Here is a 288,358-nt window from a genome sequence, read left to right as displayed (position 1 = left end):
ACACTGCAGCTAGTAAGTGTCTGAGATTGGATTTGAACTCAAGTCTTCCTGACTCCAGGTCCCAAGTTCTATCCACTGTACTACCTAGCTCTCTCAGCAAAGATTAGGTGGACTAGCCAGAGCAGCTAGGTGGTGCAGTGGATAGAGCACTGGCACCAAAGTTGGGAGGATCTGAGTTCAAATCTCACCTTAGATACTTACTAGCTTGTGACCTTAGGCTAGTCACTTAACACCAATTACCTTAAACATCCAGGGCCATCTCCAGTTGTCCTGATATATACCTTGCCACTGGACCCAGATGGCTCTGGAGGAGAGAGTGAGGTTGGTGACTTTACACAGCCCTCCCTCACTTAAATCCAATTCAGTGCAATTCATGATATCACCTCCTGAGGTCATGGTCATCTTCAAGAATGAAGGACAGGGGCAGCTAGGTGGTGCAGTGGATAAAGCACCGGCCCTGGATTCAGGAGGACCTGAGTTCAAATCTGGCCTCAGACACTTGACACTTACTAACTGTGTGACCTTGGGCAAGTCACTTAACCTTCATTGCCCTGTTTTTTAAAAAAGAATGAAGGACAAACAACTATTGACAGCAGACAATGTCAATTAGATTCAATAATCATTTATTAAGTGCTTACTATACGTGCCAATCACTTTTCTAGGCTCTGGAAATATAAAGACAAAAATGAAAACAGGCCTTACTCTCAAGTATATTATTATATCATATTTTATTACCTATTGTTATTAAGCAATTAAAAATAATATCTGTAAAAAAAAGAAAATAATCTCTGACTGGGATCAAGAGTAGATCTATGTTTAAAATGGCTGCTTATGGGCATATTGAACTGACTGATATCAATTAACTTCTTCAGATTCTTAAAATTAGAGGCTTCCATTTGGTTTTGAAGCAAGCAAAGAAATGGGTCCTGAACAAAAATGTTATATACTTCTTACAATCTGCAGAACCCAAGCATTGAACATTCAATGGTCATTCAACACACTTGATTCAGTTAAGACTAAATTATTTTATAAATGTGGGGTTTTGTTGAAAGTGTGTTTCTCAGGGAAAAAAGACCACATGTACAAAAAATATTTATAGCTCCTCTTTTTGTGGTGACAAGGAATTGGAAATTATGGCAATGCCCCTTCAACTGGGGAATGGCTGGACAAGTTGTGGTATATGAATGTAATGGAATTCTATTGTTCTGTAAGAAACGATGAGCAGGAGGGGTTCAGAGAAACCTGGAAGGACTTGCATGAACTGATGATGAGTGAGATGAGCAGAACTAGAAGAACATTATACACAGTATCATCAACATTATGTGTTGATCAACTGTGATAGACTAGATTCTTCTCACCAATCCAATGGTACAAGAAAGTTCCAAAGGACTCATGATGGAAAAGGCTCTCCAAATCCAGAAAAAAAAAAAAAAAGGAACTGTGGAATATGGATGCTGATTGGACTATACTATTTCTTTTGTTTTTGGTGCTGTTGTTTTTCTTTTTTGAGGTTTTTCCTTTTTGCTCTGATTCTTCTCTTATAACATGACTAATGCAGAAATATGTTTAATGTTATTATATATATATATATATATATATATATCCTATATAAGATTACCTGCTGTCTAGGGGAGGGAGGGAGGGGAGGGAAGGAGAAAAATTTGAAATTTGAAATCTTATATAAACAAATGTTAAAAACTATGTCTACATGTAACTGGAAAATAATAAAATGCTTTTATTTAAAAAAAAAAGAAAAAGAGAGTGCGCTTCTCCCCAGCATCATCAATGATTGTTCAAAGATTTAAATTTCACCTTCAGAACCAATAGCCTGGCCAGGACACAGCTAATTATATTGTTATTTTAATACTGCCATTTTAGAGATTTTCTAGATGACACTCTAGGATCATCATTTATGTAGAGCTCCTTATGATACCCCTCTAAGAGCACCACTTTACAGAACTAAATTTGGCATTCAGAATGGCTTAAAGACAAAAACTTCATCAGTGAGAGTCACTACCACATCAGAGAGATTTAAACAATTTCTTACAACAGCACTTTCTATAATACACAGATAGAGAATACCAGAAACCAGGATCAGTCAAACAAAGGACAGAAATGCTCTGCACAATATTAGCCTGCCTTTTTAAGTGATATCAGCCCCTGCTCAGGCTGTGAAGGGTTATATCAAAGTTCTTCCTGAAGATTCAAGGATGCGGTCTACATGAGAAAGGATCGACTGAACAGAGAGATTATTTTCAAGATACAGTTATCCCGGGGCAGCTAGCTGGCACAGTGGATAGAGCACCAGCCGTGGATTCAGGAGGACCCGAGTTCAAATCTGGCCTCAGACACTTGACACTTACAAGCTGTGTGACCCTTGGCAAGTCACATACAAAAAAAAAAAAAAGATACAGTTATCCCTTCCTCACTGTGACTTTCTCCATCATGGTTTCAATATATTGTGGGTCAGCATAAGAAATTAAATGGGTGACTTCCTAGGCCAAGATGACCAAGGGAGGAGGCAACCCTCGGGAGCTCTTCCAGATTTCCCCTCCAAACCAACATAAAACTGTCTCTGAATCGTTCCAGGAACAGGGAAGCAGCCTACCAGCCAGGCAGGATAGGTCTGTCTTACCTGGGTGGGAAGGAAGTGAGGTCCAGGAGCAACAGCAGCAGCAGCTTCTGGGCTCACAGAAGGGAGCCCCTGAAGCAGGGCTCTGAGCCTGGGGCATTCCACCTGTAAGGTTCCACCTATCTGCAAACCATCAGCTCCCTGGGCAGGTGAGCAGTCTGGGCAGCACAGCAGGGACTCTCACTAGGTACCCCAAAGCTAGCACAGACCACCAGGGAGCCTTTGACCCCACTGCTAACCAGTAGTGAAGCCCCACCCAAGACTGGTCAACAACAAGTTCCCACCCCTGCAGCCTCCCAGCAGAGAGACTGTTTCCAGGGCAAACCAGCAGCAGGGGGCTCCAACCCTCAGGAGATTGCAACAAAATTACTCCTCCAGGGCTTGCTAGCAGAGTGACTGGTTACAATAGCAACTCAGTAGCAGGACTCCACCCCCACCCCCACTTGGGCCGATTGAAAACAAAATTACTCCTCCAGGGCCAGCCACCAGAAAGATTTTGTTAACTTTAGCAACCCAGCAAAAGCAAGTGGCTGAGCCTTGAAACCCAGTGAAAACCACCAGTAAGACCCGGAGCCTTAGAACAAAAACTTAGGACAGTTTAGGAATAGAGCCCAACTTGAATAAAAATATTGAGGCACAAAAAAGGGCACAAAACAGAGAAAAACAATAACAACAACAAAAAGCTTTACTACAGTGATAGGGAAAATCAAGGCATAAATGGGGAGGAGGACGATAGTAACAAAATGGCTACAGGTGAAGCTTCAAAGAAAAATGAAAATTGGTCTCAGGCCCAAAAAGAATTCCTAGAAGAGCTTAAAAAGGACTTTAAAAAGCAAATTAGAGAAGTAGAAGAAAAATTGGAGAAAGAAATAAAAGTAATAAAAGAGAACCATGAAAAAGAAATACAAAAAATTACAGAGGAAAATAATTCCCTAAAAAAACATTTAGCCAAATGGATAAGGAAGTACAAAAGGTCAAGGAAGAAAATAATTCTTTAAAAATTAGAATTGAGGGGCAGCTAGGTGATGCAGTGGATAAGAGCACCGGCCCTGGAGTCAGGAGTACCTGAGTTCAAATCTGGCCTCAGACACTTAACACTTACTAGCTGTGTGACCCTGGGCAAGTCACTTAACCCCAATTGCCTTACTAAAAAAAAAAATATATAAAAATATAAAAAAAATTAGAATTGAACAAATGTTAACTAATGACCCTATAAGACACCAATATACAATAAAACAAAATTTTAAAAGTAAAAAAATTGAAGAAAATGTGAAATTTCTCATTGGAAAAACAACTAACCTAGAAAATAGATCCAGGAGAGATCATATAAGAATTATTAGACTACCTGAAAGTCATGACCAAAAAAATGCCTGGACAATATTTTTCAAGAAATTATCAAAGAAAACTGCCCGGATATATCTCTGATATATCCATAGGGCAAAATAGAAATTGAAAAAAATCCACCAATCACTACCTGAAAGAGATCCCAAAATAAAAATTCCCTGGAACATCATAGCCAAATTTCAAAGCTCACAGATCAAGGAAAAAGTATTGCAAACAGCCAAAAAGAAACAATTCAAATACCATGGAGCACAGTCAGAATTACACAGAATTTGGCAGCTTCCACATTAAAGAATCACAGGGCTTGGAATATAATATACCAGAAGGCAGAGGAGTTAGGCTTACAACCAAGTATCACCTACCCAGCAAAAATGAATATATTCTTTCATGGGGAAAATATAGACATTTAATGAAATAGAAGACTTTCAAACATTTCTGATTAAAAGGCCAGAGTTTGATAAAAAAAAAAATAAAAGACTCAAGAGGAATGTAAAAAGGTAAAAAAGAAACAAGAAATAAAAGCTGTAAGAAATTCAATAAGGTTAAACTATTTATATTTCTATATGATAATATTTTTAAGTCTTAATAACTTTATTATAAGAGCAATTATTGGAGCAATTAGAAGTATATGTAGAGAGAGGATGTGGTCATAAGATGATATTGAAGGGATGATAATATTTGTAAGTCTTAATTTTATTATAATAATAATTAGGAGTAAATGTAGACGGTGTGGTTATATGGGGACATTGATGTAATGACACCCCAGAAAACAAAATAAAGGGATAAAACGAAATTTCATGGAATAAGGAGGGTAGAAATTGAATGGGGAGAATTGTCCCACACACATAAACAAGAAGCATGAAAGAACTATCATAATAGAGGAGAAGATGGGGTGGATGAGCAAAGATTAAACCTTGGCTCAAAGAGGGAATAACAAACATACTCTATTAGATATAGAAATAAGGAAGTTTAAAAAGGGGTGGTGATAACAGAAGAGGGAGGAGGCACTGATACAAGGGAGAGGATATTAGGGAAGGCGGTTATCATAAGTAAAACACTTGTGAGAAGGGAAAGGATGTGGGAGGAAAAGGGGGGGTAAACAGGTTGAAAAATAGCATGGAGAGAAATAAACCGTCATCATAACTATAAAATGTGAATGGGATGAACTCACCCATTAAATGGAAGCAGATAGCAGAATGGATTAAAAACCCAAATCTTACAGTATGTTGTTTACTTGAAACACATTTAAAGCAGAAAGATACACACAGAGTACACATAAGGGGCTGGAACAGAATCTATTATGCTTCAGTGGAAGCAAAGAAAATAGGGGTAGCAATCATGATTTTAGACAAAGCAAAAGTAAAAATAGATGTAGTTTAAAGAGATAAAGAAGGAAACTATATCTTGCTGAAAGGTACCATAGACAATGAAGTCATATCAATACTTAACAAAAACGTACCAAATGATATAGCATCTACATTTTTGAAGAAGTTGAATGAGTTACAGGAGGAAATCGATAATAAAAATATCCTAGTGATGGACCTTAACCTTCCCCTCTCAGAAGTGGATAATTCTAACCAAAAAATAAACAAGAAAAAATTAAGGAAATTAATAAAATTCTTGAAAAGTTAGATATGATAGATCTTTGTAGAAAATTGAATGGGAATAGAAAGCATTATACCTTCTTCTCAGCAGTACATGGGATCTACAGGAAAATTGATCATGTATTAGGGCATAAAAACCTTACAACCAGAAACAAAAAAGCAGAAATAGTAAATACATCCTTTACAGATCATAATGCAATAAAAATTACATTCAATAATGGACCATTGAAAGAGAGATAAGAGAGATTAAAAATATCTATTGGAGGGGCAGCTAGGTGGCACAGTGGATAGAGCACTGGCCCTGGAGTCAGGAGGACCTGAGTTCAAATCTGACCTCAGACACTTGACACTTACTAGTTGTGTGACCCTGGGCAAGTCACTTAACCCCCATTGCCCCGCAAAAAAACAACCCCCCAAAAATCTATTGGAAATTAAATAATCCGATCCTAATAATCTGATTCCCTCTCTTTTAAGGGTCAGGATACCCCCGACCTGAACACTGTGTTTAAATCCAGAGTAGGAGCTATTTTGTTGGAGGGGCCACCCAAGCCATAGGTTACATCAATATTATTCATCTGGTTAATGGTAAGATAGATCTGAATGTTGACTAGTATTCATAGAACACTAATCATAAATGACCATGTGTTATATCTGGATTCTCAAAAATGTACCCTATGAGTAATGGGGAAAGGCAATAGAATAAGCACTATATCATGAGTACAGCCTAAGCTTCTTTGAAAGGCTATCATGGGGGGCAGCTAGGTGGCGCAGTGGATAGAGCATCGGCCCTGGAGTCAGGAGGACCTGAGTTCAAATCCGGCCTCAGACACCTGACACTTACTAGCTGTGTGACCCTGGGCAAGTCACTTAACCCTCATTGCCCCGCCAAAAAAAAAAAAAAGAAAGAAAGAAAGGCTATCATAGTCATCATCATCAGAATTAATAGCATTAAGGTTTTCAAAGTGCTTTACAAATATTGTCCCAACAGCCTGGGAGGTAGGTCTCTTATTATCCCCATTTTGCAGCTTCTAGGCTCACCTACATGTACTTTCACTTTCTGAAAAATATAACTTTTCTAAAGACACCCAGGGCCTATACCAGCTTTCCCTCCTTAAACCCTTATACAACACACAACAGCCCAATGTTCCACAATGCAGTCTACCTAAAACAGTCTGCTGCTATCCTCTACCTCAGTGCTGAATCTTCCAACTCATGATGCTGACGTCTTCCCTGATGCAGCTAAAGTTATTGTTGTTCCTTCATTCCCAAAGAGAACCAATGGCATTAGCTAAAATATTCTCTCCTTTGAAGTTTCTTCTTCTCTCCTTTCACCTTCCTCAGTTGTGGCTGAAGAAAAGGTTGGGGAGGATGAGTTGGCCCCCTTACATGTCTGTGGAGGGGATCGGCTCCCACCAGCAAGGGCATGGACCTTCTTCTTTTGTTCACTGGAACACTGGGTATTTATCAGTGTTTCCACAACCACCTGTTGTTGATTGGCTGCTTTCCCTAATGTTGGCTATTCCAAATAATTAAAAGCATGTGCCACTTGTCTCATGTGCTGAACTCTCTTCCCCTAGCTCTTCCTTCTAATATTCGTCTTGAAGGTTTGGTTAGTGCCAGTGGCCATTGCAATGATACCCTGTAGTGGTCTATTTGGATTTGAGGAAGTAAGACACATAGCTCACAGTCACAGGGGACTTACCTAATTATGATTTGTTGATGGTAAAACAAATGATACAGACTATTGTGAGAAATAATTATTAATAATCAATATCTTGGAGGACTCAGATCTCCTCTTTTTAGTACTTTCTTTCCCCAGTCAAAGGCAAGGTCTCCTTGGGAAATTTCACCAAATCTCTCTATCTGGGCCAAACCCAAAACAGTCTCACAAATGGAACCTTGGGTGAAGAGATTCTTTTGTCTAGATAAAGTGAAGGACTTTACTGATGAGATTTGGCCTGCATGAACCAGCTACAGGTGGAAACCACTATGCCACGGTGCTTGGGTGGGGGTCTCTACATTTTTCCCTGATGTCATCTTTGGGGTTTTTGTTTTTATTTAAATACATACAAAGTTTATTTAAAATGGGTTGCAAGTGAAATACAGTAAAAATGAGAAACTACAGCAGTTTTGATGCTTTTTTCCATAATAATGCACAATTATGAAAAGCACTTTTTTTTTGGTGAGGCAATTGGGGTTAAGTGACTTGCCAAGGGTCACACAGCTCGTAAGTGTCAAGTGTCTGAGGCCAGATTTGAACTCAGGTACTCCTGAATCCGGGGCTGGTGCTCTATCCAATGAAAAGCACTTATATATATATATAATTTGAAATATATATTATATATTAATTATTTATATTTAAATATTTATGATTTATTTATAAATTATTTATTAAAATTATAAAATTATATTTATAAAACTCAATTATTTGTTTTAAAATTATTTATATTTAAATATTTATAATTAAAAATATATATAATTATAAAGACATTTTATCTGAATGCCCAATGGTAGCCAAGTCCACTTTTAATTAAACCATTTATGGTCTCTAGATACACACTTACATACAATCTTATTATTATATTATGGTGTATAACTATATATATTCATATCATGGTTTTGTTGTTTTCACTCATCTTTTTTTTAAGTATTGGGAGGAAAAATGTTAATTCATCCATAGCATTTAATTTTTCCTTAAAGAAAAGTGCTGAATTTTTAATCATTGTTAGGCTGCTGGTGTTCTCAAGATATTTGGGAGGGGCTTGCTTTTCCTGCTTTTTTCAAATGGGATAAGTATGCAAATCCTTCATAAACACTTTGAACCAGTTTACTTTCTTAGTTCATATTGCACAGTTGAAATAGCAAAAGCACACTTTAAAATAAAAAAATTCCTGAAAGATGTAAAAAATATTTACACCCAAATTTTTTCATTCATTTTCATTTATCATACAAGTCATTAAAAGTGATTTTTTTTCTAAGGCAGTAGGAATCTCTACCCTTTAAATATGGAAGTGTGCATTTTCCTCTACTATATATTTATAAGTGAACAATATGGTATAGAAAAATCATATAAAACCCACATCAGGATTTTGTCACATCGAAAATTTGTTTGGAATCACAATATATATCATTTTAACATCACACATTGAAAAACAAATTCCTTATCCCCAACATCAGCCATATATCCCATAGCTGAAGAAATGACAGTGATGAAATACAATAACAATTTTAAATTAAATAAGGCTATCATGGTGTGAAAAAATATCTTGAACTGCCAAAGTCTGTCTTATTTTTGTTTTTACAGTACATAAAACAGTGTAATAGGATACTACAGGTGCCAGACATGAAGACAATATACTTAAAATTTCTTCCTTCCCCTGACGTCATCTTTATTTAAGACCCCAGCTTCATTTTAATATAACTATCTCTAAATCATGTCAAACCATTAGATTTGAATGATGTTAACCAATTAGATTTTATTATTATGTGATGGGCCTCCTACAGTGGAAAGGATATAAGAACCAAGACCCAAGTGAGGAAAGGGTCTTTGGCCTAAGAGATGGCCATAGACCTCATTTTATTAATAACCTACCAATGGGGCAGCTAGGTGGCGCAGTGGATAGAGCACCAGCCCTGGATTCAGGAGCACCTGAGTTCAAATCCGACCTCAGACACTTAACACTTACTAACTGTGTGACCCTGGGCAAGTCACTTAACCCCAATTGCCTCACTAAAAAAAAATAATAATAACCTACCAGTCATATTACTAAAATGATTAAATTTCCCAGATGCTATATCTCTCATGATTTTAATTGTCACAATGTGGCATAGTCACAGAGCTCCCTTTTGTCCTCCAATCTCATCAACTCTGCCAAGATTACAATTGACCTGAGCAGTTCCTAAACTTTGGGGCTTTCACTGGTTTTTTATTCAGAAGGACAAAGGAAGCTGACATATTTTACAAATGCGCCAATCTAAAGCAAATAGACTCTAGGCACCTTTGAATACAGGATAGAGAAGGTTAGGTATTGGGGACCAGACCTGTGCTTTCATTAATATATGGAACCTATGAATAAGGAGACTTCTTCAACCAGTGTAGGTCCAAGCCTTTTCTGAAACTTACATGAGAAAACTAAATGAAGTTGTATACAGACTTGTTAAAAATTCCTTTGGTGTTCAGTGGTCCTTTGCTCTGTCTGTAATTTCAGGATGAGCCAGGTAAGAAAGATTACTGGTCTTTGTAACTATCTTTCTTGCTCCTTCCTTCTTGGAAAGAATCTGGAATTTAAAACTCTGGTCTGGCCCAGGCTTCTCCTCTCCATTGTAAACATAGCTCATATTATCCCCATCCCCAACTACAGAGACTGTTGCTTGGCGCCTTGACTCAAGAGTCTGGTGGAGTCTTGGGAGGAACTGATGCCTTGCTTTTGTGAGTCAGGTTCAGGGAAGTTTCATCAATCTGAGCTCCTGTCAAATAAATGTTGTGTTCTCTGTGGCACCATAGCCTAGACACTCTTCCTATGAGGCCATGTTTCCCACTCCCCACAAATGATCCAGCCTGAGGGGTCTGTTAGATCACTGGAATGGTTTCCTATCAGACCAGCCTGTGTCCCTGTGTCTCCCTTCGGTTGTAACCATTTACCCTCCCCCTGCCCTGAAATGGTTTCCTTCTACACCCCACTTTGTGGCTAAGCAATGGATGATATAATTTCCAGAGATGCCAGAATCAATCAAGTGCATGCCCATGTCGTGGGGTACAGTAGAAAGAGAGGAGAGCTAGGAGTCAGAAGATATTGTTTGAACTCCTGGTTCTGTCACTTTTTGGAATGCAAACTCCTCATTACAGGTGTATATCAAAGATATTGCAGGTTCGGTTCCAGACCACCACAATAAAGTGGATATTGCATTAAAGTGAGTGACACAATTTTTTCCCAGTGCATATAAAAGTTGTGTTTACAGTATACTGTAGTCTATTAAGTATACAATGGTATTATGTCTTTAAAAATGTATAAACCTTAATTTTAGAATACTTTATTGCTAAAAATATACTATCATCTGAGTCTTCAACACGGTGTATTCTTTGTGCTGGTAGAGGGTCTTGCCTTAATGTCAATGGCTGCTGACTGATGGGGTGGTGGTAGTTGAAGGTTGGAGTGGCTGTGGCAATTTCTTAAAATAAGACAACAATGAAATTTGCCCTATCAATTGACTCTTCCTTTCCCTTAAACACTTAGAGGCCATTGTAGAGTTATTAAGTGGTTAATTTCAATATCTTTATATATCAGGGAATAGGGAGAGGGAGAGTTGGGGAACAGCAGGTAGGTGGAGCAGTCAGAATACATACATTTATCTATTAAGTTTGTCATCTTATATGGGCACAATTTGTGGTGCCTCAAAACAATTGCAATATTAATATCAAAGATCATTGATCACAGATCACCCATGCCACACAGGAACAGTCACAAGCATTACTACAAAACACTGTGTACCTATGAATTACCAAAGTGGATAGCTGTCATCTGTTTTGATAATTCTTGGTTAAGTTTTGTGTTACATGCCCCAGGGAAATAATAAATCTGTTTATTGTTATCAGAACACTTTTTCATTGTTACAGCTGTTATGGTGATCTGTGATCAGTGATCTTTAATGTTACTATTGTTGTTGTTTCCATGACACTATCCATCTCATCTTCTGCCATCCCTTTTTCCTTTTGATTTCAATCTTTCCCAATAACAGGATCTTTTCCAATGAGTCCCTTCTTCTCTTTGTGTATATGCCTAAACTGGGAACCACAAGCTATTCCTCTTTTGTTCTTTATCTGATCCTCACTGGAGCATCTCTCACCTGATAGTTTCGATGGCTCTACTAGATCATACTTGGGAGATCAGATATCTTCTACCTCAGAGCATTCAGCTTTCTCCCCGAATCTGTTTTAAAGTTCTAGTTATATAGATGTCCTTCCCCTTTCCTTTCTCTTCCTTGTAACACTTTTTCACACTCTATCATACTAATCTCCACCTCAGAACCATTTCCCCCTCCATTGAATCCTTGCTTCTTTTTCCTTTAAGAAATTTTGTTAGGATTCTTTTTTCTTTTATCTTCCCTAAAACCTAGGGAGGAGAGAGGCATTCTTCTAGTCTCTTCATCTCCTCCAGGAAAGAGATTAGCCTATACTTGGAACACTAGCAGAAATATAAACATCCATATTCAGTGCAAGTCACTGTACAATTTTCCTTCCTCTCCATTATAAATGAAAATTTCAGCCTCATTTCTTGAAACTACTCAGCCCTGGTTAAAATTTTTTGAGACAATAAATACATTTAAAAGTAAAAATTGATGAAAGTATCATGAACGGCAAGATTGTATAATCATAGATATATCTATAAGGGACCTTAGAAACCATATAATCCAACTTTTCATTTTACGGATTAAGAAAATGAGGCCCAGAGAATGTAAGTGACTTGCCTAAGGTCATACAACCAATTAAGTAGCAGAGATAAGATTTGAACCCAATTCCTCTCATTCCAGACTCCAGACTCTTTCCTCTGCCACCATAGGTTTTTTAATTTGTTGAACCTTTACACACTGATGATCCATGTAGAGATGTCTGAGAGGATTTCTGAGGGTAGAGTTCAGGAGGGAAATAAGGGCAGGAGATAAAGATTTGGAAGTCATTTGTGTAGGGATAGAGAGAGGAAGGGAGAAAATAAGCATTTTTCAAGTGCCAGCCACTGTACTAAGTGCTTTACAGATATTATCTCACTTAATACCCACAACCACCCTATGAGATAAATCCAATTATTATCATTATTTTGCATTTGAGGAAACTGAGGCAGACAGAGGTTAAGTGATTTGCCCAGGATTACACAGTTAGTAAACGCATAAATATAGTAGTTGAATTTGTGGGAGTAGGTATATCGTCAAAGGCAAGAGTGTTGGTTAAGAGAAAAAAATGTCAAGGACAGAGCTTTAGGAACAGAGATTAAGGGAGCAGAAAGAAACAAAGGACTTGTCAGGATTAGCAAATAATGAATGAGTAGAGAGATAAAAAGGGAACCAGGTGATTGCAAAATTATGAAAGCCCCCCCCCAAAGGAATATTAAAAAAAGAAATGGCTAACCTCAGAAAATGAAATTGATCTAGGTCTAAAGGAACTATCAGAGGGAAAAAATGGTTCATATGGATTTACAGGAGAACTGGATGAAACTTTTAAAAAAATTAATACCAATGATACAAGTTATTCCCAGAAACTAAAAAAGAAAAACTATCAAACTTCTTTTATGAGACAAACATGGTCCTAATACAGAAACCTGAGAATGATCAAGCAAAGAAGTATAAAGCAGTATAGCTAATAAATATTAAAAATTTAAATTAAATCCTAGCAAAAAAAACTATAGCAATATATCCAAAACATTATTCACTTCTGCCATGTTGGATTTTTACCAGTGATGTTAGGATAGTTCAACGTTAATAAGATAATTAACCATATTAAAAACAAATCCAATCAAAACCACATGATTATGTTAACAGATGAAGAGAAAAACTTTTGACAAAAAATATAACTAACACATCTTTAAAAAAAGACTAATGTAAAGAGTAATTTTTATTATGATAAAAACCCACACATCTAAAATCAAAAGCTAGCATTATTTTCTTTCTTTTTTTTTTTTTAAGGCATGGCAATGAGGGTTAAGTGACTTGCCTGGGGTCACACAGCTAGTAAGTGTCAAGTGTCTGAGGTCAGATTTGAACTCTGGTCCTCCTGAGTCTAGGGCCAGTGCTTTAACCACTGTGCCACCTAGCTGCCCCCTTAGCATTATTTTCAAAGGAGAGAATAGAATTTTCCAAATAAATACAGGAGTAGAGCAAAGATGGCCCCTTTTCTACAATAATTTGACAACTTTAGACAGCTTATTGATAAACAAAGGTAATAAGGAGACAAAACTATTCCTACTTACTAATGGCATGATGGCTTAGGAAACCCCTAATAATCAACAAAGAAATTAAGTGAGATAATCAATGGAGTCAAAAAAGAAGCAGGATACAAAATAAATCTAAAGGAAAGGATTTCAAAAATCAATAGCATTTCTAGATAGAATTGTTTTAAAAACCCATGAGAAAAAAATAGAAAGGGAAGTCCATTCAAAATAACATCAAAATGCTTTCAATATATCAGAATTGAATTAGCAGGCACAATCAAGATGTGCATACACACGATTATAAGACATTCTCCAAAGAAATAATGGATATTAAATAATAGGGAGGATATTCATTGATTGTGTTTGGACCACATCAATGCAATATGAGTTATGTTACTACATAGATTGACATATATTTAGAACTATTTCAATCAAATTGTCCAGGAGATATTTCATAGGTAGACAAAAGAAGAACAAAATTCATTTAGGGATACAGCATAGTTAGAATCTCCAGGCAAATAATAAAGAAAAAAAAGAGAAAGAATGAAGAGTAAACACCACTTCCAGACCTTAACTTATACTCTAAAGCAGTAATCATTAAAACCATCTGATACTGGCTGAAAACAACAACTCCCCCCCCCCAAAACCAAAATAGTAGATCAGTGTAAAGGACCAGATAAGGAGGAATTTGAAACAACTGAACTCAATAACCCAGTGCTTGAGAAATGCAAGAATGTAAATTATCTGGAGGAAAAGTTCCTATTTGGCAAGTAATTCTGGATAAATAGGAAAACAGTTTGTCAGAAATTAGGTTTAGACCAACATCTTACACTCTACACAACAATAAGAGCAAAATGGATACACAATCTAAACATTAAGGGTGACAGCATGAAAAAGTTTAAAAAAAAAAAAAAAGAACCAGATCAGATAACTTTCACAGCTATGGCTAGAGGGGGAGTTGTTAACCAAACAAATGATGGAAGCGATTACAAATGACAGAATAGATCATTTCTGTTACATTAAATTGAAGGAGTTTGCATAAATAAAATCAATGATATAGACTACAAAGAGAACCTATCGAAAGGAGGAAAACATCCTTACATCAAATATCTCTGATAAGGATCTGATATGTAACATATATAAGACACTAACACAAATATATAAGACCAAGAGATATTCCTTGTTGGATAAGTGTTCAAAGGTAGAAACAAACAATTCCCAAATGATGCATCACCAGTTGTTAATAAACACAGGAAAGATTGCTCCATATAATTAATAAAAATACAAATACAAATAAAAAATCAGAGGTTTCATCTCCCTCTCAGAAAATTGGCAAGGACAACAAAATATGGTAATAATCAATGCTGAAATTGTTGTGGGAAGACTAGAATGCTAATGCGTGGTTGAAAGTCAATTAGTACACCCATTCTGGAAAGCAATTTGGTGTTAGGCTAAGAAAATGACTTAAACTTCCATATCCTTTCATCCAGATATCCTACTGGCAGACACATTCTCCAGTTAAGTTAAAGACAAAAAGAGAGGTCCCATATACACCAAGATATTCATAGAAACACTTTTTGTGGTACAAAAGAACTAAAAAAAGATGTCTTTTGATTGGGGAATAGCTAAACATATTTTAGTACATTGCTGTAATGTAAATATAATGTAATTTTTAAAATGGAGAATTCAGAAAAGCATGGGAAGACTGATACAGAATGATGTAAACAGAACCAGGAAAACAATATAGACAATGGTTGTTGTTAGTCATATCTGACTCTTCATGACCCCCATGAACCATAGCAGGCCTATACTGTCCATGGGGTTTTCTTGGCAAAGATACTGGAATGGTTCACCATTTCCTTTTCCAGTGGGTTAACCCAAACAGAGGTTAAGTGACTTGTTCAGGGTCACACAGCTAGGAAGTGCCTGAGGCCAGTCCTGACTCCAGGCATAGTAGTATATCTACTGAGCCACCTAGCTGCCTCCTACCCAAAGGTTACAACAATATACATGGAAAGAACAACAGGAGGGCAGCTAGGTGGTACAGTGGATAAAGCACCGGCACTGGATTCAGGAGGACCTGAGCTCAAATCTGGCCTCAGACAATTGACACTTACTAGCTGTGTGACCCTGGACAAGTCACTTAACCCTCATAGCCCCACAAAAAAATAAAACAAACAAATAGAAACTGGTCTCTGCAGGCTGTATGTTGACTTAGAGAGCCACACATTAACATTATCTATTTTGTATTTTATTTTTATTTATTTTGTTAAAAACATCCCAATTATATTTTAATCCTGTTAAGTCCTGGCCCACTCTGGTGTTTTATAGGTGCTTTGTAATTTGGACACCTCTGAATAGATGATTGCTAAGATTCCTTCCAACTCTAATTGTTTATTAGCTTGTTACATCCCCCATTTAAACACTTTACCACTATTCTATAGGGGATGATGATGATAAATAACATGTACATGGCACTTTAAGGTTTGCAAAACACTTTAAATATAGTATCCCATTGAATCCTTATAACAACAGTGAGGGTAGGGATAGTGGCTATTTTTGCCCCATTTTACAGATGAAGAAACTGAGGCTGAGAGCGTTTAAGTGATTTATCACAGAACTAGTGAGTGTCTGAAGCAAGACTCAAATTCAGGTGTGTCTCACTCTAAGTCCAGTACTCCATATGATGCCACCTGGCTATGACTACATTTATGCCTGGGTCTCAGACAAAGCCCCTTTAAGACTTTGCCATTTTCATTCTTTGAGGGGCAGCATTTGCAAAGGGAAAGATCAGAATTTTACTGAGCAGTCAACAGTCAGTGACTTTGCTTCCTGGGCACAGAATTTCTCTGTACCTTTTCTACCTCTTAGGAGATACCTGAAGTAAAACTTTTAAAAATCAGGAGTTTCAGAGCTGCTTCATGGTTTGGGGGGGAAAGACTATTGTCTGAATTTATAGCCTAGCCTGCAAAAAATGCAAATTTAGGAATTGTAACCTGTGGCAAGGTCTATGATTAAGGGGATTAAACTCATACCAGGAAAGAGGTAAAAAGAAAAAGACTAAGATTAAGGGATTTAGCTATCTGGCGTTACCCTGTTTTAGTTTCCAAAAGTCACAGGGGCTGAGGTTCTTCTACTCAGGAGCTGTGAGACCTCAAAGTCCCATATCTGAGGGAGCAAAACCGGAGGCCTCTGTGGGGCTGAAGTTGAGGGCTATCGGTCTTCCAGAAGTAACTGACTAAAAGAGCATAGTAGTGTCCTTCCTGGAGGGGATTTCAGCTGAGTAAGAAAAACCCAGTACACTGGAGAAGTGTTCAGTGGAGATAGCTGCTGACATCTGCACTGACTTACCTCTCCACTCATGACTCCTAATGTGTATGAATCCTGCCGATACTGGGTGTATTTGTTGGAGAGTGCATGCATCTCAGGCTTATGGTGGATATGCTTTACTGATCATCTTCTTGTGCCACTTCAGGAAAAGCCTTTAGTTTGAGCTAATAGTGTCCTCAGATTATTCGAAGGTAAACAACTGGGTTGGGGTTTGGGGGGTGGCTTGGGAACTAGTGGTGAGCTGCAGCCAACTCAAAACAGCTAAGCTGATTGTTAAATTTTGTGTGTAAGCATCAACACCTCAGTTATAAATCAGGGTTTGATTTGTTATTTTCTTGATTGTTTAGACTTCAGAAAGTAATGGAGAAAATGCTTGTAATGCAGTGAAAAAAATGTTAGTCATTCAGATTAAACTTGAAAGTGTATCATGGGCATGCTTTTGGAGAGCTGATTGTTAAACATAGCACAGCAACCATTCCGACTGATCAAATTACATTATTAACTTCATGAGGTCTGAACTTTTTTCCCACCCCACCCCCAGAGGCAAGTGGTCTAAGTCTCTCATTCTCTTCTGCCCTCTGTCTTGATACCACTTCCCTTTGTATTAGATATACATATATATATATATATATGTGTGTGTGTGTGTGTATGTGTGTATACATATATGTGTATATATCTTTCTCCCTCATTCAATTATAAGCTCCTTGAGAGCAAGGTATGGGTATGTTCTGTATATCTAGTACCTAGTACAGTGTATTGCATATTGTAGGCACCTAATGAATATTTGGGTATGAATGAATAGGATCCTAGATTAGTCTGTGTTTGAATTGGTTCTGCAGGGATTGCCTATGAGAGAAACTGTAACTAGCCCCAACTATCAAGATATAATGTCTATGTATAATGGATGCCATATTGTTTGCCTTCTCAGTGGGTAGGGAAGGGGGCTGGAAGGAAGGAGAGCATTTGGAACTCAAAAAATTCATGGAAAAATAATAAACTTTTAAAAAGATATAACGTCTAATTATTAAAAGTACAAGTATAAGTATAAGGAGAGCTATTATTTTAAATTGGGACAGCTAAGTGTTGCAGTGGATAGAGTGCCAGGCCTGGAGTATGGAAGACTCATCTTCCTGAATGAAAATCCATCCTCAGACACTTACTAGCTCTGTGACCCTGGACAAGTCACTTAACCTTGTTTGCTTCTGTTTCCTCATCTGTCAAATGACCTGGAGAAGGAAATGGCAAACCACTCCAGTATCTCTGCCAAGAAAACCCCAAATGGAGTGATGAAGTCAGACATGACTGAAAAAAGACTGAACAAGATATAAAATTATTCCAAAAGATAGTTATCCAGTTTTTTTAGGTCATGCTGCAGACCATCTTTTCTAGAAAGGCAACATGACACATCAGACTAAGAACCAGACTCAGAAGATTTGTTTCCTCTGAGACATACTGGCTGTGTGACCCCAAGAAGTCGCTTAATTTAGCAGAACCCCAGACAACTCTCTAAGACTCTCTGAGACTGCAGAACAATTGCCAATTGCCTTGATGCAAGGGGTTTCCTCACCAGGAGTTCCCTACACCATGGATAGGTCTGGGTATGCAGTAGGCCTGAAAATAGGTACATAAGAATGGATGAGCTAAAGCTAGGTTTGGTGGCCTAGAGCTGAGCCTGACACTGAAGACTGTAAGGGATTATAGTGCACATGCTTGGCCATTTGGCATCATCCCTTGCCTCCCCTGTGCTTTGGAGAAGCTCCAAGTGATTTGCCCCAAGGTCATACAGACAGTCAGTGGCAATCAGGGTCGTGACTAAACCAAGGATGAAAGGGGGACAGGAAGTATAGCTGGAAGGCACTGAGAACAAACATCGTACACCTTTACTCACGGGCTGGCTGGTTCTTTTAAGTTTGCCTGGAAAGAAAGGAGTTGAGTGTGGAGATCATTTTCTCATGTAGCTGCATTCATGTGTAGGTCGCCATCTGGATGACTTACACCAAAGCTACACTACATGATTTCTGAAGATTTTTTTAATATGGCCAACTTCATTATAAAGGAGCCTGGTTCTCAGAGGATTGATTAACTAGGGCACTATTATAGGCTGGGCCCATAAGGGAAAATGACTCAAGAGACTCATGAGAGTTTACTGAGCATTTTCTGAGTTCCATAGGTCTGCCCTTCATTTTAGATTTCTTTTCTTATCAGGATATGGAGGACTCATAAATTTGAACCAGGAGGCGCCTTGATGATGTGTTTGAGATGAATGGGGCCTTCCAAGCTGATGGACTGGATCATATCAAGGCCAAATATGATCTGGGGAGTGAGATGGTGACTTGTATTGGTGACCAATGTGTAAACAGGGAGGATGACTATCTCTCCTTTTCTCTCTCCAGGGAAGAGCTGATTTTCCTGCTGACTATAGAGAGCTCTTGAACTTCTTGTTCTGTTTCTCTGGTAAACAAGACAAGGTACAGCAGTCAAGGGAAAGGGGTTTTTATTTCTTTATTTGCTTTATTTAATTGTCTGTGTTATTCAAAACACATGTAAATCCTAATGGACACTACTAGCACAGTGCCTGGTATGCTTAATAAACTCTTGATGACTGACTAATACTGGATTTGGTTGATTACTGTGTGCACAGTTTGTAAAAGGGAAAGGATTTCCTCTGTCAAAGATGAGAGATACTTCATTTAGCATAGATGATCTGAGAGAAAGCCAAAGAAGCTGAGCAAGGGCTGGAGTCATCTTTTATAAGCCTTACAGATGATATCTCTAGATCTGTTTTTTCTACCTTCTGAAAAAAATCAAATCAGAAAGCAGTGCACTCTGAGATAAAAACAATAACAAAACAAAACAAAACAAAACAAAAACACTCTTTTGTTTGAGAAACTGAGCATCAAGTTTTTCCTTGCACATAAAAACCAAAAAAGCTGACCCTTGGGAGTGAAGGGTGGGAATGAGAAGAGCAGGAGGAAACCTCACTGTGGTACCCTAGCTGGTGGGCTTAGACTACACATGTGTGGTTACCATGGTAATGCTAATATAGCAACATAGGATGCTACCTGTGCCTAAGCTTTCTCAGGTTCTCCCCCTAGTGGCTAAAGACTGTAAGAGATGAAGAAATAGTCCCTGTGACTATCCTGAGACAAGGCAGTTAGCTAGTGGCAACTGAGACTAAATCTACTACCTCCCAACCAAGTGCTATCATCTTCATGTTAGTTTAATATTCTGGGCCTACAGAGAAACTCTCATCCCCCTAAACTTTGCGTTGCTGCTGCTGTGATAAATAATGTCATTCAAAAGAGCATGACAAAACACACTGGCTTAAATGAAATACTGTTCTTAGTTTAGTGAAGCGTGATTAGTAGATAGAGAATAAAATAGGTTAGAGAGGGAGAAATGTGTCTTGATAAATGTGCAGACTTCCAATAGGTAGAGCTTTTTTAAACCATTGGAAAGATTAACAAAGGAAGTCTATAACCAGGGGCAGAAAAAATTAGTCTTATTATAGAAAGATCTTATTAACGAGAACCTTTTTAATGTGTTATAATTGAGTTTTCCTCTTTAGTTAATAAGTGTCTGTGATATTTACTGATGAAAACAGGTAGATAGGTCTGACAGTATTGTTCTAGTTCATTTCTTATGTTTTGGCACTTGTCTGAGGAGAGGAGTTATTTTGGGCAGGGTGGGTGGGTGACCAAGAATATCTTGCCTGGATTAAAAAACCTATCTGATAGGTTTAAGTTATAAAGAAGCAAATAGATGATTTTCTTCAGGGAATTCAGAACAGATTATGGGGGAAAAGGCTACAGGCCACCAACCTCTCAAATAGAGGGCATATGGAACCTTTCCTGTAGGGTAATGAGATTATAGGACTATAACATTTAGAGCTAGAAGAAATTTTTTTTGGTGAGGCATTTGGGGTTAAGTGACTTGCCCAGGTTCACACAGCTAGTAAGTGTTAAGTGTCTGAGGCCGGATTTGAACTCAGGTCCTCCTGACTCCAGTGCCGGTGCTCTATCCACTGCACCACCTAGGTGTCCCTAGAAGAAATCTTAAAGATGACCTAGCCCAATCCCCTTAATATTTTTCATATTGGGGGAAAATCATATACACACAATTACATGTTAAATCAATTTTTAAAATTTGCTCTTTTTAAAGTTTTGAGTTCAAAATTCTTTACCTTCCTCCCTTCCTCCCTCTCCTCCCTGCTCCCTGAGATGGTAAGCAATCACATATAGGTTATACATTTGCAATCATGCAAAACATTTCCATATTAGACATTGTGTACAAGAAGACTCAAATAAAAAAGAAAGAATGAAAGTGGAAAAATAGCATGTTTCAGTATGTATTCAGAAGATATCAGTTCTTTCTCTTGAGGCAGATAGGATCCTTCATTATTCATCCTTTGGGTTTGTCTTGGATCATTTTATTGCTGAGAACAGTGAAGTCATTCACAATCCATCATACAATATTGTACAATGTTCTCCTGGTTCTGTTCAATTCACTTTGCATCAGTTCATGTAAGTCTTTCCAGGTTTTTCTGAAATCACTCTGCTTGTCATTTCTGTTTTGTTTTTGTTTTGTTTTGAGTGAGGAAATTGGGGTTAAGTGACTTGCCCAGGGTCACTCAGCTAGTAAGTGTTAAGTGTCTGAGGCCGGATTTGAACTCAGGTCCTCCTGACTCCAGAGCTGGTGCTCTATCCACTGCGCCACCTAGCTGCCCCTCTGCTTGTCATTTCTTAGAGCACAATAATATTTCATTACAATCATATACCACAGCTTGTTTAGCCATTCCCCAATTGGTGGGCATCTCTTTGATTTTCAATTCTTAGCCACCACAAAAAGAGCTGCTATAAATCCATCCCCCTCAATTTAGAGATAAACCTAAAGAAGTCATTCAGGAACATCTTTCCTAAATGCATTTTCCATACTCGTAAGAGGGAATTCCTTCTTCCCCTCTCCTCTTTTCTTCCTGTTTATCTCTATATTTAATGTGATAGGGTTTACATGGAAGAAAACATAATGAAATTCAGAAAGAAGCACAGACAAACAGGATAGCTTTGACAGTAATATATGGAATTATCTTATCTAAGATCACACATGTTTTGAGTAGCACAGTCATTTCATAGTAATTCCCAGCGTGATCCTCAAGTCAAGAGTCACAAAATCTCAAGGGTTAGAAGGGACCTTAAGGAGTATCTAGTTCAACCTGTATCTGAAAAATTAATCTCTAGAACATTCCTATCAAGTGGGTCACATTTGAAGATTTCTAGTAAATTCCTAAGGAATTTACTGTCTATTGAAATAGCTCAGTCTGGGAGCTCAGTATAGTAGAGAATTGTATCAGAAAAGTTTGAGGATATTTATTCCTGTAACCCAAGCCCCAAAACCCATTGGTATGGGATCCTCCTCGTTGGTGAAAATAACACTATGCTTGCGTGTTGCAGCAGGGTGGCAAAGGGGGTGGGGAGTGTTGGTGAGAGCAGGAGAAAGAACCAGTCTCTTCATTTTCTTTGTCCTCTGCAGGTGTTCATTGCCAACCCCACTTCACATTGCAGAAGGGAGAAAAAGTCCCTAGGAAGAAACTGACTGATATGAGAGGAGCTGGCAGTCTCCATCATGTGCCTATCCCCAGCTTACTACGCTAGAGACATTCTCCTTTGGGTGAGATCTGAAACTCTCTTTTTCTCTCCTGGTTGAGCTGAGTTACCTTGCTTCCAATAGAAGAGCTATTTCACTCTGTATCATTTGGTATAACATCTCATATGCATACTTCCTCTGGTTTATTTTGCTATTGAGTTGGATACATAAGTCCCTTTGCTATTTGCTATATGTGTTCATTGTGGAACTAGAATTTGGTGGGAGAAGAGTCAAGCCTTGGATATAAATCTTGGAGCCCACCTTTCCCCATAAAGAAATAGCAATCAGGAATTCAGCTTTGAACCTTAAAAGCACATATGCTACATTAATAATGTCAGGGAGCAGGCAGATATAATTTTTGTTGAGGGTTAAGTGACTTGCCCAGGGTCACACAGCCAGTACGTGTCAAGTGTATGAGGTCAGATTTGAACTCAGGTCCTCCTGAATCCAGGACCAGTGCTTTATCTACTGTACCACCCAGCTGTCCCCCACCTAAGGCCAATATAATTCTAACCTGATACCCTCTGTCTTTGGGGAGAGCAGAGGATCAGCCTCTGACCCTAAACCTCTTGTTTCTATTCCTACCAGGAATTAAAGTCTCCCTTGGAGAAGGGTGAAGGAAGGCGATATATATATATATATATATACACACACACACACACACACACACACACATATACATATATATATGCACACACATATATATACATACATATATGTGTATATGTGTATATGTATTATGTGTATATTGTATTTACTTGCTTCCCTTTGAGCCAAATGAGGCAGCCTTCGTTACACTAAAACAAATTGCCTTTAATGATTCTTAGTAAAAGGGTACCTCCAGAAGAAGCCATGTGATGCAATACTTAATTGGGAGTCAGAAAGCATTGGTTTGATTCCTGGCTCTGTTGTTTGGCTAGGTGATTTGGGGTAGGTAATTTTTCCCTCTCTGGGCCTCAGTTTGTTGTTTTGTTTTGTTTGGTTTTTTGTTTGGTGAGGCAATTGGGGTTAAGTGACTTTCCCAGGGTCACACAGCTAGTACGTGTTAAGTGTCTGAGGTCGGATTTGAACTCAGGTCCTCCTGACTCCAGGGCCAGTGCTCCCTGTGGATACTGCACCACCTAGCTGCCCCTCAGGGTTTTTTTTTAAATAAATTTTATAGACATATTTTTGTTTTTATATTGCCTGGATTTCTGCCTGCATCTCTCCCTCTTACCTCACCCATAGAGCCGTCCTATATAAAAAAGAATATTTTTTAAAAGAAAGAGGAAGAAGGGACCTCAGTTTCTTAATCTATAAAGATCTAAAAAATCTATTAAATGGTATAATTTCCAAGATTGCTTTCAACTTCAAGTTCAATGAGTGAACACATCTGACCAGCAAAGTTAGTTGCTATAATTTAAACATTGTATATATTCAAAGCTACATGCTAGTGTGGAGAGAGTAGGACATGAAGTCAGGTTTCAAATCCTGCTGCTGACACATATTTGATGTGCAGCCCTCGACAAGTCACTTAACCTGTCAATGCTCTGGTCAAGTAAGACTGTAAGTTAAAGAGAAAGTTCCCATCTGTATTGCTAGAGAGAGTTTCCTCACCTAGGGGCGCCCTATACTGATGAAATCACAGATCTAGTTCCTGTTCCTAGTCCTTATATATTCCTAAAGAAAAGAGCTTGTAGGTTGGCTAAAAACTCAGTGCTAGTGCATACCCTTTGACCTAATAATACCACTACTAGGTCTGTATCCCAAAGAGATTTTTTAAAAAATAAAAGGAAAAGGAAAAAGACCTATATGTATACAAATATTTATAGCAATTCTTTTTGTGTTAGCAAAAAAAATTTGGAAATTGAGAAGGTGCCCATTAATTGAGGAATGGCTAAACAAGTTGTGGTATATGATTGTGATAAAAACTATTGTGCTCTAATAAATGATGAACAGGATATTTTCAGAAAAAGTTGGAAAGACTTATATGAACTGATGCAAAGTAAAGTGAGCAGAACCTGGAGAACATTGGACACAGTAACAGCAATATTATATCATGAAAAGCTGTGAATGATATAGCTATAATCAGCATTGCAAAGATCTAAGACAATTCTGAATGACTTAAGATGAAAAATGCTATCTACCTCCAGGGAAAAAACTGATGGAGTTTGAATGTAGATTGAAGCATAGTATTTACTATAGTTTTTCATAGTTTTTTTTAGTCTAAGTTTTCTTCTACAACATGACTAATATGGAAATATGTTTTGCATGACTGTACATGTTTATCTTTTATCAAATCACTTGCCAGAGTATTTGAAACTCAAAAAAATTTTTTTAAAGAATATTAAAATTATTTTTACATGTAATTGGAAAAAATAAAGTATTTTTTTTAAGTAAGAAACTCAATGCCAGAAAGTTTTACTGTTATGAAGTGGCTGATTTATTTGGACTATTGCTCTAGGAAGATAATCCCTAATAAACATTACTAATAATGGCAACTCTTTTTTTTTTCAGTCAGTAAATGTTTATTAAGTGCCTATTGTGTGCCAAGCACCTGCCTAAGTGTTAGGGATACAAAGAAAGGCAAAGGAAAGTTCCTGCCCTCAAGGAGCACACAGTCTAAAGGGGGAGACAACATGTAAACAACTATATACAAACAAGATATATACAGGATACATTGTGGATAATCAATGGAGGGAAGGCACTAGAACTGAGGGATTGGGGAAGCCTTCCTGTAGAAGGTAGGGCTTTAGCTGGGACTTGAAGCCAGGAAGGAAGAGAAGGAAGGAGAGCATTCCAGGCATGGGAGCTGCCAGAGAAAATGCCCACTGAGGAGATGGAATGTCTTGTTCGAGGAAGAGCAAGGAAGCTGCTGTCCCTGGAGAAGGGAGTACAATAATGGCAACTCTTAATTAAATTAATTGATTAATAGGTTATAATATTTCTCTAGCAATTCTCTTTTCAGCATCATCAAAAGAGACAGGTTGAAAATTTATCCCACCTATTATGTGCCCTGGGCATAGGGACAGGAGATCTAGGTTCTTTTGTACCTCATCAAGTTTTTTAAATCTCACAACTTTATAGTTAATTTGTATATTTATAATAGTCAAGAAAGAACTGATAAACAGAAGTATGTATAGAATAAATTTACATATATGTGTATATATGTATGTGTGTATGTATATGTATGTGTGTGTATACACACACACCTATTTGTATCTAATAGTGGCCATTTCTGGGGCACGGTGTGGGGGGAAAGGAAGGAAAAAAAGGAAAGAAATAAATTTACATGTTAATTTTGTTGTACATCAAAATTAACATGTAAATACATAGTAGATTTGCAGTTTCATGTGTAATCATCTTTTTATTATACTGTGTTATAGAAATGCTTGTTTTATTCCATAAATTTTTAAATGAAATAAAATTTTTAAGATCTCGCAACTTGTATAATGTAGCCATTTGGGGTCCGTTGTTTAACTTGGACTTAGTATAACTTATTCATGTAATAAATGGAAATGAACCATGCCCCTTATTTGAATAGAAGTAAAGCCTAGAAGTACCTGGCCTGAAACAACCACAATGTGATGTTTTAGTCAAGTCCAAAGCTCCAGTAGCATCTCAGACCAGGGCTGTCCAGAGGCTGCTTGGAGATCCCTCTGCAGAGCTCCTTGTTCATTTTGGAGAACATTCCCTTCCTAAATGCCTTTGGTGAGGTTCAGAAGAGAAAGCAGGTTAAGGTGATCGACATCTGACTGTCCCCCCACTATAGTCTTTTGTAGCAGAGCAGAGAGATTCTTTTGACACCTTGCCCCTAGCCAAAGAGGAATTTCATCTTGAAGAGATAGCAGGACAATTTATTTCAGACCCAGGTCCATTGTTTTCTAATTTTTCTCTTTTGGTAGTCCTCTGCTTATAGATGAGGCAAAAGTGGAGAAAACCCTACTGTGGGCCCATCTGTTACCTGAATTAAACTTTTAAGACAAGGGAACAGACGTTGACCTATTGTATCAAAACAGTCATATAGTAGCAGCAAAGCTTGCAACATACTAGTAAAAGCTGCCCAGTAATGTGTGAAGGACCCGTCTTTGGTTGTTCTCTTTTGTTTTGTTTTTACCTTTAATACTATGTGATGTAATTAAGCTCTTATTTAAATAAAACTGATTTTTGGAAACAGCAACAAAACCCAACCAATCCATTTGTCTCAATTAGTTGCTAACTTTCTGGTTAACCTTGGACAAATCATTTGACATATCTGAGGCTCTGTAAAATGGAGGAGCTGGACTAGCTGATCCATAGGTTCCCCGCTAGTTCTAACACTGCAATGCATGATTGAGCTACCAGAAAAGAGCAACCTAGGCAGGATTTTCTTTTGGTGGACAATTCTATTGTGGGGAAAGTCTGCAAGTGGAAGTTACTGGTCCCTTTTGCCATCTAGTGGCAGATTTGGGTAACTACGTTATGGTTTCCTAAATTGAGAGTCTAGGTCATATGGACAATTTTATAGAATTCTCAGAGAATGAGACAGCAACATTTTGATTTACAAATTGATTGCAATGTGGTTTGAGAAAATGAAAAAATAGTGATTATAAAATAATTCATACTATATTTATATGTCTATATCTGTGTATGTATATATATATATATATACACTTCTATGAGTGTATATATGTATATATGGTGTGTGTATATATACATACATACACACATATACATATATACATACATACATATATATATATTCACACATATACACACACACACAGACTCACGGAAGCCCCCTTCATTTTTTTACCCAGTCCAGTTGCTACATGATAGATTATTAATGTCCTTAGGACATAAGCTCCAAAATGCTATTTCCTCCTCTATCTGCCCCATCTTCCCCACCTATTTCATGATGTCTCTTTTAGCTATGTTTGAGTAATTCATTACTATCTGGCACTTAATCTACTTTATCATGATTTTTCTCCACATCCTAAGAGTAGTAATAATTCATACTTTATTCAGCAGTTTCTGGTTTACAAAGAAATTTCCTCATAATAACCCTGTTGGGGGATCTAGTACAATTAATATTATAGCTATTTTACACATGAAGAAAGCCTCAGAAAGGTCAGATATTACTTGTCCACGGTCACACTGGTATGTGTTAAATTTGGACACTCAGGTCTTCTGATTAGAAGTCTGGTCTTCTTTCCATATATATTTCTGTATTATGTATGTATGCATGAATATCTATCTATGTGTGTATATACACACATGTACACATATGTAGGTGTGTGTACCTAAACACACAATACATATAGACGTGTGTTTGTGTATATGCACTATCTGTACAAACATATACATATATTTAAGTCTATATGCAAAAATGTAAGTATGTATGTGTGTATATGTGTATGTACTTTTGATTTCAATATTGTAGAGTGTTCACAATGGAATCACTGGTGCAGATCTTCTTACAAACTTTTGAGAGTTACTTGGAGTTGAACTAAGAGGTTAAGGGACTTGCCCAGATTTACACAGCTTGTATAATGTCGATGACTAGACTTGAACCCAAATTTTCCTGAATTCCTGGCTGGCTCTCCACCTACTCCACCAAACTGCCTTTCATTATTGTCACTACATTAGACTAGTTGGAGTTGTGTTATCCCATCATTTCAATATTTGATTTGGTGACATAAGATTATTATATTGTAGATGTGGGGCTAAAAGTACCTTACAGGTCATATAGTCCCAACTTATTATCTGAAAGTGAAGAAATTGAGGCTGAGGTAGATTAAATAACCTATTTAATGTAGTATCACAAGTGGTATTTATAGCCAGGTCCTCTGACTCCAAAGTCAGTACACTCTTTTTTTGTGGACTGATTTATTTTTATGTTTTCTTTTTTGTTATAACTTAATAAACATGTTTCAACATTTCAACATATAAAGAACAAATAGTAAAAATTATAGTAAATGGAAGAAGTAGGGTAGAAATCTAAGACTTCTCATTCCAAGGCCAGGGTTCTTCTCACTCAGTACACTGTATTTGCTTTGAAAATTAGTCGTTGGAGAATTAAGTCTCCTGCTTTGCTTCAAGTTAAAAAAAAACAAACAAACAAACAACAACCTGTAACGATTGGAATGACGCCACCTGCTGGAGACTTACTGTAGAAGCGTTCCACCCATGAAGTGAAGGTCTTTGAGGGCAAGACCAGGAGTCTTCTTTGGTGGGAGGAAGTGACGAGGAGGAAGGAAGAGACTGGCGCTCGCTCTCGGTCTCACTCTCTTCCCTTTGGACTCTGGTGGAGAGTGGAGCTAGAAATGTGCTCTCCCTTTAATAGATAGGAATCTAGGCCTTTTTCTCTCTCTTTACCAAATTCTTATTCTCCTTAATAAATGCTTAAAAGTCTAATTCTTGCTAAAGCTTATAATTTATTGGCGACCACTCATTAGATATTTTAGACAGTTTAGCTAGAATTTTAGCCCTTAACAAACCTAAACTTGTGTTTCTCCGATTCATAATTTCCTTAATGTATTTCTCTAAGATTAAAGTCAGGAGGAAATGAATTAAAAGTAAAGTGGTAGTAAGTGACAATCCATTTAATCTGTTAGACTTTGGAGGTAGCTCTATTTTTAAAGGAAGCTTATTAAGTCAGGAGGAATGAAGCACTAATTATCATGTCAGGCAGGAAGACAAAAAGAAGACCTTCAGACTATATGAGGAAGTTAGTGGGAGGCAGGTGAAGGAATTCCTCATGTCCCTAAAATCATGCCTTTTTCCTCCCTCTACTCCGTATGGCAATTATATGCTCTTTCTGAGTAGTTTTCCCTTACCAACTATGAGAAGGATGGCTCTTAGCATAGTGCTTGACACATTGTAAGCACTTAGAAATATTTATTGATTGAATGCTATTACAATGGTCATCCATTATTGGCCTTTGAGCTTTTAAATGTGATTTAAAAGTGAAATATTTACGCCAATAAAGACCAGAAGGCACTACCTCAGCAAGAAAGAATTCCCATTGGACATAGAGCTAAAAGAGATGGTGGGAATCATCTAACCAAGGGTTCTTAATTTTTTGTGTGTCATAAACCTTTGTGTCAATCTGCCAAAACCTATGGATCCGTCCTCAGAATAATGTTTTTAAATGTATAAAATGAAAGATATTGGATAACAAAAAACCCACTTCTATTGAAACATGGTTTCCAAAATATTTAAAACAGATTCCCAGACACTAGGTTGACTGCCTGACTAATCTAATCTCATCATTTTACAGATGAAAAGGAGGTCCAGCAACTTGGTCATACAGCTAACAAGCAGCCGAGCAAAGATTGGAAACAAGGTTTTTTTGTGCCAAATCTAGTTCTCTTTCCATTGCAATGTTGGAAAGAAATTGAATATATAATACAAAATTATCATTGGGTTGCAAGCCACCTTAAGGGTCTTGTAGGCTAACCTTGTATGAATCCTTTCTACAAACTCATTGGCAAGATATCATCAGTTCTGTGCTTGAACACTTTCAGTGACAAGGAACTCACTAGTCCACTACATTTTTTTAAGTATGTCTTGGGGAAAATGGGGTAAGGGGTTAGGGGTTTGGGATAGGGTTAGGGGTTTAGGGTCCTTAGGAATTCCTCTTTAAAGAATTATGCCCTGGCAGCTAGATGGCGCAGTGGATAGAGCACCGGCCCTGGAGTCAGGAGTACCTGAGTTCAAATCCGGCCTCAGACACTTAACACTTACTAGCTGTGTGACCCTGGGCAAGTCACTTAACCCCAATTGCCTCACCAAAAAAAAAAAAAAAGAGTCAAGGGGGATTTATTTTTTTTTTAATGATGCTCCTGACCTTTGAAAGGGTTATCTCTGGGGCAGCTAGGTGGTGCAGTGGATAGTGCACCGGCCCTGAAGTCAGGAGTACCTGAGTTCAAATCCAGCCTCAGACACTTGACACTTACTAGCTGTGTAACCCTAGGCAAGTCACTTACCCCAATTGCCTCACTAAAAAACAAAAACAAAAACCCAAACAAACAAAAAAAGAATTATGCCCTCTTGTACACAAAAGCAGTTAGAATAAGATAGTAGTTTATTTAGAGGAAGGGGAAGGGAAGGGAAGGGAAACCATGAAAGAAATCCTTGGACTTCTCATGGGGAGAAAGGCATGGCAGAGTGTGGCTTTGAGATACCAATCTCCTCGAGCAGGAGACAGGCAGGTACTTTTATAGAGGACTGATGGGGGTGACCATCTGAATGTGGAAAGTTCCTTTAGTGAGGGAGGACCATCCCCCACTGGTGGTGGCTGGAGGAGTTGGGTGAGGGGTGGCTGCAGATCTCTCAAGCCATCTCCTCAGGACACAAAGGAAGCAGCCACACCTAATCTTATCACCCCAGGGTTGAGGGAAACTAGAATGAAGGGTGGGGGTCCCGGAGCTAGCTCAGTCTGATCTGGTTCCACTTATCTCTTTAGGTGTGTCTGTCCTTTGGCTTAGCTTCTCAAGGAGAAGGCTCCTTGATGTACCCCAGAGAACTTCTGGGGTGCTCTGGGCCCATAACAGGTAGCTCTATTTTTAGGAAGTTGTGTTTTTTTTTTAACAGATGTTTTCTCAGAATCTATCTCCCCATGACTTCTACTCTCTAAAGCAAAGGTTCTCAACCTTTTTCTATCATGAACTGCTTTGGCAATCTAGAGAAACCAAAATAACATTTTTAGGGGCAGCTAGGTGGCGCAGTGGATAAAGCACTGGCCCTGGATTCAGGAGGAGCTGAGTTTCAAATCCAGCCTCAGACACTTGACACTTACTAGCTGTGTGACCCTGGGCAAGTCACTTAATCCCGATTGCCTCACCAAAAAAAAAAAAAAAAGAATAACATTTTAAAATACATGAAATGAAATACAAAGGAAACCATTCATATTGAAATATAATTATGAAAATTTTGTTTTTCAGTCATTTTACAGCTGAGGAAACTGAGGCAAACAGGGTTAAACGACTTGTCCAGGGTCATACAACTAGTGTCTGAGGCCAGATTTGAACTCCAGGAAGATGAGTCTTCCTGATTCCAGGCCCGGCACTCTATCTACTGCATCACCTAGCTACCCAGTTATCAAAATAAAATTTTCAAAAGGAGAAAAGAAGGAATGAAGGAAGGAAAAGAGAGAGACAGAAAGGAAAGGAGGAAGGAAGGAATCAAGAAAGAAATGAAGGAAAGAAGGAAGGAAAAGAGAGAGAAAGAAATGAAGGAAGGCAGGAAGGAAGGCAGGAAGGAAGGCAGGAAGGAAGGCAGGAAGGAAGGCAGGAAGGAAGGCAGGAAGGCAGGAAGGCAGGAAGGCAGGAAGGCAGGAAGGAAGGAAGGAAGGAAGGAAGGAAGGAAGGAAGGAAGGAAGGAAGGAAGGAAGGAAGGAAGGAAGGAAGGAAGGAAGGAAGGAAGGAAGGAAGGAAGGAAGGAAGAGTTCATTGATTCCCTAATCAAAAACCCCTGGTCTAGAGTCAAGCCAGCAATTCTCTTTCTTCTTACAAATGGCAATTCTCTCAAACACTTTAAGACAACTATTGTGTCTCTCTTCCCATTCCCCTCAGCTTCACTTTTCCAGGCTAATCATTCCCAGTTCCTCAGTTTTTTACACTGCATGGTTACAGTAGTCAGCATTTGTTAAATGCTGTCAATTAAGACTGACAAAATAAACCTATTTATTTTGGATCATAACTATTCGTCAGTCTATTTTAGCTTTTCTTAAATGCATTTTTCTTCCAAATAGATTTGCTAGTGAAGTATTAATTCAAAAGCAACTTTCAATGAATTTGCTGCTGGGCAGGTTAACTTTTACTTTAAACCACTGATTTCAGAGCTGGTAACCAAATTCCGGAATATGAAGCTTTTAAAGCAGCGCTTTTCACCCAGCATATGCTTAACAAACCTTTGTATTGAATTTAAGAAAAATCTTCAATGAAACCAAGTTTCAACTTCAATAGTTGTAAACTAAAGTCTTGGAAATGAGTTTTCTTTGGAGCAATCACTGAAATCACTTAACATAGAATGGAGCGCTCAGAGAGAGGACTCCATGGGGTTCTCTGCCTACGGGAATATGCCCCCTTAGTTTTGCTTCTTGGCAGGAGACACCGAATTAGTGACCTGAGTCTAGACAGGGTGGGGCAGGGGTGAAGTCTGCCAACTTATTTTTGCATGTAACCAGTGTTGAGGAATTTTCTTCTTTCTCAAATTGAATTGTGTTCCCCAGGGAGAACTTGGAGAAGGGTAATTCCACCCAACCCCTCTCTTCTCCCTGAAATTCCCAGAATCCTTATTTTCCTTCATTTTATATCCTATGTGCCACCTCTTCTCAGAAGCCTTCCTTGATGATCCTAGTTATTAGCATTCTCCCTTTCTTGTTGTTGTTGTTCAGTCATGTCTGACTCTGTGGACTATAGCATGTCCATGGGGTTTTCTTGGCAAAGATACTGGAGTGATTTGCCATTTCCTTCTCTGGTGGGTTAAGACAAATAAATGGGGGCAGCTAGGTGGCACAGTGAATAGAGCACCAGCCCTGGATTCAGGAGGACCTGAGTTCAAATCTGGCCTGGGACACTTGACACTTACTAGCTGTGTGACCCTGGGCAAGTCACTTAACCCCAATTGCCTCACCAAAAAAAAAAAAAAGACAAATAAATGACTTTCCCAGGGTCACACTTCTAGTAAGTGTCTGAGGCTGTATTTGAACTCAGGTCTTCCTAACTGCAGGCCCAGCCCTCTATCTGCTGGGTCATCTCGCTGCCTCTCTCCTTTCTCATATTACCTAACATTTACTTATCTGTGTAAATATTGTGTTTTTCCTTTCCATTTCTTTTTATTGTGGACATAACAAACAAATTTTTAAAAACCACAGCACCTCCACATACTATGTGGAACAAGAGATGTGTACATTTATCATTTCCTCAGTACAGTGAATATAAACCCCTTAAGTAGTTTTGCCTTGCCAACCCCATCTGCTTGGCACAAAGAAGACTGCTCAATAAATGTTTGTTAAATTGAATGGTATGGAATTGTTTGGTCAGATTTTCCTCACACTGTCATCCCACCGATGATGTGGGATGGAGCTGGGGGTGGGGTTTGAGGGAGCTTGTGGGGCTAACTTTCATTTCTTACAACAACTCTCTTTCTAAAGCTAAGTCATCTATTTAGTGACTACTATGTGTCTTTTTGTCATTTAGTTGTTTTTCGGTTGTCTCTGACTCATCATGGTTCCTTCTGGGTTTTTCTTGGCAAAGATACTGGAGTGGTTTGCATTTCCTTCTTTAGCTCATTTTATAGATGAGGAAACACTCTTCCAGGGTCACACAGCCAGTAAGTATATGAGCGTGGATTTGAATTCAGAAAGAGGAATCTTCCTGACTCTGGCCCAGCATTCTATCCACTGAGGCATTTAGCTAAAAAAAAAAAAAACGGCTCCTCTCCCCCACCGCCGAAAAAAGCATCTGCTCTCAAGAAGCTCACAAGATATGGAAAAATTTGAGTAAAACTTTTTGGCCCTCCCTTCATGCCAGAGAAGAAATCTGAATTCTTTCTTTTGTGGAGTGTTTACAATACTATACATATATTTTATGCATTTCCGAGTTTCTAAACTTTTTCTCTGTCATCTGTTGGCCTTTGAGTGTCATCTTAATCTTCCGCATGACTACCCCCAAAATCCCATTTCATTTCTTATGCTGGCCCACATGATATATTGAAACCAAGATGGGGAAAGTTGAGATGTGGGAGGAATAACTGTACACAGGTTTATAAAGGAAATAAATTATTGTTGTTGTTAGTTGTTTTTCAGTCATGTCCATCCCTTCATGACCCCATTCAAGGTTTTCTTGGCAAAGATACTGGAGTGGTTTGCCATTTCCTTCTCCAGTTCATTTTACAGATGAGGAAATTGAAACAAACAGGGTTTAATGACTTGCCCAGGGTCACACAGCTGGTGTCTGAAGCCAGATTTAAACTCAGGAAGATGAGTCTTCTGGTCTCCAGATCTAGCACTCAATCCACTGCACCATCTACTTGCCCCCAAATAAATTAGATTGAAATACAATTTTTGAAATATAAAAGAAAAAATTTGCAGAATCAGGAACAAGAAGGCTTCCTATAGGAGATCCACTCATAGTATGGTTAGTTGTAATATCTGATTCAGAGATTATCTAATGACCTGTTCATAGTTCTGGTGACATGCCCACATTCTGAGGCAGCTAGGTGGTGCAGGGGATAGAGTGCTGGATCTAGTCAGGAAAACCGGAGTTCAAATATGCTATCAGACACGTATGAGATGTAAGACCCTGGGCCAGTCTCTTAACTTCCATTTGCCTCTTTCCTCATCTGTAATATGGGGTTAATAATAGCACCTGCCTCCCAGGGTTGTTGTGGGGATAAAATGAGATGATAACCGTGAAGTACTCTGCAAACCTTAAAATACTATTACCATCATTGAAAGGGGAATGCTCCTACTTTAATAGTTGTATCATATATAATATAGTTTTTTTCCTGCTTTCTTTGGTTGCCTCAGCACTTTGCACAGTTCCTAGAACATAAATACTTGTTGACTGATTAATTCTTTCTCCAAGAGGGGGCGATTTCTCTGAAATAAGGAATTATGGTCACTTTACATGTATTCCCCCTTCCCTATCTCTAGGAAATCTGGAAGGCTTTACTGACTCAGAAAACAGACAAGAGAACATTTGCATTGGCTTCCCTCCTGAAAATGGATTCTTTATACATAGTCTTGAAACTTTTAGGTGACAGTCCACTTCTGGATTAAAAAAAAAATCCTCTAATTTATAAATACTGGGTCTCACTGTTATTAATATTGAGCTGCAAATTCAATAAATTTCTGACCCCCCAAGAAAAACCCTCAACAATAAAAAAAAATCCCCAAATTTCCAGGTAGGCATCTATGTGCCCAACATGTATGCCAGATACTAGTCATTCAAGGATTAGTCACAATTGTCATTTACATCAATCTCCAAAAAAATATCAAGGTATTACAGTATTCTGCTCCTTTTCTCTTTGATACTTAGAGAATCATTTATACCTGGTGATCTAGTAGGTACTTCTACCTGTCTTCTCAGCATGTGTCAATTCTCAGTAGAGAGACTGTGTGAGGTATGTTAATAAATATTTAACAACTGGCTCTCTGGGATTGGGAGGGGGGCAAAATGAGTACACCTGACATATTTTAAAATTTAATTTGCATTAACATTTTCTCCATCACTCTAAGTCTAGGTAATCAACAAAAGAATAAATCAAGCCCTGACTAGTAGAATTTGACCATTTCAGAGGTACAAATGATCACGCTGAAAATTTAACAAGCAGCTCTCCTGAGCAGGTTTGAGGTAATTCCAGCACATGCCTGTATGTAGCCCATGTTTTTAACTGATGCTGAACAAAACTGACTCTTATCGATGGACAATTTCAATCTCCACCCCCCCCTCCCCAAGGTTTAATACTGTTCATAGTTTTTCCTCAAGTACTTACCCACCCAAATGTACTGAGTTCGTTCAGGTAGATTGGTTTCTCCAGTTTGTATTAGCAGGTTGATGCACCGGGTAGAGTGTTGGGCTTGGGGCCAGGACACATAGGTTTGATCCCTGCCTCAGATACTTACTAGCAGTGTAACCCTGAGCAAACACCTAATCTCTCTCTCAGTCTCAATTTCCTCATCTGTAAAATGAGGATAATAATAAGGCCTAACTCACAGGGTCATCGTGAGAATCAAACAAAGTGCTCTGCCAGTATTAAAGCACCATGTGCTAGCTATTATTGTCGCTGTCTTCTTTTAAGTCTTCTTCTTCATCATCATCATCATCAATTTCCCTATGAACCAATGAAAAATGGCTGTTGCCCTAGAAACACCTTTTGGTAAGCATTTAATTGATTGAGCCCTACTTGTTTAGGGGCTAAGGCCCCTTTAATTTCTCCATAGTTATTTTATGTATATTGAAGGCTCTCTAAGAATCAAGTGCGTGGGGGGCAGCTAGGTGGCACAGTGGATAGAGCACCGGCCCTGGAGTCAGGAGGACCTGAGTTCAAATCTGGCCTCAGACACTTGAAACTTACTAGCTGTGTGACCCTGGGCAAGTCACTTAACCCCAATTGCCTCACCAGAAGAAGAAGAAGAAGAACAAGAACAAGAACAAGAAGAAGGAGAAGAACAAGAACAAGAATCAACTGGGTGGGATTATTCAAATCATCCAAGGCTGGCAGCGATCCTCGCTAGCAGCCAACTCCACCTAAAGAGGAAGGGGCTTCAAGGTATACAGGTTGGGGAGCCTGGGCTTCTCTAAATCCTCCAGCATGCCTTGCCTCAGGGAATACCATTCATGGGGGGAGGGGTGAAAGAGGAGAAAATAGAACAACACAGGCTGCTGGGAATGTGGGAGCAGAGACACTCCCAGCCCTTGTTCTACAAAAGCCATGTGCAAATTGTCAGTGCATCTGTTCTTTCCCAAAGCACTTATCTGTGCAAAAAAGGGGGAGGGGCTAAAGAATTTTAAACATTTAAAAAATAATTTATTATAAACTTAAGTGCCCGGCTGGTAGACACTTATTAAGCGGACCAAATACAAAAATATATTTTTAATAAAACCGTTTTAGGAAATAACATGGAGGAAAAAGGAAAAAGAAAATGACAGAATTTTCAGATGGTTTTTCTCACCTCTCCCCTGTGTTGCCTGCCCCTCGCCCCAGTCTTTTCTTTTAATCACTATATCTTAGAAAGTTTGCTTTAAAGTGTAGCCCCAAAAGGCGCTACAAAAGAAATCGGATGGATGTCATGAACAAGACTGGCCTTGATTTTTATTTTCCAGGACACCTGATTCATGCACTATGAGTACATTTCCCATGAAAATACTCTGTTCTGGTTTTCTGGTTGTCAAAACAAACCAGGGAGACCTTTAAAAGGGCACATCCAGGCTGAGAAGCTCACAAGCTCTCCGTCTTTGTCTCTCTGTGTCTCTCTCTGTTTCTCCCTTTCTGTCTGTCTCTGTCTCTTTCTCTGTCTCTGTCTCTGTCTCTATGTCTCTCTCTCCTTCTCCCTCCCCGCTGCTTATTTGGTTTTCTTCCTTCTCTCTCTCTGGATCTATCTTCATCTTTTTTTTCTCTCTCTCTCTTTGTAGAGGTCTGCATTTCATCGATTTCACATGTTACCATCACTTTTTGTTTCTCTCAAGCTATCTAACTGACTTGTTCCACAAAATTGGTGGTGTTGACCTATTTTCCCGAACCAGGGAAAGACAACACCAAATGTGAGTTGAAGCACTAGCTGTCCAAGAGGAGACTGTTAAAATCTTTAATGTTTGATATTCTTTTTTCTACCCCATAAAAATAATTTATTTTTGCTGAAGTTCAGTAATAGAGAAACATTTTGATCACAGATTATATTGCTTTCTACTCACACTTGCTCTAGGTTTTTTTTTAGGAAAAGACAAACGGGAATTTGTAGACCTCTGTCTTTATGAAAACCACACTGTCTAGATCATAAATGTTCTTGCTCGCTTTTCCATACAACAAATTTATCTTGCTGCTCAAACTTAAAAAATGAAGAAAAAGATAATTTATATTAGTTCCACTGTTAACCAGAGTATTCAGTGTTTGTGAAGCTATCTTGGAAATTCCACATTCATTACCTGTGTTTTAGAAGTAGGGTCTTAAAACTATTAAAAAACCCTTTTTTAATCATCAAATCCTTCACAAAACCATAAAGTCAAGACAAAAGTTTAACACTTCCCCCACCTACTCCGTTTGCCCACTTAGTGACTTTTTCATACTTTATATATAACCTGGACAATTAAAATCTGTAACTTTCTTTCATTATTTATTTAAATGGTTTCGCAAAGTATGGTTGGCAACTTACAGTTTTCTGGAGGATAACTGCATGCTAGTAACAGGTCCTGTTCCACCATAGTGCCTCCGGAGGGTTGAAGAGAATTGTAATCCTTTAAAGGGCACCCCCCAAAAACCAATCTGAAAAAAATAAGGTCTCTCTCCTAAACCTCTGAACTTGCCTCAGATATCTTGCCTCCATCAGCTTCCAAATTATAATGTAATATTATTTTCCTCCAGGGAAACCTGTGAAACAGGTCTCTGAGTGGCATTTAATGTGTCAGAGATTTAATTGATTCCTTCCAATGAACAGCCACTATTTGATGACAGCATTGCCCAGGACAATTTTTAAAGGAGTAGTTACACAACGCGTCATTTGTTGTTATAGAGCGAGAAGCCCAGAGGATTTCACAATGGAAGAAATATTTTTCAAGTCCATGCAAATTTCTTTTTGATGGAGAGTTTTCTCCTGACAAAAATGCAATCCACTCCCCTCTGAGAACAGTTAGAACAATCATAATGGGGCTAACCTCTTCATTGTGTCTTGTCAGTCCTCTGCCCCTTCAGTTAACAGGTCTACTATGGGGCCTCAGAAGAAAATTAATTCATTACAGCTTTTTAGACCTTAAAACAATTTCCCTTCCTCACTTCCAGTGGAGACTGGACAGGGGTTCAACAGGATGAAAGAAAAAGATTGAGCCCAAGAGGAGTGTTAGGATCCCCACTGTAAACAGCGGCCCTGAATCTTTCAAAAGGGAGCTCCACAACAGAAAGAAGCCCCCAGCCACAGAGTGGAGGCACTAACCCTATGGGCCAATCTGAGAATGATGTTGAAGTTCCCTGTGCGGTAGGAGACAAAGAATCAATGGCCGTCAGCCAAAACCATAGTCAAGTTCTTGCAGCAAGCTAGTGTTTGTAGCATGTGGCAACAGGAGATCAAGGGCAGTGAGTGGAGAGCTAAATAGAAATGTCTAATCCAAAGGAACAGGCAGAAGAGAAAGCTAAGTGCAAGCTAGGTTGAGGGAGGCAGAATGCAGGCCAATGAGGGAATCAGGTTGTAGAGGACAGGAATTGAAACCATAAAAAGTACATGGCACCCTAGTCATGATGGAAACAAATTATGCAGGCCCTCATCCTCCTTTTCATTTATGCAGGGGTCATGTCTAACTTTGCATCTCAATAGGGAAAATAATGGGAAAACAGAGACCTGACACCTGTATAATGTTGTCTGAAAAGATGGGAGACAATTATACCTTTCTTTTGAGAATTGAATCAAATCATCCATATGTAATGCAGATTCCAATCTATTCAACAAACACTTATTAAATGCTCACTGTGTGCAAGGCAATGTGCAAGGTACAACTTAAATCCAATTTGCTGCAAGTGATGACATCACCCTAATGTCATGGTCTTCTTTGAGAATGAAGGACAAACAATAACAACAACAACAAAAATAGAAAAAAATTGTGTAGTCTCTGATCTTGAGCAGATTGCAGACAAATGCAGAGAAATGGCATGTACACAAATTAGTATGATAGTAATTCTGTTTAAGATGTGATGTGGTGTCATTGGTCTCCAAAAAGATTTTTAAAGGGCACCAGATCTTTATTCTATTTCTGTTTTATAGGTGAGCTTAGGTTGTGCAGTGGATAGAGTGCCAGGCCTGACATCATAAAGACTCATCTTTGTGAGTTCAAATCTAGCCTCAAACACTTACTAGCTATGTGACCTTGGGCAAGTCACATAACCGTTTGCTTCAGTTTCCTCATCTGTAAAATGAACTGGAGAGGAAAATGGCAAACCACTCCAGTATCTCTGCCAATAAACCCCCCAATGGGGTCACAAAGAGTTGAACATGACTGAAACAAAATTATCCCATTTACTTCACAATTAGGATTGTCAATTGTGTAGTTCATCATATTCTATTATGCCTTTTCTTCTCTTTCCTCTTCCCCATTTTACAAAGAAGGGTTATAATGGAAGCAATCTGTTTCTACTCCCTTTGCTCTTCTCTCTTTCCCTTACCCTGACACTTATCACTGGTTTTTATCCTTTTATCTTTCTTTTCTGTTCTTCTTTTACAATTCTCATTGGAAGATGAAGTTTGTTTTGAGTGTGATTGTTTTCTTCCTGACTCTGCTCTCCCTCTCATACTCTTCTCTGTCCTTTCTCTGTTCCTGCCTGTTTCTCTGTTTAGTTCAAGATACACACCAAATTCTTTACTTATATGCATTTACCTTTTTTTTTCATGGTTTATATAGAGTTTTATACAAAGAGCTGACTGGCACCTAAATGAGACTGCTCCATTCTAGATAGGGGAAGAGAGTTGGGACCAGTGAATTGGTGGTATTTCCTCAATTGCCTAATAAGGAGCGAAGAATGAAAAGCAGGAATACACAGAGAAATTAACTCTAACTTTGCTATCCAGTAAGAAGCTGGAATGTGTACCTTGTATATGTGTAGACAGGAGGTAATGCCTGGTCTCTGATTCATACATGCATCTTGCTGGGGGGAGGGGCAGGGGCTGTACCAGTCAAACCAGTTTTCACAGTGTTTGTAAGTTGGGGGATGGTTTAAAAAAATAATGGGATATAAATGTAATGGGATATTATTGCACCAAAAGAAATTATGAAAGCAATGGATTCAAAGAAAATTAAGAAGACTTTTTTGAATTGATGCAAGTGAAGTAATTTATACAATGACTATAACATTATACAGAAAAACAACTTTGAAAGACTTAAGAACTATGGACAATACAATGACCAATCCTAGCTCCAGAGGACTGAAGTATTTCACATACTACCTGACAGAAAGGCAGATGACTTGAGGAGCAGAATTAAGCATTCATTTATTAATATGGCCAATATGTAGATCCATTTTGCTTGATGAAGTTATATGTTAGAAGAGAGATTTTTTTTTTTTACTTAATGGGGAAGATTTGGGGGAAAGAAGGATGGTAGTGATAGTGATTTAGGGGAAGAAAGAAAAGAAAAAAAGAGGAACATTAAAGCAGTTTTATAGTGCATAGAAGGGCAGCTAGATGGCACAGTGGATAAAGCACCAGCCCTGAATTCAGGAGGACCTGAGTTCAAATCCAGCCTCAGACACTTGACACTTACTAGCTGTGTGACCCTGGGCAAGTCACTTAACTCTCATTGCCCTGCCAAAAAAATAAAAATAAAATAAAATAAAGTGCATAGAAGAGAAATGGAGAAAGTTCAGAGGAAGACACAGATAAGCAAGATAGTTTTTAATCTAGCATGTTCAATTTATTATATACTTTAAAGGGGGTACATAAAGATTCCAAGTTTTATATCCAATCCTGTACTTCTGTTCTTTTATATTGAAATTTCATGTTTGTTGGTATTTTTCAAGTTCAGAATAACAAAAGATTATATTAAAAGAAACAAGTGAATATAAAGTAGAATGTTGTAGGACAAAGAAAAGCTCTGTGCTACGTGTTCTAGGACACTTTAGTTTGGGAGGATTGTTGTAGTTCAGTCCTGTCTGATTCTTCATGATCCTATTTGGGGTTTTCTGGGGTGTTTTGCCATTTCCTTCTCCAGCTCCTTTTACAGATGAGGAACTGAGGCAGGGTTAAATGACTTGCCTAGGGTCACACATCTATTTTTTATTTATTTAATTTTTTTTAAGGACATGGACAGTTTGTGAAGGGCCCTAAAAGCCACACTAAGGAATTTGTAGTTTGAACAAGGGAGTAACATGGTTAGAAAACTATGAATTAAAAACATTTTGGCAGCCATGCTCAGAAGGGAGAGATAGGAGGCAAGAGAACCAATTAGGAGGTTATTATTATAATAATCCAGTTGAGAGGTGAAGAGGTACTGAATTAATGTAGTGGTGATATGAATGGAAAAGAAAAGATGGATATGAGAGATAACTTAGATGTAGAGTCAGCAAAATTTGGTAACTTTAGATTGGGAAGTCAAATGATATAAATTAAACGAGAAGAGTCAGGGATGACATTGAGATTGTTTTGAAAAAATTTTTAATTTATTTAGAATTTTATTTCCCCCAATTACATGTAAAAACAATTTTAACATCCACTTTTAGAACTTTGTGTTCCAAATTCTCTCTCTCCCCTTCCCTCCCTGCCACACCCCCTGCCTTAAGAACACAAGCAATTCAATATAAGTTATACATGTGTAGTCATGCAAAACATTAGTCAGGTTGTGAAAGAAAACAGACAAAAAAAAAACTTAAGAAAAAGAAACTTAAAATATGCTTAAATCTTTATTTAGACACCAATCAGTTCTTTCTCTGGAGATGGATCACATTTTTCATAAGTCCTTCAAAGTTGTCTTGGATCATTGTATTGCTGAGAATAGCTAAGTCATTCACAGCTGATCATCTTACAATATTGCTGGTACTTTGTATGCAGTACATTTCACTTTGCATCAGCTCTTGTAAGTCATTCCAGGTTTTTCTGAGGATGTCCTGCTCATCATTTCTTATAGCATAATAGTGTTCCACCATAATCTCATCCCACAATTTGTTCAGCCATTCCCCAATTAATGGGCATCTCCTCAATTTTGAATTATTTTCACCAGAAGAGGGCTGCCATAAGTATTTTTGTACATATAACTCCTTTAACTTTTTGGTTTTTATCTCTTTTTGGATACTGACCTAGTAGTGGTATTACTAGGTCAAAGAGTATGCATGGTTTTATAGACCTTTGGCCATAGTTCTAAATTGTTCTACAGAGTATTTGAATCAGTTTACAACTCCACCAACAGTGCGTTGATGTCTCATTTTCCCCATATTCCCTACAACATTTGTCATTTTCCTCTGCTGTCCTATTATCCAATCCAATAGGTATGAGGTAGTGCCCCAGAATTGTTTTCATTTGCATCTTTCTAATCAATAGTGAGTTAGAGCATTTTTTCATATGCCTACAGATAGCTTTGATTATTTCATCTGAAAACTTTTCATATCTTTTGATCATTTATCAATTGGTGGCTCTAATTTTAACAACTTTGACTCAATTCTCTATGTGTTTGAGAAATGCAGCCTTGCTTCAAAATTTTTTCATAAAATTTTTTCACAAAATTTTTACTATTGCTAACTGAATTTCCCTCCATCTTACTCCCTCCCCATGCCATTTACTCTATTCTGTATTTCCTTTCACCTTTTCCCTTCTCAAAGATGTTTTGCTTCTGATTTCCCCCTCCCTCAATCTGATCTCCCTTCTATCATCTCCCCTCCTTATCCCCTTCCCCTCCTACTTTCCTGCAGGGTAAGATAGATTACTATACCCAACTGAATATGTATATTATTCCCTCTTTGAGCCAAGTCTGATGAGAGTAAGGTTCACTCAGTCCTCAGCACCTCCCCCATCTTCCCCTCTACTGGCTAAGTTTTTTCTTGCTTCTTTTATGTGAGATACTTTACCCCATTCCACCTTTCCCTTTTCTTTTCTCCCAGTGCATTCCTCTCTCACCCCTCAATTTTATTTTTTAAAGATATCATCCCTTCATATTCAACTCAAATCTGTGCCCTCTGTCTAAATATACTCCATCCATCTGCCCTAATAATGATAAAGTTCTTATGAGTTAAAAGTATCATCTTCCCATGCAGGAATATAAATAGTTTAACCTTTTAATATCCCTTATGATTTCTTTTTCCTGTTTGCATTTTTATGCTTCTCTAGAGTCTTGTATTTGAAAGTCAAATTTTCTATTCAGCTCAGGTCTTTTCATCAAGAATGCCTAGAAGTCCTCTCTTTCATTGAATTCCCCATTTTTCCCCTTGAAGGATTATAATCAGTTTTGCTGGGTAGGTGATTCTTGGTTGTAATCCCAGTTCCTTTGCCCCCTGAAAAATCATATTCCAAGCCCTCTGATCCTGTAAGGTAGAAGCTGCTAAATCTTGTGTTATCCTGACTATGGCTCCAAATACTTGAATTGTTTCTTTCTAGCTGTTTGCAATACTTTCTCCTTGATCTGGGATCTCTAGAATCTGGCTATAATATTCTTGGAAATATTCACTTTAAGGTCTCTTTTAGGGGGTGATCAGTGGATTCTTTCAATTTCTATTTTACCTTCTGGTTCTAGAATATCAGGGCAATTTTCCCTGACAGTTTCTTGGAAGATGATGTCTAGGCTCTTTTTTTTGATCATGGATTTCAGGTAGTCCAGTAATTTTCAGATTATCTCTCCTGTATCTATTTTCCAAGTTGGTTGTTTTTCCAAAGAGATATTTCACATTGCCTTCTATTTTTTTTTCATTCTTTTGGTTTTGCTGTATTGTGTCTTGGTTTCTCATAAAAGCATTAGCTTCCATTTGCTCAATCCTAATTTTTAAGGAGTTATTTTCTTCAGAGAGCTTTTGTACCTCCTTTTCCATTTGACCAGTTCAGCTTTTCAAGGCATTCTTTTCCTCATTGGCTTTTTGTACCTCTTTTACAAATTGGCTTAGTCTGTTTTTAAGGTGTTTTTTTTTTTCCCTCGGTATTTTTTGTGTCTCCTTTACCCAGCTGTTGACTTTTTTTCATGATTTCCTTGCATCACTCTCATTTCTCTTTTGTATGGGGCTAAAATTCTAGCTAGTCTGTCTAAAATATCTAATGAATGGTCACCAATAAATTATAAGCTTTAGCAAGAGTTTAGACTTTTAAACATTTATTAAGGAGAATAAGAATTTGGTAAAGAAAGAGAAAGACCTAGATTCATCTATCTATCTCAGGAAGCTACAGTTCTGCCCCACTCTCCACGAGAGTCCTGGCGAAAGAGACCGAGAGAGTCTGCCTCCCCTCCTCCTCCTCCCACAAGCAAATGCCACTTCCTGACGCCAAAGAGCTGCATGTCTTGCCTTCAGACGCCTTCTCCTCATGGTGGAGTTTTGCTACAGTATGTCTCCAGCAGGTGGTGTCATTCCAATCGTTACACTTTCCATTTTTTCTTCTACTTCTCTTACTTTATTTTCAAAGTCTTTTTGAGCTGTTCTATGGCCTGAGACCAATTCATATTTTTCTTGGAAGCTTTGGATGTAGGAGCTTTGACTTTGTTATTTTCTTCTGAGGGTGTATTTTGATCTTCCTTGTCACCATAGAAACTTTCTATGGTCAGCATTTTTTTGTTTGCTGATTTCCCCAGACTATTTCTTGACTTTTAACTCTTTGTTAAAGTGGGGCACTGTTCCCAGGGTGGAGGGCACACTGTCCCAAGTTTCAGGGAGTTTGTGTAGGTGTTTTCAGATATACTTATAGGAATTTCTAAGTTTTTAGTTCTTCCAAGGTTGTTCTCTGGTCTGTAAGAAACCACAGGCCTGGGGCAGCTGGATAGAGCACCAGCCCTGGATTCAGGAGGACCTGAGTTCAAATCTGGTCTCAGACACTTAACACTTACTAGCTGTGTGACCCTGGGCAAGTCACTTAACCCCAATTGCCTCACAAAAAAACAAAAAAAAGAAAAAAAAGAAACCACAGGCCTGCTTTTCTGCCCTGTAACTATGAACAGAATCCAGCTCCACTGTGGCTGCAAGCTTTTGTGTGCTTGTGCTCCTCTCCAACCTGGGGCTGCCACCGAAGACTGTGACCTGGATCTGAGTATGGGCAAAACAACAGAATCCTGCCTCAGTGCTGGCAAATAGATCACTATAACCTCCTTCTGGTGTTTGATCCCCTTGCCATCTGTGAGTTGAGTTCCAGAAGCAGTTGCTGCTGCTACTGATTCAGGTTTCCCAAGGCCTACTCCTGGTTTGCTGTGGTTATTAGGACTGGGTCTGCACTGGAGTGGCATGTACTGGGCTGTGCTTCAGTCTCACCCTGGTACAACAGACCTTTCCTGACAACCTTCTAAGTTGTCTTTGGCTGGAAAATTATTTCACTCTGTCTTTTTTATGGGTTCTGTTGCTCCAGGAATTGTTTTATGGCATTATTTGAAGATATTTGGAGGGGTCTTGGGAAGGGCTCAGGCAAGTCACTTCCTTTCCTCTGCCATCTTGGCTCCACCCCAGACACTGAGGTTTTGAGCCTCAAAGTGGATGATAGTGCCATCAACAGAAATAGGAGGGGATGTCCATCAATTGGAGAATGGCTAAAAAAGTTGTAGTATATGATGCTAATGGAATATTACTGTTCTATAAGAAATGATGAACAGGATGCTCTCAGAAAAACCTGGAAAGATGAACTGATGCAAAATGAAGTATACAGAACCAGAATAACAGTGTACATAGTGATAGCAATACTGTACAATTATCAATTGTAAATGGCTTAGGTATTCTCAGCAATACAATGATCCAATACAATTCCAAAAGATTCATGACGAAAAATGCTATCTACCTTCAGAGAAAGAACTGATGGAGTCTGAATGCAGAGTGAAGCATACTACTTCCCACTTTCTGTATTTTGGGAGGGATTGTTTTTTCCTTTTGGTCTATGTCTTCTTTTACAACATGAATAATACGGTAAACAACAACAACAACCCCCCCCAAAATGAAACCAGAAATAGGAAATTTGGGAAGAAGGAAATTATATGCTTCCTAAAAATGTTGGTCCCTTATCTGAGCTAGGGTTCAATTGGGAAATCAGAGGCAATATCATTTTTATGCCATAGTGTAAACAAGAAAACTTAAAGAACTGAGGGTTTTTTTCTCACCATAAGCAGGGGAGAGAGTAGTTGCCATAAGTCAGAGATAAGTTCAAGTGAGAGTTGTGAACTGTTAGTTCAACCATCAAGAGGCCCCAAAAAATCTATAATTCATCACAGCACTTTTTGTGGTAACAAAACCCCACAAACAACCCCACAAACAAACCTGGAAACAAGGTTGTTATTCCATGATTGAGTAATGGTTGAACAAATTGTGGTAGATGAATGTAACAAGATATTATTGTGCTAGAGGAGATGACAAATATGAAGAATTCAGAGAAACATGGGAAGACTTTTATGAAGTGATGCAGAGTGAAATGAGGAAAAACAGGAAAAGAATTACTCTAAAACATAAATGAAAACAACACTCAAAAGAACTAAAAGCTATGAAATAACACAAATAATCAATCTTAGCTTCAGAGAAGAGATGAGAAAAAGTAACTCCTTCCTTTTGTTGGAGAGGTTGGGTAATTATGAGTGTGGAATCTTACATACTCTGTCAGAAACAGGTCAATTTGGCATGAGTTTTGCTAAACTGATATTTTTTTTTGTTATGGACTTACATGGTGATGGGGTCAGGGAGGTGGGAAAGAATACCTTTGGAAATGAATTCAGTGTAAAAAAGAAAAGACCTTGGGGCAGCAAGGTGGCACAGTGGATAAAGCACCAGCCCTGGATTCAAGAAGACCTGAGTTCAAATCTGGTCTCAGACACTTGACACAAGGACACTATGTGACCTTGGGCAAGTCACTTAACCTTCATTGCCCCACACAAAAAAAGAAAAGGCCTTAGTAACATCCTAAAATATTTTAGAGGCCATGAAATACCCATGATGCGAGGTTTAAAAATTCTATCACCTGTGTTTTAAAGTTGGGGCCCATCCATTGGAAGTTTCCCTGTCCTATGAGTAACTTAATATTTAAAGTCCCTCAAAATCTGGCTATCACCCACATTTCCAGTCTTGTTTCATTTTATTCACTTTTCCATATTCTTCATTCCAGCCACGCTTGCCTTCTCCGTACATAACATTATGTTTCCTTCCTTTGAGCCTTTGCATAAGTGGTCCCCATGTCTAGAAAGCACCCAAAATCCTTTCCCACTTGTTTAATACAGCTTATTTCACCAGAAAGGAGGTAAACTCCCTGAGGGCAGGGAGTATTTAATTTTTGCCTTTGTAACACCAAGGCCTATTACAATGGCTGGCACAGAACAGATTTGTTGACTGATTAATCGGTAGATTTGAATCCCTAGCTTCTTGCAAGGCTCAGCTCATATGCTACCTCCTACATGAGGCATTTTCCCTGTACTCTATCTTCTGGAATTGTTTTATGTGCACTTTGTAGATATTTATTTATGTATATGATGTATCTCTCTAGATCTTAACTTGGGCGTCTGTGAAGCACATTTAGACAACCCATATGGACACACAGCTAACCTACATGGGTATATCCACTCCCAACATTACAGAGGATGCCCCATCAGACTGTGAAGCTTTTAGAGAATAGGGATTCTTTTTTAAAGTATAGTTTAATATTTTATTTTTCCTTAATTACATGTAAAAACAATTTTTAAAATTTATTTTTAAAATTTGGGGGGGTTCCAAATTCTCTTCCTCCCTCCCTTCCCTTTCCTCTTCATTTAAAAAAATCTTTTTGTGATACAGACCTAGTAGTGGTATTGCTGGATCAAAGGGTATACACAGTTTTATAGCTCTTTGGGCATAGTTCCAAATTGCTTTCCAGAATGGTTGGATCAGTTCACAACTTTACCAATAATTCTTTAGTGTCTCAATTTTCCTACATTCCCTCCACTATTTGTCATTTCCCTTTTCTGTCATATTGGTCAATCTGATAGGTATGGGGTGGTAGCTCAGAGTTATTTTAATTTGCATTTCTCTAATCAATAGTGATTTATATTTTATATGACTATAGATAGTTTTGATTACTTCATCTGAAAACTGTGACAGGTATTCTTTTTGACTTTCTTTGTATCCCAAGCAATTAGCACTTATCAACAAAATGGGAATAATAATGGCACTTACATGTCAGGGTTGTAGCAAGGATCTAAAGAGGTAATATTTATAAAGTTCTTTGTAAACCTTAATGTAGTATACAAATGCTCTATATTATTATTAAATTGTTTATTTTTATAATATTGATGTCATAGTAGTGACAGAGTGTCACACAGTGAATGATTACTTAAATGCTTGTTGACTTACTGACTCTTTCTAGAGGGGATGAGGGATAGCATTGAAAATGAAGGTGACATAAAAACAAAAGATATCAATAAAATGTCCTTTAAAAGGAACCTAATATGTGCTGGGACAAACAGGAAAACCTGGAAGGAGCAGCACAAGACAGTGGCAAATGGGAATTTGTCTCATGCAACCACTCCTCTGAGAGAGACCTTTTATGATGATGAAATGCTGCTAATCACTCCCCCCAGGTGTCCTTCTTCAGTTACATCCTAGTCACTAAGAGATTAGTCAGTCTGATCTCAAAAGTGTCTACTATGTGCTTTTGTGTTATTAAATGCCTACTATGTGCACTGTGCTAAATGCTGCTGATAGAAAAGGAGGCAAAAGGCAATCCCTGCCTTGAGGAGCTCATTATCTAATGGGGGAGACAATATGCAAGCAAATATACACAAAGCAAGCACAGGATAAATAGGAGAGAAATAACAAAGGGAAAGATCTGGAATTAAGCAGGGTTGGGGAAGGCTTCTTGTACAAGATGGAAGTTTGGTTGAGACTTGAAGTCTGGGAGGTCAGGACAATGGAAGCTTTAATCTGTCTCAAAAGCTCTACTCCTCCCCCCCCCAGAGTTTATTCAGTTTTATTTCCATTCAAAAATATTTATTAAGCACATTCTATGTGCAAATCATGTGATGGAATTCCATTGTTCTGTAAGAAAAGAGGAAATAGATGATTTCCAGAAGACAGGAGAAAACTTATAGGAACTGATACAGAATGGTGAACAAAACCAGTACAATATATACTATGACATCAATATTATAAAAATGAACAACTTAATAATAATACATAGTATTTATATAGTGCTTTAAGGTTTGAAACACATTTTCTAAATATTGTCACATTAGGGCCTGGGATGCCATTATTTAGAATTTTATTTTTTATTTTTTTCCCAAATTACATGTAAAAACAAATTTTAACATCGATTTTTAAAACTTTGTGTTCCAAATTCTCTTCCTCCCTCCTTCCCCCAACCTCTGCCTTAAGAACACAAGCAATTCAATATAAGTTATACATGTGTAGTCATACAAAACATTTCCATATTAGTCAGGTTGTAAAAGAAAACAGACCAAAAAAAACTTTAGAAAAAGGAACTAACAAAAAAATTATGCTTCTATCTGTATTCAGATACCACCAGTTCTTTCTCTGTAGATGGATTGCATTTTTTCATAAGTCCTTCAGAGTTGTCTTGGATCATTGTATTGCTGAAAATGACTAAGTCATTCACAGCAGATCATTTTACTGTTATTTTGTAGACAGTACATTTCACTTTGCACCAGCTCATGTAAGTCTTTCCAGGGTTTTCTGAGGATGTCCTGCTCATCATTTCTTATAGCACAATAGTGTTCCATCATAATCACATCCCACAATTTGTTCATCCATCCCCCAGTTGATGGGCATCTCTCCAATTTCGAATTCAACTTTTTGGGTTTTTTTCATCTCTTTTTGGAGACCAACCTAGTAGTGGTAGTACTAGGTCAAAGAGTATGCCTGGTTTTATAGCCCTTTGGCCACAGTCTAGGATGCCATTATTATTCCCATTTTACATATAAGAAAATTGAGGTTAAGTAATTTACTCAATATCATACAGCTAGGAAGGGATTGAAGGTGGATTTGAACTCAGGTTTTCCTAACTCCAGATCAAGTGCTCCATCTTTGTGTATCTGGCTGCCTGATTTTGAATACTTTTATAAATTGATGAAGAATGAACCAGGAGTACAATTTATTGCCAAAGACTTGCTCCATTCTTGAATTTTCAACTTCCTTCTGAACACCTCTTTTGCATACCATTCTCTCACCTAAAATTCAACCTAGTTCATACCTGTGATGCAGAGCTCATATCCTACTTCTCCTTTGTCTCTTTCCCAGTGATTAGAATGGTAGGAGCAAAACCTGTTTTATGTAGTCTGGCCTGGTCCTTTAAGGGGTGAGGGAAGTCATTTACTTCCTTGCTTCTCTCTGGCATAAAAAGCCTAGCCTAGGAAGTGTTGAAGTCAGAAGCTTCCTCTTCCTTTGCTCACTGCCCTCGGCAGAAGTCTTTCCCAACATTTGCTGTGTTGATTCTCCAGGTGGACCCAAGTAGTGGTTTCTAAAGTTTATATCCTTTTAATATAGAGAATTGGAGAAGGACGTAGCAAACCACTCCGGTATCTTTGCCAAGAAAACCCCTAATGGGGTCTCGAAGAGTAGGACACAACTGAAATGACTGAACAACAACAAAGAGCATATTAATGAGTAAAGATTATCCTGGTATTCTTTTAACATGCAGCAAAGTTGGTTTTAGTTGTGTATTCTGCTCCATGAATGCATATTGTATTTTTAAACCTTGATGTGCTTGAGGCTTGGCTTTACACAGTATATTGCACATAGTAGGCATCTAATAAATACTTGTTAAAATGAATTTAACTAGGGGAAGCTAGGTGGCTCAGTGGATAGAGCACCAGTCCCGGGGTCAGGAAGACCTGAGTTCAAATCTAGCCTCAGACATTTGGCACTTACTAGCTCTGTGACCCTGGGCAAGTCACTTAACCTCAATTGCTTCACCAAAAAAAAAAAAAGAATTGAACTATCCTCCTCTCTATTTGCCACACTCTACCAGCTTCAGGGATAGGGTTGAGAATAAGCCCATTCTTCCAGTCTTGAAATGATCGCTGATTTTCATTTATCCTCTACCTAAGAACTCCTCCAATATAGAGTCTATACATATAATGCATGTGCATATATGCCATATATACACATTGCATATATATACATGTTTATGTATGAATATATGTTTATGTATGTATATCTATATATAGATATACATGCATACCTCAGAGATACTGTGAGTTCACTTCCAGACCACCATAATAGAGTGAATATTGCAATAAAGTGAATCACACACATTTTTTGGTTTCCCAGTGCATTAAAAATTATGTTTACACTATGCTATAATCTATTAATAATATAATAGTACGTTTAAAATAATCAATGTACATACCTTAATTGGAAAAAAACTTTATTGCTAAAAATGCTAACCATCATTTGAACCTCCAGCGAATAGTAATCTTTTTGCTGGTGGAGAGTCTTGCCTTGATGTTGATAACTGCTGCTCACTGATCAGGGTGGTGGTTGCTGAAGGTTGGGGTGGCTGCTTAAAATAAGACAACAGTGAAGTTTGACACTTCGATTGAAGTCTTCCTTTCACTTGTGGAGTTATTAATTGGCCTAATTGCAATACTGTTGTGTCTCAGGGAATAGGGAGGCCCAAGGAGAGGGAGAGAGACAGGGGCAGTTTGGTGGAGCAGTCAACACCCACACAAAATTTATTAAGTTCACAGTCTTATGTGGGTGTGATCATGGCACCCCAAAATAATTATAATAGTAACATCAAAGATCATAGGCCATAGATGACCATGAGAGATCTAATAATGATGAAACATTTTGAAATATTTCAAGAATTACCAAAAGGTGACACAGAGACATGATATGAGCACATGCAGTTATCTGTGAAGTGCAATAAAGCAAAGTGCAATGAAACGAGGCACGCCTGTACTCTAAAGGCTGTGGCGTTCAAGAAAGGAAGAGATCCTCATGGGCTGAAGTAGTCCAGAAAGCCTTCATGGAAGAGGAGGAATCTGAGCTGGGCCTAGTAGTACTTGAGTAGAATGAGAAAATGAAATCTATACTAAACTAGCCGGAACCTATGGCAGGGATTGTAGATTTTTTTCACTTCTTGTACGGTAATAAGATTGAGGCACGACAGAGAACAACTTAACCAATATTTTAACATATGAGAAATAGTGATAGGGGCGGCTAGGTGGCGCAGTGGATAAAGCACCGGCCCAGGATTCAGGAGTACCTGGGTTCAAATCCGGCCTCAGACACTTGACACTTACTAGCTGTGTGACCCTGGGCAAGTCACTTAACCCCCATTGCCCCGCAAAAAAAAAAAAGAAAGAAAGAAAGAAAAGAAAAGAAAAGAAAAAAAAGAAATAGTGATAGAGATTATACTTCATTGGTAAAGGGAACTCCCAAGTGAGGAAATTCCATCTTCCAATTCAGGTTGGCACTTTCTCTGCAACTTAGAGTCTTACAGAGTTGCCCAGGCCATATATGTCAGAGGGAGGTTTTGAAAACAGAGTTTTCTGGCTTTAAATCCAATTCTCTATTGACTATACCACATTCCCTCTCAAAATACGAGAAGCATTTAAAAAAAAATTCACAGACTCCTTGCAAGATAATAGTTCCACTGTGAATAGATACTGATTGATAAAATACACACTGACAAAATAAAAACTTAATATATATTCATTAATGCCCTTAAGGTTTTTTGTATTTTATTATCATGACTGCATTTATATATATATATATATATGAAAAGATATGTATATATATTTGAAAAATAGGAACATATGTATTATGAGGCATTATTTATTCAGTCTACAAAAAGTATGTTTTCTTATTTACAATATTGAGCTACTTTGTGATATGGACTCCATGTTTTAACCCTATGATCTGTGAATGAAGCACTGGCCCTGAAGTTGGGAAGAACTGAGTTCAAATCTCACCCCAGACATTTGCTTACTAGCTCTGTGACCCTGGGCAAGTCATTTAACCCCAATTACCTTAGACATCCAGGGCCATCTCCAGTAGTCTTGATAATATATCTTGCCACTGGACCTAGATGGCTCTGGAGGAGAAAGGGAGGCTGATGACTTTGCACAGCCCTCCCTCACTTTAATCCAATTCATTGCAAGTCACAACATCTGTCATGGTCCTCTTCAAGAATGAAAGACAAAAATAACAGGCCATAGAAGACGAAGCCCTGAAATAAAGGATGTGAGTAAGTAACCAATACCACCCACACTTCATTCCTAGTCATCCTTTGAGCAGTGAACACCAGAACCCTGATTCTGGTGGCCACATCCTTGGATACAGTGGGCCTTGTTCCAAAAGAGGTGGTGAGCTGACATACAGGAAAGAATCAGAGAGACATTGAAAGTATGGACAAGCAGAGCAGAAAGACTGGTCCAATATTCAGAATTCTATTGTAAGGCTTACAGTCTGCTGAAGGAATCTGGTTAGATCAGAAGGGAACTCCCAGAAGCCTTTCCTCGAAATCATACCCAGTGTATTTGAAGGAGAACCACAGATCTCTGGAACGTGTAGAGAAGATATAGGTCAGGACACTTGTGTTCTCACCAAAACAGAGTATCTGAGGAAAGGACTGGTGTACTGTTTGCATAGATCAAAGAGGGCAGCAATAGGTCATAAGAGGATGTCGGGTCCAATAGTATGGAAGATTGATCTCAGATTGTGAGCCACTTTGAGACTTTATCCCAGAGTGGATGTCTCTCCTTATAGTATGCTCAAAAAAGGCAGGGAAAGGAGAATGTTCAAGACTCAGGTAGACACCATCATGGGCTGGCATGTGGAGCAAACTGGAGGTAGAGAATCCCTATAAGCAGAATAAAAGGGTAGAAGATTTGCTAATGGTCTTGGTACTCTGTGTGTGTGTGTGTGTGTGTGTGTGAGAGAGAGAGAGAGAGAGAGAGAGAGAGAGAGAGAGAGAGAAATTTGGAGTTTGAAATCTCTACTGCTTCTACTATCTTTCTGCTTCTTTTGAAGTCTCTTGAACTTGATATGCCAGAAAACCTTTGGTTCCTGGCTCATCCTTATCTCTGATTCATTTGAATCTTTCCCCAGAAGTAGCTTTTCCTTTGGGCCAGATGATTTCCTTATTAATCCACATCTTTTAACTCTCCTAAAAGGTATTTTAAAAGGTAGCTAGATGGCTCAAAGGATAGCATGCTAAGCCCAGAGTCAAAAAGACCTGAATTAAAATCTGGCCTCAGACATTTACTAGCTGTATGACCCTGGGCAGGTCACTTAACCTTGGTTTGCCATAATCTACTGGAGAAGGAAATGGCAAACCACTCCAGTGTCTTTGCCAACAAAACTCCATGGACAGTATGGTGTATGTAGTCATGAAGAGTCAGACACAAAAGGAAGTGTTTTTAGAATGGAAAGCAAATGAACTACTACAAACATGGCCAGAGGTGGTGGTATGTGATTATCATTATTATTATTTTTTTTTTGCAGGGCAATGGGGGTTAAGTGACTTGGCCAGGGTCACTCAGCTAGTAAGTGTCAAGTGTCTGAGGATGGATTTGAACTCAGGTACTCCTGAATCCAGGGCCGGTGCTTTATCCACTGCGCCACCTAGCTGCCCCGGGATTATCATTATTAAAAATTATTTACTGAATTGTATAATGGCTAACATTTATATAGTGCTTACCACATACCTGGCACTACACTAAGTACTTTACAATGATTATCTCATTTGATCCTCACAGCAACAAATTAGGTGCTATTATTCTCCCCATTTTAGAGGTGAGCAAACTGAAGTTAAGTGATTTGCCCAGGATCTTATAGCTAATAAGTATCTGCAGTCAGATTTGAATTCAGGTCTTCCTGGTTCTAGCCCCAGCACTCTTTCCAATGCATCATCAGCTGCCTGCTCCCAGGGGAAGAGAATCTGGCTGTCTGGTAGCATATTTTCCCTAGGTATCAGGGTGGGGAATTGACAAATTTATAGCTATGTAAATGTAGACGCAACATTATATAGTGAATAACTGGGCTTGGGGATCAGGAAGATGAGTTCAAGTGCCGCCTCTAACACATACTGGTCATGTCACTCAGTGCTGTGGACAACTAAAGACTATAGGCTTCAGAAGAGTGCCTGATCTGCATTTGGTAGATGGGGTTTCCTCACTGGGAATTTCCTTGTCTAATGAGATTAATGTGAGGGGGAGAGAAAGAGACAGACAGACAGACAGACAGACACAGACAGACAGACACAGACAGACACAGACAGTGAGAGACAGAGACAGAGAGAGAGAAAAAGAGAGATACAGAAACAGAGACAGAGACAGAGAGAGCCAAAGACCCAGAGAGACCCAAAGAGAAGAGAGAAAGGAGGGAGGGAGAGAGACAGACAGAGAGACAGACAGACAGACACAGACAGACAGAGACAGACACAGACAGTGAGAGACAGAGACAGAGAGAGAGAATAAGAGAGATACAGAAACAGAGACAGAGACAGAGAGAGCCAAAGACCCAAAGAGACCCAAAGAGAAGAGAGAAAGGAGGGAGGGAGAGAGAGAGAGAGAGAGAGACAGAGAGAGACAGAGAGAGACAGACAGACAGACAGACAGACAGACAGACACAGACAGACAGAGAGAAAAAGAGAGATACAGAAACAGAGACAGAGATAGAGAGAGCCAAAGACCCGAAGAGAGAAAGGAGGGAGGGAGGGAGGGAGAGAGAGAGAGAGAGAGAGAGAGAGAGAGAGAGAGAGAGAGAGAGTGCTGAATACATCTGATCTATGCAGTACATGTGCAATGCACGGGTGTGGCTTTTGAGTCAAGGGTGATCACTAATTAGACCTTTCTTCTTCTTAAAGCTATGAACATCTTGTTCCTTATGCTTTAAAATAAAGGTGATTCCTTAACTATATAACCCGATGGGATTTAATTTCTATGCTTCAGTAAGAATTTGCATATGAGTAAATTCACAATTCAAAAGATGTTGGCCCTAGTAGAATCACAGGATTTTAGGATGACCTCAGAGGCATCTAATAATAACACCTGACATTTATATCACACTCCATGCACATTATCTTATTTGATGATCACAGCAATTCTGTGAAGTAGGCACCATAGGTATTATTATCTCCATTTTGTAGATGAGGAAATCAAGGTCAAGTGACTGGCCTGTAGTCATATAACATAAGTAAGTGTCAGAGCAGGAACTGAAATGCGTCTCTGTCCTGACTCCATATAGAGCACTGTGTCTACTGTGTCCATGATTCTCAAACTTATGGGTCTCAAGACCCCTTTACATTGTAAAAAAAAAAAAAGTGGACTCATTTACATCCTAAAAAAAGTATTGAGAACATTTTATACTCTTGAAATTAATGAGAACCTCTTTATGCACTTAATTAAAAAAAACCCAAAACCTAAAAGCCCCAAAGAATTCTCATTTGTGTATGCTATAGGTATTGATAAAGTACTATATTAGTCATTAAAATTTGATTTAATTATACTCTGATTTAAAAATAATAAACACATGATATGTTAACATATTTTGATGAAACAACTATATTTTCCAAAGCAAAAAAAATTACTGAGAAGAGTAACACTGTTTTATATATTTTCCCAAAGTTCATTAATGTCCAGCTTAATAGAAGACAGCTGGATTTTCATATCTGTTTCTGCATTCAGTCACTTGCAATCTGTTGTTTTGGTTTAAATAAGAAGAAAATACGGTTTCACACAGATAGGTAGTTGTGTGACCCTGGGAGAGTTACTCAAGCTTTGCTCACCTCAGTTTCCTCAACTGTGAAATGGGGATAATAGCAGCACCTACCTCACAGTATTGTTGTCAGGATCAAAAGAGATGATATTTGTAAAAAGTGCTGAGCCCAATGATGGGCACAAAGTAGGTGCTTATGCTTATTCCCTTCCCCCTAGTTTGGAAAAGAGAGGAGTATTTTAATAGGCAAAGAAAATCTTAGTATTATTATGAAAATAGTTTTGACCTCCTCAGAGGATTTTTGGGGACCCCTGGGCTCTGAAACCCACACTTTGAAAACTGCATTACACCATACAGCTGAAGAAGCTGAAGCCCGAAGAGAAGTAAGTGGATTAAGGCCACAGAGTAAGTCAGTGGGAGAGCAGAAACCAAAGTCCAGGGGTTCTTCCTTGCCTTCTCTCTAGTGTTCTACCCACACTACTTCATTTCTTGATTGCCTAGAAATCAGCTATCTCAGGGTTGGCATTTCCTGAGTGCTAGGAAGAAATGCAAGCTCTCATTTGTGGATTCCTGAAGGGATAACTAGGTCCATTCAGGCTGAAGGAATTCTATAATTTTAAAAGGTGATCTAAAAGGCATGACAAGGAAGGGCAAGTCTCAAGTTTAAGAGGATTCCATTGGAGTGAGAGCTTCTGTGACCTTTTGCTCCTCCTGACTCAGGCCTGAGTCAATCAATAGGTGAGGTATGGCCTTAAAGAGAAGACTGAGCAAAATGCAGAAAAGAAGATTGGGTCGGGTGGACCTGAAAATATGTATGATCTACTTCATTTGCCTGAGAACAATCAGGTCTAGACATTTCATGGGGAAGAGTTGAACTAATTTGGGTTTAGGGGCTGGCCCTAGAACATAGTGGAAAGAGAACTAACATTGATGAGTTCAAATCTCGTCGTTCTCACTACCTGTCTGACCTTGGGCACATGGCTTACCATCCCTGGCCCTCGATTTCCTAATTTGAAATCAGGTCCAGGTGCTCTATCCACTGCACCATCTAGCTGCCCCTCATTGCATCTCTTGCATCTATTTTTTTTTCCTCAATGCATACAGCTAACACTTTACTTCAGGTCCCCATTACCTCTCTCCTAGATTATTGCAACACATTCTAACTGATCATTAGATCGTAGATTTGGAGCTGATCATATCTGCAGGTCATCTTGTCCAGTCTCTCATTTTACAGTGAGCAACCAGGGCCGAGAGGTTAAGGAACTTGTCCAGAGTTATACAATTATTAAGGCACAGATGTGGGTGTTGAACTTATGTCCTCTGATTCAAAAGTCAGCAGACTCGCCACTGGACTGTTCTTGCCTCAAGCTTTTAGTCCCTTTTTAGTCCACCCTCCAAGCTGCTATCAGTGCGATTTTCCTTAAGTGTGGATTAAACGACTCAATAAAACCCATGGGCTTCCTAATTGCCTCTAGGATAAAAGATAAACTCTTCTGTTTAGCTTTAAAATTCCTTCACAACCGGAACCTAACCTGTCTTTCCAGCCATGTTGTTCATTACTCCTGCATCTGCTGTCCAGACAAGCTGCCCTTCTCTCTGTTGCCACACGTGACACTCCATCTCTCCCTCCACGCCTTTGCATTGGCCATCCCTCATGACTGGGATGAACTTCCTCGCGATTTCCATCTCATAAAGTCATTCTCTTCTTTAAAGACTTAGCTCAGATACCTTCCTCTTCTACATGAATCTCTTCCTCATTCCATGACCTGCTATAGCCCTCCTTCTGAACACTTTATATTTAACTACTTTTTCTTTATTTTCATTTATTCTCTTTCTAGTTGTTCTGCATGTTGTCTTCCCCATTGGAATGGATTTTCCATGAAAGTAAGGACTGTTTTGTTCTTTGAATTTGTACTCCCAGCGATTAGCACAGTGCCTGGCATGTAGGAGAAACTTAAGAAACATTTGTTGATTTGAGTGCTCCAGGTGAAATGATGAATGTGAAGGTTTCATATAAATGTGGGAAGATTTGCATGAACTAAGGCAGAGCAAAGTTAAACAGAACCAAGAAAACTATATACAGGTGTCCCAAAAGTCCTAGTGCAGCTGTAAGCTTTAATAGCTTGTTGTTGTTGTGGTTGTTGTTGTTGATCCTTCCTTCTCAAAGAGTACCAATGACATCATAGGGCAATGCCCTGACTTGCACATGAATCGGATCTAAGTGAGATGGAGTTGTTCAAAGACATCAAGCTCTCTCTCTCCTCCAGAATCAACCATGGAGAAGAAGTCCAGGATGCGTGGCTCTACCCGTATTACATTTGGATCTGTTATTCTTGTTTAAGCTTTAATAGTTTAAAAGTGCATTGAGGGGGCAGCTAGGTGGCGCAGTGGATAAAGCACTGGCCCTGGATTCAGGAGGACCTGAGTTCAAATCCGGCCTCAGACACTTGACACTTGCTAGCTGTGTGACCGACCCCCATTGCCCCGCAAAAAAAAAAAAAGTGCATTAAGACTTTTGGGACACCCTGTCCATGTCTGTTGTTGTTTAGTTGTTTCAGTTGGGTCTGACTCTTTGTGACCCCATTTGGGATTTTCTTGGCAAAGATACTGGAGCGGTTTGCCATTTCTTTCTCCAGTGCAGTTTACAGGTGAGGAAACTGAAGCAGACAGGCTAAAGTGATTTGTCCAGGGTCACACAGCTAGTGTCTGAAGCTGAATTTGAACTCAGGTTTTCCTGACACCAGGCCCAACACTCCATTCCCTGTACCACCTAGCTGTTCCTGTATATATCTCTCTACATATATCATCTCCATCTACCAATATCAATAGGTAGATACATAAGATATATTTATCCTTCTGTCTTATCTATCTATCCTCACATATATTGACTACAGAAATGCAAGAAAAACAATACCAAAAGACACAGAAACTCCTTTCACTGCAATGGCCAACCTTGACTCCAGAATACTGATGATGAAGTGGGCCTTCTTCTTCTTGGAAGGAGGGTGGTAGGCAATGGGTACAAAATGTGCCATCAGATATGTCACTGTATTTATTTATTCTGCTACAAGGGAGGGCCGTTCTGAGAAATAGTTTCACAGGGGGAAAGAATTAATAAAACATTTTAAACATTTTAAAATGTATTAAAGGTGTCGGGGAGGAAGACAGTGTGTGTGAGAGGTCTGAGGGGAAAGAGGAATGTGGCCTTGGAAAATCAGGGAAGACTGAGGAGAAATGGTATCTGAACTGAACTTGAAGTGATTGAAGATTTGTAGTGCAGTAGATGAAGAGAAAGAGGAAGGTGCAATATTCCAGTCATAAAGAACAGTAGAATAAATGCATGGAGACAGGAGGAGACAGAATTTTCTTGGACATAGTCACCCAGTTTGGCTGGAGCCCAGAGTAACTTGAGGATACACTATATAATATGATATGAAATAAGATTAGAAAGATAGTGACTTCAGACTGTAGAGAGCCTTGAATACCAGGCAAAGGAATCCAAACTTTATTTGATAAACAAATCAAGAGCCACCAAAGAGCTTTGAACAGAAGAGCGATAGGATCAGATTCATTTCTAACCTGGCCTTCCTCCCCATGCTTGAGTTCAGTTTGTAAGGGAATGTATATGTATACATATATGTATGTCTGTGTCTATATCTATGTATACATTGTATACTACATATACATTGTATACATATATACTTATATATGTCTCTATTATAATATAATGTAACATATTACATTGTATTATTATGTGGCATATTTTATCTGTGCTCATCTGGAATCTCTATTCAGTGTAGATTCTATTTATAGTTATAACCCCCACCCAGAGATTAAATAACTCAATTATGCATAATTTAATATAAATCATTCCAACAAAATATAACTGACAGAAGGATAATAAGATCATAGATATAGAGATGGAAGAAACCCCTACCTGATTCAAATCTATCTTCTTTTTTTTTTTTTTTGGTATGTGAATTATAGTCTACCTTTATTTAGTCTTTTCAAAAAAAATATTGAATTTATCGAAGACCAAATAAAATGAGCATTTCCATGTATATATTGTAATAAAAAAGAGAATTGTATGTAAAACTGCAGATCTTTATTTTATACAGGTTTCCTTTTTTTTTTAAAGTATATATTTGAGGCAGTTAGGTGGTGCAGTGGATAAAACACCAGCCCTGGATTCAGGAGTACCTGAGTTCAAATCCAGCCTCAGACACTTGACACTTACTAGCTGTGTGACCCTGGGCAAGTCACTTAACCCCCATAGCCCTGCCCAAAACAAAACAAAAAACAAACAAAAAAGCCGTCCTGGTTATGTGGGCTTTTTTCTGGACTTCATTCTCTACCCCCGCCCCCCAAAGATATTGCAATGACACTTCAATACTTTCAATACTTCTTTTTTGCCACCCTATCTCCGCCTTCTACTTCTACCACCTCCTCCACTTAGAAAAAAAAGATAAAAACGATCTTGAAACTATTATGCATAATCAAGGGGAAAAAAACCAATGCCCAAATTGGTCATTTCCAAAACATTATCTCATTCTTAAGTTCATTATTTTTCTAAGAGGTGGGTAACATGTTTCATCATTAGTCTTCTAGAATCGTATTTGTTTATTGAATTGATCAGAGTTCTCAAATATTTAAAATATTTTTTTTCTTTATAATGTAGTTGTTATTATAGAAAGTATTCTGGCTCTGCTCATTTCACTCTGCAATAGTTCATACAAATCTTCTCAGGTTTCTTTGTAACCATCCATTTCACCATTTCTTATGAAATGATAATGTTCTCTTATATTCATATAGTTAATCAGTCAAATATTTATTAATTGCTTACCATATACTATGCTGTGTTGTGGGCACAAAGAAAGGCAAATACACAGTCCCTGCTCCCAGGAACTCACATTCTAATGGAGGAGATAATATGCAAATATCTATGTATTACAGTATAGTTCAGGTGACAGGATGGTAGAGTGAAGAGAGCTTTATATCTGGAGTCAGGAAGACCTGAGTTCAAATGCAGCCTCAGAGAGACTTACCACCTATGTGATTTCCAGAATAGCTGAACCAATTCACAGCTCTACCAACAACGCATGAGTGCCACAGCCCCTCCAATATTTGTCATTATGCTGTTTGGGTATGAGGTAGAATGTCAGAAGTGCTTTAGTTTGGATTTCTCCAGTTACTAATGATTTGAAGAGTCTTTTGCATATATATTTTTTTATATATCTTGGATTTATTTCATTAAAAACTGCCCATTCATATTCTTTGACTATTGTCAAATTCTTTTACAGAAGAAGAGATGGAGACCCTCTGGTCAAGTGACTTTCCCAAGGTCATACAGGTCATAATCAACACAGATGGAAAACCCCATATTATTATTTCATAAATAATTCTCCCCCAAAGACTCCCATGCCAGTGGAAGAAAAAAAAAATCCCTAGCAGGAGAGCTAGGTGGGTGCAGTAGATAGAGTGCTGGCCCTTATGTCAGAAAACTCCTGTTTCTGAGTTCAAATCCAGCCTTAGACACTTATTAGCTGTGTGATCCTAAGCAAGTCATTTAACCCTGCTTGCCTCAGGTCTTCATCTATAAAATGAGCTACAGAAGGAAATAGCGACCCAGTATTTTTGCCAAGAAAACTCCAAATGGGGTCATGAACAGTCAGACACGACTGAAGAACAACAGAAGGAATGGGGTTGTGGTGGAGAATCTATTGCTCAGAATATGGGTGGGAGGGAGGGAGGGCTTCCTTACGTTTGAGCTGGAGCAGCTGTCCAGGCAGTTCTTTGCCTTTTTAATTGTCATTTGGCAACGATCTGCCTCTTAAGCATTGAGTTCTTTCAGCTGTCTCTTCCCTCTGTCAATCACAGCTCGTCCCCTCCACCACAGCCTTTAATTATCCTCAGGCATGTTCCTCGTCTAGAAAAGCCTTCTTCTGCTTCTTCTTTGCACTGCTTCTGTTCTAGGTAAATGTTTTCTTTGTACTAACTAAGGTGCTTCCCTGGGATCAATTGTTAATGCTTTTCTAGAATAAACATTTTCACTGTCAGCCCAAGCCATATGCTACAGGGCTGCATTTAGCCCTCCTCTTTTACTGGTCTTGTCTCCACCTGAGCAGTACCAAAAGGAGCAAGACCTCTTGGTCTCTTCTCCTATCCATTCTCTTCCTTATGGACTTTTTTTTTTACAGGGCAATGAGAATTAAGCGACTTGCCCAGGGTCACACAGCTAGTATGTATCAAGTGTCTGAGGCTGGATTTGAACTAAAGTCCTCCCGAATCTGGGACCAGTGTTTTATCCACTGTGCCACCTAGCTGTTCCTCTCTTCCTCATATTCTTATACTTCTCTCTTTTTCTCTCTCCTTCAGTTTGGGATCCCTAGCCCTACCTCCCAACTGGATTAAAGAGAATGCTTTCCATTCCCTTCTTCCTTGCCTGAAATTACAAGGTCTATAGCTCCAGCTGCCTCCTCTTGAGCCCCTCTTGGTGTGCCCTTTTCCATTCCCATCATGCCTTTGTAGGTATGCAAATTTTCCCAGGCTTCAGTTTCACTGAGACTCAGGAAGGTACTAGTAAAATTGTGTGAGGGATGTAGAAGAGGGAAGGAGAAGAAGGTATATCATAGCTGTCTTTGCTGACATTCTATATGACACAGCAAACCCTGGTATCTTTTATGTATGCATGAGAAAGATTATCTTGGCAGCAGAAGGAAGGATGAATTGAAGAAGGAAGGAAGTGGAGGAGGAAGAAAGTTCTCATCAGAAGCTATTGCAATAGTTAGATCATCAGTAAGAGGGGTTTATGCTAATAGTGCCACTGGGAAATGAAAATAAAGAACAGATATGAGAGATGTTGCTGTTTTAGAGACAGCTCAGATGATAACTGAATAAATAAAAGTTTGTTCAATTAATTTGCAATGGCATATTTAGTCGTGTCAGACACTTTGTGACCCCATTTGGGGTTTACTTGGCAAGGATACTGGAGTGGTTTGCCATTTCCAGGAAACTGAGGAAAACAGGGTTAAGTGACTATTTTTTTTAATTAATAAAGCATTTTATTTTTTTCCCAATACATGTAAAGATAGTTCTCAACTTTTGTTTCTACAAGCTTTCCAATTTCAGATTTTTCTCCCTCCCTCCCCCCTCCCCTAGACAGCAGGTAATCTGATATAGGTTTTATATATATATATATATATATATATATATACACACACACACACACACATCTACACACATACATACACACATATATACATATATATACACATATACACACATGTATACATATATATACATAATAACATTAATCATATTTCTGCATTAGTCATGTTATAAGAGAAAAATCAGAGCAATGATGAAAAACTTCAAAATAGAAAAACAACAGCACCAAAAACAAAAGAAATAGTATGGTTCATTCAGCATCTATACTACACAGTTTTGTTTTTTTCCTGGATTTGGAGATCCTCTTCTATCACGAGTTCCCTGGAACTCTTCTGTAGCATTGCATTGGTGAGAAGAATATAGTCCATCACAGTAGATCAACACTCAATGTTGATGATACTGTGTACAATGTTCTTCTGGTTCTGCTCATCTCACTCATCATCAGCCCACGCAAGACTCTCCAGGTTTCTCTGAATTCCTCCTGCTCATCATTTCTTACATCACAATAGTATTCCATTGTATTCATATACCACAACTTGTCCAGCCATTCCCCAATTGATGGGCATCCCCTCAACTTCCAATTCCTTGCCACCACATAAAGAGCAGCTATAAATATTTTTGTACATGTGGGTCCCTTTCCCCTTTCCATGATTTCTTTGGGAAAAAGACCCAAAAGTGGTATTGCTGGGTCAAAGGGTATGCACAGCTTTATCACCCTTTGGACATATTTCCAAATTGCTCTCCAGAATGGTTGGATCAGTTCACAGCTCCACCAACAATGCATTAGTGTTCCAATTTTCCCACAGCTTCTCCAACATTTATTATTTTCCTTTTTTGTCATTTTAGCCAATCTGATAGGTGTCAGGTGGTACCTCAGAGTTGTTTTAATTTGCATCTCTCTAATCATTAGAGATTTAGAGCATTTTTTCATATGGGAATAGATAGTTTTGGTTTCTTCATCAGAAAACTGCCTGTTCATATCCTTTGACCATTTCTCAATTGGGGAATGACTTGGATTTTTATAAATTTGATTTAGTTCCCTATATATTTTAGAGATGAGGCCTTTATCAGAAGTACTGGCCATAAAAATTGTTTCCCAGCTTTTTGCCTCCCTTCTAATTTTGGATGCATTGCTTCTGTTTATACAAAATTTTTTTAATTTAATGTAATCAAAATCATCCATTTTGCATTTTATAATATTCTCTATCTCTTGTTTGGTCATAAACTGTTTTCCTTTCCAAGATCTGATAGGTAGACTATTCCTTTCTCTCCTAATTTACCTATGGTATCACCTCTTATGTCTAAATTGTGTATCCATTTTGAACTTATTTTAGTATAAGATGTAAGATGTTGGTCTATGCCTAATTTCTGCCATACTATCTTCCAGTTTTCCTAGCAGTTTTTGTCAAATACTGAGTTCCTATCCCAGAAGCTGGAGTCTTTGGGTTTATCAAACACTACATTACTAGTGTCATTTACTACTGTGTTTCCTGTGCCTAGCCTATTCCATTGATCCTCCACTCTATTTCTTAGCCAGTACCAGATAGTTTTGATGACTGCCGCTTTATAGTAAAGCTCCAGGTTTGGTACCGCTAACCCACCTTCCTGTGAATTTTTTTTCATTATTTCCCTGGATATTCTTTATTTTTTGTTTTTCCAGATGAATTTTGTTATTATTTTTTCTAGCTCTATAAAATAATTTTTAGGTAGTCTGATTGGTATGACACTGAATAAGTAAATTAATTTAGGCAGTATTGTCATTTTTACTGTATTAGTTCTGCCTATCCATGAGCAATTGATATCTTTCCAATTATTTAGATCTGATTTGATTTGTGTGAAGAGTGTTTGGTAGTTGTGTTCATAGAGTTCCTGGGTTTGTCTTGACATGTAGACTCCCAAGTATTTTATATTATCTACCGTTACTTTAAATGGAATTTCTCTTTCTATCTCTTGCTGCTGAGCTTTGTTGGTCATGTATAGAAATGCTGATGATTTATGTGGATTTATTTTATAGCCTGCTACTTTGCTAAAGTTGTTAATTGTTTCAAGTAATTTTTGAGTTGATTCTCTAGGATTCTTTAAGTATACCATCATATCATCTGCAAAGAGTGATAGTTTTGTTTCCTCCTTGCCTATTCTAATTCCTTTAATTCCTTTCTCTTCTCTGATTGCTAAAGCTAACATTTCTAGTACAATATTAAATAATAGGGGTGATAATGGACATCCCTGTTTCACCCCTGATCTTATTGGGAAGGACTCTAATTTATCTCCATTGCATATAATATTTGCTGATGGTTTTAGGTAGATACCGTTTATTATTTTAAGGAAAGCTCCACCTATTCCTAAACTCTCTAGTGTTTTTGTTAGGAATGGGTGTTGTATTTTGTCAAAAGCTTTCTCTGCATCTAGTGAGATAATCATATGATTTGGGTTGGTTTTCTTATTGATGTGGTTGATTATGTTAATAGTTTTCCTAATGTTGAACCAGCCCTACATTCCTGGTATAAATCCCACCTGGTCATAGTGTATTATCCTGGTGATCACTTGCTGTAATCTCCTTGCTAATATCTTATTTAAGATTTTAGCATCAATATTCATTAGAGAAATTGGTCTATAATTTTCTTTCTCTGTTTTTGCTTTGCCTGGCTTTGGTATCACCACCATATTTGTGTCATAAAACGAATTTGGTACAACTCCTTCTTCACCTATTTTTCCAAATAATTTGTATAATATTGGAATTAATTGTTCTTTAAATGTTTGGTAAAATTCACCAGTGAACCCATCTGGCCCTGGGGATTTTTCTTAGGGAGTTCATTAATGGCTTGTTCAATGTCTTTTTCTAATATGGGTTTATTTAAGGATTTTATTTCCTCTTCAGTTAACCTGGGCAGTTTGTATTTTTGTAAATGTTCATCCATTTCATTTAGATTATCAAATTTATTGGCATACAGTTGGGCAAAATAATTCCTAATTATTGATTTAATTTCCACTTCATTAGTGGTAACATCACCCTTTTAATTTTTGATACTGGTAATTTGGTTTTCTTCTTTTTTAAAATCAAATTGGGGCAGCTAGGTGGCGCAGTGGATAAGAGCACCGGCCCTGGAGTCAGGAGTACCTGAGTTCAAATCCGGCCTCAGACACTTAACACACACTTACTAGCTGTGTGACTCTGGGCAAGTCACTTAACCCCAATTGCCTCACTAAAAAAAAAAAAAAAAAAATCAAATTAACTGGGGCGGCTAGGTGGCGCAGTGGATAGAGTACCGGCCCTGGAGTCAGGAGTACCTGAGTTCAAATCCGGCCTCAGACACTTAACACTTACTAGCTGTGTGACCCTGGGCAAGTCACTTAACCCCAATTGCCTCACCAAAAAAAAAAATTAAAAAAAAATCAAATTAACCAATATTTTATCTATTTTATTGTTTTTTTCATAAAACCAGCTCTTAGTTTTATTGATTAATTCTATAGTTTTTTTTGCTTTCAATCTTATTCATTTCTCCTTTAATTTTCAGGATCTCTAGTTTAGTATCTAATTGGGGATTTCTAATTTGTTCTTTTTCTAGCTTTTTAAGTTATATGCCCAATTAATTAATTTCCTCTTTCTCTTTTTTATTCATGTAAGCATTTAGAGCTATAAATTTTCCCCTAAGTACTGCTTTGGCTGCATCCCATAGATTTTAGTATGTTGTCTCATTATTGTCATTCTCTTGGATATAGTTATTGATTGTTTCTATGATTTGTTGTTTGGCCCATTCATTCTTTAGAATGAAATTACTTAGTTTCCAATTGATTTTTATTCTACCTTTCCCTGGCTCTTTCTTACATGTAATTTTTATTGCATCATGATCTGAGAAGGATGCACTTACTATTTCTGCCTTTCTACATTTGACTATGATGTTTTTGTGCCCTAATACATGGTCAATTTTTGAAAATGTGCCATGTACTGCTGAGAAAAAGGTATATTCCTTTCTATCCCCATTCAGTTTTCTCCAGGCATCTATCATGTCTAACTTTTCTAGTAATCTATTCACCTCTTTCACTTCTTTCTTATTTGTTTTTCAGCTACATTTATCTAATTCTCAGAGGGGGAGATTCAGATCCCCCACTAGTATAGTATTACTGTCTAATTCCTCTTATAACTCATTTAACTTCTCCTCTAAAAATTTGGATGCTATACCACTTGGCGCATACATGTTTAATATTGATATTACTTCATTATCTATAGTATCTTTTAGCAAGATGTAATTTTCTTCCTTATCTCTTTTAATGAGATCTATTTTTGCCTGCACTTTGTCTGAGATAAGGATTGCTACCCCTGCTTTTTTTACTTTAGCTGAAGCATAATATATTCTACTCCAGCCTTTTACCTTGACTCTGTGTGTATCTCTCTGCTTCAAATGTGTTTCTTATAAACAGCATATTGTAGGATTCTGGTTTTTAATCCACTCTGCAATTCGCTTCCGTTTTACAGCAGAGTTCATCACATTAACATTCAGTTATTATTACTGACTGTCTATTCCCCTCCATTCTATTTATCCCTTTTGTACTTTTCCCCTCTTTTTTCACCCTATTCCTCCTCACCGATGTTTTACTTCTTACCCCTGCCTCCCCCAATCTGCCCTCCCTTTTTATCATCCCCCTCTCTTTTCTTTACCCTTTTCTCCCTTGCTTTTATCCTCCCTTCTATCACTCCCCCCTTTCCCTTCCCCTTTTACTTCCCTAAAGAATAAGTTAAGTTTCTTTATCCCAATGAACGTATATGTTATTCCCTCTTTGAATCAAATCTAATGAGAGTAGGGTTGAAACAATGTTCACCCCTCCTTTCTTTCCCTCTATTGTAATAGGTTTTTTTCACCTCTTCATATGATATAATTCACCCCATTCCACCTCCCCTTTCCTTTCCTCCCCATAGACTCCCTTTTTAACCCCTTAATTCTTTTTTGTATCATCACATCAAAGACAATTTATATTTATACCCTCTGTGTAAACTCCTTCTCTCTGCCCAAATACATTTACAATTCTTAAGAGTTATGAGTATTATCTTCCCATGTAGGGATATAAACAGTTTAACCTAATTGAGTAACCTTTTTTTCCCCCTCTGTTTACCTTTTTAAACTTCTCTTGAGTCTTGTATGTTAAGATCAAATTTTCTATTCAGTTCTGGTCTTTTCATCAGGAATGATTGAAAGTCCCCAATGTCATTAAATGTCCATCTTTTCCCCTGAAAGAGAATGATCATTTTTGATGGGTAATAGATTCTTGGCTGCAATCCAAGCTCCTTTGCCTTCCAAAATATCATATTCCAAGCCTTGTGGTCCTTTAATGTTGAAGCTGCCAGGTCCTGAGCAATCCCGACTGTGGCTCCATGATATTTAAATTGCTTCTTTCTGGCTGCTTGGAATATTTTCTCCTTCACCTGATAATTCTGGAATTTGGCTACAATATTCCTTGGAGTTTTCCTTTTGGGGTCTCTTTCTGGAGGTGATCGGTGGATTCTTTCAATGATGATTTTATCCTCTGATTCTATGATATCAGGGCAGTTCTCCTTAATAATTTCCTGGAATATGGTGTCTAGATTCTTTTTCTGGTCATGGCTTTCAGGCAGTCCAAAGATTCTCAAATTGTCTCTCCTGGATCTGTTTTCCAGATCAGTTGTCTTTCCAATGAGGTATTTCACATTTTCTTCTATTTTTTCATTCTTTTGATTCTGCTTGACTGATTCCTGGTGTCTCATGGATTCCTTATCTTCCAACTGTCCATTTTAATTTTTAAGTGTGATATTTAAAATCTATATTGTGGTCGCCTTAAATTAGAAGCTTTAGCACTGCTCTTTGGGCATTAAACATTTATTAAAGCATACAGGTATTCACAAGGAGTTCAGAAAGTTAAGAAAAAGCCTATCTAGCCTAGAGTTCCAGCCTGGTTGGGTTCTCCCTGAAGTCCTCCTCCACGACCCTGCTTTAATCAGGAACTCTCTAGCAAGCTGATTGTAGAAGCTTTTTATAGGTCTGGAACAGAGTCGGGTCATTACACACTACTTCAAGCTGATTGGTTGGCGTCATCCAAATCCATTGGTTTTGAAGGTGTTCTCAAGTTGAGTTCACAGTCTAGTTTCTGAGAACAATACCTTCTTAAGGGATAGCCAGGTGTGATTACAATCCAATTAACTTGAAGTAGGCTTAATCAGCAGTCAATCACTCTCACTTGATTCAATCAGTATAGATTAATCTCCAGGTGGGTCTTTGAGTATCTGCTAAATCCCATTATTTCATCACATAAGGCATTGTTTTCTTCAGTGAGATTATGCACCTTTTTTTCCATTTGGCCAAATGAATTTTTAAGGCATTGTTTTCTTCAGTGAGATTATGTACCTTTTTTTCCATTTGGCCAAAAGAATTTTTTAAGGTATTGTTTTCTTCAGTGAAATTAGGCACTTTTTTTTCCATTTGGCCAGATGAATTTTTTAAGGTATTTTCTGCAGTCAATCTTTGTGCTTCCTTTTCCAAGCTGCTGATTCTTTTTTCATAGTTTTCTTGTTTTGCTTTCATTTCTCTCCCCATTTTTTCTTCTACCTCTCTCAATTGATTTTTGAAATCCTTTTTGAGCTCTTCCAGGAAAGCTTTTTGTTCTTGAGACCAATTCACCTTCCCTTGTGAGGCTTCACATGTAGGCAATTTGAGGGTATTGTCCTCATCTGAGTTTGCATTGGCTTCTTCCCTATTGATACAGAAGCTCTCAATGGAGAGGGCTCTTTTTTGCTTCTTACTCATTATTGCAGCTTATTTATTTATTTTTTTAAGTTGAGGTCTGCTTTGGGGGCACCAGGGTCCCTGTTTGGGGCTTCTTGTGCAGGGGTATAGGTGCTGTGTGACCAGCTTTTTACTCTGAGGCCTTTATAGTGTGTGCAGTTTGCCCCCCTGCACTTCCTGTCTAAGTGCGCTATGTCAGTGTGCCTGGTTGTGTCTATCCTGTTTGTGGCCCTACAGCTGGCAACTTGCCCTCTCGGCTGGTGCAAGTAGGTTTTTCCACTGTCCTTCTTGGCCACCAGATTTTTGAGCCAGGTTCCAGGAGCCTCAGTTGTTCGGCTGTGGCCCACCGCTCCTGCTGACTTGCCCCGACCCCCTCAGTGCTGGGCTGCTGCCTTGCGCTGGGCCTCCCTTTTGCCCGAGTCAGACCGACCTTTTCCTGAAGTCTTCTAAATTATCTCTGGTTGGAAGACTGTGTCTCTCTGTCTCTTTGCAGGTTCTGTAGTTTCAGAATCCGTCCAGAGGCTTGATTTAATGTTCTTTTTGAGGGAACAGAAGGAGAGCTCAGGCAGCTTGCTGATTCCTCTCCGCCATCTTGGCTCTGAGCCCCCCCCCCCCTTAAGTGACTATTAAGACAGCTATTAAATGTATGAGGCTGGATTTGAACTCAGGTCTTCCTGACTCCAGATCTAACACTATATCTACTGTGCCACCTAGTTGCCTTTAGCATATCTATTTTACTATATCTCCTCCAGTATTTTTTATTTCCCTTTTTTGTCACCTTAGTCAATCCAATAGGTGTGAGGTTGTTTTAATTTTCTAATTATTAGTGGTTTAGAGCCTTTCCCCCCCACCCCCATATAGCTTTGATTTCTTCTGCTGTCTGTACATATGCTTTGATTGGGGAATGGCTTATATTGTTGCAAGTTTGACTTAATTACCTATATATTTTAGAAATTAGACTTTTATCAGAGAAACTTGTAGCAAAGATCCCCCCATCTCCCCTGCCCCCGCCCATTTCCTACATTTCCTTTTATGTTAGCTGCATTGGTTTTGTTTGCACAGAACCTTTTTTAATGTCATGTAATCGAAATTATCCATTTTACTTCCCTAGGAACTTCTCTGTTTCTTGTTTAGTCATGAACTCTCTCCCATCCTTAGATCTGACAGGTGATTTCTTCCCTCCTCCACTAATTTGCTTATGATAGCACCTTTTATGTCTAAATCATGTACTTATTTTGAACTTATCTTGGTATAGGGTATGACATGCTGGTCTATGCCTAGTTTCTGCCAGACCATTTCCAGTTTTCCCAACGGTTTTTGTCAAATAGTGATTCCTTGCCTCAGTAGTTGAACTCTTTGGGTTAATCAAACGCCAGGTTGCTTTGTTTATTTGCTTCTGTATATTGTGTATCTAAACTGTTCCACTGATCAGCCCTTCTATTTCTGATCTAGGACCAAATTGTTTTGATGATTACTGCTTTGTAGTACTGCTTGGAGATCTGATACAGCCTGGCCCCCTTTCTTCCTATCTTTTTTCATTAATTCCCCTGATATTCTTGACCTTTTTTTCCTCATAAGAACCAATGAATTTTGTTGGCAATTTGATTGATATGACACTGAATAAGTAAATTAATTTAGGTAGAATTGTCATTTATATTATATCGACTTGGCCTACGCATGAGCAATGAATATTTCTCTAATTATTTATATATCTTTATTTGTGTGAAAAGTATTGTTTATTTTGTTCATATAGTTCCTGTGTGTGTCTTAGCATGTAGATTCTGAAATATTTTATACTGTCTATAGTTATTTTAAATTGAATTTCTCCTTCTGCCTCTTCCTGCTGAGTTTTGTTGGTAATACTCAGAAATGTTAATGTTAATGATTTGTGTGGGTTTTTTTTTTTAATAACCTACATCTTTGTCAAAGTTGTTAATTGTTTTCACCACCTCTTTAGTTGACTCTCTATGGTTCTCTAAGTAAAGCATCATATCATTAGCAAAAAGTGATAGTTTTGGTTTTTCATTGTTTATGCTTTTTCCTTCATTTTTTTTCTTACTTTTCTGCTATAACTAGCATTTCTAATACAATATTGAAAAGTAATGGTGATAATAGACATCTTTGCTTCACCCCGATCTTATTGGAAGGGCTTTTTAGCTTATCCCCATTTTATTTTATTTTATTTTTTAGGGCAATGAGGGTTAAGTGACTTGCCCAGGGTCACACAACTAGTAAGTGTCAAGTGTCTGAGCCTGGATTTGAACTCAGGTCCTCCTGAATCCAGAGCTGGTGCTTTATCTACTGTGCCACCTAGCTGCCCCCAATCCCCATTTTAGATAATGTTTGCTCTTAGTTTCAGAGAGCTACTACTTATTTCCTTAAGGAAAGCTCCATTTGTTCCTGTGCTTTTTAGTGTTTGTTTTTTAAACAAGAATGGGTGTTGTATTTGGGCAAAAGCTTTTTCTGCATCTATTAAAATATTCATATGAGCTTTATTGTTTTTGTTATTGGTATGGTCAATTATGCATGTAGTTTTCCTAATATTGAATCAGCCTTGCATGCCTGATATAAATCTAGCTTGGTCGTAGTATATCATCTTTATGATATATTGCTAAAGCAGAATTCTAATAGAACAGTGAGGCTGCTCTTGGGCAAATTCTGAAATCCCAAGTCTCCTGGACTCTCTACTAGAGTGAGAATGACATTAATGATGTTAGTTTTAACACTTCTGAGCAGTAGCACCTCCTCATTCCTAGAAAGGTCTGAAATCTCAACTTTCCCACCCAGCCTTTGAAGCATGGATTCCTTGTTACATACAAATGGCTTTTTAGGAAAATACTTTCTAATGAATGTACCGCTTTTAAAACTTCATACATTAAAAAGGACAATTCCCACTGATGGTGTGTGTGTGTATTTGTGGAAGAATATGACCTTGTTGCCACTTTCCTTACAAAGGCATTTCATTAAATGACTTTAATTTGAATTAATTGTGTTTTCTGGCTGACTAGTAAAATAGCCACATTGGTGGAGCCTTATAAGAAATAGCCACAGCCATCCTGCTCTTGTCCAGCAAGCAAGGTAAGGGCTGTCCAGCTTAATACCTCGGCAAGTTGATCACTGGAGGTTTCAAGGTCAACTGCCACCTCTGTCTTCCTCTTTCCTAGATCTCCTGAGTGATTTTCTGGCATTTCCCAGTGTTTCCTCTTTAGTCTACATGGTAGACCTCAGTCAGACCAAAAAGAGCAACCATCCCCTGAGTTCACACTACAAGCTGAAAACCCAATGTCTTGCATCTCTGACATCTTTATCATGAACAATGGTGACTCTCTTTTCAAATAATTTCCCCATAGTGCAACATTAGAATGACCCTCAGCAAATGCTTTTGTGTTAAGTACCCAGGACAATCTACCACCATCCTTACTATTTCTGGTGCCCAGAGATGGCAGAAAATTGTAGAAGAAAAAAGCAGGCTAAGTAGAGATTAAAATGAATAAGAAGAGGGGCAGCTAGGTGGTGCAGTGGATAGAGCACCGGCCCTGGAGTCAGGAGGACCTGAGTTCAAATCTGGCTTCAGACACTTAACACTTACTAGCTGTGTGACCCTGGGCAAGTCACTTAACCCCAATTGCCTCACTAAAAAAAAGAAAAAAGAAAAGAAAAGAAAATCCCAAATGGGGTAACAGAGAGAGTCAGACACCAATGAAAAATGACTCAACAAAATGAATAAGAAGAGGGGCAGCTAGGTGGCGCAGTGGAAAAAGTACCGGCCCTGGATTCAGGAGGACCTGAGTTCAAATCCAGCCTCAGACACTTGACACTTACTAGCTATGTGACCCTGGGCAAGTCACTTAACCCCAATTGCCTCACCAAAAAAAATGAATAAGAAGAAAAATGGCTCAAGATTTTCACATTATAACTGATGCTAGTTACCTGGCAGAAAGCATTTTCTGTAACTACACTGCTTCTTAGAGGAGCAAATGACAAGCTCATCCTAAGCTTGAAGGGACTGATGAACCTGGCTATCCAGAAGATTTGGACTTTGTAAGTGGCTGCAATAGTACAAGTCTGGGGCAAATATGAAATATCTGTTTAGTAATACTAAGATGAGCTAGGTGGCTCAGTGGATAGAGTGCTGGGCCTGGGGTCTGGAAGACCTGAGTTCAAATTTGGCCTCAGAGACTTACTAGCTTTGCGACCCTGGGCAAGTCACTTAACCTGTCTGCCTTAATCCCCTGGAGAAGGAAATGGCAAACCAACCCAATATCTTTGCCAAGAAAACCCCAGTAGTCAGTATTGGTGTGCTATGGTCCATGGAGTCACAAAGAGTCAGATATGAGAGAACAAAAAAACTAAACTGTAGTCTTATTCCCAGAAGAATATAAGAGATGTGATGGGTTACAGCTTTATATTTTAAGTATAATACTAGTGGATGTGGGTATTGTTGTAGAGGGTGCAGTTGGCCATCCAATACTCATTGCTACCTTCTCCTCCCTACTCACTTTGTCTCTGAATACTTAATTGGCCACATATTATTATAAATGAATTCTTTTTTTAAACCTATGGGCAATATGATGGCCCTATGGTGTCTTCTTTCCAAACCTAATTTTATCAGGAAGAGGGTGGGAGGAAGAAAGGGTAACCTTGTCCCAACTCCCATTCGCACAGACCAAGTCATGTCTCCAGAGGGCAGATGGCTGCATCCTCCCTCAGAGTTTTAGGTAACTTTGAGGAATTGGGGTGTCTTCCTAATACCATCTGTTCAATCTCCCATTCTGATGTGTTCTTCCGGATATCAATTGTCAATTAATATTTCCTTAATATCATTGATCTCATTAATTATCACTATCATTTCACCAATTGACATCAGTTGGCTTTTACAAAGGAATATTTGCTAGAAGATGTAGTGAAAATAGAAGTTACAAAGCATTGCTCCCCAGTGCTGGGGACATGCTTCCTCCTCTCAGTCTCTGGGAATATGAGGTCAAAGTGAAAGTGGTTACAACAACTTTACTTCAGAATGTGGAACACATAGCCAATAGTCTCTCCTTTGCTTATACAACTTAATTTCTCAGCTGCCAAGTTGAGTCATGCCCAGGCTAGCTTCAGGACTTGCTGGCACCTTACCTTGTTTGGTAACCAGTAAATTTTAGTATGGACTCCTGTTCCTGGACTTCTGGTGGCTTGCTCTTCCAACCTCCAAAATCTCACAAGGTCCTGGAGAAGAAAAGAAGATACAAACATGCCCAGCACAGGCTTGCCTGGGATGCCATATGCTTGCCAGCTTCATGGTGGCTTTGGAGGAAAAAGGGACCCCCACCTGGAAGCTTTCATCCTCACTTGAACATAGATGGGAAGTAAGAGTCTCGTTATTTGGCTAGTTAGTGACTTTTGCATGAATGTTGAATTATGGTTCAGCAGTCAACCAAAGGGACAGCTAGGTGTCACGGTGGATAGAGTATGGGGCCTGCAGTCAGGAAGACTCATCTTCCTGAATTCAAATCTGGCCTCAGACACTTACCAGCTGTGTGACTCTGGGCAAGTCACTTAACCCTGTTAGGCCTTACTTTCCTCATCTACAAAAGGAGCTGGACAAGAAAATGGCAAACCACTCCAGTAACTTTGCTAAGAAATCTCTGTCAGCTAGATGGCGAAGTGGATAAGGCATCAGTCCTGGATTCAGGAGGATCTGAGTTCAAATCCACCCTCAGATGCTTGACACTTACTAGCTGTGTGACCCTGGGCGAGTCACTTAACCTTCATTGCCCCGCAAAGAAAAGAAAAGAAAAGAAATCTGTCAGACATGACTGAAAAATAACTGAACAACAACCAAAGTCAACTGAAAGACCACACAATAAATGGATAGCAAATAGTTACCAAATATCTTCTAAATGGTGGAGAGCCAAGGCCCTCTGTTGCACATCATCAGGCACTTCACCATCTGCAGACTACCACAAATGGACTTTCTTTAACTAGTCTCATGTTACATGTACATGTTCTCTCCTCTGGAAGTATATAAGATCCTTGAGGGCCAAGATATTTTATTTTGTCTTTGTATCCCTTGCATGGTACCTGGGAAATAATTGGGGCTTAATAAATGCTTGTCAAATGACTGTACATGTATAACCTATATCAGATTGCTTGCCATCTTGGGGAGGAAAGAGGGGAAGGAAGGAGGGAGAAAAATGTGGAACTCAAAATCTTATAAAAAATGAATGTTGAAAACTGTCTTTACATGTAATTGGAAAAAATACTATTGACCAAAAAAGAAAAAAAAAAAAGAAATGCTTGTTGATTGATTGAAAAATGTCTTCTTTTGAAAAGTGATTATGTGGGGGTCCCCTCAAAAAAGATCATATTTTTGAACTGTGGGTAAGAATGAAAAATTTTAAAAATTATTTCTAAGACTTGCAAAATAGCTTCTGAAAGATCAACTCTCCCAGAAAACTGTATAAAACAATAATGTATTACTGCTATTGTGTTCAAATGTGCATTAGGTTCAAAATACAGCAAACATGCAAAAATCACCTTCTGTAACAAGCTGGGGAAATTGCTTTAGAGTAATAGAGCATGTTTCATGGAAGATTTATTTCAAACACTGAAAAAAAGGAGATGAGCTCAAATGAATCAATGTTTAGCCATAGCCAGTAATGGCAGAAGGAATCTTCCCTTGCTACATGTATCCAATCAGCTACTAAGTCATGACATCAGTCTCCTCTCTGCTCACGTGGCCCCGACTCAAGTTCAGGCATCCATTGTGTGGACAATTGTAATGCCCTCCTGACTGGGTCCCCTGCTTCAGGCCTTTATCCCCTCCAATCCATCCTCCAAAAGGCTGCTAACGTGATATTGCCCTCAAAGCAGGAGGTTGACCATTGCCCACCGCCAGTTCAGTAAACATTAGGGTCTTCCTGTCACCTCTAAGGCAAAATATAAATTCCTTTGTGTGACATTTAAAGCCATTCATAGCCTGTCATCAACCTACCCACCTTTCCAGGTTTATTTTATGTTACTCCCCTTTGTGAATTCAGCCTTCCAGCCAATTCAGCCTTCTTTCTGCTCCTGACACACAACACTTCATCTTATTTCTGTGTTCTCTCATCAAAACAGCTAGGCAGCACAGTGTACAGAATGCTGAGCTTGGAGTCAGAAAGACTTGAGTTCTATTTTGGCCTCAGACAGTTAATAGCTGTGTGACCATGAGGAAGAAACTTAACATTTATCTGCCTCAGTTTCTTCATTTGCAAAATGGAAGTAATAATAGTACCTACCTCCCAGAGCTGTTGTGAGAAAAAAATCAGATAATTTGTTTTTGTTTTGTTTTGTGTTGGTTTTGCAGGGCAATGGGAGTTAAGTGACTTGCCCAGGGTCACACAACTAGTAAAGTGTCAAGTGTCTGAGGCCGAATTTGAACTCAGGTCCTCTTGAATGCAGGGCTGGTGCTTTTTCCACTGTGCCACCTAGCTGCCCCCCAAATCAGATCATTTGTAAAGTGCTTTGCACAATGCCTGGCACATAGGAGGTGTTTAATAAATGCTTATTTTTTCCCTTCCCTCCTTCTTCCCTCATCCCTTCCTTCTTCCTTTCCTTCTTCCTCTGCCTCCCTCCTTCTCTCCTTCCTTCCTTTTTCCTTTTCTTTCCTCCCTACCTTCTTCCTTCCCTCTTCTTCTCTCCTTCCTTTCCTCCTTCCTTTCTTTCCTCCCTTTCTTCCTCCCTTCTTTCTTCCCTCCCTTCATTCTTCCTTCCCTCCCTCCCCTCTTCCCTCCTTCCTTCCTCTTCCCTTCCTTTATCCTTTCCTTCCTTCCCTACCTCCCTCCTTTTTTCCTTCTTTCTCTCTTTCCTTCTTTTCTACTTGTCTCCCTCCCTCCTCCCTCCTTCCTCCCTCCTTCCTCCCTCCTTCCTTCCACTCCCTATTCCCCATTCATAGAATGTACTCCTACCTCACCTATGCCTATTATATTCTATTGCTTCAAAACTGAACTCAAAAGCTACCTCCTACAGGAGGCTTTTCCTAATCCCCTCAGCTGCCAGTGCTTTTGGTTCCAAGTTATTGTATATTTATTGTGTATTTATTTATATATGTACATATTGGTTCCTCCAATCGAAAGCAAACACCTTGAGGGTAGGGACTATTTCATTTTTGTCTTTTTATACCCAGGAGTGTCATAGTAGGTGCATAGTAGGCGATCCAGAAATGCTTATTAAATGATTGATTGCAATCGAGGCAATGGCTGCTACCATAATAGCTATGCTCAGACGTGATTGACTCGTATTCCCCGCACATTGCTGACACTGCAACTTTTTATTCATGTTTCTGTTAGAGACCTGGGGCAAAATGATGCAGTTTAATTTGGAGTCATTCTCTAGCTGTGACTTTAATAAGTCATTTAGCCTTTGTAAAAGGAATGTGTTGGACTTTCCAAGGTACCATCCAATGATATACTGAGGATTTCATGATTCTTGTTCCTTGTGGCTTCCGCCATGGCTATATTTCCCTCTCATTTCCCACTAGCCCAAATGTGGTTGGTATCCCACAGAAGTTTGCTCTCTCTGGGCATTTCCCTCAGTTCCTAATATTTCTGACCCATCACCAGTCTCATTTCCTTAGTTCTTCTATCAGGTGAAATTGAGACAGAGAAAAACCAGACCTGTGACATCCTTGGTATAGGAAGGAAAGAACCAAATGCTTTATGAAATGCCTACTACACAGTGCTAGGCACAGTGCTAATAGGGCCCTTCTAGAGGAGGAAACTCCCTCTACCAATACAGGTTCATACCTTCTCTAAAGTTAGCAAACTCAGTCTTATATTCACACTATGAGTCATAGGCAGGACATGTATTATATCATGTCATGTCGTATCATATTGTATTATGTTGCATTATATTATATTGTGTTATGTTGTAGTATGTTGTACTGTTGTATTGTATTGTGTTATATTGTATTGTATTACATTGTATTGTATTATGCTGTTTGCTTTTGTTGTTGTTTTTGTTTTTGTGGGGCAATGGGGGTTAAGTGACTTCCCCAGGTCACACAGCTAGTAAGTGTCAAGTGTCTGAGGCTGGATTTGAACTCAGGTCCTCCTGAATCCAGGGCCAGTGCTTTAACCACTGTGCCACCTAGCTGCCCAATGCTGTTTGCTTTTAACTGAGGTCAATGTTGTGTTAAAAGAAAATTGTTGGAAGTAAAACACTTTCTGAATGCTCACAACTAACTACCTTCAATTCTGGGGGAAAGCATCTATACTTCCTGGGTTGATTGGAAGGACAAATTTGAATGTTTATCTTTCTTCAAGAAATAACTGAGGATGTATATGCACCCTCTCCCAGAGTGTTTCCTTGTTTTATGAAATTTTCTTTATATGCACAGGGCAAGGGGTGGGGTGGGGGTTAATTATGGAAGAGTGATTGAAGTTAGAGCATATAAATAAAGAACTCTAAGTTTTGAGTCTTCTCATCCTGGTTAGTAGGAGTGATAGATGGAGGGATAGGCCCTACAGAAGGCTTCTAATTGAGGTAGCAAATGTGGGAAGAAGCTCCTGTTTGCTGTGACACCTCCTGATTCTTTCTTTGTGGGACTTTGGGGCTGGGATGATAGAGACTGATCAATCCTGAGGGGCTTTTAAAACCTGCAGATAATAATGTATGTCAAGGGCCTAACTACCATATTAACTCCTTCCTTATCAGCTTTTTTTTAACCTCCTTCACCTGTGTCCCCCCTCCCCCCCCCCTCTGCAAAGCACTTAGCAGTGTACCTGATACTAGTAGGTGCTGTATAATACTTATTGCCTCCCTTCTTCCCTCCTTCCCATTAAGAAACATTTCTGACCATAGAGGCAACTGGGAGTACCAAACTTTTTGTTCTCACAACCCTTTTACATTCTTAAAAATTATTTAGGATGCTCCCTTCTCTCAAGAGTTATCATCTGTATGAGTTACACCTATTGATTAGAATATTAGAAATAAACATCTTAGTATTATGAAAATAGTTTTTACCCTGAAGACCCCCCCCCAAAAAAAAGTCTCAAGGACTCCTAGGGGTCACCTGACCATACTTTGAGAAACAGTCAATAAACATTTATTATTTGCCTACTGCATGCCAGGCACTGGAATCAAAAATAGTGAGAGGGGCTAGTAGAGGATAGGGTCTGGGAGACATGTTCATCTACTCCTTCTGATACTTGCTAACTAATTGTATGATCCTGGGCAAAGTTACTTAATCTCTATGTGCCTTAAGTAACTACCTAGGATTTATTTTCTAAGGTGAAGAAAGATCCCCACCTAAGAAAATCATATGTCTCTAGTGGATTAACAAAATAGAAGGCAATAGGAAAGTTCACTTTACAAAATTTGCTCTATAGACATCTTGGCTCCAATATATCTTTTGATAAAGTGAATTCTTGCATGGGGCAGAAAATCCCTAGTTTGCTCCCTATAATTGCTCTACATTCCCATAGAATTCATCTGAAACTAGCAATATTAACTTGCTATTGCAATAGGTACAACATCACACTTGTATTTGAGTATCTACCATCATGTTTAATGTTGATTACTAAAATGTATATTTAAAATTAGAGCCATCAAACTGTTTATGATCATGTATAATGATAATTTTTGTAAATATTAATCATGTCTCTTAGAGAAATGTTTATAAAAGTCCTTCAAGTTTTCCTTCTTTGAATGTAGTTTAAAATGTGTTCTTTTCAAAGTACTGCTCACTCCATACACATTTTAGTTTTCAACAGACTGCATTTCACAGATATTATGGAACATCGAGGTTGTGTCTATCCAGAGAAAAAGAGAAGGAATTGATGCCAAATCAAATACCCAAGTACTTTCACCTTAAATATTTATATTTAGGCACTAGTTGCCTATTTCCTCTGCATTTTTCCAAGTCTTTATGCACACACACACACAAAACCCCCAGAGATACAGTGCAGAATGGAATAAGCTCAGGACTGGCATCACAGGCATTGTAGGAGTCAAGCTAGGTTGAGGCTCTGGAGAGACTTTGGAAGGGCAGACATAGTACTTTACATAACCGGGGACTTGCTGATATTCACTTTGCTGGCATTTGTGCTTTGTGGTTGACTGGTATTCCTGGCATATGTCATGTGGAGAAGATTCCATCATTTGATCTAGTGGGTATCATTGGCAGGGTGGAGAGGAGAACAGGCTAGCCCATAAGGTACAAAGTCTATTGATTTATCCTTGGGTTTCTGGTCATATTGGCCACTCGTGGGAAAGAGATGCAAATAAGGAAACTTGCCTTACTTGGTGGTGCTAGGTTGACTTGTTGAGTTACTCCAGGGTGAGCTTTCTGAAGTATCTAACAGCCTTGTTCAGGCACCTAGCAGACCAATACATTCATTGGCACATGGCTGGAGTTGAGTGCAGTTTCTAAGAGAGTACTAAGACACTAGTTAAGCTGGAGTATGTGGTGAGATTATTTTCACCTTCCCAAACTTTAGACTGGGAATGCATGATAGCACTTCTTGACAGGCCTGTTGATGCCTCTGTTTTCATGTCCCTTTCAAGAACAAAGAACAAGAACAAGAACAAAGGGGCATCTGGAGAACAATTTGGAACCATTCCCAAAAGGCTATAAAACTGTGCATACCCTTTGACCCAGCAGTACCACTACGAGGTCTACATCCCAAAGAGATCATAAACAAAGGAAAAGGACCCACATGTACAAAAATATTTATAGCAGCTCTCTTTGTGGTGGCAAAGAATTGGAAATCGATGGAATGCCCATCCATTGGGGCGTGGCTGAACTAGTTGTGGTATATGAATGTAATGGAATACTATTGTGCTGTAAGAAACGATAAGCAGATGAATTTCAAAAAAACCTGGAAAGACTTAACATGAACTGATGCTGAGTGAGATGAGAAGAACTAGGAGAACATTGTACACAGTAACAACAACATTTTGTGATGATTGACTGTGATAGACTTGGCTCTTCTCAGCAATACAATGATCCAAGATAATGATAAAGATTCACCATAGAAAATGCTCTCCACAGCCAGAAAAAGAACTATGGAGTCTGAATGCAGATCAAAGCAGACTATTTTCACTTTTGTTGTTGTTTTTGCATTTGTTTCTACTTTCTTGTGGTTTTCCCCCTTTGTTCTGATTCTTCTCTCGCAACATGACTAATGTGGAAATATGTTTAACATGACTGTAATGTATAATCTATATCAGATTGCTTTGGTGGCTTTGGGAAGGGAGGGAAGGAGAAAAATTTGAAACTCAAACTCTTACAAAAATGAATGTTGAAAACTATCTTTACATGTAATTGGAAAAAATACAATAACTATTACTAAAAAAGAAAGAAAATAGGTAGGGAGTCTCAGGCAAATGCCTGTTTCTTATTATTTTGTGTTTACAGTCTTTATAGCATGCACGTCATTAATAAACCTTGCAGAGAACCTAAACAATAAAAAAAAAATTTTAAAAAGAACAAAGGGGCACGATGAAGAAGAGTGTTCAGGGAATTGAAAATTGAACCTTACCAAAAAGTGAGTGTATTAAAATGCCTTAGACCTTACTTTTATACTTTACACTCACTTTCATTGTAGTAAATAAATGTATTTTAGCCTATGTGCCAACTGTTTCTCCTAATGTCCGCACCAGCTACTAGGCTGTTACAGTTCAGGGGCAAATGTAACTGATGCAAGTATTTTAAATGGTTGAATTTTGAGCGTACAGACGGACACATTTTAGAGCCAAATTTATATAAATGTTTCTGTGGCTGATATTACTATAATAACTTTGCTGCTGCTATCAATGGGACAAAAGTCAAGTTCATTTGCATATGAACACATCAACTAGACAATTTCTTTTGTTTCTTTTAGATACCCAAATGTTCTAGACTTTGAAACCCTTCCCTCCCTGCAACAGAGAGAAAAGGGATCGGAGATATTTCCACACTTGTCAAGGGAAAAGCAAAATCCAATAACCTGAACAACAGCAACAAAAAAGCTTCATCCATCACTCATTGGGAGTTTATTCCTCAACGAAGGGGGAAAAATGCCAATAAAATGAGACTTTTTATATTGCCTAGTTTATTAAAAACATAACTGATAGCCTGGAATACATTAAATGAAATAACAGCATTTATCTATCTTTATATGATGTCAAAAATAAAAATGACTATCTTTTCTAGTTAGAACCGTTTGATAAAGCAGACACACAATCAAAGGCTGTCACGTTCCCTTTTTTTTTTTTTTGATTTTGTGAGGCAATTGGGGTTAAGTGACTTGCCCAGGGTCACACAGCTAGTAAGTGTTAAGTGTCTGAGGCCAGATTTGAACTCAGGTCCTCCTGACTCCAGGGCCGGTGCTCTATCCACTGTGGCACCTAGCTGCCCCCACGTTCCCTTTTTATGCTGATTGTTTTAAATCCAGCAAAAGGGATTCCTCCTTACTTCCTTTTATTTGGGGTTGCAGAACTATGTTTTCCATAGGAATCTGGGTTTCCTCTTCTGCTTGGGAAGGATAGACTTCTCTGCCTTGCACATGCTCGGTTGTAGCTGTCATTTCCGTATAGAGCTCATTTAGGGGTTCATCAACCCCACTCCTGCTAATGATATCCACTCCCATATCCTGAATGCCTTCTTGGCCTTCGGCAATTGTTCTTTCTTTGCCTTTCTTATGGAGATGCATCTTGAAAGTTTCTTTGGTTGGAGTTGCTTTAGAAATTGTTTTCTTAAATCTTTCACCAGACTGCTTCAATCTTTCTCCTGACGACTGCCTCAGTTTCTCTCCTGACTGCCTCAATCTCTCTCCTGACTGCCTCAGTCTCTCCCCCGACTGCCTGATCCTTTCTCTCCTCTCAGGGGTTACGATTCTCGTCCGAATTCTGTCTACTCTCTTGTCAAAATTCTGTCTCGTCTTCTGCATGTTTTCTTTAGAGAAGGCCTTTTTGATGTTATCGATTTGCTTCTTGCCTGACTTTTTAAACTGGGCCGCTCTGCTTTCTTCAATCTCATATTCTTCATCCGAAGAGAGGTCATCTGGGAGGCAGAACTCATCTTCTTGTGTATTCTCAAGCAGGCTTTTTTCCTTAACGACAGAGAGAGATGTAGGGCATTGGATCTCTTCCTGGGTGGGGCGAGGAGGAAGAGAGGAAAGAAAGAAAATTATAATAGTATCCATTTCTATATCATTTAAAGGTTTACAACATCCTTTGAGGTAGAGCGGGTGATATTAAACCCTGAGACTCAAGGGAATGAAGAGAATTGCCCCGGGTCACACAACCAGTGATGCCTAATGTATAGGCAGTTGGCTTGAGGGGAGGCATGGATAGAAATCTCTGGAATCTTGCCACCCCTCTCCAAGGGTGACTGATTCTTGCCCTGAGGGGTAGAAGAGAAAGAACCACAAGGGCAACAAGAGCCACAAGTCTCTGCTCTAAAAAGATGGGTATCAGACTAGAATTGCATCTGTATGACTCTCCCCATTGATGTCCTAGAGGCACAATTATTTTGGTTTCAAGCCACTTTCCAAGTTGCCATCCCTTAAAGAGGGAGGGTAATCCAAGCTTACATCTGTTGTCTTACCTCCTTCCCCAAAAATGTCAGTTACACAAAAGACCATCTCAAAAAAGTGAAAAGCAAGCAAGTGTTAAAGAGATTCATCCAAGACCTCATACTAAAGAAAGGGTATTTTAAAATCACACAAGACTTTTAAAAGTATAGGATCTAAAAAAAAAAAGTATAGGATCTAGAACTGACTGATAAGTAACAATTCTTATAAGAAACTCTATAATCCTATTTCAGGTCATATTAAATCAGTTTAACAAATTAAAATTAAAGAAAGAATAACGGGGGGAAAAACTTGCCCAACAAGCTGACCGACCAATTTCTTTTTTTTAATATGAAGTTTCTTTTCCCTATGAACTTAACAAATATTAACAAACATTAGCACTTCAATATTAAAGAAAAACAGAAAGGATGATGGTATATGTAACTCCGAACTTATATTATGTCTAGTTTTCTTTTAAAGTGTATACAGGCATATATCATTTTATTGCGTTTTGCTTTATTGTGCTTCACAGATATTGTGTTTTTTACAAATTGAAGGTTGGTGGTAATGCTGCGTTGAGTAAGTCTATCAGCACCATTTTTCCAACAGCATGTGCTCACATGATGTCTCTGTGTCACATTTTGGTGATTTTAGCAATATTTCAAACTACTTCATTTTAACTTTATGTCATGCTGATCTGTGATCAGTGATCTTTGATATTAGTATTGTAATTGGTGGGGTGCCACAAACCACAACCATACAAAATTGGCAAACTTAATAGATAAGTGTGTGTTCTGACTGCTCCACTGAGGGACTGTTCCCTATTTCTCTCCCTCTTCTGGGCTTTCCTATTCCCCAAGACACAACAATATTGAAATTAGGCCAATTAATAGCCCTACAATAGATTCTAAATGTTCAAGTGAAAGGAAGAGTCAATTGATGCAGCAAACTTCATTGTTGTATTATTTTAAGAAATTGCCACAACCACCCCAACCTACAATAATCACCACCCTGATCCGTCAGCAGCCACCAATATCAAGGCAAGACCCTTCACTAGCAAAAGGATTGTGTAACGATTGGAATGACGCCACCTGCTGGAGACTTACTGTAGAAGAGTTCTGCCCATGAAGCGAAGGTCTTTGAGGGCAAGACCACGAGTCTTTTCTTTGGCATCAGGAAGTGACATTGGCTAGTGGGAGAAAGAAGGAAGAGCTGGGTGCTCTGACTCACGCTCTTTCCTGAGGACTCCGGTGGAGAGCGGAGCTAGAAATGTGCTCTCCCTTTAATAGATAGGAATCTAGGCCTTTCCTTCTCTCTTTACCAAATTCTTATTCTCCTTAATAAATGCTTAAAAGTCTAACTCTTTCTAAAGCTTATAATTTATTGGCAACCACTCATTAGATATTTTAGACAGTTTAGCTAGAATTTTAGCCCTTAACAATTGTTATTGTTTGTCTTTCATTCTTGAAGAGGACCGTGACATCAGGGCGACGTCACTTGCAGTGAATTCGATTTAAGTTAGGGAAGGCTGTGGCAGGTCACCAAGCTCATTCTCTCCTCCAGAGCCATCTGGGTCTGGTGGCAAGATCTATATCAGCATGACTGGAGAAGGCCCCAGATGTTTAAGGCAATTGGGGTTAAGTGACTTGCTCAGGGTCATACAGAAGGTCTGAGGCAAGATTATGATTCACTGAAGGCTCAGATGATGGTTAGCATTCTTTTAACAACAAAGTATTTTTAATTAATTGCACATTTTTAGACATAATACTATTACATACTTAATATACTACAGTATAGTATAAACATAACTTTTATATGCACTGGGAAACCAAAAAATTCATAACTCACTTTATTGTGATATTGATTCTATTGTGGTGGTCTAGAACCAAACCCAAAATATCTCCAAGGTATGTCTAATAGTTTAACATGACGGCAACAAAACTGCCCTGCTCATCAGTCTATCCCTCTGAACTTCTGCTCACTTCTGTGAATTGAAAAGGTGTTATTGACACTCCTTTTTTTAACATTCTAGCTACCCACCAACTGTCTCCCATCCCAAATATCAGGTCTCCCTTGTTAAAAAAAAAAAAAAAGAATATAGCTAAGCAAAACAAACACATAGCCAGCCACTTTCCAAAGGCTGGAGGGAGAGCAGTAGCAAGTTAATTAATACTTCTGTTCTGCTTATTTTGTTAACATCTTTGTTGTTTTTTGTTACTTAAAATTCCCTGGCACTGGGCACAGGGATTATAAATGTAAAAAGAAATATGTGTAGGCACCTTGTTGCTCTGATGAATCAGTAGTCGTGGGAGGGATCAAATACCTTATAACTCCTCCTCACTCCTAACACCTGCTGTAGCCACAGGCTGCACTATCAGTGGGAAGGTCTGACTTAAGAGTATGAGATTGAGAGGGGAAGAGAAGGGTTTTTTGCCTCCTTTTAAAAAAATGTGTTTTTGTTCTCAGTTCCAAATTCTCCCTCCCTCCCCTACCCACTGAGAAGGCAAGAAATATGATACCTGTCATACATATGAAATCATATAAAACCTATTTCCATATTAACCATGTTAATCAATATTAACCATATTAACCATTTTGGGGGGAAGCAAGAAATAAAAGGGAAAAATGCTTCAATCTGCACTCAGAGTACAACAGGGAAGAGAAGAATGAAAAACTAATAACTGAAGACCACAAAACCCAAAAAATCCCAACCTGAAGAGTACAGCTTCTCTCTCTCTCTGTGTCTCTCTGTCTGTGTCTGTCTCTCTTTGTCTCTCTCTGTCTCTGTCTCTGTGTCTGTCTCTCTCTCCCCCGCACCCTTGCTCTTGCTCTCTTTTTTCCCTACTTTTCTTTCTCTTGTTCTTACCCTTCTCTGTCTCTAATTCTCTGTCTCCATCTCTCTCATTCACCAAGCCACAGACTCACTCTCCTTTATTTACCCATCATTTCAAATACATGCATGAAAGTGTGTGGCAATGGGAAGACAAATGGTTACTATAAATAGGTCATGGCATGTTATCAACAATGTTATCTTCCATAGGAGAAGGGGGATAAAAGACATCATTGAGGCAGTGTATGCTCTGGAAGGAAGGTGGGATGGTTATGTAGTGAGTGCTCCAAAGACGTTCATGCCCCCCCCCCAGCATGGTGGGGGTTCCCCTTGGCCCCTCTCTCTATGTCTCACTATTTCTCATCGTCTCTATTTCTTTCTCTGTCAGTGTCTCTCTCTGTGTTCTCTCTGTCTCTGTCTTCAAGAGGCCCAATTTAGTATAACTCCCTAACTTTACACAAGACAAAACTGAAGTCCAAGGGGATGCAGATTGCCCAAGGTCATAAAGTTCCTGGTTGTCAGAAGCAGGGTTTGATCCCTAGCCTTCTTATTCTGGAATCAATGCTTTTCTCACTCTACCGTTCTGCTTCGTGAAATGCTTCAAAGTCTAAAGGGATGTGTGTGTGTTTGTCTGTTTGGGCTTGTACAAGAACTAGTGTGGAACTATGTGAGAGTTGCTACAGGGGTATGTATATTTACTCTCCCTGTGGGACAATATCAAGGAATGAGGAAGAAATACATAAATCAAATTTAAGTGAAAAAAGTAACAAATGAGTCTTCAAAAGAAAAATGAAGTAGGCTGATGTAGGAGCAGGAAAGGGAATTTTCAGGAAGAGCCTGGAGTAAGGAAGGCCAAGGAGGATTAAATTTAGACTTCTCTCTACTTTTTTTGTTTACCCATTATCTTAATCTAGCTGTCAATAATGAGATTTCTACTAAGCCAAACACTGACTTTTTTCACTAAAAAATTCATATTAGGCAATTGATGATGGTCACACTTTTTTCTTCAGCTAAACAAACCAAAGTTATATTTCTCCATACCCCCAAGGTTTTGACATAAAACTGTCAACTCTCATTTATGAGACCTCTCATTCTCAGCTTTAAACAGCTTTGCTCAGGACAATTTCATGGAGTAAATAGTCCATGTATTAACATATCCATATTACAGGTGAGGAAACAGGCAGAGAAAGATGATAACCTGTTCTGGGTCAACTATATAATATCAGAACTAGGACTTCTCTCTCTATCACTCGGCCAGATTGGTTCTGCTGTTTCTCATCCCAAACATTCCATTTCCAGTCTCTGTGTCTTTGCCCTGGACTGACCCCCATACCTGTGAAGCACTTCTTCCCTCTCCTCTACCACTCAGACTCCTTCAAAGCTCACCTCTTATATGAATCCTAATCCTCCCAGCTGCTAGAGCTTCCTTTATTGAAATAACATTGTGTTTATTCCATGTGTGTATGTATCATCTACTTCTGTGCATACATTTCATTTCCCATTCAGAAGATAAGTTCTCTGAGGGAAAGTGTGGTAGAAGCTTGAGCAGACTTCCCAGGCTCAAGTGGTCCATCTGCCCTGCTCAGCCCTGCCTGGGGTTTCACACACCTCACGGTCTGAACTATAGATTGGTGGGCCTGGGTTTGTCAGAGGTCTTTTCCTGAGCTCCAAATGCATAGTCATTTTCTTGAATTTCTGATCTGATCACTGCAGAAAGGGGAATTGTGTGTGTGTGTGTGTATACATACACATATATGTGTGTATGTATGTATATATATATATATATATATTCATGGATCCTGCACTTTTAATTTTAAAAAATCATTGAATAATAATGGCCAGCATTTATATGGTGTTTTGAGGTTTGCAAAGTCCTTTACAAATGTTATCTCATTTTATCCTGACAACTACCCTTAGGGTGGGTGCCAATTATTACCCCCATTTTACAGATGATCGAATGAAGGTGAAATGAAAGTCACAGAGGTGACTTTCCCACGGTCACACAGATAGTAAATGTCTGAGGCTGGATTTGGACATAGGCCTTCCTGACTCCAGGTTCAGTGCCTTAGACATTGCCCTACCTTGCTATATCAAAGTGATTTTTAATTGAATTTTCTGGTTCATGAATTCCTGTAGCAGTTTTAAAAAATCTTGAATCTGCTGGCCCAAGACAAATTTAGATTTTCCTCACAATATCACATGCCTATCATAAGGGTATAATGGTAGTGTATCATATGTCACCATGCCTAGAACATGGGGGTATGTGTGTACATATATCATATATGGGGAAATCATGTTTAATATTCAGAGTATCACATCTTTTCTGAGGCATGGCTCATGCTAACTGGGAAACCAGTTGCTAGAACAGGGATTCAGGCCAGGAAGTCAATATTACATAGACTCTGGGGCAAAAAATTCAAGGAATTTGGAAGAGCTAAACATTTATCTAGAGCCACCTGTCTCCCCAAAGCCTCAGTCCTTTCAGGGAAATTGTTGGTATTCCCAACCCATCCCTTTCCCCGCCTGCACTGACATGCCAGCGTGGGCAGGCGTGGGATTGCCATGCTCTTGTCTGACTCATGGGATCAGAGAGACTAGAGCTGGAAAAGAGAGTAGGGGACATGTAGTCAAACTCAAATAGAGACAGATTCCCATATATTGACTTAGAAAACCACAAATTAACATTATCTATGTTGTAATGTATTTTTATTTATTTTTGTTAAACATTCCCCAATTACATTTTAATCTGGTTCAGCCTCACACAGAAGTTTCTGTGACCCCTTGTAGCCCACTGGTCATGAGATTGATACCTCTGCTCTTCCCAACTCCCTCATTTTACAGATAAAGAAACTGAGGTCCAGAAATTCTGCTACGCTTAGGTCTGGCTATAAAGTTTCCATTTTTAAGAACTTCTATGCCTGTCATAAAGCACCATCACACTTGGAAAATCAACTTTATACATGAGGGCTCAGTAAAATGCCAATGATGATGATGATGGACAACAATCAGGAGGAAATTAGCATCCAGTAGAAATAGAGGAAATAGAAACAGTAGAAATAGAAGGTGGTGGCACAGGGGACAGAACACTGGGCCTGGAGTCAGGAAGACCTGAGTTCAAATCCAGACTCAGACACTTACTAGCTGTGTGACCCTGGGAAAGTCACTTAATCTTGTTTGTCCCAGTTTCCTCACCTGTAAAATGAACTGGAGAAAGAAATGGCAAACTACTCCAGTATCTTTGCTAAGAGAACCCCCAATGGGGTCACAAAGAGTTGGTCACCATTGAAACAAATGAACAATAAATAAATAAGTCTGAACAATAAATAACAGAAATAGAAGTAGGCTGAGATTCAAAAGAACTGGGTGCTTGTCAGCTTTGTTAATCATATAATCTTGAGTAAATCACAACATGTTTCTAGATCTCAATTTTCTTTTCTACAAAATTAGGGGATAGAATGCTATGATTTCCCCCCCCCTTTTTTTTCCGGGGCAATGGGGGTTAAGTGACTTGCCCAGGGTCACACAGCTAGTAAGTGTCAAGTGTCTGAGACTGGATTTGAACTCAGGTACTTTTGAATCCAGGGCCAGTGCTCTAACCACTGCGCCACCTAGCTGCCCCCGAATGCTATGATTTCTAAGGTCCCTTCCAGGTTTGGCTTTACATGTTTCTATAAGTTAAAGGGAAGAGTAAAATATTACTTTTATAGAACTTCTATTCTCTTCTGGTGTTTAACTTTACATTAAGTAGGCAGTATGGTATAATGGAAAGAACACTGAATTTGGAATAAGGGAAACTGTTCAAATCTTAGTTTTGCTGCTTAGTATGTGACCTTGGGCAAATCACTTTACCTCTAGGGGCCTCAGTTTCTTTACATGTAAAATGAGAGGTGTGGGTTAGAGGGCCTATACCAATGATGTACTAAGTAATATCACATTCATGGACTCAATTAAAAAATTCAAACATTGGCCACTAGAGGAGATATCAGTGCTGGGCTAAACAATTCGTGAAGAATACAATGGAGAATTAGAGAGAAAAACCAGGAACACAGTCCCTGCCATTTAATTTTTTACAACTCAACAGAAGAAAAGACACTCAAGTTCCAAAGCTTCACCCAATTGGCCCTTTGTTCTTAAAGGCCATCCTTACCAAGCTAGACAGAGCTGCAGGATGCGCCTGGCCATAGATTGTGTCTATAGTCTGAGTATAAGCCTAGATAAGACCAAAGAGACTCACCGTGAGAAGGTTGGTACGCAAAGTGATAGAAAGTTTTTGGCCATAGCAAATCATGATATGGTCTCCCAAGATGTGGAGAAGTTATAATCTGTGTCAACAGAGGGAACACACAGTGATGGAATCACTGTTCTTTGGAGGGAGGAAGGGAGGGAGGAAGAAAGGAAGGAAGGAAGGAAGGAAAGGGAGAGAGAAGGAGGAAGGTAGGACACCCATCTAGATATACATATAGACATGAATACACATACATAATTTATAATACATATAACGTGTGTGTCATATATAAACACGTGTACATTTGTGTGTATATACAAGCATGTAATGTTTCTTGGGAGCAGTAGCTAGGTTTAATTTGAGGAGGCAGAATAGCGTAACAGAAAAAAAAGCATTAGATTTGAAGTCCGGGGATCGGGACTTGAATCTGAATTTGCTAGGTACACATATATGTACTTAGGAAAGTTGGATTATGTTCCTGTTCCTCAGTTTTCTTATCTGCAAAATGTCTAAACATGAAGTTGTTCATAATACATCTACAGTTTTATGTGCAATGATCTTTTTTATTATACTATGCTATGGAAATGCTTATTTTATTCCATATATTAAAAATTAAATAATTTTTTAATAAATGTCTAACCATGGCACAACTCTTTATCAAAGCTGGTGCGAGAATCAAAAGTGATGACGGTTTATGGTAAATCGCTCCCTATAAAGTAACTGAATATTATTACTGAATATTTGTACCCCCTAGTGCTTAGTAGAGAATACATTGCCCATAGGAAGTACTTACAAATTTGAATCAAATTTGAAAGATTGTGGATTTAGTGATAATTTATTGTATTTCCATGAGAAAGGAGTTCCTTCCTTCCTTCTTCCTCCCTATTTCCCTCCCTCCTTCCCTTCCCTTTCTTCCTTCCCTCCCGTCTTCTCTCCCTTCCTCTTTCCTTCCTTCTGTGCCTGCCTTTCTCCCTCCTTCTTTCCTTCCTTTCTTCATTCCTCCCAGCAAAAAGGCATGGAGGTGGGAAATGAAACATTTTGTGCAAGGAACAGTGACTAAGGCAGTAGAGTTGAATTGCAGAGCATGTGGAAGGAAATAAAATATAAGAAGACTAGGAAGTTAGGAAGAGGTCAGGTTGTGATGGGCTTTCAGTACCAAAGAGAGGACTTTAGATTTGGTCCTGGAAGTAATAGGGAGTCACTGGAGTTTAACAAGTAGGGGCGTGTGTGACGTGGCCAGATCGATACTCCAGAAAAGTCACTTTGGTAACTGAGTGAAAGATAGATTGTGGGGGGCGGGGAGAGAGCCTGGAAGCAGGGATACCCATGAGATGCTTATGGCAATTATCCAGCTACTTATTTGGCAGCAATGACCGATCAATTCAGATGAGAGTCAAGTAGCCTACATGAAAAACCAGCCTCAGTTGGAGCTTTGATGCCCCCTTCCTGCTTCATCAAGGGTTTGTAAACAAAATACTGGTGCTGATGGCATGTAGCCCGTCAGTGGTTGCATCATTATCAGAAAGTCTTGCCAAAGATTGCTATTTAAAAATACAGTTCTGGGAGTTAGTTGTTGGGTCCCGTGTCTTTGCTTGTGGCCTATAACCTCTTGCCTCCACTATAGCCACCTATACCACTTGACAGATGCCCAACAACTCATCTATCTATACAGTCCAACTCTGCTGTCTATTTTAAAGATCAAGGATGTGTAGCAAAAAATAGTTCAAATACTTCACTTATTTGGTGGGATGGTGGGAGGGGGATCCAGACCTCTAGCTTCTTCTATGTGGGGAACTTCCCTGTGTGGAAACTCCTTATGCCGATATAGATCAGCAATTCTGTTAACAGAATTTTAAATAGTTGCCTATAAGAGTTAAGAGGCAAACTAATTTGCCCAGGGTCACAGAGCTAGTATGTTTTTGAAGCAGGATTTGAATCCAGGTCTTCCTGACTTCAAAGCCAGCCCTCCATCTATTATATAATTCTGCCTCCCACTAGTCTCAATAGAGAATGTAGCTCAGAAAGTAGAGCAGAATCGTAGAATCATATACTCAGAGCCCAAAGGGACCTTACAACTAATCAAGTCTAACCCCATCCTTTTACACATGAGGAAGCTGAGGCTAAGAGAGGTTAAGTGACTTGCCCAGGGTCACATAGCTACTAATTGTCTGAGGCTGGATTCAACCTACTACCTCTTGACTTAAAGTACAGCAGTATATCAGCTATAACTTTGCTTCCTTTTAATTCTCCAACCCAGAAATACTGATGTCTCTTCTTCCTGCTATTGCCAACATTTTTTTCAACATTAGTAGAAATCCTATACGTGAAGGTTATATAAATAGAATTTGTATTATTTTGGTCCATCCCTAATGAGGTTAAAAAAGTAAAAAGCAGCAGAGATGATTGTCATGTATGGCTAATGGGCTGAGAAATCCTGCCTCATATTGCATTTCACAGGCAAGAAATAGCCTTGACTGATCCACAGTTCATTTTACACTTAATGGTTGAGAAGCCTGGAGTACTAATAATAGCCCGTTGGTTCCCATCAGGAGGATTTTGTACTGAGACACCTTTGGAAACCAAGATTCATTTTACAGTGTCATCGATTTGAGAGCTAGAAGGGACTTTAGAGGTCATTTATTTTGACCCCTCACTTTATAGAAGAGAAACTGATGCCCTTCATGTAACCTGCCCAAGGTCATTAAGTAAGTAGTAAGTGGCAGGGTTGGCCTTTGTATCCCCATTCTCTTATTCTAAGTATACAACACTCTCTTCCCTATCCCAAGATGCCTCCACTATCCCACATTATAAATTATTAAGGTCTTTAATACAAAGAATAACCTCTTTCCTTTGAAAGGTCTTTGTAGGATAATGAAAGTCTGGGAGGAACTCGGGCAAATGAAAATAAATCTGAGAGCAAGCTCACCTGGAATATGACCACTCGAAATTTGTTTTTTCTTAGCACTTCCTCTTGCTTGGTTTCTACCTTCTTCACGCTTAGGCCGTGCTTCTCCACACGTGCTTTTATTTCTTTCACATGAGCACTGACTTTCCGGGTTTTCTCAAACAGCTTGTTCACTATGTAGCCTGTGTTACTGTGTGCCTGGGAAAGCTTCAACATGTCAATCTGGACAGATTTGATTGTATTTTCCATTGTCCGATGTCTCTCTTCTATTCTCTTCTGACTCTCTTGGACACTGTCTATTATTGTAGCCACCTTGTCTAGGACAGTCACAATTGTCAACGCTGCATCTTGGTCTTCATCTATTGAAACGCTTGACAGCCGATTCTGATGGATTTTGTCAGCATTAGTGGTTGATTCATTGTGATCCATTTTGCTTCTCTTTTTTTTTTTCAGGCTTATCTATATAGTGGCTGAAATGTAACTTTCCCTACAATTAATTCTGGCACTTAGAGCAAAAAAGTTAGCTTGACAGCTGGCCACAAAGAGGTTTAAAGGGTAGGAAAACTCCACCCCTGGAGGTTGGTCAAGTATTTATAACTAGAAATATCCATATGCAATTGTTCTGCAACATGAAACCCTTCAAGAAGTCTGGCATCGAGCTTCCCATGCAGTGGGTATTCTAAAATTGTCTGTTGACACACCAAGTGACTCAAAGACGACAGTAACACCAGAAGAGGAAAACATAAAATAGGGTCACTCGAATTCCAGGTTATTCATTTATCACATGAGGGGAAAAAAGCAACCTGGAAATTTTTACCCCTATTTCATTGACTCATTTTTCCTTTGGATAATTTCAGGTAATTTTTTTTAAAAAAAGCAAACCAATAATTTATAACTTGATACTTCTGCTGCTTTTAAAACCTACCAACCAAATAATATTAAGACAAGTAACAGACACACTAAAACAGAGGCCATATATAGTGAAAACATTGTATTTTAACATGCTTTCCAAACCAAATATTAAAATCAATTGTTTATTGTCAACAAATTATTAAATTCTACATGCATACTTCTGAAAGTCTGAACTACATGTTAAACAGCTGAATACATCCTACTCACATTTCAGATCTTCCAAACATCAACAATCTATTAATATAACTATAACCAGAAGTCTAATTTGGAGAGAGGGTTTTTTTTTTTCTTTAAGCTCTTGGCATATTCTCTTCAAGAACACAGCTTGTTAATGATCTTATTTTTTGCATTTTAATCACAAACACTAATACAATCAATTTATTTTTTGTGTTAAAACAAGTATTTTCCTTAAAAAAGTGATTGAGTATTAAAATGGTCTCAATGAAAAAAGTAGGCTTGATTCCAATCTTTTGCCTTTTAAAGTCAATGATCTCGATAACTAAATCTATCAGGGCCCACTTTTTATGGATCTGTTCCATCAGCACCATAAGATCCTTTTCCAAATGTTAGAAGTGTTTTGCAAAGAGTAGTGCTCAGTTTACAATCCAAACATTTTATCAGTATTTTACAGCTACACACATATACAACTTCACAATTCATGCGATAAGCAGTGTCTAAAAAAATCAGGTACTAAATCTCAAAAACATTTAAATATCTATTTAAACACAGTGTCTTCTAGGGGGGGGGGTTGTATGAAAAGTAATCTGTAAACATCTTTTACCTTTAGTTCATGCTTGATTCTTGTGATTTTGTGTGTGTGTGTGTGTGTGTGTGTGACTCTATAATCATTTGTGAAGTGATCTGGGTTTGCAAAAATATTACATTCCATGTGTAAAGTACAAGTCTTATATAACCATGTGTTACAGATACAGAAAATGAAATTCAGTATTTAAAAACGCAAAACAGAAACTCCATAATTGTTAGAGTTGATGCTTTTCTAAATACAAGCCGACAGTGTTCCACTAAAAATGTCCAAAAATAAGGCCTCTGAAATAAATATTTCTATTCTTTAAAAAAAGACATAATAAAATGTTTATCACATGGTTGGTGTACATATAAAATTCATCAAATTAAACCATTCTGGATGATGTGTCCGATGTAAAATGGCCTAGGTTCTGCTTCTGCCGACGTCCTCTGTTGTTTTTAGGACATTTTCTGTTTTTTAAAAAAGAAAAAAGAAAGTAATTATTGCATTTAGCAAATTACAAAAGTTTTTCAAGATACCCTAATTTCACACACAAAGAAAGATATGCATCATAGTGTGTGTGGGAAATAATGTGATGTTCAGGATAAACGAAGGTATCAGTATGGCTCTAGATTCCATCATTCGATAGATTTGGGAGCAGAGGGGCGGGGCATATTTTTTCAGTCATTTCAGGTTTATCCGATTCCCTGTGACCCCATTTGGGGTTTTCTTGGCAGATATTGAATTGGCAAGCCATTTCTTTCCACAGCTCATTTTATGGATGAGGAAACTGAGGCAAACAAGGTCTAATCTCAGAAGAAATTAATTCTTGATGGCAATAAAGTTGGAGTCAAATCACAGAGTTTGAATTGCCACCCCCAGGATCTAACCTTAGCAAGACCATTTAAGTATATACACAAGACCATTTGTATTGGGCAAGCAGAGGTACAAGGGGAATGATACACTAAAAAATCTTCTGAATTAATTAACAATCAAAAGAACTGTGAATGATAGACTTATGAGTGAGAGACAGGAACAAAGAGAAATAAAATGTACACAGGATGGCCAAAACCAAAGATAACTAAGAGCATCTACACATCTAGGCACTTAAAATGCAGGTCAAAGTGCACTGTAATGTCTATGTAAGCTATGATTCAAGTTAGCTTTTCCACATCATGACTTTCCCCATTGAAGTTTCCATATAGTGTGGGTGAGCATAAGAAATTAGATGGGAATTGGGGGAGGATTTTTCAGAAGCCACAGATGACGTGTAAAGGCCAACAGATGACACAGAAAAAGTTTAGAAACTCAGAAATGCTTAAACTATAAGTATGGTGCTGTATAATATTAATATATTTTATCTTTTAATACCACAATATTTCCCAGGTATGAATGGAGGGCCAAACATTTTTACATGGATTTTCTAGATCTCAGGGGCACTGTGCACCTAACCTCCACAATGTGGAAGGGATAACTGTATAAGCTGCTGATAGTATTACACTGAACATAGGTCAAAGGCTAACAGACACAAGTCAATTCTTTTTTTTTTTTTTTGGTGAGGCAATTGGGGTTAAGTGACTTGCCCAGGGTCACACAGCTAGTAAGTGTCAAGTGTCTGAGGCTGGATTTGAACTCAAGTACTCCTGAATCCAGGGCCGGTGCTCTATCCACTGAGCCACCTAGCTGCCCCACAAGTCAATTCTTAATGGGATCTCCCTAGCAAGACTTCACATAGCCAACATAGTGAGGTGAGAGGATGCTTCTTCACTGGAAGAGAGTCACAGGATGTCAGAATTTTATGGGATCTCACACCAGGATACAAAGATTGTCTCAGGGGACCCAAACCTGGGCAAAGAAGACCCCACTAGAGAAAAGATGGAAGCCATTCTAGGGAACTTCCATAGGAAGAAAAATCCTGGGATATTTCTGAGCTGCCATGAGTGGAAAGCTGAGCTGAGAGAGTATGTGGAACATAATTTGCTTAGCAGGAAATGCTAGTGCTACACAGAGCCCATACTCAGGTTCTTGAGACGGCAGATGATAGGAAATCCATACGGAAGGAACTGGCACTGGCAGCACAGATCTAGAGATAAGTGTGGCCTACATTTCTGGTATATACTACTCAGTAGACTGCATCTCATGTCATAAGAATGCTCCAGTTCAGAAATGAGGCATCCTCTCATGAATCCTTCAGACACACATTGGAGTTTGGCTCAGGTCATTGTCTAACTTTGTTCTTCCCAATTCCTTTTATATCATTCGGATTTCTAAATTTTTTATATCCTTGTTTCCTGCTCTCTGAATTATGTTTCTATTTTATTTGCAATATCTCTTATATATAGCTACTTTACATTTGGGGGAAGAGCAGCCAAACCAGACCAAATAGACGTGGAGGAAGTCTTTTGGTTTCCTTTATAATGCTATGTGTTTTATTTCATGCATTTATTGTTTTGTTTTGTTTTTTGCAGGGCAATGGGGGTTAAGTGACTTGCCCAGGGTCACACAGCTAGTAAGTGTCAAGTGTCTGCGGCTGGATTTGAACTCAAGTACTCCTGAATCCAGGGCCGGTGCTTTATCCACTGCACCACCTAGCTGCCCCTATTTCATGCATTTAAACAACATTATTCTGACAAGGTATCCATAGGTTTCACTGGACTGCCAAAGGAACCTGTCATATGAAAGAAGTTAAGAACCTCTAATTTAGGGGAAAACTTTCTAACAATTTGAGATATTCAAAGTGGGAAGGACTGCCTTGGAAGGTGGGTTCCCTGCATTAGGGGACACAAAAAAGTGGCAGCTAGGTGGCGCAGTGGATAAAGCACTGGCCCTGGATTCAGGAGGACCTGAGTTCAAATCCAGCCTCATACACTTGACACTTACTGTGTGACCCTGGGCAAGTTACTTAACCCTCATTGCCCCACTAAAAAACAAAAACAAACAAAAACAAACAAATCTTGAAAGCCTTGGGGGATTATTTTTCAAGGAGAGAAAACTACCAAAAGAACAGGAAAAATCCAGGCAGTATTAATGCTCAAAAAAGGATCCCAAGAATATTGTTTAACTACAGACCCACATCTCTACTTTTTCATATTTATAAAATCTTTCTGTTAGTGCTCTATATCTCCAAAATGAAAATATGAGGAGGGAACAAATAGAATTTACTAATGATTCTCTGCATCTGAACACATCTTTGGAGTTGAACAATTGATTGAAAGGCACTGAAAACGTATGTTGGTTACAGAAAAGCATTTGATGTTATCTACCTCCAGAAAGAAAACTGATGGACTTAGAGTACAGATTGAAGCATATTGTTTTTTCTTTTATTTTTCTTGCTTTCTTTAATTTTTGGAACATGGCTAATGGGTAAATGTGTTTTGCATAGCTTTATTGTATATTGGGTATTGTATTTCTTGCTTTCTCAATGGAAGGGAAGATGGATGGGAGAGATTGTGAAACTGAACATAAAAATAACATTTTAATTTTAAAAAAGCATTCAACTCAGAGCAAACTGCAGCTTTAAAAACTGCAATAAAGAGTCTTTCATACATATATGCTGAGATTTTTTGATAAATGCAACCACAGGGAAGGATCCTCTGATCATTATGGAAAAGTGAGACATAAAAAGTTATACGCTCAACCACAGGTGCTTATTATGATCACAGAAGATGGCCTTGGGAAGAGCCAAACAGAAGAAGGATGACCTATAGATGTTGAAGTTCTCCTGAAGCTCCTATTTGCAGATGATATATTCCTAATTGCATCAAATCCCACAATATGAAAGGACTTCCTCACTAAGATCCAGAATTACACAAAATCAGTGAAGAAGAACCTTTTGCCACAGTCCTTCTCTAGGGAAGCTACTAGTAAGAATGTTAAGCGTTCTGGGAAAATTGTTTTGCTCAACTGTGTGTATTTGCTACGAGGGTTTGTTTTTCTTTTGTTTTCAATGGGTGGCAAGATTGGAAGGAGAGAAAATTTCTTTCCATTCATTGAAAAAAGTTAATTTAAAAAAAAACAGAAAGGAATGATAAGCACTAAACCACATATACTTTCAGTAAATTAGATAGCAAAGACCATGAAACTTGCAAGGTTTGTAGTTCTGCCAAAGCCAACAGATTGTTACCTATGCTCAGAATCCAGGCTGAGAAGGTGAAGGGCCTGGAGGAATATCCCAACATTCTATAGGTTATCAAGGGGACTGAGGGGTTCCCTTAAAAAAAAAAAAGTAAAGAATGGCTTCCACTTGAAAACAAAGAAGAAAAAGATCTGAAGAAGCTGACGGAAATTCTGACCTAAGTCAGGACATTGGAGGGCAAAAGAATGTGACAGAGGAGAAAGGGAAGAAAGACCAATGAACACTAAATGACAAAACAACAGATAGGAGGTTTCTCATTAGAGGGAGCTGAAACCTTTGCTGATTGTACTACTAGGAGGGATGGTATTGACCTTCAGTTGCTATCAGGTAAAACATAATCCATTAAGGGTTAAAGGAATGAATGCTGATTGGTGATTTCCTACCCAGGGTTATTGACACAGCTATTTGTTTGATGATAACAGAGAAGTCAGCTATTTTTTTGTGGGGCATGCATCTAGGAGATGCCAGGGAACCTTCCCAGACCTGTCAAACTGGATGACTACTATTCACTTCTGGTGACTTATGTGGGCATAAATCATACTGCCAGTATTGCTAAATACTATTAAGTCTTGATCAGGGAAATGAAGACTGTAGGGGCACAGGTGGTGTTTTTCATCACTGAAACCAATCAAAGGCAAAGCTTAAGAAGAGAAAGGCAGAATTGATAAGTAAAAATAAAGCTGCTTATGAAGATAGTATCTGATAGGGCAGCTAGGTGGCACAGTGGATAAAGCACCGGCCCTGGATTCAGGAGAACCTGAGTTCAAATCCAGCCTCAGACACTTGACACTTACTAGCTGTGTGACCCTGGGCAAGTCACTTAACCCTCATTGCCCCCCACCCCCAAAAAGATAGTATCTGAAAATTGTATTGGGTAGGTGACATAGCAGATAGAGTGCTAGCCTTGGAGTCAGAAAAACCTAAGTTCAAATCCACCCTCAGAAACTTACTAGCTGTGTGACCCTGAGCAAGTCACTTAATTTCTGATGCCTCAGTTTCTCAACTGTAAAATGGAGATGAAAATAGCACCTACTGCCCAGGGTCATTGTGAGAATGAAGTGACATGATGTATGTAAAGTGCTATGTAAACTTTAAAGCACTATGTGAATGCTGTTATTGTTGTTGTTATCATTGTTATTTCTGCACTGTGGCTCAAAAAAAAATAAAGAATGATAGGCTGCTAGTGAGAGAAGGTATCTACCTAGCCTCTCACATTCACAGAGATTAATACAAGGCAGAGAAGCTTATTGGGAGCAAATCAGAGATCCAAACAAAGGGCTCTAGGAAAAATTGACAAACAAGATAACACTTTCCACTGGGGTTAAGCTTTTTAGTAGCTGCATAGATCTCATTTACTCACCAAAGTTCATTAAAAGTAATACATGGTAGGGGGCAGCTAGGTGGCGCAGTGGATAAAGCACTGGCCCTGGATTCAGGAGTACCTGAGTTCAAATCCGGCCTCAGACACTTAACACTTACTAGCTGTGTGACCCTGGGCAAGTCACTTAACCCCAATTGCCTCACCAAAAAAATAATAAATAAATAAAAGTAATATGTGGTGACTAATATGCTAATATGTTTTGCATGATTGAACATGTATAACCTATATCAAATTGCTTACTGTATCAGGGATGGGGAGAGGTGAGAGAGGGAGAGAGAAAATTTGTAACTCAACATTTTTAAATGAATGTTAAAAACTGTCTTTACGTTTAACTGGAGAAAAATAAAATACTACTAAAAAAAAATAATATGTGGGTGGGGGCAGCTAGGTGTCGCAGTAGATAGAGCACTGGCCCTGGATTCAGGTTCCTGAGTTCAAATCCAGCTTCATACACTTGACACTTACTAGCTGTGTGACCCTGGCCAAATCTCTTAACTCCAATTGTCTCACTAAAATTAAAAAAAAAAAATCTGGCTTCAGACACTTGACACTAGCTGTATGACCCTGAGCAAGTCACTTAATCCTCATTGTCCCCCACACACAAAAAAAGTAATATGTGGGTGAGTAGGTGAGGGCTGCCCATACAAGGTGGGTGAGGTGGCCTGTGAAGATTGAGATAATCATTCCTGATTTCACCTTCAAGCAGAGAAAGCAAGCAGCATCCTACAGAAACTAAAAAGCAGTTCCCAGGCATCGGGGTAGGGAGGGGGGGAATCAGTACTTTCATTATAGGGGATAAGGAGGTGCACATTACTAGCCCTGACTGATGCTCTCTGACAAACCTCATTCTCTTGCTGTCTGTCTCCTCCCCTTTCCTGGAACTTGTCTCACCTCCTCCATCTCTTGGAAGCCCAGGAGTGTTCCACTTGCTAACCTGGGGTAGCGTGTCTAGGCCTGTAAATAGGATTGCATTTCTGGTCTCTCAACTTCCATGCCGAGCACGCCAGAACAATTTCCACGCTTTCTCCTTCCTCACACACAAAGGGAGAGCAAATCCTGCACCCTCCTGTGCCCTCTTTCTGGATTCCAACAGCTTTCATACAGTTACAGGATTTAGAACTCAAAGGCACTTTAGAAATTATCTAGCAAAAGGGTTCTTAACCTTTATTGTATCATGGACTCCTCTGGCAGTCTGGAGAAGCCTATGGACCCGTTCTCAGGATAATGATTTACTTTTTGTCTTCCCCATAAAAATTATGGGGTTTTTAAGGCTTTTTTTGCTTGTTTTTTATGTTTCAGACCAGATCTACAATATTGTGGTCAGTTGTGGCCACATTTTTGAAAGAGCTAAAGAACAAGCTAAAGTATGTTGAAGACAGGAAAACCATGGTGCTGAGGGTTTCAAAATAGTATTTTAAAATGCATAAAATAGGATTACAAAAGAAACCAATGATACTGAAATGCAATTATCAAAAAATTTACAGCCCCACAGGTTAAAAACCCCTGATCTAGCACAACTCTCTTATTTTACAGTAGAGGAAACTGAGTCCCAGAAGGTCAAGTAAGTTACCCAAGTTTGCACAAGTTGTACTTAGGAGAGTTAGAATTTAAACAAGTCAACGAGGATTTATTAGGCAACGACTATGGACAGAGCAGATAGAGTCAGGAGTGCAGCCTGAAGAGGAAGGAAGAAATGGTTGACTTGACCATCCTCCTGAAAATAAGAGGTTCTGGAAGGAGGACAACCAATAAAAGGGAGATATTACAGGTCTGAAGGAAGGGCATTTCCAACTTGAGAAATCCATGGGTGAAATTAACTTCTAGGTTAAGCCTAGGGAAGTCCTCTGATGCCAAATCTAATACTCTTTCTTTCATGCCCTGATTCAATCCTATGACCAGATCTAGAGTACCATGGTCAGTTCTGGCCCCATTTTGGTAGGATATTAATCAGCAGAAAAGCATCCATAGTAGAGAACCAGGATGGTGAAAGTCTCAAGACCATGTCACATAAGAATTGAGTTGAAGGAATTGGTGATATCTCATCCAGAGAAGAGAGACTTAGGGTAGACAAGAGGAATCTCTCTGTTGTTCTGTCTGTCTGTCTAGGTGGCACAGTGGATGGAACACTGGCCCTTAAGTTGGGAGGATCTGAGTTCAAATCTCACCGCAAACCCTTACTAGATGCATGATCCTGGGTGTATCATTTAACCCCAATTGCCTTAAACATCCAGGGCCATCCCCAGTCATCCTGATATATATCTTGACACTGGACCCAGAGGGCTGTGGAGGAGTGAGGTTGGTGACTTTGCACAGCCCTGACTCAAAAACAATTCATTGCAGATCATGACCTCACCCCGATGTCATGGTCCTCTTTGAAATTGAAGGACAAATTATCTATCTATCTATCTATCTATCTATCTATCTACCTACCTACCTACCTATGTACCCAGCTACCTATCTATCCTAGCTGTCCTCATGTATTTGAAGAGATGTCAGGTATAAAAGGGATTCAGTCTGCTTTGGCTCTAAAAGGCAGGGGTAGGAACAGTAACTAGAAGCTGCAGAAAGGCAGATTTCAGCTCTACATAAGGCAAGGGTTCTTAATCTGCTGTCTGTGAACTTGTATTTATTAATATTTGATGACTGAATTTCAGTGTAATTGCTTTATTTTGTAATCCTATGTATTTTATTTTATAAGCACTTAAAAATATTATTTTGAGAAGGGGTCCATAGGTTTCACCAGGTTTCCAAAAGGGTCCAAGACACAAAAGGATGTTAAGAGCCCCTGATTTAAAGGAAAACTTCCTAAAAATTAGGTGTAATCAAAAATGGAATGTGCTGCTTGAGAGAAAGTGGGCTCCCCTCCTAGAAGTCTTTAATCAAAGCCTGGATAAAATCCTGTTGGAGACGTTGAAGAGGTCCATCAATCGATCAATAAACATTTATTAAGTGCTTACTATGTGCTGGACACTATGCTAAACACTAGGGATATAAAAAAGAAATAAGGGGGCAGCTAGGTGGCGCAGGGGATAAGGCACCGGTCCTAGATTCAGGAGGACCTGAATTCAAATCTAGCCTCAGACACTTGACACTTAATAGCTGTGTGACCCTGGGCAAGTCACTTAACCCCCATTGCCCCATTTAAGAAAGAAAGAAAAGAAAAGAAAAGAAAGTTCCGGAATTTACAATCTAATGAGATGATTTGTTTCATGTTCAAATTGAACTAGACAGACTCTGATGTTCCTTCGTACACTGAGATTCTGTGACTGATGCTGATTCAGCCATTTAGTACTTGTATGGCCCAGCCTTAGTCACTTCTTTCTAGGCCTCAGTTTCTTCAGTTGGACTAGATGATCTATAAGGTACCTCCCAAGATTAAGATTCTATGATCCCATTCCATAAAGAGATAACAACAACAACAACAAATACCCCAGAATAAAAAATATCTCAAATATCCAACAACAGTTGGAAACGAGGTATTTTAAATAAAATTTTCAGATGACTAAGGCTTAGCTGCTTAAATGTTTTTTATTAAATTTTTATTTTTCTAAAATTAACATTATTTTTTTCTCCCTCATACTGCTTCTACAATTAAAAAGAAAAAGAAAACTCTTGCAATAAATAGTCAAGCAAAACCAGTTCCCATATTGTTAGCCTTTGTACAGCTTTTTGTAAGTTCTGTTAATAGGTTTCTTCTAGGAAAAAAAAATAGGTTTCTTCTAGGAGGCAATGCAATGCAGTCAAAAGAATGCTGGGCTTGGAATCAGGAACAACCTTGAGTTGAATCTTTCCTCTGACTTTTACTAATTATGTGACCTGGGAAAATCTTTTAACCTATCTGAGCCTCAGTTTTACCATCTGTAACATATGGCAAGTAATGCCTAGATTAAGTATATCATAGGCCTATTGTGAGGCTAGAACCTTAAAGCACTATATTAATATCAATTATTGTTGAAGTCTCTTCAAAGATTCAAATTATCTGACTTTTGTGAACTCCATTTTTGAACAGAAATCATTTTCAACCATATTATTCCCTTCCCTGTTTCCTTGAATAGGCTATACCAAACATACAGCCTTTTCTTGATGCCTATGGATGACACATGATCAAGTAGAAAGAGTACTGAGAGAACTGAGGTTCAAAATCATTTCTGACACTTATTTCCTGTATAACCTTGAGCAAGTCACTTGACCTCTCTGCACCTCAGTTTTTGCCCCTGTAAAATGAGGGTTGTCGGCCCAGATGATTGTTAAGCTCATATAATCATATTTTCCTTATAAATACCCATTACTTGGGTATCATATTGCTTGCCTTCTCAATGGGTAAGGGAAGGGCTGGAAAGAGAGAGAGAATTGGAACTCAAATTTTTTTAAAAAATAAAGGATAAATTAACTAACTAATTAAACCAAATACATATTATTGTGCTAAGCTGTGGTAAAGTGATACCCTTGGCATTGTTATGTAAATTGAAATCATTGTCATTACACTCACATTCTTAGGCATGCAAAGGGTACAGCGAGCTCTAGCCCAGCCCATGTCCCTTGCACGCTTATGTTCTCACGTTTCTATGCTTAAAGGAGAGCATTTTCCTCCCTTCTTCATTCCCTGCTATCATGTGTCACTTCTTGTTTTAACACTATGTTCCAGATTGTAATCTCACAATCTTATTTTACACATGCTTGTCTAGGTTAAGGGCACCTGCTTCTTCTAAGGAGTAAAGAGACCTCAATTTGCTTCTTACTTTTTTAATTTGTTTGGAGGCTCATTTCTAGATAAGAGGGGTATTGTGGCCTGCCCCCCCCCAATATTGAATGTAGAAATAACCCTGGATTTGGAATCTAAAGACCTGAGTTTCAACACTTGTCCTGCCATCGGTAACTAATGGGGCCTCAGTTTCCTCCTCTGTACAAATACGGTACTAATACCTGCCCTGCCCACTTTACAGTGTTCTTATGGCAATCAAATGAGAGGAATAGAATCCTAGGAATGTCAGAGGCAAAAAAAAAAAAAAAGAACCTAAGAGATAATTGATTCAGTCCTCCTCTTTTTTTTTTTCCAGAAGAGATAAGTGAAGCTTTGAGAGGGATGAAATGAATTGTTGAGGTCACATGAGGACCTGAGGTCCTCACACCCCTGGGCCAACACTCTCCCACCCCAAAGGTTGTCTCCTATCACAAAAGTACTTTGTAAACTATAACAAATTATACAAATGCTCAGTGTGAGAATGATGAAGATAGCCATGCCGATTAACATCCTATGACGATGTTTAGATTGGGAGTTCACAACCTTTTTTGGTTTTGTGTCCCTTGGCTTTCAGTAAACCTTCCACTACCTCCTATTCAACAGAAAAGGGAATAAATTCTAGAGATCACTATGCATGTGTGGTGAGCCTGGAGTCAGGAAAACCTGAGTTCAAATCCAACCTAAGATACTGTATGACCCTGAGCAAATCACCTACCTTCTGTTTCCTCAACTGTAACATGGGGATGATAACAGTGCCTCCCTCACACAGTTATTTTAAAGTTCAGATGAGATAATATTTGCATAAAGCACTTAGCACAACACCAGGCACATAGTAGGAGCTATAAACATGCTTGTTCTGTTTCTTCCCTTTCCTGTTCCTCCTATTCAATATGGAAGGAAGTCCTAAAGTTTAACATGTATATGTACGTAAGAAATAAGACAAAGAGAGTAATCTAAATAGGATAAAGGGTTTTTTGGGGGGAGTGGTTTAATCAAATTTCCCCTGTATTTCTTGTCCTGGAAATATATGTTCCCCAGATGGGGAACCACTGGTTTAGATGATAGAAATATTCTACTTCGATGATAAATCAGCTTATTTTCTTGAGCATAGGTAATGATTTCTTAATTTAAAAAAACAAACATGTGGCTCTGTCAAAACAGGGCAGTAAAACATTTTTATTTAAAAACATTTTTGATGGAAATGTTTCTTAGTCTTTATCAAGAAGGGCAGGGACTATCTTTTGCCTCTTTTTGTATCCCCAGAGTTGAGCCCATAGTAGGTGCTTAATAAATGTTTCTTGATTGACTTAAATAAAAAAAAAAAAACGCACAACTCAGAGGGTTTTTGAGTGTTCTCATGAAGATCAGATAAACACACAAAGAAGTGGGGAGTGGCCAAATTTGTCACCTGCAATGAAAGCCTGCCTGCATTTACTTGGTCTTCCAATTCTGTTGGTTAAAGTCTATTACTCAAGTTAGAAGGTATTTAACAAATGAAACGAAACCAAAAATAGCAGGGAAAAGGTGAGGGAGGAAGGAAAGAAATAGTTTATGTTAGGAAAAACAAGAACCAACTTAAATTAGATTTGCTTGGGCTCTTTTCAGGTTTAATACTATGTGGAAGCTGATGCTTTTCCTATTATCCTGAGCAGAACTCCCTGCTCACCTTCAAACATGTTCTTGTCCAAAACAGGTACTTCCATTTACTTACATTATGAGATTCTGCTGCCCAGAAGCCAAACTGGCTATGCCATTAACACCAAATGCATTTATTTAGGCCTGTATGACAGAGGTAATTGGTGGTGCAGTGGATATGGTGTTGAACCTAAAGCAGGAAGACCTAAGTTCAAATCCAGCCTTAGATACTTACTAGCTGTGTGACTCTGGGTAACTCACTTAAGTGGTAACAATAATAACAATATCAGTAATAGCTAGTATTATAAAGTGCTTTTTTGAGGTTTGTAAAGCACTTTACAAATACTATCTCAACCCTGGGAGATAGGTCCAATTATAATCCCCATTATTAGCCCATTCATTATTATCCCCATTTAAGAGATAATCTTGAGGGCAGCTAGGTGGTGCAGTGGATAAAGCACCAGCCCTGGATTCAGGAGGACCTGAGTTCAAATCCAGCCTCAGACACTTGACACTTAACTAGCTGTGTAACCCTGGGCAAGTCACTTAACCTTCATTGCCCCGCAGAGAGAGAGAGAGAGAGAGAGAGAGAGAGAGAGAGAATGGGAATCTTAGGGTATAGGATACTATTCACTTAGAAAGAGCTAAAAAATTCTATAAGGGGGCTGTAAGGCTGCTTCTCTCCATGCATATGTAGGTCATTCTTCTGTATCTCTTCCATTCCCTAGTCTTGCCCCTGGACAGAGCAATAAAAGATGGCACCCTATTTTAAAGTCCCCAGCTTTCTGTAAACCATTGAAGGTGAGAACTCTGGTCTGCAGAAACATCTATAGCCCTGGGAATGAGCTCTTGTCTGTACTTGAATGGGACTGTGTAGGGAGAGGGTAAAGTGTTATTGACCTTGAAGTCAGAAAGACTGGGTTTATGGACTGCCCTCAGATGCTAACTAGCTGTATTACCCTGGGCAAGTCATTTACTCTCAGCCTCAGTTTCTTCATCTATTAAATGAAGGTATTAGACTCAATGGTCTCCAAGATCCCTCCCAGATTTAATTGAAGATGAGCCTACAATATGTAATATAACCTATTACAAACTGAGGGAACCTTTCCTCAGAACCTTCCTATGCATCCTGGTGGAAATATGGGGATGTGAACCCAACCTGGACCTGACATTCTTGTTATTCAAGAACCTTAGGTTCACATTCTGAAGGGCAATTTGGAACTATGCCCAAAGGGTTGTAAAACTGTGCCTACCCTTTGATCTAGCAATACCACTACTAGGTCTGTATCCCAGAGTTTCTTTTTTAAAAAAAAAAGGGGGGGAGGACCTATTCATACAAAAATATTTATAGCAGCTACTTTTGTGGTAGCAAAGTATTGGAAATTATGGGGATGCTCATCAATTGGGGAATAGCTGAACAAGTTGTGGTATATGATTGTGATGGAATACTATTGTGCTATAAGAATGACAAGCAGGATAACCTCAAAAAAATCTGGAAAGACTTATATGAACTGATATATAGTAAAGTGAACAGAACCAGGAGACCACTGTACACAGTAAACGCAATATTGTATGATGAACAACTGTGAATGACTTAGCTATTCTCAATAAAATGACCCAAGACAATACCAAAGGACTCATGATAATAATTGCTATTCACCTACAGAGAAATAACTGATGGAGTCTGAATGCAGATCAAAGGATACTGTTTTCCACTTTCTTTTTTTGGGGTTCGAGTTTTCTTACACAAAATGACTAATATGGAAATATGTTTTACATGATTGTACATGTACAACCTATATCAGATTGCTTACCATCTCAGGGAGGGGGGAGGTAAGGGAGAAAGAGATAAAAATTGGAACTCAAAACTCAAAAAACACACAGACACAAAACCATATGTTAAAAATTGGTTTTTTATGTGTAATTTGGCAGGGGGTGGTAATAAAATATTATTTAAAAAAAGAATCTCAGGTTCTCCTCAAGCCTGCCTATAACATTTACTTGGTCTGGCCAATTTTCTTGACCAGATTCTATGACTTACATGAGACAGAGAGCGAGGAGGTTTAACAAATGGACTGAATTTGAAAGTAGCATGGGAAAAAATGAGGGAGGAATGAAATAAATTGTGCCCCCTCTGTGACCAGCCCCTAACGTCAAGTTAACATTTCTGGCATCATTACCTACCTTGTTATGCACATGACAATTGCAACGATAATGGCAATCTGTACAGCTCCAATGATGGCTGCAATAAGGACGTGGGTCAGTTTTTGTCTACTTGGAACCACATAGAGAATACTAAAATCTGTCTTTTCACAGTGCTGTCCAGTATAACCAGATTCACACCTGAAAGAGGAAAAGGGGTTTTTCAAGAAATACAAACAATTAATATTTTAATATTTAAGCCCTTTTTTATGAACTCATTCTATTATTCTTTAAGCTGTTTGGGGTGGGGGGAGGGAGAAATTAAGCACAAAATCAGAGCAGTGAAACTGTAAATCAGAGAAAAAAATCAATATAATGGATCAAGATGCCAGAAATTCATTAAGTAAGGGGTGTCCAACTCTCTGCCTGTAGGCTACATGGAGCCCACAACACTCCTAAGTGCCCCCTCTCCCACCCAATGAAAATGTAATTGGGAAAAATATTTGACAAAATAAAAAAAATACAATACAACATAGATAATATTACATTTTAAAACTGTCGATATGTGGCCTGCAGGAATCCTTATCTATGGATCAGTGGTCCCCATTTCTATTTGAGCTGGAGACCACTGTACTAAATAATAAAAATGAAGATAATTTTAATTCTCAGGAAATCAAGACATAGCAGAAGAATTTCATGGTAGTAAAACAACAGATGACAAAGCAATGTATATAGGGCATTTAATCATACATTTATATATTTTTTTCAGTTGGAGAGGAAGAGATATGTAAATTAGATAGCTTCTTCTTAGATTTAATGAAGAAAATGTTCTAACTAGAAAAAAATAGCAGGAGAAACTAGAAAAGCATTCACCTAAGATTTAAAAGCACCGGGATATAGACCTCAGTAACATAAATGGACAAAACAAGATATGGGGAAAGTATTTACATTTAGAATGAGAGAGAGAAAGAGATAGAGAGAGAGATAGAGAGAGAGATTTGAAAATTGGATGAAAATGTTAACATTGAAAACGATGGGTCTACTGGAATTACAGATACATGTATCTCTTTACAAAGGCTCATTTTATAGACTTTCTCACTTAAAAAATAAAAAGTATTTTAAAAAATATTTTTAAATATTTTAAAATTTAATAAGAATCATTCATTTTAATGATTTAATATATTTTGATCATTAAGCTACAAGGATAATTCATATTGCAATTCCCATGGCAATATTTTTCTATTCTGTTTTATTGTATGCATCCTTGTTATTCCTCTACTCAGCTGAAAGCCAGAGGGTAGGTGTTTCAATCCCACTAACAGCATACAGGGTAAATCAATAGAAGTCTCGGTGGGTGCGGGCAGAATTTGCACATAAGAATAGGCCATACATAGACCGGTATGGTTTTTGTTCTTGTTCCCTGGATTTCCTTTGTTGAGCACCATGGTCTTTTTCTAGCCAGATCTCTAAGTAGTGAGCGGCCTTCTGAAAAGATCCCACCCTTGTTGGCGTGCCAGTACCTCCTAACCCCATTGAGGAAATATTCCAGGAGTTCCAGTCTAACTTTACCATTCATTACTACTTTCTAGGCTTCATCCTTAGCTGGAGGAGCCATGGTGTCTCTCTCTGAATCATGAGCTACCTTGTTATTCTGCTCTGCAGTAATCCTCCTCTTTTTCATGGAGATGGCAATGAAGCATGTGCAGTTCTGTGACTGCCTGAGTGGTGCAATGTAGTTGCCTTTCCACAAGATTAATTACTGAATCAAAGACTAATTAATCTTTTCCTAATCAGTTTTCTTGCCCTGCAGAAAATCTCTTTTTTCATTGTTTCTACCAGTGTTTTTTGACTTGTCAGCATGATTCCAAATATGACCTTCCCTTTCTGTGTAAGGGGGAGACTGACCCATGAAGGCCCACTGCTTAGAGCATGCTTGGATTTGCCCACTTCCTAGGTTATAAAGGATATTAAATGTCCCCTGCATGGTGCCAGTCCAATATGCAGAAGCTGGGCAAGCTAACTCCCAACGATGTGTAACTACAGGGTTATGGGGATAGTAGTACTGAGTGGTGACAAGGGATCTTCTTGTTGGCCAAAGAGGCAGAAGGACCGAAGACTCAGGAGGCAGGAAGTACAACTGAGTTTACACACAAGGAAATCCATGTCTTTCCCTTTACTCTTTTGTACTTTCACTCCTTGGCCGTGAATGGGATAAGAATGGCTATGTGGTATGGTGGTAGCGAATCCCCATTTACTTCTTTTTTGAGTAGAGACTAATTGACCACTAGTTGAGGGTGTTTATTTCTGTTCAGGTCTGGATCAGACAAAGTAACCTCAGTAGTCCCTTCCCACTCTGAGATTCTAAGAATCGCTTCATCACAATCTCATGGATAGGACACTTCAACAAATATGACATCAAGCTGCAATTTTTTCCAAACTCTACTTAAAGGGCCCAGCTTTGAATAGAATTACAGAAATAAGAAATATCAAGAATAGCATCTGTAATGTTATAACAATTTTGAAAGTTCTAAAAAGTACTTGCATGATAGGCCATCTTTCTCATGAAATTTAAGAACATTTTGTCTTATTATGTGACTACGTCATTCCTCAATTCAGTAAATTCCAGTAGGGTTCCATATTACCTCCCAGATCAGATATAAAGTCCTCTTTTGGGTGTCCAACTCCCTCCTCAGCCCCTTCTGGTCTTCTTACATCTTATTTCCCTCCACATACCATTCAATTCCTATTGACCCAAGGAATTAGAAAAGGGACAGGTTGACAGCAAAAAGGTAGATGAAGGACTGATGAATCTATGAGTACAAACCCTGACACCAAAGGAATTCTACCAATCTCTGTGTGCTTGATTAGCTTATAAATGGTAGATTCAAAAGATGCCTGGAATCTGCTTACCTCAGACTAGCGCATCTGAAAAAAGGTCCAGTTTCCTCAATTGCAAAACAGGGATAATAGTAGCACCTTCCTCACTGGGCTGTTAGGAGCATTCAATGTAAAGCATTTAGCACGATACCTGGCATACAGCAGGTGTTTAATACGTGACTGCTTCCTTCCCCTTATTCTTTCAAAGAGAATAACAGGTGGAAGATTAAGGTGGGCTTCCAACTGACAGAGGAGCTGCTAAAGAAGTAAAAGGTGGTACACTCAGAAGGAATGGAGATGTCTTGATTTGGTTCTTGATTAAAGCAATTCACAGAGGTCTTTGACTTGAAGCCAGAAGACTTGGGTTGAGTCTTGGCTTCGCTGGCTCTGTGATCATGGCCTAGTCACTTAACTCTTCTGAACTTTGGTTTCTTCAGCGGTAAAATGGGGGCACTGCTTTGCTCACAGTTTCTGTGAGGAAAGTACTAGGTGGACTCTAAAGCGCTCTGCAATGGCGAGTTGTTATTACAACAGAACTTTATCTCAGAGAGGTCAAACATAATTCTCTATTATGGTCACGGAATGGGGTGCTCTACCTCAGCAATTTACCATATCTGGATGAACAAGTTTCATATTAGAATTCTTAAAATATACCATCTACCAACGAGGCTGAGCTTCATTTAATCTTTCTCTGATGACTCTGAAGACCTGTTAGGAGCTTGCATTTGCCTCAGGTTGCCATTAAAGCAGTGTTCAGGTGCCCAGATAATAGGGGATTCCAATTGATGGACTGACACATAAAAGGTTTTATTCTAAATTAAACTCCTAGAGGATCAATAACTACCAGCATGCAAATGGATGGTCATTAGCCCCCTATCTGGTGGGCTGACTTACTAATAAGAGAAATGATGATACCACTGCTTACATAATTAAAATAGCTCCCTGGCAGTGGTTTATAGAGCAGTGAGTATATCATAGAGGAAAGAAGAAAGGTACCACCAGATTTAGAAGCCTTAATGTGAAGGTAAGAGGTAGGGAAGCTATGGCCCATAGGCCAGATTCATCTAATTGGTCAGTCTTATATGATGTTGTTGTTGTACTGTATCTGACCCTTTGTGGTCCTCTTTTGGGTTTTCCTGGCAAACATACTGGACTGGTTTGCCATTTCCTTCTCTAGCTCATTTTGCAAATGAGGAAATTGAAGCAAACAGGGTAAAGTGACTTGTCCAGAGTCATACGGCTAGTAATTGTCTAAATCCAGATTTGAACTCAGGAAGATCAGTCTTCCTGATGTCAGAACCAGTACTCTATTCATTATGCCCACAAGTTGGCTTACTCTCATATAGGGCTAAAAAAATCTCATTAAGCATTTAGGCTTATCACGTTAGCTAAGCAACTAAGATTTGTATTTCAACCTGTGCTTTTCAAAGTCAGATTAATGAGTATTAATTTCCCATTGTTGTTTAGCACTATCTATAGGTTCTTACATTTCAAATCAAACTCTATTTTTGAAATGCCAGTAATTTCTCATACATTTATGAGATGTATGCATTCTTCTTCCTACTTGTGTGAAGTTTAAAGTAAGTTTATATTTTTTTTTCCCTTTAGGTTTATTCTTCTTGGAAGTCATTGAGATTGACCATACCTGTACATTTAAGAGATTTCTTTCAAAATGTGATGTTAGAGGACAGCTAGGTGGCACAGTGGATAAAGCACCGGCCCTGAATTCAGGATGACCTGAGTTCAAATCCAATTTCAGACACTTGACCCATACTAGCCGTGTGGCCCTGGATAAGTCACTTAACCCTCATTGCCCCTCCCCCCCCAAATGTGATGATAAAGTTAGGGTTAGGGTTAGGGGATAGAAGATTTCCTTGGTTACCAGATGGAGATGCTTGGGTTGAATCAAAAAAGCTTATTCTATCCTAGTCAATAAAGCACTACATCTTTTTTTTTTTTTTTTTAGTGAGGCAATTGGGGTTAAGTGACTTGCCAAGGGTCACACAGCTAGTAAGTGTCAAGTGTCTGAGGCCAGATTTGAACTCAGCTACTCCTGACACCAGGGCCGGTGCTCTATCCACTGCGCCACCTAGCTGCCCCTACATCTTTCTAAAAAACATATAATTGAGACATCATTCATACCAAATAATGTGCTAATAAGCACACTTAGAAGAGAATTCCTAGCATATATAAGAGCAAGTGATGCCTGCCCCAAGCAGTATAGATGGTTTCGTTAGTGTGGACAATTCCTAAGTTAAGGGGAGTAGAGGGGATTCAATTCAACAACATCTATAAGTACCTACTATATGGAAGGTCATTGTGCTAGGCATTGGAGATAGAGAGGCAAAAAAGGAAACAGTCCCTATCTTCCAGAAGATTACATTCTCCTGGGAGGATACAACATGTAAATAAGTAAATCTGAGGTCATTTGAGGGGGGAGACAGGATTGACAGATGGAGAACTCAGGAATAGTTTCTCCCTGGGTAGCATCTGAGGAAATCTGGAAGGAAGCTAGGGATTCTAAAGGGGGAGATGATGGAGAAGTGCTTTTTTTTTTTTTTTAAAGTGAGGCAATTGGGGTCAAGTGACTTGCCCAGGGTCACACAGCTGAGAAGTGCTTTCTAATGGGGAACTCAGGAATGCTTTCCCCTTGGATCATTTGGAAACCGGGCTGGGATCTAGGAATTCCAACAGGGAGAGAGGTGATTTGGGAGTATATTCTATGCAAGAGGGAAAACTTGTGCTGAGGCTTTGAAACAGATGATACAATGTCCAGTTCAGGGATCACCAATTTGGGCAGAGTAGGGAAGAACTGCAAAATAAGTTTGGAAGAGCAGAGGAAGTCGGGTGGTGAAAGGTTTTAAATATCAAGCAAAGGAGTTTCTATTTTATCAGTGTGGCTTTCCATCATCAGCTCAACTCTGCGTCAACAGATGAAGGGTAGAGGCTTAGATTTAGAGTCAGTAGATCTGAGTACAGAGAGGGGGGAAGTTTTGTCTGGGGGACAGTAAGGTGGCTGAGACTGGGGCATTGGGAGGGGGGAGATTTGAATTTGTCCCCTCATTCTTGGTTTTCTCTTGAAGTCTCTCTTAGCCTCATCTCTTTGTCCCTTTTTCTTCCCTTTCTTTCTTAATATTCTCCTCACTCTCCTTAACTGGCTATAATAGAACTGAAGTATATAATTATTCCTTGCATTTACTGAATAATGCTTTGTTTTCTCTTCTTAGTAATTTTATGTTTTTCCTATATAGCCAGTCTATATTGTTCTGTTCTATTTGAAGATAAAGAAACAATCTTTCAGTGCTGCATGCTTATTTTTAAAAGGAACTAATTCAAATATTAGCTTTTTACTTATATGTAACCCATAATTGACTTTCTTCTAAGAATAAATGACCTTTGTTTTTAAAAAAAAGCTTATCTAATCTTGACCTAGAGACTGTACTTTTTGTCTCTTTATTGACTTACCGGCAAGAAGCCTTTTGAGTAGAATAAATGAATTCACATTTTCCATGTATGCAGTAACCATTGAAGTTTTCAGGGCAAGGTATGTGGTTTCCAATATAAATATCTTCTCTTTGATCACTGGCATCTGAAAGAACCACACAAACACAGTCACCAAATATCAAAATGCAAATAGGAAAAAAATTTTCCCCAAAAGGATTTGTGATGATAACAGGAAAGAATAAGGTAGTTGGGTAACTTTGGGTTCAAATTGTTATGAAAACTCGGGGGAAAGGTAAGGGGGTACAGTGGATAAAGCACTGGCCCTGGATTCAGGAGGACCTGAGTTCAAATCCTGTTCCAGGCACTTGAAACTTACTAACTGTGACCCTGGGCAAGTCACTTAACCCTCACTGCCTTGCCCTCCCCCCAAATTATTATGAAAACTCTACAACATGGGACTATTATAAGCTACTGTTTCTTAAAAACCAAGTGCAAAAGAAAGTCAAATTCCTCTACCAAAGAAATAAACCAAAGTTTTTGATTAGAAGGTGTACCTTGGGGCAGCTAGGTGGCGCAGTGGATAGAGCACTGGCTCTGGAGTCAGGAGTACCTGAGTTCAAATCTGGCCTCAAACACATAACACTTACTAGCTGTGTGACCCTGGGCAAGTCACTTAACCCCAATAGCCTCACTTAAAAAAAAAAAAAAAAGGTGTACCTTACAATTGATGATGGAATAGAGGATAATAGCTTTTGAGCAAACTGGCTAATTCTAATGTTTCATTTGTCTAGTCATTATATTAAGGTAAAAAAAATTGATATGAAGTAAATTAGAAGATTTCCTAAGACATTCAAGTCAAAGCTTTATTTTAGTAAGGAAAAGCATTATTTATTCCTTTTGGGTTTTATGTCAGTCATTTCCTGATCTATTTTGCTTTTTCTGCTTACTCTAGCCCCTATCAAAATCTTCCTTGTAAAAAAGAAAAAAAAAAAGTTAAACCAAACCAATAGACAAAATAATTGGGCCCGACAGCAGATGCCACATTCTGCACCCATACTCCCCCACCCTTAATTCCATGAGGAGAGAGGTGTATTTCATTATCAATTTTATGGGACCAATAGTAGTCATTACAATGAATCATACTTCAGCTACCTTTCAGTATTCTTTTCATTTATATTTTTCTGCCCATTTTGGATACTATTCTTCTGGTTCTGCTTATGTCATTCTGCTTTAAATCACACCAGACTTTCCATGTTTCTCTATGTTCCTTAGAGTTGTAATTTCTTAGGGAGGCAGCATGACAAAAGAAAGTGTGGCCTTTGGAACTGGAGGACTTGGGTTCAAATCCTGTCTCTGATACTATTTGTGTGATACAGGGCCAGACACTTTAAACTCCCTAGCTCTCAGTTTCTTCAAATATAGGATGAGGGGTTGGAGTCAATGACCTCTCAAATCTCTTCTAGCTATAGATCAATGATCTTATATACCACATTTTGTTTAGCCATTCCCCAATCAGTGGGTAGCCATTTTGTTTCCAGTATTTCACTAACACAAAATGTGCTGCTGTAATTATTTTAGCATTTATAGCGCCACTTGCTTCTCTCTTTAACCTACTTGCTATGTATGCTCAGTAGTGGGGAATCCTTAGATCAATAAGGACACTTCCTATCACCTGTAACGTGATAATGTGGATGAAAAAATAAAAACAAAATAATCTTTCTTTTCCTCTTAAATCCTTCCCACTGCTTGATTTCCAAATCTTCACGTGGACTAAGACCTTTTAGGCTTCTTTATCTCTCCTTTGGTCAGCTGCCAAATCATGCTGTTGTTTATACGGCATTATGAATTTCCATCTGGTCTTTCTCAACCACCACTGCCAAATCCTGTGATTAGGACTTGTCCACTGTACACCTGGATAGTCTATAGCCTTTTTTTCATCAGACTCTCTCTCCCCTCCTCCTGTCTAGCCTATACACACACACAGCTGCTACAATCATTTTCCATTCCTGCTGTTTTACTCACGGCAGCATGGGCAATGATCATTTTTCTTATCCACAAGGCACTATATATGACAGTCAGCTATCATCAGTTGGCATGGGGGTAGCTAATTCTCAATTGCTAGTTTCTTGGCTGTTGAAAATAAGTTTTTTCTTTGAACTTTGAAGTAGCTTCAATATGCTTCTCACTTGGCTTTTGTTTCCTCTTTCAAAAGGCACCAGGCTACCAGATGATAGGACAAGGGAGCTTGATTACCTTGATTTGTTAACAATGGGTCAATTGTTGTTGGCCAATAAACCCCAGATATTTCAGAATGTTAGAAATTAATTTGTTGTGTTTGAGGCCCAGAAATCATAGACCTGTAGAATATCAGAGCTGGAAGAAACCTTAAGAGATCATCTTATCCTACCTTTTCATTTTTCATATGAACAGACTATGGCCCCTAAAAATTTCTCAGAATTTTGTAAGTTCAAATATGTAGAAATCATACTTTATGCCAGATAATATGACATTTGTGTAGATTCTGAAAGGAATGACTAACTGAATTCAGAGTCCTAATTAATTGACTGGTGTCAATATGGAGAAAAATTTCTAGAGGTCTGATGCAGGATTCTGTCTCCAGTCATGTGGGGGTCAACCTTTTTATAAATTATTTGGATGAAGACATAAATAGCATGATTAGCAATCTAAAGATTACCCAAAGCTAGGAAGTATAAGTAACATCCTGGAGAACAGAATCAGGTACTAAAGAGATCTTGATAAGGTAGAACCGTGGACTAAATAGAATATGATAAAGCTGAACAGAGTTCAGGCCACCACATTCCATTTGGGGGGAGTTCTAACTGGTAGACAATCTGCCTCCCTGTAATTTTATACATGGGTCCAAATTCTTCAATAAAGAGTCATACAGAATAAGTCCATTTAACCTCTCTGGCCCTCAGTTTTCTTACTTATAAAAAGGGGGGGTTGGATTAGATGGCTCAAAGGGCCCTTCCAGTTTGTTTATATTCTTATTTTTGAATAAACCATGCCCCAAATTATTATCTATCCCAAATGGCCAATGGTCTAGAAAGGTGCTGGAATATTATTGTGCACTAAGAAATTATGAAGGGGGTGGTTTCAGAGAAAGCTGGGAAGACTTGTATGAACTGATACTAAGTGAAATAAGTAGAACAAGAAGAATAATTTGTACCTTAAATGCAATTCATCTACAGAGAAAGAACTGATAGTATCTGAATACAAATGGAAGTATATTTTGTTATTGTTAGTTCCTGTTTCTAAAGGATTTTTTGGTCTGATATGTTTTGCACAACTGCACATGTATAGCTTATGTTATATTGCTTGTTCTTAAGGAGGGGTAGGGAGGGAGAAAGAGAATTTGGAACACAAAGTTATAAAAATCAGTGTTATAATTTGTTTTTACATGTAAGGTGGGGGAAAATTCCAAATAAATAAATAAATGAAAATTAAAAAAAATAAATAACTTGTACTTTAAAAGAATTAGTGGGGGCAGCTAGGTGGAGCAGTGTGATATAGCACCAGCCTTGGATTCAGGAGGACCTGAGTTAAAATTCGGCCTCAGATACTTGACCCCAGGCAAGTCACTTAACCCTCATCACCCCCGGAAAAAAAAAAAAGAATTAGGAACTCTGATCACTGTCATGATAATTCCAGAGGACTAAGTATGAAACATGTTACCCATTTCCTGAAAGAGAGGTGAAGGACTTAGAGTACAGAGTGAGACATTTGTGTTAGACATGCCAACACAGAAATCTGTGTGACTAGGTATGTTTGTATCAGGGGGGTTCTTTTTCTTTCTTTTTTTTTAAAGTTTATTAGTTTTATTATTTATTATATTTATTATTGTTGTTTTCATTTATTGTTGCTGTTGTTCAGTCGTTCAGTTATGTCCTACTCTTCATGACCCTGTGGGTCATGGGGCTTTCTTGGCAAAGATATTGGAGTAGTTTGCTATTAACTTCTCTAGTAAATTAAGGCAAACAGAGGTTAGGTGACTTGTCCAGGATAACACATCCAGTAAGTATCTGAGGCTGGATTTGAATTCGGGACAATATATGTTCATAACAGGGATTCTGTGTTTCTTTCATTCTTAGTTGGGAGATGGATTTGGGGTAGGTAGGAAATAAAGTAGACTTTTATTGATTAAGTATACATATGTGTATATATACATATACATATATAAAGACTCAAATATACAAATACACACATAATTTTCTTGGGGGGTGGGGCAGGACAATGAGGGCTAAGTGATTTGCCCAGGGTCACACAGCTAGTAAGTGTCAAGTGTCTGAGGCTGGATTTGAACTCAGGTCCTCCTGACTCCAGGGCTGGTGCTTTATCCACTGCGCCACCTAGCTGCCCCCGACACATATAATTTTAAAATAATTATCTATTCTAGATTTATGTCACCTGAAAATGTGATCTGACCAGAGTGGGGTAAATCGGTATTATTACTTTCTTATTCCTCAAAGCTGTGCATCTCAATGTAGCATAAGTATGTATTAGCACACTGTTGACACAGTCCACTAGGACCTCCAGATCTTTTTTCAGATGAACTGCTGTCTAGTCATGCCTCTCCCATCTTGTACTTATGAACTCAACTTATTGAAAATAAGGGTAAAACTTTCCATTTATCACTATCAAATATGACCTTCTTAAACCAATACTAATTTACTAGACTGTCGATACTCAGTATACCTGAGGCATTTAAGAAATATTTCTTGATGGAATGAATGAGCCAAAGGGACAGACACTGTCTTCCTCTACGAATAGATCCTCATGATTTGTGGTGCTCTGATTCATCATTGTTGGGATGGAGGGAGAATGTTTCTTGGCCTAGGTATGAAGTGTTTATTTCAAAGAAATGTAGTACTGAGGTAAACTTCAAGTGTTCTGGTTACTCTCTCCACTGTGTTTAGCCAAGAAGAGGGAGAGAGTGTCTCTGCTCGGGCAAAACCTTTCAACAGATTCTAAACCTGAGGCAGAGGGTTAAGCAATGACACATTCAAAGAGCCACCTCAGATCTTGGAACAATCTTTGCCCATATGAAAATAGAAGGTGAAGACAGTAGATGACTACCAGTCTTTCTTTGCATACAAAAGCAACGTAGAGTAATGGAGAATGATGGACACGGAGTCAGATTTAGAAAATCTAAAGTCAAGATATGGAATCATTTTAGCTCTCTCAGATTTCAGATTCCTAATCTTTAAAATGGGGCTAATCGTATCAGTAGTGCCTCTTCCACAAGGGTGTTGTGAGACTCAAATGGGATGGTTTACATAAAGAACTATCTAACTGTCATTTTTATTTACCATCATCAGTATTTTCAAAAATACTGAATATGTGACTCAGAAATAATAATAATAATAGCATTTATATAATGCTCTATGGTTTGAAAATACTACCTCATTTTATCCTTACAAAAGCCCCGAGAGGAAGGTGCTATTATTATCTCCACTTTTCAAATCAGGAAATTGAGGCAGACCTAGGTTAAGTGACTTGCTTAGGGCCACACAGTTAGTAACTGTCCCATAAATTAAATCATCTACTAAAGATGATAACAGGATCATAGCATTTGGAGCCGAAAGGGTCTTTAGAGATCACCTAGCCCAACTCTATATTTTATAAAAGTGACTTGCTGGAGTTCACATTGGTAATAAATACCAGTGCCAGGATAGAAAACCAGTCTTATTTGACATTTATCCATGCACTGCCTCTTGTTGTTATTTAACTACACATGGGTAAGTTAATGAGATTGTAAATCCCTCCAAGCCACAGATAACTGCTTATACTGCTTTTGTATTTAAAAAAAATAGATGCATCAAATGAGATATTTGTAAAGTGCTTAACACAGTTCCTAGCACATAGTAGGTGCTTAACAAATGCGTGTTCCTTCCCTTTTCCCTTGTATTTCCTAATTGTATTTTCTAAGACTTCAAATAACTGTCTAAAACTTTTGTTGAGTTTCTGCTTTAATCTAGTGTCTACCTATCTGCAAGTGGGTTGTTGGTGTTGTTTTTCAGTTGTGTCTAATTCTTTGTGACCCCATTTTGGGGGTTTTGGCAAAGATACTGGAGTGGTTTGCCATTTCCTTCTCCAGCTCATTTCACAGAGGAGGAAGCTGAGGCAAACAGGGTTAAGTGACTGGCCCAGGGTCACACAGCTAATAAGAATCTGAGGCCAGATTTGAACTTAGGAAGATGAGTATTCCTTACTCCAGGCCCAGCACTCTATCCATTGAGCCACCTACCTGTCCCGAAATTGTGAATTGGAGGACTCATTGAGAGGGTTAGGATGTAAATATGCACATGTGTAAATTTTATACACTTTTTAAAAATCACTATTTATGATTCTTCTTGTTTACATTTGGAAACTTTGAGGGGAAGGCTGTTCTGGCTATGAAGATTTTTTAGTATCTCAAAACTGACCTAGAGGTTTTGAAATTTAATTTCATCAAGTAATTTAAGTCAAGGCAGAATTATTTTTGTGTGCCTGTTTACCCAATCAATCTACTAATTGGTCTCAGGCATCAGCTTCTCTTTGGCTGCCAAGATCAGGTTTTCTTCTTATAGAGAAAAATAGAATGGATCTGTTAGATCTCTTTGAAATAAAAGAAAAGGAAAGTTATTCTAGTTAGTAGTTGTAGTAGAGTACATAAAGAAAATTTATTTTTTAGCATCTTCACAGGCCTCATAAACTTGGAAAAGCTCCCTCTCATTGGAGGGGGAAGTCGGGGGGAGTGGGAGGGCTCTAAACTGTTAAAGCAGACAGATGCCCATTGATACCACCTAAAAAGCAGACTGAAGATCGTGTTGTGACAGAAGGTGGCAGGAAGAAAAAATGGGGCTAGTCCTGATGCCAGGAAACAGCAAACCAAGGAAGCCACAATTAGGGTCTTATATTTCAATAAATGAAAAACTGTGAAGGTACCTTTCACATCTGGTCGATACTGTAATCCATCATCCTTCTTTCCCAACAAACTAGTATCATCTGTGTCTGGAAGATAAAATAATTTTTAAAAATTAACATTTGTAAGATTTTCAAGTCATTTTTATAAAATATCGACATTTGGGGAATTATCCTGACAAAATAAAAGCTTTTGCATTCATGGCCAAATCTCAGTTATTCTCAGGGTTCTCATCTTTTTCTCATTACCTACCTCATTATCTACTTACTCTTCCTCCCATTGCCATCTTCTATTTCTTTGACCACCCACGCAGTCTGATAGAATTTGACCCAGTAGCTTTGCTATTTCTGTAGCTCAGTGGGTTTTAAGCATATATTTAATTTAAAACAATTTTGGCTAAGCCAAACCTTATCCATTACAGAATCTCAGTGCTGGAAGCAAACCCAGAAGCCAGCTAGTTAAATCTATATGTGAATGGCAACAAAAAAATAATAATAAATGGTGGTAGTCAGTTAGCACTTACTATATGCCAAGCACAGTGATAAGCTCTTGAAATACAAAGAAGAGAGGGAGAGAGAGAGAGAGAGAGAGAGAGAGAGAGAGAGAGAGAGAGAGAGAGAGAGAGAGAGAGGAAACATCTGCCTTCTTCAAGGAGTGTAGATTCTAATGGAGGAGACAACATGTAATTAACTAGGTATATACAAGATATATCAGAGTAAGGTCTGTCAGCAGGCAATCACAACTTCACAAAACCCTAAGCCAGAGCAAAGAGTTCATAATCCAAACAGAAGCTTGCATACTTATAAAATTGTGACAAAGAGAGGAGAAACAGAAATCTCTACCTAATGGGAGTGACAAGGGAGGAAAAATCACGAATCATTAAGATGGCAAAAACAGCATTCTTTTCTTTTGGGAAGTGCTAGACCATAAAGATAGGAGGATCTGCTTATCTACAAGGGTCCTAGCTACACAGTTTCCCAGTCTAGTACACACTGACTGGCACTTGCCTTGACTCTCAAAGACACATAGGGAGTGCAGTTTGGGGTGCAAACAACAAATTATGTCAACTCAGGAAGGGTTTTGTCCTTGACACATTCAAGGCCTCCCACATACTTTAGGTCCAGTGTCTTTGTAAAATATGGCAACTCAAATAGTCAAGTTTAAGGGACTCCTTGACATTTCTCGACAGGTAATCTGAAAAGGAAAGACATGAGCAATTGGTGGAACCAAGAAAGGTCTCCTGCAAAGAGGAAATTTTTGAGATGAACCTTGAAGGAAGCCAAAGAAACCAAAAGGGGAAGGGAAGAGGGTAGAACATCCATTTCAGGCATGGGGGGCATAAAGTGTCATGTTCTAGAAACTGCAAGTAAGCTGGTGTGGCTTGAGCATAAAGCTTGTTAAGAGGAGTAAGTCATAAGAAGGCTGGACAGAAGCAGTAGTAATAGTTCACATTTATAGAGTGCTTTTAAAATTTTATCTTTTTCAGTCCTCATAACAACCCAATGAAGCCATTTTACAGATGACAAAAATGAGGTTTATTAGCTTATCATCACTATTATCATTGTCATCATCATTATTGTATGATATTATATTACATAGTGTGTGTGTGTGTGTGTGTGTGTGTGTGTGTGTAAAATTGGCTCTGGGAGCTTGGGCAAATCACTTACTCCTATTTGTCTCAGTTTCCTCCTCTGTGAAATGAGCTGGAGAAGGAAATGGCAAACTACTCCAGTATCTATACTGAGAAAACCCCAAATGGAGTCACGAAGAGTTGGGGATGACTGAAAAATGATTTGAATAACATTTGTTCAATTAATTCTCATATGGCATGATCTCTAGGCCCATCAGCATCCTGGTCATCTTCAATCAATCAATAAGCATTTATTAACCTGTGCTATTGGCCAGGCACTGTATTATGCACTTGATACAAAGAATAATTCCTGCCCTCAAGGACTTTAGTCTCTACTTTATCATTCAATAATTGACTGGCAATCATGTAATATGTTCTAGACATTGTGTTAGGCACAGGTGATGCCTAATATGAATTTAAAAATATAAAATAGAGGCACAGTTCCTGTCCTCAAGGAGCTTACATTGTTTGGGGGGAGAAGGAGGATATGGAAGGTTCATTGATAAGTACAGGGGAGCAGCTAGGTGGCATAGTGGATAAAGTACTGGCCCTGGATTCAGGAGGACCTGAGTTCAAATATGGCTTCAAACACTTGACACTTAATAGCTGTGTGACTCTGGGCAAGTCACTTAACCCTCACTGCCCTGAAAAAATAAAGAACTGGAGGGAATAAGTATAGGATATATGAAAAATAAATACACAGTGATTTGGTGGTGCTGCAAACATCTGGCAGGGGCTGGGGGGTGGTGTCAGAAAAGACCTTTTGAAGTAAACAGAACCTGAAATGAATGTTGAAAGGAGCTAGGGTATCTAAGAAGAAGAAGTGTGGCAGGAGAGCATCCCGGGTATGGGAGAATAACCTATATAAAGGGAAGAGATGGAATGTCACGTATGGGGAACAGAAAGCGGACCAGTTTGACATGAGGGAGAGTAATGTAAAATCAGTTTGGATAAATGAGCTGGGGCCAGGTTGTAAAGGGTTTTATATGGAAATGATGGAAATGTTTTGCATGACTGCACATGTATAATCTATATTAAATTGCTTGCCTTCTCAAAAAAGTTTGGGAGGAGAGAAAGGGAGGGAGAGAATTTGGAACTCAAAAAAAATTTTTTAATGCATGTTAAAAATTTGTTGTTTACACATGTCATGGTGAAAAATAAAATTTAAAATTAAAAAATTTAATGTAAAGGGTTTTAAATGCCAGGCAGAGCAGTCTGTACCTTGAGGAGCCAGAGAAGCTGGTAATCAGAGAAGCGACGTGTTCAGGACTGTGCTTTCAGAATATTAATTTGGCAATCGTGTGGAAGATATATTGGAAAGATGAGAGACTGAATTTGGGGAAGGCCAATTAGGAGGCTACTGCAATAGTACAGGTGAAAGGTGATGAAGGCCTGCCCTGAGGTGATTGTGTTGTGTGTGTGGTGAGTAGAGAGCTGTGGTGAGACAGATGTGAGGAATGCTGAGGAGGAGGAATCAATAAAACTTGGCAACTAATGGGCAGTGAGAGTAAAGGATTGAAAAATGACTTCTAGGTTGCAAGCCTGGGTGACCGAGATTTCTTGACAGGAATGGGGAAGGGTCAAGGAGGAGTGGGTTTTTCTTTTGGATGAAATGTCTGTTGTAGACGTGTTGAATATGAAATGCATAAGAGACATGCAGGTGGAGGTGTCCAGCCTGCAGGAGGAGATGTTTTTCCCAAAGATCACCGGCACGTTATTCATCATGGATTCCACTTCTTTTAGTATGCTAGAATAATTTATGAGGTTCCTTTCAGCTCCCAAATTGTGATCTTCTAATCTAGGCCCAGTGACTTGAACGGATGGAGGCCAGTTAGGTGCTCTCTTACCATTACCACACTTAATCTACAGTTTAGATGTCAGAACAACCATTCTGATCCTATTCTTCCAAGTCACTCTCCTTATAGAAAAACAACAAAATAAGAGTTGTTTTTGCTCATTGTCTGTTATTATCATCCTTTCCACCCTAAGCAGCAGTCCTATCCCTTTAGTCCTTCTCTTTAGCATTCATAAACCATCTCCTCACAGTCTGAGCCATAGCAGTGCTGACACTATTCTGGCTGGGTCCTATAATTCTTTTCTAGTTATCCTCTATTATCTGCTCTTGTTTTCATTTCCCATAGAGGCATCCTTTAAAAATCCAAGTGGATCCATGCATGCAAATCCACATCTCTTAAACAGCTCCCATTTCTTCTGCATAAGAATTGTTTGGGATTGTGTTTCTAGAATTTCATTCTTGAGAGTTTTTCATCTATCATGCCTCATAATCTCTGGTATGATCTTTTGTTTGTTTGTTTGTTTTTTTAGTGAGGCAATTGGGGTCAAGTGACTTGCCCAGGGTCACACAGCTAGTAAGTGTTAAGCGTCTATGGTCAGATTCGAACTCAGGTCCTCCTGACTCCAGGGCCGGCGCTCTATCCACTACGCCACCTAGCTGCCCCTCTGGTATGATCTTAAGCCACTAGTTCTTACCTATTCTTTTTTCTGAACTCTTCTAAATATGGTCTCTTAAAATCTAGGGTAGTTTTCAGACTACCTGGTTTTTTTCTATCACAAACTCTTAAGATGGAGAGCTCACTCTTCCCTAAGATTCCCATCACATTCACTTCAACCTATGAGTTCGCCTTATTGATGATAATCAGATCTATAATAATATTTCTCCTTGCTGACTCCTCTAGATTTGGGGGATTTAATTTTCATTAAGCCAAATTTAGAATTTATCATAAGCTGTTCTGCTTTTGACAGAGAGAAAACTCCAGAAAATGTCCAGGTAAGAAATCTTCCATCATTATTACAATCTTTTAACCTGTCAGGTTTATGATCTATTTCCTAAACTCCTCATCTAATACCTCCTTCTGGCCAGGTGGTCTGTAATAAACTGCCATGATAATGTCCCTTTGGTCTCTCCTTCCATGGATCTTACTTTAAATGTTTCTTCCCTCTAACTTCCGGATTTCTACACATGAGTATATCTTCTAAATATATAGAGCTACACCACAATCTCTTTTGTTTATCCTGTTCCTATTTAATAATGCATACATATAAAACATGCTCAAAATCCCCTACTTTATCTGCACATAAAAGGACCAGGAATGTGACTGAGCAAGTGAATCTTGTCTCTTGGGTTCTCCCACTTATCTACATGGGAGAGACGCAGGATTCAAAATATGGGGAACTCAGCCTCAGAGTTGATTGGGAGTTATTAGGCAAATAACTTATGTGGTTTATAGTCTAACCTTCAGATATTAAAATCGTGAGGTACATGGAATGCTTGGGAAGCCCCCTATCCCAGTGATCAGGGAGTTTAACTCAAAGAAAACATTAAATCTAAAGGCATTAGCTAGATAGGAGGGCTCTGATATTTGTTCCAAAGAGCTTGGTACATGAAGCTGGTTGTCTTTTGATAGGGGGATGAGAAGCTTTGCAGCCAAGTCTCTCAAAGTAAATGAAGCTTTTTGCTGTTCCCAGGCAAGGGTTTCAACCGCTTTCTACAAGAACTGTAGCAAGAAAAAGCTGTATACTCTCCAGGTTGTCAATATCTTCTTATAATATGCCACCCAAGTCTAAACATAGTAACCTAGGTATGGTCATCTGAGAAATCAAATATTTTTGGCTTATCTGGAGCAGTGTCTTATACATAATAGGCACTCAATACATATTTGTTAAATTGAATTATGGCCACAATGATATTAGAGCTTAAAGATCATCTAAGTTATTTCCTTTATTTTACAAACGTAGAAGTTGAGGCACAGAAAACTAAAATGACTTGCAATAGTGACATAGATAGAAGCTCGCCTGAGATTTGAACCCAGGGCCTCCAAATTTTAGTTTTTTCGTGCTACTGATCTCACAAATTTGACAAGTATATGTATGTAAATATATGTGTGTGTATGTATGTTTGTATGTGCATCTTTCAGTCCTATCTGACACTTCATGACCCCATTGGGGAGTTTTCTTGGCAAAGACACTAGAGTGGTTTGTCATTTCCTTCTCTAGCACATTTCACAGATGAGGAAACTGAGCCAAACAGGGTGAAGTGACTTGCCCAGGGTCACACAGCTAGTAAACATCTAAACTCAATAAGATGAGTCTTCCTGATTCCAAGCCCAGTGCTCTATCCACAGTACCACCTAGCTTCCCTATTCTATTTATCTATCTCCCTATCTATCTACATCTTTATCCAAATCAGTGAGTTCTAAACCTACCTAACTATACTATCATTTATTTGGTCATCTCTCCATCTTGTCTATAAAGATATCACAAAAGACTCTATCAAGTGCTTTGCTGAAATCAATCCAATTTAACAGATATTTAAATGTATTGAGAGCCTATATATCATGCTAGCCTTTGGGACACAAAGTTAGAAATGAATCAATCCCTGTCCTCAAGAACTTTACGTTTTTTTACTAGGATAGATTACTGACCAGCTATTCTATCCCCACAGCATTTGCCTGATTCGGGCAAATTTATATAGAACATCTGAAATGGATTGGGGTGGTGGTGGTGGTAGAGAGGTTTTATATTGTACTTTTGCTGCTACCTGCAATGTTTGTCTCCCCCCCACCCCCTGCTTTCCTGTAGGAATAAAAATAAAACTCTTAAAATATTAGCTGGGTCTGATCCAAATGGTGATTCCCTGGTTAGTTATTAGTGGGCTGAATAGCAGTAAAGGTATTAACACTTTGGCTCTGAGGAATACAAAATATCTTATTACATTTACATGGTTATTAGTGTCCCTGATGATTAGCGGGACTAATCACCAGGGACCCTTTTAACACATAGGAAATAGCTAGACCTAATTGATACCCTGGCTTGCTGGGAGAACACTGATGACCATAAAACATGATTATGTGGTTCAGTAAATGCAATGCTAGACTGGGAATCTAACGTTTTTTGTTTTATTCCTGATATTGAATTAGCCAAGCCAGTGCTGTAGTATCTTTATCTATAAATTTAGATTAGAAAAACAATCCCAGGTCTGAAGTTAGATGAAGGCTCTGTGCTGGTTTTTTCCCTCTCCAAATGCCCTTATCTCTACCTCCTAAACCTAACATACACCCTTTCCCTAGGAAAATCTCATTGGCTTTTTTGGTCTCTGCAGTTTTCTCCAAAATAAAATTACTGTTTAGGTCTATTGGGCCATGGTCGTGATCATTAAGATTGAATTTAGTACAACTTTTTTATTCTTCAACTTTGCTTATCAAGCCTTCAGAGGTTTTTCTCTAAAGGGAGCTAAGGATGCTGAGAACTACACAGACTTGATTCTAGGAAATAACTAGCATTTATACAGCCCTTTAAGGCCCACACTGCCTCAAAGCTAGATTTCTGCAGTGGCCTTACCTCAAATTTCTCCCTACTACATTTTAGCCTCCACACAGCTGCCAAAGATCTAACCATTTTACCCCTTTAATCAATAGACTCCAGTGGCTCTCCATTGTCCCCAGGGTAAAATATAAACTCTTTTGTTTAGCTTTTAAAGCTTTTCTCAACCAGGCTCCAACCTATCTTTGCAGCCTCATTATATATTATGCACCCCGCCACCCCAACACTGTGATCTAGACAAACTGACCTTCTCTTTGTCCCTCATACACAATACTCTGATCTTCTCTCTCTGGGACTTTGTACTGGTCATCACGTTTGGAATACACTGCCTCCTTACTCCCACCTTATAGAACCTCTCTTCCTTTAAGACAGTTCAAGACCCACTTTCTCAAGAAAGCTTTTCCTGATTCCCTCAAACATAACCCACCCCCTGCGGCCAATTACCTTATATTGACAACCCTGAATTTAACTACCTGGTATTTATTTGCATGCATCCTCTTTACATTTATTCTGCATATATGTATTTACAAATATGTCCATGTGCACATGTATACACAGTTATCCTTTCCACATCACAGGTGTTAGGGGCCTGGTGCCCCCAAAGTGGAAATCGGTGTAAAATTTTTTTGTCCCTCCTTTTGAACCCTTTGTACCAGAGAATAAGTCTGAACTTTTTCTTTTTCTTTTTCTTTTATGGGGTGTTCACAGCACCTTATTGTAAAATGTGGGTTAAGTATTTGGCCATAGGCTCTGGGTTGTCTGCTGGCCTTGGTGTGGCTTCTGTAAAACTCCCCCAAAATCCCCACTTAATTTCTTATACCGACCCACAACATATAGAAACCACAATGGGGAAAGTCACAATGTGGTAGGGATAACTGTATTTTTTCATTTATGGAATAAAAGCAGCATTTCCATAACAGTACAATAAAAAAGATCATTGCACATGACACTGCAAATCTATTATGCACAACTTGCTATTCCTTTCAAATACACAACAAAATTCTCAGGTAATTTTTTTTCCTTTTTTTCTTCCTCCCCCGACCCTAGATATGGCCACAATTAGACACAAATTGGTATATATGTGTAAAATTATTCCATACATACTTCTGTTTATCAGTTCTTTCTCTGGATGCAGATAGAGGCTTTCTTCATATGTCCTTTATAGTTAATTTGAATATTTATAATAGAATAGGATATTGTAGCTGGAGAAAAAAAGAGTTTGGAGTTTCTATATAAGAGAAGAGATATGATGGCTGAATTTAAGGCCTGTTAAGTAGAAAAGGGACTAAGCTCATACTCTTTGGCACGAGAAAGCAGGACTAGGACCAGTGGATTGAACACAGGCAGAGAGGCAGATTTAGAAGAAGGAAAAACTCTGTAACAATTAAAGCTGGGCAGACATAGAAAGGGCTTATAGAGTAGATTTTTTATTTGGATACAGACTGGATGAGATGACCTTGGAGTTACTTTCCAACTCTAAAATGTTGTGGTTTGCTCCTAATTACCATGCAGCACAATAACAATTAATCCTGTCATTAAATGTACATGATTAACTCATGTGAGTTTTATTTGATTGCAGCACTGAACTATGTTTAACTATGATCAGCTGTAATAATTTGTTGCTCAAATAGCATCGTTGTTTGCTTATGATTGGGGAAAAAATGGAGAGAACTCTCATTCCTTGTCCACCAATTATGCAGAGAACAAACACTCCTCTTTCTCCTTAACTACCCTCTTTGCCTGTGCACTGGTTCCTATCCCATATCACTCGATGAAGGCTTCTTCCTCATAACCCACCCCATCCATAAAACAAAGTCAAACAGCTTTTCTACTTAGGGTTCTGAGCTAAATTGAATCTTCATATTTCTATGGATCTCAGTTCAGGACTAAACTCCATCCAGCTGAAACTCTTTTAATTAGTTTCTTGAAAAACTCTATGCTTAGGGTGATAGGAAAAAAATGAACGTGTTCTCGTAAAGACTCAAGGCATGTAGACCTAGGCAAAATACAAGGAGGTTTTAAAAAGAAATTAATTTTCAAAAGTGAGAAACAATCCCTTTACATTTTAAGCTCAAAATGATGTTTTTCTTATTAATACATTCCAAACCCTGGATTCACAACAACATCTGTGACAGTAATATAATAAAACACAGGAGTAATGACAACCCTGAGCAGCCACTGCTCTTCCCTATGCCTCAGTTTCTTCCTCTGTAAAATAAGGGAGTTAACCCTCAATGATTTCTAATGCACCCTCCCCCCCAGCTCTAGCTTCTCTGATTCTATGACAAAAATACAAAGCACAGAAATGCTGTGTGACTAACTTGACAAATGGTTATTAGATACCTTTGATGTCAAAGAACTATGCTAAGAATTACAAAGGTTAAAAATGAAGCTGCTCATTTGGAATTATGCCCACAGGGCGATAAAGCTTTGAACCAGCAATACCACTTTTGGGTCTTTCTCCCAAAGAAATCATGGAAAGGGGAAAGGGACCCACATGTACAAAAATATTTATAGCTGCTCTTTATGTGGTGGCAAGGAATTGGAAGTTGAGGGGATGCCCATCAATTGGGGAATGGCTGGACAAGTTGTGGTATATGAATACAATGGAATACTATTGTGCTGTAAGAAATGATGAGCAGGAGGAGTTCAGAGAAACCTGGAGGGTCTTGCATGAGCTGATGTTGAGTGAGATGAGCAGAACCAGAACATTGTACACAGTATCATCAACATTGAGTGTTGATCTACTGTGATGGACTATATTCTTCTCACCGATGCAATGGCACAGAAGAGTTCCAGGGAACTTGTGATAGAAGAGGATCTCCAAATTCCAAGAAAAAAAAAAAAGAACTGCGGAGTATAGATGCTGAATGAACCATACTATTTCCTTTGTTTTTAATACTGTTGTTTTTTTCTATTTTGAGGTTTTTCATCATTGCCCTGATTTTTTCTCTTATAACATGACTAATGCAGAAATAGGATTAATGTTATTAAGTGTATATATATATATATATATATATATATATATATATATATATATATATATATATATATAACCTATATCAGATTACTTGCTGTCTAGGGGAGGGGGGAGGGAAGGGAGGGAGGGAGGGAGAAAAATCTGAAATTGTAAAGCTTGTATAAACAAAAGTTGAGAACTATCTTTACATGTAATGGAAAAAAATAAAATACTTTATTAATTTAAAAAAATGAAGCTCCTCTCGAAGGAATTTATAATCTATAAGATAGTAGAGAAAATGGAGATCACATATATAGAGATAAAAGTAATAAAAGGTAGAGTGTGGTGACGGCAAAGGAGAGATCTACAATAGAAAAACTGGAGGAAGGAGAGGAAACCTGCAACAGGGATCAGGGAAGCCTCTACAGAAGATGTGACACCTACCTACCATGAAGGAAGGTACCTACCATGAAGGAAGGTAGAGCTAGGATGATTTTTCAGAACTCTGAATTTTCCAACAATTAGAACCTATTGAATAAATAAATGAGCAAGAAGCACTCTTTCATCTCTTGACAAGTAAGTGATTAAATTTCATAAAGCATAACAAAGCCATAACAGTACAAAGAAATTTCCATGAATTAAAATCCTGACTCCTATAAGGAAGTGGTACATCTATTAAAAGTTTCCATTTTTCTTTCTCGGAAACCATCCAACTTTGCAAATGGAATTAAAGATGTGTACTAGCTAGAAACTTAGGTAGAAAAATAAGATTAAAATTTACCTGTGGGGCAGCTAGGTGGTGCAGTAGATGAAGCACTGGCCCTGAATTCAGGAGTACCTCAGTTCAAATCCAGCCTCAGACACTTGACACTTACTAGCTATGTGACCCTGGGCAAGTCACTTAACCCCAATTGCCTCGCCAAAAATAAATAAATAAATAAAATAAAAAAGAAGTATTATAGCTGAAAAAAAATTTACCTGTGCAATGTCCAAGATGTCTTATATCAATCTGTTCCTGTTTCACACACGATGCTTCTCGAACAAAGCATGGGTTGTTGTAGGAACTCCCATCAGAAGCACATACAGGATTAAAACTGTATCCACTGCAGTCTATGTTACACACACATCTATTGAAAAACATACAAATTTAGCTAATCCTTAAAACATGAAACCATAAAATTATTTAGAAGGTATTTGAAAATATATGTAAATATATGTTTATATTTTGTGTTACTTCTAGTGACATAACCAAAATATTGTTCCATATCTTCCACTGCCTTATTTCCCACATTTAATCAGTTGCCAAGTCCTCTCAATTTTACTACTATAATGCCTAACCTCTGTAATGTCTTTCTGTTCACAGGATTTAAAAATGAAAGGAATCTTGGAGATCATCTAATTCATCAACATCATTTTACTGATAAAGGAACTGGGAGCTTTAGAGAGGTTAAATAATGGGCCCAAAATCACATAAGTAATAACTGAGCCGGGGTTTCAACTCTGGTTCTAAATCTAGTATTGTTTCTATTATATCACACTTCCTTCTCATTATTACTTCTCTGATCAAAGCCCACATATATCTTTGCTAGACTACTGTCTCTCTCCTGTCTCTCTCCTCTCCCTTTTCCAGTCCCCTAACACTGCTAAGAGATTTGATCTTCCTAATGCATTGATTTAGTCACGTCACTTTTCTACTCAAAACCCTTCAATAGCCATACCGCTTACCAAACAAAGTCTAAATTCCTTAGCTGAGTATTCAAAGACATGCACAATTTGGTGCCACCCTACCTTTGTAGCCTTATTTCACATCATTATTTATCATATGCTCTCTGTTCCAGTCCAACCGAAGGCCTTCCATCCTTGCCCTGGGCTTTCCTGACTTTGCAGTTGGTTTGCAGCATTTCCTAAACCTGAAGGTGCAGTGCCACCTCCCTACTTCCCCCCTCTCCCCACCCAGCCATCATCTCCATCTATTGAAACCCAAGACCCATCTCAAATACTATCCCTTCCATGAAGTCTTCTCTAATTCTCCTCATTCAGAAATACTTCCTACCATCTTGCATTTGCGTCAACGTGGTTTGTGCCTTTTCTATTCAACAATTCAATTTAAAATAAATTCTCAAGTGCCTACTATATGCAAGGCATTATCATATATTATAGTCATTTGTGAATATCTTTTATCCCTTTTTACTAGATTACAAATATAATCCTATGAGGCTATGGATTATGTGTTATTGATTTTTCTATCTCCTTCCATGCCTAACAAATGCATTGCCTTATGAAGAATTTCTGACTGGTAAGAATATACTGCTACCTTTCCTTCATGCACAGGTATAATTATACCAGTTATCTCCTCTAGAATTTCCTAAGGTCCACAGCCAATCAAAGTAATTAAATAATTTCATAAATCATTTGACAACATTTGTTGAAAATCTCTTTTATCATGTCTTCTAGCTACTGCAATAAGAATACAAAAGAAATATGAAACAGTCCCTAAGATGAAATCCTCATACTCTAGTTAGGAATATAAACCTTTATAAAACATTTAAAAGAACATTTTTATGGAAAGATAGGCACACTAATACATTGGTGTATCTGTGAATAAGTATAACCTTTCTAGAAATCAATTTGGAATTATGTAAATAAAGTGGCTAAAATGTCCATATCCCTCAACACAGAGAGGCAAATACCCCAAGGAGGTCATTGACTAAAAGAAAGATTCCATGTACAAGAAAATATTTATATTAGCATTTTTGTGGCAGCAAAGAACTAAAAATAAAGCAGATGCCTATTGATTAGGAATGGTTAAACAAAATGAGGTACATGAATGTAATAGAATATTACTGTGATATAAAAAATTACAAATATAGAGAAACACGTTAAGATTTTCATGAACTAAAGCAGGACCAAGAAAACAAATATGCACAATGATTATAACAATGGAAATGTAAAGAAAAATCACAAAACCATAAAAAAATGAATTCTGAAAAATTATAAAGAATGAGATTGGTCCTAAAGAAGAGATATGAGAAGACATCTCCTCCCACTCCTTTGCAAAGCTATGGGGTCCATGAGTGTGGAACACTGCATATAAAATCAAATTTTTTGATGTATTGATTAATTTTGCTGATTTTCCCCCCTCCTTTTTAAAAAAAAAATTTAAAGATATCAAAGAAAATTTTTTTGGTTTTGGTTTTTTGGGGGTTTTTTTGGGGGGTGAGACAATTGGGGTTAAGTGACTTGCCCAGGGTCACACAGCTGGTAAGTACAAGTGTCTGAGGACAGATTTGAACTCAGGTCCTCCTGAATCCAGGACCAGTGCTTTATCCATTGCGCCACCTAGCTGCCCCCTCAAAGACGTATTTAAAAAAAAAAAAAGACATTTACAGAGCAATAAAACACAGGTACAAAACAAATACATTCAAGGTCCAGAGGAACTAGAAACAATGGAGTTATTGGAGAAAGTTTGTATGTCAAAAACTAAAATAATATAAATGAAAATGCTGAATAGTGTTCCTAAATGTTGAGTTGTGTTAATTAGTTTTGCTTTACTTTTTTTTCTTTATTATAAAGGAAAGCTTAATGACTGTGGGAGGATGAATGTGAGGGGATATCCAGAAATGACCATGAGGTAAGAAGAAAAGACATCGATAAAACTTATTTAGAAAAAAAGAGGAGGGGACATTAGGGATTAATTAATTAGGAAGGCTTCAAAATGAAGATGAGTTAGGAAAGAGGGGAGCTACAATTTGACAGAGAGGAAGGGGAGGAGTATTTAGGCAGGAGGCTAGCATGACAAAAGTCAAAAGATGATAGTAATAGATAAAAGAATCTTAAATTTGGAAAGGTCCTTAAAGTCAATGTAATTCTGAATCCTTTCCTCACTGTCATCATCTATACACTAAACACACACACATACATCCTTGGTGAAAACACTTTTTAGGAATAAATGGTTAATATCTCATTTGCGCCTAAGATTTTATTCTCTGAATCTGTTTGTGCTTCTGTATATATTTAACCACACCAGACCCTAGGAAATGGAAAACAACAATAACAGCAATAACTTTGTACCACTGATGCCCAATATTTGAAACTATAGATACTTTTAGCAAAATGTGTTGCTTCTGGCTGACAGCTATGCTTGGGTATCACCTCTTTACTAACTGTTTTACAAGCACAAGGCAATAAGATATAGTGGGGGGGAAAATGACTGAATTTAAAGCCAGGAGATATGTATGACTCGGCTCTGCTGTTTGCTAATTGTATGTGACCTTTGTAAAATGAGTAGGTTACCTTTCTAAGGTCCTGTCTAGCTCTAAATCCTTTACATCCTATACACCTAAATCACCAGAAAAGGAAAAGACAGCATGTACTCTCTCATGATTTCTTTTTTCTCACTCTCTCCTGGTCTATCTTCCTGGAATAACACATTATCTCCTCACTGAACTGAAAAGATCCAATTTGGGATTATATCCCATTTCAGCCCACCTTAATAGCCATGACCTATATTTACCAAAGTGAAATTTCTAGTTCAAAAAGTGTTCTGCACTAGGATTTTTACCAAATGTCATTTTAAAATTAATTTAATAATTATAATTATTTTGGTTTTGGCTAATTACCACCATTCCCTCTGACCAGTTTATTTGAAATATTTATTAAATGATATCTCAGCAAATTTTTTGTTATAAATCAGAAATTGAAATAATTTTGATGCAGAAGTCTCATTCCAATCACTCAGATTGAACTATGTTAATATCCCACTAGGACTGACACTGAAATAGCCATTTAGCAGAATAAAATGTGAATCTGAAACACATGCAGCAGGGGGCAGCTAGATGGCACAGTGGATAAAGCACTGGCCCTGGATTCAGAAGGACCTGAGTTCAAATGTGACCTCAGACATTTGACACTAGCTGTGTGACCCTGGGCAAGTCACTTAACCACTTAACCCTCATTGCCCGGAAGGAAGGAAAGAAAGAAAGGAAGGAAGGAAGAAAGGAAGGAAGAAAGAAGAATGCACTACCAAATGTCTATATTAATGAAAATTATGTTCCAAAATTTCATCAAAAAGGAAGGTGAAGCAGATTGATAAGAAAAATGCGAAGAAAGCAAGAAACCCATTAAAATTGAAGAACAATATGAAAATAGGGCTAAACAACCAGATGTAGACCATTTAATAAGACATTAATGGTAAGTTGGGAAATAGGGGAGAGAACCCCTTGCTACTTTGTTAATAAGTATGCTGGGAATTTTTATGGGAAATAGCATTCTTTCATAGAGAGGGATTAATGATAGACTTTAAGAACAGTAAAATAAAAAAGCCAGTGTTGAGGCTGGTAGGTGGTATAATGGATAGATATACACCTACACACATACACACAAATAAAAACAGAAAACACAGTGAAAAAAACTTTTAAGAATAAATGGGTTAATATCTCATTTGTGCCTAAGATTTTATTCTCTGGGTATATTTGTAGCTGTATATATTTATGGACTTGATGTCACAAAGACCAGAGTTCAAATCCTGCCTCAGATAAATTTTTGTTTTGTTTTGTTTTGTTTTTTGTGGGGCAATGGGGGTCAAGTGACTTGCTCAAGGTCACACAGCTAGTAAGTGCCAAATGTCTGAGGCTGGATTTGAACTCAGGTACTCCTGAATCCAAGGCCAGTGCTTTATCCACTGTGCCACCTAGTTGCCCCCTGCCTCAGATAAATTATTATTGACCTTGGGCTATGTTTGTGACCTACCCAGAGCAGATACTGCACCTAGTGGTAAATAGGACACCATGAGAAGAGAAAGGACAATGAAGTCATATCATACCAGCGGTGTGAGTGCCCTGAGCATGTGTATTCCTTGCCTGTGCACCTTATATTTTCCCCCACTGATGCTGTATGTATTTGTGGGAAAATATATCCAGGATTACAGAGATAATCTTTTTTGGCTATTCTTTTTTTTTTTTTTTTTTGGTGAGGCAATTGGGGTTAAGTGACTTGCCCAGGGTCACACAGCTAGTAAGTGGTGGCTACTCTTAGTAGTATGTTATCTTAGTAAATTCCTTTGTTTTGAGCTAATTGTGTATCCTGGCTGACTGTTAAAGGTAATCACCCTGGTGGGTACTCATGAGCCCTCATCAGTATTAGGAGTGTGGGCACACAGAATACCCCAGAACCTGCAAGTGGTTTTCCCCCTGAGGTCTCAACCTGCAAATCTGTGAGTACTATGTTAGGCAGGTAGCCCAGCTACACTAGAGGGTCTTTGTCCAGGTTATATTTGGGTGCCCTGTGCATTCACTACCAGGTGAAGGGATTTTCTTATCTAACGCTTTCCTTCATGGATGCCCTAATATTGCAGGAATCCAGGAAAGAAAAATTAAATTTTTTTCCAGTGTCCCAAAGAGGGTACTACATGAAAAATTCATTTTTTGGAGCTAAGAATAACAAAGTTGAATTTTATTTTTTAACATCTTTGTTCCTAGTTATCTTTATGGACAATTTGTAGGATGCTCTAAAGCAATGATCCTAGTAAGTAAAGCTTTTTCTTGATGTGATACAAAACATATCTATAAAAACCATTTAAGCATGTCTTTGAATTCTCGGCATCTAAATAACAGGTGATGGATCAGTGATTTTTGTCAGCATATGGAGCCATTGATCTGGGAATTCCCCGTGCCAACAGAGATTACAATGCCTCTAGGACTTTGTAGATAAATCTTAGGGAGCTGTGCAAAGTACATGGAGGTTAAATGACTTTTCCAGGGTCACACATGTAGTAACTATTAGCGATAGGATATGTATGATGGTCTTCTTGACTCCAGCCCCAGAACTCAACATACTAGGACACATTACCTCCATATCTAAAGGGTAAATAAACAGGAATCAATGATTACAGTGATCCTCAATTTAAACTTATTTCCTCTGCCCATCCCCATTTTTTTCCTTTTGCCCAGATTTTAACCTAATTTTTAAGGCTGGAAGATAAATCCAATTTCCCCAAATGTTCTAAAACTCCCAGATAGGGATAGTAGGAGGCTAAGCTTCAAAACATCCACCAGTTCTCCTTTTCAATTAAATGAGGGGTACTTTGCTACAGAATACATAATTTTTGTCTGTTTATAGTTATTACCATACCAGAAAAATTCCTATGGATTTCTTTTTATATAAAACAAAATTATATTTCAAATATAAAATTTTTTAAAGTAGAAAATCAATGATTCTATGCATTTTTAATATGCTTCTAAGTTCATTTTGAATGGCATAATCTGAACTCTCTGGATTTGTTACAATACCTGCTGAGGCAGGAGAGTTTGTTATCTTTTTTCTAATGCAATAGCCAAGGTAGGTAGGGTATTAGTGAAATCTATCCTGCTGCCATCGTAGTCGTTCTCAGACACTTACTAGCTGTGTGACCCTGGGCAAGTCACTTAACCCCAATTGCCTTAAACATCTGGGGCCATCTTCAGTCTTCCTGATATATATCTTGCCACTGGACCCAGATGCCTCTGGAGGAGAGAGTGAACTTGGTGACCTTGTACAGCCCTCCCTCACTTAAATCCAATTCAGTACAAGTCATGATATCACCTCAATGTAATGGTCCTCTGAGAATGAAGGACATACATACGTATATACACATACATACATACTTCCCCGTGCTTTATTAACTGAAGGCTAACTGTGTATTAATCTGACAGTGAAATTTAAATAAGAAGCTGTGGATTCTAGTTTATTTTTAAAAAAAAAACAGGGGCAGCTAGATGGCGCAGTGGATAGAGTACCGGCCCTGGAGTCAGGAGTACCTGAGTTCAAATCCAGCCTCAGACACTTAACACTTACTAGCTGTGTGACCCTGGGCAAGTCACTTAACTCCAAAATGCCCCGCCAAAAAAAAAAAAAGGGGAAAAAAAAAACAAATAAAATTAGGAGAAATGTAAGCAAAATAAATACAGAAAGTACACATAAAATATTCACAACCAGGTAGTGATACTTCCCAAAGTATAATAAAGGTTTTCTAAGAATATTTTTTCTTTGTCTTCCTCTTAAAAGCAAGATGGTCCATTTCTCTCGGTCAACTCACCCAACATTTTCTGCATCTTCATCACACTCAGCTTTGTATTTGCAAGGTCCACACTTGGAATGTTTCCTGTGAACTTCTGTTCCTGACCCTTCTTCCTCTGTTTAAAGAGAAAAATTGCATCTTCAAACAAAAATCGCCCTCTTTTCTGTTATACTTTATATCAGCTCTTCCCAGTGCTGTGTCTCTAAAATCTCTGTATCAGAATTCTACAAAACACCTTCCTCTTCCTCCCTCCTTCCCCTCATCTTGTTTTCAATTCTACAAATGTCAGTGCTCTCTGTACAATGCGTTCTTTGAGAGGTAAAGATGAACTGGTACTGTCGGCCTGATCCCTTTAGCCAGACACACACTGGAGCAATGACAACATTTGCAAGGACGTTTGCTGAACATTTATCGTTAATGTTCATATTATTGTACATTACATGTGGCTTTTAAAATGTCTGGTAATGGAAGTAGTAGAGAAAGGCTGCCCTTTCACTGGGGCATTGCAGTCCCCACCCCACCCCCCACCCCCATGGCATATCCTAAATCTAAAGCTACTGAAGGGCTTTAGGTCTGAGCCAACATGAAGCCAATCAGGTTGCTCTCAAAATAGTCTGAAGGGGCATCTCTGGTCTAGTAAACAAGTTTCTGGAACTCCCAAACCTTTCAAGGATTTTAGGTTGAACAAAGGAATCTTAGAGGGAAGCACATTTTGTACAATAAAAAGAACACTGAATATGCAGGAAGGAGGCCTGAATTCAAATATTTTCTCTGACACAAGTGTGACCTTAGACAAATCATTTAACTTCTCTGTATCTGTTTCTTATCCTATAAAAAGGAATAACAATACTCACACTACCTCCCACATAGATTTGCTATGAAGAAATTGCTTTGTAAACCTTAATAAATGTGAGTTATAAGAATTATTATTGTTGGGGCAGCTAGGAGGCACAGTGGATAGAGCACCAACCCTGGAGTCAGGAGTACCTGAGTTCAAATCTGACCTCAGACACTTGACACTTACTAGCTGTGTGACCCTGGGCAAGTCACTTAATCCCAATTGCCTTCCTTATGTTAAAAATCTGCCTCTTTATAGCTTTCATTCATTAGTTTTAGTTTTGTTCCTTGACACAAGATACATTTTGCTGTTTTCTCTGTCAATTCTTCAAATATTCAAAGAAAGTAATCTCATCTTCCAACCCTCTTCCCCCCAAACAAATAAATCTTCTCCTCTTCAGTCTAAATGTCCCTGCTTCCTTCAAGTTATCTTCATGTGACATAGTTTCCAGATCCTTTGCCAATCTGGTCACAATCCCAATGAAAATGTAACAATTGGAACTAAATGCAAACGTGGTCTGACCAGTACAGAATATGTCAGAGATTGTTACTTCCCTTATCCTGGACACGACACATCATTTAGTGCTGGGGGTTTTTGGCAACCATATTACACTATTGGCTCATATCAACTTTGCAATCAACCAGAATTCTTATGTTTTTTTCACATGAATTGTGGTTAAGCAAGGGACTCCCTACATGTTATAATTGTGCAGTTGGTTTTTTTAAAAAAAAGTAAGTGCAAATTAAAAAATTTTTTCATCTTGTTAGTTCTGTTCCTTTCCATTGTCCTTTGGTTTACCCTCACCCTTAATTCTTCAGAGGCTGTTGGTATCCTACAATATTATTATTACAGAAGATCTTTATAGCTAGTCCTAGTTCCTTTCCTGAATTAGAACAGTCCCAGATGACTAACTGCCTAGAGGGTATTTTTATATGGATGATGATCTACAACTCAATTTGTCCAAAACAGAACTATTATCTTTCCCTATATACCACCCTTTTTTTCATGTCAGACTTATTATTTCACTGGGATGTGGAAACTCTGCCCCACCCCCGACTGTTGCAAATTGGCAATTTGCCTCTAATATAGTGTCAGAGTTGCTTAGAACATTGAGAACTGAATTGATGTGCAAATGGTCACTGAAAAACTCAATCCTCAAAGGATCTTTGATCTCATCCATTAGAAGCTCTCACCAGCAATTCAGTTCATAACCCATCTTTCCCTGATCCTCCAGTGAGACTTTTGGCCAAGCCCTCCTATAAGGTGGCTATCATATTCGTTCAATGTGATACAAGCCTTCCTCTCTTGCTCCTTACATCAGAGGAGTACTAGTTAATCACTCTGGTTACCCAGGGTTACCAAGATAGTTGTTTTTGTTCATCCTTCATTCTCAAAGAGGACCAAAGACATCAGCAGGGGAATTTCTTGACCTGCAAGTGAACTGGATTTAAGTGAAGCAGAGCTGTGCAAAGTCAGCCTCACTCTCCCCTCCAGAGTCATGGAAATCCAGTATATGTAAGAGGAAAGATTTTAACTCATGTCTTACCAACTCTAAGGCTATCATTTTATCTATCCATCCATCCACTGCCTTTTACTATCACGATAACGTTACTATATTTAACCTTACTAGTTATGAGCAAGAAATTCTCCTCCAGTTGTTCAGGTGATCTATACTTTTGCCATGGAGGTTTATAATTTTCTTTATAAATATCGTGGTGGGGGGAGGGGATCGGCACCTAGGTGGCACAGTGGATAAAGCACTGGCCTTGGATTCAGGAGGACCTGAGTTCTAATCCGGCCTCAGACACTTGACACTTACTAGCTGTGTGACTCTGGGCAAGTCACTTAACCCTCATTGCCCCCACAAAAATAAATAAATAACATAACATAACATATCTTAATAAATACCCAAATGATTCATTTTATTGACATTTGTACAAAAGGAATCTTTTCTCCCCATGATTTCTTCTAGCAGTTTCTTAAAATTGGCATATAGAATATGATTAATTTTTGTGTGTTTATTATCTCTTTTTTATCTTTGTTTTCATTGATCTCCTTGGATTGCCAAAGGCACGTACTCATGTCTTTTGGTTAAGACATATGCACAGGGCACTCCTGGGGATAAAATTTCCTGTAAAATGGAGATCATTTACCACCCTGTATGTAACTTAGTCTTAATTCCTTGGAGAACTGAGAGGTTAAGTGACTTCCTAGGGTTCCCCAACCAGTATGTGTCAGAGGTGTGCCCTGAGCTCAGGTGTTCCTGACTCTGAGGACATTGTTCTGTCTATTACACCATGCTGCATGCTATGTTTTACATGCTAAAGTGTTCTTTTAATTTCTTCCTCGTAGATGCTTCTCTTTCTAAGATGCAGTTTTTCACAACTTATTGTTAATTATTGAAATTTCTAATACTACTTCAAACAGAATTGGTTAACTGTGGGTATCTCTGTCTTGTCTTGATTTTAAGGCAGGGAATGTCTTTTGCTTCTTTTTGTATCTCCAATACTTAGCACAGTGCCTGGCATATACTAGGTGCTTAATAAATGATGATTGATGGACAGATTGATCTGAATTGGAATGCCTCCATTGCAAATGATGTTTGGTCTTGGTTTGGCTCTTGCTTCTCTCATTATCTTAAGAATCTCTCTAATTCTATTATTTTTGAGATACTATTTTCTAAAAATCACAAATTTTTATTAAGTGCTTTTTTCTCATCTGTTGATAAAGTCATATTTTTGTGATTTTTATTGGTGAAATGGGTTATATTGATCCTTTTACTAACTAATATTAAATTATTATTTAATTTCTGGCCATGTCTTACTTGATCAGTGTTAAGACAGTATGGTATAATGGAAAGAAAACTCCTGGGAGTCAGGAGAAAACATGGAACACATTTGACCTCTGAAACTAGTTGTATGACCTTGGCCAAGTCATTTATTAGCCAGATGAGTGGCATGATGAATAACACTGGTCCTGGAATAAGAAAGACCCGAGTTCAAATCTAGCCTCAGAAATTTTCTAGTCATGTGACCATGGGCAAGTCACTTAACTTCTGTTTAACCTCAGTTTCCTCATCTGTAAAATGGGAATAATAATCGCATCTACCTCCCAGATTTAGCATGAGGATTAAATAAGATACTAAGTGTAAAGTGCTTAGCACAATGTCTGGAGCATACTAAGCACTATATAAATGTTAAATATTATTATTGTTGTTGTTTTTCTTCTTCTTCTTCTTCTTCTTCTTCATCATCATCAAAGTGCTCTGAGCCTGAGTCTTTCCATTTGTAAAATAAGGACGGTCCTGACTGAACAGGGTTCTTGTGAGGATCAAATGTGCTAATGTATACAAAACACCATATGTCAGCTATTATTGCTGTATTCTGTTTGCTACGGTTTTATTTAAGATTTTTGCATCTATATTTATGAGCCTATAATTTCCTATTTAAATGTTGTCTTTGTCTGGTTTTGGAATAATTATTACATTTGTCACATAAAAAGAATTGTACAGAATGCCATCATTTCCTATGTTTAGAAACACTGTAGAATGAAGGAACTATTTGTCCCAAGAACATTACACACATTTCTCCTATGAACTCATCTGGCCAAGATAATGTGGGGGGAAAGGAGTAATAATTTTACATCATACCATAATGCATAGAGTGCCTCACCCGAATTTAGGGAGACCTCAATATCAAACCTGGCTCACATAATTATTTGATCATAGGAAGATCACTTAATCTCTGGGAGCCTCAGTTTCTTTACTTGTACAATGTATTCTATCTGCACTTGTGAAGCAACTAGTACCTTTACTACCTACTGTGAAAGATTTCTATGAGAAAAAGACATGTCTAGGGAGCAGCTAGGTGGCTCAGTGGATAGAGTACCGGTCCTGGATTCAGGAGGACCTGAGTTCAAATCCAGCCTCAGACACTTGACACTTACTAGCTGTGTGACCCTAGGCAAGTCACTTAACCCTCATTGCCCTGCCCTAAAAGAGAGAGAGAGAGAGAGATCTAAACATAAGGCACTCGTAAATATGGATTATTGTTAATTCTTCCTTTAAAATCATTCTATCCACGTTGTCTATTTCTTATTGAAATGGTATGAGTATTTTATATTTTTGTAAATAATCATTCATTTCGTTTAGCTTCTCTAAGTTATGGATATATTCCTCTGTGAATGTTTTAGGGGGCCAGGTAGATTTTTAAAAATTATTTTTGTAGAATTAAGAAGCAGTTTGGCCATGTTGCGGGCCACAATTCCAGTACAGTAGACCAGTCTGTGTGGGACAATCTGTAATGGTAGCCTCTCAGTTAGGGAGGAAGCATATGTAAGAAGTGGGTCACTTAGTTTGTTGGGTTTTTTGGTCTGTTTTTTTTGTCTGTTTGTTTGGGTTTTTTGCTGGGCAATTGGGGTTAAGTGACTTGCCTAGGATCACACAGCTAGAAAGTGTTAAGTGTCTGAGGCCAGATTTGAACTCAGGTCCTCCTGAATCCAGGGCCAGTACTCTATCCACTGCGCCACCTAGCTGCCCCGAAGTGGATCACTTAGAATGAGTCAGTTACCATGAGGTAACTAACCATGAGGTACTAAGCAAAAGCTAAGAAGAGGGAAGTATGTCTAAGATGTCAGAACAGGTCAGCAATGTAGTGGCAAAGGTATCCAAGGGTCTGAGGTTAGGCAAGAGTTCAAGAAATTGGGTATCCCAATAGGTACGAGGTTGTACAAAGAGAATGACAGACAAGTGGATCTGCTGACTGTGATGACTAATAGAGCCATTATATGCAGTGATGTCTTCAACTTCTCTGCTGGTCTGGACAAGCTTCAGCTAGAGATAGTTCCTGGGCACTGCTAGAATTCCCTGTATGAAAAAAAGCTTTATTTTTACAGGAGGGACCACCTGATTGATGGTTTTATATCTTTTATTTCAGTCTTACTTTCCTTTCTCTTAATTAATTTTAGTAATTTATGTTTTCTCTCATTTTGAAAAATTAGTTATCAATTTTTATTACTTTCTAAGAAACTAACTCTTGATTTTATCAGCCCAATTGGTTTTTTTAATTATTCCACGTCTGTTCTTATTTTAATGGTTTCTTTTTTTCCTATTTTTCTTTGCTCTATTTCTTTGGTCTTTTTATATAGTCTTTTTTTTCTGGTGGAGTAATGAGGATTAAGTGACTTGCCCAGGGTCACACAGCTAGTACATGTCAAGTGTCTGAGGCTGGATTTGAACTCAGGTCCTCTTGAATCCAGGGCTGGTGCTTTATCACTGCACCACCTGGCTGCCCCCTTTTTATATAGTCTTATGACATATGTCTTGGCTCAGCCTGACTGTTGTTGTAAGCTGTAAGTGGAATGTATTGAGAATAAATCACAATCTGGCCAAGGAAGTTTACCTAAAAGGATGATAGAGGAAAGAGCACTAATAAGAGGTATCAAAGGGAGAGTCACTTTAGAGCACTACCAATACCAAGTCTTTTTTTTTTTTTTTGGTATTTTGGTACCTGGTACTTTGTCAGAATTGCACATATGTGTGTAGGCATGTATATGAAACACACACCTATACATATACACACAGAAAGAGAAATCATAGTTCTAGGATCTGATCTAAAGCTGGAAGAGATCTTTAAAAAGACCAAAAATAATAAGAATAAGTGTTTCTTATTTGCCTATGCTTATCATCTAAATTTCTTTATCTTGTCTTATTGTAATAGCTTATATTGCCAAACCTACATCAAATAATACTAATAACAATAGATATCATTTCTTTTCCACTGATCTAACTGGAAAGGTTTCTAGTATTTTTCTATCTCAAATAACGCTAGGTCTTGGTTTTAGATAGATACTTTTTAAAAAATAAAAGGGTATATATTTGGTTGAAATTTTTCTTGCATCTATTAATATAATAATATGATTTTATTATCAATATAGTCTGTTGTTTTTATAATATTCTTAATGCCAAACCAACTCTGCTTCATTCCTGAATCCAGCCTGGTTATATAATATTTACAATGTGTTGCTGTAGCCTTTTTGCTATTATTTTACTAACTATTATTGTACAATATTTATTAGAGAATGAATATTTATCAATAATTTTTGTCCTGTGCTTTATCTCTCCCTGAGTATTTTGGCATTAGGACCATATTTGTCTCATAGAAGTTTCATAGCATGCCTTCTTTCTCTATTTTTGCAAAAAGAAAAAAATGTATACTGGAATAAACTATTCTTTCAATGTCTGATACAATTCACTTATAAATTAATTTGGGCTCGGATTTTTTTTTAATAGCTCATTTATAGTTTATTCAATTTCCCTGAGTTTGAGGACATATTTCTTATTTCTTTAATTTATATTTTTGTAGGAATCCATCCATTCCACTGATCAGTTTTATTGGCATATAATTGGGTTAAGTAATTCTAACAACTTCCTTTATATCTTTTTCATAACTTGTGGATATTCCTTTTTCTTTTCTTATTTGGTTAATTAGGTTTCTCCTCTTTTTATCAAATAAATAACTTGCTTATTTAAAAAAATAGGTTCCTAGTTTAATTTATCAATTCAGTGAATTTGCATCCTTCTTTATTTCTTCTTTGATTTTTCTGGAATTTATATGTGTTTAAATTGGTTTTTTAGTCTCTCTTGCTTTCCTAGGTTGTTTTTTTTAGTTGCATAACCAGTTCTTTGATTTGTTCTCTCTTTTTGTTGAAAAAAGTCCTTAGAGATATAAATGTTCCCTTAATGACTGCTTTGGCTTCCTCCCAAAAGTTCTGGCATGTTGTCTCACTTTTCTGATTTTTTTCTTTGATCTATACAATTAGAATGTTATGATTTTTGCCTCCATTTATGTTGGAATCCTTTCTTCAAATACTCTTTGTTGATTATATTTTTTGTTGAGTTGTGGTCAATAAGGGATATGTTTAACATTTATGCTTCTGTGTGTGTGTGTGTGTGTGTGTGTGTGTATGTGTTTAATGTTTGAGTACATGGTTGATTTTTGTAAAGGAACTAAGCAAAGCTAAGAAATATAAAAATTCTTTTAAAATCCCATTTAATCATCAAAAGAGATTTCATCTTTAATGTTTCTAAAATTATAGTCAGGTCCTTAATCTCTATCTTTTTTTAAAACTATTTTTGTCTGAGTGTGAGAGGAGCATCCAGAGGTTCCTAGCTATTGATGCTTTTGCTGTTTATTGTTCCCTGTAGCTCAGTTAGTTTTTTCCTCTGATTACTCAAATTCCATGCCATTCCTTGCATACATATTAAGTGATGAGAATGCATTATCTATGGTTCTTTTAAGCATAATGTAGTTTCCCTTTTTCTCTTTTAACCATGTCTATTTTTACTGTTGCCTTTTCTGAAATCAAGATTACCACTTGCATTTTTTTAGATTTACCTGAGAAATAATAAATTCTGCTTTAACCCTTCATTTTAATTGCATCTGAATCTGTATGTTTCAAGTGGGTTTCTTATAAATAACATATTTCTAACTCAATCTGATGCCTTTCTCTATCCTATGGATGAGCAGTCCATTCTATTCACATTCATGATTGTTAATCAGTCTTTTCCCTCTACCAAAGCCTCACTTTTTCTTCTCTTTGCTGCCTCTCCTTCTTTACAAAGAAAAATTAAGTTGGAGGAAAGAAACAGAATGGAATCCACATGCGTAATGTATAATTGGAATGGTCTGTTCCATGACTCTAAACCTCCTCTCTTCAACCAGTCCAGATCTCGATCATTGGCTTTTAGCCTTTTATTCATACCCCCTCATTTGTTCCTCATGTCAACCCTGGGAGCTGGGTGCTATTATTACCCCCATTTTACAGTTAAGGAAACTGAGGCAAACAGAAGCTAAGTGATTTGTTCAAGGTCAAGTTAACAAGTATCTGAGGCCAAACTGGAACTCAGGTCTTTTTGATTCCAGGCCCAGCACTCAATCCACTGTCACCTGGCATTCACCTAGAATGTACATATTCTGCATGTGCACAAAACATAACAAAGAACTTCCCACAAACTAGTCAAAATAGATGACAACTACTCACTTATCCAAATGGATACAGAAGGAGCCTAAAATTATCTCCAATAATTATTGGGTCACAGGAAGAAACTGAAGACCATAGTGATACTTATGTTTTTCTCACTGTTGCCCACTGATGGAACCCAGAAGAGAAAAATTAGCAGCAGCAGAGATGTCACTTTATTTGCCCAAGAATTGCTGGGCCCCATTTGCTTTTTAAGTCCATTTCACCCACTCAAGGCTTAAAAGCTTCACCTGGTAGTCACAGTGTAGGCTGAGTTCACTGTATTTCTCATTTTCATTCCTGGTAATTTATTTATTATTTGTTTGAGCTATAATATTTTGATAGAGGGTATTGAAAGCCCCTATAGTTATTCAAGGTTGTGGAGTGGATAGAGCACTGGGCTTAGAATCAAGAAGGCTCATCGTCATGAATTCAAATCCAGCCTCAAACATTAGCCATATAACCCTAGGCAAGTCACTTAACCCTTTTACCTTAGTTCCTCATCTATAAAATGGGCTGGAGAAAGAAATGGCAAATGACTCCAGTATCTTTGCCAAGAAAAACCCAAAAGAAGTCATAAAGAGTCAGACATGACTGAAATTACTCAACAACAGTTATTCAAACTATATGTATTTCAAGTGGCACTGATATTAACTTTTCTCTTATGTATTTTATTTCTATGATAGTGAAATTTATAAATTTAATATTACTACATTTTTGTCTTTTATGGCTCACATTCACATATTACTCTACTCATATTCTTATTTGTTCCTCACAACTTCTGTGAGGCTGATGGGGCAATCACTATAATTCCCATTTAGAGATGAGGAAAGTCAAACTCAAGAAGTTGAAGTGACTCATGGTTGTCTAGTGAGTAAATGATAGAGTCAAGAATCGTTCTCAAATCTTCTTTCTTTAAGTCTAATACATTCTGCCATACTATGTTTACCCTCTTAAAAATCTAGTCTCTATTAAATGGTGATGAATTTAAGAGACTAGAGCTTTATGAATATTCTTATCTAGGCCAAAAAAAAATCCCACAAAGTCCTCAGCTCACCTAGAAAATTCCCACAAAGGAATTAGTTAACTGGGGGAAAAGTCTTTACAGCAAACTCCTCTGATAAAATATATATCCAAAATACACATCTCAATATATCCAAATATATAATAACAAGCACAATTCCTCAACAGATGAATGGGCAAAGCATATGAACAAGTAACTCTCAAAGAAGAAAGGCAAGCTATCAACAACCATATGAAAACTGCTCCAGATCACTAAAGATAAGAGAAATGCAAAATAAAACAACCCTAAGGTTCTACCTCACATTCATTAAGTTGGGAAATATGAGAATAAAGAGGAGACGATGCTTGTTAGAGAGACTCGTGAAGAAAGGCACACTAAAGCCCTGCTGCTAGAGCTGTGCATTGGACCAACCATTCTGGAAAGCAATTCGGAAATATACCCAAAAAGTCACTAAATCATGCATATCTTTTGATCCAGAGACTCCACTATTAGGCCTCTATGTAACAAAAAAGCACAAATATTTACAAAAAAAAATTATAGCAGTACTTTCTTTTTTGTTGTAGCAAGGAACTGGAAATCAAGTAGGTACTAATTAACTGAAGAATAGCTGAAAAATTATGATATACAAATGTGATGATAATGTGCAGGAAGAAATTATTGGAATTTGTATAAGCTGATACAAAATGGAGTAGAACCAGAAGAATAATTTATACAGTGACTGCAATATTGTAAAGGAAAAAGACTTAAAAACTGTGATCAAAGCAATGTCCAATTGTTACTTCATAAATCTGATGATAAATCATATTTCCCATTTCTTGGCAGAGAGGTGATGGACTAAGACACAAAATGATAAATACATTTCCAGACATAGCCAATGTGTGACTTCTTCTTGACTGTGCTTATTTGTTATAAGAGGGAGATTTGGGGGCAGCTAGGTGGTGCAGTGGATAGAGCACTGGCCCTGGAGTCAGAAGGACCTGAGTTCAAATTTGGCCTCAGACACAACACTTACTAGCTGTGTGACCTTGGGCAAGTCACTTAACCCCAATCACCTCACCATAAATAAATAAATAAAGAGAGAGAGAGAGAGAGAGAGAGAGAGATAAATGAATGAATGAATAAGAGGGAGATTTCATTTTTTAGAGGAAGAGTTTGGGAGTAAGTGTGGGTAGTGATAACAAAAAAGGGAAGAAAATAAAAAGAAAAGCAGGAAGGAAGGAAAGAAAGAAAGAAGGATCAATGAAGCATTTAAAAATGCACATAAGGAGCAGCTAGGTGGCGCAGTGGATAAAGCACCTGTCCCGAATTCAGGAGGACCTGAGTTCAAATCCAGCCTCAGACACTTGACACTTACTAGCTGTGTGACCCTGAGCAAGTCACTTAACCCTCACTGCCCCACCAAAAAAAAAAAAAAAGCACATAAGAGACCAGAAGGAAGTTCAAAAAAGTATACTAGCAAACCAATCAGCATATGAACAGCCACATCAAATTTAATATGTAAATAGTAAAATAGAACATGTAAAAAAAATCAACAAAGCGTATGCTGTAAATATTCATGATTTCATGTACAATCCTCTTTTTTCTTTTCTCTATATAAGGAAATTGTTCATATTTGTTGATGTTTGTCAAGTTCACAATAAGAAAAAAGAAAATTTCCCCAAATGATTTACTAAAATAGCCAAAGCTTATGGAATATATTCTACTTGTGGCCGAGATGAAAGTTTTGCAGTTTTCACTGTTGCCATCTGCTTTTCCAGGCTATTATTCTCAGGTTGGATGTGCTCCCACCAAGCTGGAAGGGATGGTAGTCTTGTTTCACAGAACAGCTCCCTCTGTCTCTAATGCTATAATAGGAAGGTGCTGCATCTATTGCAGAATCTATCCCAGTATACCCAGAGAGAGGAACAGGTAAGCGGTTCTTTCCTGACTGTGGAGCAAACAAGGTATTATGCCCTATCTGGGGTTGAGTTGTATTAACCAGAGGGGAGATCTTGGAGCACTGTGAATATTAATATTCACTGGGAAGTACTGAGGGGGAATCAAGCAAGTTCAAGATCCTTGTCCAATAAATACTATGAGATATTATTTAGGATCTGTTTATGAACAAGAAACATTGGATAAATCTATGGTATGGTGACATAGGTCAAATAGCTGGGTTATTTAGCATGTGATGCTGGATATTTACAAAGAAGAAATATGGATATATACAATAATATCCACATTGCTCTGATAGCTTATTTCCTTATTGCTATCTCATATTTTCTATATTCACATTTTGCAAAATTAAATATTTTAAATGGCTTAAGTATACCAAGTCATTAAGCCAATTCTAGACTGAATAGAAAAAGAAGAGATTATGTAGCGTCAGATCAATATAGATCATGAGATCAATATAGGGTCAGAGATTTAGAATTTAAAAAGGCTTGGGGGCAGCCAGGTGGTACAGTGAATAAAGCATCAGCCCTGGATTCGGGAGGACCTGAGTTCAAATGTGGCCTCAGACACTTGACATTTAGTAGCTGTGTGACCCTGGGCAAGTCACTTAACCCTCATTGCCACCCCCCCCAAAAAAAGGCTTTAGAGGCCTCTAGTCCAACCTCTACATGTTATAGATGAGAAAATGAGGCCCAGAGACCTTAGTGACTTGCCCAGGGTAACATAGCTAGTGTTAGAGACAGGATTCAAGCCCAAATTCTCTCTCTCCAAATCAAATCTAGCGCTTGTTCCACTGTACCACATGGAGCATTAGGTATAATCTGAACCAACCTGGTGCTAAGCAAAAAAAAGAAAAAAAGCCCTTATTTGCATCTTTGACTCATTTTTTTCTTTTAATGACAATGTTATTTAGGTGCATTGTTTTAGTATTGAGCAAAATCGGAGTGTCTATAAAGGACTGTTGGCCATTAATAGAGGTAGCTACTATCTAGGTTACAAATAGAACCACAAGCTGACGGATGGTGAATTTTCAGTCAGGACTCAGGCCCGTTTCTGCTCCTCACCCCATCTGGATTTTAAACCTGCTCTGAAGGAGGATCCTCTTAGAAAACCCCATGAAAAAGGAGGGTTCTGTCCACTCAAGAATTGTGTGTTTTAAAATTTATAAATGGTACCAAACTATTTCTGATTTTTTTTCCTATAATGGTCATACATTTATGTTTATTAATTCAGGTATGAAAGATATGTCATTTATGGAGAAGATGTTTGTTTTCATTTTCTTTCTCAGTTAATAGAGCGTTTCCTTTCCTTCAGAGTCTCCCCTCTCTCATAAGTGAAGATGAGTGTTTCTTTTATCTTTTTAAATTAATTTTTAAAAATTTACCAAAATCTATTTTCTCTCTCTCCCACCTCCTCCTGTTCCCAGGGGAAAAAAAAAGAAAATCAACCCCTCATGAGAGATATGTATAGTCAGGCAAAACAAATTTCTGTGTTGGCTGTGACCAAAAAAGGTTATGCCTCATTCTGAAACCCAAGTCCTTCACCTCCCTGTCAGAAGGTAGGAACTTCATCATTGGTTCTTTGGAATTGTGGCTGATCATTGTGTTTAACAGACTGATGAGTTTTTTTCACTGCTGTCTTTCTAGCCCTCATCCTAATATAACTTCCCTCTCAAATCATGTTCCCATTTCAAAAAGAAAAAAAAAAACAGCTGCACTGGTTATTGGTAACAAAGACCACTGAAAACAGAAGTGGGATTTGCAAGGCAGTAGGGTTCGGTGGAAATGCTCATAATAAAAAGGCTAGGGTTTAAATCACAACTGGACCACTGTATAACTTTAAGTAAGTCATTTAATTTTTCTCAGCCTCAGTTTCTTTGTCTGTAAGATGGGGACAGTAAAAAAATCATCACAATTATTATGAAGTTACTATTATTTAATGGTTGAATACATGCCTGATGAGAAGCAGTTGAAAAAACTAGGGATTTTTAGCCCAGAAAAGAGAAATCTCAGAAAAGATATAATCACTGTCTTCAAGTATGCGTAGGGGCTTTCATGTGGGAAAAAAAAAATTAGTCTGGTTTTGTTTGGCACCAAAAGGCAGAACAAGGAGTGATGGATTGAAGTGGCAAAGAGGTAAATTTATGCTTGATGTCTAGAATAACTTCCTAAGAATTGAAGTTGTCCATAGTGTACTGGACTATCTATGGAGAGGGTGGGTCCTTTTCCCCTCATTGAAAAAATCTTCAAGCTGGGGTCGCATGACCATTTATCAGGCATGTTATACTGCAGCTTCCCTTTTGGATGTGTTCTGGCCCAAGATGGCCAATGGAGTCCCTTCCAATTCTAAAATGATTCTGGGAACAGTTGTGCTACCTGTTGTGAGGAAAGCACTTGGCAAAGTGCTATCTAAATGCAAGCTATTTTTATTCAGTGCTATCCAAGTTCACAGTACAAATAGAAATAGGTTTATGCTTTCCCACAGGAAAATTTTCCATGCCCATGTTTTTCCCTCCTATAGGAACTCCCTCCCCACCATCTCTGTCGATTGAAATCCTCCCTATCATTCATGGCCTGGCTCAAAAGCCACTTCCTCCCTGAAGCTTTTCCTCCCCACCCTGGTTAGAATTGATTTCTTTCTCTTCTGAACATAAATTGTATTTGAACTACTCACTCATAAGGCATGGCTATTTGGGAATCTGTCTTTCACTTCTAACAGAATGAAAACTCCTTGAGGGTGGGAATTACTTATCTTTATGTCTTACTTATGTTTATAAGCTTTCCCCAGGGGCAGTTAGGTGGCACAATGGATAAAGCACCGGCCCTGGATTCAGGAGAACCTGAGTTCAAATCCGGCCTCAGACACTTGACATTTACTAGCTGTGTGATCCTAGGCAAGTCACTTAACCCCCATTGCCCCAGAAAAAAAAAATACAAAAATATACAAACAAACAAAAAAACAACATTCTGATACTCTAGTTTCTCTTCAGATCGTATAAATCTTTCACCTATAAGCTTTCCCCTACTTCCCAGAAGTGTGCTGGACCCACCTCTAACATGCTTGCAAGAATCAACTGTTAAATTTTCAGTCTGAGCATTTACATTTCAGAAATCGGCAGTCACTACAAAACATAGTTTGATTTGTTTTGTTTAGTCTAGAATTAAGAAAGTGTTAATGACACAGATTAAACTTTTAAAAGGATGCAAAAAAATTTTAGGAAGCTTGATTGCTGACTGTTTACTAGCATATCTATGCTCCTCCTTAATCCCCAGAATAGTAGTTTGACATAGTACTTTTCACTCAATACACTCAAGAAATATTTGTTGGTTAGATGAAATAACAACAACAAAAGTCCCAAAGGCTTTTGATGAATGAAAAATTCTATTTTGGCGGGGGGGGGGGGGGGAGGTAATACGGGTTAAGTGCCTTGTCCATGGTCACACAGCTAGTGTCAAATGTTTGAGGCTACATTTGAACTCAAGTCCTCAAAACTCTATATTTAAATTATGCAGGAACATATGTCTGGGTCCTTTATCAACTGACCTATATCCAGAATCCTTAAACTGGAATCCATAGACCCTCCCCCAAAATGTCCATTGAAAGATTTCCAGGGGGTTATGAACTTGGAGGGCAGCTAAGTGGCACAATAGATAGAGCACTGGGTCTGGAGTCAGAAGTCCTGGGTTCAAGTCCAGCCTCAGACGCTTACTCTGAAATAGCTGCTCTGCTCCTATTTCTTTTAAACAAAATGGTTACACAGGGGCAGCTAGGTAGTACAGTGGATAAAGCACAGGTCCCAAATTCAGGAGGACCTGAGTTCAGACACTTGACACTAGCTATGTGACCCTGGGTAAGTCACTTAACCCTCATTGCCCCACAAAAAAAAAAAAATGGTTACACAGTCAACACCTTTGTTAGACTACATGCTTTCAGGGCATCTGAGACCCCTTTGAGAGACATGAGTTAGGATATCATATTCTCAGGAAAGACTCTGCATGGAGACATGAGCCATCAAGACAGCCAGTGAGATGTCACTGAGAATGAACTATCATGTCAGAGGGCAGGGACTGACACACAGGATCACCTAGTTTGACCCTCTCATCCTATAAATAACAGAGTCTCAGTGAAATTAAGTGACGTATCCCAGATGTCACTGGTAGCATCCATCAAGTTTTGAACCCAGATCTTCACATTCTAAATCCAGTGGTTTGGGTCCCCCCCACCACCACCATATCATGCTGCCTCTGTGGCAATACTAATGCTGCATCTGAGTTCTTGATTTTCTGTTTTCCATTTTGTTTACTGGTCTCTCTCCTTTTCTAATTATACATGTCCTCAATGGTGTGTTCTCTACCCCTTCTCTCATGAGGTCATCCTCGCTAATATACTACAGGTCTAATTATGTTGACTTTACATCTTTCCTTCACTTTAAGAGTTATTCATAATTTTAGTTCTTCTGAGATTAGTATTCCATAACTTACAACTGTAGAGCAACAATGGGGCAGCTAGGTGGCGCAGTGGATAGAGCACTGGCCCTGGATTCAGGAGGACCTGAGTTCAAATCTGGCCTCAGACACTTGACACTTACTAGCTGTGTGACCCTGGGCAAGTCACTTAACCCTCATTGCCACACACACACAAAAAAAACCCTACAATACAACAACAACCAAAAAAACCCACTATAGAACACCAATGGGAAAACAGTAAGTTTGGATAAGTTCATTTCTATAGTTAGGTTTTGGCCAGGCCCTCTGTGACCTAAATTCAGGTTGTAGACATAAAACTAAAATAAGGAAGTACGCCCAAAGGCAAAATATATTTAACTACATAAAAAACAAAGGAACCTGGGGGCAGCTAGGTGGCACAGTGGATAAAGCACCAGCCCTGGATTCAGCAGTTCCTGAGTTCAAATCCGGCCTCAGACACTTGACACTTACTAGCTGTGTGACCCTGGGCAAGTCACTTAACCCCCACTTCCCCGCAAAAAAACCCAACAAAACAAAACAAAACAAAAAACAACAAAGGAACTCCACAGAAACAGGAAGATACAAGGTTGTATAATAGAAGAAGACAATCCAGTAGGCCCAAGACAAGTAGATTTTTTTGACAATAGCCTGAGTGACTCCTTGCATGATACTGTGGCATTTGGGAGATTAAAGAAGTCTTTGGGGAAGTAGTTGTTGATCTTCTAATCTGGTAAAACCTTTCTTATTCACATGGGACTCTTCCATGAAATCAGAGATGTACCTCTGTGAGAGAGCAGGGAATCAAGTTCTGGCTTTCATTATGTATCCTTCCTCAGTGGCTAATGTTCCTCTCTCTTTTGATGATATTAGATTAGATTCTCACTGATTTCTGAACCCAAGATTCCTCAGAGCTAATTTATTTCTCTTTTGAATTTTATACTTTTAGCTGTTCTTCCCAAGTGGGTTTATATGTATGACATATATTAATTATTTTTTTAAATACCTTAAATTTGTAGAGCACTTTCAACTTTTCCAAGTATTTTTACATCTGCCAATTCACTTGATTTGTTAGAACTGTTAGCTCCCTTCATAAGGTTCCCACGATTCCCTTCAAGTTCTTTATCGTAAAAACCTGACTTTTCTCCCAAGAGAGTTGTATTTATAATATTGTTGAAAGGATCATTACCATAATATATTATTACTTCTCCAAGTATCATTCTCTAAAGTGAATTTTCTTCAAGCAAACAACTTTTGTGTCTCACCCGCTAACTAATACACCACTATACACACAATGGGTGCCCAATAAACATTGTTGGTTATTGACTGATTACACTTAGCCTAAGGTTATAGTTTTCAATTTTGCTAATGCTGTAGAGACTTGCCCACTCCTCTATCATGAAGCTTTTCTGGGAAACATTTGGCTTCTTCAATTACTGAAAAAAAAAATCAGTTTACTTACTTGCCTGTTAAAATACCTATGAGTCATCTGCTTGAGTACTCTAATTAAAATCAAGATTCCTCTAGAGTTGATTTTAAATCCTCTTTTTTATGCCCAGTTAACTTCAGAGTTCTCCTAATTCTATGTCTTATATATTACCTATCAGTATATTCTTCCTTAATTTGCCTTCTCCCATTCTCAGAACTCTTTAACTCTGTAGGGGGAAAAATATGGCCTAAGGAACAAACTATAATTTAGATTCCTGCCAACGTGAGAAACATTGGAATCGCTCATGTGTGGAGAATACCTGGATTATAGAATCTCAGCACTGACACTGACTTCAGATAACATCTATAGCCATAGCCCTACATGAAATATGAATCTCCCCCTCCCCAATAATAATAACTTACATTATAAAATATCTTTAAGTTTACGAAGTGCTTTTTCTTGGGCAGCTAGGTGGCGCAGTGGATAAAGGACTGGCCCTGGATTCAGGAGGACCTGAGTTCAAATCCAGCCTCAGACACTTGATACTTACTACCTGTGTGACCCTGGGCAAGTCACTTAACCCTTATTGCCCTACCAAAAAAAAAAAAGAAGAAATAAAATAAAATGAATTTTTTTAAAAATAAAAAATGGCCATGATAGAGAAATGGCTTTGGGGTCAGGAAGATTTGGGCTCAAGTCTTACCTCTGAAACATATTGTGAGACTCTGGACAAGTCTCACAAACAAAGTGCTTTTCTTATAGTGACCCTGTGAGGTAAGTAGTACAAATACCTACTTCATTGATGAAGAAACTCGGGCCCTGAAAGATTAAGTGACTTCCTCACAGTCAAACTATTCAGAAGTGTCAGAAACTCTGTTCCAGGCCTGCTGACTTAAGTCCACTGCTCTTTTCTCTATGCCCTGTGGTGTCTCTGTAGCATTTCCAATAAATAATCATTCTCTCTCATTCAAAACCTACAATGAAAGGGAATTCAGTACCTACCCAGGTAATATATTCTGCTCTAATTGATTGTTGGGAAGATTCCTTTGAAGACTGATCATTTTAATAGGATTACAATGGATTATGCTCTTTCCTCACTTTTGGCTTAATAACATTTCTTAGGTAGAAAATGATCACTAAAATATACTTTTATTAAAATAAAACAAATGAAATTGTTACTTGAAACTTACCTCCTTCTCCAGAGCCAGAACCATTGTCTGAAAAGAAAAATACACATAAATATTAACATTGTACCTGGAAATACGTTTTCCCCTCGCCCAAGTTTTTCACCTGTAGAGATGATCTGATGCTATCAAAAAACGAAATGTGATTTCCAGCCTTGCATTCATTTCCCTGCCTATGAAATTAAAATTAGGACAGTCTTCAGTCATATAGAAAAGTTTCCCTTTTTTAACTTTTCTTGAATAAAGATAAATTATCATTATAAAAACCAATTCACTTGAAGAAGCTTAAATTCAACTCCTCTCCAAGCTTAGGAAAGTACAGTTGACATGTTTTTCTAGGCATGGAGGAGGAAAAGAAAATGTGTTCTCCTTCTGTGTTTGTTGGAGGAAAAGAAAATGTGTCCTTCTTTGTTGTTGTTCAGTCATTTTTCAGTCGTGTCTGACATTTTGTGACCCCATTAGGGGTTTTCTTGGAAAAGATACTGAAGTGGTTTGCCATTTCCTTCTCCAGTTCATTTTACAGATGAGAAAATATAGGCAAAAAAAGGACAACTTGCCCAGGGTCATATATCTAGCAAGTGTCTGAGGTCAGATTTGAATTCAGGAAGTAGAATCTTCCTGACTCCAGGCATGGCACTCTATCCACTATATACCACCTAACTGCCCTCCCCTTCTATATACCTCTTATTAAAAGAGTCAGTGGCAGAAAACTGCAAGCCCAAATACAGATGGGCCCCAAGTCTAGGAAAAGTGATACCTGAGGAAAAGGACAAGTCACTTAGGCCAGAAAATATCATCCTCTGTGACTAAAATCGACATATGATGAATAAACAGCCTTCAAAAACCATTCTCAAAAGGATGCATAACTTGTAATGTGATTTACTACTAATGACATTAATTTATTTATCATATGGAAGAAGCTAACATAAAATACTATACAATATATAATTATATAACATAATATGCTATAATATATATTATATGATTTTTTTTAAACTTAGCAATTACAAGACAGAAATAAGCATAAGGAAATGAAGAAAATGGACATTGTAATGATATATGCAACAGAAGGGGGTGATAAGCATGAAATCTTTATAAAAAACCAAGAGGGAATAGTAAAGAACATGTTAGTGTTTATGGAGGACTTCCCAGCATTTCCCCCGGTTTATTCCATAGTAACATCCCTAGAATAAACAAAGAAAGTTCATTAGGCAACTTTGTAGATTGGTAAAAATACTCATGAACCACATGCAACTTATTTTACTCTAACTGTATTAGTTAAGCAAGCCTTTGTTTAGTCATTTTGTTTCCAAGTAAACCCAGTCACCAGGCTGTCCTGGTGCTTAGGCCAAGTATATCTCCTGTCCCCTTCTCTCCACTTATACACCTACCACCACCCTAGTTCAGGCTCTCATAAATAATCAAAACAAGCATTTATTAGATGCTTTTACCAGCCTCTTACCACAACCACTCTCCCACGAGGAAGAGAGTCAGCATAAATGTACCATCTCTTCCCTACTACTATTAAATATATAGATGGGGCACTAGCTACTGCTGGCTGGGAGGGCCTGAAGCAGCAGCGTGTGGACAATCACTCATAAGTACCCCAGCTGCGTCCTAGAGCCAATGAGCCCCTTCTGCCTCTGTCTCAGGGAACAACTGTGTCAGCTCCAAGTGTGTCAATCAGGCATAATGAATCACAACAGAGCTCCACCAATTAATCACTGCATGTGTAAATAAAGAAAATGCCTATTAAAGCCTCTCACCAGAACCAAAGCTGTACTACTGCCAGATTAATCTTCATGCATGATCTGGTCGTGTCACTCTTTTGTTAAAAATCCTCAGAAAGCTCCCTATTGCGTCCTGTGTAAAGTCTCAACCCCTTATTTTGTCTTGGCAATCAAAATTCTCCATAATCTGCTGCTCCCCTGCCTTTTCAGCCTTATCTCAAATGACTCCATGCCTGGTCATCTACATTTCTATCCCTAAATAAATTACTTCTCATCCCCTGTATGTGCCGCCCTGTGTTTTCATGTCTCCATTTCTTTGTTCATAACATTCTCTTTAGATGGTTGAATAAGTTGTGGTATATGATTGTGATGGAATACTATTGGGCTATAGGAAATGAGGAGCAGGATGATTTCATAAAAACCTGGGAAGACTTAAATGAACTGATGCAAAGTGAAATGAGCAGAACCAGGAGATCATTGTACACATTAACAGCAATATTGTAATGATGATAACTGTGAAAGACTTAGCCATTCTGATCAAGATCTAATGTAATCCCAAAGGACCCATGATGAAAAATGCTCTTCACCTCCTGAGAAAGAACTGATGGACTCTGAGTGAAGACTAAAGCATTTTTTTTCACTTTCTTACTTTTTTTGCTTTTGGGAGGCAAAATAGCTAAATATGGAAATATGTTTTGCATGATTTAATATGTATTATAGGTATCATATTGTTTGCCTTCTTAATGGTTAGGGGAAAGGCTGGAAGAAAGGAGTTTGGAACTCAATATTTTTAAAAATTAATTTTTTTAAATAAATAAATAAAATTTGAAAGTATAATATTCTGTTTACCTGAAATAACTTTCTCTATCATCTCCACCTATTGAAATGCTATCCATTGCTCAAGACCCAGATCAAATGCTGCCTCTTCCATGAAGCCTTTCTCTGACACTGACAGGCAAACTTGATCTATTTTGTCTTGGATTTTGCTTTGCTCATGACTACTGAACTATTCCTACCCATAATCTCAAATCTCCTAAATTAGTTTAGACTAGACAATTGTGCTCTCAAAATTAGACTTGAGGAGGGAGAATAGGAGAAAGGGAGGGAGAAAAAAATTTGAAACTCAAAATCTTATAAAAATGAATGTTGAAAATTATGTCTACATGCAATTGGAAAAAATAAAATACAAAAAAAAGCCACCCCTCGCTGATTCAAGACAATTCCAAAGGAACTGAAAACTGATGAAAAATGCTATCCATTTCAAGAGACAGAACTGATGAACTCTGAATGCAGATCAAAACATACTTTTTAAAACTTTTAAAGTTTTTATTGTTTTATTCTGTTTGTGTGTTCTTTTGTACTACAGCTAATGTGAAACTATGTTTTTGTATGACTTCCCATGTATAATTGATATCAAATCGGTTACCTTCTCAAGGAGGGGTGAGGGACAGAAGGGCAGGAGAGAATTTGGGATTCAATTTTTTTAATGATTAATAATGTTTTACATATAATTGGATAATATTAATGGAATAAAAATAATTTTTAAAAACTGTACCTATAACATAATTCACATAAGAGAGAAGGGTAAGTGAAAAATTGCATTTTGGGCCTGGGATGACCAGTTTGAGCATATTGTCATGCCCTTTAAACAACGTAAAATCTCTGGCATGTTTCCAAAAATTTATAAATGTCATCTTTCAAAAAGACCTACTCCCCTGGGGGAAGAGTCTACTTGAATGACATACTAGGGGACCACTGGGACTAAATATAGCACCATCAATCATTCTTGACAGTACTAGTCCACATCCATGAATAGTGGCTTTATGTGAAACCAATGAAACCAGGGAAGAAATAAAGTTTATAGAGCACCTTACAGGCTGTAAAGGGTTAAGGGCTAGCCACACAAGGTAGCTGCTCTATTGAAATAAGAAACCCACACCAAACAGAAGACTTTTAGTAGTTCCTAGACTTCCTAGGTTACCACTACTGGCCCATCTTCAGGTTTTCCATCCTGATAGAGAGGTGGAACAATTGATAGAATGCTGGGCCTGGGAGGCAGCTAGATGGCTTAGTGGTTAAAGCACTGGCCCTGGATTCAGGAATACCTGAGTTCAAATCCAGCCTCAGACACTTGACACTTACTAGCTGTGTGACCCTGGGCAAGTCACTTAACCCCCATTGCCCCGCAAAAAAACAAACAAACAAAAACCCCAACAAGAATGCTGGGCCTGGAGTCAGGAAAACTTAAGATCAAATCCCACCTAAGACACTTATTGGCTTTGTTACCCTAGGCAAGTCACTTAACTGCTGTTTGCCTTGGTTTCCTCATGTGTAAAATGGTAATATTAGTAATAGCACCTACCTCCCAGGATCATTATGAGGATCAAATGGGATAATCCAGCATTTAACACAGCACCTGCCACATAACAAGTGCTATATCAATGCTTATTCCCTTCCCCCCTTCCCTGATGGTCTACCTCATCACTCTATTAAAAAAAAAACCTGAAAACTTTTCTGTGGTCCCGTGCAGTGGAAAATACTGTTAATGAATTCCAGGAAAGGCTTCATTCTGGAATCCCCAAATCTCATTTATCATGTATTGTAGGAGCTGACCTTTCCAGAGTACATCAAAGGAACCAAATTTTTTTTCAATCTTACCCTTAATATGCCATACCCTGGATACATGAGTAACACCAGAAATTTCTCTGAGTTAAATAGGATTATATGATTTGGGAAAGAATGTCTCTCTGTAAAGCAGTACTTAAGGTCTGGAAATGGCACCTACAGTAAGGGTTCTTAACCTTTTTGTGTGCCATAGATCCCTTGGGACAGTCTGGTGAAGCCTATAGACCCCCTTCTCAGAATAATGTTTCTACATGAAAAAAATACAAAATATAAGATTACAAAGTAAACCGATTATATTGAAATAAAGATGCAATATGCTCCTAAGTTTATGGATGCCCTGGTATCTATCCACAGTATCTTTACCATAAGTAAAGGACCCTTGACCCAGAGGAAGTCCTATACCAAATCAGCCTGGAAACCACTCACAGAAATTGGAAGCATTTGCAGTTAATCTCCAAACTTAAATTGCAGCCAATATGGAAGACACTCTTCTCTGTTTGTTTTAGTTTTAGGAAAGTCTATAACCCTGGAAGCCAGAAGCAATGAAAAGATTCTAGAATTGAGTGAGAGCTGAAAGTCAGACTTCCCAAGCACTCCTGCTGACAGAAAACTAGGCTGCTATACAAACTTGTCTAGACATAATGATCAGGAGACAGAGTACTGAACTTGGAGTCAGGAAGACCTGAGTTCAAATCTTGCCTAGTTTACTTATTTGTAAATTGGGAACAAGGGGAATGAAGAGAAGGATGGAAGAAGCTGGGCTCAGGGACCTATAAGGTCACTTCCAGCTTTAAATCTATGATCCTTGGATCCTATGGACAGTAGGAGAAGCAAGACTCTATTTACTGTAGTTATGAGCTACCCCTACTCAGAAGGGGGCTCCATTTCTGATACTTTCCTATATCCATACTCCTACCAATATATACCACTTGGAGAAGCCCAGATGAAAATACTGTAACTGTACCAAGATTTATCAGCTCCAAGGCATGTAGAGTTGTTTAAAACATGGCTTTTGGTGGCCACGCATTTGACATAAAGTCAACTAGACGTGTAAGGTCTCTGCTCAGGTCAAGGCCCTGAGAAGAAAATCTTCGTATTACTACAATCCTTATCAAATCCCTAGAGCTTCTGGGCCTCAGTGCCCTGTACTTTGTCACTGATCTGCCTCCATCCCAAGAATAAGGCGCCATCTTGATAGTTGTGCTGATACTAAAATGACCTATATGTTTGCCTGTGAGAAATCCACCATTACCACTGAGATGGCCTGCTTGTTTCTATGGAATGTTTTTCAGTTTTATGGCCTACTGTTTCACTTTCTCTGAAATAAAATCTCTCAATTTATCAACCCTGGACCACACACTACAAGGAAAAATTCATTTCTATGAGGCTTATCATCCCTCTCTCAATGGGCAACTAATGAAACAACACAATAGAAAGAATAGACCTTGAATAGATAGGTGGTAGCTATGCAGTGAGGCCTAGAGGGTTCACATATGCCCAGAGTGAAGGTATCCCTTTGCCTTTAAGAGAGTATCAGGGGGGTGGCTAGGTGGTAAAGCACTGGCCCTGGATTCAGAAGTACCTGAGTTCAAATCCGGCCTCAGACACTTGACACTTACTAGCTGTGTGACCCTGGGCAAGTCGCTTAACCCCCATTGCCCCGCAAAAAAAAAAAAAAAAAGTATCAGGATGGTCTCCTTACATCAGGAGTCAGTAGAGTAGCTATTGGCAGAAACCAATCCCTGGTACTTGTGACAGGATATAATGAAAACTGAGCTTGAGTGTGCAGAGGACAGAAAATGTATGGAAACATCAAAGGCAGACTTTGTATGAACCAAATTCTTATAGTTTAAGGTATCACATTCTTTGGGGCAATTAGGTGATAGTGCAGTGGATAGAGTTCTGGGTCAAGAGTCAGAAAGACATTTTTCTGAGTTCAAATCTAGAATCAGATACTTCCTAGGTGTGTGACCCTGGGCAAGTCACTTAACCCAGTTTACCTCAGTTTCCTCATCTGTAAAATAAGCTGGAGAAGGAAATGGCAAACCGCTCCAGTATCTTTGCCAAGGATGCCCCAAATGGAGTCAAGAAGAGTTGGAAACAACTAAAAACAACTCAATAACAACAACATCATGTTCTTCCCACTGTGTTGTTCTCCTATATCTTCTCTATGCAAACTCCTCTTAGCTTTGGATTTACTACTTCTGATTTCAGGGCAGGTTTTCCAATCTAGGCTTCTGGATCTGGTTCTGGCTTTGACTTCTGGACCACCTACCCCATATGTATATGCCCATTGACTTCCACACAATCTCCCAGTTCCTTAGACATTTTAAAACCCACAACCTATTTGATTTCATCTCAGCCACACCCAGGTATGGTCACACCTCACATCTCACCATTATCCACAAGTGTTCTACTTCTTATTTCCTTAATTAAAAAAAAAATCTGACATTCTTCTATCTGACTGTATCATTCTATCTCTGTCCCTTCCTTAACCCTCCTAAACCCATTCTTTGCTTCCATCATGACCTTCAATTCCTCTGTCCCTCAGTGTTTTCTCTGACCACTACCATTGCTCTGACTTCACTTTCCTCTCTTTCTAATCTGCACCAGTTAACTAATTGAACTCTGCATCGTAATCAGTTCTTGAATTCTTCACTCCTTTTTCCCATCACTATTCATCTCTTGCCAAATCTCAGCCCTGGATAAGTCATATCACACATCTCCTCCACTCCTACTCACATTCTGTTGAACAGAACTGGAGGAAGTCACACAGCTGTGTTTACTGAGTATGCTACAGATTTCTGTCCTTCAACCAGGCCATCAGTGAAGCACGGCGATGCTTTTATTCTTCTCTAATTGTTTCCCAATTTTGCTCCCTTCTGAAGCTATTCCAGATCTCCTCTCCTGAAGTCTCACACATCTTCCTCTCCTCCAAATCTCTTAGCTGAGGACCCTGCTTCAGAAAACTGAAGCCATTTGACATCAGTTCCCTCTTCTACCCTTCTCTTCCTCAAAATCCCTTGGCATCATCTCCTACTCTTTTCTTCTTTCCCCCAACCTCTGATAAGAATGTGAAGAAATAGTTTCCAAAAGGAGAAATGTGAACTATTTTTAATTAGTATATTACTTTTTCCAATTACATGTAAAAACAATTTTAACATGTTTTTTTTAATTTGAGATCCGAAATCTCTCCCTCTTTCCCTTCTCCCCTCATTGAGAAGGTAGGGAATTTAATACAGGTTATACATGTGCCGTCATGCAAAACATGTATCCATATTAGGCATGTTGTGAAAGAAAACAGAAAAAAACTCACAAAATAAAGAAGGTAAAAAATAGTATGCTTTGATCTGTGTTCAGACTCTATCAGTTCTTTCTCTGGAGGTAGAGAGCATTTTTCATAAAAGTTCCTTGGAATTGTGTGGGATCAATGTATTACTGAGAATAGCTAAGTCATACACAGTTGATCATTGTATGATATTGTTATTACTGTGTACAATGCTTTCCTGGTTCTGCTCACTTCACTTTTAATTAGTTCATGTAAGTCCTTCCACATTTTTCTGAAAGCATCCTGCTTATCATTTCTTATAGCACAATAGTATTGTATCACAATCATGTTCACCACATGTCCACCACAACTTGTTCAGCCATTCCCCAAATGATGGGCATCCCATCATTTCCAATTCTTTGCCTCCACAAAAAAAAAGAGCTGCTATAAATATTTTTGTACATATAGGTCCTTTACCTTTTTCAGTCTCTTTGGGATACAGACCTAGTAGTGGTATTGCTGGGTCAAAATACACAGTTTTATAACCTTTTGGACATAGTTCCAAGTTGTTCTCCAGAATGGTTGAATCAGTTCATAACTCCACCAAGAAATATGAACTGTTAACAATAATTTAGAAAAAAACACTCCAAATCATCACAAACAACTCTGAGGCATTGCCTCACATTAATTAAATTGGTAAAGATGATAAAAGATGGAAACAGTCAATGTTGAAAGGGCTGTGGCAAGTCAGACACTAATAAAGTTAGTGAAGCTGTAGATTGGTAAAAAAAAATTCTCAAATATAATTTGGAGTTATAAAAGAAAAGATTAAACTATTTATTTCCATTGGCCCAGCAAGCCCACTATTAGACATGTAGGTCAAGAAAATAAAAAAACAAAAAGAAAAGTCTCATTTATGCAAAAATACTAATGGCATTAATATTTTATGGTAGCAAAAATAATTGCACCCAAAGTGGGGGATGATTGAATAAACTGTAGTATATTAAAGTAATGCAACATTATTATGCCACAAGAAATGATAAATGGGAAGAATTCAGAGAAACATGGGAAGATCTAAATGAACTAATGCTAAGTGAAAAAGGAAGAACCAGGAGAACAATGTATGCAACTATAATCCTATAAATGGAAACAACATAAAAAGGAAACAGAATGTAGGTTAAATACAGTTACCAGAGGATAGAAAATGAAACTCTAAGTAGTCATGAGGAAGCATTAGGAGGGTCAAAAAATGGAAGACAAAGACATGGTTGCTGCGCTGGACAGTTCTGATTGACAATTCTTTATTATAAGAGTTCTGGCATTAAAGGGAAGGGAGAGAGGTATATTCTGAAATGATTGTGATGTAAAAAGCAAAAACCATAATAGTATAATACATACCAGAGTAACATGGTCCTCTTGACACTACTGTTATCTCTTTCTGATGTTTACAAGAAGCTCTTCTGAGGAAGCATTCATTTTGATAAGTGTCTCCATTTGAGCCACAAACAGGAATGTAATTGGTATGACACTATAAAAATAAAAATAGGTTATCAGATCCAAATATGAATATTATATTTCCCTGCAAAATGTATAATGTCATGACAGTTTCCTACTGAAGAATCTATTGATATTTCTCATGGTTAAAACAAACTTATGCTATTTCCATTATTCAAGTATACATGGAGCCATCAAGCCTCCAGAACACTATAAACCTTTTCAGTGAAATCCATTATTCTAAAGAAACCAGTTAACCACCTACATGAAAAAAAAAATGGATGAAAAATACATACTAATGGACAACCCATTTAGTTTGTGTGTATTTTGTGTGGAAAGCGGAAAAAATATAAGGTATATTATTATTATTCATTAATAAACCAATATTTATTTGGTACATATTTTGTCTTGGCACTGTGCTGTGTTGTGGATATAATATGTCCTTGACTTCAAAGAGCTTCCAATATAGTTAAAGAGACACAATGTATACACATATAAAGATAACCTGAAGTATTTGACAGATACTAGATAAGTGGTAACAATGGTACTAGTGGAGTACAGACAAAAGAAAGAGAAATAAGAGGGTCTGGGTAGCTCAGAGGAGGCTTCACAAAGAAACTAAGACTTGAACCAAACACTAAAAAAGCTGGTAAGATTCAAAAAGGTAGAAGAAGGAATGAGATTTTGGTGAAAGAAACTGTTGGACAACACATTTGTTCAGAGGAGAGTGAGTAGATCCATTTGACTGTAGTGAAGGGCTCACATAGGGTAGTAACAGGATTAAAAATTAAAACAGGGGGCAGCTAGATTGCGCAGTGGATAGAGCACTGGCCCTGGATTCAGGAGGACCTGAGTTCAAATCCGACCTCAGACACTTAACACTTACTAGCTGTATGACTCTGGGCAAGTCACTTAACCCCAACTGCCTCACCCAAAAAAAAAAAAAAAATTAAAACAGTAAGTTAGGACCAGATTGTAATTGGTCTTTCTAGTGAATAGGATGACTTGGAATGATCCCCTGTTAGGTTAGGTTCATAAGCCATTCAACAGGTAATAAAAGAAGGTTTACTTAGCCATAGAATAGAAAGGGTGCTTAACAAGAATGTTGCAGCATTGAGTTTGGGTAGGCAGCCCCCACCTCTTTTATGCTGAAATGCCTCTGGTCAGCAAAACAGGCTATAGTGACTGACTCAATCCTGGGTCTTTCACCTAAACTGAAGAGACCATGTAGGTTGGCCTTCTTATGTCTTAATAAGGCAAATGGCTTTAACTTGGGGTCTGTGAATATGTTTTTTAAAGTAAAAGATGAATTTCAATCTAATTGGTTCCTTTGCTATCCTCTGTATTTTATTTATACATTTAAAAACATTGCTCTGAGAAGGGGTCCATGGATTTCACCAGATTGTCAAAGGGGTCCATGACAGAAAAAAAGTTAAAAACCCTTGCCTTAAAGTGACCAGCAAAGTTTCATTAATATAACCAGAGGGAACCAGGAAGCTATGTTAATAGTGATTCAGTTTGAGCCTTAGTTCCAGAGGCCAATCAAGGCATCATTTCATCAGTGTGGATATTTCTTCCACCAATGTAAATCACAATTCCTTCCATGCTCTAATCGATGTGGCCAAAGATTACATCAGCTGGTGGCCAAATTTAGGGGGATGAGCCTCTCTGATTTCAGTCTAGTCCTAGGACCACAGACACATAATCCATCACTGCCTTAATCGGATTTGCCTGAGTTTGTGTTCCTCAGTAGAGGAACTCACTTGTAGGAATCAACAGGGAAATTATTAATAGTTATTTTTATTGTGAATATATAAAGTTTATGTTGTGACTCCAAAAAGTACCAAAAGCAAATTTCATGGGAAAAGAATATTCTCGAGAATTTTTGTACTCATTTGCACCCATTTCCCAGACAGTGTCATTGCTACCTATCACCATACTAGCAGGAGTGGCAGGAGCCCTAAGGATTTGATCAAAAAGGCTTGAAACTAAAGGTTTTGGGGGGAGAGAAATGCACAAATAAAACCACAACATTATGAATTATAACAGATTCAATATAGAAATAAGAACAGTGAAGGAGGAGGTAAAAAATGAGGAAATGGGAGGCAAGAGGGATGGAAATAATATTTATAGACTGAGCTGCTGGACTGCGGCTTAAATCACAAGATTGACAGGCAGAGATGGATGGTACCTAACAAGGGCTCCTAAGAATATATTCTGCTAGGTACTTACAAATTTAATTAAAGGAGATTTAAACTGAAAAGTAAAAGGACAAAGAAAATTGCCCATGTGTATTTATCAATCTAGATGCCATAGAGAGTGACTACCATGTGTGTGTGGGGGGGGACAATAATAGAAATGCCCACTTCCTCCATCTATTCAACTCCCATGAGCACCTCCTCTACCCCACATCAGCCACATAGAGCCATTCAATCACACCTTTAATTTTGCCACCATTAACTGGCACCTACTTTGGTTAGTAAAAGTAAAATCTAGTCCACAACTTCACGTTTTTCCATCCCTGCCCTCCCATGGGAAAATTCCCACCTGTCATTCCTTTCACCCATTCAGACTGGCATGATATAGGTGGGAGGGAGAGAAGGATGAAATCTCCACCAACAATCCAATGGCAGGCTTTAAAATCTTATTTTCATGTTCAATTTTGTTTTCCATGCTACTTGATACTGCTAATAAATGATATACTCATTAACAATGAGGTTTATCTAAATCTATATGAGTTCACAGTTCAACTTTGAAGGATAAGGAGGAAGGGGGCAGCTAGGTGGCGCAGTGGATAAAGCACCAAGCCTGGATTCAGGAGGACCTGAGTTCAAATGTAACCTCAGACACTTGACACTTACTAGCTGTCACTTAACCCTCATTGCCCTGAGGGGAAAAAAAAGAATGAAAGATAAGGAGAAAGTCAGTCCATAGGACATTTCCCAGATTCTAGTCTGGGATGGAGGCAAAAAAAAACCAAAACAAAACCAATTAGAGAAAGTCTCTACATTTTTTGTAGAAAGTGATTTTTGTGCATGTGATTTATAAATGTATCATAGAACATACTTTGAATTATCTTTGAACCTATAGAAAAAATTAAGTAAGGAATTAAGCCTGTGAGCAGAGGATTGAGTATTTATATTCAAGCGTATCTTTTGGCACAGCTGTGGTGTTTTTATATTTATATATGTGTGTGTGTACATATATGTATATATGTGTATATACATACATATATATATATACATGTCCCTGTTTTACACGGGATCCTCTGCTCCCTTTTATTTGAATTTGGTGGCTGTTCACTTGTATTATTTGAGTCGATACAGGAAGGTGTCCCTAGAAAACCCAGGATTCTCTTGCCTGAGCTATGTGATATGGATAGAGGAGGCCTGGGAAGCCCAAGCTATGAACCAGGACCAGGCAAGCCAAGAAGACAAAGTCTGAAAACGATGAGTAGATTAGTCAAGGGGAAGAAGGTCTAAACCCAGGGTGTACACAAGATATCAAAAAGGAAGCTGTAGCTGAATGTGTTCAGAGATTTACTGACATTGTGAATTCAAAACTTTTAACGAAATTAATAGCTGGGGCAGCTAGGTCACCCAGTGGAGAGAGAACCAGTCCTGGAGTTAGGAGGACCTGAGTTCAAATCCAGCCTCAGACACTTACTAGTTGTGTGACCCCCCCAGGCAAGTCACTTAACCCTAATTGCCTCCCCTCCCCCCCAAAAAAGAAAAGAAATGAACACTTCTGCAACACCATTCTTTTTTGTTTTGTTTTGGTTTTGTGGGGCAATGAGGGTTAAGTGACTTGCCCAGGGTCACACAGCTAGTAAATGTCAAGTGTCTGAGGCTGAGTTTGAACTCAAGTCCTCTTGAATCTAGGGCCGGTGCTTTATCCACTGCGCCACCTAGCTGCCCCCTGCAACACCATTCTTAATGTATATTTTCAAAACTGTGAAATGGACCATAACAAATTAGGGAAGCATCCTTGCAAAAATCCATATGATATTAATGAAAAACAAGAACCATCACTATAAGGCACCTATAGCAACATTATTATTATGCCACCAAAAAAGGAGAAAGAGAATTGATAGGAATTCTTAGTACACTTGGGAAACTGGTAAAAACAAAAACAAATTTAGAGAAATACTTTTAGGACAAGCAGATGTCAATTTACCAAGAGATATTAAAGGACCATAACAGATACATATAAACCATTGGAATGTGTAAGCATGCAAGCCTTGCATGCATGCATGCATGCATGCATGCATGTATGTATGTATATGTGTGTGTGTATGTGTGTGTGTGTGACAGCTCAGTCAGTCAATAAGAATTGATTAAGCTCCTGCTACATGCCAGTGCTAAGCACTGTGGACACCAAGAAAGGTAAAAGACAGTCCCTGCTCTCAAGGAGCTTACCTTTCAGGACCAGGTCACTGACCCCTTGAAATTAGCAAAAGGTTATCCTTAGGGAGCCTAGATTTAGTGATGACTGTAAATTGGGCAAAGAAACAGAAACATTTCCAACACATCACTGAAGGCTGCAGAAATTTAGCACCTGATGAATACCCAGCAAAACATAACCTGGTGATTAGAATTACAGGGAAAGGGGGGAGGATGCCTACCATGTGCCAGGCACTGGTCTGAGCACTTTAAAATATTATCTCAATTGATCTTCACAACAACCCTGTGAGGGAGGTGTTATTATTATTCCCATTTTACAGTTGAGGAAAATGAGATGCCTCCCTCATTTTAAGTTTAGTACTTTGCCTGGTGGCATACATCTTGTGTCAAAAGCAAAATTTGAACTCAGGTCCTCCTTATTTCAGAACTAGGGCCCTGATGATGGCGGAGGAAAGACATTAAACACACAGAGCTCCTGACACAATTACCCCAAGAACTAGGATCCCTACCCACTGCAGCCCCTAAAAGAAGGTTGCTCTCTTTCAAAAACTGAGAGTTGACAAACCTCTCTACTATAACAGAGACTTAAAATATCCTTGAAAACACAATCAATAATCCCTACTGGGATTGGACTATTGTCACAGATCAGACTGTTGCCCGCAATTATTCAGACATAGCAATCATCCATAAAAATGAAAGAATAACATTTTAATGTGTCACCATATTAAATATATGTGTGTATATGTGTACATGTGTATATATATAATACAAATATAAAATTTATGAGTTATATGGAATGAAAAGCCTTCAAAATATAGTGATCTAGTAGATGAGATAAAAATCATATGGGATTAAGATGGTATCCATATTATGGAAGAGTCTGGCCCATTAAATTCTAGCTCTGCTCTTTTGCCATTGTGATTCAAGCATTAATGCAGAGGCTGCTGGGTCCTTGGCATTACATTCCTGGAGAAGCCAGGGAAAGCTCTCTAGGCAGAATAGTGAGAGTGTTGTACTACTTGTACATCTAAATTATCTATTAATATTTTACCTTTCTCTAAACAGTCTAGAGGCTCACAACAAGCTTGCTTGACCACAGCAGTTTGTTTTTGAATGTGTCCATTAATTTAATGATCAGATCTATGGGATAATTCATGCTCTTTTCCCCCCTATCTTGCACATCCCATTATGTTATCTTGCCCTTCCTATCCTTTGATTGTTTCCCCAAGAATATAAAAAAGTTTTTTCTTTGCTAAACCATTTTGAGAAATTCTTGCTATTCAGAAATCTCTCCCATGTGGCCATATATATCTATAAAACATATATGATGCCTTACTCTTGTAGTTAGAGTGCTGGTGGTCACGTTTGGACAACTCTGGTTCAGGGAACATGGATGCTGTACCTATTACCGTGTATACCCCTAGAATGCCAACTTGGAGAATCTTCCAACACCAACTTCCTTCTAGGTCTATTTATAGAGATCTCTGTCTTTATGTGGGTACTGAGTGGAGGCTTGACCTGCCTGATGCTGCCCACTCAGTCCAGACAGAAGGACCAAGCAATATGACTTGATCAAAACATATTCCTATAAGGGGCTTCCCCCTAAATGGGTGAATGATGTATTTTTCCCTCTCTTAAGAGGAGCTGAAAATGTTGGGTGGGGATACAGAAAAATTGGGACACTGATTCATTGTTGGAATTGTGAACTGATCCAACCATTTTGGAGATCAATCTGGAATTACATGCAGATAGTTATCAAACTGCCTATATCCTTTGACCTAGTAATACAACTACTAGGTTTATTTCCAAAGATGATTAGGGGGAAAGGAAAAGAACCTGTATGTTCTAAATTTTTTACAACAGTTCTTTTTGTGGTAGCAAAGAACTGGAAATTATGGGGATGCCCTTCAGTTGAGGAACGGCTAAACAAGCTGTGGAATATGATTATGATGGAATACTGCTGTGCTATAATAAATAATTAGCTCAATAATCTTAGAAAAACAAGGATAGATTTGCACAGAATAATGAAGAACAAAATGAGCAGAACCAAGAGAACATAGTATACAGTAACAGCACTATTGTTTAAGAATGACTTTGAAAAACATTGTTTTCAAAAAACAAAAACAAAAAAATAATTACTTTGAGGAAATAATCATTTTGACTATTATCAATACCCAAATTAACTATAAAGATTATATGAAGAAAGACGCTATCTGCATCCAGAGAAAGAACTGATAAATAGTAGTATATATAGAATAACTTTACATATATGTGTGTGTATATACACACACATACATACATGTTTGTGTATAATGGTAGCCATGGGGGTGGGGGGGAAATAAAGGAAAAAATAAAAATACATGATAACATTATTATATATTTAAAAGGAGTAACAAGTTGTACATAATAGATTTGCAGTTTCATGTGCAATCATCATTTGAAAATGATACTATTATGTTAATACTTGTTTTATTTTGTAAGTTAAAAATAAAACAATTTTTTTAAAGTATACAAAAAAGAGGAGTGGCTCAAAATGAGATTTTTTGAGACTTAGGAACTACTGTACTGTAAGGGGCAGTTACATGGCACAGTAGGTACATTGTTGGACTTAGAGACAGGAAGTCCTGAATTCTAATGTGTGACTCTGGGCAAACCACTGTCAGCCTCAGTTTCCTCAGCTGTAAAGAGGGAATGATAACTATCACCTATTTCACAAGGGTACTATTGCAATCCAAAAGATGTTTTATAAACTATAAAGTGCTACCCAAATGCTAGTATTTATTATTATGATGATGTTACCCAGATATGAAAACTATTCATCTAGAAACCTTCCTCCTCATCAAACCTTCACCTTCACATCTCTGAAGCAATCCTAGATAAGCTCACTTCTGGTGTAGGTACCTGACAATGTTGTTTGTTTGGTTTGAAGGGATTTTCCCATCCCATTGTTACTGCCCAGGTTTGGGGCAGCTTCCTTCTGGTACTGATTAATGCTGATTTCTCTATTCCATTAGCCTGTCAGGAAGTCACAAGCTTCTCCTAGACTAGGCTCTGTTGTCTGTTGATTTCTGTCCTGGGGGCTTTGAAGGGTTTGAGTTTTTTTCTTTTTCAACTTACTAGCGACCAATTCTGTCTTTTGTGTCTATTTGTTTAGTTTGGAAATCCCTAGGTGGGTGTAAGAAATGGACCAGGGGTCCTGAGGGTTATCACTCTCAGATTATGTGTCCCTATTTCCCTTACCAGCTCCTTACGAATGCAGCAGAGTCTCTTTTGTGTGTGTGTTGCTCTGTGTAATTAAGCTACTGTACATTTGCAAGCTATGAGTGCTTGCCATTTGGACTACATATGTTGGCTTAAGTGTTATAGGAGTGTGATCTGGTACTAAAAGATGGGGGAAGCTCTAAGGTACCCCTGCCTCCCATCAAGCATGCTGAGTCGCAGGACCTGTCAGTTTCAGAAAAAAGAAATCTTTGTATCGAAGATTACTCTAGGAATTTTCTAAATCTAGATAAAATAAGTACACTTTGAAAGAAAAAAATGAAAGGCAAAAAAGTAAGCTTGAAACTGAATGGGAAAATGTATAAAAGTCCAATTATGTTGGCACCGAGAGCTTGCCAGAGCAAGATTGGAATGGATCCCAGAAAAAAGATATTGTCTATCTTGATTGTCAATGCCTGAATGCTGGCAAGAGTTTTGGGTTTTTTCTCTTCCAGGTGAGAAAGAAAAAAAATTAATGTGATTTATTCTTATAAGGTATAAAGATGGGATTCATATAAATATATAACTGGGGTGTGTGTGGAATGAGACACTGACTCCTTATCGGGGAGAGAAGGCTGAGGGAGATACAGTATATCCACAAAAGGGATTTATGGAGTTGATGCTAAAGAACTTTGGGGGAGAGAGACATGCATGGCTCCAGATGCTCTTCAGGGGAGGTGCTCATGGAGGAAAAAGCTACAGGCAGGTAGAGGCACATATTTGCTCGACACATCCCTGACTTCCAGTTTGTTTCCTTAGAGATGCCAATGGAACACCATGGGTAATAGCAAGACTTCTCTCTTGCTTTAAGGTGAGGTCTCACATCCCTCCCAGCTGATGTGCTCATTCACTCTTGTGTATTGTTTGGCATATTCTAATTTGGGTAACTTCTCCAATTTTTGTCTGATGTTTGCTTGGATGGAAGCACTTAATATTTGTGATGGTCTTTTGTAAAAACAGTGTTTGTGGGAAGAAGCTAAGCTGGCAAGTGTAAGCCAGTAGCTACCTTCCTCCTTTAAGAGTAACCAGAGTGGGGGCAGATAGATGGCACAGTGGATAGAGCATTGGCCCTGGAGTCAGGAGTACCTGAGTTCAAATCCGGCCTCAAACACTTAACACTTACTAGCTGTGTGACCCTGGGCAAGTCACTTAACCCTCATTGCCCAGCAAAAAAAAAAAAAAGGGTGGGGGGTAACCAGAAAAGTGGTTTTCCCTCTGAACCAGATTTTTACCCCTAAACTAGACTAGAGCTATTGGGGTAGATATAAATTCTAGCTAAATAGCCCCCTCACAATTAGGCAAAGGAAGAAGCAAGAACCTGGCTATGGTCCTTCCCCTACTCTCCTCAAGGTAAAAACTTCAGACTCACTTGAAGAAGAGGTTAGATTCTAGAAATATCTATTCATACCACCTTCATACTTTTTGTTGCTATCTACCCCATTTGGGGTTTTCTTGGCAAAGATACTAGAGTAGTCTGCCATTTCCTTCTCCGGCTCATTTTATAGACAAGGAAAATGAGGCAAACGGGGTTAAGTGACTCACCCAGAGTCACATAGCTAGTAAACGTCTGAGACCAGATTTAAACTCAGGAAGATGAGTCTTCCTTACTCTAGGCCCATGCACCTTATCCATTAACCTTGCTCTATTCACTAACCTTGCTACCCACCTTCAAGCTACATCTAGATAGTTAGAGAACCTGCTTGGATGTATACATCTATGGGCATCTTTCGATGTTCATGAATCATGTATATGAACATCTTACCAATGTGAGAAATGATTACTTCTCTCATATTGATAGCTAATTATTGAATCAGAACCAAGGGTTTTCCACTTTTCTTCTTTCTCATCCAGAATTTGACCAGTGTGGGAAATCTTTCTAAAACATCCAGCAAGGATGGCTAAGATCTAATCTGACAGTAAAAGAAAGTCTAAGTTTAAACTAATGGGTATATTCCTGCTCATTTCTTTTAGTCAAAGAGGTTTGGGGAAATGTGGATTCTCCCTTTTGTCAGACAGAAGATATGGATATTGATGTCCCTTTGACCAAGATTAGGGTGATCCAAGTCATGTATCCCAAGACCCTCATTAGCATATAGGTCAGCCTCTCATTGTAACATTCATTCTCTCATTAATTGTTAAACAATCAGAGTTGGGGGCAGCTAGGTGGCGCAGTGGATAGAGCACCAGCCCTGGATTCAGGAGGACCTGAGTTCAAATCCGGCCTCAGACACTTAACACTTACTAGCTGTGTGACCCTGGGCAAGTCACTTAACCCCAATTGCCTCACTAAAAAAAACAAAAAACAAAAAAACAAAAAAAAACCAATCAGAGTTGGTTGGCACTCTCAGGAACACTTGCTCTTTCAAGGGCATATAAACTGTGAACCCACTGCCATGAGGGGTCTTTTAATAAGAGAGATGGCCAAATGACCATCCTTTTATTAATAAACATGCTGGCCTTGTTGATAAAATAACTAAATTACCCAGAATCTCTCTCTCAAACTTTTAAAAATGCCACACCCCCCAAAATGTAAACAAAAATATTAACACTGAGCAGAGATCTTTTTTTCTTACCCTGATCTGGTCAATCAAGGAACAGAACGAGATTTTATAAATTGTAATAGGAACAAAACTGAATTAGAGAAAGGCTCAGTTTTTAGTCATCAAAATTTGTGGAAAAGTTTTAATTGCCCACTGGAGCCAATCTGAGGAAATGATTTGGTTGAATTCAATTATTTGGTAATTTGAAAAGACTATGTATTTAGATTATTGTACTTATCTAAGCATCCACAGGGAATTAGGTAAAAGAAAACAAAATTTGTTTTGAAAAACTAATTAGTCCATTACATAGAAAATGTACTTAATTGAAGACAGAAATAGTGTGAAAAGGAAAACTAAAACATAATCTACACTTAAAACAAGATAAAGCAAATGTGAAAGAAGGAAAGCTTAAAATTGAGATATTAACAGTAGGAAAAAATGTGAAATAGTATAGGGATATGCAAGAAAATACTTAGAAAAGAGTTAAAGCTGTAAAAAATAGCAAACTAATGAAAATTCAGGAAAAAATGCAAGGAGAAGTCTTTGGAAAGAGCAGTGACTCAGAGGTGAATATCCCACTTTTGTTTGCTTACTCCTTGTATGACCTTGGGAAAATCACTTAACCTCATCTGAGAAATATGGAGGCTGAACTAAATGGCCTTGAATGTCCCTTCCAGTTATAGACCTATAAAATGGGATCAGAAACTGTCTCTCAAAAGAATAATTCTCCCCAGGAAGTTGAAGAGATTTCTTATTATTTTCAAGCTTAATTTCACAGATAGTAGAATTATCCTGATAGAGCTAATATTCTGGAATGATATCTAGAGTGTGAAATGATAGATTATAGATAGATAGATCGATAGATATGTACACAGGTATGTATATGTGTATATAAATACATATATATATATACATATACAAGTATACATATACTTATATTAATAATATCTTCATGGTAGACACATTTTTCTGGGGGATATGATATTCTTATGTATTGTCCAAATATAAAAATATGTATATGCTAGGTAAACAGCCAAATTTGGTTTTGTTAAACAGCTTAAAGTTAATAACTATTAATATAATTATTAATTATAAATAATGGCTAGCACTTATATAGTGCTTACTATATTCCAGGCATTATGCTAAGCACTTTACAATTTTTATCTCATTTGATCTTCACAACAACCCTGAGAAGTAGGTGTTATTATTATCTCCATTTTATAGATGAGAGACTGAGGCAAACAGAGGTTAAATGACTTGCCCAGGGTCACACAGCTAATAAGTGTTAAGTGTCTGAGGCCGGATTTGAACTCAGGTACTCCTGAATCCAGGGCCAGTGCTCTATCCACTGCGCCACCTAGCTGCCCCATGTTCTTCCCTTTCTACCACATGGGAAGATGGTACTTTGTACCAATTTATTAAGGAGTTCATTTGCAGAAAAAAATCTGAAATGACTTATATGAACTGATGCAAAGTGAAGTGAGCAGAACCAGGAGACCACTGTACGTGTAACAATAATATTGTAAGATGACCAACTGTAAATTACTTAGCTATTTGATCAATACAATGGTACAAGACAATTCCAAAGGAAAATGCTATCTCCCTTCAGAGAAAGAATTGGTGGAGTCTGAGTGCAGATTGAAGCATAATTTTTTTCACTTTATTTCTCTCTTTTTTTGTAACATGGCTAATATTGAAATGTTTTGCATGATTTCACATGTGTAATTGATATCACATTTTTAGCCTTCACAATAGGTGGAGGGATGGGGGAGAGGAGGGGCATTTGGAACTCGAAAAAAAAAATTAATGAATGTTAAAAATAATAATTTCTTACAAACCAAAAAAGGATAAAGAAAAAATATCTGATACTGAATTCATTCCACTATAATACAGCTAGGTGATGTGGTGGCTAGAGCTTTGAACTTGGAATCTAGAAGCTCTGGTTCAAATCCTGCTTCAAACACTTACTAGCCATGTAAGTCTGAGCAAGAGCCTCAGGTTCCTCATCTATAAAATAACAAATTGGATTTCTGTTGTTCAGTTGTTTCAGTCACATCCAACTCTTTGTGACCCCATTTGAAGTTTTCTTGGCAAAGATACTGGAGTATTTGCCATTTCCTTCTCCAGATCATTTTATAGATGAGGAAACTGAGGCAAACAGGGTTAAATGACTTGCCCAGGGTCACACAACTAGTAAATGTCTGAGGCTGGATTTGAACTCAGGAAGTTGAGTCTTCCTGACATCAGGCTTGGCATTCTATCCACCTCATCTCAAATTAATTCTATGATTCTGTAAACTGCCTTTTCTTTTGGGTAGGCAGTGACACTTTAAGAACACAAAGAGCCTACCTTAAAAAACAGTCCAGTTTACAAGATCTGGGAATTTGATCAATGTTTTCAAAAAGTGAGGCAGGGTAAGATAGTAGACAGAGAGCTGGCTTTGCAGCCAATAAAATCTGGGTCCAGGTCCCACTTCTGACACCTACTGGCTGTGTGACCTTAAGTAAATCACCTGTCTCAGTGCTCTAGGTAATTCTCTAAGAATTGCCTAATATAGGATCCAAAAAAGATCTGCTTAGGTAGAATTTCCACATCTGGGAGTTCCCTAACCCAATGAAATCAGAGGTACAGTGATTCCAGTTCTTATTCCTATCATTATCAAAATGTGATACACACTGATGATACTTTATTTACATAATGAATTTGGGGATTTGTTCCCTGGAAATCTGAACGCTACTAAATGAACACTAATTTCTATCACATATGAGGCGACAGCTGTAAACAAGTCCCAATATCTGCTGATATTGGTATTAACTATAGAGATAATTGCATCCTGCTTGTTGTAAATGTTGGAACTTACTTCGTGAGGAGGAATCTCTTAGGACTGCAAATTTAACTTAATGTCAACAAACATGATACATAAATTAGCTATCTGAAAGTATGTTTGACCTTTCCCCAGGATCAAACAGAGTTAAAGGTGTCTTGTCCCTAATTATCTAAAAAAGTTCAGTCTGTAACTTTCAGATCCAGACCTGACAGAAGTCTAAATGTTGCAGTAACAATGTCCCTCCTCCCACTCTTACAGTAAATTCTCAGTCCAGTTAAGGCTGAGTGCAGTATCATTATGTCTCCCTGAATCCACAATGATGCGAGGGCAGAAGTAAAATAACTTTTTTTTGGGGGGGGGGGATGAGGCAATTGGGGTTAAGTGACTTTCCCAGGGTCACACAGCTAGTAAGTGTCAAGTGTTTGAGATCAGATTTGAACTCAGGGACTCCTGAATCCAGGGCCAGTGCTTTATCCACTGTGCCACCTAGCTGCCCGAAGGCATTTCTTTTTTTTTCTTTTCTTTTTTTTTGCGGGGCAATGAGGGTTAAGTGACTTGCCCAAGGTCACACAGCTAGTAAGTATCAAGTGTCTGAGGCCGGATTTTAACTCAGGGACTCCTGAATTCAGGGCCTATGCTTTATCCACTGTGCCACCTAGCTGCCCTGTATCTCATTTGATCCTCACAATAACCTTGGGAGCTGGGTACTATTATTATTATTCCCATTTTCAGATGAGGAAACTGAGGCAAATAGGTTAAATAACATACCCAGGAAAAAACAAAAATAAAAACAAAAAAAGAAATATAACCAGGGTCATACAGCCAGTGTCTAAGACCAGATCTGAACTCAGGTCTTCCTGACATCAGGCCATTGTGCTACCTAGCTGCCCCTAAGAACCTGTTTCTTAATAATTTTTTAATTTTATTTTTAATTTATGAAATAAAACAAGCATTTGGTGATATTTTTATACCCTAGAATAGGCCCCCAAAACAGAAAAAGACACTTAGAAAATAGCAAAGTAGCATCTGTGATGAGTGGTTGCACCAGAGGCCTTCCTCCCTGCACAAAGGCAAGGCACACACAAGCAAAGGTTAGGGGTTAATGGAATTTTTTTTAAGTGGCTTTCTCCAAATCCTTCCCTTGTAGTCCAGCAGTACCGTGGGAGCTTCCCTACTTGGCAGGCACAGCATTTGAGAAAAACCTGTAAAGGCAATGTGTGTAACTCATCCCCAATGGGGGATCCTCTGTTGATATCAGGTTGACTTTGTGTAAATGCCTAAAGGCATTTATTCATTTGAAGATACCTTAGTGGCTGTTAGTGTGTTTATTAGGTAGAAAGAAGCTCACCCTTGTGTTATGGCTAACTCTCCCTCTAGCCAGGGTTTTGTAAGACCTTATTCCATGTTCTGTAATCCCTTTATCCACTAACAGTGAGAGAGGAAGTCTGTTTGGAAGTTAGATGACCCAGGCCCTCTGTAACGGCCTGAGAGGTGAGCAGAATTTCCACTGCCCATATAACCATTGGTCAAGTGGCCTGAGGCCCTTCTATCACTTCTCACACATGTGAAGTCTCAGGCCTACAGAAGACTGGACTTTCTCTCACTGGGCCCCATTGTCCTTGACCTTACCTGGTTTACAGTTAAACCATAAGACCAGAGATCTCAAACTTGAAGGTACTTCAAAGGCCACCTAGTCTAACCCCCATTTTATAGATGAGGAAATTGAGCCCTGGGGGTAGGGGGGAGTGACAAGATCTCACAGGGAAGAAACAGCAGAGCTGGGATAAGGAGCTAGGACCTCGGATGCCAAAGTCTGGCCTCAGCGACACTTCCATGGCTTATGGTAAAAGCCTTAATGAAATGCATTAAGACCTTACAACAGATGAGCTGTGCTGTATCCTTTAGTAGGAAGAGTCAACATCAAGGTGACCCACAAAATGGAATGTTCCAGTCTGGTGCAAATCAGACCCTGCTGACCCCACCCCCCACAGCAGTCAAGTTCGCACATGGGCAGATCCATGCATAACACTGCAAGCCTTCCCATGTTCCTGAGGAGCCACAGGCCCGACCACTACCTCTGTGTGGCAGGGATAATGTGTAAGAATGGGCCTGCCACTCCCCTGCAACCCCCTCATCATGCACACCTGGCCCCTTCCGTTTCTTTATCGGGTTTCCAATTGTTGCAATGAAGGCTTAGGCTATAATTATATGTAGAAAAATAAGGTATTTTTCTTTTTCATGTTGAAGTTTTGCCAGGCTAGAATGACACTGAAGTACCTTATTTGTTTGAAATTAATGCTCCAGTTGAGTGCAAGAGAGAACATTCAAATCTTAAATGCACTGGTTCCAGTTAATTTTACAGCCCAAGAGCTATGTGGGCAGGTAGGTGTCACAGTGGATAGAGTCCCTGGCTTGGAGTCAGGAAGACTCATCTTCTTGAGTTCAAATCTAGCCTCAGACACTTACAAGCTGTGTGACCCTGGGCAAGTCAGTTAACCCTGTTTGCCTTAGTCTCCTCATCTGTAAAATGAGCTGAAGAAGGAGATGGCAAACTACTTCAGTATCTCTGCCAAGAGAACCACAAATGAAGTCACAAAGAGTCAGACACGACTGAAATCACTGAACAACCAGGGCTATGTGGTATGTTCCTAAGAAATCATCTTAAGGGAAGGAAAAACAATTCTACAATCTCTGTATTTTGCATGACTATTTTTTGGCTTCTTGTTACAGTTGTGTTTGTGTTTCAGTCCACTATGCTGTTACCGAGTTTGTTTAATTAAAAATCTACCCCCATAAAAAAAAAAAAGAAAGAAAGAAAAAGAATAGATCTGGAAAGGCCATCCCATGTACTATGTGCAGGAACTCTTCTGGAAACTTTACAGGACCCTAGGGACACATGTGTCTTCATGTTATATAATTTGTCTTCATGTTATATAGTTTTATAGATGGTTTGAGTGCTAGGCCTAAAGCCAGGAAGACCTAAGTTCAGATCTTGACACTCACTAGCTGTGTGACCTTGGGCAGGTTACTTAACTTCTGCCTTGGTTTTCTCATCCGTGAAATGGGAATAATAGTAACATCTACCTCCTGGGGTTGTTGTGAAGAGCAAATGAGGTATTTGTAAAGCACTTAGTACAGCGCCTGGCACATAGCAGGTACTTAATAAATGCTTGTTTCTTTGTTTCCTTCCTTCTTTCCTCCCTTTCTTCCTCCCTTCCTTCCTTTTTCCTTCCTTCCTTCCTTTCTTCTTCCTTCCTTCCTTCCTCCCTTCCTTCCTTCCTTCTTTCTTTCTTTTTTCCTTTTTTGCTTCTTTACAATGCTTGGGATGACACAGACAATCTAGAGAGATCTGTTTGTCCTCTCTTCCCCTCCAAAAACAGCAAGAGGGTGAAAGCACTGAATAAGTTAAAAAGAAGACAAGCTTCTGTACTTCCTTAGGCTCTCCAGAATAACAATAACAACAAGGAGACTGCAAACGCAGTACTCAATGAGTTGGATCTATAGCTGCTTCTTCTGTTTTGTGTTTCTTTATCTGATCTTAGTTGAGTGAACGCTGAACCCTAGTGAACCTTTGGGGAATGGCTTCTATGGTTTCTTAGTTGGTACTCCTGGCTCTTTGGGGGCCACCCTTTCTTTTTCCACTACATAGCCTCTTGGAGGAGAATATGCTAGAGAATAAGCCTAAGATCTGTTTCGTCAAAAAAGATGGATAGACCTGGAAGGAATTGTTTAGATACTGCAAAGCTAAGAAGAAATATGAAATGATTCTTCAGCAGTCCTGCAAACTGTATTATGTTTTGAAGGTTTTATGTCAACCTCCTGGGAAAGTCTAACAGTAGTTATGTTATAACTGCTTCTTAAGTTTTTTTATTTTTTTTTCCATCAAAGTACACTTGTGAATCTTTTGTATTTAGCATTTCTTTTGTGTAGGGAAAATAAATAGCTGTCCTATACCTGATCTACATTGCACATTGAGTAACTTTTTACTCTCCTGTTTTGAGGAAACTCTAGATTCTCCCAAAGGATTCAACAAAACAAAAACAACTTGGCCTCTTCTTTTAGGTGGTCAGACTTCCTCTAGGATTGAAAATGGCCCATCTAGGGGCGGCTAGGTGGCGCAGTGGATAAAGCACTGGCTCTGGATTCAGGAGTACCTGAGTTCAAATCCAGTCTCAGACACTTGACACTTACTAGCTGTGTGACCCTGGGCAAGTCACTTAACCCCCATTGCCCCACAAAAAAAAAAAAAAAGAAAAGAAAATGGCCCATCTGCATGGATCTAGAGCTGAGAGAGTTCTCTTATTGGAGAGGGAGAAGTTGAAGTTCTTTTAGCCCCTCTGAGCCTGACAGTGTCTCTGTTAACTCTGCCTCGGTCTTTTGAATCATCTCATGTAGCTCATTAGGATTCAAGCTCAGTGGTGGGTAGAGTGCCCACTGCCTAAGGAAGGAAGGCCCCGCTTGACCCCCAGGTTTCTAGTTAGTTATGTCATTGGGGGTTTTCACTGGTTCGTGTTGGGAATATGGTCATCCTCTACCCTTGGGCTGTACTTCTGGTATACCCTAGCCTACCTACAGCCCCCTCATACTGAGCTTAGCACACCTACCCTCTCCTCTTCCCCCAACCAATACAACAACTCTATGTTACCCAGGGAATAAGGAAGAGGAAACTCCTTTATAACGCTTCTGCAACAGACTGACAATGTCCTGAACCCATCTTGAACCTGTGACCAACTGATCCCCCTTGTCTGTCGACTCTTTACATTTAACCAATTTCACAGAGCTTCAGACTGATTAGTATCCCTGGTGAATCCAGTGGCTCTCCAACTGAGCTCTTCTTGGATGGACATAGGGAGAAGTTTTATCATTGCCGCACTACATTTCAATTTGCATATGGTCCAAGATCCCTTTGAAGTACAAGTTCCTGATGGCACACTGTTCTCCCTGTGTTAAACTATTAGCCAATCCCTGTCTGGACTTTGGGTACCACTCCCTAAGTTCAAAGGTCTTGGTAGATTTAGTGGTTTTTCACAGGAAGGTCACTGACTCTGATCTACAAGGATAATCAGTCCTCGTTTATAATCAGTGTTACCCACTATTCAGGATTTTTACTATCTTGCAGTTTCACGCTAACGTCCCTAAACACCTCTCCCAACATCAATTCAAAATTCTCCTCCACTGGCTTAAGGGGATTGATTGCCATAAAGTCACTCCATTGTATTTGTGGCTTTAGCAAGATAAGCACTGCTAGGGGCAGCTAGGTGGCACAGTGGGGGGCAACTATGTGGCACAGTAGATAAAGCACCGGCCCTGGATTCAGGAGGACCTGAGTTCAAATCTGGCCTCAAACACTTGACACTGACTAGCTGTGTGGGCAAGTCACTTAACCCTCATTGCTCCACAAAAAAAAAAAGGAAAAAAAAGAGAGATGAGCACTGCTAAGTGCCCGGGCTCTCACTGCCTCTTCTGTTTTCTGTTGTTTTTCTCTGATCATAGTTAACTGAACAGTGAACCTGAGGTGCACCTTTGGGAAGCAGCCACCTCAGTGCCTAGCTGGCATTGGCTGCTCTCGATGAGTTACTTTCTCTATGTCCACTACAGAGTCTATGGAAGGAGAAGAGGAGAAGCCCCATCTCTGGCCTGTTTTACCAGAAGATAATTAGTGGGAATTGTGTGGACAGTGCAAAGCAGGAGTCCTTAATCTGAGGTCCATGAACTTGCATTTTTAAAATTTGATAACTGTATTAAATATGATCAGTTTCCTTTGTATTCCTGTGTTTTATGTTGTGTAGTGAAAAAGATTATTCTGAGGAGGGGTTCACAGGCCTCAGATCGCTAAAGGTGTGCAGGACACAAAAGCTTCATAGCCCCTAAGTTCCTCCCTCCTGGTGGGGTTTGGCACCTGTTCTTAGGACTGTTTCCCTGCTATTGAAAATGTTTCTATCATACAACTGGGAAGCATGAGCCAGTACCCCACCATCTCAAGGGATGAATGTTTCTTTGGGATAGCTCTTCTCTGCTGTGGGATAGGAATGGCTGTGGCAGAGACTGTCATCTAGTCTAGTGTCTTGATAAAGCTCTAAATACAACTGCTACTTTGCTTGAAGCCCTCCAACCTCAGCCACTGAAGAAGTGGTCTTCTGGGGGCTAAGCTAGGTGGCTCAGTGGATAAAGCACCAGCCCTGGATTCAGGAGCACCTGAGTTCAAACCTGGCCTCAGACACTTGACACTTATTAGCTGTGTGACCCTGGGCAAGTCACTTAACTCGCATTGCCCCGCAAAAAGTAAAAAATTTTAAAAAAGAAGTGGTCTTCTGAAAGTGCCACATTCGAGACCACATCCTGATCTCCAAGGATGGGGTATGTGCCTGTACTGGGTAGAGTGCCATCTCCCAGGGAGGTAAGCTCATCCTTAGCACTGTTTAAAGAACATGATGACAATCGTGTGTGTGTGTGTGTGTGTGTGTGTGTGTGTGTGTGTGTGTGTGTGTGTGTGTGTGTGTGTGTGTGTGTAGCCTTGGCTCCCTGAGAGCCATAATTATGGGTTGGTTCTCATTAGCACTAAGTAGATTTGGAGTCTTATTGCTGGCCTTGTACTAAGCTGCTGTTGCTGTTCTCTGGCTTCCCTCCAGATGCCAACCCTTTGTCCCAGCCCCTTGGAACAAAATCTGCCTCAGGGGCCTTGGTCTCTACAAAGGCAACTTTTTTCTTCAGCTGAAGGTGTAAGATGCCTCATGTTCATAGACTATAAGGATGTTCTTGGCATCCTCCATCTTGGCTTTTGTGTTATAGAAGCAAAGGGAGGGAGGGAGGGAGGGAGGGAGGAAGGAAGGAAGGAAGGAAGGAAGGAAGGAAGGAAGGAAGGAAGGAAGGAAGGAAGGAAGGAAGGAAGGAAGGAAGGAAGGAAGGAAAGAGGGAGAGAAGGAGAGAGGAAGGGAAGGAGAAAGAAGGAGGAAAGAAGGGAGGGAAGGAGAGAAAGGGAGGAAAGAAGGGAGGGAAGGATAAAGGGAGGAAGAAAGGGAAGGAAGGAGAAAATGAGGAAGGGAGGGAAGAAGGAGGGGAGGAAAGAATGGAGGGAGGAAGAAAAGAGGGAGGAAGGAAGGAAACAAGAATTCACTAGGTACCTATTATGTTGTCAGGGGCTATGTTAAGCACTTTGCTGATATTATCTGATCCTCACCACAACACTGGGAGGTGGGTGCTATTGTTATCCTCATTTTATAGATGAGGAAACTGAGGCAAACAGACTTGCCTTGTGACTTGCCCAGGGTCATACAGCTAATAAGTGTCTGGGACCATATTTGAACTCAGGTCTTCCCGACTCCAGGGGTGCACTGAGCCACCTAGTTGCCTTAGACAGACTATGATTTCAGGAGTTTAGGCTGACCAGACCATTAGATTCCAGGCTTGCTTTTTTGTTGTACCTCTAGAATCATAGCATGAATGGAAAAAGAAGCAGGGAAGCATTGTAGCCCTGGAAGTCTCTGAGAAAGTCTCTGCTCTGGGCAAAGAATGAAAGGCTGGATTTTTTGATGATCCATTAATATATGATTATCTGTCAATAGTGTACCTTCTATGGATACTCTGGAGGCTGTTGCTACAACAGTTCATCTTTGGATGGAATAGAGATTGGGCCTATCATCTCATCAGTGTAGGGAATTCCCAGATGAAGAAACTCCCCCTACCAATGCAGGTTGGCACCTTCTCTGCCATTACAAGTATTGGAGGGTTGCCTTAAGCACCAAAAGGTTTAAATGACCTACCCAAGGTCACAGAGACAGTATGTGTCAGTGAAGGAACTTGAACTCAAACTTTTCTCGTTTTGAGGCCAACTCTCCAAACTGCCTCTCATCTTATTTTTTAATATGCTCATTAATTGTTATTATTTGTGTATATATATACACACATTATATATATATATATATATAAAACCTATATCAGATTACCTGATGTCTAGGGGAGGGGGGAGGGAGGGGAGGGAGGGGAGGGAGGGAGAAAAATCTGAAATTGAAAAGCTTGTATAAACAAAAGTTGAGAACTATCTTTACATGTAACGGGAAAAAAATAAAATACTTTATTAATTAAAAAAATAATATGCTCATTAATTTAATAAGAAATTATACAGATTCACTAATCTTAACTAATTAATAGGGCAGCTAAGTGGTACAGTGGATAGAGCACTGGGTCTGTAGTCAGGAAGACCCAAATTCAGATCTGGCCTCAGATACTTACTAGCTCTGTGACCCTAAGCAAGTCACTTAACCCTGTTTGCCTCAGTTTCCTCAACTGTAAAAAAGGACTAATAATACTACCTTGTAGCGTTGTTGTGAGAGCCATTTGTAAAAGCACGTAGCACAGTGCCTGGCATATAGGATGTTCTTTATAAATACTTACTCCTTTCTCCTACCTCTAATCTACAGCTAAGGGTCAGCAAACTAGAGCCCACAGGCCCCCCACGTGGACCTGTGAACTAAGAATGTTTTTTTATATTTTTAAATACAATAATTTAATAATTGTATGTAAAAACAATTATTTTAAACTATATAAACATTCTTAGCTTGTAGGTCATACAAAAACGGGCAGTGGGCCAGATCTGGCCATAGTTTGCTGGTTCTGAACTATGGTCTGTATTATCCCTGTAATGTGTTTCCCTCTGTTTGAACCTATCCTTTGCATCCCTTGTGATTCTACTTCCTCAAGATCATAAAAAGCTTTGCTTTGCTCAATCACTTTGAAAAATAGTTCAGACCCTCCCAGAGCTTCTGCAGCAAGTTCCTCCCATGTATCTATAAATACCATAGTCCTTGGCATTGCTAACAGTTAGCAAAGGACTAGTGGTCATTTCTTCAATAGTATTATCTCTGCTGTTCTGAACTGAAGATGCTTTTAGACAGGCCTCAGATGATAAGCTTACATCTTAATACTTTTATTCTACTACATAGAAAAGAGTTATTTTGTTCCCCTATCCAGTAGCCCATTGAACATTATTATAAATGAACAATAGCTAAAGAGCTACTTGTCCTAGTACCATTTCAAGCTGATTCCCCTAAAAATGAGAATCAGACAATGATGATGACAATGATGACAATTTATATTTATAGAAAATTTTTCTTGTTTTTTTTTCAAGCAATTTCACACGTATCTTTTATTTTATACCCACAACAACTCTGTACCAGTGGCAGGGCAACGAGTATGAAACAAAGAATCAGTCACCTACATACTTTCCCATGTGTGGTCAAAAAGGTGGCAAGCCTTTCAATTCTAGCCTCATTATAAATGAGAAACTAAGTAAGAAGAGAAGGAAGTTGTAGCTATATGGAACGATGGCTACTAGGCCCTCCTTGGAAAGATAAAGGAACTGCAGAGCTGGGTTCTATTGTTCATCCAAAGGCAACAAGAACCACCATTTCATGGGACATTTGGTCACCCTGAATTGCAGTGTTCATATTAAGTACTTGCCCAAATCACATTTCATGTGCTAACTAGCCCCTTTTGAGAGAAAAAAGAGACAGAAAGTGCACAAAGACCTCAACAAGATTCTATATAATTTAATAATATTAATATCAAAATAATAATTATAATAAATAATATAAAAATAATATGATTATTCTGATAAACCCATACTTTAATGCTAAGTGACTATAAATAACAAATGAAGAAGGGATAGGGTCAATATTCTCACCTGAAACTGACATGCACATTTCAAGCCTTCTCCATCTTCTTTACAGAGTCCTCCATATTTACAAGTCGATTCATCACAAACTCTTACATCAGACTCCCTCACATTTAATTCTGAAATAGAGGGGGAAAAATAACATTTCACATATACTGATTAATTTGTTTGATTTTGCCTCTTAGATTTGTGTCTAAATGGGTTTTATAGATGGATACACTTGAAATTTGTTGTGGATCACATTCATGTCTATAAAGTGGGAAATGACAACAAAATAAAAAGTCGGTGTCAAATTAAAGCCATCTATAGAATTTACAATTTGTAAGTACCCCCACAAAAGAAGATTTCACAATGAAGAAAAAAAGACCAAAAAAAATAGGCTTAATCAGGTCAAAGTACAATACTGATAACTGATATTTAGAAAGAGCTTTAAAGTTTAAAAAAATGCTTGACATTCATCATTTCATTTGGACTGCAAAACAATTCCTCAAGATAAGTTCTACAGGTAAGCTTCAGAGGTAGGATGTGAAGCTAGCCTTCTTGATTTCTTGAGGAAGCCATGCCCACTGCTAGGCTGCTTAACACAATTCTGTCTCAGTTCAAACCCCTGTGATCCAAATTACAAAAAATCTCCAAAGCTTTCACACTTAGAGCTGCCAACATTTTTTGAAGATTTTTTTTTCTTGCTATTTTTACCCAGTGCTTTAGATTTGATGAGAAAATGAATAATTGATTCTGTCAGTGAAGAAGTTAACTCATAAAATTTCAGAGCCAGAAAGGACCTTTGAGATCATAGGAGAATAATTCTGGAGCTGGAAGGGACGTCAGGGTCCATCTAGCTCAACTCTCTCGTTTTACAGATGAGGAAACTGAGGACCCCATAGGGAGTATAAGTGATTCTCCTAAAGATGTGCTAGGCATCTTCATGGTAGTTTGTCAAGATGACATACTTATACAATCAAAGAACCAGAACCTTAGAGAATATCTACTTTAATGCTTCTAAGTTATAGATGATGAAACTTGAGCCCAGAAAGGTCAAGTTACTTGCTCAGGGTCATACAGCTGTTGTTGTTAGTAGAACTGAGTTTCCGGGGACATCTAGGTGGCTCAGTGGATAGAGCACTGGCCCTAGATTCAGGAAGACCTGAGTTCAAATCCGACCTCAGACTCTTGACATTTACTAGTTGTGTGGCTCTAGGCAAGTCACTTAACCCTCATTGCCCCACAAAAAAAAAAAGAACTGAGTTACCAGGCCTCCTGAATTTGAACTCAGTCCAATTATCTTTATTAGGCACCGACTATGTGAAAAACCCTGCACTAGGCACTAGAGGAAATGAAGACAAAAAAGTCCCTGCCTCAATGAGATTATGTTTTATTGTAAGGATACAAGTATAAATAAATGTAAGGCAATTTTAAGATGAAAAGAGTACTAACATTTAGAGGTGTCTAGAAAATCTTTGTATGAGTGGTGTCACCTGAGTTGAACCTTAAAGGAAGTTAAAGATTCTAAGAAGTTGATGAGAGGAGGAAGCCCACTCAAAGCCTGGGGATAAGAGTCTATTCAAAGGTCCATGGATAAGAAAGAATATCAAGTTTGGCTAACAGACAGTCTGGAATGTAAAGTGTGCAAAGAGGGTTTATATGAAATATGTCTGGAAAGGTAGGCTGGAGCCAGGTGACTGAGAGTTTTAAATGCCAAGCTGAGACGTTTGTGTTTCTTCCTAGAGACAATTGGAGACCACAGAAATGTTTTGAGCAGGAGAGTGAGGTGATCAGATCTGTACCTTAGGAAGATTGTTTTGACATCAATGTGGAGGATGGATGGGAGAGGGAAGAGAATGGAAACCAATTAGGAGATTACGGCAATAGTCCAGGAGAGAGGTGATAAGCACAGGAATTAAGACTATGTAAAAAATGTCATAGAGGTAGAACTGCCAAGACTTAACAACTGGTTGGATATAGAGGATGAGAAAGAGGGATGACTTCTAGGTTATGAACCTAGGTGACTTAAAGGTAAATGTTTAAGTTGATTTGTGTAATTCAACCCTAACAAGGGGAACAAAATCAACCAAAATTTGAGCACCCTATTGGACAATGTCTAATCAATCTTCCTCCCTTTCTATTAAATGTCTTACAGACAAGACAGGTTAAGTAAAACTTCATCTAGGGTACAAACACCATTATGATGCTGACAATAATTGGATTGACTGAGGGTCAGCAAAACTGTCCATTTTAATGGGATGAGGTTAAAAATTAAATGTGTCTTTCATCTTAGATTAAAAATTAAAAGATTAAAAATCTCTTTAATCTTATTCTCATGGAAAATCAGTAATTGGAAAGCTGAAGTACTGGAATTCCTGTAAAGATCTAAACAACAACAAAAAGGTAATATGTTGTAAACTGTGCTTGGCCTTGGGTAAATCACCCCTGATCTCAGGGTTTTCATTTCCTTATCCGGAAAATTAAGACACCCAAAAAAGTCATTAAACTGGGGGCAGCTAGGTGGCGCAGTGGATAAAGCACCAGCCCTGGATTCAGGAGAACCTGAGTTCAAATGCAACCTTAGACACTTAACACTAGTTATGTGACCCTGGGCAAGTCACTTAACCTTCATTGCCCTTCCAAAAAAAAAAAAAAATCATTAAACTGTGTATACCCTTTAACGCAGTGATTCTATATTCCAGAGATCCAAGAAAGAGAAAAAGATTCCATATGCAAAGAAATATTTATAACAGCTCTTTCTGTAGTGTCAAAAAACTGGAAGGTAAAAGGGTGCCTATCAATTGTGGAACTGTTGAATAAATTATGGTATGTGAATGTAAGGGAATACTACTGTGCCTTAAGAAATGATAAAAGGGACAGTTTGAGAGAAACCTGGGAAGACTTGCATGAACTAATGCAGTGTGAATTGAACAGAACCAAGAAATCAATTTATGTAATAGCAATAACATTGTAAAGTCAAACAGCTTTGAAAGACTTAAGAACACTAATCAATGAAATGACCAACCATGATTCTAGAAGACAGATGAGGGATGATCCATGATATTCACCTTCTGTCACAGATATGATGGACTCAGTATGCAGAACAAAACACACCCTTTGGGGCATGGCTTAGGCAGGGATTTGCTTTGATTTATTATGCATACTTGTCACAAGGTATTTGAAAATGGGATAGGAAATTTAAAAAAAAATAAATGTTTGTTAATTGAAAAAAATTAATTAAAAAATAAAATGGAGGGATTAGTCTAGATAGTCCCTAGGGTCCTTTCCAGTGCCTGAAATTCTATGATTAGACTTTGATAGTTAAAAAAGAGAAACGGGGGGGGGAGCAGCTAGGTGGTGTAGTGGATAGAGCACCGGCCCTGGATTCAGAAGGACCTGAGTTCAAATACAGCCTCAGACACTTAACATTTACTTGTTGTGTGACCCTGGGCAAGTCACTTAACCCCAATTGCCTCACTAAAAAAGTAAACAAAGAGAAACAAGGGGCTAATTTCTCCAACGAGTACTCTAGCCCTTCTGATCTGGTTTTTACTCCTGGATTTCACAACATTAACTTCAAAATCTGAGTCAGCTCTAGCACTGTTCCACTCTGTTCCATCTGTTCTGGTTGCATTTTGTTTCCTCCTACACCTCATCTGCTCTCACTGTGTTAGGAAGATAATAATAGTAATAACTAGCGTTTATGTAGAGTTTTAAGGTTTGTGAAGCACTTTACATATATTATTATCTCATTTGATCCTTATACAAAGCCTGATTTTACAGATGAGAAACTTGAAGCTGAAAGAATTTATGTGACTTGCCCAGGATCACACAGCTCTCGAAAATGTCTGAGGCAGGATTTGAACTCAGACTTCCTGATTTCTGACCCAATACTCGAACCACTGTGCCACCTCATCACTCCTAAACATCATGAGGATTCCGTCATCTGCATTCACACTCCCAAGAGGAACCATCCAAGTATTCCACCTGGAGACTTGCCAGGAATAAATCCAGAGAACTGATATTTCGAACCTGACCAGTCAGCAAACAACACTGGCTGTGTTTATTCTGTACTAAACACTGTGGTAAATAAGACTGAGTCATAGAGGAAGTTGGAGTCATAGCCCCTGTATTCTTTATAATGTGAGAGACGATTGAAACGCGCGCGCGTGCGCACACACACACACACACAGGACACAAGTAAATATTACAATACAAATGAAAACAAATACAGTATTTTTCCTCTTCTCCTGGTTTTTACTTCCTCATGATCTAGGGTTTTGCTTCTGCCTTTGACACTACTGATTGTCTTCCTCTCAAATCACTCCTTTGCTCTTTTTTGTTTTTTTAGTTGTTTTTCAGTTGTATCTGACTCTCTGTGACCCTATTTGGCTTTTTCTTGGTAAAAATAGTTTATTAGTTTGACATTTCCTTCTCTAGCTCATATTACAGATGAGGAAACTGAGGCAAACAGGGCTAAGTGACTTGCCCAGGATCACACAGCTAGGAAGTGTCTGAGACCAGATTTGAACTCCTGAAGATGAGTCTTCCTGACTTCAAGCCCAGTACTCTATCCACTGTACCACCCAGCTGCCAACTCTCCTAAAGACATCTATTCACTGTGGTCCTGCCTCATACTCAGTCCTGAGCCCAGTCCTTTTCTCTGTCTACATATACAGTTATCCCTTCCACATCATGGCTTTGATATATCAGGGGTTGGAATAAGAAATTAAATGGGAATTTTGAGGAGTTTTGTGGAAGCTGCAGATGAGATATGAAGGCCAGCAAATGTCACAGAAAAAAGTTTAGAAACTCAGAAATGCATACAATATATGTACAGTTTTGCATAATATCAACATATTTTATCTTTTAATACAATAATAATTGAGATTTCTTCTCTGTATGAAGGGAGGGCCAAAAAATTTTATGCAGATTTTGCGGGGGGCGGAGCTGTACCCCTAACCCCTGCAATGTGGAAAGGATAACTGTACTCCTTTGGGGAGAACATATACTAAATGGTTCCCACTTACTTTCAAAGTTACATATTCATCCTCAAGGGAAATAATAAGTACTTCTGACCAACCTACCCCAGGTAGACTGAGGGAGCTAGAAATGAGCCGAAAGTCAGACATAAGTTCTTCATTAGCCAAGTTAATGCACCATGAAAATGATAGTGGCTTAGCTTGGGGAACAAAATTTATAGCATTTCCATTATTCTTCATCAGTAGTCTGCTTTAAAGGTTTGTGTGACATTCGAGCATTCCTACTATCTGGGGAAAAACAAGTAAGATGTCTGTAATTGTTGTGAAGGTGGGATATGGTGGGGTAAATTACCTTGACTTTTGAAATTCCTCCTAAGCAATAACAAATTCTATCTGTTATTGGAGACTACTGGGTAATGCCTATCTTGATGATCAATGTCTTTTTCTCCATAGGTACAGATACCATTGTGAATAAATGAAGATTTACTGATGACCACATGTTAGGAATGTAGGACATACAGAAAAAGTCACAGACCGTCCCTTCAGGTGTCTTTTAGTTGAGAGGACAAGCATGAAACAATTAATAAACAATAAATCAGCTAAGTTGTGTGGAATTGACTAGAGATGCTGCTGGAATTGTAGAAAGGAAACAACTATGGATGACTAAGTTATTTTGAGTATTTTAAATACTCAAATCAACTACAAAGAGCCTATAAAGGAAGATGCTATCTGCTTCCAGAGAAAGAACTGAATAATATAAGTGTGCATAGTATGGTGTGTATGTGTGTGTGTGTGTGTGTGTGTGTGTGTGTGAGTGAAATGGTGGCCTTCTCTGGTACAGGGTGGGGAGGGAGGGAGACAGTTTGAAACTTAAAATGTAACAAAAAAATAAATAAAATTCAATTTATCAACAACAACAAAAAAAGAATTGTGGAATGTTTCCCCATGCTTAAGGGTAATCAGCAGGGCCCCAGGTCCTGGGAGAAATGGCATAGCACAAGTAGCTTTGAGAGCATAAACCAGAAGTTTGCAAAATAATAATAGCATTTACATAATGCTTTAAGATTTACAGAGTGCTTTACATATGTTAGCTTACTTGATCTTCACAACAACCCTGTGAAATAGTTGCTATTATTATTTAAGTTTTACAGATGAAGAAATTGAATTTAAGAGAGAGGTGAAGAGACTTTGCCAAGGTCACACAGTGTGTAAGTGCCTGAAATAGGAATCTAAGTACAGTTTTCCTCATTCCAAGTTTAATATTCCATCCCCTACACCAACTGGTCACCTGTCAAATCTCCTTCCCACAAACCCATTCCTCTTCCAAAGCTAGCTATTTCTGTAGAAGACACTACCTTGGGGCAGCTAGGTGGTACAGCGGATAGAGCACCAGCCCTGGAGTCAGGAGTACCTGAGTTCAAATCTGGCATCAGACACTTAACACTTACTAGCTGTGTGACCCTGGGCAAGTCACTTAACCCCCATTGCCTCATGAAGAAGAAGAAGAAGAAGAAGAAGAAGAAGAAGAAGAAGACACTACTTTTTTTCTAGTCCCCTAGTTCACAACTTCAGTGTTAGATTCTTCATTCTCCCTCATCCCACATATGCAGTGAGTTGCCAATAACATCTCTCACATCTTGCCTCTTCCTTCTTAATCCCATAAACACCCCCTCAATTCAGGTTCTCGTGACTTTGTTCCCAAACTAATATAATGGTCTTCTCATTGGTTTCCCTGCCTCAGACCTCTCCTCACTCTAATCCATCCATCTTCATCATGGCTACCAATGGGATTTTCCTTAAGTGTAGATCTATGTCACTCTCCTACTCAGTAAATGCCAACAGTTCTCTGTTACCTCTAGGATAAATGGAAACTCCTCTGTTTGGCTTTAAAAAACCCTTCACAGACTGACCCCAACCCATCTTTCTGTTCTGAATCTACATTGCTTCCCTTCCCACGCTCTATGATCCAGCCAAATTGGATCATAGAAGCCAGTCTTCTTTCTGTTTCTTACATGTGGCACTGCATCTCCTATATCCATGTCTTTGCCCTGGCCAGCCCTCATGTCTTGGATACCTCCATCTTCACATCAGCCTCGGAGAATCTCAAACTTCTTTCAAAACACAGCTCAAGCACTACCTTCCAAATGATGCCTTTCCTATTGCCCTAAATGCTGGTCTTCCCTCACCAATTACTTTGTATTTACCTTATATTCGTTTTATTTATTCTATAAATGTATGTTTACATATATATACACATATATACTTGTATGCACATATTCATACATACAGGTATATCTGTATATATGCATGCATGTGTGTGTGCATACATACATATATACATGTACTGTCATTCCCTTGAGAACAAGAATTGTTTAATCTTTTATCTTTCTATCCCCAGTACAGGTATACAGTACCTGGTACACAATAGGCATTTCATAAATGCTTATTGTTCGTTGATTGGTTATGGCTCTGCTAAGAAAGCATAGTCAGCACTGGCCCTGGAGTCAGGAGTACCTGAGTTCAAATCTGGCCTCAGACACTTAACACTTACTAACTGTGTGACCCTGGGCAAGTCACTTAACCCCAATTGCCTCACTAAAAAAAAAAAAAAAAAAAGAAAGCATAGTCAAATACAATCCCAGTTTCCCAGGTGTGCAATGGGGCTTGACATGACATCTACATGCTGCTTCAGCTGCTGACAAAATGTGCTACAAGCAGGTCTGGGAAGCTTCTTCGTCACCCAAGGAGTCATTGACTATAAAGACTGTCATATTCCAGCTGAGGACAGGGAAATGGGGGAGGAGGCCTATAGATTATTTAAAAAGAGGTGTTTTGAGTAGACCTATATATAAGAGAAAGCATACAGGAGGAGAAGATGATTAGTGGTGTGAAATGCTACAATAGGTCAAGAAAGATGACACCAGGTAAAAAGACTGTCATATTGGTCAATTAAGAGGTTAGTGCTAACCTTGGAGAGAGTGGTTTCAGTTGAGTGATAAAATCAGAAGCCAGATTGGAAAGGATGGAAGTAAAAAGAAAGGAAGCAGAAGTGGTGAATGCGGTTCTTAACCAGAGATCCGTAAACTTGCATTTTTGATATTTTGATTGCTGGGTTTCAGTATAATTGTATATTTTTAATGTTGTATCTTTTAGCTTAAAACTTTTTAAATATTTTTAAAATTTATTTAAATTAATTAAATGCATTTAAAAACATGATTCCAAGAAGGGATTTATAGTTCTCACAAGCTGCCCTAGGGATCCATGACACAAAAAAGTTTAAAAATTTCTATTCTAGGAATTTGGCTGAAAAAGGGAGGAGCAATAGAGAATGATAACTTGAAGGGATACTCTGACTTTAAGAGCAAGGCTGATGACTTTGTGCAGCTCTACCTCACTTAAATCCAATTCACATGCAAGCCAAGACATCACCCTAGTGAAATCATTGAATGACCGATGAACAACTGACTGCAAGCAAGCAGAATGGGCACAGATCCAAATGACCATCCATATTTTAATACACCACTACATATATACTCATAGAATACTTAAAACATTACAATTTGTAGAAAGAGCAGTTCTAGAAGACACCACAGTCTGCCCACCACAAGCAAGAAGGAAGGAGTCAAGAGCAGCATGGCTGGCTTCCCTTCCATCCAGTTCTCCATTAGGAAGTAAGTGACTGATGAGTAGGAGAGAAGGTCTCTGCCCCTAAGAAAGCACAGAAGGAAAGCAATGCAAGGTAGCCTCACTGCAGCCCCATATTTAAGTAAGTAGGGCATTGTATATGCTACTGGAAAGATACAAAAGTTAGGTAAGAGGCAGTTCCTGCCTTTGTGGGACTTAGAGATGAAAGGAGGAAACAATTTCATTCACAACATTATGTAATAGGCTAACTGAAGAGGTGCTTCAATTCCCGTCCCCCCCAGTCTTCTCTTCTGAAGGTTAAACATTCTAATTCCTTCCATAGATCCTCATGGGGCATGGTCTAGAGGTCCACAGTGCTCCCGGTTACCCTCCTTTTTCCACTCTGTGGCTCAATACAGTGATGAAAAATGTGGTGGCCTAAACAAGTAGACACGATGCTCCAGATGTGTTATAATCAAGGAAGAGGACAATGGAGCTACCACCTACCTCATTACGGACACCATTCTTCTCAATTCGGGCTCAGATCAGATTATCTGAGCCAAAGATGTCTGTCATCTCACCCTAATATGGAACATACACTGAATTAAAACCCTCCAAGCCTCTTTCAAATAAAATCATCCTCTGTCTATCTATTGCTCCTTCAACTTGTGAAGTGGATTTTTTTACCTCAAATGTAGGACTTTACTTTTATCTCTAGAAAATTTCATCTCTTTAGAACCAGCCCCTTCATTCTAGATCATGAAGAAGCCTCTTTTTGAATCCTGATTCTATCATCCAACATGCCAACTTTGCCATCTACAAAGTTGCTAAGCATGCCATCGAGACTTTTGAATTTAGAAATTTGAAGAACATGGGGACATACTACTTTTGTATCCCAGCTTGTGCTTAGCAGTACGGAGTATAAAGTATGCATTCATTCATATTTCTTGTTGTCCTTTGCTCTCAAAGAGGATCAAAATGACATCACTGTGTTGAGGTCAAGATACAGTGTGTCTGAGGTTGATCAGAACAATATGAGCTCAGAAGGCTCTACCCCAGGTTGTACACAAATACAAATGCATCCGTATATATTGGAGCTGAACTTATTGCCATGCAGACAGACTAGCATTTCCAAAGCCTTATAGAATAGTAAAAATGTATTTTGTACTATATGGCTCATTTTACTTCCAAGTGACTCATCTTCCTGAATTCAAATCCAGCCTCAGATACTAGCTAGGTGATCCTGGGCAAATCACTTCACCATGTTTGCCTCGGTTTCCTTATCTGTAAAATGAGCTGAAAAAGGAAATGGCAAACCACTCTAGTATTTTTGCCAAGAAAAGCCCAAATGGGGTCATGAAGAGGACATGACTTAAAAACGACTGAACAACAACAAATGCTTTTATCTGCATGCCCCAAATTCTGCTTTTTTACCCTTTTTTAAACATCATCTCACACATACAAAAAAAGATAACTTTTGAAAGTTTGAGTTTTCAAAAAGTAACTGAACAAAGGAGTTAATATGGGTTAGTAGAGACAGAATGCTAGATTGGTCATTAAGAAAATTGGACTTTAGTGCTAGAACATCCATTCACTTACTCTGAAAATTTGTCCCAATTATGTCCCCAAGTATGTCTCCTATGTCCCCATCTGTAAAACAGGCCTATATCCTATATGATACTTTTTCTTCTATATCTAATAGGTATATTGTAAGAATAAGCAAGGTAACAGAATCTGAGATTACAAACTGAAACCCCACACAATTCAAAGAAGTAAGCCTATATTACCTACAAATAACTTGTAATCATCATATAAAGTAAGATCTAATTAAGTGAAATTTATAAATCAGTATCTTTCTAAGAGGAAAATAAATCTCATGATGCAATATTATAGGAACATAATCAAAAGGAAATAAAAGGAAACGCTAGACAAGATTCTTCTTTTACTACATATAATCATATCAAATCCTTTTATTTCTGTTCACAGTGCAAGTACCCTAGCCTACTTTTTTTTTGGGGTGGGGGAAGAGGAGCAGAGGGAGAACTGGACCTCACTGTGATCTCATTGGTACAGGGAACTCCCAAACAAAGAAACTGCCTCTATCAATGCAGACCAGCACCTGCCCCAACACTGAAAGTTTAGATGACTTGTCCATTGTCACACATAGTATATGTCAGAAGTGAGACTGGAATTTAGGGAAGCTCTTTAACCATTAGTCCACACTAACTCTCAGCATACTTACAATAGGTCATTATATCTGAGATTTTTGTAATATAAATTATAGGATTTAATCATGTCCTCTTGGTAACTTTTAAAGACATATCATGAGAGATGCGAGCCCCCAAATGTGGAAATAAGAGCTCCCTTCCTCTGTTTGTGTAATGGTAGTGGAGGGACAGGGATTAGACTTGTGATTTTATTGGTATAAGGAAGTCCCAGAATAGGAAACTTCCTCTACTAATGCAGGTTGGCGCCTTCTCTGTAATTTATAGACTAAAACAGTTACCTAGAACATGGAGGGTCACATAGTCACTAGGTGCCTGATGTTGGCCTTGAATCCAGGTCATCCTGACTCTAAGGCTAGCTCTTTGTTATGATGCCTCTCAGGTAATATAATAATAATAATAATATATTACTTCAATGGTCTCTCTTACTAGTTTAGGATTTGATTGTTGTTTGTATTCTTTCTTTCTCTCTTATGGGAATCTAAGAGCCTCTTAGTCCTAATACCTCCCTAGCTCATGCTAAAAAGGAATACAGCTAGATCCCAATTAGTGTGAATTATTAATCCCCTCAAGTGGCTGCATGCATTTGAATTTGCACAGCATATGTCCATTGGGCTGGAACCAATTGCCATATTTTATGTAATTATAACTTTGAGTATGTTGTTGGTCATTTCTCAGTCATGTCCAATTTCTTATGACCCAATTTGAGGTTTACTGGGCAAAGATGCTGGAATGGTTTGCCATTTCCTTTTCCAGCTTGTTTTTACAGATGAGGAAACTGAGACAAACAGGGTAAAGTGACTTGCCCAAGGTCACACAGCTAGTAAGTATCTGAGGCTGGATTTCAACTCAGGAGGATGAGTCAGAGTCCTGGACCAGCACTCCATCCACTGCCCCTAACTTTGAATACTGTGAATTCAAATACATGCAACCACTTTGGGGATTCATTATTTGTACTAATTAGGACCTGGCTGCAGAGCCTCCCACCCCTTTAAAACAGAGGTTCTTAAACCTTTTGTGTTATGAGCACTTGAGTAGTCTATTGAAGCCTATGGACCCCTTCTCTTTTGATCCATAAAATAAAATACATAGGATTACAAAGGAAACCAATTAAAGTTACAAAAATACATTTTTTTAAAAACTACATGGTTCCCTGGTTAAGAACCCCTGATTTAAAGGAAAATCCTCTCTCCAAGCTCACCTTCACCCCAAACTATTATTATTAAATCATGTCGGTCAAGATTTGGGGCTCTGCCAACTTTATATATGTGTGTATGTATATTATTATGGTGTATGTGTGTATGTGTATGTATGTATATGTACACACATATGTCTCAATAGACATGATGTGTACAATATGTGTATGATATATCATATATACTATATATGATATATTAAAATATGTGCATGTCTATATATGTATGTATATATGTGTGGGTATATGTATATATTTGTGGAAAGAGTGAGAGCAATCTCCATTGGAAAAGCATTGAAATTGAAGGACTTATAGTCAGGGAAACAAAAATGTGAGTAACGGATGGTTTTTGCTGGTAACCTGGGAGAGACCAAATAAGCTTTTCTGCATTTACTCTTCATCACCACACAAGGCAAGAAGAGTACCCAGATAAGACTACCCAGGTAATGTAGCAGGGATATAAGCCTTCAGCTAAGCAGATATTGGGGGGATGGGGTGAGGGAGCAAGAGGAAAAATCAAAAGTTTCCATAAGCTTACCTACCATGGTCTCACCCAGCACTACCATCAAGTTCATGGCCAGGGCTGGGACGGGGAGGAAGAAGTAGGCACTGCCCTTCCCCATGAGTCAGCAAGATGAATTCTCCCCATCTGTGACTTTCTCCACTTCCCAGGGTTCTCGATGATAAATTCAAGACATCACTTTTCCTTTGGCCTCTAGTTAAAATCCATTCAGTTACCTTATTAATTTGGGGAACCCTAAATTTCCCTAGAAACTTTCACTGACTAATGGACTGAGGGCTACAAAATAAATATAAGATAATTTAGGGGGGAATGGAAAAAGCACCATGGATTATTGCCGAAGTTGACATCAAGTTAAGGATGGCCTGGGTTCAAGTCCCCAGACTGACAGATAGTGTCTGAGTGATGTTAAGGGGTAAAATTCTAGCTAGTCTGTCTAAAATATCTAATGAGTGGTCGCCAATAAATTATAAGCTTTAGCAAGAGTTAGACCTTTAAGCGTTTATTAAGGAAAACAAGAATTTGATAAAGAGAGAGAGAAAGGCCTAGATTCCTATCTATTAAAGGGAGAGCACATTTCTAGCTCCGCTCTCCACCAGAGTCCAAAGGAAAGAGACCGAGACTGAGCACCAGTCTCTTCCTTCCTCCTCCCACTAGTCCGCGTCACTTCCTGACTCCTGGTCTTGCCCTCAAAGACCTTCCCTTCATGGGCAGAACTCTTCTACAGTAAGTATCCAGCAGGTGGCGTTATTCCAATCGTTACAGTCCCCCCTGTTGTTCCTCAAGAAACAAAATGTTTCCTTGATGGAACAGTAAAAAGAATATAATAACTATTGCTAACTAATAATATGTGAACAACAATATAGAAAAGGAAGAGAGGAAAGTTTTGTCCAGAGGGGTGATTTTTTGTCCTCATGAACCGACGCTTTGACATTGGTCTTGCAAAGGGAGGGCCTCTGCAGAGAATACATATTACAGATGGTGTATATTATAACAGAAAAAGAAAAGAGAAAAACCAAACCAAAACAAAACAAAACTGTTCATTTAAAGTCTCTGAAACTCTTTTCTCAGATGTCCTCTAGGTGTAGTCGTGGAATGGAAGTCTTTTCAGGGGTTGATGTGTGGATACTGGTAATCAGCCAGGAAATTTCCTACAAAATTGAGCTTAATACAACTTTAAAATAGCTTTGTCAATAATCAAATCCAACAATGAAAGTTCTCAAAAACATGTCTAAGGGAATTCAGAATCTTAGTTGTTACACATGAAACATATAATAAAACAAAAATTGAAACATTCTTTAAAATTATAATATTACTATAGTCCCCCCCTTATGGAGGGTAATTGAGAAGACAATTGCTCTGATATTAATTTTTTAAAATAATTTTTTATCTTTGTTTCATCACTTTTTGCATCATCTGCCTAATTATCCTCATGCCATTATGAGAAATTAAAAAATCTAATATAATTGGTAACAGGTGTCAAGGCCAAATTCAACACTGTATTTATCATGACACCTGAGATAATTATGGGGGTTACCATAAAAGAACAGAGAAATGATGGGATATGAGCATTCCCACACTTGAGCAATATGTACTGCCCATACAGTATGCCAGGCTTAAAATAGGTGGATGGAATATATGTCCATGCCACCGAACATATTGGAAGAAACTGAGTCAGACTTAATCAGATGCATGGGACTGAGATGTCCATGGCATCAGGCATATAGGAGGGAGCATGGAAGCCAGGTGTAGAAGTGAGATGGGTGGGATGAATACTTCCAGCCATCTGTACAATATTGTGGGGAAAAATAAAATAAAATATTAAACCAAGAGAATCCAACCTCAACATTTGTCAAAAGCCGTTCCCTCGGCCATACCTTGACTTCATGCATGTCTCCCCTCATGTGACAGTTCAGTGTCTGCTCTTGCATGTATTCCTCTTGTGATTGGATGGCATCTTGGCCAACTGGCATCTGATAACTCAGAATAAAGGCAATTAATGTCTTAAATGATAAGTTCCCATAATCCAAGTCTCATATGGATTTAAAAATTGAGGATAATAAATGATTGCAAAAAATGTGAATACATCTTGACTCAGAACACAATATATAATTATGCAACAATTTCAAATAATACCCCTTTTTTTTTACTTAGTATACAATTACTTTTGTGAAAAATCAGAACATACTTAAATACAAGTTAAAGCACAACAGAATCTCAAAGAACTTTTTTTTTTTTGAAAAAAGAAAACTTTTACAAATGTTCCCCTCTCTTTTTTTTTTTTGGAATATGCTTATTAAAAATAATACTTCTTTACACTTGCCATGGCAACCAATTTGCCAGGGAAATGCTTTAAAGAGTTTGATCAAATAATCAGTTGAGAAAAAATAACAAAAACAAACAACTCAGAACATGGGAGCACAATACTCCTAGAATTAACATTGTATTATGAAATCGAAACCATCTTGCAATGTTTCAAAATTAGATAGACAAATGAATAGAAGAAAATACACATGGAACAATAAAAGACAATGAAATTCAAACTAAGGAAATCTAAATGAATATGAACTTAATATTAACAAGAGTATTATAAAATATAAACCTGATCACATGACTATAAAAAGCTTTTACAAATATTCTCCTTGTTTTAAAAACTAAGTATAAAACACAATCTCAAAAGCAGGAAAATCTCTACGAAAATAAACCCATACCATTAATTTCAAAATGTATATGTAATAGCATAGAAATCCTATGTAACCTCTGAACTGACATTAATACTCTGAATGAATTCAGAACACTTTTGATTCCGGTATCTAAAATCCCCAATACTCATATCAATACCTTGCTGCTTACTTCTACATTTCTGTACAATATATACCCTTCCATGGCAAAAGAAGCGGAGTCTTGAACTATGGTGATGATTGTCATTCTTATTCAGCTTAAGTTTTTCTTCTTTAACCCCTCTATATTGTCTGTCAGTCTTTTCACCATACAAATGCTTTATAAGATTACTAATTAAAGACAAAAGCAGGTTAGCAAAATTATGAACAAAACGAGCATATCTGGAATTTAAAGGGCTTTCTAAGGTTGTCTCAGAAGCACAGCCAGGCTGGGAAAGGGCTGAGCCTGAAGCTGCAAATGTAGTTAGAGAAAGTTGAGCATGCGCATCAGTTCTCTGGACTTCCCAGGCCAGGGAAGCAATGGGCTTGGCCATGGGAGGAGTAGAGGGTGGGGTCTGGAGAGGAGGGGAGGGACCAGAGCAATTTGAATCAGACTTGATTTTGAACTCAGGCCTGGATTCCTCTTCCCCCACTTTGCCTCCAGGTGCTAGGGGATTAAAAGCTTCTAGAGGGTGGGTCATTGCCTCCAGGCATGCAAAATTAGAGCAACAATTAGTGTTAGAACTGGGAAAAGCTGCGGGAATCTCTTCAGGTTTCTCTGAAAAAGCATGGTTGGGAGAGGGAGAGATATTTCCTTGTGTGAGTAAGTTGCTGGCTCTTTTAACAAAAATAAAAAGAAAAATAGAAAATCCACAAAAACAAAGCATTAACATGATCTTATCTCCCATTTGTCTGGTTAAACAGACTAAAATCAAAAATAGGGTAATTAGGGAGTTTAAAAGGTCCATTCGAAAAAATTTAAAGGGAAAACACAGCCAGTGCGCCAGTACTTAGCAGTTTAAAGGGTAGGGGAAATTTCTTACCCAACCAGAAGATCAGAAGACAGGTTTAGCTTTCCTCTTCGTGGTCAGCCATCTGTTAAGGGGTAAAATTCTAGCTAGTCTGTCTAAAATATCTAATGAGTGGTCGCCAATAAATTATAAGCTTTAGCAAGAGTTAGACCTTTAAGCGTTTATTAAGGAAAACAAGAATTTGATAAAGAGAGAGAGAAAGGCCTAGATTCCTATCTATTAAAGGGAGAGCACATTTCTAGCTCCGCTCTCCACCAGAGTCCAAAGGAAAGAGACCGAGACTGAGCACCAGTCTCTTCCTTCCTCCTCCCACTAGTCCGCGTCACTTCCTGACTCCTGGTCTTGCCCTCAAAGACCTTCCCTTCATGGGCAGAACTCTTCTACAGTAAGTATCCAGCAGGTGGCGTTATTCCAATCGTTACAGTGACCTGGGGCCAGTCCCTTAACCTCTTAGCACCCCCAGGCAACTCTTCAAGACTATGTTGGAGAGTAGGTGCTGACCTGCCTTGACAAAAGGACTTCTCACACCAGAAGCTCCCTGTAGGATGAAATAAGAGTCCTAGTCAAAACCAATTTAGGGGGTGGGATGGGGCAAGCACTAGAAGCCTGGAAAGTGCTCCGGAAGGAGGTGGTGCTTGAGCTGAATTTTGATGGAAACCAGGGATTCTCAGAGGAAGAGGTGAGGGATGAGTATATTCCTGGCACCAAGGACAACCTATGCAACTATGCAGAGATGAGCAATGGAGTGTCATGTGTGAGAAACAGAAAAAGGCCAGTTTGGCTGGATCAATGAGTGTGTGAAATGAAGGAAAGGATAATAAGACTGTAAAGGTAGATTGAATCCAGGTTGTAAAGACCTTTAAATGCCAAATAGATGAGCTGGTATTTGACTCTCAAGGTACTAGGGAGTGACTGGAGTTAATTGAATTGTGGAGTGATATGATCAGACCTGTACTTTAGGAAAATCACTTTGGCAGCTACATGGAGGGTCACTAGACAGACAAGTCTAACAAAGAATCATCTTTCTTTTTTCTCCTTTAAGAATGTGCTCTGGTGCCATGGTAGTAGATTATAGACAATAACCTTATATATCACTCATTAATAGGGAGGTACAGTGTATGGAGCACCAGGGTCTGGAGTCAGGAAAACTAATCTTCCTGAGTTCAAATTTGGCCTCAGATACTTACTAACTGTGTGACTCTAGGCAAGTCATTTAACCCTGTTTGTCTCAGTTTCCTCCTCTGTAAAATGATCTGGAGAAGGAAATGCAAACCAATGCAGTATCTTTGCCAAGAAAACTCCAAACAGGGTCACAAAGAACTGGACATGACTGAAAAACAACTGAACTGAAATCATTCACTGATATGTCACAGCAATGTAGACATATGATATAGCATAAACTAGTCTTTTACACTTTCCTTTAGGAAGGAAACTGAATCAATGATTGATAAAAGACAGAATCCGGGCAGCTAGGTGACACAATGGATAAAGCACTGGCCCTGGATTCAGGAGGACCTGAGCTCAAATCCAGCCTCAGACACTTGACATTTACTAGCTGTGTGACCCTGGGCAAGTCACTTAACCCTCATTGCCCCTCAAAAAAAACAAACAAACAAACAAACAAAAGAACCAAAAGACAGAATCCTATAAACTTCCCAGAGAACATGGAACAGTAGAGTGGTGCAAAAGAGATATGTAACCCAAAAAAGAAAGAAATTGGAAATTAATCCAGATTTTTTAAAATTAGAGCTCTTGACAAAGAATTTTAAAACACAATGATCATGGGGCAGCTAGGTGGCAAAGTGAATAAAGGACTGGCCTTGGGTTCAGGAGGACCTGAGTTCAAATCCTGCCTCAGACACTTGACACTTACTAGCTCTGTGACCCTGGGCAAGTCACTTAACCCTCATTGCCCCACCCCCCAAAAAAACAACAACAACAACAATAAAACCACAATGAGCAGATTAGGGGAAAAAAAGTGCATCCATGATGGATAACTTTCTAAAGAAGTGAAAGAGGGCTTAACAAATTTTGAATATTAAAAATATTGAAGGAGAACAAAACTGGCAAAAAAGAAGCAGAAGACAACATTAAAAGAATACATAAATCCCTATACAAGGCAAAGAGTTTGACCTTGAAGACATGATGTACAGATAAGCCTTAAGGTTCACAGGTCTTCCAGAAGAACAAGAAAAGCATGACAAAAACCAAAAGCTAAAAATTACAAAGCAGAAACTAATATAAGAAAAACATCCAGAAATTCTGAATACAGATAATAAAACATAGCTTGAAAGTATCCACAGATTACTAATAAGGGGTAAAATATATTTCAAATTCCAACATATAATGATTAAATTTTACAGTTTCAGGGCAGCTAGGTGAAGCAGTGGATAGAGCACCGGCCCTGGAGTCAGGAGGACCTGAGTTCAAATCCAGCCTCAGACACTTGACACTAACTAGCTGTGTGACCCTGGGCAAGTCACTTAACCCCAATTGCCTCACCAAAAAAAGAAACCAAAAAAAAATAATAATAAAATAAATTTTACAGTTTCAATATAAACAAATTATGCAAATGGTTAGGAGGAAAATTTTCAAATATGAAGGATGGGAAACTTGAATAATGAAAGATTATTCAATAGCCACAAGAAATTAAAAAAAAAATAGTATGTTCTGAAAAGCACAGAACATTGAGGTATAAACTGAAATGTAATTTCCTGCAGACCTGAGCCTAATCATCAGTGGGAAAAAAAATTAAGTATTCAACAGAACAGAGGATCTGCAGGCATTTTTTAGGAAAAAACTAAAAGATATAAATAGAATATTCAATTTGCAAAGGTAAATAAGTTGGAGCAGCTAGGTGGCACAGTGGATAAAGCACCAGCCCTGGTTTCAGGAGGACCTGAGTTCAAATCCGGCCTGAAACACTTGACACTTACTTAGCTGTGTGACCCTGGGAGTCACTTAAGCCTCATTGCCCCCCCCAAAAAAAGGTAAATAAGTTAACCTATTTGAAAATAAATAAATAAAAACATCAAAGTTCACATGTTTAGAGGTTGATTTAAAAAAAAAACCAGAAAGATTAACCTATGGAAGTTTAAAAAAAAAGAATAGTGATTATCAGCTACACAAAGACATAAAGACTTAAGCAAAACTTAAAGAATTAGAAAAATCAAGAGTGGAATTGCTGACCTCAAGGACCATAGATTAAACCACCTAACTTCTCTACAGATGAATCAATGTATCTTTGAGGATAGAGTTACAGAATGGAACTTTGCATAAATTAAAGAAGGAGAGGTGGGAAATAAAGAGGACCAGATAATGTATTCCAAACAGGTTGGTGGGTGAACCATGAAGGGATGGTGATACCATCAGCAAGGGAAGGAGGGGAAGAGATAGGGCTTTCTAAGGATGGGTTCTGGGGGATACAATCTGAGCAGGGAGAGGGTATGCTAAAAAAGCACTCTCATGGGAGAGGAGTGTGTGCCCATGATGTGAGACAGAAATTTCATGATGGGTTGAGTCTTGGGGAAGTTTCTGCATTGGCAGAGTACCTTCTCTAAGAGACTGTTGTGCCTCTAGGAATAACATCTTGCCTCAGGAGAAGTAATATAGGGAACATAATGCCTCTTGGAAAGGAAACTGATCATGGTAAGGGTTCCATGATATGGAACACAAGATAATTTCTATCTTGCACAGCTCGTCTCTGACATTGCTTCTTTCATGAACTGACATTTCTATGAGAGTAATCATAGGAGGAAAAAAGGCACAGGAGGGCAGGAATGGAGCCAGATTTACGAAGGTAATAACATAGAAATGAGAAAAGGTGGCCCAAACCTGATACTTCAGAAGTACTGACTTAAAAGAGTGAGGGATTTTTTAATGGAGAAAACAACAAGCCTAACTTTAAATGTGAATGAAGTAAGTAATCCCCCCCCCCGAAAAAAAAATGAAAGACAGAAGGGATGTGTAAGAAAACAAAACAGAATAACTTGTAATTCACAAGAAATATATTTAAAGACGCAACTCTCCTCAAGACAGCAGAGTGAATAGGTGAATGGATAGTCCAGTTCTCTTACAACTACTCTAGCAATGATTAGAAAAAAAATCATCAGACTGAGAAATGATTTTTTAATCCAAGGAAAAACTACATTTAAATTCATTTTGTCAATCAAGGTCTGCAAGTTCAACTTCAGGGGCAGCTAGGTGGTGCAGTGGATAGAGCACTGGCCCTGGATTCAGGAGTACCTGAGTTCAAATCTGGCCTCAGACACTTAACACTTACTAGCTGTGTGACCCTGGGCAAGTCACTTAACCCCAATTGCCTCACTAAAAAAAAAAAAAGTTCAACTTCACAGGGTTCAGTGAACAGAAGCCCCTCTATAAGCAGCCACTAGATGAGACCTTTGATAGGGAATCTGATGAATAGTTGGAGGACATTCCAGCCAGGGACCTGATTGTTCAGGCAACCAAGATACTATATGTACTGACTCATACCCACTACACCTTCACCAACCATGGCACTGCCCAAATGTTGGAAAAATACCAGCAGGGAGACTCTGACTATTATCTCTGTGCATATCATGAAAACCACCTATGCTGCCCATTGGACTGTCAGACATACCAAACAAAGCCATAGTGAAGCTATTCTTCCCCAAGTATGGATTTTTACACATTCAAGTCATCTAGGCATGACCACACAGACGGTCCTTACATTGGCACTGCCTTTCCCCACATGCTCTTCATGGTTCATACTGAGTAGAGGCCCAAGCAGTCTGCCAACTCATTTATGTCCAGGTTTTATGGCTTCAAGGTCCACCTTATAGCCTATCAACTGAAGTTTTATTTGGCCAATAACTTCAAGAGCTCTGTCAAGATAATCCTCTTGACTTGTCTCTTCTCCCCTTCCCCCAACACCTCAAACTGTAGCAACACCACCACCACCCCCCCCAGCATATACACACTCCTAAACCCCTAATAGTTTTTTTCTTTAAATTAATCATTGTGATAATGTGGTAGGAGTATGAAATAAAGTTTAGGATAAGAAAAAAGAAGAACTACATTAAACTCATCAGGGAATGAGGTGGGGACAGGGAAAGAAGATTAAGAGGGAGGAATTAATTATAAGCAAAATAAACTCCCATTTGAAGAGGGCAGATCATGAATGAGGAAATATGAGGAAAGAGAGTAAGAACAGACCTTTAATCAGGGACTAAACAAAGGATAGTAGCAAATGGAAGTAGATTGCAGCATATATAGATGCCTGGTGCTTAATATACTTCTCTTCCAACAACCTCCTCTTCTTTGGAAAGAGAAGGATTGGGAGCAAAGAAAGAAGATAAAAAATGATAGGATAGTTGGAGATACACAATTAAGAAACATTACTGTGTTTCTAGTGGTTTTTGCAGCACTTTTTCAATTCCAGAATTTTCCTTTCACTGCTGCCACCTTCTTCCCTGCCCTTATTTAACTTTCCATCGTTCTAACCTATAAAAACCATTGGACAGCTATGGAAATGAAGAACAATAAGAGGAGAGGAGGAAACAGTGATTCCCACTGCATTTTTCCAACTCTTTTTCAAGACTGCATCAACGAGGGGCAGCTAGGTGGCGCAGTGGATAGAGCGACCTGAGTTCAAATCCAGCCTCAGACACTTAACATTTACTAGCTGTGTGACCCTGGGCAAGTCACTTAACCCCAATTGCCTCACCCCCCCCCCCAAAAAAAAGGTTTCATCAACGTAGAGGTGGTAGGAGATATTAAAGAAGGCTGTATTTTATACTAAGTATTCATCCAGATCATCTTACTCTTTTGATTAGGAAGATTATCTTTTTCTTCTCAATAATCTCAATATTACATGATGATATAAAATAAGGAACTAGAAAAGGGATTGCTGAGAATGAGCATCCAGAAAGAAAAAACATGAAGTCATCATCAACTTCCAGACCTTAATGTTCTCCAAGAGGTCCCCTAAGTAACCTGCTTCCTTCTCTCTCTCTCCCTTTGTCTCTCTCTCTGTCTCTCTCTGGAATTGAGCACTGGTATAATGAATAAGAGAATCCACCATTTTGTATTATCATAATATTCCTTTCTGTGGTAATGAACAATCAAGTGGCACGTCCATAAAATAAATTTTAGCTCACAATACAACATAGAAGACTTTCGCTTAAGTATCTCTGATATACAGAGCACTATGCTAGGTGCAGAGAAAGATATAAAGTTTTGATAAAACATAGTCCCCCCCCCCATGGAGCTTACAGTCTGGTAGGAAGAGAAGATGGCAACAGAAATAATAACAATACATATTTAATTTTATAGTAAATTGGATAGTTAAGAAACAAAGTGTCATGTGAAGTCTGAAGGGGACAGTCCTTACCAACTGGAAGATCAAGGAAGGCTCTTGATCTCCCTCCTGTCCAGGCACCATCTCTATCATCTATCAATCAATCAATCCACTTTTTCATCCAATCCGTACCTTCTACCACTTACATATCCATTCATCTGCTCTCCCATCAACTCATTCATGGATCCTCTTTTTCTTTTGAATGTATATATTTCTACCCCCATGTACATATTTGTGTATCATCAATTTCTTTATAATTTTACATCTGTGTATTCATTTCTCTTGTGTATGTTTATTTAGTCTTGGCTACATATATCAATATACTTATTTGTAATTTCCTGAATGTCCATGTGTTCCATCTATATGTGTGTATCTGTAGTGGGGGGAAAGAAAGAAAGGGAGCATATATTGCTGTGTCTATATATAACTGCATGTGTTTTTAGCACAAGCCTGTGGTGCAGACATGCTTATTAAGAATTATTGTGTTGAGAATATGGGCTTAGTTGGAATGGAATTGCATTTTCCTCTTTCAAAAAGAGCAGTTTGCTTCCTTTCCTCAGAGAATTCCCTTCAGTTCTTTGGCAATGTTCCGTGTAATCTTGGCCCTGCCTGGGGAGATTGTTTAGTGCTATTTCTTTCAAATGATGTTGGGTTCTCCTGCCTCCAGTTGTTTACTTCCTTCCTCCCAGCTGGAGCTGGCTTCTCCCCAGCAACACTCAAGGGTGATCAGCAATCTTTGGTTCAGGGACAATCTCTGAGCCAATGAAATGCCAGCTCATTGATTATTTTTGGACTAAGAGAAACCTAACATTTCCCATCTGCACAAATGGTATATAAGGGAAATGCTATATAGATGCTTACTGTGAACATAATACTAGAGGACAGCTGACATTATGCCATCAGCACCAACAGCAATCAACAGAAGGAGAAGCTGATGTGGCCATTGTCCAACTGAGAATCCAGAAGAAAAAGCCCCTTCCTTAACCAGAACTCAGCATGTCAAAAATCACTGAGATAATAAGTAGTTGTGGAAGTTGAACGTAATGTATTTGTATTAGAAGAGATCATGTAGCTTTTACTGGGTAGTTCTCCCAAAGTGCTGCATAATATGTGTGGGTGAGCTTTGGAACTCCCTGGCTCATAACCAGCCCAGAGGGTATCCTTCTGACCTTATTCTCCCTACTTCCAATCCCACTAGACTCACTCAAGCACAAAAAACATTTCTGCCAAAATGATGTTGACCTCTGGCTAAACTCCGAGGCCACCACGGTCACCACTGCCAATGGGGAGCTGGAGTGGGTGAATATAAATATTACTGCATGAAAGACTAGACTGGGCACTGTGGAAGATTCAAGCTGAAAAGAAGCAATCCGTACCTTGAACCATTGGTAGTTTGAAGTTATCAACTTGACTCCATTGAAATAGATGTGACCACATTGGGAAACCAATGTGGAGTCCTGTCTTCAAAAAGATATGATCAAAAGTAATTGTAGAAGCAGAAAAAAGGATATATTGGAGAAAAAGGAGGACAATAGAAAGGTTATGGAAGATCTTTTGGTAGGCAAGTAATTTAGTCACCTGTGTTTTAGAATAAGAAACTATGAGCTTGGATCTCAGGCATCATCTCTAATCTGGACTATTGCAATGGCCTTTTAAGAGGTCTTCTACTTTCTAGTCTATCCCCTCTTTAATATATCCTCCATATAGATGTCAAAATCCTCTTCCCAAAGTATAGATACTCTGTCTATTGTCATTATCCTGCTCAAAAATCTTCAGTGGATCCCTATTACTGCTAGGATAAAACCCTTTACCATCTGGCTCTAGTTTGCCTTTCCAAATTTAGGGCTTTTTAAAAAATGTATTTTTTGGGGCAGCTAGGTGGCGCAGTGGATAGAGCACCAACCCTGGAGTCAGGAGGTCCTGAGTTCAAATCAGACCTCAGACACTTGACACTTACTAGCTGTGTGACCCTGGGAAAGTCACTTAACCCCCATTGCCCCGCGAAAATAAATTGTATCTTTTATTTCATTATGATTCTCTACCCAAATATTGTCTTCCTCAGGAATCTAGGATTGGCATTTATTTTTTAATTGTATTGATAGTTGGTTTTTAATAATAATAAACATTTTTATTTGAAGTTTGGAGTTCCAAATTCTATCCCTCCTTCACTCTGTACCCTTCCCCCTCCCTAAGGTGGTAAGCAATCAAATATAGGTTATACATGTGAAATTATGTAAAAACATTACCATATTAGTCATTTTGTATAAGAAAACTTGAATAAAAGAAAAATGAAAGAAAGTAAAAAATAGCATGTTGAGTCCGTATTCAATCAATACCAGTTCTTTCTTTGGAGATGGATAGTATGCTTTATCATTAATACTTTGGGATTGTTTTGGATCATTGTATTTCTGAGAATAGTCAAGTCATTCACAGTTCTTCATCAAACAATATTGCTGTCACTGTGAACAACATTCTCCTGGTTCTGCTCACTTCACTATACATCAATTCATACAAGTCTTTCCAGGCCTTTCTGAAATTGTCCTGTTTGTCATTTCTTATAGCACAATAATATTCCATTACCATCATATGCCAAAGCTTGTCTACCTATTGCCCAATTGATAGGCATTCCTTTGATTTCCAATTCTTAGCCACTATAAAAAGAGCTGGATAGCTCTTGTTTTTATATCACCTTCATTTCTAAATCTGTCCTTATCCTCCTATGCCCAGAAAACTATCCTTTGTACTAAAGAATAAAAAAGGAAGATTAAAAAGGGGGTTCAGAAAAACCAACCAACATATCACAAATATCCTACAGTATTGACATGATTCCAAACCCAAAGTCCCCCTACCTCTGCAGGGAAGCTCTCTATTAGTTCTAGAATAAAACTCTTCATGACCTATTTCAAGCTTATCTTTCCAAACTTATTTCACATTATTTCCCTTCACACATTCTATAAACAGAGAAGTCTTTCCTAATCGCCCTAGTTGTTAGCACTCTCTCCCTCTTCAAATTATTCTATATTTACTTATCTGTTTACACATTGAATCCCTCCAGTAGTATATAGGCTGTTTAAAGGTAGGAACTGTTTTTTGGTTTTGTCTTTATTTCCCCAAAACCTCATATGGTGTGTGGCCCAATTTGAAGGGGGACGGATGGGTAGGGTGTGATTTCACCTGTGTAGGAAATTATAGTGAGGAAATTCCTTTCATCAGTGCCAACTTTTCAGCAAATGGATGGTCTTAGAGAGTTAACTGGCGTACTGAAATGTTAAATGGCTGACCCTTGGTCACCCAGCTGGCAGGCTGAATCCCAGTCCTCCTGACTCCCAGACTAGACCTCTATCCACTGCTCTTGCCTTGCTCAAACTGGAAACTTAATAAATACTTGTTTAATTTAACTGAATTCAAGAGAGGCTCAGAGAGGATAATAAGGAAGAGAAAGCATCAAATGTCACGAAGAAATCAGGAAGAATGTAACTTTGATTATATGGAAATATTCAATGAGTCCTCATCAGAAGTTCTTAACCTTTTTTGTGTTGTAGGTACCTTGGCAGCCTGCTGAAGCCTATATAGACTTCTCAGAATTTTTTTCAATGCATAAAATAGAATACAAAATATGACAAAGGAAACAAATTATCTTGAAATAAAGACATATTTTTCCCCATCAAGGTTCACAGATCACCTGAAATCTATCCACAGACCCCCTTGGACATTTGTGGACCCTTAGTTAAAATTATTAGGGAAAAATGAAAAGAATCTATATGTTCTAAAATATTTATAGTAGCTCTTTGTGGTAGCAAAAAACTGGAAATCATGGGGATGCCCGTCGATTAGAAAATGGATGAACAAGTTGTGGTATACAATTGTGATGGAATACTCCTGTACTATAGGAAATTATGAACTCAATGATCGTAGAAAAACATGGATAGACTTGCATAAAATAATGAAGAGCAAAATGAGCAGAACCAAGAGAACACTGTATACAATAACAGTACTGTTTTAAAAACAACTTTGAGGGGCAGCTAGGTGGCGCAGTGGATAAAGCACCAGCCCTGGATTCAGAAGAACCTGAGTTCAAATCCAGCCTCAGACACTTGACACTTACTAGCTGTGTGACCCTGGGCAAGTCACTTAACCCTCACTGCCCCACAAAAACAAAATAAAACAAACAAACAAAACAACTTTGAATGACTAAATAATTTTGACTATTATAAATGCAATTAACTACAAAGCACATATGAAGGAAGGCAAAATCGATCCAGAGAAAGAACTGATAAAGAAAAGTATACATAAAATGATTTTATATATATACATATTTGTGTCTAATTGTAGCCATCTCTAGGGCAAGAGAGGAGGATAGGGAGGTAAGAAAAAAAAGGGGGGGAAAGAAAGTTACATGATAATTTTATGATCTATTTTTTAAAATAGCAAGTTGTACATAATAGATTTGCAGTTTCATGTACAATCATCTTTGCCCCCCTCCATTCTACTGTTATAAAAATGCTTGTTTTACCTCTTAACTTTATAATAAAATATTTCTAAATCCCTGGTCTACACAGAGTCCATATAATGGGGATAATTGGACCTTACCTAAAGATGACTGAAAAGAGAGGCAGAATGCAGCAAGCTGAATTCAGGAAGCTGACAGCTGAAAAGTATTTCATAATCAAGGAGCTTAGCTGTGAATGGACATATAGAAATATAGAGCACTGCAGCTGGCAGGCAAAGTTGGGGCAAATTCAATCTTTTTGAAGCTGTGTAAAATATGAGTCCAAAGTAAAGCGGCAAGAAAAGAGTTGAGGGGGTGATCATTACAACTATCTGGCACTGGAAGAAATACTGAAAAGTAAATCAGTGGAACGGGATAGATAAGAAAGACCTAGAAATAAATGTGCTTAATAGCAAAGCCCTTGATACCAAGAAGAGAAACTATAAGGAACGGAATCCCTTATTAGAAAAGACCTGCTGGAAAAAGAGGGGGGGAAGTATTAGAATATCATCTTACATGTTATACCATGATAAATCCCAAATGGACAAAATATTTAAATGGAAGGTTAGACCACCCACAGGTATGAATAGGAGAAATTCATCACCAGGAACATGACAGAAGTTACCATAAAGATCCTGGGGCAGCTAGGTGGTGCAGTGGATAGAGCATTGGCCCTGGATTCAGTAGGACCTGAGTTCAAATCCGGCCTCAGACCCTTGACACTTACTAGCTGTGTGACCCTGGGCAAGTCACTTAACCCCAATTGCCTCACCAAAAATAAAAAAAGAAAGAAAGAAATCAGTAGTATTGCCATTAATGAACACTACTATTTTCTGAAAGCAAAAATCTTGCTAAACAGGAACTGCTCAAAGAAAAGACTATGAGATCATAGATCTTGAGCTGTAAGGAACTTCAGAAACCATCTTGTGGAGCCCCCTAATTTTTTTTTAACAGCTGAAGAAACTGAAGTTAAGAGAGGTTATCCTGTGTCTAATTACAAAATATCCCCTATCCACAGTTGTGAAAGAATGGAAACATCCATTCTCCTCTATTTTTTTACAATGCAATTTTGTTTTGTATATTCATAAATATAGATATGCATCTCTATATCTATACACATATGTATTTTGTATATTACATACATACACACACGTGCATACACACATTATGTCTCCCCTCTTAAAATATAAGCTCTTCGAGGACAGGGACTGCTTCACTTTAAAATATATATATATATATATATTTAGAATTTTATTTTCCCAAATTACATGTAAAATAGAAATTTTTACACCAATTTTTTTAAATGTTGTGTTCCAAATTCTCTTCCTCTCTCCCTCCCCACCCCACCCCAAGAACTCAAGCAATTCAATATAAGCTATACATGAGCAGTCATGCAAAACATTTCCACATTAGCCAGGCTGTAAAAGAAAACAGACAAAAACAAAACTTCAGATAAAGGAACTAACAAAAAATGCTTCAATCTGTATTCAGATACCATCCATTTTCTTTCTGTAGATGGATTGCATTTTTCATAAGACCTTCAGAGTTGTCTTGGATCATTGCATTGCTGAAAATAACCAAGTCATTCACAGTAGATCATCTCACAATGCTGTTATTTTGTATACAGTACATTTCACTTTGCATCAGCTCATGCAGGTCCTTCCAGGTCTTTCTAATAGAATCCTGCTCATCATTTTTTTAATAATAAACTACATTTATATAGTACTTTAAAGAGAGATTTCCTTACATAAAACCCATGAGGTTGATTATTGCAACAACAGTAATAGATAACATTAATATAGTACTGTTTCACGTTTGTCTTTGTATCCATTATACCTAGCATAATGACTGCCACATAACAGGCATTTAATAAATGATTACTGATTGATTAAGGTTACAGAGGTCAGAAGTAACAGAGTCAGGATTTGAACTCAGTTCCCATGACCTCATCTTCAGCCTGCTTTCATGAAATTGGTGAACCCGGTTCAAAAGTTAAAGGAGAGGGCAGCTAGGTGGCACAGTGCATAGAGCACTAGCCCTAAATTAAGGAGGACCTGAGTTCAAATCTGACCTCAGACCCTTGACACTTACTAGCTGTGTGACCCTGGGCAAGTCACTTAAACCCAATTGCCTTACCGCCCCCCTCAAAAAAAAGTTAAAGGAGAGATTCACTTCTTCAAAGATTGAAACTGGCCAAAACATACAAATCAAAGAATGACCTGTCAGAATTACAATCATTTATAGATCTTGGCCATTTACTCTGCTTGCCCCTTTTCTGCCTCAGCTCCCCAGCTAGGAAAATTTATAGTCATTTTTTGACTTGGCCTTTTCTCCATCTACTATGTTTTGAGAATTGTTAAAGCCAAAGTGTCACTCGAATCTTTAGGCCACCTTCCAACCAACCTCATTGTATGTAGGAAGAAACTGAAACTTAGACCAGTAAAGCTGCTTGGCCCAGAGTCAGATGGGTGATAAGAGTTGTTTGCACTTAAATTGAGGTCTCCTGACTCCCAGTTTAGTGATCTTTCTATTACACTGCACTGACTTTTAAAATGTCTCTTGAATCAATGTCTCTTTCCATTCACATCAGCACAATACCATCCATGTACTCCGTGTGTATTTGTGTGTATATGCTTATTTGTGTAGTTATGTAGTCCTGGAGACAGGAAGACAAGTTCAAATCCAGCCTCAGACACTTACTAGCTGTGTGACCCCAGGCAAGTCACTTTACCCGGCTTGCCTCTGTTTAAAATGAGCTGGAGAAGGAAATGGTAAACTGCTCTAGTATCTTTGCCAAGAAAACCCTAAAAGGGTCATGAAGAATACGACTGAAAAATGACAAAACAACAACAAATAGTTTTATTTAGATATTTTGTATGCACCTAACTATTTATATGTTGTGTCTCCCATTAAAATGTGAGCTCCTTAAGGGCAGGGAGGGGTGTCTATTTTTGCCTTTCTTTGTATTCCTAGTGCTGAGCATGACATCTGGAACACAATAAGTCCTTAATAAATGTCTACTGACTGACCACCAACCTAGTCCAGAGCTCATCCCCTCACATCTAGACTATTATAATAATCTCTTAACTGGTCCCTCTGCCCCTGGTCTCTTCATCTATGAATCCCCTTCAGATAAAGCTAAAAATATCCTGTCTTCCCACTGCCTAAAGAATAATGTAGAAGTCCTTAACTTGTCCTCCAAGGTCCTCCATGACCTGTCCCCTCCCTTAAGTGCCATCATTCCCTTGTGCTAATCCTCTACCAGACAGGCAAACCTGGTCTACTCATTGTTCCTGGAACATAATATCTATACTCCAGACTCTGCACTCATATTTCTCTTGCCTGGAATCTCCTCTTCCCTCTCCCTCTTCCCCACCCCTCCTCTTTCCTCTCTCCTTTCCCTCTCCCCCTCCCTTCCTCTCCCTGTCTCTCCCTTTCCCTCTTATTTTCCCCTCCCCTCCCCTTTCTTCTCCTCTCTTTTGTTCTCCCTCTCTCCTCCCCTCTGCACTCCTCCTTCCTTTGCCTCCTCACCTCCTCCCTTCCTCCCCTCCCCTCTCTTCTTCCACTACAAGGACCATCTCCAGTTCTATTTCCTCCTCTGTGAGAATTTTCCCAACTGTCCTATTTCACAGTGATCTCTCCTTCCTTTGAACTCCAGGAGCACCGTGTGTGCATAACTCCCTTAACATCTGTCATATGCTCCCTTGAATTATTAATGATCATTTTATGTATGTCTCCTATAGCATCGCCCCAACATGGAACCTGAACAGTTCAAATTTTAAAAGAACACAGATAACAGAATAAGCATATCACCAAAAGCAAATGCCAAAGAGTTGCAGAAACCTGTGAAAATTATGGGAGGTAGGTTAAAGTCTAAAAAGAGTCAAAGCTTGCAAAAAAATGTTAGTGACAATAGCAGAGTTTTCTCAGCTATGTTTAGAACAAGAAAAGGAAGAAAAGGAAGAGATAGTACCACTGCTTGAGGATGACAGCATAATATTGTTAAAAGCAGAAAGAATGTGGAACAACTCCATTCTTAATTTGTTTCTGTCTTCTACATCAAAAAGAATAATCTCCTACATGGAAAGAGTAGAATAAACATTGTTAAGAGGACCTTGAATCTCAATCAATCAAGAAACATTTATCTCAAACTCCCCTATGCCTAGACTCTCTGCTAAATGTTAGGGAAAGATAAAAGTGAAATAATTCCTGCCCTCAAGAAGTTTACATTCTAACGGGGAAGACAACATGGAGATATAGATATAGATATACACATACACACATATACATACAGAGAGGGAGAGAGAGACAGAGAGATACATAATATATTCAAAAGGACTATAGCGTTGAGAGAGTATACTAGCATGAAGGTGCTACTTGAGTATAGGGGTGTACAGGTGTTCAGGGAGGACCTGCACCTGTGGTGTGAGGGCTTGCTGAGTCCTTTTCAGTGCTGCTCATCCACTGTTGGTGTCCACCTTCATCAACTCTCACCTGTGGCTCCAAGAAGTTGTAGCATGTGAAGTAGCCACACCCCAATAAACCAACTCAAGAGAAATGCTAAACCAGGTTGAGGGTAACTGACAGGTCTCAAGCCCATCATCGAGTTGGGGGATATCTACCCCAAGCATGTGAAGACGTCCCCCACTGGAATAGGCATATGAAAGCAATTGTTCCAACAGTAATGAATATGACTGAAGCAGGCACTGTGGAGCAATTAAAGTTTGGTCAGCCATCAAAGTGCCATGGTCATACAATTGCATCCCAGGCCATCACCAGTCATCTTGATTTTGTCTTGACACTGGATTTTGATGACTCAGGAAGAGAGAGTGAGGCAGACAACTTAAAGCAGCTCTGCCTAACTTAAATCCAATTCACACACAAGTCAAGACATCACCCATGGAGGACAGACCACTACAAAGAAGCCTGAGTTGGGTAGACCAAATAGAAGGCTAGTTGCTATTAGTTCAGAAAATAAGTGATGAGGTCCTGAAGCAGGGTGGTAATAGTATCAATGGAGAAAAAGAGATTATCTGGGAGATGTTAGGGAGGTACAAATGATGAAATTATAAAACTGACTGACTGTGGAGAGAGGAAGAGTAAGGAGTCAATGATAACTCCAAGGGTGTAAAACTGGGTAACTGGAAAGATGATGGTGCCCTCAACAGTAATATGGAAGTCCAGAAAACAGATCAGTTTGGGGGAAATTTTCATGAGTTCCATTTTGGGGGGCATGCTAAGTACAAGATGTTTATCAGTTCCTGAAGCAGTACTGAGGCTTAGCTGGATATATTGATCTGGGAGTCATCTGCATAAAGATGACAATTGAACCCCGGGAGCTGATAAGGTCACCACATCAAAGAGAAAAAATAAGAAAACACAGGACAGGGTCTTGGGAGAGTCCCATGGTTCAAAGAAATGATTACTAAATAACCACTTACTGGAGAGATCCAGGTTTTTTCCCTTCCTAGATCTTTATTCTTTACTAGGCCAGCCAGCATCTGAAGGATAGGAGTGATGGAGAACATTGTCCAAATCCCTAGAGTATGTGCCTTTCAGCCTGGGTGAAAGTTGTTCCCTCACCCAACTAGAGAACCTTACAAAGAATTTATTCTAAGGTGAATTCAGGCCCATTGTGTTCTACTAAGGCTGGCTAGATTGCCTGAGGCTGGGGGTGGTTTGGTTTGAGATAATCTCTTTGTCCTTTAGTGACATAGTCCACTTCTTATTATAATATTCATTCCCTCATTACTTATTAACCAATCAGAGTTGATTGCCACCCTCAGAACACCCACTCTTCCAAGGGCATATGTGTTGAGTGGGTTCCATGAGGGGTCACTGACCCATTTTATTAATTACTGCTAGCATTAATTACCCAGAAATGGTCTCTCAAACTTTTTATACATCAAGGATGTATAAGCATGATGAATCATTAAAGGAAACTAAAAAGTAATGATCAGGGACAGCTAGGTGGCGCAGTGGATAATGCACTGGCCCTGAATTCAGGAGTACCTGAGTTCAAATACGGCCTCAGACACTTGACACTTACTAGCTATGTGACCCTGGGCAAGTCACTTAACCCCCATCGCCCCACAAAAAAAAAAAAAAAGTAATCATCAAACAGGTATGGAGAGAAGTAGGAAAGGGCCGTATCACAAAAAGCCAGAAGGGGAAGAATATGCAATAGGAGAGAATTAACACTGTCAAATACTCCAGATAGGTCAAAAAGGAGCAGGATGGGGCAGCTAGGTGGCACAGTGGATAAAGCACCAGCCCTGGATTCAGGAGTACCTGAGTTCAAGTCCGGCCTCAAACACTTGACACTAACTTACTAGCTGTGTGACCCTGGGCAAGTCACTTAACCCCCATTGCCCTGTTAAAAACAAAAACAAAAAGGAGCAGGATTGAAAAGATAGAAGAGATTGAGAGAAAAAAAGAAAAAGCAGAGAGATATTAAAAGAAGCTCAATTAATTCAAATCTCCAAGACCAGCTGAATTATATCTCAGGATTCAAGGGACAAGAGCTTTGTAGATGTGCTCTAGGTACCACTATCATTAACCTTTGAGAAATCAAGGATACCCATTCCCTAATAGATTAAAGAATATGAACAATTTTCAAAAGAGATCATTAAAATTACAATCAATTAGTCAGTTAATAAACACATTAAATGCCTAATGTATGTGTAATGATTGGAATGATGCCACCTACTGGAGACTTACTATAGGAAAGCTCCACCATGAGGAAAATGCCTCAGAGGGCAAGGCCATGTGGCTTTTCCTTGACATCAGGAAGTGACATTTGCTCATGGGTGCTGTCTATCAAGGCTACCAGCCAATCAACTTGAGGAGCCTCCTATTTTCTGGGAGGAGACAGGAAGGAGGAAAGAGGGCCTGCGCGGAGAGCTCTGTCTCTTTTGGGTGCCTGAGTTGATGGTGTTGGTGGCAGCAGAGGACTTCACAGGAAATTTGAGGAAAGATAGGAATGCCAGGCTGTTGGAATTCTGTTCTTAATCTTTCTCTATTTTTCAAAAAACCCTTAAAAACCTAAATTTGTTTTATCAGTGATTTTAATCAATTTCCCCCAAAACTGGGGGAAAAGATTAGAATCCACATTTAGAATCTTAAATTACACATATGCCAGGCACTGTGCTAAGTATTAGGGATAAAAGACAAAAGATAGTCCCTGCTTTTGAGAAGTTCACAATCTAATGGCAGAGCCACTATGCAAATAATTATGTGCAAACAAGTTATATGCTGGATAAATTGGAGATAATCAACAGAGGGAAGGTATTAGAAATAAGAGGGATTACTTGAAAAAAATTCAATCTCCCTAACAATCAAAGCAAAGCAAATCAAAAAATTTTGTGGTATTACACCCACCAAATTGGCAAACATAAATAAAAAACAATGCTGACAGGGTTATGGAGAAACGGGTGGGTGTTATTTTTTAAAATCATGTTAAGATGATAATATCACTGTAGGATATATACCCTAAGAATGTTAGCAACAGCAGAGAAGAACTACCTGTTGAAAATATAACATTATTTGTGATTTATAAAAACAACTCACTATTCAACAATTGGGGATATCTGAATAAACTATACCATGTTGAAGTAATAGAATATCAAAATATAAATTTAAAAGACAACTACAGTAGATATAAATCATAGAAATACACATATGGAATAATGTGAAATAAATATGCAAGATAATGATATTCAACCTATACTAAATTCAGGTATATCTGCAGAAAGTCTAGTAGTTCACAAAAGAACTAGAACCATTCTGCCTCTGACCAGGACAATGTTGCAGGAAAAATGCTTCTTGATGTAACAAAATATATTTCCTAATAAATTATATCTAATATGGCTTTGTATTTTAATATGCATGTATTGTTAAAATGCTAATTGCTATTATTATTATTATTAGCTCATCATTTTCTCCTTTCCTGTGCTGTTGTAATATTTACACATATGTATTATATTCTGCATATGTTTTAGACACTTGGATTATCACATGGTGCTTAGCATTGAGTATGTCACATTAATTCCAATTTGATTCACCCCAGATTATTTTTCAAGGGACTGCAAAATGTTTTCCTTTGGAGAGAAATGTAATACAAGTTTCAATAGCCTTTCCCATAGTCTATGGATACAGTTTGTATCTTTAAGAGGAAATGGAATCTTGGGTAGTGTCAAGTGAATTGTCATTATAGAAAGTTGACTCTGATGGCTGAAGAGAGACTGAGTAAGGAATATTTTCCCTAAAAGATTGAGTTACCTGTCAGGAAGAATCTGAGGACACATTTCTTGAGATATTAGTTTTACTCTCATCTTGTAAAGAAAAAATATCAAATGAATTCTTGAGAGACTTTGGTTGCTATCCTAAGAGTGCTAAACAATGGAATTAAAGTTCAGAATCAAAGAGAAGTGTGCAGTAACAATAATGATTAGAGCTGATTCTGGCTGTGATCATTCTCACAGTTGCTAATCTTTAAAATAATATTGTTTGTTCCATTGCTAATAAATTGTATAGCCAGCAAACTTGATGTGTAGTTAAGCCTAGATGATTAGGGGGACTGCTACAGAAAAAGATAGGTAATATCTATCCAAATTATATACAGCTGACATTTTACAGATGAGGAAACTGAGTCAGAGAGGTTAAGTGATTTGCCCAGAATCATACAGCTACTAAGTATCTGAGGCAGGAATCAAATCCTGCCTTCCTGACTCCAAATCTAAAATGATACAAAAACAGAGGTTTCTACAGTTTATTTAACAAATAATATTTAATAAATTAGGAGTAGAAGTACAAAGTTAATTGATTAATAATAGATATTAGCATTTTAGTCATTTATTAGGAATTGGTTTTCTTAAAAGCTGGGATGAGAATGAAAAAGATAATGAGTCAAGCAGCTTGTAGAGAGGGAATGAGACTTGGTATGATTATTGATTAATATCAGTGATGTCATGGATGTATGATGTCAGTGCATCATACAACTCATTCAGTCTGCATGTAAACTAAACATGGGATGTATAAATTAGTTAATCAATCAAAAAGCACTTGTTAAGTGCCTAATATGTGCCAGACACTGCGGATACATGTTTTTGTTATTATTCAGTCGTATCTGACTCTTTGTGACCCCATTTGGGGTTTTCTTGGCAAAGATACTGAAGTGGTTTGCCATTTCCTTCTCCAGCTCATTTTACAGATGAGGAAACTGAGGTAAACAGGGTTAAGTGACTTGCCCAGGGTAACCCATCTAGTAAGTGTCTGAAGCCAGATCTGAACTCAGGAAGAGGAGTCTTCCTGACTCCAGATCCAGTACTCTAAGGGATACATATACAAAAATCAAACTCATTCCTACTCAGGGAGCTTGCATTTAATCAGAGGAGAACATGTACATACATAATTATATACAAGATGAATACAAAGTATTAGGAAGGGAGGGCAATAGCCACTGGGGAGATAAGGAAAAGGCTTTGTGGGGGAAATGGTGTTTAAATTCTGTCTTAAAGGAAGAATGGATTCTATGAGGAAGGAGTGAATTCCAGGCATGTGTTATGGTCAATGCAAAGGCACAGAGATGAAGTGTTATGTGTAAGAAACATTACTAATTCCAGTTTGGCAGGACTACAGATTATGAGAAAGGGAGGGCATGGATAATGAGGCGGGAAAGATAGGTTGGAAGGAGGTTGTGAAGGACTTTAAAAGCTCAACAGAGGAGTTCATATTTGATCCCAAAGGCAAAAGGGAACCATTGACATTTACAAAGTAGAGGAATGAAATTGTCAGGTCTATAAGTCACTTTGGTAGTTATGGAGAATGAATTGGAGTGTGAAGAGATTTGGATCAGGGATACCAATTATTAAGTCACAGCAACGGTCTAGGCAAAAGTTGATGAGGACCTGAAAGAAAGTGGTAGCCATGAGTCAAAAAGAAGGGGTCGGAAAAAAAGAAAATAAAAAGAAGGGGTCAGATGCAAGAGATGTTGCAGAGATATAAATGGAAAGATTTGGCAACTGATTTAATGTGTGGAGTAAGGGAGAATGAGGAGTTGAGTATGGCACTAGGGTTAAGAACCCGGGATAATTAGAATATTGATGCCTTCAACAAAACCAGGAAAGTTTGAAAGAAGGGTGGCTTTGGAATATAATGCTTCTATTTTAGACATGTTGAATTTGACATGTCTCCATGACATCCAATTTGAAATGGCCAGTAGGCAGTTGGTGGTGTGACATAAAAACTCAAGGGATAGGCTGAGACTAGATATATAGATCAGTGAGATGTCTGCATAGAGATTATAATTAAACCCATGGGAACTGATAAGGTCACTGACAGTGTAGGAAAGAAAGAAAAGAAGTCCTAGGACAGAGCCTTGGGAAACATCCACAGTTAGGAATTGTTGTATGGTTGATGATATAGCAAAGGAGACTAAGAAGGAACAGTAGGCCAAGTAGGAGAACCAAGAAATAAGAGTATCACAAAAGGGGGCAGCTAGGTGGCGCAGTGGATAAAGCACCAGCCCTGGATTCAGGAGTACCTGGGTTCAAATCTGGCCTCAGACACTTGACACTTACTAGCTGTGTGACCCTGGGCAAGTCACTTAACCCCCATTGCCCCACCAAAAAAAGAAAAAAAAGAATATCACAAAAGCCCCAAAAAGTAAACTATCCAGGAGAAGAGAGTGGTCAACAGTATCAGCTGTAGCAGATAGATTGAGAAGGATGAAGACTGAGAAATGACCATCAGATTTGGCAACTCAGAGATTACCAGTAACTTTACAGACTGCAGATCCAATTGAGTGATGAATTCAGAAGCCATATTACAAAGAACTGAAGAGGAAGTGAAAGGAAAAGAAGAGACAGCAAAGGAAGACAGCTTTTTCAAGGAGTTTGGCTGAGACAGGAAGGGAAGACTCAGGCCAACAATCTGAGGGAAGGGTAGAGTTTAGTAATGATTTTTTTAGGACAGTGACATTTTAAAAAACTATTGTTTGGGAGGGCAGCTAGGTGGCGTAGTGGATAAAGCACTGGCCCTGGATTCAAGAGGACCTGAGTTCAAATCTGGCCTCAGACACTTGATACTTACTAGCTGTGTGACCCTGGGGAAGTCACTTAACAGTCACTGCCCTGCCCAAAAAGCAAACAAACAAAAAAATAACCCTATTGCTTGTCCTTCATTTTCAAAGAGGGCCAATGATATCACAGGGTGATGTTTTGACATGTGTCATCATCCTCAGTCTCTCTTCCTGAGTCATTGAAGTCCAGTGGCAGGACAAAAGTCAGGACAACTAGAGATGGCCCAGGATGCAGTGAATGACCCTGGAATCCTCCATGTCTGACCAAGCTCTAATCGTTCCACCACGCCTGCTTCAGCTGCCTTCTTGGCCATTGGAATAAATTGTTCTCATTGCCCATTCCACCAGAGGAAATGTTCATTTATTTGGGGAAAACACCCCCATTCAAAGGCTACTGCCTTCTAAAAGAAACCAGTGTCAGCTCCAAAACCATACTATATTCACATATAGTTTATTGTTTTCCTCTAAAAGAATGTAAGTTCCTTGAGACCAAAAATTATTTTTTTTCCTTTGTATTCCAAGTAATTTGTACAATTCCTTGTACATATCCTTTTTTTGGGTAGGGCAATGAGGGTTAAGTGACTTGCCCAAGGTCACACAGCTAGTATCAAGTGTCTGAGGCCAAATTCGAACTCAGGTCCTCCTGAATCCAGAGCCAGTGCTTTATCAACTGTGCCACCTAGCTGCCCCCCCCCCAATTCCTTGTATATAATAAGTGCTTAAAAGAAAAACACGTTGAATGAATGAATAAATGGTGAATCGCTGGGGCCAAAAAATTTATCACCTGGGGGCCAACAATGAGGTGGTGAGCCTTTTGAAACTTAGCCGTGCTGGTCCTCTAACAAAATCCAGGGACCTTCATAGGACCTGTTCTTGAAATATTTATAGGTTGGTTGTAAGACCTACAGAAACCCCAAATCCTCTTTGTACCATGATAAGACTTCGGATGAAAACTTGAATGGAGACTATATAGACACGACAGCTATATCAAAGGAAATATTTCATTTTTGGTCCAAACCTGTGATTTCATTGATCTAGGGAATCCCCACTGAGGAAACTCTTGCTGATCTACAGCAACTGCTTTGCAACTTAAAGTCTTAGAGAATTCCCTAGAGGAACTGAGAGATTGAAGTCACTTGCTCAGTGCCAGACAGCTATAATAATAGTATTAATTACAGCTAGCATTTATAGAATGCCTACTCTGCGCCAGGCCTGTCACCAAGTGCTCAACAAATAGTATCTTGTTTGGTCTTCACAACAACTCTGGGAGGTAGGTGTTATTATAATCTCCTTTTACATTTGAGGAAACCAAGGCAGATAACTTGCCTAGGGTCATAAGTAAGGGTCTGAGGCTGCATTTGGACTCAGGTCTTCCTGACTCCAAGCTCATCTGGGTAGCTAACAATTAGTTGCCTAACAGATGTCAGAGGTGGGGCTTGAATTCGGCTGGTGTTGACTCTGCATATAGCTCTATCTACTTTACACACTACCTCTGTGTGTGTGTGTGGTTATGTGTACATGGATATATGGATATGTGTGTATACACAGATATATACATATACACATGTATGTGTGTGTATTGTATGTCTCCAAATATGAGCGTATATATGTATATGTATATGTGTATGTGTCACCAAAATAGGTTGAATGGACAAAGACAATGGAAAGGAATACAGAAGAAGAGAGTAATTTATAGGGTGCTATGATTGAATTTAAATTGATAAACATTTAACAAGTGCCCACCAAGTTCAAAGTACTATGCTCAGCATTAGAGAAATAAGTGGAAAATTGATACATTCTGCTCTAAAAGAATTTACCTTTGATCTTTAGACATTTCTGCATGTCATTTTTGAAAGTTTTGCTATAAAATATATTTGATTATCTTCACTATTGTTTTAAGTTAAGTTCCTTATTATTTTTTAAAAGAAAGAGAAATCGTGGCTAAGAAGAGAGCCAGACATGTAGAAATGAGAAAATGTCAAATTTTTCAAAAGGTGGGGGGAGGGGAAGGTAGAATGAAGAGAATAAAGCTTGGTCAGCTTGACACTCACTGGAGAGGGATTCTGGCTGAGATAGAGAGCTGGTCTTGAAGTCAGGAAGACCTGGGTTCAAATTTGACCTCTGATATATACTGGCTATTTAATTTCTCAGAATTCTAGGTAACTCTCTTATTCTCATTCATTCTCTCTCTCTCTCTCTCTCTCTCTCTCTCTCTCTCTCTCTCTCTCTCTCAGCAGAACAATGAGGGTTAAGTGACTTGCCCAGGGTCACACTGCTAGTAAGTGTCAAGTGTCTGAGGCTGGATTTGAACTCAGGTCCTCCTAAATCCAGGGCCTATGCTTTATCCACTATGCCACCTAGCTGCCCCCTGACTCTCTTACTCTCAAAAAAGGTGCCAATGTCTACTGGTAGAGTAACTACCATTCACCCAGGAAATCATATGTCTAGTCAAAACAAACAGAAAACTTGACTCTTATAAGAAAAATTCTAAAACAATTTATTACACCCAGTGCTTCCCCAACTACCTAGGAGAGTTCAAGCTACCTAGAATGGCGTTAAGACAATTCCAAAAGATTCATGATGGAAAATGTTCTCCACATCCAGAAAAAGAACTATGGAGTCTGAATGCAGATCAAAGCATACTATTTTCACTTTTGTTGTTGTTTTGTTTGTTTCTTCTTTCTGTGGTTTTCCCCTTTTGTTCTGATTCTTTTCTCACAACATGATTAATGGGAAAATATGTTTAATGTGATTGTAATGTATAACCTATATCATATTGCTTGCTGGCTTTGGGAGGGGGGAGGAAAGTATTAGAGGAAGAAAAATTTGGAACTCAAAGTCTTAAAAATATGAATGCTGAAAACTATCTTTACATGTAATTGGAAAAAAAATAAAAGACAATACAATTAGAATGGCATTCAAGGCTTTCAACATGTCCCCAACCTACTGTTCAGCCTTCATTCCCACTATTCTGGCTCTAGGTTGTGCCCTCTGTACTTGTATCCTATCAAGCTAAATAAGCACTAGGGTTTCTGGCTTCAATATAAAACAGCAAATGGTTATTAAGCACCCACCCCAAGTAGAGTGCTGTGCTCTGTGTCAGATATAACATTTAGATTACTATTTACCTAGTAGGGGCATAAGACACCAGCAAGAATAATGCATAACATTATATGATAAATGTAATAGATAGTTACAAAACAAAGATTTTTGTAAGTTATGATGGGAAAAGTTGTTATTAATTGGGAAGAGATAGAGTGGTGGGGTTCGGAGAAGATGTACTGGCAGGGAGGGAGAGAAGGAAAAAAAGGAAGAAAGGGAAGGGGAGGGGAGGGGAGGGGAGGGAAGGGAAGGGAAGGGGAGGGAAGGGAAGGGAAGAAAAGGATTTATTGATTGCCTTTTGTTGTTGTTGTTGTTGAGTCGTTTCAGTCATGTTTGACTCCATGACCCCATTTGGGGTTTTCTTGGCAAAGATACTGGACTGGTTTGGCACTTCCTTCTCCAGTTCATTTCTCAGATAAGGAAACTGAGGCAAACAGACTTAAGTGACTTGCCCAGGATCACACAGTAAATTTCTGAGGCCAGATTTAAATTCACATCTTCCTGACTCCAGTCCCAGTGCTACAGCCGCTGTGCCAGCCTAGCTTGCTCCCTAGAATCGGATCAAGAGCAGAAGAAGAATGAGTGAATGATGATGCTAAAAAAAATTGAGAAATGGAGGCAGACATAGGGAGTTCATGTAAGACAGTAGGAGGCTAGATCATTCACTCTAAGTGTGGGGAGCAAAAATATGGCTGGTGGTGAGAAAAGAGAAGAAAAAGCCTGGAACAGTCATTAAGGGATCCCAAGAGGTAGATTTAGAGTCATCTAGTCCAACCCCATCATTTTCCAGGTGAGAAGAGTGAGAGACTATTTGATTTACCCAAGGTCACACAAGTGACCTTGTCAAGATTTAAACCAGAGGTGTTGTGAGGTACAAGTGAGATAATGGATGCAAAGCACTTTGCAAACCTTAAAGCACTATATGAATTTCAGTTATTATTATTATTATCATTAACCAAGCCTCAGCTTGGTTATGTCTCCATTCCCAGAGCTTTTGATTGCACTCCTGCTGAACTCAAGGAGTGTTTATAGAGAAATACAATGGTGTGCTAGTAAATATTTAACAACCAGGCTAATAAATATTTAACAACTGGGCTGGGGGAGGGGGTGGGGTTGGAGAGGTATGTATACACACACACACACACACACACACACACCCCTAAATTTAATCTGCATTATTAACCCATTCTTAAGTTTAAACAATCAACAAAATAATAAATCAAGCCCTGGTTTGTAACACTTGAGATTTCTGAGGTGCAAATGCTCACAATGAAAATACTCCCAAAAGAAGGTTGGGGAGTGGGCTCCAGCACACCCCTAATTTAAACATAAGTGCTTAGAATCTAGATTCAGTGATCTTTCCATTGCACCATGTTTCCCTGTAGAAGTGGAATAAAGAATCCATAAGAATAGATTAGGAGAGGAGGCAGCTAGATGGCACAGTGGATAAAGCACTGGTCCTAGATTCAGGAGGACCTGAGTTGAAATCCGACCTCAGACACTTGACATTTACTAGCTGTGTGACCCTGGGCAAGTCACTTAACCCTTATTTCCCTGCCCAAAATAATAATAATAATAGATTAGGAGAATTTGTCAAGCAACTGAGAAAATACAGCTAAAGACTCATACCATGAATTTGCAGCAGATGAGATAAGTTTGACTTTGCAACTTTCTTCCATGGTATTCAAGGCCTCTGGAGCAGGAAAAGAGAAACAAAATAGTGGAGAACAAGCCTGGACCAAAGGACCAAGGCAGTACAGTAGCTAATAAAACATTAAAGTGACAAACTATGGGATCAAGACTGGGTGGGTCAAGAGTTCATTCACGGTAAATGAGTGAGTGAAAGAAGGATACAGATTGTGCTCAGACAGTGAGATTTCACAGTTCCATGTAGGGGAGGTATTGTGATTTCAAGAGATGTCATGGTCTAAGGTATGTCTATGTTAGTGTGTGGCTGAAGTGGGGATAGAGAAGATTATTGGAGGGGATGAAGTTGAGGAATCATCAAGCGGTTGACAACATGAATTCTGAATGATAGAGTATAAAATTGAGAGGAAAACTATGTCAGGTTCTAACGTCATTGAAAAAGTAGGGGGGGAGGGCAGCTAGGTGGCACAGTGGATAGAGCACTGGCCCTGGAGTCAGGAGTACCTGAGTTCAAATCCGGCCTCAGACACTTAACACTTACTAGCTGTGTGACCCTGGGCAAGTCACTTAACCCCAATTACCTCACTAAAAAAAAAAAAAAAGAAAAAAAGAAAAGAAAAGTAGAGGGCAACCAATTGTCTCACCCTTCCCCCCCCCAAAAAAAAAAGAAAAAGAAAAAAAGGAAAAGTAGAGGGAATGACCTGGAGGTTGGTAGATGGTGGTAGGGATGGCCAGGGGGGTGCCTGATTTCCTGGGCTGGTAAACTGCCCATGGAGCTGAAATTTCCCTTCCCTTCCCTCCCTCCTCCTCCCCTCTCTTCCTCTGATAGAAGTATAAGAGAGAGAAGATGCTGGAGGCAAGTCCCTTTGTGAAGGGTGGAGTCTTTTCTACAGCTTTAATTTAAGGCTATAGATGGGAGAGGTTCCTCAAAGAGTCTGTCCCCTTGAAACTGTCATCAATCATCTTCATTGAAATTCTCCCCTCTCCCCCTAGCCACTGGGGACCAATCGGAGGTGCCTATGTCATCCCAATAAGGTACCTGCCCCTCTGCAAGGGGCCAGGATTCATGTCCAACTCTGTGAGAGGTGCCCCTGTCCAGCAAACCAGAGGTTACCCTGATCACCCTTGTGACAACAGCACTGAAGATGGAAGAGGGGTGAGGCTAGTACTCCAGTGAGGACACTGGAATGGACCAGTCATACATGAACAGGATTTGGGAAGAATAGGAGTAATTACAATTGGAGGAAGGGGTTAGAAAGAGGTATTATGGGCATATCACTTACATTTAAGGCCATAAGACTGAATAACTGGAAGGCAGAGTAATAAATAGGGGGACTTAAAGAATTGACCTTGGGGCAAATAGGTGGTGCAGTGGATAGAGCACCAGCCCTGGAGTCAGGAGAACCTGAGTTCAAATATGACCTCAGACACTTGACGCTTACTAGCTTGTGACCCTGGTCAAGTCATTTAACCCCAATTGCCTCACCAAAAAGAGAGGTGATGTAGATGGAGAGAGGGAGGGAGGAGGAGGAGGAGGAGAGAGAGAGAGAGAGAGAGAGAGAGAGAGAGAGAGAGAATTGACCTCTTGACATTCGATATGGACCCTTTTTGGTTCCCACCAGCTACAAGTGCCTTCCCTTCAAAGGCTATCATCCACCAACTCTGTATCTATCTCTTATCCACATGTTGGATCCCCATTGGAAGGTAAGCTCCTTGAGGGCAGGGACGGTTTTAACTTTTTTCTTTGTATCCCTAACACCTAGGGCAATGGATAAAGTGAGGGGCCTGGAGATAGGAAGTCCTGGGTTCAAATCTGTCCTTAGACACTTACCAGCTGCGTCATTCTGGGCAAGTCATTTAACAATGTTTGCCTCTGTTTCCTCATCTATAAAATGAGCTGGAGAAGGAAATGACAAACCACTCCAGTATCTTAGCCAAAAAATCCCAAATGGGGGTCATGAAGAGCCAGACATGACTTAACAACAACTGAACAGTCAATATGCAACCAACAGAGATCTATTTCTATTTGAGTTTCCTAAGACTGGTACAGCAAAGAGTACAGGACAAGAATAATAAAAACCAAGCCTTCAAAGATAAAATAGTACCTAAGTAGATCTTGAATGCCAAACAAAAAATTCTGAATTTTATTTAGTTGATAAGGAGCCAAAGATGATTTTTTGACAGAAAAGTGACATGATCAGATTTGTACATAAGGGGAATGTCTGGAACTGGTATGAAAGATTCATTAGAGGGGGGAGAGATAAGGAGAAAATCTCTAATGTTAAAGATGAGGACTTAAAACAGCTATTAGATTTGCCAATTTGGAAGCAATTCATGACTTTTAAGAGGTATATTTCAGGAGAATAAAGGGGGGAGAGTGTTGACAAGAGGATGGATAGTGAAGTAAAGCCATTGGATATACACAACTTTTTAAAGAAGCTTGGCCATGAAAGAAAAGAGATAGATTGGTAACTATGTGGCATAAAGAGTTAAGAGGTTTATTTAGTATTGAGGAATTGGGGGAATATTTGTAGTCAGATTGGAAGGAGGGAGTGAAGAGGGAGATGCTAAAGCTGTGAGGAATGGAAGAAGAATGTATAAGGAAAGAAAATTGTTTCTGGAGAAAGGTCATGGAGGCGGCAAGAGGTAACAAGAGCAAAGGAAGATAGACTCATGTTAGTGAAGAACAGCAATATCTCTTCTATGATAAAAGAGAAAGTAAGCAACAATGCCGAGAAGTTTGGAGCAATGGACACTCATGTCAGATGACTTTATTCATTTCAGTGAACTTGGAAGCTGGATCAATCTGCTGTTATATAACATAAATTTATAGTGTGAACTCAGCTTGATTTCATTATTTTTCCATCAATATACAGCCGTCTTAGAACAAGAGCAAGAAATTGGATAATGGGAGTTAGCTGTGTTTGAAGCTTCTTAGGTCAAGAATAGCAAAAGGTCAGAGGAACTCCAGAGTAATAAATAGTTAAATATCGGGATCAAGGCTAGCAAGTAGAAGCAAATGAAGCCAGAATGTGGAAAGTAGAAAGGAAGATGAAGAGTGGCTCAAAGGAGCAGAAATACTGATAAGTCATCTATTTTAAGTGTAAGGAGTCACTTCACTTTTTCACACAACAGACTAATCCACTGTTGGTTGGCGGGGTTCTCAGGAAATGCATTCTTAGAAAAGTGCTCTCCTTGCAGCTTCTGCCCATTGTTTCCACCCTCTGGAACAACACAGAACAAGTTTATTCTTATTCCACATGACAGTCCTTCAAATATTTGAAGGTAACCATCAAGCCTCTCTTAAACTTCCTTTTTCCAGGCTAAACAAGCCCTTCAATTGCTCCTCACAGAATCCCCATACATCATGATAGCTCTTCTCTGGCCATACTCTAGTTGGTCAATTAGATCAACGGGGCACTGGGAGTTAAACTTGATACTCCAAATGTGACCTGAGCAACAGTATGGTATAATAAAACTATTGCTTTCTATGAATTTGATGCTATTCATGAATTATTACAAACTTAGATTATATTTTTAAAAAGGCAGTCACACACATCATACTCATGTTCATATTGGTCTGTGGTCAACTAAGATCTTTTTGACAGAAACTGATGGCAAGCCCTGATCTTAGACAAAGAAGCCAAAAAGTGATCTATAAAGTTCTTTTTCATCCAAGCCCTTGTTCTCAGCCATAGAGTTGTTCAGTTGTAAAAGCAACTTTTGTTTGATCACCTTTAGATACACTGTTTATGTTCGTTACATTATTCTGACTAATGTATTTGCTCATAACCAGATATATTTATTAAACAATAGAATTTTAGAGTTGAAGGTACTATACAGATCAATAAATTTCAGTCTTTCTCATCTCACAAGTGAGAAAAGTATGCAATATTCACACCATTCTCCACTCTAATAAATGAGTTTATTAATAAACAATCTACTATTGTGTTTATTTTGAAGGAAAATAGGCATATGATAACCACTTGTTAAGAGCATTAAGCCATAACCTACTTCTATAGAGATAGGGATACGTTGTCGAAAACAACATAAAAGTTATGGGGACAGTTAGAATCACTTGTGATGGGGTGTGCTATTGCTTACTTAGCTCCAAATTAAAGAAGTATTTCTCCAAACAAAAAAAAAGAAAAAGCAACCTTCAAAACTGACATAAAAATGGGGAGGGGGGTGTAAACGAGACACCTCGTTTCCCTAAAAAGATTTAATGAATTGTCCAGCTGCTATGGGGTACCTAAAATAAAATAATCTTTATTATAGCAAATAAAATAGCAATAAATAAATCCGAACAACAAATATTTCTATCTTCATAGCAACTAGAAGCAAAGGAATTACATTTTTATAAATGTTATAATGGCTGAGAGTCACGAGGATTCCGCTGGCAACCTCCCTCTCCAGGGGAGCAGGATGAAAGTGGAGAATGGAGAGAAGGCTAAATTAGCAGTGATGGAGAAAGGGTGCGGTTTAGTGATCCAGAGGTCATTGGCATGCACCTGCTGAAGCTGCCCAGGCCCCTCTGAATATGGAAATCTGAACAAAAATGTGGCCACGATGCCCTGCTCCGTCCTGGGGCCTGCTTTCCTACTCCTTTCTGACCCCTTTTGTCAGGAGGAGCGAGCATTTACAGAGTGGAAGCCCTCCTCATGTATCCTCACTTACAACCCCAGCAATCTCTTTGTTTCCAGCAGCTGGGGGTGGGGACCTGGGGAGAGAGGATAGGTAACTCCCTACTTCCAAGGCCCCTACCCCTCCGCACTCTGCTCTCTCCTCTCTCCAGCCCCAACACACAGCACGCGCGCTCACACACACACACACACACACACACACACACACGTCTCACTCACAGTCGTCTCACACACACACACACACACACACACACACACACACACACACACACACACTTGTACACACGGGACCGGTTGGGACAAGGGAAGTGGGGGGGGGGGTCTCAAGCGCTCTCAGCTGCCGCCCCAGGGGAAGGAATCCACGCGCCACGAAGTGGAAGCGAGGGCGCAGGCAGAGGGATTGAGACGCGGAGGGCTGGCGGAGGGCGGGCGGACCAGAGGGAGGTGGGTGGCCTCTGTTCTCCGGCTGGGTGGCTTACCTGAGCAGTTGATGCTCTTCCCTTTGCCCGTGCCAGGGCAGTCTCCTCCTCCTCCTCCTCCGGCTGCGCCCCCTCCTCCTCCGGCTGCTGCTCCAGCGCCCGCTCCTGCCCCGCCACCGCCGCCGCCGCCGCCGCCCGGGAGCTGGTTGGACGCTCTGCTCCCGGGCACGGAGAAAGCGAAAAGCAGAAAAACCGACGTGTAGCAGAAAGCGAGCGGGGGAGCCGCGGGCAGCCGGAGCGTGGTCCCCGCGGCGCTGGCGGCCCCCGCGGCCCCCATGACTAGCTGCCCGAGGAGGACGGCGTTGAGCGCAGGGAGCAGCAGGCCCAGAGCATCAATCACACCCGGGAGGAGCGGCCGCCGCCTCCACCACCGAGCAGCCGCGCCCGTCCTGTCCGCTCCTCCCCGGGGCAGCGCTTCAGCATCCCCTCCCCGGGTGTTCGAGAGTCGGTCGTACACGGGAGCCTCGCAGCAGCAGCAGCAGCAGCCGCGCCCCCAACCCTTGGCTCAGCACTGCAAGCCACGAGCCGCCAGGCCTCCGCTCCTCGGTGGATGCGCGCGTGTATGTGTGTGTGTGTATGTGTGTGCGCGCGTGCAAGGGAGTGTGTGTGTATATGTGTACGCGCGAGGATAAGGGAGGGGGAACGGATGGGGGAGGGGGTTTCGGGGAGGGAGGGGGGGAATGAGTTCCTCTCCTCTCTTCTCTCCACGCTCTCCACCCCTCTCTCGCTCTGTCTGTCTCCCCTTTGTGTCCACCGCCGCTTTAGCTAGACAAGCCACAAAGGCAGCGACGAAAAAGGGGGAGGGAGGAGGCACGTGATTGGGACCTTAGAGCTCTGGGAGGAGGGTATCAGCGACCCCTAAAGCCGCCCCAACCTAATAAGCAGGGTACGGAGTCTTCGGCATCCCACCATCGGAACAGCGACTTCGGAGATGCTATTGTTCTTCCCCAGGCGTGGACCGTGGGGTGTGCGGAGGCAATTCGGATAAATGGACCACCCAGACGAGAGTAGCTTTAAAATGAGACACTGGTTCCCCTAAGCCTCTACTCTTTTACACTGTTTTAAGGTGCCGGTGGCACTAGTGGAGGATGAGAGGTTTGACCAGATTTCCAGGACTGAGAAGCAAACTGAGTATTCTAGATTTGCATTTCCCATTCTTTTCTTTTTTTTTTTTAATTGCTGCACTATTCTCACTAAAAGCACCAGAATAATGGCGGAAATTTTAAAAATAAAAATAACTTTTTAGCTGCGACCAGGTCTTGACCAGGCACGTGGCAAAACTGTAGGAATAAATTCCTTCAGAAACTCTTCTAGTTTCTAAGTTGTCTGGAGAAGTTTCTATTGTTGAGACATCCACAGAACCATGGACTCTGAACTGGAAGGGACCTTAGAGATGATCTAATTTAACCACTACCCAGACTGCCCTTTGAGATTCTCCCACCACCACTAAGAACCTACTACCTCCTTAGGCAGCTCGGTCCACGTTAGGATAGCGTTAATGATTAGGGAGTGGAGGTTTTCCTCCTTACATATCAGTTTAGAAGGTATGATATCCAGATGTAACAAGAGTTAGGGTCCATTTCCTTTCAGATATGGACTGAGGTGGATGTTGATTGACAAGCCAAAGTCCCACCCCTCAGTCTGCTGTTAGATTCCTTACCTTATTCATTCTCATCCTGGGTTCTGAAGCAATCACGGAGTATTGTCTGATATCTCTTCATAAATTACTAAACTTGCAACATCTCTACAATTAATCAATTAATTCTGGGCCCTCACTCCAGTTTATTTAATTTGGTTATTTAATACACCAGAGAAACCTCTTTTCCCATAAGCTTTTGCTCATCTCTTTATAGCAAACCCCCAGTCTCCTAGGCTTAGAGAAACATTCAGGTTACTAGCTATACAATTTATTAGCAGTTTGACAAACAATAAAACAAAGGCATGAGTAATTATTAAGAGTGTTGCAGGGGCAACTAGGTGACGCAGTGGATAAAGCACTGGCCCTGGATTCAGGAGGACCTGAGTTCAAATCCAGCCTCAGACACTTGACACTTACTAGCTGTGTGACCCTGGGCAAGTCACTTAACCCCAATTGCCTCGTGCACGCGCGCGCGCGCGCGCGCGCACACACACACACACACACACACACACACACACACACACACAGTGTTTCAGCTGTAAGATCACAGTCAGAGACTCTGCTCTTACTGACTTTACAATTCTGGATACAAAATTCCACCACCATTCAGTTCTTTTAGGAGAGTCTCTCAAGAATGAAATTCATTAGGTGTCTTCTCAAGATAAAAATTAAAATCAGTCTCTTTGGAAAGTCCTCTTAGTCCTTTCTCTTTACTTACATCAGTTTCTCTCTAGCCATGACAGTTAATTCTCTGGAACCGCAGTCAAACTCTCCATATCCTCACAGGCTCCTTGAAGATGACAATTAAATTGGAACTGCAAAAGATTACATTCCCTCTGAAAGATATGGTAACAGTACTCATACTTTCTATGGGAGGAGCTATTGAAGCTGGGGTTATACAAAGCCAAAATCTACCACATGCATTTTTCACTCACTAATTCTAGTTCTGTTAAAAAAGAATGTCTAATCACTCTTCCATATGAAAATTGTATGTGTATTTGAAGGTGGCCATCAAGTACCCCCTTAGTTTTTCTTCTCCAGACTGACATTGTCAGTTACTTCAATAACCTGGATTCCAAGTCTCTCACCAAACTTCCTCATTTACAAGGGCTTCAGTTTGTCAATATCCTTACTTTTTTGTTAATAGTAATTTTTCACTCACTAATTCTAGTTCTGTTAAAAAAGAATGTCTAATCACTCTTCCATATGAAAATTGTATGTGTATTTGAAGGTGGCCATCAAGTACCCCCTTAGTTTTTCTTCTCCAGACTGACATTGTCAGTTACTTCAATATCCTGGATTCCAAGTCTCTCACCAAACTTCCTCATTTACAAGGGCTTCAGTTTGTCAATATCCTTACTTTTTTGTTAATAGTAGTTTTTTCTAATTACATGTAAAGATAGTTTTCAAGATTTTAAGATTTTTAAGTTCCAAATTTTTTCTTCCTCTCTCCTCCCTCCCCCCCAAGACAGTAAGCAATCTGATATATATGTACAATCACATTAAACATATTTCCACATTACTCATGTTGTGAAAGAAAAATCAGAACAAAAGGGAAAAACCACATGAAAGAAAAAACAAAAACAGTGGAAATAATATACTTTGATCTGCATTCAGACATTATTGTTTTTTCTGGATGTGGGGAGCATTTTCCATAATTAGGTTTATGGAATTGTCTTGAATCATTGTATTGCTGAGAAGTGCTAATTCTATCACAACTGATCATCACACAGTGTTGCTGTTACTGCGTACAATGTTCTCCTCCTTCTGCTCCCTTTACTCAGCATCAGTCTACTTTAGTCTTCCCAGGTTTTTGTGAAATCTGCCCGCTCATCATTTCTTACAGCACAATAGTATTCCATTACATTCATATACCACAACTTGTTCAGCCATTCCCTAATTGGTGGGCATTCCTTCAATTTCCAATTCTTTACCACCACAAAGAGACCTGCTATAAATATTTTTGTACATGTGGGTCCTTTTCCCTTTTTAATGATCTCTTTGGGATATAGACCTAATAGTGGTATGGTATTCCTGAGTCAAAAAGGTATGCACAATTTTATAGCCCTTTGGGCATAGTTCCAAAATACTCTCCAGAATAGTTGGATCAGTTCATAACTCTACCAACAATGCATTAGTGTTCCAATTTTCCCACATCTTCTCCAACATTTATCATTTTCCTTTTTTGTTATATTAGTCAATCTGACAGGTATGAGGTGGTACCTCAGAGTTGTTTTAATTTGCATTTCTCTAATCAATAGTGATTTATTTTTTCATATGACTATATGACTACTTTAATTTCTTCATCTGAATACTACCTGTTCATATCCTTTGACCATTTCTCAATTGGGGAATGACTTGTATTCTTTTTTTTTCTTTTTGGGGCAATGAGGGTTAAGTGATTTGCCCAGGGTCACACAGCTAGTAAGTGTCAAGTGTCTGTGGGCCAGATTTGAACTCAGGTCTTCCTGAATCCAGGGCCAGTGCTTTATCCACTATGCCACCTAGCTGCCCCTGTACCTACCCATTTTGACCTTATTTTGGTATACAGTGTAAGATGTTGGTCTATGCTTAGTTTCTGCCATACTATTTTCCAGTTTTCCCAGCAGTTTTTGTCAGATACTGAGTTCTTATCCCAGAAGCTGGAGTCTTTGGGTTTATCAAACAGTAGATTGTTATAGTCATTTACTGTTGTGTCTTGTGTGATTAACCTCTTCTACTGACCCACCCCCCTGCTCTATTTCTTAGCCAATACCAAATAGTTTTGATGACTGCCACTTTGTAATATAGTTTTTTGGTTTTGGTTTTGGTGAGGCAATTGGGGTTAAGTGATTTTCCCAGGGTCACACAGCTAGTAAGTGTCAAGTGTCTGAGGCTGGATTTGAACTCAGGTCCTCCTGACTCCAGGGCTGGTGCTCTATCCAATGAGCTACCTAGCTGCCCCTATAATATAGTTTTAGATCAAATGTGACTAGGCCACCTTCTTATGCATTTTTTCCATTAACTTCTTTGATATTTTTGACCTTTTATTCTTCCAGATGAGTTTTGGTATTATTTTTTCTAGCTCAATATCCTTTCCAAAATGTGGCTCCCAGATCTGTATACAATACTCCAGATAGTTGTCTAACAAGGTCACTGACTTCCCTTTCCCTGCTAACAAAGTACATTATCAAGTTATATATATATATATTATTATTCTACTTTCTTATTATTCTGCTGTCTCCTAAACCTCTTACAACTGGACTACTGCCCCCTATAGAAAACATTTTCCTCTGAAAAGACAAAGACATCCTAAATTTTAAAATTAATAGTATTTTTTTCATCCTCATCCTCCTTGGCTAACACCTACTCACATGACTTCAAAGGTACTGCTCTCTCTTAATTCTCCTATCTGAATAATTCCTCTTCCTAACCATTTAAGATGGGTGTTTTCCCAAGGGTCCATTCTCTTCTCTTTCTACACTCTCACCCTTGGCAAACTCATTTCCTCCCCTCTCTTTTCTGTTTATGACCTTGGCCAGTTTGCCTCTCCGTGGGCAGCCTGATGGCCCTCTCAGAATCTCATTGTATTCTTTCTAAACTTAATGTAAGTGCTATATCAGCACAGTCCACTGTAGCTCAGAACTCCTGAGCTCAAGAGATCCACCAGTCTCTCTGCCTTTGTGGCAGCAGGGATTGTAGGGACATACCACTACAACCAGCCCTTCTTATTTCTTCTTCAGCTACTGTTTCTCTACACATGATTCCTATAATTTATATCTTCAGACTGACCTCTCTTCTGAGCTCAACATATCCAGTTATCAATAGGACATCTCCAGCTGGATTTCCCATAGGCACCTCCAACTTAATATGCCCAAAACCAAGCTCACTCTTTTTTTTTTTTTTTTTTTAGTGAGGCAATTGGGGTTAAGTGACTTGCCCAGGGTCACACAGCTAGTAAGTGTTAAGTGTCTGAGGCCGGATTTGAACTCAGGTACTCCTGAATCCAGGGCCGGTGCTCTATCCACTGCGCCACCTAGCTGCCCCGAAGCTCACTCTTTTTACCTTCAAATTGTTTCTTTTCTGACCGGACTGTTACACCCCAACTCACTTAGTCTTCCATATTCATAACCTTGAGATTATCTTTGACTCTTAGCTCACTATCTTCTCTCATATCTAATCAGTTGTTAGGCCCTGTTGGTTGTATCTCTACGATATATTTTGTGTCTGTCCTCATCTTTTCAGCTCCATTGTCAACATCCTTGTTCCGGCCCTCATTCGACATGCCTGCACTATTGTAATAGCATCCATACATGTTCATTCTCTTTCCTTTCTAAGTTATCTTTCATACTTCTGTCAGAACAGTTTTTTCTTATATATAAATCTAGTCATATCACTCCTACTCAAAAATCTTCAGTGGCTTTTTTATTGCCTCTAAGATCAATAAACATTTAGTAAGTACCTCCCACGTGGTAGGCATTGTGTTGGGTGCTGGAAATACAAAGATAAAAATGAAACCATTCTTGCCTCAGGGTACTTAGATTCTATCAGGTAGGAACATTTATATAAATATGTATATGCACCCCCCCACCCAAAAAAAAAGGTACTTTGCTGGTAGCAGCAATAGTATCTGGGGGGATTAGGAAAGCCTCCGGTAGAAGTAAAAATAACAACAACAAGCATTTATTAAGTGCCTGCTGTGTACCAGCACTAGAAATACAAATAGAAGTAGAAAGAAAGATAGTCCCTGGAGCAGCTAGGTGGCACAGTGGATAGAGCACCCACCCTGGAGTCAGGAGGACCTGAGTTCAAATCCGGCCTCAGACACTTAACACTTACTAGCTGTGTGACCCTAGGCAAGTCACTTAACCCCAATTGCCTCACCAAAATAAATAAATAAACAAACAAATAAATAAAGGAAAGATAGTCCCTGTCCTCAAGAAACTTACATTCTAGTGAGAAAAGACAGCATATCAAAGGAGGCTAAAAAATGGGAAAGGGGAAATAAAAGGAAGAGGAAATTGCAGAGGAAGTCTGGAGTGCAGCCTGGTGCCCGTCTTAAAGGGAGGTTCTAAGCGATATCCATCCAATCAGAGGAAGAGGCCACAGGGGCACAGGGTACTTCCAATGTGTGAAGGTGGCACTTGAACTAGGTATGCTAAGAGGCTGAGATGAGGGGGGAGTGCTTTCCAGACATAGGGAACAGCTGCCGCAAAAACAGGAAGGTATAAATTGGAATGTCATGTGTAAGTATACTCTTCTTTATTTGTTTTCAGTCATGTCTCATTCTTCATGACCCCGTTTGGGGTTTTATTGGCAGAGATAATGGAGTGGTTTGCCATTTCCTTCTCCAGCTTGTTTTACAGATGAGGAGCTGAAGCAAACAGGGTGAAGTGACTTGTCCAGAGTCACATAGCTAGTAAATGTCTGGGGCCAGGGGCAGCTAGGTGGTGCAGTGGATAGAGCACCAGCCCTGGAGTCAGGAGGACCTGAGTTCAAATCCAGCCTCAGACGCTTGGTACTTACTAGCTGTGTGACCCTGGGAAAGTCACTTAACCCTCATTGCCCCATTTAAATTTTTTTTTTTAAGTCTGAGGCCAGATTTGAACTCAAGATGAATCTTTCTCACTCCAGGCCCAGCACTCTATCCACTATGGCGCTGCCTAGCTATAGTAAGAGGGTCAGATTATAATTAAAACACCTTTGCTTAGCATTTAAGGCCCTCCATAATCAAGTACCACCCTAACTTTCCAGTATTATTTCATATTACTCCCCTTGATGCACCAAACACGACCAACCAGACATCCAACCAAACTGAACATCTTTCTGTCTAAAACCCCCACAACATCTCCCTGGCTCTGCTCATGCCCCAAATGCTCTCTTTCTCCCTTTACCTGTTTGTTCATCCTTTAAAGCCCAACTCCAGCTTCATCTCTTCTAATAAGATCGCTCTGGTCCTACAATTGATAGTAATATTACATCTCAAATTTCATAGAGCATCTAATTTTATAAGTCTCCAGTTACTTGTATTTGAGTCTTATCTGCCTACTAAAGTCCTTAAGGGGAAGAACTGTATTCTAAATTTTGTTTATCTCCCCTGATGCTTAGCACAGTGTTCAGCACACAGTGGGTATTTAATAAACATTTATTGTTGTTTTATAATTTGTGGAATTGCACTTTAAGCTTCCAATGTCATGGTTGGAAAGCCTGGCCTCTAGAAATAAGACCAATACCTTATCCATGCCAAGATAATTTCAAATTGTTTTTTAGAGCAGAGCCTCTTAAACTTTTCCCACTCACAACCCCTTTTCTCCTGAGAAATTTTTACACAATCTCGGGTATATAAGTATATAAAATGGGTATACAAAACCTTTTACCATTGCCAAATTTTTCACAACCCCCACATTCAGTTATGCGTCCCCATATGGGATCTTGACCCGCAATTTAAGAAGCTTTTTGAAGAAACCAGGTCCACTTGGCAAAAAAAAAAAAAAAGAATATTGGGATGCCATTCTCTCATCAGGACCCTTCCATTGCAGGTGAATGAGACTGTCCTGTTAAATTAGTTGTCAATACAGAGCCTGCCACAATGGAAATTGAATCTATTTCTTTGTTCCAAGTTCTTAGTTAGGATGAAGAAGACTCTCAAAAAACTCTATCCCTCTGTGGTACCACCTGTGAAACCCTACCTCCCTCCAGGGCCAGCACACACTGCCATCACTTATCAACCACAAGAAGGGTGCCCAAAAATCAGTATAGAGAGGCGACAATCTATGACCTGGAAGCAACAGTGATACCGGCTTTGCTGGTGTTACTGGCCTATTCTGAACTCTCAGTGCCACTGGCTTTCCTATCTGTTCTCTGTTCTTTATCTTCATGACTAGATTCAAGCTAGATGGAGCCCACCCATAATTGCACATTCAGCCTCTGTACTCTCCTTTTCATTCTGTCCTTATACCCAAACTCCATATCATCCTACTCATTCTTAATCTCCAGACACTGAAGCCTGGTTTTATACACATAGTTTCTGCCTATGCAGCCCTTTCTAGTCTGAATCCCTGGGTACCAAACCTGATTCAAAAAAGCTAGACCTCCCATTGTATCTTCTCCATTGCTCTTCCCCTGAATAGGTGATGGCACACCAGATAGAATATTGTGGACTCTGGTTATACTACATAAAAAGGCATTTCGACAACTTAAAAGCAAATGTTTCCAGAGAGAATGTGAATAGCTTCTGCTTTTATAGAATCCTTCTATGTGGCTACCAGTACCTCTGACAGATGGCTGGGGGCATGAGTCTCAAAAGCTAGAGGGGATAAAATCACATTGCTTACCCAAGCAGGAGACTAATAGCATGGAAGCACAATCTGATTACAGTCCAAAGCTGCAGTGCTTTGCACATAGTAGGTACTTAATGTATATTGAATTGAATGTATTGATTGAAGGGATGTCTGTTGTGTATATACTTGTTAAATTATTTTCCTATATCTGGAACCAGCCATTTAATCTAGTAACAGGTCATAGAGGCCTGACTGGAGGAAGGAGTATTCTGACTCTCTCACCATGACTAGTAAGACAGAGGTATAAGCAAAAATGCAACTGTACTGGAAAGGGTAGTAAGGAATGCTTTGTTATGAAGAAGGAACCAGTTCTCAGTGAGCTCCAAAAGATGGAAGGAATGAGTACCTGATCTCAAACTATGCTAAAAATCAGTAATCATCAGAACAATTTGGCACAGAGTTAAGAAATAGAGCTCCAATGTGGAACAGATAATTAGGTACACAACATACAGAAGCAAATTAACAAATAGCCCAGAGGCAGCTAGGTGGCGCAGTGGATAGAGCACTGGCTCTGGAGTCAGAAGTATCTGAGTTCAAAACTGGCCTCAGATACATAACACTTACTAGCTGTGTGACCCTGGGCAAGTCACTTAACACCAATTGCCTCACTAAAACAAACAAACAAACAAACAAAACCAAATAGCCCAGCATAAAATAAATTAAAAGACTCAAGCTAGTAGAGTAAGGCCTCAGTATTCAACTAAAACTACCGAGATAATTAGAAATCATACTGGTAGAAACTAGGTATAGATCAACAACTCACACCATATATCAAGATAAGCTCCAAATAAATACATGACTTAGACATAAAGGGTGACATCATAAACAAATTAGAGAAGCAAGGGGAAAAAACTAGCATTCAGATCTGTGGATAAAGGAAAAGTTAATGACCAAACAAAAAGTGAAGAGGCTCACAGAAAATAAACTTGATCTTGGCTGTGTTGAAAAAAAAGGAAAATGACAAATGTCAGAGGGACTGTGTGTTAGAGGGTTCTGTTGGTGGAGCCATAAATTAGTGCAGGCATTCTTGAAAGCAATTTGAAACTATGCCCCAAAAGTCATTAAAATGTGTATGCCCTTTGACCTAGTGACATCATTAGTAGGTGTATACCTCAAAGAGATAAAAAAATAAGAGGAAAAGGGCCTACATACATAAAAATATTAATAGCATTTCCTTTTGTGGTGGCAAAGAACTGGAAATTAAGGGGATGTCCATCAACTAGGGAATGACTGAACAAATTATGATATATGAATCTAATGGAATACTATTATACTGTAACACATGATAAAAAGGACAGTTTCAGAGAAACATGGGAAAACTTGTAGGGACTGTTGTAAAATGAAGTGCGCAGACCCAGAACAACTTAAACCATACATAATAACAAGATTGTAAAAAAAGAACAACTTTGAAAGACTTAAGAACTCTGATCAATGCCATGACTAAACACAGTTCCAGAGGATTCATGATAAAACATACTACCCACATCCTGACAGAGATGTAAGGGATACAAGGTGCAGATTGAGACATATTTTTGATATGTATTAGTTTTGCTTGACTATGCATATTTCTTATAAGCATTTTGATTTTCTTGTTTTTCTTCATCAATGGGGGTGGGGTGGTGATAGGGGCAAAAAAATAGATTTTTGTTAATTGGAAAAAAGATGAGGGGGCGGCTAGGTGGCACAGTGGATAAAGCACTGGCCCTGGATTCAGGAGTATCTGAGTTCAAATCCGGCCTCAAACACTTGACACTTACTAGCTGTGTGACCCTGGGCAAGTCACTTAACCCCCATTTCCCCGCAAAAAAACAAAAACAAAACAAAACAAAGATGAAATATAACTTAAAAAAAAATAAGGGGTTGAACTAGTGACTTCTAAAGTCCCTTCTAGTTGTAGATCTATGGTTCTACAACTGACCTAGATTTTTTAGTAAAGCATTTAAGTATCTTATCCTATTCTTGTGGAAATGATGGTGAGTTATTGACTAAATGGTAATGCAATTAGATAGCTTTAAAACTGGTTGAATGGCCAAACTAAGATGATAAAAGACTCAAGGCATTAATGGTTCAATTCAGCTTGGCAGGGTGTCTCTAATGTGCTTGGCCCAGCGCTGCTTAGCATTATTACCAGTGCCTTGGGCAACTGTCTAGATGACATGCTCATCACAACTTTCAAATGGAAGAGATCCTAACACAAAGAATGATAGAGTCAGGATCCCAAAAGATCTTAGATAAGCTAGAACTTTGGCTGAATCTAATACGATGAATTCAATAAAGATAAAATGTATTCCTATCTTCTGGTTCAACAAACCGACCTCACAAGTACAGTATGAAGGAGTCATAGTTAGACAGCAGTTTGTCTAAAAAAAACATCTGGGCTTTTTTGTGTGCTGCAAGTGTCAGCAGTCTGATGTAGCCACTGAAACTAAAAGTTGAGGTGGTCTTTGGATGCACTGAGAGGCATAGCTTCCTGGAGTAAGGAGGAACAAAATGCTTTTGTACTCTACCCTGGTCACACTGCATCTGAGCATCATAGTTCTTCATTCTTTTTTGTCTGTTTTGTTTTTGTTTTTATAGGCAATGGGGGTTAAGTGACTTGCCCAGAGTCACACAGCTAGTAAGTGTCAAGTGTTTGAGGCCAGATTTGAACTCAGGTACTCCTGAATTCAGGGCTGGTGCTTTAACCACTGCGCCATCTAGCTGCCCCTTGAGCATCATAGTTCAAGAAGGGAATTAATAATACAGAGAATAGGGCAGCTAGGTGGGGCAGTGGATAAGGAGGACCTGAGTCCAAATCTCACCTCAGACACTTGATACTTATTAGCTGTGTGACCCTGGGCAAGTCACTTAACCCCAATTGCTTCACACACCCCCCAAAAAAATAATAATAATACAGAGAATATCCAGAGGAGGGCAACAAGGTTGGAGAAGGGCCTCAAGTTAATGTCATCTGAGGATCATTTGGAGGAATTAGCAATGGTTGGCCTGGAGAAGAGAAGACTCATTGGGGGATGTGATAGGTGCCTTCAAGCATTTGAAGCACTAGCATATAGAGGAAGAGATTGGCTTTGTTCTGATTGGAATCTTAAGGCAGATGGGTGGAAGTTACAAAGAGACAAATTTAGGATTGGCATCAGGAAAAACTCACCACTAGAACCATCCAAAAGTGCAATGGGCTGCTTCATGAGGTGGATTCCCTTTAGAGAGCTTCCAGCAGGGGCTGGATGACTGATTGTCTGGGATGTTATGGTGGGCATTCCTTTTGTTCATAGATTGAACTAGATGACCAATAATGTCCATTCCAGCTCTAAAATTTGGTGAGTCCCTGACATATGGAAAAAATTATAAATTACATAATAGATGGATTTGGTCATACAAAAATACATTGGCCTTGCAAAACAAAAAACAATGCATCCTGCACAAAAGGAGGGGGGATCGCCTGGGGAAAATCTTTGCCATAAACATTTCTGATTAAAATTTAGCATCCAAAATCTATAAGGAATTGACACAAATTTATGAGTTTCCCAATAGATAACTGGTCAAAGGACATGAAGTCAGTTCTTGAAAGAAACACAAATTACCAATAATTACCTGCAAAAAAACTGCTCAAACTCTCTCATAATCAGAGATGCAAATTAGAAGAACTCTGAAATAATCCATTCAATTGGTAAAACTGGTTTAAAATGATAAAACAAAGCTCTCCCATCTGTCTTCTCTTAGGACCTTGGGGGGGGGGGGGTGGGAGTATTTTACAAATAGCCTATAGACGGCAGCCAAGAGCCTGGGACAGTCAGAAAGCTGGATGTTCAGAGTATTAGCGTTACCCCAATTGATGAAAGATGAAGTTCAGGTATGGTTATAGTTCATCTAAAAAATAACAGGGACATAATATAGAACAGAGTTGTCGAACACACTACCCAAGAACCAGAGATTCGGCAGTTGCCACCAACAAAGCAGAGAGATGATAAAGGCAACTGAGTAGCATAGTGAATAGGGTTCCCCACATAGAGTCAAGGAGAGCTGAGTTCAAATACAACTTCTTGCTGTGTGAACGTAGGCAAGTCATTTAACCTCTGTCTGCTTCAGTGTCCTCAAATGTAAATTGAAGACAATAGGACCTACTTCCCAGGGTTGTTGTGAGGATCAAATGAGATAATATTTGTAAAGCACTCAGCACAGTGCCTGGCACATAGTAGGTGCTATAGAAATGTTAGCTGTCATTTTTTTTTGTGGTGCAATGAGGGTTAAGTGACTTGCCCAGGGTCACACAGCTCTGTAATTGTTACTATCATTGCCATTATTATTATAACCCATCTATTCCTACTTATCCTATGTGATTCTTATCCATGTCTTTCTATAAGCTCACCACAACCTAATTTCACTCAACATGTTAGAAGCCTTCCCCACTTTCTCCAAATGATACCTGTGGGACACTCTGGATGCCCACCTATCATACCTTGCCATCATCACATGACCAGTCTTCTTTCATTCATTGCAAATTTATCAATAATTAATGTGATTCAACTCCTCCAACAATATGTTCAACCATTAGTCAGGGGCAGCTAAGTGGCACAGTGGATAGAGCACTGGCCCTGAAGTTTAGAGGACCTGAGTTCAAATCTCACCTCGGACCCTTATCAGGTATGTGACTCTGGGCAAGTCACTTAACCCCAAATGCCTTAAACATCCAGGGCCATCTCCAGTTGTCCTGTGTATCTTTCCACTGGACCCAGATGGCTGTGGAGGAGAGAGTGAGGTTGGTAACTTTGCACAGCCCTCCCTCACTTAAATCTAATTCACTGCAAGTCATGACATCACCCCAATGTCATGGTCCTCTTCAAGAATGAAGAACAAACAACAACACTGATCATTAGTCACTGGACAAAGACCTCATATTTAAAATAGCAGCAGTCTAATTAAAATTAGGGCAGCAAGGTGGGATAGAGTACTGGACCTGAAGTCAAGAAGACTCATCTTCAAATCTGGCCTCAGACACTTAGTAGGCTGAGTGACTCTGAGCAAATCACTTCACCCTGTTAGCTTCAGTTTCCTCATGTGTAAAATGAGCTGGAGAAGGAAATGGCAAACCACTCCAGTGTCTTTGCCAAGAAAACCCCAAATGGGGTCAGGAAGAGTTGGATGCAACTAAAACAACTGAATGACAACAACAGCAAAAATTCAAGTTGAGATATGGTCTAAAATCTGTGATTCTTAGAACATTCTGGCTGCTTTGCACCATTCTGTTACCATCACTGCAGAAGGGAAAAGTAGGCCTTCTGGGACGGAGGGCTAGCCTTGTCTTTTTCTGTGTTTTGTGAGCTGCCAATGCTATATGTCCAGCCTATTGATGATGAACCTTTCCCTCTGTAGCTAGGTGCATCTTCAGGATATGATATATGGTATGGTATGGCATGGAACATATCCTAGATCTAGATGCATCCTATGTCTGAAAGATTTCCAGAATTTAGAAAAGTGAGGAGCTCGTGCCATTTTTCTTGTATAGGAATATACTATTTATCGCTACAATTTATAAAAAAGAAAACTGAGGCATAGTTGAAAGTAAGGGTCTTAACCTAAAATCCATAGAACCTGTTGGGGGTACTTGGATAGATTTTAGGGGGTCTATAGATTTTTTTTGCAGGACAATGAGGGTTAAGTGACTTGCCCCGGGTCACATACCTATTAAGTGTCAAGTGCCTGAGGTAGGATTTGAACTCTGGTCCTCCTGAATCCAGGGCAGGTGATTTATCCACTATGCCACCTAGCATACCTCCGGGTCTGTAGATTAAAAAAAAATATTTTGATAACTATATCTCAATATAATTTGTTACTGAGTCGTTTGTCAATCATATCTGACTCTTTATGACCTCATTTGGGTTTTTCTTGGCAAAGATACTAGAGTGGTTTGCCACTTTCTTCTCCAGCTCATTTTACACATGCAGAAACTGAGGCAGAGTTAAGTGACTTGCCCAGGGGCACTCTATCCACAGCACCACCTAGCTGTCCTTTCAGTAGAATTGGTTTCTTTTATAATCCTACATATTTTATTTTGTGCACTTAAAAATATAATTCTGACAAGAAGTCCATAGGTTCTTACCAGACTGCCAAAGGGATCCATGACACAAAAATTGTTAAGTACCTATGGTCTAAGATCACACAGAAGATCTAAGGCAATTTTGATTCTCTTCTCATCAGTTCAAACTTAAAGATCTTGTTGAATGTTTATCTCTGAGGGCAGCTAGGTGGCGTAGTAGGTAGAGTACCAGCCCTGGAGTCAGGAGGACCTGAGCTCAAATCTGGCCTCAGACACTTGACACTTACTGTAAAGCTGTGTGACCTTGGGCAAGTCACTTAACCCCAATTGCCTCACAAAAGAAGAAGAAGAAGAAGAAGAAGAAGAAGAAGAAGAAGAAGAAGAAGAAGAAGAAGAAGAAGAAGAAGAAGAAGAAGAATGTTTATCTCTGAATATTCATTTTTGACCTGCAGGAAATCCAGGAGAGCATTTGCAGAGGAGCCACAATACCATGGATCCTATAATCCATCTGGCCTCTCTCAGAGCTCACTCTGGGGTAGTATTTTACAAATGGTCACTAGAGGGCAGCCAAGAACATGGGACAGTAAAGAAGCTGATAAGGATGTTTGTTCAGAGCCAGGAACTAGGAGTACTAAAGTCAAGCCCACTTGGTGAAGGAAGAAGTTCAGGGGTAGTTACGGTTAATCTAAAAATCAGCAAGGAGATAATATAGAACAGAGTTGTCCAACGGAGTACACAGGAACCGGATTAAAATGTAATTGGGAAACATTTAACAAAAGAAAAATACAATAAAACAAAGAAAACTTTACATTTTAAAACTAAGTGAATATGCTGCCAGCAAGCATTTTTATATACAAATCAGTGGCCCCCTTTTCTATTTGAGCTTGACACCACTGATGTAGAGGAATAACAGGAGATGAATACATCATGAGAGACACCAGGATGACTGACACCAAGAAAGTGTGAACTAAGGAAAGTGAGTAGCTGGGTTGATTCAAAATGAAAAATAGAAGTTAGAATGAGGCAGCCAGTCCATTAGTGGGATGCAAAATTGAGATCAGAAAGCTGGAGTGCTAGATTTAGAATGGGGGAGGTGATGACTCCAGGCAATCTGGCAAATTGCTTTGACAAGGTCTGCACTTAATCCATCTGTTTTTGAAATAGCAAGTCACTGGCAATAGCTCCTAGGATTTAAAGGACCCTTCACCAGGGTCTGACAGGTGGAAATATTGTGGAATCATACAATGAATTCTGCCTCTCAGTTTAGGAAATAGGCCTCCTTGAGCCCCAGCACTGACCAACAAAGATGGTGCTGATAACCCTTGCACTCCTTCAGCTATTTAGGAAAGACTAAGTTTAGAACACAGTTAGTAGGAACAATTAGTCAAAATAGGAAGCTACTAAATGGGTTTCCTCTCAGTCCCCCCCCCCAACCTGAGTGCCTTCTTAGGTCAGATTACCCCTCCCAACTTCCTCCACTTCTCCTCTGCCTGCCAAACACCCAACTCCAACCTTGTTGTGACTGCAGGTCTCAGAGAATAGGACCCAGAATCTCTAGATCTCTGTCTCCCCACCCCTATAAATACATAACCATTCTTTGTTCAACTAAATTTGTTTTAGAATGTCTGTATGAGAACTAGGCTTCCTGCTGCTTGGGGGTGCAGGGAGGGGGAAAATATGTTCGCCCTTGTTCAGTCTTTTTTTCAATCTGACTCTTCATGACTCCATTTAAGATTTTCTTGGCAAAGATACTCGAGTGGTTGGCTGTTTCCTTCTCCAGCTTATTTTACAGATGAAGAAACTGAGGCAAATAGCATTAAGTGACTTGCCCAAGGTCACACTGCTAGTGTCTGAGACCAGATTTGAAGTCAGGAAGATGAGTCTTCCTGTCTCTGGCTCTATCCTCTGTGCCTTGCCTCCCAGCTGCCCCATAGGGGGAAGATATGCACAATATCTATTCTATTGTTCTATTTTCTGGGAGGCAGCCTCAAGGAGTTGGGATCAGAACTTTTCTATGCTCTGTGGGTAGGATGGTGTGAGGTTCAGGAGGGAAATAAGGAACCCTTTGACCTTGCTAGTAAGGACTTCTGAACAAATGTCTTTGACCCAGCTGAAATGCTCAAATCCTCATAAGCTGCCCGTCTCATCCCCATTGCTTCTCCTTGGGCCCAGAGGGCTCCCTCTGCCAATACCTTTCGAATGAATGGTTGAATGAATGAAAAAAATATACATTTATTAAGCACTTGCTATATGTAAAACGCTATGCGAAGCCCTGAGATACAGACAGAAAATCAAAACAGTCCCTGCTCTCTTGGAACTCATATTCTAATAGAGAAAGATGACACAGCCAGGATTCAGCAGCAAGTCAGATGGAAAGATGCCGTGTTCCTTAGGGTAATGCAGCAAAGCAAATAATAGGAACGCATTTCCATGAATAAAAATCATATTGCTTTCTGATACTGAAGCACTGGATGGTACCCAAGACTTGTGGCCATCACTTTATTTTCAGTCTCCAGGGACTATGGCTATGGAGAAGGTGAAAACCTCAGCACCTGCAGATGCAGGTGTCAGGTCTCATTTCCTGAGGGGTCGCTTCTTTCCTTAGAGCATGACTTCAGCAGCCTTGGTAGATATGGAGTTGGTGCGTTTGGGGCCACACTGCTGCTCCCACAGCTCTCAGCCTTACTTGCCCATGGGTGGTAATTGGCTGAATATTAATGTTGCTGGTGGCTGAGATGGAAGATTCCTTCTCCACAAGGGCTGCTCCCCTCCACGATGACTTCAAGGGACAAGCTGGAAGCAGGGCCACTGGTAGAGAAGACACTTGACTTTAGGGTTCTGGGCTGTCTCTAGCAAGGTCTGAATAGAGAAAGAGTCTGAAGTGGTTTGACCCACCTGGAACATTCAGCCATTTGTGCCTCATTACTTCAGCTAGGATAGCTTACCTGCCCCATCAGTGATAGGTGGTTGAGAGCTGCTATTGGTGATGGTAAGAATTCTAGGTCCTGGGGCAGCTAGGTGGCACAGTGGATAGAGCACCGGCCCTGGATTCAGGAGGACCTGAGTTCAAATCTTACCTCAGACACTTAACACTTACTAGCTGTGTGACCCTGGGCAAGTCACTTAACCCTTATTGCCCTGCATAAAAATAAATAAACATAAAAAAATAAATCTGGAAGGGGAAGACTCTCAGAGTTCCTGACCAGAAACAAATAACAAAATTGGAAATAACAGGAAAAGGCATTATGATGCTTTTTGTCAACAGTACCCTGACTTTGAGTCACACAACAATGAATTGCTCACCAATGTGGAACAATCATAAAAATAACTACATTCCTAAACTTATATTAAGGGAAATGAAAGGTTCAATTAAGGAACTACCAAAATGTGAAGAAGGAAAAATTAAAGACTCACATCATTGAAAGATCTTGATTTGATGTAAAGTTCATAAATTTTACCTAATAAAGCAGGTAATTAAAAAAAAAAACTAACGCCTTGAAGAATTTTGGAAAGAAGATGGGGGCATACTTGGGCTGAAATTCCAAAAAGCCCTCTTAAAGTATGATGGCATGGGGGCAGCTAGGTGGTACAGTGGATAAAGCACTGGCCCTGGATTCAGGGGGACCTGAGTTCAAATTCTGCCTCAGACACTTGACACTAGCTGTGTGACTCTGGGCAAGTCACTTAACCCTCATTGCCCCCACAAAATTAATTAAAGTATGATGGCATGAATTCAACCAGTAGACCAGATATACTAAACCAAACCTGATTTTTAAAAACCTGGTATCTGGGGCAGCTAGGTGGTGCAGTGGATAGAGTACCAGCCCTGGAGTCAGGAGTACCTGGGTTCAAATCCAGCCTCAGACACTTAACACTTACTAGCTGTGTGACCCTGGACAAGGCACTTAAACCCAACTGCCTCACTAAAAAAAAACAAAAAAACAAAACCTGGTATCTGTTAATAACCATCATGAATAAACACATTCCTCCACAGTATTTAACAAAGTATAAAAATATTTCAGTAGCTGCATATAGCAGTATATTTTGGTGTTGTTGCCATGGTAAGAACACCATAAGGAAAGGTAAAGATGACAAGAGATATGCCTAAGGACCGGGGTTAGACATCATTATGGTAGTTGCAAATTGAGAGATATATTAAATATATATAGAAAGGTACTGAAAGATTAGAAAGAATATGCATGGCCCCAAAGAAGAGAAATGAGGAAAAAACCTTGAGCTTGTTCCTTGGCAGAGGTGGGGAAGTCCATGAATATGGAACTTTACATATGTTTTCAGAATTTTTCAATATTTTGATTAATTTTGCTGATTTTTCTTCCTCCCTTTTTTTCTTAAAACGATTATTTGTTTGATGCTGAGTGAAATGAGCAGAACCAGGAGAACATTGTATACAGTATCAACAACATTGTGTGATGATCAACTGTAATAGACTTAACTTCTCAGCAATACAATGATCCAAGATAATTCCAAAGGACTCATGATGGAAAATGCTCTCCAAATCCAGAAAAAAAGAATTGTGGAATCTGGATGCAGATTAAACCATACTGTTTCTACTTTGTTTTTGTTTTTTCTTTTTTGAAGTTTTTCCCTTTTGTTCTGATTCTTCTTTCACAACATGACTAATGCAGAAATATGTTTAACCTGGGGAGGAGGGAGGGAAGGGAGAGAGGAAGAAAAATTTAGAACTAGAAATCTTATAAAAATAAATTTTGAGGGGGCAGCTAGGTGGCGCAGTGGATAAAACACTGGCCCTGGATTCAGGAGGACCTGAGTTCAAATCCAGCCTCAAACCCTTGACACTAGGTGTGTGACCCTGGACAAGTCATTTAACCCCAATTGCCTCATCAAAAAAAAAAAAAAAAGAACAAAGCATAAAATAAAATATATAGGGGCAGCCAGATGGCGCAGTGGATAAAATCAGACACTTGACACTTACTACCTGTGTGACCCTGGGCAAGTCACTTAACCCTCATTGCCGCGCCAAAAAAAAAAACACCCAACTATAAATAAAATAAAATATGTAGGATTTCCCTAAACACACAAAAAAATAGATTACATCAATATGTAGCTGGCAAATGCCATTTGCTTGGTTAAACGCAACAAAAACTAAAAGAAATATATGGAAAGGAATCTGGAAAACAAAAATATGTTAGAAATTCTAGATTCCCTTAACTAGTGACTGTGGGGTAAAAAGTAAAAAAGTTGAAGCAAAAAAAGAATCAGCCACATTTAAAAAAAAAGAAATCAATTCAGCATCAATCAAAAACTTGGCTATTGAAATTTGAGAAGTAAAAAAATTAGAAGAAAAAAACCAATGCCTTGACAAAAGAGGATGTGGAAGATTTGTTGTCATATAGATGGTTACAAGAAGTCCATCATAGCAAAAACACAAGTTGGATCAAAGAAGAAATAGAAAGCAATGTCCCATTAATATAACAAGTAACAGAACTGTTTACTTCAAACTGAAAATTAGTGGTGCTGGAAAAGATGGAAAATTATTTAATCAAACACTTCCTGGTGCCTGAGTTACCAGCAAGGTGATTTACCAGCTTTTCCTCAGACTTACTAAGTCTTGTCCTACCTTTCTTAACAGAAAGGAACATAAATCTATTACCAAAGGATAAGACCACCAGAGACTTCTCCAATTATGTGTTTACATACATTATATAAAGCATTCACCGCTTCTATTGATTTTTTTTTAATTATATAAATGTTTACAAGGAGAATTCAAGATTGGTAGAAGAATGAATAAATGTAAAAACATTTATTAATCCCTTACTTGTGCCAAGTATTATGCTAAGTGCTAAGGATACAAATACAAAAGTCAAGACAGTCTGGCTTCAAGGAACTTAAGTCCTAATGAGAAAAATAACATATTTGGGGCAGTAGTAGCCAGAGTACCAGATTTTGGTTTGGAAAATTACAGGAATAGTGAGTGGAGTCATGGTGGAGTAGAATGACACACCCTTTTCAGTAATAACAAATTGACTATCAAGATTGGCTGGGGGTGAGGTGTGTGTGGGGGGAGGGAATTGGCTGGGAAATAAAGAATAAAGTGAAGCAATGTTAGAGCCAGCCTACATATGAGGCCATGTGAGAAATATACCAATCAGGACAGTGGAGTCCCCAGAGCAAGAGTTCTAGAGCTGAAGGGCTAAGCTCTCTGGAGCTAGCAAGAAGATGGCTGAGGAGTAAAATAAATCATAGCTGGAATCAGCCTAGGTATATTGGGCCATGAGAAGTGCTCACCAATAAAGAAACAAACAAAAACAAACCAAAAAAATGTAACAAAAAGTCCCAGGGATGTAATAAACAACTAAACAATTTTGTAATTATTAAATTTGCTGACTGAAAACACCATGGCATACATGCTGTCAAACCCAGAAAATAAAGGACCAAAGAGCCACAGAGATTATTATAGCAACCATTAAACTCTGAAAAATAAAATAAAATAAAACCAAAGAGCTATCAGTAGTTATAAGCAAAACGCATCCTTTATTCTGTTGGAGGAGGGAAACTAGACTTGCATGCCTGAGTCTGTACTAGGACCGAGTAGACCCAAAGTAGAGACCCTAAGCTTTGATACATATAGTTGTTACTAGACAAAGAGCCAGGCAGTGAGGGGGGAACAGCTACAATGAAGCAAGTTTGCCAAATGAAAAAAAAAGAGAGAGAGAGGTATTCATAGCAGGACTTCATCACCAGAACATGATTCCTACAAGAAGTGCTTGTCTGAGTTCAGGGACCACCTAGGGTTGGTTTGAGCCAATTCTGTGATTTAGTTACAGCAAAGTTCATTCAGAGGGTGAGCACAAAGGACAATTGTTATGTCAAGCTTAAGGAACAGCTTGCTTGCTGGAAACCAGAATGTCTCTTAATAATAAAGAGAGGAATAAAAAGAGAAGAGTGGTTTTGGCATGTAACTTGTCGACTGTTGCAAAGTCTTTGTTTAGTGTATTGATTAGTGACTCTTTAAAAAACAAACAAACAAACATACAAACAAAAAAACCTCTTGCTTCATTTCTTCCAGGAATTCTACTTGAGTTTTGCCCAAACTGTGTTTTTCTCTGTGACTTTGCTTATAGATGTTTTAGATGTTTCCATTTTTCTTTTCTATATTTGTGTCTTGAGCATCCCTGTCACCATAACAGCTCATTATGGTGTGATTCATTATGGTGTTTGCCCATTTTTTCTAGTCAATTTCCTAACTTTGGACTTGATCTTAGAACTAGGATCTACCACTCTTCTGAAGAAAGGGTCTGGGCTGGTCCTTTTGCTGCTTTCTTGGGGTATTGTGTTTTTCCAGAATCTCAGGAACAGACTTGGGGCTTTTTTCTAGTAACTGCCCACAGGTCAAATATTTTTTCTTTGATAAATTATTTGTTAAATATTCCTTTAGTTTGGACCATCCATATAGTCATCTTCCCAGTTAATATTAATAGCTAACATTTATTTTGTGCTTATTCTGTGTCAGGACTGTGCTGAGCACTTTACAATCATTATTTCATTTGATCCTCACAAGAACCCTGGGAGCTGAGGTGTTATTATTACTCCCATTTTACAGATGAGGAAACTGAGGCAAACTGTGCATAATTGACTTGCCCAGAGTCACACATTTAATATGTGTCCATGGCCGACTTTGAACTTAGGTCTTGGGGCGGCTAGGTGGCGCAGTGGATAAAGCACCGGCCCTGGAGTCAGGAGTACCTGAGTTCAAATCCGGCCTCAGACACTTAACACTTACTAGCTGTGTGACCCTGAGCAAGTCACTTAACCCCAATTGCCTCACAAAAAAAAAAAAAAACCAACAACAACAACAACAAAAAGAACTTAGGTCTTCCTGATTCCAGACCCAGCATTCTATCCACTGAGTCTCCTACAATCTGACGATGGTATATTTGCTCTTTCAAGTTGTACTGCTCTTTTTTCCTATCACTCTCAATAACATGCTCCCTTCCTATGTTACAAGTTTGGGGTACATGTTCCCCTTTCTTTTGAATAATATTGCTATACTTAGCAAATGCCATCTCAATGCCTAGCACTCTATTCACTGTCCCAGGGCAGTGGATAGAGTAGTGGAATAGAGTGGATAGGCTTGGAATCAGGAAGACTCATCTTCATGAGTTCAAATCCTGCCTCAGACACTTATTAGCTATGTGACTTTGGACAAGTCACTTAATCCTGTCTGCCTCAGCTTCCTCATCTGTAAAAATGAGCTGGAGGGGGCAGCTAGGTGGCACAGTGGATAGAGCACCAGCCTTTGAGTCAGGAGGACCTGAGTTCAAATTCGGCCTCAGACACTTGACACTTATTAGCTGTGTGACCCTGGGCAAGTCACTTAACCCCAATTGCCTCACCAAAAAAAAAAAAAATGAGCTGGAGAAGGAAATGGCAAACCACTTCATTACCTTTACCAAGAAAACCCCAACAAACAACAAAACCTGAAGTCCGTGAAGTTGGCTTAAAAAAATATATATATATATACATATATATATATATAATATACATAGATACACACATATATAGATAGATAAATATATTTCAGTGTAACTGGTTTCCTTTGTAATCCTACATATTTTATTTTATGCACTGAAATGTATCATTCTGGGAAGTGTTCCAATGATTTCACCAGACTACCATAAGAATCCTTGATCTAAATAAACTCCAGTTTCTTGATGTGCTTTCCAATAACTAGCTAACATTTATAGAGTACCTATTATGTGCCAGGTACTGTGCTAAGTACTTTACAAGGATCTCATTTGATCCTTACAACAACCCTGGGAGGTAGATGCTATTACTATCCCCATTTTACAAAGGAGGAAACTGAGGCAGACAGAATTACATTGTACAAAATAGTGGTTTCCTCCATCTTTTGAAGAATAAGATAATCATTAAAGGAATTAAAGAACATGTTAGCTCCTTTGTTTTATCCAGGAGATATTCAAATAGCCAAAGTCCTTTATCACTTCCATACCATTAATACACACACACACACACACACACAAATATAATAAATTCGGACAGATAGATGACACAATGAATAGATCATTTGGACTCTGAATCAGGAAGATCTGAGTTCAAATCTGGCCTCAGAAACTTACTAGCTGTGTGACCCTGGGCAAGTTACTGAACATCTTTCTGCCTCAGTTTCCTCATCTATAAAATGGGGATAATAATTGCGCCTACCTTACAGAGTTTTGTGAGGATAAAATGAAATAATATTTGTAAAATGCTTTGCCAATCTTAAGGCAGTATATAAATGTTAGTTATTATTGTTATTGATATTACTTTTATTATTATATCATTGTCTGAATGATACCCGTGAGGTCCAATTTGCTTCCTTGCATTAGGATGTCTAGTTCACCTTGTTTATTGCCCATTCTTCACACATTTGTCTATCAAATCTGTCTCCTGTACATCACTGCTCCTCTATTATTCTTCCTACATTGCACCTGCTACTCTTATGGGATCTGGTCTGGCAGATATATTGGGCAATTTTCTCTCTCCCCCCTCGTTTTCAATTTCAAGCTCTTTTGAACAGATTCACAGAACTGCAAGCAAACATATTTTTTTTTTACTATTCCTGGACACAAGCCCATCATTTTTATAATTTAAATCAGTGCAAAAACCAAATCCCATTCTCAGACAGCATCTTCTTAACCATCTGCTCACTCTCCTAATCCCCTTTTCTTTTCTGTTGCCCCTCCTTTCAATCAATAGCAGTGATGAAAACACTATTTGCTTTCCTAAGGTGTTTAGTTTCTTGCCCAGAACTTTTAAAAATTAATATCAATATTAAAATTTGTTAATATATTTTTTTACATCACCTGTATTTCCCAACATAGCCTCTCCCAGAAAGCTGTCCCCTTATGACAAAGAATAAAAATCAGGGGGAAAAAACAGTTCATCAGTACTAAGCAACACATTTAAAAGATCTGACATGAAATATAACAATCTACCCCCATAGTTCCCTTTTCTCTTGTCCAGAATTTCTTAATCTCTAACAATTTTTTCTAAATTTCTTCATCAGTGGGTGGTAATAGTTGGATTTGACAAAAATGGGTAAATCTCTCTGTTATTACTCAATTGCTTCTCTCATTGCTTTGATTTTAATGGAATGAGGTGGTATGAGTGGAAAGATGTGAGCTGGAAGATAAATGGATTCAGCAGTTCAAGCAAAAAGGACTTCAGAGTTTCTGTGAAGTGCAATGTAATGTGGCAGCCAGAAACACTAATGCAAACTTAGACTGAATTGACATAAATATAGTGCCCAGAATCATGGGTGTAAAAGTCTCATTCTACCCTGGTAGAAGCACAACTGGGCTATTCTGTCCATTTCTGGGTGCCGTAGTTAAGGAGTAAATTTGATGAACTGCTGCTTATTTGGGACAAGGTCAGTAGGATGATGAGTGAACTGAAAACCAAGTCATCTGAGGAACAGTTGAAGAAATTAGAAAAGGGAAAATTTAGGGTGATGCAATGTCTGTCTTTAAATATCTTGAGGTTGTTATGTGGAAGAGGGAGTAAGTAGTCTTACTCTAACTGGCTTCAGAATACAGAACTAGGACCCATGGTTAGAAGTTACAGGAAAGTCTATTTTGCCTCAATATAAAGAAAAGCATTTGAGGCAGCTAGGTGGCGCAGTGGATAGAACATCGGCCCTGGATTCAGGAGGACCTGAGTTCAAATCCGGCCTCAGACACTTAACACTTACTAGCTGTGTGACCCTGGGCAAGTCACTTAACCCCAATTGCCTCACCAAAAAAAAAAGAAAAAAAAAGAAAAGAAAAGAAAAGCATTGCGAATGTCACAGGGCAAAATAGCCATTATATAACTCTGGTCTCCTTCCCAGTTCAGTGCCTTTTCTATTACTCTATACCACTTTTATAATTTGCTTTCAGTCATTTTGTTCACAACTGAAAGCAGAACTTCCAATGTTTCATTTAAACAAACATTTATTAAGCAATTAATGAGGCACTGTACCCCTTGCTGGAACTGATCACTAATGTGTTCACCCAGATTAAGAGTATGTGATCCTTACTACATAAAGAGCAAGGTTTCCATTAGAATGTACATTCTGAGTCATTCAATTCAATATAACAAGAATTAATAAGCTCCCACAATGTGCAGGCACTGTGCTAGGTATGAGGAAGGCAAAGATAAATGAAATGGTTTCTGTCTTCTAGAAGCTTTGATATTACTGGACAGAGACCACAAGTGCACATCAATCAATGTATTATGTAGACAAAGTAATTCCAGGGGAGCCTGGGAGAATGCTAAGATCTATGGAGAATGATTTCAGAAAAACCTGGAAAGATTTACATGAACTGATACAAAATGAAATGAGCTGAAGTGGGAGGACATTGTACACAGTAACAGCAACATTATATATAAGATGATCAGCTGTGAATGACTTGGCTATTCTCAGCAATACAGTGATCCGAGACAATCCTTAAAGACTTAAGGTGAAAAGTGCTATCTATCTCCAGAGAAAGAACTGATGGAGTCTGAATTCAGAAGAAATCATACTTTTTTCTTTTTCGTAAGGCAATTGGGGTTAAGTGACTTGCCCAGGGTCGCACAGCTAGTAAGTGTCAAGTGTCTGAGGTCACATTTGAACTCAGATCCTCCTGAATCCAGGGCCGGTGCTTTATACACTGAGCCACCTAGCTTCCCCTCATACTTTCTTTTTTTGTTTTTGTTTTTGTTTTTTTAATTTAGTGAGGCAATTGGGGTTAAATGACTTGTCCAGGGTCACACAGCTAGTAAATGTTAAGTGTCTGTGGTTGGATTTGAACTCAGATACTCCTGAATCCAGGGCCGGTGCTTTATCCATCGTGCCACCTAGCTGCCCCTCATACTTTCTTTTAATGTTATTTTTCTTTGGAGTGGGGAAGTTGGGGGGTGGTCTATTATGTTTTCTTTTACAACATGACTAATAGGGAAATATGTTTTGCATGACTACACATATATAACCTATTTTAAATTGCTTACCTTCTCAATGAGGGAGGTGGGGAGGGAGAGAGGGAGAGAATTTGGAACTCAATTTTTTTTAAATGAATGTTAAAAATTGTTTTTACATGTAATTAGGGAAAAATAAAATAATAAAGTGATAACTAGAAAAAATATGAGTTTGGTAGCTGAATGGAGGATAGACTTTAGAGGGGAGAGACTAGAAACAGGTAATTACAATTAGGAGGCTACTACAATAGCCCACTGTCCAAGTAATCAGGGCCTAAAATAAGATAGGAGCTATTTGAGTAGAGAAGGGCAAATTGGTGGAGCAGTAGATAAAGTGCCAGGCCTGGAGTCAAAAAGACTCCCCTTTCTGAGTTCAAACACTTATCAGCTATGTAATACCAGGCGAGCTACTTCATTGCCTCAGCTTCCCTGTCCATAAAATGAGCTGGAGAAGAATATAACAGGCTATGTCAGTATCTTTGCCAAGAAAACCTCAAATAGGGTCACACTCAACTGAAAAATAGCTGAATGACAACAACAAATTCGAGTGGAGAGAAAGGGACAGATGTAAGTGATGAGGAGGAGGGTTAGCTGACAGGCTTTGGCAACTGATTCAATAGGTGGGTGAGAAAGTGTAAAGAGGGGAGAATAACCAAAAGGTTATATAACTGGATGCCTGAAAGGATCATAGCACCCTTAACAGAAACAGGGAAGTTAGAAAGAAGAATTGGCTAACGGGAAAAAAATGAATTCTGTTTTGGTCAGGGTGGGTTCAAGAGGCGTACAGGATATCTAGATGGAGGTGTGTAGGAGCCAGTGGGTACTGTAGGACTAGAGTACATAGATTGGAAACTGGATGTGTTGACTTGGGAGTCTTCAGCATAGAGATGATCATTGAATTGAAGCTGATGATGTCACCAAGTGCTAGGGAGGTAAGGCAAGAGTGCCTGAGACCTGAGCTACACCCATGCATGCCCATGCAGTATATGGATGATGAGCCAACAAAGAAGACTGAGAAGCTGTCCGACAGGTGGAGAATGGTGCTACAAAAGCCCAGGGGAGGAAGAGACGATCCAGGAGGAGAAAGTATTTGTTGAGGTTAAATCATAGTGGAATGAACAATTTGGAAAGTACTCAAGGATCATTTTTTTTTCAGATATCTCAAAGTAGAGGAAGTTTCCAAAAGAATGAAAAAGGTCAAAGATCATAGTTTTACTCTAATAAGAGGGAGGCTGGGGGTGGCTAGGTGGTGCAGTGGATAAAGCACCCGCCCTGTATTCAGGAGAACCTGAGTTCAAATGTGAACTCAGACGCTTGACACTTACTAGCTGTGTGACCCTGGGCAAGTCACTTAACCCTCATTGCCCCTCAAAAAAAATAAAAAATAAAAATAAAAATAGGGAGGCAAGAGGACAATGCAAAACTATTGGCTCATAAGCCTTGTGCTGGGCTCTTTCCGGAATACTGAAATAATGAGGCAGACACATGACTTTTGCTTTCTAATCAGAAAGCTGATTTCAGCAAGAATCTATCATTACAACAAGGACACCTACACAGAGATGTTCCTGGCAGCCTCCCGACAACTGGCTATTCTCTAAATGCCAGAGTTCCCCTCGGTCTCATGAAGATCCATGTGAGTGACACAAGGGGATGTGCCTGAGCCAGCTTGAACCAGTTCCCAAGAACTAATTGTTAAATATTCAGCGTGCGCATTTACATTTGGAAGTTGGCAAAGCTACAAATCAGGGCTTGATTTATTCTTTTGTTGATTGTCTCCAGACTTTAAAAAGTAATGGAGAGGGGCAGTTAGGTGGCGCACTGGATAAAGCACTGGTCCTGGATTCAGGAGGACCTGGGTTCAAATATGACCTCAGACACTTGACACTTACTAGCTGTATGACCCTGGGCAAGTCACTTAACCCTCATTGCCCCACCCCCCAAAAAGTACAAAAACAAAGGCAAAAAGTAATGGAGAGGGACAGCTAGGTGGCACAGTGGATAGAGCACCAAGCCTGGATTCAGGAGGACCTGAGTTCAAATGTGACCTCAGACACTTGACACTTACTAGCTGTGTGACCCTGAGCAAATCACTTAACCCCAATTGCCTCACCAAAAAAAAAAAAGTAACAAAGAAAATGTTAATAATGTACATTCAACTAAAAAGTATGTCATACGTGCATATTTTTAATCCCCCCGGGAGGTGGTTGTTAAACATTTACCAGCACACCACTACATGTAACCAAGTGGTCACTTGGTGACATCATCAACTTCAATTCAATGATCATCTCTATGCTGAAGACTCCCAAGTCAACACATCCTGTGGATTTTTACCAAGCCTGGGGAGCCTTTGAGGATTTCCTGCAGGGAGTCTTTTAGAGGTCCGCATTACTTCTCCAGCAACCAAGCCTGACCATCTAAATTCAGTTGTCATAATCAGGGCTGGCTAGATAGTTTGCAGTTTGGACCATCCTGTGAGCTTCCTAGAATACTTTCATATATAAATTTAACCAAGAGGAAGGGGTGACTTAAGGTGACACCCTGTAGCCATCTCCTGGAATAACCCCACCAGCCTATGTTGTCAGCTCTTGAAAACCTTGATGAGCCCAGTCTATGTGTATATGGCAGAAAACCCAGGAAGGGAACTGGCAGGCTTTCCCAGATAATTTTAGCTAGGCAGCCTGGAGCATTGGAAAGGGGCCTGGATCTGGAATCTGAGAGCCTGCAATCCCAGCTCTGCCTCTTACTACCTGCGTGAGGTGAGGTGAGGCATTCATGGCCTCAACAAGCCTTTGTTTCTTCATCTATAAAGATGGACTTGATGCCTCCCCGCCCCCCCACCCAATCCCTTCTCAACCTAGATCTGGGATCCTCAGGTTCTATGGTACATGACATTATTATGGTCACAGGATGGAGAAAGATAGAGGGCGTGAGATCTGAATGGATCCTTTTCACTCAGTAGAACAAAGTGAAGCCCTTAATATTCTCCTCAGAAAGAAGGGGGCTCTCACATATCTACCACAATTATATAAGACTCTGTGGCATACGCCACCATGGAGATTGTTTCTTTCATTACAGTTCTTTGAGGAATGACATCAAGTGAGGCAGTGTTGCCTTCCAGTGTCCAATGGAGGATACAAAAGGAAAGAAGGGAGGGAGGGAGAGAGGGAGGGAGGAAGGAAGGAAGGAAGGAAGGAAGGAAGGAAGGAAGGAAGGAAGGAAGGAAGGAAGGAAGGAAGGAAGGAAGGAAGGAAGGAAGGAAGGAAGGAAGGAAGGAAGGAAGAAAGGGAGGGAGGGAGGGAGGGAGGAAGGGATTGAGGGAGGGAGGAAGGGAAGGAGGGGGAGGGAGAAAGGAAGGAAGGGAGGGGAAAAGGAAGGAAAGAATGGAGGAAGGAAAGAAGGAAGGAAGGAAGGAAGGAAGGAAGGAAGGAAGGAAGGAAGGAAGGAAGGAAGGAAGGAAGGAAGGAAGGAAGGAAGGAAGGAAAGAAGGAAGGAAGGAAGGATTAATTAAGGTTCTACTATGTGCCAGACTCTGTGCTAAGTGCTTTATATATATTATCTCATTTGCTCTTCACAGCAACCCTGGCAGGTTGGTGCTATTATTATCATCCCCATTGTACAGTTGAGGAAACTGAGGTCAACAATGGTTAAGTAATTTGTCTAGGGTCACACGCTTAGTAAGGGTCTGAGACTGGATTGGAAATGAAGTCTTGACTCCAGATTCCCTACTAATAGAAAGGTTCTTCAGATGTTCCTATTATTCCCAAGCAGCATTAAACTAACAGCTCTGAACCACAGAATACCACAAAACTTCCTGATTTAAGCCATAGAAATTTTCTGGATAATAAAATGAATTTTTAAAAGGGATGAAAAACACAGACTTCCCAGATTATGGCACACATGCAGCTGCATAGGCAGTCCATTTAATTAGTTCATGTGGATGTCTTGGACAGATGCTGTGCCCAAATTGAATCGGAGGAGAAAATCATACCAGATTGCATTTGGGAAATTCAATGATCCTAAACTAGTCATTGCCACAAAAACCCATTTTAAATGCCAATATTCTTCCTGTCATGCTATATACCTTGAAAACATGGAGTATGGGGGCAGCTAGGTGGCACAGTGGATAAAGTACCAGCCCTGGATTCAGGAGGACCTGAGTTCAAATCTGGCCTCAGACACTTGACACTTACTAGCTGTGTGACCCTGGGCAAATCACTTGACCCTCATTGCATCACCAAAAAAGAAAAGAAAAGAAAACAGGGAGTACCACAAATACAAAAGAATTTAAATTGATTATCCAAAAGATCGAGGGAAAGGTTGAGGGAAATGGTACCAAGCTATCAAATGAGAACACAAATGGAAAAAAACACCCAAAAACCCAAGTCTTAGGAAAGACAAACTTCCAAGATTTTAACTCAAAAATGAGGCAGAAATAATTAGAGGAAGCAGTGCCATCTGGAGGCCAAAGAATGATTAACAGAACATAGATATGGCACAACAAAAACAACAATAACTTTGTCCCTTCTATTTCTAAATCTGAAATACTATTTATCGTAAGTAAAACATGTTGGTTAGTTGAGAGGAGGGGATAGGGTTGTATAGCATTATCAAGCATCCCCCGTTATAGCACAATTCTCCTCTTAGAGAATGAAAGATAGAATAAGAACGAAGGTAAAGTTGGGGAATGTTACAACAGCAAAAGGACCTGTGAAAATTAGGTATAAAGAGAGCTGAGCTAGACACCTCCAGGTGAGGGGAAAACACTCAGCTCCTTCTTCATCTCTGACTTCTTTCAGGTCCCACCTGAAATCCCACCTTCTACAGGAAGCCTTTCCCAATCTCCCTTAATTCTAGTGCCTTCTCTCTCTCTGCTGCATATTTCTTTTTGTGTACATAGTCTCTTCCATTACACTGGGAGCTCCTGAAGAACAGGGACTGTCTTTTGCCTTTCTTTGAATACTCAATGTTTTGCACAGTGTCTGGCAAGTCCCAAGCATTTGATGAGTGTTTATAGACTGACTGATTAGTCACAACTATGGTAAGCTACAAACTAGTTGAGGTTAAAACAGCATTGCTTGGGGCAGCTAGGTGGCGCAGTGGATAAAGCACCGGCCCTGTATTCAGGAGGACCTGAGTTCAAATCCAGCCTCAGACACTTGACACTTACTAGCTGTGTGACCCTGGGCAAGTCACTTAACCCCCATTGCCCCGCAAAAAAAAAAAACGAAAACAAAAACCAAACAGCATTGCTTAGGGCAATGCTGGAAATCTCTCCCAGAATTCTCCAACTTCTCCAGGAGTGAGGCTTATTCTCACCTATAAGGGTTAGCCTAGGGGATAGGATTATGAAATGGTCTCTTGCTTATGAGAAAAATCTAAACAATTCTTTCCTACCTCTCTCCCTGCTTCTCGTTGTTCAGTCGTGTCAGACTCTTTGCTACCCTGTTTGGGAAAGAAGAAGAGAGGGAGGGAGGAAGAGAGAAAGGAATGAAGGAAGAAATCTGCAGGAGAGATGTCTTCAGGGTGTCACCTTCTTGGCAAAGATACTGGAATGGTTTGCCATTTTCTTCTCCAGTTCATTTTATAGATGAGAAAATTGAGACAAACAAGGTTAATGACATGCCCAAGGTCACACGTCTAGTAAGTGTCCACAGCTAGATTTGACCTCAGAAAGATGAGTCTCCTGGACCACAGGTTTGGTACTCTATCCACTGTGCCACCTAGCTGTCTTTTTCCTCCGCACCTCAGTTTTAAGTGTAAAAGAGATAATGAACTTCTCCATTCTCTTTTAAGGGTTCAGAGACTTCTTCCTAAAACTCTATTTATATCAGTATTAATCACACAACTAGGATTTAGGCAGCAGACAGCTTTTTGCATTTACCAGATATATGGACATACATACATAGGGGGTAGCTAGGTCATACAGTGGATAGAGTGCTGGTCTGGGGTCAGGAGACCTGAATTAAAATTTGACCTCAGACACTTTACTACCTGTATGACCCTGGGCAAGTCACTTAACCCTGTTTACCTCAGTTCCTCATCAGTAAAATGAGTTGAAGAAGGAAATAGTAAACTGCTCCAGTATTTTAACCAAGAAAATCCCAAATGGGGTTATGAAGAATAGGATATAACTGAAATTGACTCAACTACAATAGGATATATATAAGAATGAAAAGAATTGGGGGCAGCTATGTGGTGCAGTGGATAAAGCACTGGCCTTGGATTCAGGAGGACCTGAGTTCAAATCCGGCCTCAGACACTTTACACTTACTAGCTGTGTGACCCTGGGCAAGTCACTTAACCCCCATGCCCCCCCCCCCAAAAAAAAGAATGAGATAGACCTACTGGTACCCACCTGATAATAAAGTTCTTTAAAAAAAAGAAAAGAATGAAAAGAATTCCAATCAGGAAATAAACAGCACAAGCAGCTACTAGGCACAGTGAATAAAGGGTTTGAGCTAGTCGGGGAGATCTGAGGCAAATCCTGCCCCTGACATTAGTTGTATAACCCTGGGCAAGTGATTTAACCTCTCTTTGCCTCAATCTCTGCATCAGTAAAATGGGCATGACACCTATCTAATTGAGTTGTTGTTAAGATCAAAGAATATGTAAAGAACTTTGCAAGCCTTAAATCACCATATGAATGCTAGTCGTTATTGTTGTTGTTAGCAATAGCTGCTTTTTGATTTGCAGCCTAGGGCAAGAGGTGTTTATCTCTGAGCTCTGCTCCTTCCTCCTGAATCCAGCAGGAAGCAGAGTAGGTCTTGAAATGAGCATCCCACAATTCCACCAGGAATTAGAAGATTTGCGTTAAACCCCTTAGCAGACAGCAAGAAGCCCAGCACCCAGACAGCCCCAGCTGTTGAATTTACCCAACATACCAGTTGGCTTTCAATAATCTCCTTCCCTGTCATCAGTTCCGATTGCCACCTTCTTAGAACAGCAGGAAGCTCTTGCCTGAGTCTTGAAGGAAGCAGGTCAGGGAGCGAGAATCCAGAGATCAGACCCACATACTTGACCCTGCCCACCCCTCTTCACCTTTGATGTGGTGTGCAAGGTGGAATCTTTTCTGACCTCCCAGAAGTCTCAATTCCAAGTTCAAAACCATCACCAAACTGATGAACTCTGGGGAAAAGTCTATTCAGTCACTTCTTGGGTCCAACATCTCCCTGCCCAAGCTTGCCTAGCAGCTAAAGTATCATACCATGATCCTCACAGCTAAACTGTGAGATAGTTATATTGATTCTTAGATGGTCCCGTCGTTTAATCAGTGTGGGTACTCCCTTCATGCCTTCTCATCTTGAGGAGTTCTTGATCAAGCCAGCCCATTCTCCTGCTATACAATTCTGGACAGGTGCTTATCCCAGAGGAGCTAATAAAGTCCAAGGGCTGCCTATTGTGCTAACATGTCATAATCCAAACAATATGTGTTTTTCTAATGTGGATATTTGAGCAACTAGGTGGTATAGTGGATAGAGTGCCAGGCCTGGAGTCAGGAAGATTCATTTTCATGAGTTCAAATCCAAACTAGCTAAGTGACCATGGGCAAGACACAACTCTGTTTACCTCGGTTTCCTCACGTGTAAAACAAACTGGCAAAGGAAATAGCAAACCACTACAGTACCTCTGCCAAGAAAACCCCAAATGGAGTCACAAAGACTCAGACATAGTGGATAGAATGATAGATCTGGAGTCAGGAAAATTTTAGTTCAAATATAGCCTCAGACACTAGCTTGTGACCCTGGATAAGTCACTTTGCCTCTGTTTCCTCATCTGTAAAACAGAGATAATAATAGTATCCATCTCTGAAGGTTGTTGTGAGGATTAAACGAGATATTAATTGTAAGTGCTTAGTGTATGGCTATATAAATGTTAAACAGTGTTAGTATTATCTCCCTTGAATGACTAAACATAAAAGCCCACATAGAATGACGTCAGTCAGTGCAATTAGTACAGTGTCATTTAGGAACAAGAACATTTGGAGAACTTTGCTGTCAAAAAAGATTCTTCATGCAAATATTATTTTCATCAGTGAGATTAAATAACTTACTCAAAGTCACTAAGCTGGTGAAGAGCTGAGATGCAAAACTAAGTCTTCTGACATCAGTTCCAGTGCTCTCTTCACCACCACATGCTGCCACCCTTGCCCTGCCGAGGGTATTTTCAGTCAATTGCCCTTTGACCCAATTCACAATCTCTGGGACTTCTCTGATCATAACACACCTCCCTGACCACCAATCACCCTAAAAGTATTGTCTTTCTCTAGAATATAAGCTCCCTGAGGGCAGGAACCATTTTTCCTTCCTTCCTTCCTTCCTTCCTTCTCCTCTCCCTTTCCTTCTTTCTTTCTTTCTTTCTTTCTTTCTTTCTTTCTTTCTTTCTTTCTTTCTTTCTTTCTTTCTTTCTTTCTTTCTTTCTTTCTTCCTTCCTTCCTTCCTTCCTTTCTTTCTTTCTTTCTTTCTTTCTTTCTTTCTTTCTTTCTTTCTTTCTTTCTTTCTTTCTTTCTTTCTTTCTTTCTTTCTTTCTTTCTTTGTATTTGTATTCCCAGCACTTTAGCACAGTGCATGGCACAAGTTGAACAAGTAATAAATGCTCTTTCATTTACTCATTATTGCAAGAATTGACAGTACAAAATGATCTAATTAATTGTCAGTGTCATGGGAAGTGGGAGTGCTAAGATAGGTCAGAAACTGAAAAATGGAAAAGAACATTGCAGGGAAGTTAAAACTCTTATGGGCCTAGTTAGTGTACCCCAGAAATTCTCTGGGGTACATCAAAGAACCTTCTCCTTGAGAAGCTAAACTAAAGGACAGACACACCTAAAGAGATAAGTGGCACCGGATCTGGACTGAGCTAGCTCCAGGACCACCACCCTTCATTCCAGTCTCCCACACCCTTGTGGAGATAAGATTAAGTGTGGCTGCTGCCTTTGTGGCATGAAGAGGAGAGAGATGGCTTGAGAGATCCACAGCAATCCCTCACCCAACTCCCCCAGCCACCACCAGTGAGGAATGGTCCTCCCCCAATAAGTGAACTTTCCACAGTCAGATGATCACCCCCATCAGTCCTCTATAAAAGTATCTGCCAGTCTCCCACTGGAGGAGATAGGTATCTCAGAGCCATGCCTATGGGCCATGCCTTCCAGCCATGAGAAGTCCAAGGATTTCTCTCTTGGTTTCCTTTCCCTAGCCCCTAAATAAACTATAATTTTATTCTAATTGGTTTTGCGTGCAAAAGGGTGTAATTCTTTAAAGAGGAATTCCTAAGAATCCCTACCCCTATCCCAAACCCCCACTCTATTTTCCTCATAACAAAACCGACAGTGATTAGAAAGTGAAGCTTTGGATTCTTTGAAGAGTTAGGATAGAGATATTAAAGGGGCAGGTAGGTGGCACAGTAAACAGAGTACTAGGCTTAGAGTCAAGAAAACTCACCTTCCTGAGTTCAAATTCAGCCTCAGACACCTAGCTGTGTGACCCTGGGCAAGTCACTTCATCCTCTTTGCCTCAGTTTCCTCAAGTGTAAAATGAGCTGGAGAAGAAAATGGCAAGCCACTATAGTATCTTTGCCAAGAAAACCCCAAATGGGGTCATGAAGAGTCAGACATGACTGAAATGACTGAACAACAACAAGAGATATTAAGGTGTTCCTTGATAATTTGGCAATACATGTCATAAATATGATTACAGAATCCAAATAATATTATGAAAGAAACCATCTATGCCAAACAATACTCTGTCATGGTCATAAAGGGAAATAATGTTAAATTGAGATTTCTAGATGACAAAAACAACAGATTGAATGATATAATTCTGTCTCTTTATTGTTATACGCCCCTCAATCAAGATCAAAATGTAAACCGAGGCAAACAGAGTTAAGTGACTTGCCCAGGTCACACAGCTAACCAGAGTCTGAGACCAGATTTGAACTCAGGTCTGCCTGATTCCAGGATCAGGGTTCTATCCACTTCACCTTCTAGTGTATTCCTAAACTTGAAATAAGTTCACATGATATCACAGAGGGGATGATAAACAAAAGATAAAACACGTCTTCACAGTGCAAAAGTATATAATTATGTTATAGGCTATCAAAGGCCAGAAATGACCAGGATGCTCTAGTAGTTCAGCCTTGAAACTGGAACAACAAGAGACTCTTGTTAATCTATCTAACAGAGAACAAGAGGACATTTACTTATCAATATCTGAGGAAGGACTTTGAAAGCAGAGGAGGGGAGGGGAAGGGAAGGATATTCATCAAGGTCGTATTTGATTTATCTTCTTGGTGTTGGTCATCCAGTGTTGTTCATGCTACTGGGCTATTATCCAAAGCCTCAGAGACCAGCTGGAGTTCCTTGTGGCTTTTTTACCTCATCTGACAAGGAAGACAACAGCTCAAGACAATCGAGTTTCAAGGGCAGTGCCAAATTTTTTTTAATTAATAAAGTATTTTATTATTTTCCAGTTACATGTAAGGATAGTTTTCAACATTTGTTTTCATAGAATTTTTAGTTCCAAATTTTTCTCCCACCCTCTTTCCCTCCCTCCTCCCCAAGAGAGAAAGCAATCGGATATAGTTTATATATGTACGATCACATTAAACATATTGTGAAAGGATCAGAGCACAAGGGGAAAACTTAAAAAAAGAGAGGAAAAAAACAGCCCCAGAGTAGAAACCGTATAGTTCAATCTGTATTCAGAATCTACAGTTCTTTTTTCTGGATGTTGAGAACATTTTCTATCATGAGTTCTTTGAAATTGTTTTGGATCATTGCACTGCTGAGAAGAGCCAAGTGTATCACCATTGTTCATCACACAATGTTGCTGTTACTGTGTACAATGTTCTCCTGATTCTGCTTCTCTCAGTCAGCATAAGTTCATGTAAGTCCTTAAAGGTTTCTCTGAACTCCTCCTGCTCATCGTTTCTTATAGCACAATAGTATTCCATTACATTCATATACTACAACTTCTTTAGCCATTCCCCAGTTGAAGGGCATTCCCTCAATTTTCAATTCTTTGCCATCACAAAGAGAGCTGCTATAAATATTTTTGTACATGTGGGCCCTTTTCCCTCCTCTGATCTCTATGGGATACAGTGGTACCACTGGATCAAAGGGTGTGAACAATTCCATCGCCCTTTGGGCATATTTCCAAATTGCTTTCCAGAATGGCTGGATCAGTTCACAGCTCCACCAATAATGCATTAGTGTTCCAATTTTTCCACAGCTTCTCCAACATTTATTATTTTCTTTTTTTGTCATATTAGCCAATCTGATAGGTGTGAGGTGGTACCTCAGAGTTGTTTTAACTTGCATTTCTCTAGTCAATAGTGATTTAGAGCATTTTTTCATGTGGTAATAAATAGCTTTGATTTTGTCATCAGAAAACTGCTTGTTCATATCCTTTGACCATTTCTCAACTGGGGAATGACTTATATTCTTTTTTTTTTTTTTTTGGCGGGGCAATGGGGGTTAACTGACTTGCCCAGGGTCACACAGCTAGTAAGTGTCAAGTGTCTGGGGCCAGATTTGAACTCAGGTACTCCTGAATCCAGGGTTGGTGCTTTATCCACTGTACCACCTAGCCGCCCCCTTGACTTATATTCTTATAAATTTGATTTAATTCCCCATATATTTTAGAAATGAATCCTTTATCAGAAATACTGTCTGTGAAAATTATTTCCCAGATTTCTGCCTCCCCTTTAATTTTGCCTGCATTGCTTCTGTTTGTACAAAACCTTTTTAATTTGATGTAATCAAAGTCATCCATTTTCATTTCATAATATTCTCTATCTCTTGTTTGGACATAAATTGTTTTTCTCTCCATAGATCTGAGAGGTAAATTACTCCTTCCTCTCCTAATTTAACTATGGTATCACCCTTTATGTCTAATTGATCTCCTCTTTCTCTTTTTTATTCATGTAAGCATGTAGAGATACAAAATTTCCCCTAAGCACTGCTTTGGCTGTATCCCATAGGTTTTGGTATGTTGTCTCATTATTGTCATTCTCTTGGATGAAGTTACTGATTGCTTCTATGATTTATTGTTTGACCCACTCATTCTTTAGGATGAGATTGTTTAGTTTCCAATTAATTTTCAGTCTACCTTTCCATGGCTCTTTACTACATATAAGTTTTATTGCATCATGATCTGAGAAAGATGCATTTACTATTTCTGCCTTTCTACATTTGACTATAAAGTTTTTGTGCCCTAATATATGGTCAATTTTTGATTCTTGGTGTCTCATGGAGTCATTAGCTTCCATCTGCCCAATTAAAAATTTTTTTTCATGGGGCAATGAGGGTTAAGTGACTTGCCCAGGGTCACACAGCTAGTAAGTGTCATGTGTCTAAGGTTGGATTTGAACTCAAGTCCTCCTGAATCCAGGACTGATGCTTTATCCAATGTGCCCTCTAGCTGCCCCCCCCCCCGTTTAAATTTTTAAGGCATTATTTTCCTCAGTAAACTTTTGCATCTCCTTTTCTATTTTGCCAATTTTTTCTCCCATTTGGCCAATTGTACAATATTTCTTGGAGTTTTCCTTTTGGGGTCTCTTTCAGGAGGTGATTGGTGGCTTTTCTCAATGACAATTTTATCCTCTGATTCTATAATATCAGGGCAGTTCTCCTTGATAATTTCCAGGAATATGGTGTCTAGACTCTTTTTCTGATCATGGCTTTCAGGTAGTCCAATAATTCTCAAATTATCTCTCCTGGATCTATTTTCCAGGTCATTTGTCTTTCCAATGAGGTATTTCACATTTTCTTCTATTTTTTCAGTCTTTTGATTCTGCTTGATGAATTCTTGGTGTCTCATGGAGTCATTAGTTTCCATCTGCCCAATTTTAATATTTTCCTCAGCAAACTTTTGCATCACCTTTTCCATTTGGCCAATTTTTTCTCCCATTTAGCCAATTGTATTTTTTTTTTTGGTTTGTTTTGTTTCTGGGGGCAATGAGGGTTAAGTGACTTGCCCATGGTCACACAGCTAGGAAGTGTCAAGTATCTGAGGTCGGATTTGAACTTAGGTCCTCCTGAATTCAGGGCCAGTGCTTTATCCACTGTGCCACCTAGCTGCCCGCCAATTGTATTTTTTTTTTTTAGTGAGGCAATTGGGGTTAAGTGACTTGCCCAGGGTCATATAGCTAGTAAGTGTTAAGTGTCTAAGGCCAGATTTGAACCCAGGTACTCCTGACTCCAGGGTCGGTGCTTTATCCATTGCACCACCTAGCTGCCCCCCCCCCCGCCCATTGTATTTTTTAAGGATTTGTTTTCTTCAGTCAATTTTTATGCTTCTTTTTCCAGAGTAACTCTCATTTCTCTCATTTCTTTTTTGTTGTTGTTGTTTGTTTGTTTGGGGGGGGGGTGGTGAGGCAACTGGGGTTAAGTGACTTGCCCAGGGTCACACAGCTAGTAAGTGTTAAGTGTCTGAGGTCTCATTTGAACTCAGATATTCCTGAATCCAGAGCCAGTGCTCTATTGACTGTGCCACCTAGCTGCCCCTCTCATTTCTTTTCTTTCTTTTTTTTCTTTTGGTGAGGCATTTGGGGTTAAGTGACTTGCCCAGGGTCACACAGCTAGTAAGTGTCAAGTATCTGAGGCTGGATTTGAACTCAGGTCCTCCTGACTCCAGGGCTGGTGCTCCTATTCACTGTACTACCTAGCTGCCCCCCCTCTCATTTCTTTTTCCATTTTTTCTTCTATCTCTCTCATTTGGTTTTTAAAAGCCTTTTTGAATACTTCAAAGAAGGCTTTTTGGTCTTGAGACAAGATCATCATCCCACTTGAGTCTTCATTTGCAGGCATTTTGACAAACTCATCTGAGTTTGAGTTTTGGTCTTCCCTTTCACCATAGAAGCTGTCAATGGTAAAGGTCCTTTTTTGTTTCTTACTCATATTGTAGCCTATTTTTAAACTTATAAAGATGAAGTTGGCTCCTGGGGCATGGAGGTCACTGTTGCAAGCTTCTTACCACTCTCAGCTGCTCCACTCTCAATTGCCCCACTCTCAGCAGTGTCAAGCTGCAGTTGCATAAAACTGCCAATGAGTCAGTGAGTTGGCTGAGCTGCCCTCCCCTTTTGCCCAGGTGAGACAGACCTTTCCTGGAGTCTTCTAAATTATCTCAAGTAGGAGGATTGTGTCTCTCTGTCTTTTTGTAAGTTCTGTGGTTCCAGAATCTGTTTAGAGGCTTGATTTAATGTTGTTTTTGAGGGAAACACAGGAAAAGTCAGTCAGCTTCCTGGCTTCTCTCCACCATCTTGGTTCCACTGCCAATACTTTTTATTATTATTATTTTTTTATTATTTTTTTTTTGCAGGGCAATGGGGGTTAAGTGACTTGCCTGGGATCACACAGCTAGTAATTGTCAAGTGTCTGAGGCTGGATTTGAACTCAGGTCCTCCTGAATCCAGGGCCAGTGTTTTGTCCACTGTGTCAACTAGCTGCCCCTGCCAATACTTTTTAAGGAAGAGAAATAAACTAGTCCACACCAGATTAAAATGGAATTGGGAAATATTTAAGAAATAAACAATAAAAAATTTAATTTAAATTTTTAAAATTTTTTAAAAAAAGAAATAAACAATAATAAAATAAAACAGATAATATTACTATAGGTGCAGTTAGGTGGCACAGTAGATAGAGTGCAGGGCTTCCAGTCAGGAAGATTCCTGATACTAAATTCAAATCTGGCCTCAGACTCTTAATAGCTGTGTGACCTTGGGCAAGTCACTTACTCCTGTTTGCCTCAGTTTCCTTTATCCATAAATGAGCTGGAGAAGGAAATGGAAAACCACTCCAGAATCTTTGCCAAGAAAACCCCAAATGGAGTCACAAAGAGTCAGACATAACTAAAAATGACAACAAAGTCAGTATGCAGCCCACAAGGATCCTTTCTTTCTTCCTTCCTTCCTTCCTTCCTTTCTTTCTTTCTTCCTTCCTTTCTTTCTTCCTTCCTTCCTTCCTTTCTTTCTTTCTTTCTTTCTTTCTTTCTTTCTTTCTTTCTTTCTTTCTTTCTTTCTTTCTTTCTTTCTTTCTTTCTTTCTTTCTTTTGGTGAGGCAGTTGGGGTTAAGTGACTTGCCCAGGGTCACACAGCTAGTAAGTGTCAAGTGTGTGAGGCTAGAGTTGAACTCAGGTCCTCCTCAATCCAAGACCAGTGCTTTATCCACTGTACCATCTAGCTGCCCCGCAAGGATCCTTATGTTAGGTTTGGTGGCTCCCTCTTCCCATTTAAATTTGGCACCACTGATAGAGGGAATATATGGTGAGGAAACTTCCTTTACTAATGAAAATTGTCAACTGTTCTATAGTTTACAGCCTTAGAGAGTTGTCTATAACTCTTCATAATGGTTGATTTTCTTGCCCAGGGTCACATAGGCACTATGTGACAGTGAAAGGACTTGAACCTTGACTCTACTCAGTACAAGATGCTGCTTCTATTTACACTAAACTTATTTGTTTGTTTGTTTACTTATGGGGAGGCAATCAAGGTTAAGTGACTTACCCAGGGTCACACAGCTAGTAAGTATCTGAGGCCAGATTTGAACTTAGGTCCTCCTGACTCCAGGGCTGGTGTTCTATCCACTGTTTCATTTAGCTGCCCCTATTTATACTGAATTTAAACACTCAAAGAATGACAATGTAAATTCTTACATTAATTAGTAGAATTTTGAATATATTTGACTAAGAGAGTCAATATTTATTCTGCCACTCCTGCTTAGATCATACAGTGAGATTCTCTTATAGTCACTAATTTAATTTGAAGGTGACAGCAGGTGTAAAACATCTGAGTTGCAAAGTTAAAAATGATACCGTAGCAATGACAGGAAACAGCAGGAATATTCTTAAGAGAGTCATAGGTGATCTGATTATGGAGTAAACAGTTTTACTTCTTTGATGTTTTAGATTGTTCCATGTCAAAAAAAAAAAAACAACAAAAGAAGTTCTCATCACTGGGATGTCCCTACTTCAAGATTTCCTAAGGGTAGTTTCATATTGTGGTTTCCCTATCAAACTGAACAGAATGAATATTTCTTTCTATAATTTATAGAGAATTAAAAAAAAAAAAAACCACCTGCCTTTGATGAATGGCTTCAGGTCCTTTTTGCTTATTTAAAATGCATGAGGGGGCAGCTAGGTGGCGCAGTGGATAAAGCACCAGCCCTGGATTCAGAAGGACCTGAGTTCAAATCTGACCTCAGATACTTGACACTTACTAGCTGTGTGACCCCAGGCAAGTCACTTAACCCCCATTGCCCTGCAAAAAACAAAAACAAAAACATAAAATGCATGAAATAAAATTGAAGGGTCAAGTTTACTTAAAAGGGCAGGAAACCATCTATGATTCGAATATACACAGTTCAGATCCCAGGAGATGTGACCTGCATTCATTCATTCAGGTATTCACCACACTTGGGGCAAGTGATCATGTGGCCACACTCCAGGAAGACACAATCAATGACACCGAGCTACAGCTACGGTTACTATCTAATTCATAGATACCAGCTCATCTTATGACTTTTAAATTTCCTCATTCTCCTCGGATCATCTATTCCCTCTCTTTACCAGCTCTCACTTTCCCCCAGAGCCAGAACATTTGATAGAATTCTGAGCAAAGATTTCCTTCAATTGGAAAGCATACATCACTTCAACATGTTCAAGACTTGGGTGATCAGACAATGAAGGTCTTTATTTGCTTTCAAGAGAATCCAAGGATCTCTTCTGTATCTTCTTCATCACCATGTTCTGTGTTTGTTGAAGATGTTTAGCCTTACCTCTGGAAAGGACTCTAGGACCTGAGCTTTCTCCTTGGCTTGTGAGGTTTTGTGGTAAAGACTGTAGAAGAGGGGATGGGGTATGTTGAAAAAGTTAGATGCTCAAAAAAAGCTAGAGGTCTTTGTGACCATGAAGAATTCAGGCTGTGCATATCCCTGTCTTCCTCAGGCTCTAATGAATTATGATATGGTACAAAAGCAAGCACATCTTTCTCTTGACAAGTGTTTATTACTATGATATTAAAAATGTATTATTTGTACAGAATAACAACAACATTGTGTGATGATCAACTGTGACAGACTTAGCAATACAAGGATCCAAGACAATTCCAAAGAACTCATGATGGAAAATATTCTCCACATCCAGAAAAAAAGAATTGTGGATTCTGAATGCAGATTCAACCATACTGCTTCTGTTTCTGTTTTGTTTTTTCTTTTTTGAGGTTTTTCCCTTTTGTTATGATTCTTCTTTTACAACATGACTAATGCAGAAATATGTTTGATGTGATTGTACATTTATAGTATATATTGGATTGCTTTCTGTCTTGGGGAGGGGGGAGGGAAGGGAGGGAGGGAGAAAAATTTGGAACTAAAAATCTTATGAAAACAAATGTTGAAAACTATCTTTACATGTAAACTGGAAAATAAAAAAATCTTTGTGATTTAAAAAAATTACAATATTGATGTGGGTCTTTAGCTTCTAATCACATTTCAGATGGTGCTGGTTTGTCCAGGTCATCCTCCTCCCATACACACGTACATATTCCAGCAGCTCCCCATCATCTTCAAGACCAAATATAAAATCCTCTGCCACATTTAAAGCCCTTCATAATCTGCCCCTTCCTACACCTCACACCCCTTCTCCAAGTACTCTGCAATCTAGTGACACTGATCTCCTCTCTCTTCCTTGCATAAGACACTCCACCTCTAGACTGCATGTTTTCACTGGCTGTCCCCCATGGTTGAAATGCTCTCCCTACTCATCTCTGCCTCGACTTCCCAAGTTTCTTCCAAGTCCCAGCTAAAGTGCCATCTTCTAGAGGAAGCCTTTCCCAATACCCTTTAATGCTAGCATCTTCCCTCTGTTGATAACGTCCCAAGTATATAGTTTATCTGTACATAGTAGTTTGCATATTGTCTCCTCCATTAAACTGTAATCTCCTTGAGAGCAGCTCACCAATCTTTGTACCTCCGGTGCTTAACTCATTGCCTGGCACATAGTTGGTGCTTAACAAATGTTTATTGACTAATAAGTGACAACCACAATATCACTAGAGTTTTTTGTCTGAATGAACAAACAGAACAAAAATCCTTCCCCCCACCCCAATATATGTGCTTTTCTTCCCTAAAAAGAAATGAAAACCCACAGGCTTTTCAAACTATATTAACTGCAAGGCAGTATAGCATAATGTATGGAGCTGGTCTCAGGGTCAGAAAGACCCATTTTTAAGTCCTACTTCTGACATACTGGCTGTGAGACTCTGGTCGAGTCACTTAAGCTGTCAATGTTTCAAGTGTCTCTTTAAGACTGTAAACTAATAGAGGGAGTCCTCACACTGGGAGTTCCCTACATCAAGGAAATCACAGGTTCAGACAAAAAAAAAGTCAAGATAATTTGGAGCAATGTTTAAAAAAAGTGACACAATAACCATGGTCTTTGAGACCCAGAGATTCCACTGTGCTAGGCATAGAGACCCCAAGGAGGTCAAAGACTGATATGAAGGTCACACATAAACCCAGATATTCATAGCAGCACATTTTGTGATAGCAGCAATTGGAAGTAAAGTAAATGCACATCACTTGGGGAATGGCTTTGTAAATTACCATTTATATACATAGTATATGAATGTAATGGAATATTGCTGTGCCACAAGAAATTATAAATATGAATAATTCAGAGAAGCATAAAGACGTGAAAGAATGCAGAGTAAAGAAAGCACAATGAGGAAACAATCTATACAATGCCTATAACAAAGAAAATGGAAAAGAAAATTGAAACCTTACACTGTATAATTACAATGGCCGAGTTTGGCCCCAGAGAAGAGTGGAAAAAATGCAACTCCCTCACCTTTTTGCAGAGATAGGGGACTATGGGTATGAAATATTACATATACTATCAGACACAGGTGATGTGTTGGTTGGTTTTGAAGACCTGCTTTTTCCTGCTTTAAAATATTTTTTACAAAGGATAGCTCTCTGGATGGGTGAGGGAGGGTGCTTATATTTGGAAATGAAAGTGATGTATAAAGAAAAATAGCAACAAAGATTTAAAATGATATTAACTCCTCTTGCAGCTTCTTATGGGTATATAGAAAAATCAGTGTTTGCCACAAATCTGAATGAGATAGTCCCTCCCCACCAAATCTACATCATAGCCCCAAGATTGTTCCTAACCCCTGACTTCATTTCGGAAACTACAGAGAAATTAAACCAGCTTTTATGGCAATAAACACTTCTTAATGGGCTCTACCAAAGAACTCAACACCATAACAATCCCTAATTGGTTATTAACTTCCAGTCCTCCTAAGACAAGGGTTTTGGTAATGGCATTGGCTACTACCAATAGCCAGGCTATTTTGTTATTTATGGAAATAGCAGATGCATGTAAGATTTGTGAAACACACTGAGTAAAATTGGCAAAAACAATTATTAATATTCTTACTCTTGGGAGCAGCTAGGTGGTGCAGTGGACAAAGCAACAGCCCTGGATTCAGGAAGACCTGAATTCAAACCCGGCCTCAGAAACTTGACACTTACTAGCTGTGTGACCTTGGGCAAGTCACTTAACCCTCATTGCCCTGCCCTGCCCTCCAATTTAAAAATAAAAAAATATATTCTTACTCTTAACTGAGATATTCAATTGAATGGACAACCCAACAAGTTGGTCCAATAGCCCACTAATATAGATAGACATTTTAAATGGACAATGAGCTGGACCCAGACTTGAACAAAAGGAGAATTGGTTAGATTACCTTTGGAAAACTTCAATGTTCCTTTAAAGACCCTAAGCTTCTCCCTGAAACAAAGGCTCATCTTTTTAACAACAATCTTTCCCCAGGGATGCTCTATTGCTGTGAGTCATAGGAAAGTCATAGTCTTCAAAGAATTAAAGTTGATAGTCTTCTAAAGGATAATGGAGAGGCACAAGGTGGGTGT

General features: G+C 38.9%; 2 protein-coding genes across 2 annotated transcripts; both read right to left on the bottom strand.

The window, feature by feature from the left end:
- Nucleotides 1-84,338: 84,338 nt before the first annotated feature.
- CAVIN4 (caveolae associated protein 4) lies at nucleotides 84,339-96,413 on the bottom strand. The gene is made up of 2 exons (XM_043975420.1): nucleotides 95,863-96,413; nucleotides 84,339-85,458 (listed from the first exon to the last, which is right to left on the bottom strand). The coding sequence occupies exons 1-2, from the start codon at nucleotides 96,268-96,270 to the stop codon at nucleotides 84,739-84,741; spliced, it is 1,128 nt and encodes a 375-aa protein (XP_043831355.1). The 5' UTR covers nucleotides 96,271-96,413; the 3' UTR covers nucleotides 84,339-84,738.
- Nucleotides 96,414-96,861: 448 nt separating this feature from the next.
- Nucleotides 96,862-242,046, bottom strand: TMEFF1 (transmembrane protein with EGF like and two follistatin like domains 1). Its single transcript, XM_043975419.1, has 10 exons — nucleotides 241,467-242,046; nucleotides 193,477-193,586; nucleotides 170,674-170,803; nucleotides 161,659-161,685; nucleotides 142,779-142,875; nucleotides 135,686-135,834; nucleotides 124,802-124,867; nucleotides 117,875-117,998; nucleotides 111,575-111,733; nucleotides 96,862-97,968 (listed from the first exon to the last, which is right to left on the bottom strand). Exons 1-10 carry the CDS (start codon nucleotides 241,741-241,743, stop codon nucleotides 97,884-97,886), a joined length of 1,224 nt encoding a protein of 407 aa, XP_043831354.1. The 5' UTR covers nucleotides 241,744-242,046; the 3' UTR covers nucleotides 96,862-97,883.
- Between the last annotated feature and the right edge of the window lie 46,312 nt (nucleotides 242,047-288,358).

The sequence above is a fragment of the Dromiciops gliroides genome, chromosome 1 (assembly GCF_019393635.1).
Source record: "Dromiciops gliroides isolate mDroGli1 chromosome 1, mDroGli1.pri, whole genome shotgun sequence".
NCBI lineage: Eukaryota > Metazoa > Chordata > Mammalia > Microbiotheria > Microbiotheriidae > Dromiciops > Dromiciops gliroides.
Note: the sequence above shows the minus strand (reverse complement) of the source record. Positions and strands in the feature narration are given on the sequence as shown.

Bases quoted from the DNA above. Each gene is read 5' to 3' on its own strand.
- CAVIN4 (XM_043975420.1), bottom strand. From the start codon at position 96,270: ATGGATCACAATGAATCAACCACTAATGCTGACAAAATCCATCAGAAT. The intron at 85,459-95,862 runs GTGAGCTTGCTC...CGCCCCACCCAG, and splicing joins TTCGAGTGGTCATATTCCAG to GAAGAGATCCAATGCCCTAC.
- TMEFF1 (XM_043975419.1), bottom strand. From the start codon at position 241,743: ATGGGGGCCGCGGGGGCCGCCAGCGCCGCGGGGACCACGCTCCGGCTG. The intron at 142,876-161,658 runs GTAAGTTTCAAG...CTCTTTAAACAG, and splicing joins TTCTGGCTCTGGAGAAGGAG to AGGAAGAAGGGTCAGGAACA. The intron at 135,835-142,778 runs GTGAGTTGACCG...GTTTTTCAATAG, and splicing joins GAAGATGCAGAAAATGTTGG to ATGTGTGTGTAACATAGACT.